Raw genomic sequence first — 245,018 nt, 5'->3', positions numbered from 1 at the left:
GCTCTGATTAAAGGACGAGGGGGAGAGAAAGAAAAAAAATCCTTTCAAACAGTCTGAGCCTTTCTGCCAACGATAATTGTAGTTTAAAGAAAAAATAATAAATAATATAAAAAATAGCATTAAAGAGGCATAAAAGGCACATTCACAGAGACAAAATATTTATTTATAAATATAGAATTTGGTAAATATCAGACTACACGCACAGTGATTTTTGATATGAAAGAACTCATTTAATCTAATACAAACCGCTTCATTCAGCGTTAAAATCTTAGCTAGTATGCAAGTACGTGAATGCAGACAAAAAGAGTAAAATTGCAATCACATTTAATGTATGGCAATGTTTGGGGATCCCCGCGAAATATTTCCTCACGCAGATTTTACAACAGGCTCAAACTAATCACACAAATTGACAGCAGAAATCTGCTTGGTTTTAGATGAGTGTGCAGCGTTTCTTATGTCGCTACTAAACTGGCAACAGACAACTAATAGAGTTTTTTAACCACAAAATTTCGGGGCGACAGAATATAACATTTGGTTGTCTCTGACGTTAAACCAAATGTGTTATTATTCTGTTAAATTGCTAGAAACATACTGATTTTTAACAGTTGAGCTAAAAGAGAAAACTACGTTTAAAGTCAGCGTGAACCGGAAGTTTGTGACCGATTTTACTTCCGTATTTTTACATACTTCCAAAAGAAACGGATGATGAAAATAGAGGGCGTGACTTGTTTTTTCTACTGCAAATTGATTGGATGTAGTAAAGTAGGTGTTTCACACTGACAGTTGGAGGGGCGTGGTTAATGACGTCACTCTCGTGCCCAAGGCCGTCATTTTAGAGGGGAGGAGCATTTCAGATTTGGATTAAAGATTACAAAGGCGAACAAATCTTTTTTTGTGGATTGACTTGCATGGATGTTCACCACAAAAACAGAATGTGAGCTAGCAAAATATAATCAATTTTGATTTCACACGGACTTTACACAAAAGACATTTAACATTGACCAATGGTGCCTTCAAGTCTTGTTGCAAAAATTGTATTTACAAGTTGAATGTCAACACAAAGCCATAATTATAACTTCCCAGGGAGACCTAAACACACTATAATTCCAGCTATAGCACCTCTTGTGGCAATGCAAAGAATGCATCCTTTACTTGTGTGCGAGCATTAAGCTTTTGTAGCAAGCTACATCTGCATTCAGGTACTTACATGGTTCCAACACGTACACAATTGAAAATAAATAATCCTTCGTAATGTTCTATACAACTTAAGGAGCTCAAACTAACCGAAGATTATATACATTTGGTGTTAAAAAAAACAACAACCTTTGTTTGCACTTATAAAAATGCTAAAGTACTGACTAAGGACACATGGGCAGCTATGTATTTTTATCCTTGAGCAAATGGCTTTGTTTGCACAAGAGGCCTATATAAGTCTGCGCCAAGAAATGAATAATATCACAGCGTTCACAAGCAGCCTTCAGCACTATTTGCCTCTTTGTGCATCCATATCGTGTGTGGGTGGGCCCCGGTGGGTGTCAAGCGTCCAGTGAATCACAGAGATTCATTTAGATACGGAGAGCTGTCCAATCATAAGGTCACAGGATGGGCGCCTCTCTGCCCACAGCCACAAACGGCAGCTTCTCTGAGCGGGTCGATAGTAAACACAGTGTGCAATAAATGTCACATAGCTATAGCACAACAATTAAAAATAACCCCAGTAAACGACACGATAGCATTTTCGCACAGCTTTTTTACACATTCCTTTTTAATATTTAAACAATCAGTTCTGAACAAAAGCTGTGAAATCCACAGAGTCATTATGGAAATAGCGGAGGCTCTCTCTCTTTCTCTCCATAATGCGTCTGCAGCGGCTTTCTATACGCCTCCAAAGCAATCTGAGTGTGAGCCCGTGCGTAGGAGGAGGTGGCGTAGGGCGGTGGGGAGTGTAGTTGATACGTTAGTGCTTGCTATGATCTTAATAGTTAACGTTTATTTATAACACTCAGAAAAGGGTATCTGAATGTCACATAAACACATTGTGGGGCTGGGAAGAGACAATGTGGAAGTTTAATGTATGGGTAGCTTATGTTGTATGTCTGTGGAATTAGGACATAAATGACATTATAATAGGAGGCACTTAAACCTCTTTAGGTGTCGGATAAACCCAGTGGTCCTAAGGTCAAGCTCAAAGACCATTCTCTTTTATTATTATTTTAATATCATGTGCTGTTTTATATTTCATTAGAACACAAAAGGAGATATTTTCAGATAAATCATGGCATGGCATTGTTTTAGTGTTTTTTTTAAGTTCTAAAAATGTCTCTATATTTCATGTCAAAGAGACATCTTACAATGACTTTATATAAAAAGCACTTATCATATAATAACTTACATATTACCCTAACTTAGATATTACCCTAACCCTAACCCTAATAACTTAAAGGGTTAGCTCACCCCAAAATGAAAACTCTGTCATTAATTACCCTCATGTCCTTCCAAACCCATACGACCTTAGTACATCTTTGGAACACAAGTGAAAATAATTTTGATGAAATCTAAAAGTCATCTGACCCTACATAGATAACACAACTGAAATGTTCCCAGCTCCAGAAACTTAATACATGATAAAATAAAATATATGACATTTATCAACTTTAGTTTTGACTTAGTCACTATGAGAAATACTACTTTAAATACTTTAAATCAATATCAATTTAGTCAACCATTCTCTTCCCCTGAGTTACATTTTCCACCATGAGTATCACAGTGCAATACATACGCATACTTTAACGTATTTGACGTAATTAGCTTTGGAAAGCATGAGCATAAACGCAATCTGTGGTTGTTTACACTCAGGGGAAAGAGTGCTTATGATCATTTGAGTTGTATTGCTGTCTACAGAGGGTCAGATGGCTCTTTGACTTCATCAAAAATATCTTAATTTATGTTCTCAAGATTAACAAAGGTCTTAAAAGTTTGGAACGACATGAAGGTGAGTAATTAATAACATAACTTTCATTTTGGGGTGAACTAATCCTTTAAATTTTGGACTGTCCTTTACACAAAGTTGTTGAATGAATTCAGAAATTATTCATATTTATTATTATATGGTGCTATTCTGATGTTTTTTGGCTTTTCTCCATAGCCATTATAAATTGTCACTATATAGAAAAATTACATGAAGATTTTTAATAATTTTTCTTTTGTGTCTCTTAGAAGAAACACATTTTGGAATGCTATAAGAGTGAATAAATAACGACAAGTAAATTTTACTGGTAAATTATTATTTTAAGTTCAATACCTGAGCGTGTATGTTTGTTTTTTGGGTGGTAAAAAGATAGTTTGAATGAGATTTATCATTGGTTGAATCTGGGTGTTAGTCCGATGAAGTCCAACTAATTTAAGAAGAAATGCAAAACAAAAATTCTTTAGGACATTCATTCTAACAGTGGTGCAATAATAAGTAAAATAATATATAATAATAATGGTAAAATAATATATGTACTTTTTAAAGAGTCCTCATAAATAGATTATAATCTGGATAATAAACATTCAGTTTGAAAACTGACAATCGTATGTTAAATATTTGTGTAATATTTAAAAAATGCCCACAAACAAGAACACAACTGATAGGCAGCACATAACTATATAATATAACAATATCCATGTATGACTTTGAAGACCTGTTTGCAACATAATTCAATTAGTGTACAATACTTTTACAATTAAGGCAAAAAGCACATACAAATACATTTAGAGAAAACTACAAGCCGATGTATAATTATTGACCTGTTAACATGTACAAAAAAATCTTCTCCAAATTTTACCACCTAGTAGTATGCTACAAGTCTCACTAAGTATGTTCACATGCGCAAGCAAAAGAGCATGTAAATGTACTTGGTGATCTAGTGCCCAGTCGTAGCCATAAAATCAATGCATTGATCAAATCTACTAAACAAATTTAGAAAAAGGCACATAGATGCTTCACATATTGTGGTGCTGGTCCCATAGGTATTGATACCATTGAATGCTGCTGATGACCCTTGCTTTGACTTGCCAAGTATCCTATAAATAAGGCAAAATTCATTGTGACTTTTCAAATTGTGTTGCCAGATTGTACACTTTCAAACGACAAAGTCTAATAACCAGGAGGAAATTTCACAGACATGAAGGTGAGCTGATAGACTTCAGGAAAGGCAGTACTGTAACTACAGAGTGAATAGAGCTCAGAGAGGCATGTACAATAATACTGTTTTTCCAGCTGACACAAAACTTTACAAGTAGCTGATCTCCAGTGAGTTGTTTTTTTCCACTGGTTCTTCTGGCAGTGTTTTCACATTCCCATTTTTAGCCCCGTTCAGCAGGGTTGCAGCAGTTCCAAAGCCTGTGCCTTTAACATCCCCACTCATGCCTCTCCTGTCTGGGGAACATGTCTCAGAAACCCCAGTACCCGAGGGTCTCTCTAAGAAAAGCGCTCTGGTGCTTTCAGGTTGTCCACTTCCATTTCCGTTCTGAGTAATCCTGCAGATTTCCGTCATCTCCGTCACTTCCTCCCTGTACTCTTCTTCTTCCTCATCCTCTTCATCTCTCACTGCTCTTCTAAGGCTTTCCCTGGGCATCAGAACTCTTCTTCGTTCCTCCTGATGCTGCTGCTCGGTTGGCTCGTGGTTCTCGACTCTTCGAGATGAGCGGCACAGAGCCTTTCCAAATCCTCTTTTGAAGTTGTCCGAAAGGAAGCCGTAAACGATAGGGTTAGCGCAGCTGTTAGCGTAAGACAACACCACCACAAAAAGATGCAGACCTTGGGGCTCATCCCGTAGCGACTCCACCAGGTTAATGATGTTGAGGGCATAAAACGGCATCCAGCAGAAAACGAACACAGCCACAACTATCACCACCATTCGTGTGACTTTGCGCTCTGACTTGCGCCGTTTGGTCGAAGTGGCATGAACCTTTTTTCCCGAGCTGCGGATTTTGATCACGATGAGGAGATAGCACATGCAGATGACTAGCAAGGGAAAGAAAAAGCCAACTGTGGAAGTGTAGATGATAAATGCTGCACCCCAGATGTTAGCTGGCTCCGGCCATATGATGTTGCAGATGCCTCCTTCCCGTTGCACGTTTGCGAAAATCACCACCGGCAAGACTACTAAAAACGAGACCGCCCAGATTGTTCCGTTCACTGCCTTGGCCACTTGCGGTCGTCTCCATTTTGAGGACCGTATAGGATGAACCACGGCCAGGTAGCGATCGATGCTCATCACAGTGAGGCAGAAGATGCTGGTGAACTGGTTAATGCCGTCAACGGTCATGACCAACCTGCACGTGAATGAGCCGAAGGGCCAGGAGTGCATGGCGTTCTGCACGGCGAGGAACGGAAGGCCCAGCATGAAGAGCTCATCGGCTATAGCTAGATTCAGGATGTAGATGTTGGTCACTGACTCTGTCTTGGAGTAATGCAGGACTATGTGGATGACCAGTGAGTTTCCCCCCAGGCCGACGATGCAGACGATGATGTAAATGAGCGGGATGAGGATTCCTGCCATGCTTGTTCCTGCTCGGTTCCCCGCATCTGTCCCATTAGTGCAGTTCGAAGCATTGAGAAAGCAAGTGTCATTGAGAATGCTCTCGTTAAGAAGGAAACCAGGAATGGAGCCGTTGCCCCATAAGCCCAGCACAGCAGAGGCGTCTACTGAGGTCAGCTCCATCTCAGTCTCTTGCCGTCACTGCCTTCAGCTGGGGGCCATTGTCCTGCACAGAGAACAACCACAAACTATCATTTCTCTCTCAATGCACTCTCACATTCAATAAATGCATAATCTACAGACAAAAGAACCATTGTTAGGAAGTTTGTTTCACACTGTTTTTTTGCAAATCCGAAACTAGCTTACCAAGTGAAAACATACAATAGATTAGACCAGTGGTTCTCAACCTTCCTGAGTCCAACAGCCAAGATCATATTAAGAGGGCCACATTCATTTAATGCCAGACATGACAAAGACGCCTTTTTACATTTCATAAAATTATACATAAATCATGAAATCCATGTTTTGTGTTTTTCAAACAAAATGTAGCCTAAATAATGGTTAATGTCTTTCTGACATTATATAAAAACTATTTATTAATTAATTAAAGTAAAATTGTAAACAATACTGAAACAATGAAGTACATGCAGGATTGCTGTATAAAACCCCCAAAAAAGCAGGATAAAAAATGGGATTAAATTCATCATAAGCAGGGAACATGTGTAATACTCAGCAGGAGGGGGCAGGTGTTGAATGAAACTTGGAGTAGTGGGATAATTGGTTTACACAGACCTCTATGCTGCAATGGACAAAAATGTCTGAAAGCTCAGTGCATGGTGCATTCTCATCAGAATGACAAATATGTTCAGTTTACATGTTGAAGATCTTGTTTTGTATTTTTAACATATACAAAAAGTAAAAAAAAAAGTAAAAAATAGTATTAGTTATTTTAAAATGATTATATTATATTCTAATATAGTATATTACATTCTAATGCATTATATTATATTACATTATATAATATTATATTATATTTTCAAATGTAGTTTCCAGAGGCACGCTGGTTGCGAACCACTGGACTAAACACTGGTCAAATGACATAAAGAGGGATTGCAGAGAACAGATCATCGTACACTCACATGGCTCACAGGGATTTAGATAGTGTTATTTTTGTCCCTTAGGCAATCAGGCATGCCAATTATCCTGCGTATGTGAGATGCTCAGCAGAGAAAAGTCTGCCTCAGCAGTACCTTGCTGAACCATTAGAACGGCAGCGTTTCAAAACATTAGCCCTGCATATATTTGAACTACGGAAAAACAAATATGGACAATAACAATTCAATTATAAAGCAAAGCATAACAGAGGAGAACAAAGGCTCGCTATACTGGGAATAGTAATTTAAAATACATAATTAAAATAGAATGAAGGAATAAAGGGTGAGAGCTGTTATATGTTGTGTCAGATAAGAAACAATTGCAGTGTTGGCACCAGCAATGAGACTAAATAATGTGCTTTCACATATGGCTAATAATTGATATTCAGAACTGACTGAGCAGATGATTAAAAGCCCATTCATGGTGTGTGTGTGTGTGTGTGTGTGTGTGTGTGTGTGTGTGTGTGCGCGCACATGCATTATGTTTGTTCTAAGGATATAAACTGTCCTTGGTTATCTTAAAGGAATAGCTCCCGTAAAAGTGAAAATTCTGTCATCTTAATGGTTTGGAACAAATAAAGATAGCTTTTTCCAACCTGGTCTCATAAAAATATGTATCTCTGTGCACTTTTTGTGCAACACACTTTCATATACTTTACTGTTTGTTTCAAAGAGAAATGTCCACAGAGTGGCGCTAAAACACAGGTTAAATACGTGAACCCTGGCACTTTTTTATCACACTGATATAGCTTTGTATTGCGGCAGTTCACAATTGAAATACTTGGGTAATGTCGCTAAAAGTTATCGCCAAATCCAACTTTAAACCTACCAGATAGGGTTATCCAATGCAAAAATGATAGAAAAATGTAATTGTTGATGCAGCTGTGTCATTTTAACTTCCTTTTACACAGATTTGAACTGTTCTGGCAAAGTGTAGTTACACGGGATTCAAGCCGGAGCTCCTCGCCTCTCAAGTACATCTCTGTGCTCCGTGATCTACCGAACAAACCTGCCGCATATGAAAACACATAGATATGAAGCTGGATATGTGTGATGCTAACATTCAAAAGAATCCGTATCTCCCAGCATATTAATGTAAGTCATAACATGATATTCTGCAAGTAATTGTGTGAAAAATATGCTTTATTAATCAAAACATTGATATAAATTTGTATGAAAAGGAGTAAAAGGTGTCAGTTTTACTGTTCATTTCTTTTGGAAACTGCAGTGATACGCACCAATGTAAGTTTATGCCATGAGACCAGGTAGGATTTTTTGAACTCTGTATAATCTATATTATATTGTATTAAGTATTTCTATAGTCATATATAATACGATATAGTGTTTGAAAGTGTAATAATAGATGTGAGAGAGAAGAGATCAGGTCATCAGGTGCTCATATGTGTTCATATGCTCCATATGACTTTGTTGAAAGGCAGAAAAATTGTATGTAAAATATTCACACCTGCCTTTCTCCATTTTTATTGTTTTTTTTTTTTTTCGCTTTCCATTCCAATTACATCCAGAAGCAAAGAATATGGAAGATAAATTGACTGTTGATCACAGTGGCACTCATGCAGAGAAACAGGGGGAAACATGCAGAGAAGAACTGCCATAATCATGCTCTGTATAGGTTTAATGTAATTTATGCTGAGATACGACCGTAAATTTATTATGTTAAACTGAAAAACACTGGATACCAGAACCTGTTTGTTGAAAGATGTAATGCCATTGACTTTTATTGTGCTTCATTGTTTGAAGCTCCCTGCTACTGAACATAGAAGACAATGTTTTAGAACATTTCAGGATGAAATGCTAATAATGTTGCATGAATGAAAGTTATTCATTATATAAAAGAAATATTTTATAGAGTTGCAAAGATTCGTTCCCTAAAAACAGATTAAAGTGGCATTCAGTGTCAGTGCAATGTTGAAATTAGGAAAAGAAAATGTATGCAGAATAGAATGAGACAAGTTGAACAAAGAGAATAATAAGTGAAAAGAGATAAAAGCACGAGAAGAAAGGCTATGATCTTTCAGGTCTATGACATTCATATGGCTCTACACTCATAACCTTCATTATTAAATAGCTATCCAAACCATCAAAACACTTTTTTTTGCAGTGTTTTAAATTTAATTGGTTCTTTTAAAGTAACATGAAACAGACATGCAGTGAAGAAAAAACCTTTATACGTCTTTATAAGCCTTATAATGAATGCACCACAGGCTGATTTAGTAAAAACCATTAGTTAGTAGTGCTAATAGTATGATTTAATGCTTAAATGCCCACCATTTACATGATCTCTATACTATATCGTTGAAATAGAGGCTGACAGGCCATTATACTATACAGTCTGAGATTTTTGCTGTTACACAAGCTTGCAAGCTTTTTTTTTGTTTTTCCCATTGGGAGAAACTGCATGTCAAACGTTGATTCTCATGAGGTCATGACTTGCATTGTATATAAGAAATTACAGGCCAAGCTGAGTACTTTATGAGCACTGGGCTCCCAAAAAATGCACTGGCATTTCCATCCTTATAGGCACATTTGGTTACTATAATGTGGGAAATACCAGGTACGCACACAAATAGAATAAAATAGAGATATTTTATTCTCAACACTTCACCAAATCATTTGCACAGTCAAGTTATATATTCTTTTCTTCTGTAAAAAAAAAAAAAACCCAGCAAAACCGAAAACTCTGAGATCTTTGTTTAGAACAAAAGCTGATACGATTATCACCTAGCAGTACATAGCGTGTACCAGCTTTGACACAATTACCAGGTTAACTGCTCATGACCTCCCAAGTTTCCGAACTTGCACTTGTGAAGTCGTCTGGCTTTCGACTCAGAAGTCATTTTAAAAGCACTGAACACAAGCTTAATCTATAATTCAATTTCTTTTTTTTTCAAAACTGTGGGAGATACTACTTTTTGAAAGACTTTGGACAATGGTGAGAGCAATGCATTATTCATCATTCGACACTGTGCACATCTCCCTGTCCTTTTCTCCTTTCCTTCCATCTTATTGCTTTGTAGAGGGAGACCTCCTCTGCTCTGGGAGGTCAGCATTTTTTAAATGGGTACTCACTTTAATCTATCTTCTCTCACCCATGGACTCATGGGAGCCATTCATCCATTCAGTGGTTCATCTGATTATATGCCATTTGCTCCTGGGACAAGTGCTAGATAGGAACAATGACGTTTGTGTAATACAGCTAACAAAACCATCAATTAGTGAAAGCCACAATTTCATTTAATTTATTTGTTTTGAGAGATGCTTGACTCAATGCGGAAGGCTGGACAATTAATATAATTAGCTAATTGCTAAAATTGTCAATTACAACATTCTATTTACATCTATTCTCATCATTCCAAAATGTTTACAGCATGCTTTCTTGTAGCAGTATCTAATCACGGACATCTTTGTTGTATACAGATGAATGTGATGGTCAATCAAAGAGCTTTTACACCAGTTTTTAAGCAAATCAATAATCACAACCGGTCATAATGACAGGGTTTTAAGCAGTCTGATCCATGGAAGCGTGTTTAATGTTTCCTTTTCATGAATTTAGAGATTAACTTTATCAGAGAAGCCCAGAAAATATTTTAGATTAGAGAAAGAGAATATCTGACAAACTTTAAAAATTATTTTAATGACTTTTATACTATTGATTCAGAGCTAAATAACCTCAGACAGTTTTCTGCATCTGCTGTGTTTAGCAAAGGTGAAGAGAGATCATCTAATCACAGATTTCAAGGGTGCAGACAGCTCAGTTAATTGCAGATTTTTAGATGGGTTGAGATGAAAGACATGGGGTACCATTGCCTGACACTCTGGTACTAAAGTAAAAAGCATTGATAGTAATCTGATTTGAAACATGTTGAACCACTCGCTTACAAAGTAGCTGCCACCCAATCAAACTGCAAGTGGTCCCGAGACTGCAGAACATGCTGCATGTACTGTGGTCTCAAACGGTCACATGCAGCTTTACTGATTACACGTTTATCGCTGATGATAGGGTGGGGTATATTATATTAAGGTACAAAGGTGTCAACTTTTTTTAAAGGGCCACCGCCCCAGTAACGGCACCTTTACCTTTCGTCCAGGGAGTCTATAATGCACATTTTATTAATTGAAATGGTCCCACTTTATATTGAGGGACCCTATTACCTGTGTTCTTACACAGTATGTGTACATAGTATGTAAGCACAGTGTAAGTACACATTGGTACATAGTATCTACCGCTGTAATATTTATGTAACTACACACATGTAATAAACCTCAGACCACTGGTAACAGGACATTGGTAACAACACTTTTTTAACGACAAAATGTAATTGTTAGAGTCATGGTTTGATTCATGATGAAATGGGTAGGTTTAGGGATATGTACAGTGGCATTTAAAAATAGAAAAATAAATAATTTATTTCAGTGTGAATCAGAAGGTGAAAGCAATGATTTCTGTTAAGGTCTTTTCTGTTGCTATAATCACTTGTATGATTATAGATGCCCTAAGCAACTTGAAGCAGGTATGCAAGACACAAAATTACATTTAACGTAACTTAGCAAAAAAAAAAAAATGCTGTAGAATTACCTAACCTCTTTATCACAAATAATCATTTTTACAGTTCATCGCACTCCCATTTGTGAGAATTTGAGATTAATTCATCTATAGACAGAGAACAACAGATATGACTCATTTATGTGGGTCCGAATTGATCTCAAATGAATTAGCAGGGATTTATCAGCTCAAAAGCAGAACTAATGTTTTACAATCAAAACAACTGTGACCTAACCAACCACAAAAACAGAATAACTAGGCCTACATGGACATTTTCACATTTCATTTGGTTTCCGTCTTCCATTCAAAGAACATGTCTATTAGCATTGTTAAGGACATACATACACTGTATATAACTGCAGCGAATATAACTGTCTGATCAAGTAAAATGTCCGATAAGATATGGAGAATATGATAATCTTATAATATACTAGGGACTCGCTTCTTCATCATGGAAATAACTTAATGTGGCCTTTCCATGTCTGGGAAGTTCACCTCACCATATGGTGTCCCATTTGCTGTGTTTTGAATCATTCGTGAGCTCACGAGACCCCCCAGCCCGTTGTGACCACTCTGTGTCCTCAGTGTGCACTTTTGCTGACCTTGTTATGTCCACAGCAGACTACAAACCCACAGTCTTTCTAATAATAGAAACTTTGACATGGAAACATGCTGCATCAATGTAAAAACGATCAGTTTACATGAATGTTTCCTAGTTACGTATGGATGCACATTGTGACATAATTACAATATTTACAAATATTTCTATCTGCATTTTTCCAAGAAGCGAAAGCGCTGCTTGACATTTTCTCATTAATAAAGAACATTTCAGTTCCCGAACAGATGCACATGCATTATACAGACAGTGAGAGACTAACACAACATCTCATTGTGTTACGTTATTCATAAATATTACAACATTGAACTGATCGACATTGAAATATGCAAGTTACAGCACACAGGGGTTCTCTTTAGGGCTGCAATTTTACTTTTTTTTTTTTACTATTATTTTAAATACGGTTGTACGCAACACCAACTGAAGAAAGAAATAACGATTAAAAGGTTTTTGACGCTTAATTTAATTTAACATAGTTCGTTTAAAATCCCTCTGACTTCAGCGCTGTCGTCCTAAGATTAAAATTAATTTGACGGCAACAACAAAATAATAATAATTCATTACATGAAAGGAATGGAAATGGGAAACGGACCCAGTTATAGACAGGCGATCTCTATCTGAAAAACAAAACCGCTGAGAAACGTCTGATGAATATTACTCAAGCAAGCACCCCTATGAATATTTTATAAACATCTGCTACGTGGTGTCACCTTTTCATTCCTATGCAATGCATTCTGTTTTAAATATTCTTCTCCATGTCCCCATCAGCTAATCAGATCATTGACCCTTGCTGCTCACATCGGCAGTAAATCTGCTCTCTGGTGAGGTTTGCCAGATTCAATCACATTTAGTTGTACGCACCCGTCTCATACATATTACACAAAAAATATTAAGATGTTTGATCCCCAAAACTGCAATTATACACCCATGATTAACAAGCCGGTTCTTTCTCTGTGTCAAGGTTAATGTATTGGTAATTAGTATTTTCATACAGACTTGTTTGCATTTCTTAATAAAATATTTGCTCAAAAAAAACGTTCTCCTGTCATTCAGACTGCTGACGACATGATCTGTTAAAATAATCAGTGTCACTGGGTTCTGGCATTGTTGTACTTGCACTGACAGATGCAAGTAAATCTATGATGTGTGTGTCGCAGTCATGAATACATTCACATTAAAGTAGATCGCATAACACTTGCTGAAGGTTTGCCACGCATTTACTGCTAAAGTCTATGTTTGTGCTGATGAGCGGCAAGGACTTTCCATCCGGGAGCCATCTCATCATCCTTTGTGACTCTAAACAGGCAGCCTTGAATTGCTCAAAAATTCATGATGCAGGATGTCCTTAAAGAATAATAATAACTTCACGTAATTCGAAGCATTTCGAGAACTCAAAAAAGCTTTGAAAATTTATAAAGTACTTTTTAAGTACTAGAAGTAAGTGTTCTGTAACAATATGAGACTTCTGTGATGTCAAACTTTAGACTTTCACACCATTTACCCAAGATTATTTTACCCCGGAGCGCCACAGAGCAAAGAATTGAATGTATGAAAGCAATAGCGACAGCAACAAGAGATTTGAAGCTTATCCACCTTTTTCCTGACACAAAAATGGGTACCGCCATTTATAAATGTTATGGGTATGGCTTCCTGTCTCATTTACGTCCAGCTATTTATCTGTACAAACCAGTTAGTTTTGCTGCTTGATACCGAAAATGTCAATGTCAACTGTCTTATCATGTTATTTTAATGTATTATCTTAATTCTAAACACACTGGTGTCTAATACAAACAGTTTTACCGTTTACTGCACATTGTTATTTCTCTAAAACACAACCGGAAATCTCACCCACGGGCTTATTTCTGCATTCAGGAAAAAGGTAGATGGCAGACGCGCTCAAGAGACGAATCGCCTTGTTATTGGCTGAATGCTAGTTCACGCGAATCTAAGGAACAAACCAGAGAACGCAGGCAGAAATATTGGCGATGTGTCAAAAAAGTGGCGTTTCATTGAAAGTTTTGAGTTCAACACTGGTTGGTTTTTGAGAAGCACTGTTACAATTATTTTTTGAAATTACTATCCCAAAGCTGCGGTAGCTGATTGTACCAATCCTGAGAGAGATTATGTCACTCTCTGCAGGCTGGTTCAGAATCAGCGCTTGTGAAATGGGTTAGGTCTTAAGGGCCACACATTCACTGTTCATGCCTGTCAGACTGTTTCAACACCGAGGGGCCTCTGATCTCTCAAAGACTTCCAATCTCCACTCAGAGCTTAGTAGAAACCAACAAACAACACACTTATCAGCCTTGAAATGCTGCAGACTTAAAACACTAAAGAAAGAAGTCACACAGCAGGAGACCTTCTCAAACAAAAATCCCTCTATATCACCAGATCAAATCACCTGCTTACTTTGCCACCCTAAGCCGATCTGCTTAGTTTCTCCCTTGATAAAATCAAATATCTCGGACCTGTCTGAAACAATCCCAGCCCACATTCAAGCTTTGCCTTGAAGACATAGAGAGACATTCAATCACCTGGGCACAGTTACGCTCTTTCAACGTCAAAAGCTGACGTCCTTGCCGTTATTTCTACAGCTCTGAGAATAAGCAAGTTTTTAAATAGCAGCCCTGCATTTAATCAGCCTCTCACGATTCAAAAGGAACGATGAACTTTGCCTTCTGTCAGAAAATAGGAGATTGAGGTTACATATGAGTGAGCCAGAGAAAGAAAAAGAGACAGAAGGACAGACAAAAAAAGGGAAATTAATTATATGCGACAGCAGCTGTTTGATCTATGCATCACTACTGAATCGATCTGAATGTTTGTCAAATATATATATATATATATATGATTCATCAATTTAAAAACATTTAAAATATGATTCATTAATAGATAGATTATATTATAATTATATTGGATTACATTGTAAAGCACTCTTAATCATACTAGTTATTTTTTATTGATCGCGTTGGTCACATAATCCTCACAAATTCCACTTTTAAACTTTTACATGTTTTAGTGAAATAAACTACACATGCAAAAAAATAATATATATATATATATATATATATATATATATATATATATATATATATATATATATATATATATATATATATATATATATACACACACATATATAAATATTTCTTTAGTAGGTATTTTACTTTGTTATTTTACAGATAATTTAAATTTTTACATATTTCTGATTTAAAAAAATAGCTTTTATCAAACTCAAACCCCTGACGTTTGTTTAGGAAACCTTTACATAATGCATTGCCTTTCATATTTCATATATATATATATATATATATATATATATATATATATATATTTCTGTTTGTGTTTTCATATCAGTATAGTTATCCTATTTACAACAATGTGAAATGTGTAATATAATATAATATAATTCATGTAATTTAGAATCAGTAATCTACTCAGCTCTATTGATTGCGCTAAATCAGGTAAACCGAAACCCCTACTCTTCACAATTTAAAAACAATTTCTTTAAAAAAAAATGATTGGTAGATGTTTGGTGTGCTGCACTAACTTTCTATATGATAGATGGTAAAGTGTGTGCTGCATGTGGGTGGAACAGTTGGAGCAGTGTTGGGAAGGAGAGAGGCATGTGATGAGACAATGCAGCCCCACTGTTACTCGCACAGTCACACTCTCACGGAGAAAAGTCAGAGGCTACTGACAGAGACGCTGACATGTTCTGTGGGTAAAAATAAAACATAATAAACTAACACAATCGATGCACCCCGACATGTTTGCGGGAGTTCCATTGCATGATCAGACCACACGCAGCATACAAAAGTGCAAGGATGTGAAAATGGTATTAATACGAAACATTACGCTCCGCAGACTTGCGTTAAGAACAGGTATATTCTGAGACCGTCTGAGTTTGATTTTAAGAGACAGGTTGCCAGGAATGTCAGCGAAGAGGGAACAGGACTAGCGAGGAGCTGTTAATTAGACAGTGGAAGGGGGCACATATTTATCGCTCCTGCCCTCCCACTCTCATTCTGTCTCTCTCCACCCCTTTATTCCTTTTTCAATCAGTCTCTCTCTGTTTAATTCATGGTAGATGACAGACTGTGGATAGAAACCACAACTTTTATCTGTAACTAACTAAGCTACTTATCATCGAAAGACTATACAAATTCATTTAAGCAGCAACAAGTAATTGTAATGCTTGGAGTTGGAATTATCGGTGTGTGAAAGATCCTCGACAAGATGTTGTTAAATGGCGCCATTGCAGAACCAGTTCACCAGTTACACTATGTAGGCTGTCAAAACTGACACTTCTTGCTTGTGAGTTGAACAGGCCGGGTCTTTTGGCTTACTGTATGCCTGCCTTCATGGCATTCTGCTTCTTCTTCTGTGGACAGCACTGGCTTTTCTCAAAGTCACGAGTTCAATTTTCTCCAAGAGCAAGGTGCGATCTCTGGTCACACTCAGTAGCTTTTTTGAGTTAGGGCTTCTGTTACTGTATTAGTATTAGTCTATACCTCAGGATTTGTGGACTTATATTTAAGTAATGCAATTTCTTTTTACTACAGCATGAAGCGAAGAAAGTAAATAAAATGATATTTTATTTACATTTTAGCAGATACAAGTCTATCAAGCCGAATACAGCTGATTGACAGCTACATTTATGCAAAATTTTAATGGCTGTAACTCTTTTTCATAGTTTATTGATTATTGACCAACTGTTACTCCCTTTATGTCAAATCTTTTTTTTCTACATTCTGTCCTAACAGCAACACATTGATATGTAAATTGGTTACAGTGTATAGATACGCTGTGTTCAATGGGAAAACCAGTTTAGCGAAATTATTACACACATAATAAAACAAAAATGTATATGAAATAATTTTGTTATACATTTTACAACGTAATTGAGAATCAGCCTTGAACAGATTGAAGTTTGGCTTAAAAAAATCCAGAAAATTACAAAACAAATCACATCTATTCATGCCATTTAAATTTTTTTACAAAAACTGACTTCTATTGTTCTCTACAGAGGACATAGAATAACATCTGAATTAAATGTTTTTTCCCCCATTTTTTTCTTATGCTCTAAACAATGTAAAAATACTCCATTCACAAAGCTTCTTTTTTTCTGGGTCTCATATGTATATGTACATACTTCATTATATATCAAAACTTATTTTGAATGTCTTGGAAAGGGTACAGATAAATGCGTAAACATACAACTACCAACCAAATTGCATATCCAATGCATAAATCTAAATACAAAAACTGGACTGAGAATTACCAAGTTGTTCGCACCGTTCAGGGGCAATGATAAACCAGTATATTTACAGAGTCTAGTATAACCACCGTTCTACTAGACGGTTGCTGCAATATGGGTTTGAAGACTTTACTAGGATGTTACCAAGTAACAATTACGCTCTAATAACACTAAGTAATTAGTCTAAATAGCACCTGCGCTTCACCTGTCTTAATAATATCCCATTACATGAAAAGCAACGATGTTTACTGCAGTCACGAATGAGCTCTGAGGTAGCCTGGAATCTATCGTCACACACAGCACAGCACTTGTCTGCCTGAGCATCGTCCTAATAATATTACTAGAATTACAGAATTAATATCCATAACTCTTTATACACAGACCGAAGACTATTAATAAACTGCAAGGTTAGGATCCGGCGCGGACGGACCCCCAAAAATTGTGCTTCGCAAAGTTTCCTACCTTAAACCAATATTCTGCCGCCCAACTTGCTCGTCGCAGCTGGGAATATGACAAACCCGGAGATACGTGGCGATACTTCTAACTTAATTCGGAGGTTCGAGCGTTTTTTTCCCTGAACGAGCCGTCGCACGCGCTCTCTGGAGGCGCCGCAGAAACAGCGCGCGGTGCTTTGACTCGGCGAACGCGAGAGAAACTCTCATATCTGAGGAGTCCTGAAGATTGCATTGCTCAATGCTCCATCACTCCCCTGTAACCAGGTAACGGCTCTTCCGCAGGCACACGCCAGGGGAAGGTAGGCGTGATAGAAATCACTCCGGTACCGTCAGCTCGTGCGCGCGTGCACGCGTGCGTTTTAGAGGTCTGTTGTTGATTGAGCTGTAAGTGCACGGCGTGTTCTTTAGGGCGCAAGACTGCTGGGAAGGAATGAGAAGCAATATATATATTTCACTCAGGTTATTATTATACGACTGACATTTTGTTTGACAGACCAAGGTTTAAGTAAACTTTGTTACTGCTTTGAATTTGAAAGAGATTTGAACCGTTTTGAATAGAATGATTATTACATTCTTATTACAATACAATATTAACCATAACTGTCATATTTTGATCATGCAAGCATCACAGAAACACAATTGATTGCTATTACTAGATAAAGAGAAAAAGCCAAATTTGTATTACATTTTTGAACATGAAAACAGTATGTGTAAAACCTATTTGAACTTATTTGTGATATTAGATTTCATTTGCTTTAGCAGGATATGGATTTAATTGGAAAACGGTAACAGATTTTTATTTGCTCACATTTAAATATTGATGGAAAAGTTGCTTTTGACTTGACTTGACAAAACGTTCTCACTTTTGTCTACTAGTCTAAGTTTAAGTGTATTTTAGTTTTTAACTAAACTAGACGACAATTATATGTTTAATTTGCCATATGAAGTTCCTTAGAACTCCCTTATAACTTTGAATATCTTCTTGAATACACAAGGTGTAATGTTTGATGTAGATAATCAGCTATAAAGGTAAAAAAAGACGGATCCGTGATGCCTAGGTCAGCTGTCAGCCGCTTGAGTTTAAGAGAGTCTTTAGACAGTTAATGGAACGAATGATCCACTGAAGAGGTTAAAGATAAAAGGATTTTCACTGCAAATTTTTCACTAAAGATAAAAGGATTTTTTCACTGAAGAGGACCACATAATGCATGCGCAAGAAAACACTCTCACTGAGTACATGGATGGTTGGAGACTTTAAAAGCACATGCGAACAGGTAAGAATCGAAAGGTTGCTAGAGTTAACAGCTCTTTAAATAATTAATTTCACCTTAAGAATTTTGTCTTCATTACAAGAACTATTGGTAAGGTTATCTTTTAAAATCTAAATAAATAAATAAATAAATAATAATAATAAAAGATTGAATTTTCTTTACCTAATTGTCTGTTCCAGGTCAATGAGAGATTGGCCTTTAAAAATTTATTGTAATTCTATATTAGTATTATTAGCACAGTTTTGTATTTCCCTTTAGAACTGATTAAGACTTTAATGATCTGAGCTTGTGGACCTTTTTTGTATGCCGGTCATTTTTGTAATGCTTTTTCCAGGTCAAAATGACCTGAACACAACATGAGATTTGTGCTGTTTAGCAACTGTGAATGCATAATAAGATTACTTCTTTTCATTTGTAAGCTTTCAAAAACTGGTCTGAGTTTGATGTTGCGCCGACAAGATTATGTCACAGGATGCAGGAAATCAATAGCTCATTACTTGCACTTGACTTAGGGATCCCTGCCTTGTTTATTTGCCATATCAAAACTGTTGATGCCTTAACAGCTAATCCCAGAGGTGTTCTCTGAAAATCCATCAAACCCTGGGCCACCATAAACAACCGCTCAGACCTTAAACCAACCACGCCGATTTAACCATGCTCTCTCTGCCATAAAAAATAAGCGCCATTAGTTACTTGTCCGAGAGCTAGTTTAGAGATAGACCGATCGTCCAGAATATCTGACCTGCCGGGTTTGTGGGTCCACTCCCACAGTGTGCTAAAGGTCATTGCTAAGGTGCACTGGCTGCTTCTGTTCCTGCATCATTAAGCCAGCATGAGGCTTGTAAATGTCAACAAGTATGAACCCCCAAGCGCTCTGCTATGCTTCAGAGCATCATCATTTGTGTCAAACCTCTCCTACTGTCTTCACTGTATGGGTCTGCTGGCCTGCCGAACACTGAAGACTGATTGCCAGCTGAACCGGGACCGACAATTAATTTGTGTAAGTCATTGGCTATTAAATCGATTGACAGGTCAAGGCGATCAAAAAACAGAATTTATCTTTAGGTAACTGCTTGTTAGCCTAACATATGCCTCCGTTATTTCAGATCCGTCAGCCTGCCTTCGGGCTATGTGATGATTTCTGATATATTCCAGCAGATATGACGTGTCTTTGTCTATGTCAGCTCACATACTTAATGGCCAGCGTTTCCAACAAATGATTGTCATTGGGGTCACAGTCTAAACCGCCCACAGCAACAGTCTGATGTATACTGTGCACAAAACTGGAAAGTACTTATTGCTTTTGGACAGAAATAATCACTTTCAGCTATTTTTTAATGGAGGCTGCCAGGCAACTATTGAGTTATTCTGGCTACATGACTGCTAGGGTCATGCCCTCATGGAGACATTGCTTGTGGTTTCAGCATTGATCATTTATTAACCCAGATTTGGATTTATTACTTCTAGCTCAGAATTCAGAAAAAGGCTTAGAAACAAGCATGCCTAAAATTTGATAAAATAAAGCTATAATCTCAGATGAAACATAAATTTACTTTCATGTTATGAATGTCTTTGGTGACAGGCAATTTCTTTTTTCCACACTACACACACACACACGCGCACACATAGAGAAAAGACAGTGGCCATGAAACTTTGAAGGAGAAAAGTGGAGTTGATAAAAAAATAATCAGATTTCAAGGAGGATTTTTTCTTCTTCACTTGTTTAGTAGGTTTGGTCAACCCATATAACATAATTCACTGAGCAACACAGTCTAAGAAATGCAGTTCAAAGAGCTTTTAAATCACTGTATATATTTTAAATAGAGGTGAAAAAACGTCCATCGTTAACTTGTAGAATGTATTTATAGAAAAAATGTATTTATAGAAAATGTATAATAAATGGCACAGAACTGTTGCTCTGATGATTGTTTGTTTTAGGCAACTTGCTATACATGCTCGTAATGTCACACATTGATGTAATTAGTTAAAATAGTTAAAAACATTAACATGAATAATCATAAGACATTAAGCACTTTTATTTGTCAATTAAATACACTGTAGCATACTGTAAAATGTGAGCAATTTTAAAGCTAGTACAGACAAAACATTTTTGTCATGTTTTGATGTATTCCTTCAAAAAGTATAAAAAATAAGCCATAGCAATGAAAGTAAGGACGTCCTATTTTCTGTACATGGTGTGTGTGTGTGTTTGTGCATTAAAGTAATATTAAAATACAGCAACAGTTCAGTTTGCTGGCAGACTAGCGTATACGACAAAATATTGCTCCCTACACACAAATTATATACAATGTCAATCTCAGAAATTTTACACTTTTATACACAAAAGCAATGGATTGATCTCACCAGTGTTGTTTATGTCCTGAGTGCAGAAAATCCGATTGTAGAAGTAACAAAATTTCCCACATTGACTGTTTAATAATCCAAACTCCACACATGAGGATACTGTTGGATGCTTCAGGTGAAATGCGCTGAGGTTCACTGAATAAACCTTCTGCTTGTTGTTTGGTTGTAAACTGAATATGGTAACTGAAACTGAAGTGGCTGAACGCCCAATTGTCATGTGACATGAATTATTAGTACATTTCTGCACACATAAATTATACACTTTGTTTCATTAACAGTTTGCTGGTTGATTGCAGGTGGGTTGACATTGTAGTGTAACATTAATCATCAGTATCATTTCAGCATTTCAGTGCTACCTGCTAAAAGGTCATTTAGAATCAGCACTTACACATGAAAAACAGGCCAATCTATTATATTAGGGGTGGCACGATACAGTGACGTCACGGTTCGGTACAATTTCAGTACAACAGGGAAAAAACAACAGAGCATCATCATACGAACAAGATAAACAGATAAACAAGGGGAAAACAGGTAACTTAGACTATATATGCTGTGTTTCAGTTTTTTTGCTTAATTTGTTTACAGAAAGGAAACTCAAATGGCAAAAGTTCAGCATTCAAATGTGTTATATTGCAAATATGAAAATATTATAGAATATTTGGATTTCTACCAAATTAGAGAGGTAGGATGCACAAGCATAAAACTCCATTTCGCACACCGTTCAGTGCATAAGTCTTTAAAGAATAGTCCTTTGTCAGTCTGTGTGAGAGATGCTTTCAGAATCAGCACACGGTCCCTTCTAGAGGCTTTGTTTTTAAGTACGCATTCACTGTTCTTCTGCTGGTGGTTATCCAACAGCGTTGCATTGCTGTAGGTGCCCCCTCAGGCCTAGTATATATATATAAAAGGTACATTTTAGGTACATAATTAGCTACAGTACGCATGAGCTGATTACAACTGCGAAAACACAATTTGTCCTGTTAGAGCACTGAGGCACAGAAGCATTAGCAGCAGTCACTGGCACTTATTTAACCCAATTTGACCTCAGTAACTCAACAATAGGTTCTCCATGCTTTTTCCAACACACGCTATTTAGAAGATTTTGACTATTAGCAAATACAGACACAACATCAGACATTCAGACCCTCTGAACGGCCACCTATATGAATACATTCTTCAGAAGTATGCTTTTTATTGAAATAGTAAAAATTACATTTTAACAATACTTCATTCAAGCGCTGACATGCAATTTAATGTTGATGGATTACCATTGTATCGAAACCGATTCTTTCATTCACTGGGGTGACAAATGAGAGTGGGAGCCAGAAATGAGAGATGAGTCACACGTCATCAGACTCTGTCGATTTATGTGGCCTATGTATCCGTCTAACTTTCCCCCTAGAAGCTTTCTCATTTGTTCCTTTCTGCGAAAGACAATCACTCAGATTGATATTCTGGTGGCATCTCGCGGTATTGCTCTCTCGTCTCATCACATCGTGAATGACCGGGAGGTTTCTGAAGATCAGACGATACCTCACGAGATCTCGGAGTGCAGCTCAGCCTCTGAAGCCTGTTTACGTTCTCACACGTTGGCACATAATTTAGAAGCCCTCGGATGGCTGATGAGAAGCTGAACTCTCTTGACTCCACTTGATTGTGTTTGTGCTTCTCTCTTTCTCCCTCTCTCTCTATCAGCTCAGTTTTTTTCTGATTCCATTCCTTGGTCATTGGACTGACCCCATCGCTGCCTCTTAGAGTGCTTTATTTGTATAAGTCACTGTGATATGTGAGTCATAGCGATTTCTTTGCGAGTCACTGAAATAAATAGCTTGCTGCATGGGAAAAGAAAAAAAAGATACACATGCAAGTAAAATTGTCCACTTCGTTGTGTCCTGGGTTACCTCTCTAATTACAAAGGAACTGCAACCTTCTGTCATGGTAAGCCATCCTGATGTACTGCTTAACTATCAGCTGATTTATCAGGAGGCCAGGTCATTAACACAATTCAAAAACACCATAAGGCCAGTTTCACACAGCATGTTTTGTGTGTTCACACTGATGATGATTATTTCTTGATCACTACATTGAGTATTTCTTTTAATAGTTAATCAGAAGTCGACCAATTTTCACTATTATTTCTCCATTCCTCTGATTCTGGTCTTTTAGTGGTAGCCCCTCTTCCTTTACAATCTATGGGGGATTGTGCCTTAGATCACCAAAGCTTTGAAACTCTCTTCCCTCTGAGATCAGACAGGCTAAATCTTTTAGTGTCTTCAAATCTGCTCTTTTTAGAATAGCTTATACGCGCTTTATTTTGTGTTCGAGGTCTGATGTTTATTTTCTTATTTAATTGTTGTTATTAATCGTTATTTTCTTATTGCTATTATTTTAATTGTTTTCTTCTGTGTAAAGCGCTTTGAGATGTACCCTATAAAAGTGCTATAAATATATTATTATTATCAATATTACAAATGTAAGAAATGGGAAAAACAGGGTACCGCATTTACATGTAAATTGTAAAGCATTTACACTGAACCCCAAAATTCAGATATAGACCCTATCCACACAAACACAGGTATTTTTCTATGCTGGTTGGCCATTCATCCTATGCATAAATGCAATATCAGTGTCCACCAAGAGGCCTAGGACTGGACAATAACGTCATAATTCTGCCCATGATACCATGTTGCCTGCCTCAAACCAGCTTGCAACATTAACACAAAACAACACATATAATCCCAACTCAGGAAGGAGGTTGTCAGTTTTGGGTCTCATAACCAAGATTCATGTTCAAAGACACAGAATCACATGGGTTCAATAATTAAAGACTCTGTTGGATGGATCTCCAGACTCCCTCTTAAATATATGGAATGGTTTGTACAGCCATAGCCATGTTTGATATGCGTGAGTTTTAATTTCTTCGCTTGAAACGTTTCTTCCAATCAATCCTTAGTCAAATGTACCATATATGTGTTATAGAAATCAAGTCTAAAAATACACTCTGAAATAGCGGGAAAATTCAGACCATGTGACAAATGAGATAATATTTCGATTTATCATTTCAGGGAGGAGAAATCCTGCAACACCCAAGATAGAACGATTGGTTGAAACAACGCTTTTAGCCTGACTTTAGTTATGCTGTTAGCCGTGATTTTAACATCTAGCTTTACGTTCTTTCAGGGCCGTTCCAGCAAGCTCCAGCCTGCACGTCTGCTGCTGCCTAGCCACAATGAGAAGAAAACCCATCTAGTCTCGTTACTTCTATTACCTTTCTCTACTTTCTTTTCTTTCTGTGAGATTTCAGGTTGTTTTGCCTGCCGTATCTATAAGTATCCGACTGCACTGCATCCAAACTGCAACCATCGGCAGCCCAAGATTTCAATGATCACTGAACTTTCAGCTAATCAACAACCTCGGGAAACCCCTTTCTGCAACGTCTACAGCAAGGGAATCCCGTCACACAAAGGCAACGCAAGTACAAACCTCCAGATTCAAGCTGAACCCATCCTCATCGAAGAACTCAATGCAAGGGTTAATCAAATGATCAGGCCTATGCAATTGCAAATATTGCTGTAAACTTGGGATTTCACATTTTCATTCTCTTCAACTCTTTCCTCACTTTCTCTCTTCCTGCAACTCGAATGAATGTGTGAATGCATGCGTTTATTTATGTGTTAAGTGTCTTAGATTTATCCAATAAAGTCATATTTATAGTGAAAAGATAAGTATTTTGTGTTTTTTAATTTTTTATTTAGCAAAAATAAAGTCAAAATGGAAAATAGTTTTGTTGACATGGGACCCTCACAGTAATTGAGCCGAGCATGAACTCCTCTGTACACTAAAGTTTTCCAGAGTCAAATGTCAGAACATCAATCCAACATCTAAAGCTCGCCCAAGAATGGCTGGTGTAGAAGGACAATGATCCCAAGCACACCAGCAAATTTACAACAGAACGGCGGAAAAGAGAATCACGGGGTTGTAATAATCCAATCAAAGTCCAGACTGAAATGCTGTGGTGAGAGCTGTGCATATGCCCAACAAATGCCCACAAACCTCAATAAATTGGAGCAATGTTACAAAGAAGAGTGAGCCAAAATTCCTCCAGAACAATGCCATCTCATTTTTTTCCAAACAGTATAATTACCATTCACTATTATTTAATGGTGCTTCATAAAAGCCTATAGCAAAATAACGTTGTTAAATAGGTTTATTGTGCATACTCCACCCATTTTGTGCCGAGTTTAGCACCCCGAAGGTTGCTAAAATAGACTTAGCACCTAAAGCCTGAGATGTGAAACAGGCCTGACACTGTTTTACTGCTAAACCTTCGACATGAAGAGGGTGCCACATCAAGACCTGCTGTAAATGGCAACACTTTGATGTGAGCTCATGACAGTCCCATTGAAGTCAATGTTTGACGTGTTGTTTCCTCACAAAGTCCAAACAGCTAATAGCAGAGGAGGGGCAGGTAAGGTGAAGAGAGCGCCATCGTAATAATAGCTCACATTTCAGCCATTCAGGAAGCAATAAGAAGCTATTCAAGTCGTGGTTCGGCTCTAAAAATGGAAAACACGTTGATTTGTATCACATCAGGAGCTATAATTGGCACCTTACAGGACTAGAATCAAAGGGCTTTGTCAAAGTGTTATAAAATACATTAACTGAAAGTGACGTGTTCACAATATATGTATTAGGAGTTTTACAATTCTTTAGAGAAGAGTGCAGTGTAAAAAATGTTACTGGAGTATGTTTTACAAATATATACTGTCAGTTTTTCTACTTAAAAAGTGTTCCATTTAATTCCATGTGTTACTATTTTTAACAGTGAGATTTACTAATGAGTGAAAATTAGTTAAATTTTAAGTGTGGCAAAAAAAGACAACCGGTGGATGGAGAAAAAAAACACAACTTTCTGGAAACAGTTTATTTTGGCCATTGTTGCCCGAAATGAATACACAAGTATTATGTGGATGTGATTCATAGGTCAAAATAATCAGAGTTCGACTCTGTGTAACAAGTACTTTTTTGTGGTCCAGAAATAAAGATCATCTCTGTTATTCTGTCTAGAGAACGACTGCGTACCCGACAAAAACACTCCAACACAACCAATCACAATATAACACAATACATCAGTAAAAATATGATTAAATATTTTCTAAAGAACAAATAATATTTCACTGCCATCATATTCAAGATTATATTCTGCTAAAAAGAGAAGAAAGGCTTTCGCAATGTAAATGCCTCCCTTGATGATTTTCGGGAGAAAACCAGTGGATTTCTGTGGTACCTGCTTTACAGCGACAAATCTGGAGACAGAAAGAACAAAAGGTCAGTGGATGTTCTACTTTTTGCATCTCCTCGCATCCTCTTTTTAAAAAATAGCCTTTGACATGAATCAGAATTACTGTCTTTAACTTCCACCTGGAAGCGTGTTTATAAGTCGCGACTACCGCAAAGCAGCAATAGAACAAAAGCTGTTCGCTATAATAGAGGTGACATCAGAAATTTTATGCATGCACTTCTCCCTCTCTAACTTGTCTCAACAGGAAAACACACACACACACACACACACACATAAAATGTACCGTGCATCCTTAGAGCAGCACACAGCCCTTCTTCTTGACCTTGGTGGGCTGTGGGCAGAGCACAGCGCGAATGGCCTCATCAAACACTGTCTTCAGACCTCTCTGAGTGAGAGCAGAGCACTCCAGGTATTTTACTGCATCTGTTCACACACGCAGATCGGGTTTGTTAATATCGCCTCCTTTCCCTCTATATGTATTATAAGCATCGTTTGTATGCATACTGAAGCATCTCCGATCCACTCTGAGTGGGATTTTTAGCACCAGATGTCTGGGTGCATTAGGTGTGCACAAATCTGTCATTTCTGAGCGTGTAGGAGGACTAGCCCATGTGTTCTCCCAAATGCTAGATCAGATCACACCGAGAACAAATTGGATTTAGCATCTAAATCTGTAGCCTGATACGTAGCGCTTTGTAATTTTGCGCATTTAGAGACAATGTGTTAATTATATGTTACAAAGAAACAGACAATAAACAGTGTTTGCATTTGTCTTGTATCTTTAGCCTTCTTTTTTATAAACAGATTTTCAATAGCGCTGCTGCAGTCTGGAGTTCAAAAAGTGAAAAACAAAAACATTATTCTTATTTCACAAATACATAACTCAAATAGAAAACTGGTAAAATCTTATAGGTTAGTAAGAATAGTAATCATTCTTGAATGCTTTTCAAAGTCTCATCGAGGCTATATTTATATGATCAAAAAAAAAAAAAAAAATAAATAGTATAATTAATTTTGGGTATTGTGATTAGAGATGCAGAATATTAAACAGCCAATATGCTAGTGATATGCATGATAATAAACAGCTAGTTAATAGTTAGAAACGGTCACTAGACTAAAGTGTAGTATACTATATATATATATATATATACACACACATATATATAAGAATTTCAGCAGCCGTTACTTGAGTGTCACATAATCTGTCAGCAAATAATTTTAATAAGCTGATTTGGTGCTGAAGAAATATTCCTTATTGCAAATGATGAATAGAAAGGGCCACATTTATTTGAAATCTTTTATAACACTGCCAATGTGTTTACTGCCACTTTTTCATTTTTATTTTACTCTTATTATTTGAATGCATCCTTGCTAAATGAAACTAATAATTTCTGACAAATTAAAATCAAGTCTCGTCATCCAGTGATGTAAAAAGCTGCACCGCTGCTGCCTTACCGATTTCTTTGGCCAATGCAAGACCCTGTGGGTAAGTGATTGGTGCCAGTTTTTTCTCCTTCAGCTTCTCGATGGTCTCCTTCTCATCTCTCAAATCGAGCTTGGTGCCGACCAGAATAATAGGAGTGGAAGGGCAGTGGTGCCTCACCTCTGGGTACCACTAGAGGGAGCAGAGGAGCAGATCAAAACACTTAATTCACACCTGTTTATCAGTCCATCTTTAGACTTCAGACTGGTATTTGTCTGTTGTCAAATACACAGGCTACAAAGTTGTTCAGTTCGTGCAGCTGTTTCTGCTCGCTCCTTTCTATGCGAGTCTCTCGCTCATTTCAGATGCATGCTTACGGACATTTTCGGTTTGTTCCAAGTCACGCCTGTCATTTTTAAACGTGCCAAGGCCTTTTTATTGAAAAGATTTTCCTCAGAAAAGCAGCGTATGAATCATTGGGTTGAAGCTCAGCACAAAAACAACGTCAGTGGTATTTCAGAAATTGCGAAAAATGCGGCAAAGGCACCGCAGAGCAGATGAAAAAGCTTTATGAAAACTTATAGTGCACTTCTCAAGGCCTCTGAATGTTGTATTTCATCTGACAATCACAAACACAAACTGCAACCCAGTTGAGCGGACCTTGAGTGGACAATGGGCACAAAAGAATTACTATCAGTTTTATTCTAAAAACAATAACAAAAACAAAGCCGACATCCATTTATAAGTTAACGCTGTCGATATTTTGATCTGCGAAGAGCAATTTAGCATCACGCTTATACTGTAGCTTCACAGATGCATACAAAACGAACGCAGGCCCCACACTGTGAGCCAAACGGCACACAACACCATTTCAATAAAGAAAGCAGTAAACAAACATATCCTTGATATTTCTATGACTCAAGATCCAAACCTAGGTCTAGTCTACGTCTATTCCCTTTCAGTCCTGCATTTGATCCGCAGAGGCTCATCTATTAAGGCTTCTGCATGCGACTTAAAGGTGTTTTTGTTTTTTCCCTTCAAGCTTTTTAATAAGACACTTCAAAAGGGTTTGGGAAACACAAAACGGTGGCCTTCGTTCGTTAGCGATGGGCACATCTGCAGTGGCATTTATGACCGGTGGGCAGGTGGGTCGCTGCTCGCTTTCTAATCTAGTCAAAGCAAAGCATTATTGCAGCGCCCCATTTTCAGGTACTATCAGCCCAGTAATGAGGAATGATCTCGTCGCACTTAACATCTCTATGGCAGGTAATTGCAGAATGGACGCGTAAGCACAGGTCACGTGCATGTATGCGCTTTCCTCTCCACTTTAAATAGATTTTAATTTGTCTCCTCAACCTCGCACAATCTATCAAGACTACATTTGCATATGGCCAGTGTTACCATGGTTACTTCTCAGGAATATACTGTAGAAATAATAAAGGGAACGACCGGGAGGGTGGAAAAAGCGAAGTGTGGAAAAAGCTTCTGAAGGTCTTTGATTGGGAGTGAAAGCAAAAAGCATTAAGGAACCGACGAGATGAGATTGCCATTGTTTGAACTTAATAAGAATTCAAAGGGCTGTTTGCGTACTTGTTTATGCAAGCGCTGGTTTTAAGCAATGTAAATTGGACCGGATTAAGCCCCGAGTGGTTCTGGAATTATTGATATCACAAACAATTTGCTTTCCGTTCCATCTTAGCCACCTTAAACATGCTGCGGAGGCCTTGATAAGGTCTGGCATAATAACAACAACAACTCAGCAGAAAAGAATCTCTCCTACTCTTTGCTCGTTCATTTCATCTTTATTAATGAAACGAAATCTAGGACGGTACAGTATTACAAAGCTATCTTTGTTTTTTTGTTGGATCATCATACTTTCAGCAACGTAAATCTCTTTCTGTTTTTTTGTCAGTCCTCTTTGGAAGTTTGCTGTAGTTAGGTTCTTGCGCTCTCATTAATGCAACTTTAAATGATCAAGCTCAGTTCAGGCAATATTCACAATATGTTTTGCTATCAGTATGTTTTGGTAACCCTTGCTGTTGAAACGACCAGTTAGTTTAAGCAAAAGCAACAAACACTCTTACTTATTGGTTTCTATATATTAGTAAAAAAATTGTTTTAAATTTGTTTAAACGAATATTAGTTAATTTATTGTGTATTATAAAGAAACAATTTAACAATGAACAAAAATGCATTTATAAATGACTATTAACATGAATTTATGAATGTAGAAAAAGTGTTTAGATAATGCTTTAGCTAAATTTAACAATATGTTTTTATATCTTAAATAACTATGCATTTCAAGTCTTTTTAGTGCAAAAATGTAAAAAAACTAAAATCAAAATAAAAAATATATTTTGTAATATCTCAGCAATACACGTATTGCTGTTGAGTCCAAACACAGGACACCAATGACTTACTTTTTTTTTTTTTTTAGAGATTCCCAAAAGAATGTCGTGAGAGAGAGACAGAGAGAGAGAGTGTTCGGACCATCATGGTAGTGTGAAAATGATGACATAATTTCCAGCTATTCCTTTAAGTTTCCGACTGCACTTTGATGTAAACAGATCCTAAAATCAATAATCTTTTCCAACAGAGAAAGAGGTCTATGTTTATGTCTATATCTCAGCAATACACGTATTGATCTAAATAGACAGAACAGAATGTTCTGAGAGAGAAACAGACAGAGAGAGAGAGAGAGAGAGAGAGAGAGAGAGAGAGAGAGAGAGAGAGAGAGAGAGAGAGAGAGAGAGAGAGAGAGAGAGAGAGAGAGAGAGAGAGAGAGAGAGAGGAGAGAAGACTTTAGTTTTCTAAAGAGAATATGTCCCTCACAAAGTATTTGAATTTCAATGTCAAAGATATAAAAAAAAAAAAATTATTAAATAATTGCCTGGCTTCTTAACCAGCTAAACCAGAACGACTGGTCTAAGCTGTCTGTTCCAGCAGGATACACTACATTGCTTTGTTAGAATCCTAATGGCTTAAGGGAGCCATGGGTAGGTACAGTAATAATACAAGATAACGTCCCAGAACCACAAACCTATCTACATCATCTGAACCCTTGAGGACTGTGCGGCACTCTTTTTGCTCCCAGGACACCGGATTATTTTCACTACACATTCAGTTTTCCCTTTTGGGATCTCTCTTGAAAATGCTCACTCTCAGGGTGAAATAGAGGCAGAATAAACATGCTAACCGTAGCAGGCCGCTAAGTGGTGCGCATCTGTCAGGCAGCTACAGCTGTATTAAAGGAGAACACGTCAAGGTCATCCGAGCTGCAAGCAGTTATTACACTCCCTTACGAGGGGTTGTGAGTGTGAGGTAGATAAATAACTTGCTAAATAGCCTCTCTACTGAATGAACCTTTTTGGCTGGTTGGAAGACATACAAAACATTTTCCTTTTCAAAACAGATGAATACCACTGATGGAACGCGGTTTCCATTTGTGAATTTCTGAATTTTCACAAAGCCTAAACTTTTTTTTTTTTTTCTATAGCAGCTGATGTTGACATCATGCCCACTTTATCTCTATATGAATATTACATTTTCAATTAAGGTCAGCAAATGCATCATGGATTAATGCACAGTGGCATCTAGTGCCCAGTCAACACAATGCAGAGCAAGTGCACGGAGGTATGTGTGCATGCGGAAATGTTGTTAGGAAGCATGAAAGGCAGCGGGTTATTGTGCATGTGAATGTTGTTGAATGTTGTTGAATGATTTCGTTGGTAGGCGTATGCTTGTATTATGATAAAGACCATCTAAACCAGGAATAAGGACTCACCTTGGCTCTGACGTTTTCAAACGAGGCTGGGCTCACCAGAGAAAAACAGATGAGAAACACATCCTGCAAAACACCATCAGACGACATTCATTTTGAAGGACGTACTTAATAAATGCTACTGTTTAAAAGGTTTTCAGTAACTTTTTTTTAGCAATGAAGCATCCAATCGATAAATCGGCAGTAAAGACATTTATAATGCTACAAAATGAATGATAAATGCTTTTCTTTGGAATGTTTCTATTCATTAAATAATCCTTAAAAATGCATCGCATTTTCCATGAAAATATTAAGCAGAAAAACTTGCACAAACGTAAATGTTTCTCGAGCACCATTTTGGCGTGTTGAAATGATTTCAGAAGTGTCATGTGATAATAAATTAGTGGGTAATTGGTGCTGATAAAATTTTGCGTTTCCATCACAGGAATAAATTACATTATAAAATATATTAAAAGAGAAAACGGTTATTTTAACATTTTAGTTTACTTTTGATGAATGCAGACTTGGTAAGCATAAGATACTTGGTAAAAATAATATTTATAAAAAAAAAAAAAAAAAAAAAAAAAAAAAAAAAAATCACCAACCACAAAGTTTAAAATATGTCATTGAAAAAACAAACATCGACTGATCGCTTTTCACACCTTGAAGGGGACGTGCTCCACTAAATGTTTATGGTGTATCGTACCGTTTGAGGGTAGGACAGTGGCCGCAGTCTGTCGTAGTCTTCCTGACCAGCTGTATCCCAAAGGCCCAGGTTGACCGGTTTGCTATCCACCATAACATTTGCTGAGTAGTTATCAAACCTGAGTGAAAACACCCAACACACACAATCTCTCAATATTTCGGCGTGAATGTCAAGTAAAAATAAAAACATTTCAAATTGCTGTGGTACTCACACTGTGGGAATGTACTCCCCAGGGAAAGCATTGGTAGTGTAGCTGATGAGAAGACAGGTCTTTCCCACAGCTCTGAAAAATACAAACAACATAGAAGAAAACAGACATTTAGTTGTCTGTCGGAGTGATGGAAAACAAACGACATAATGTACTTTCAGTAAAGTGCATGCTGCTAAAATGACTTCAAAGAATGCTAGGTATCTGTATCGATCTTCCAATAAGAACAGCTGAACTGTACTTCCATAGTGAATTTGTTCTGAACACAAAGAACATTGTATGTGGTCATATTTCAACAACATTCAAGCCACTGGATGTTTAAATCCTAACCGCATGCAGCAATAGCGTACATGAAAGAAGGGATTCTGTATTCTCTTCGTCTGTACTATTGCTTTTCATTGCTTAAAGCTAAACTTTCAGGACCGGTTCACACAGAACAAGTTTTTGCGTGCCACTGTACGGCTTTTTAATTGTACATAAACATACGCTAGACAGAAACGTTCTTTACATATGTGTAGCTTTTTTCGGTGTCGCAGCGTTGTTAAAGAATTTCAACCTTTGAAGCAGGCTCTGCTGTTGGTAGCGCTGGGCATTTACTAATTACTAGCGACTCGTTACGATAATAATATTGTTTTTTGCAATAACTAGTAATAAGAAATGAAGTCAGCGGTGCAGCAGACATATTTAATATGAAGCAGATTGAAATATTGCAATTACATGATTTTTTTAAGGAAAAAGATGATCTGAACATTGATATGTAAAGTTGTGGCATTATGGAAGTTGTGCAATACTTTACTCTGGCATTAATGGCATTATTTTGAAATATATTTTTATAGTTTAGAAGATATGGAACTTAAGTGTGGCTTGAAAGAGGAAAAAATGCAACTAGTCGCGTAACTAATTACCAAAGTTGCCAAAAGGCAATGAGTAAACAATAGTAATACTACTTTTGAAAGGAGTAACTAGTAATGTAATGTAAACAGATAGCCTCATTGATAACTCAGAAGTGTCCTTCTGATTTTGAGATTTTGTCACAATGTACATTAAAATCGTGGCAAAAATTATGTAGTGCAGGGGTGCAAAATTCACTTCCTGGAGGATCACATCCAAGCAGAGAAACCTTGCATGCTCCAACAAACACATCATGCAGTTTTCAAATGAACCTGAAGGACTTTATGAGCTGGATCAGGTTTGTTTAAATGAAGTTTCAAACACAGGTTTGCATTATGCATGCCAGGCCAGTAGCTGTTGATGTCAGTTTTGTTTTGTACAGGTATAGTAACAGTAACATTTATCAAAACTTGTGCTTTGAAGCCTGGAAACATTTGCATGAAAACATTTAGTCGGTTAAATGGGTTAAATATCTAAAGCTGCGAATTACGTGTGAAATATGTTTTGACTGGTACTGACATCTGCGATGACAGCCGCGATTGCTGTGAAGAGAAAAACTTGAAATGCTGAAAAAGTTGTGTAGCATATGGGTGGAGTTAGCTGTTACCAGAATGATCATTATTTAATTTACAAATTTTCATCTTTTAATAGCCTTCATTTCCATTTTTCTACCGAGCGTGTCTTAAAACCCTTCAAAGGCACCTCATATATTTTACTCCTGGAATTAACTTAATATTCTTAATATTTTTCTTGCGAGTCCCCTTTTATGGTTATTGCTGTATAACCAACATCTGAAGATTTCCCTCTGGGAAAAATGCATATACTCAGAAATCCTTTCATGTAACTAGAAGAAAAAAAAAAAAACTGCTGTCACATTCAGATTCAATGATAGTGACGCCACACGCAGTGCTGTGACAGCAGACTGGAGAGCAACACAAAATACCTCAAAACAATTGTACGTGGTTACATAAACTCAAAAAAGAGAGAACGACATTCGGTACAAAAACAGGTCACCTGAAGCAGTAAACACAGATATGGGCTAAAAAAAGAAGAGCGTACGAGTGTACGAATTCCAGTGGAGCACATGTTGATGCATGCAGGCAGCGAGAGTGAGGAATGCTGGGATTCAGGAGCCTGTAGCTACATCTCCCTCACATCAAGAAACACCGGAGCTACTCAAGGGCAAGGCCAAAATCACACTCCTCAGGCTACACACGTTCAGTCACATCAGAACTATGTGCTATCGTTATTACACTCGCTGCTCGATTTCTCTCATTCAAACAACGCATACACACACACACACACACACACATGATAATAACCGCATGTCGTTTGAGTTATCCAGACTCGTGTGCGCTTGACCGTAAGGCTGGGCTCTGATGCATTGAGCACAATAAGCCGTGATTCATCAGCAAAGTCCACATAAAATTTACCTAATCCATTTCGACAAAATAAAGTAATATTAACAGAACTGTGTGAGCGCAGCGACTGTGGAGATCAAACATGCCATCGCCACTAAGCGTACTTCAATGCGTTTTAATCTACGCAACTTTCAGTACACACTGGAGGCAGTGCGCTGAAAAACATAATTAGAAAACAGGGGGAGATAACCGTTAAGAGGTGCTTTCTGAAGCTCTTTGAAGTTATGAATCAGATATAGATAGATGCAGGGAGAGAGACGGATTCAGAGAAGGAGAGCGAGAGAAAGCTCAGTATGGGGTCTGGCTTTGTCGTGACGGGATGACAGGAAGTTGGGCGGTGTCAGCCAGGAAGAGAGACAGCGAGCCTCTTTTTGAAGTGCGTCTTTGAAAATGTGCCCTTAGTTGCTTCAACGTCTCTGCGCTCTTTCTCTCTCTTTGATTAAACGCGAGCGTTCTCTGTAACTCCTACAAATGTAAAACAATGCGATAGCTAGGCATGTGTAAAGGTCTTATTCTCGTGGGTTGCAGATCTTGAGCCGATCGCTTAAAATGGCAGGGCCTCGTGTTTCGGCAGAGCTGGCTTCCACAGAAAGCAAGAGAGAACTGATATAGAAACTGATACCGAAAAGATAGTCAGATGTGACAGAAACAGAAGACCATGTCCGCCAGAGGAACTCACCATCAGGGTTAAAAACAAAAAAGGACGGGGGGAAAAAGAATCAATTAAAGCAATACAGGGTTTGTGTTGACACGCGCACGAGTTAAAGGATGTACCTTCGATATGAAAAAAAAAGAAAAGAAATTGTCGTATTATTGACCTGACGTAATGTGATTTGTTTATCTACGTTCGCTTAGCTATCTGAAATCGAAGCTTAGTTTTAAAGTAAGCACTCCCAAGTGCATGTCTTATGAAGCCTTCATGTAACAGGACTGATTCTGAACACACACACTGGACTTGGTGCAAGCTAAATTTCTTTGGATGCTGCAAAGGTTGTGATATGATGTCCCACTCCATGGCATCCTTCTTAAAGTCTTAATATTAAATACAAAATGTAAAAAAAAAAATGGATTCCACATTACGGAAACACTGCAAACTTGCAGGTTTTATTTTAAAGTAGTGGTAGTTCAGCTAAGAGGTCATACTTTGACACATCTATATTCCATTAGTCACACGTCTTCACGTGACTCAAATTCACAGATGAGCGTTCACCGCAATTTGGAACACAGCAGTTGCATTTACAATTGTAGCATTCGCATGCATAATGGAAGTTTAACAGAATGAGCATATATTATACGCATAATCATTTACTAAGATCCTGGAGTTCTAGAGGTTTTAATATTACTAGTAAAGTAGTGGAATGCACAAAATAATTTAAGAATCTTCACGTAAATGAGAGCGCACAGTGACCGTGAACTGTCTATTAGAGCTATGTATTACACATGCAGAAGGCATGCAAAAGATCTGTGTGTGGAATTATCCAGACTGACTTTATCTCTGCTGCAAATATAAATATAAAGTTAACCGTGTTTTCATTAGCTCTCCGGTGTCACAGCCAAACATGATGAGAGCAAACCAATGGCGCACGTTGCAATTAATGCAAACTTATTTATTAAGTTTTGTTTTTTTTTTAAGCTTGTGTTGCAGGCTGTGGTCACGTTGAACTATTGCTGTATGAATATATATACACGCGCAGAAAGGTTTTTTGAATAATTAATGCATAATTATCACATGTTTTTTCACTGTCAATGTCTACAACGAGGAATAATCACCCTGCTAAACTTTGAGCAATTTAAGGAACTTAAGAAGCTGGGTCACCGCGTTAAATGCAAGAGGAAGTCAGCAGCTTCAAAATGGAGAACTGCGCACAGGGTTTAAACAGGATATCCTCACAGCGAAAGCACCTCTACGCTGCTGCATGTTGCATTTAACCTGGCCAAAATCTATAAACAGACCATTTTGTCATGTCAGTCACCAACTGCATCGTCAACACTGTGACAGTCTATGTCTGTAACAAGCGCCGCATCAGCATCCCCCTCCGAATCCAGATCCGTGGTTCATCAGCTTCAATTGTATTGTCTGTCTGTGACTTCTGTCTCACTTTGTTATACTAAGCATTGAGATAAAGCGATGTCGCAAATCACCCCATTTATGTTCCTATGCAAATTCTCCCTCCCCCTTTTCGAAAAGCAGCTTCAGACTCACATGTGTCAGGGCCATCCCATCCTCCATCTTGAATCATCACTGTCTGCAGGTCAGCATATGCTCTAAAAACACCTAACGTGCATGTCCGTGTTTACGAATATGAATCTTAACAGCAAGCAAGCTACAGGCTTGACAATAAAAGGAATAAAGGAGAATCTGCTCCTCCGTCATTGTCAGTCATCTTAAAACCAGACAGTTTAACTGCATAACTAGACTTTGTATGGCTGCACTCTCACAATGAAAGACACTTGTATTCCTTGCAATGCTTTCATGCATCATTCATGCTTGGCTCACTGGAAACAGCCCGAATGTTTACACCCTGATGAAGTGGCCGATTCTCTAATCCAGCGTTTCTAAGCATGTTTTTGTCTTCCAGATGACAACAGGCCCATCAGTAAGGTTTAAATACGGCTTTATCAATATCAGACCTAGAAAATGATTCGTTCAGCTCCTATACTAAATTATACCTTAAAAAGTACGGATTCACAAGTTACGACCCACACAAGCTTATAAACTTGCACGCTTTAAAACAATAAGGTCTTTAAAAATCCAATATAATTATTTTAATATATTAAGGAAGGCAAAAACTGAATCCTTCCCCGAGAACATTTAATGTCTTAAACACTGCTGTAGGCTGTATAATACATTTTCATCATGCTCTTGTCACTCATAGAATAAAACCTTATTAAGAACGCCCGTGTGCGACTGCCGTTTCCTTTTTTGATGAAAATCAGTTGACATGTATTATGTGTGGCACAACTTCCTGTACACTCTCAGAGGAACGGCAGAAGCCAGAAGGTGCTCTTTCTTCTGTGTATTAACTTGCCCGTGAATGTCAAGCCCTTAAATACCTCTGTGACCCACAATCTGTCAGTCCAGTGCTGTACATCTCACCAAACACAACTGTGGTAGAAGTTAAACCACGGGACATCCTTACAATATCCTTACAACCCAAAAGAGAAATCTCAGATATATTAAGCGTACTCAGGAGTGACCGTACGGATTGAGCAACCAACCTTACCCTGGGGCTATATAAACTAAAATACAAAGTATCTCACGTGACAAATGAGGAAATTAAATGTATATAACTCAGACGAAGTAGATAAAACAAGCTCTTTTGAGACACGAAAACGGTAGACTACACTCAGATTTCAAATGAATAAACACTTAAAAAATACAAGAAAATCTGAACCATTTTGATGTTTACAAATGAATTTTAAACATAAAACGATATTAATATATAAATCAGTTTAAAAACTAAACTTCTCACTCACCCATCTCCGACCACCACACACTTTATTGCTTGCATTTTCCGATACTTTTGACAAACTTTTACCGGCTGCCGCGGTAAAACAACTGTTAAGGAACTAAGTTGTAATACAGGAAACAGATTTGCTACTTCAGTCTCTCTCTCTCTCTCTCTCTCTCTCTCTCTCTCTCTCTCTCTCTCTCTCTCTCTCTCTCTCTCTCTCTCTCTCTCTCTCTCTCTCTCTCTCTCTCTCTCTCTCTCTCTCTCTCTCATCTGCTCACTCGCTCATGTGGTTATGAGTTTTGACGGAGAACTAAATGAGGAAGTAGCCTATTTAACTTTTAAGTGGAAGACATGAAGCGCTTTTTAACAGTGCAATGTGCCTTATAGTCCACAAGGGGGCAATGTCGAATCGTCGTTGAGACTGCCTGTTTAAAATGCACTTGATGCAACATTCAACTAAAAAAGCCCCAAAAAGATCGTATTAATACTTGAAACATATCGTATAATAGTTTATAACTATTCCAGTCACATAAGGTTTATGGTGGCTTTGGCATTGTGTGATTCTGGGTAATGATTATGAACGCGAAAAAACAGGCAGCATTAATATTTTAATAATTCGTTAAACGATAGATAATAAAAAAAAAGAAATAAAGGACTTTATGTATTTTTTTAGTTTTTAGTTGTTGTTTTTTTTACAGTGGGGAGGTGGATTCTCATTTATTTGTCAGTGGATTCTCTGAATTGAAACGTGATAGAAATCTAATTGACATTTGTGGAACCAAAAAAAAAAAAAAAAAAATTGTCAAATGGTGAGGAAACGCTGAGATGGCTCAGCTATCATTCATGGCCGTGACGTCACTCTCCTCGCGCAAGAGCTCAGCGTTTCTTCATTAATTAAAGCGCGCTTCACGTTTACACCCGTACTGTACGACGCCGTGTACCTGCTCACTGAGTCGCACTTATGAAGGTATGCGTACGCTTTACCTGGCTTTTCAAAAACTTGCATTGCCTTTGTATCGTTAGTTTATCATTTATTTCCATAGCGTTAGAAAGAGGTTTTACATCCTTTCCCCCCCACACGCATTCATAACCTCTCACCAGTCGTTTTTAAGAGGTTTATTATGCTGCTTATATCTTGTTTTACATCTGTTAGGTTGTTGCTGGGGTTATATTTTATTCAATTGAATTCGTTTTGAGAATCTTAGCCTTATCTGTATGCTGAAAACTTGGCATCGTCGAGACATTATCATAATGTTTTAGTCATTTTAATATAACCTATTATCTAATATAGCCAAGTACTTCCAGATTTAACATTTCTCTCTGGGTATGCATTGACTGTGAGTCTGATCTTCATGTTTTACTGCAGTCTCCAGGCAGCACAGCCAGTATGGGAACCCAAAGAAAGGACAGCTTCCTCTGGGGGAAAGGTATGTTCCTCCTTAATCATTAAGCACTGAGACTGTTGTATCCGTATCTGTTCTGAGCTGAACTGTGAATAATGGGCTTCGAAGGTTAAATACTACATTGCATCTGCGATATCACCTTCATCCAAACTGTCACATTACACTTTTTTGTAAAGGCCTACCGTATATTTGTGACACCAAAAGAACAGAAATCAATTAAAAACATTTAAAGTCATATGTTTCATAGCATAGTCACTGTGGTGAATATTTACTCTGAATATTTTAAGCGATTGCACGCACAGAAATTTCAGTGTTGTTTAAATGCGACCACTAATATGTCAAAATACATACTATGTAGGTCAGTTCTCCAAAACGGAGGTAGCAGAGATATATTTAGCGCTGTGTTTGCACATTAGGCTTCTCTCCTTCTGTTTTTGCAATCCTTTTTCTGCATGAGTGCGAGATCTGTTGCTAACTGTTGATATACATGTCATCTTTAGCACCTTCAGCTTTCAGTTCAAATGACAAGAGGCAGGCGGACGTCCACAAGCATGTGATTCTAGATGATATTCAGGTATATGGCTTCGTAGTGTCATCCTGCATATTGCGTCATGCGTAACGATAAAGGCTTTCAAGCAAATAAATACCAGAAAAATGCCTCGCAAAACTGTGTGAAGCAAACCAAGCAGCATCTGTAAACTACAGTCATCAAATGCAGACAAAACTTTTGGCAGATCAATTTCTCCACTCTTGCAGAAACTCAGGCTGGAGATCGAAAACATGATGACAGAAATTCAAACAATGGAGGCCGATGATGAGAAGTGAGTATTCACCGCTATCACTCAGCTCCGAGTTACCATAGCAACTACAAAAAGAATTGATAAAACCCGGTATTTCCTATAACATTATATTTTCGCAGTGTGAAGTTACACTCCGTGTCGCACAGCTCTTCATGACAGGCTTTAATCATTGTGGTCATTTTCACATCTACTTTCGTAATGTTCACATACTATGTCACTTGGGTTTACAGCATTTGTTGTTTAGTTTAAGGTTAGAATGTTTAATGGATAACTTTTTACAATACATGCTTATGCATCTTTCTTGAACTGAATTCTGCCATGAATGCAGTTAACATTTGCAGGTTCGGGATTTTTGCACATCACAGACCACCATCTTTGAGCGTGGGCTTGTATCTATTTCCTGTTTCTTGGTATCAATTTTACGAGAAGAGCTTTAGCGCTGTACGTGACGTTGCTAATTTTGTGCGTGGACATGCTAAAAATGACGAGAATTAGCGCATTTGCATCAGCCTCTGCACATTTACGTTATGATTTATCCGAATCGACACTGTATGGTCATAACATGCTGTAAGCGTCGTTCTTTTTTCAATAATGTCATTTTATCAAATTCTCCTCTAGCAAAAATGTTATGAAGAACAAAAGAATCCAGTGTGGGAAAAAGAAGTTCAACATGGACCCGGAAAAGGTATGAACAATGAATCATTTGGGCCGCACGCAGCACGCAACAACGTAACGCAACAGCTTCACAACTACGAGGAGATTTTGTTAAACTAGGTTAAAGGAAGAGGGGGGTGGAAACAGACACAGAAAAGATCGAACCACATCCTGTGTTTCTGAAGTCAGCTGAAGCTGCACTGCTTTTTCCGAGTAGCGCGGTATACACGGTCAGTTAAAACGAAAACTGCTTTACCCGTCCAGTTTTGATCATTTTCCACGTAAGCACACCCTCAGATAATATGAAACCTATGTTTAAAAGAGAATGCATGTGCATTTTAATTATAAACATCGCAGTCGATGTAGTTATTAATCCAATAGCAAATCATACATCATGATCTGTATCCTGTTTCTTAATGAATGTTTGGTAACAGTAGTGCCAATGGTGTGTGGTAATTTCATTGAAGGTAATTGTGTTTATTTCCAGGGTGTCCAGTACCTAGTGGACAATGATCTTTTGGAGTGGAAACCGGAGGCTGTGGCCGAGTTCCTCTATAAAGAAGAAGGCCTCAATAAAACGGCTATTGGCAACTTTTTAGGAGAAAGGTATGATGATGTTTAGGAGATAAGGTGGATGACGCCCATACTCCTTGTGTAATTGAAAAAAAACGTATCCCTTTTTGTATCGACAGGGAGGAGATCCACCTTCAGATCCTGCAGGCCTTTGTTGACCTTCATGAGTTCTCAAATCTCAATCTGGTCCAGGCTTTGAGGTGAGCTGAGGTCCTCGTCTCACCCCGTTTCATATATCATCGCAACATATTCAGGTAATATTGTTTTCAGTTTTGGGGCGAATCTGTGATTGTTTGATTGTGGACATAGGCAGTTTTTGTGGAGTTTCCGTCTACCTGGTGAGGCTCAGAAGATCGACCGCATGATGGAGGCCTTTGCTCTGCGATACTGCACCTGTAACCCTGGGGTTTTTCAGTCCACAGGTACATTACCTTTGCGTTCGGAGAAAAGAAGGAAAACATCCAAAAGAAAGAAAACATCGAAATTCAGCAGACAATTAGTAATCAAAATTGTTGTTTTCCTTACCTAGCCTTCGTCTTATTAATAATAGTTTGAGCCTAAAATGTCGTTTGGCCTATATATCTCTATGCATCTTAATATCTCGGTCCTGAAGTAAAAGTACATGCAGACATTTTTTAAACATGTGTATTTGTGTGTGTTACAGACACCTGTTACATCCTTTCTTTTGCTATCATCATGCTCAACACAAGTTTGCACAATCCCAATGTGAAAGAAAAGACCACACTAGAACGTTTCATCAGTATGAACAGAGGAATCAACCACGGGGAGATCTTCCCGATGAACTGCTCGAGGTGAGAGAGGTCATAGGGTCACATTTTAGCAAACCAAATACAGATTTTGGCTTAGAATAAGTGTGCATGCTTTTATTCAACAAGGATGCAAAAACACATCTATTTCAACAAAAAAAGACAATTACAATGAGATAAAAGAAATCTGTATTAAATAAAATGCTGTTCTTTTAAATGTTATACAATCACGGCTTACACAGACATATTAAGCATATAAGACTGCACCTCTGTTTTCGACATAAAACTAAGACAACACAATAATAAGAAATAATTCTTGGACAACAAATCAACATATTAGAATGATTTCTAAAGAATCATGTAACACTCACTACTGGACACAATGTTTTACATCACAGGAATAAATAGCATTTTCCATTAATAGAACATGTTTGTATATTTGACCATTTGATAATCCATTGCTGTCAAGATTTTTTCTTATACTATACAGTGATCATCTTTTTATAATTTCTCTTTATTTACACATCCTGTAGAAACTTTATGACAGTATTAGGAACGAACCCTTTAAGATTCCAGAAGATGACGGCAATGATCTCACTCACACCTTTTTTAATCCTGACAGAGAGGGCTGGCTTCTAAAAGAAGGTTCGTTACTCTCATGTACTGTTGATGCTCATGTTAATAACGCATATTAATTGTTGTGCATATTAATAACATAGGAACCATTACCCTGCTTACGCAGCATTTTTTCTAGTGTTCCTATTATGTTTTGAAAACATTTGAGTACTCAAAATGTGATTTTGAAAATGTTTAAAAGCGTTGTTTTACTTGATTATGTGATGATGTGATAATGTTCCATTTTTAATTTTGAAAACATTATACTTTTGAATTTTTGTATGAAAATTATGAAACAAGTATAAAGAGTCTGAAGAGCCAAAGCAAAAATTTTACTATAGGCTGATCTGACTTTGTGTTATCATTTAATTTTAATTATGATTTATTTTTTTTAAAATTTGTACAGTCATGAGCAGTACTTGTCAGTAGAAAGATCTCCATTTCACCAAACATTTCACTTACGCCCTTCTGGTTCACACCCTTTTTTTTTGTGCTAACTTTTTAAGAACATTATTAAATGCATTTAAACAGTATAGAAGTTGTCTGCAACTTTACACGAACGTTCAATTAACATTACTGGAAAAACATTTGTTTATAACCTGGACTGAACTTGTGAAAAGGTTTACCAAATGTTCTAGTTCTGGTTAGCTTGGAAGCTTCATCCCTGTTATAAACAACTTGATTGGTCCAAACAGAGAAATAGCCCAATGCAACTCAGCCAATTGAGTTAGAGAAATGAAACTGTTCTGTAACTGCTATTTTCGGCTATCTTCTTTTCTGTTATCTAAATGTTGCTAACAATTCTGTTGAATCCATAGGTGGCAGAATAAAGACCTGGAAGCGGAGGTGGTTCATTTTGACCGACGGCTGTCTCTACTATTTCCAGTACACCACTGTTAGTACTCTATCTTTACAAAAATGCCCCGTTTGCTAAAGCAAAACACATTCAAACATTTTTGTCTAATTTAGAAAAAGTGAAGTCATTCAAAGTCAGTCTTTCCCCTCTCTAGGACAAAGAACCAAAAGGAATCATTCCACTAGAGAACTTAAGTGTTAGAGAAGTGGAGAATGCGCATAAACAGGTACTTTTCCCATGTTTCACCTCGTTTATTATCACTGCTCCAAATACATAGTGTGTTTCTCTGGACTGGTTCTTTTAGTCAGCGCTGAGCGATAACTGTACCTCTGTCAGCACAGTTTAAACCTGCTGTGTTGAAACCCGGCTCGGGTCCTGATTTCTTTCTTTTTTTTCTTTCTGAGTCAGCATCTCGTAATAGAGAGTGACATTTAAATGTTTCTTACGCAACATGGTATTGTAACTGTGGAATGCAACCTCTTGAAAATGACAGCATATGCATTTTGTCTTTTAAAACGTGCTTGTTTAGTTCTGCTTGGAGTTATTCAGCCCTCATCGTAAAGGAGAGGCGATAAAGGCATGTAAAACAGAAACAGATGGCAGAGTTGTGATGGGCAATCATCACTCCTACAGGCTCAGGGCTGCTTCTGAAGACGAGTGTGCTGACTGGATCCAGGCCATCAGGTACATTATGTTGAAAAGACAGATTTCTGCGATTTCTGAATGGCACAAAACCATAGTTCGAACGCCAAAAACAAAACACAACAAAACATTGCATCCAGTTTAGAAATGCAATTCAAACCACATCGATATGAGGTTTGAAATACAGATTGTTTTGCACTCATTTCATACAAAGAGCACTTGGTGTCTCCTTTTTCTCATATAACGTACTATGACATTCACTATGCAGTAAATAAGTAACAAGTTTTTCCATTATACTAATGCTTACATTATTACGATAGCAGGTGCTTTATTAACAGTTCATTTATATAGAATAAAATCACTTTACGCACAAATGATTTAAACCTTTCTCTGAGATTTTACCCAATTCTGGTCTTAAAAATCACTGTCCTTTTTAGCACTGCATGTCAATTTCTCATTATGCTATATTATCACTGAATCTTGAATCCAATATTTTTTGTAAATGTGTTTTCTTTTAGCTTGCTCTGTTTATTTATGCCTTTTAGGAAGCGGCAGAGTAGACTGTATGCCTCATTTATCTGAAAAATGCTCAAAAAAAAGTGTTGATTCTTTTGTGCGCAAATGTCTGGGTCAAAATGACCAAACCAACATGTAGAACATATTATAGACAGATATGATACAGTTCAATGCGTTTTGTAGGTCATGGGAAAGAGGAAGTCAGCTATGTTTAGAACTGTGCACACACTTAGTCACACATTTACAATCGAATTAAAATATAAATGTTAGTACCGACAGAGGAACTGAGAATAGAAAAAAACCTGTTTCTAACTGTTTCCTCTCTTCTTCTTAGAGCTTGCATCACAAAAGACTCTTTCTATGACCTGGTATCTGCACGCAAGAAGAAAATCACCGATCAGCACGACTGAAGCTGACCGACCGAGGGGATCTGATCGTTTTAAACGGTCGCACACAGACTGAAGTGTAGCCAGAAGGATGCAGATGCTTACAGTGGACTGAATGAGCTGGAGGAGATGATCAAGGTTCTCCGGGTGCTCTCTCTCTCTGCTGTGTGTGCTGCCTCAGGGCTTGCTTATGCGGCGGTGTCTTGGTCAGGCATTCTGTGGAACTATATTTCCTATTTATTTAAACTTTCGAGAAACGCCTTTGCAAGTTTTTATTTGTAAAATATTGTGAAATAACCATATATAATCCTGAAAACGTTTAGATAGTGTTAGGAGTGACGTTTAAATTAAGGTACATTTTGATGAGATGTTTGTGTTTTAATGCACAATTTGGATTTCTTTTTTTCGTTGTATTGTTCCATGACTAACACACATTTATCATTTTATAATTATAGGATTTATGCAAAAACTGAACATGTCTGTCTTGTAAATATCGTGTTGCCAATTAGCATTAACAGTTATCCGGATGAAATTGTCCATATTGTGTACATACAGTAATGACTTATTTAATGAATGTAATATTATTTGATTCTAAGTGTTTCGGATAATTACTAAAACTTTTAAATACATAAAGACCATGTTATTAACATTTAACGATTTAACTAGGGTTCTCTAATTAAAGGCCTTTACAAAACAAGCCTCGTTTTCACCAATCAATGCACGCATTTGTCCAGCAGAGGGCACCATTGGCCAAACTTCATAATCTCTGCAGTATGTAGCCTATATATGTATGTGTACTCTTCAGGGATTATATAGATAGACTATAATATAAATTAGGTATTGTAATGGCAGAAAGCATACCTGAATTAATTAGGCTATATATAAATGAATTTCTCGAGCCTGGAACACGAGAGACTGTTTCTACAACGCGTCAAACGCTGCAGTCTACTGAAAAAAGTTGCAGAGTTGCTTCTTTTGCTACACCTATACTGCAATTGTGGTCTACAAAAGCACACTCCCCTCCTTTCCGGTGCATCGTTTCTTTCGTCTCTGCCAAGACGCTCGCCATCACTTTAACCATTTCTGTCATTTCCCTCGCAAGACTACACTCATCTAGCTGGTCGTAAGTGTGCAACTAGCTGTGCACTGTTCGGTGGTGGATGATGAGTGAAGAGTCTGGCTCAAGGTCATGTAGGTCACTGGTTTAACGTACATGCTTAAGCAACACACATCGTATTACTCTTAACAAACAAGGGAAGGCAAACGTCACACCCATGTTAGCCTAACAGATCCGTTGACGTATCTCCGATGATGTCAGCACGGTCAGGTACCGTGGATGTCATTTTAAGCACTTAGTTTATCTATGTATTTTCCTTTCCAAGAAGTTGCTGAATCCATCAAAGAATATTCATCATATAGTTGTCCAAAATGACATCTGATTGTTCACATCTACAGTAATATTGAACCTGATAAACTAACGACTTCACAACTGAACTAACAAAGTAGGTTCTTTTTATATATGATGCAAGAAATAAGAAGCAAAAAAAACATTTAAGGCCACAGCCCTTTATTTATTGGCACTCTTGATCTAAAAATCTATTGCATAACATCTATTATTTCCAAGCGCCATTAGTTCACGCAGAACACGTTTTTGTCTTCCACTATGCTGCACTGTAATTGTTTTTTTATGTAAACATGCAAAACAGATGTCTGCCATTTATTATAAAACCCCCTCAAGACGTTCTTATACATTCCGCTGTTTTGTTACGCATCTTTAAATCAAGAATGTGTTCCGTGGGAATTCTTAAAGAGAAAGCAGTGAAATTTATATTAATAAAGTAATGAATGTGTACAAATCGGTCCATGTACATATAAAGCCATTCATTTTACGTTGCTGGACTTTTTTTTTTTTTTGGTTGGTCACTTTCTAAACAAGCAGCTCGAACGCCAGTGCAGTGATTTTGTCGGACCAAATTAAATCAGTGTGCGGAAGGTTCAAGCAAAACTCACAATATTACAGATTCCTATTGAAATGATTGGATTTCGCCTGCGAAATTTTGCTGAGAAATAGTACGCGTGACTGCACCTTCAGTGATAACCGATCAGTCGTGTTTTCATCTGTCAGCTTTGCTATGGAGCTTTTCCCTCTTTCCTTTATGACTCAAGAGGAGGTCACAGGCTTGAGGATTGGGTAAGTGCAACTGATTACTCCTGGGTAAATATACAGGCCAAAGATCTGCTCAACAGGAAGTATGTGTAACATGCTACATCTTCACTCTTACATTCAAAGCTGTAACCGCCAGGTCACATGATCACAGAAAGCACGCTACAATTCAGTCTTTTTTTTCCTGCCACCTGCTCCTCACAGTGTCAACAGCATTTTGGTGGTTCAAATAACCTCACATCCTTTTGAAAACACAGCACCAATACTTTGTTTTTCAGCTGACAGCTGAAACAATATTATTATAAGGAGAATCACTATCCAGATCTTGTCCAAACTGAACATAATAAAAATAAATGTCCTCTTTTTTTCAGAATATATCGTTAATATTCTCTTTGAAACATGTCCTAATATCCAAAATCCCGATCTATAGGCACACGTTCTTGTTGATTCCTTTGCAGAGATACCTCAGGACTGAATGCAGGCCTTCTTCTGGTTACGCCTCCGCCCTTTCAGGCCTGAAAAGAAACAAAAGATGTCATACGAGTCTTTAAAAACATCATAATAGGGCTGCAAAACTCTCATATGGATTTGTCCTATTATCAAATTGCAATTTAAATGTATAGTTTTGTTTTAGAGTGAAGTGCAGTACTGTGTTCTTAGCCGTCTCGGCGCCACTCTGCTTGAGCATTTTAACGTGTATTTGGGAACACAACATGTGCCAACCATCTTTTCATACTTGCTTTAATGAGAAGCACTTAAAAAGGAAGCTTTATGGGCTCCCTGTTGTTTCCCATCAAAACGTAAATGTTCTATTGTTAAACATCGGAAAATAAAGAAATTAAGACAGCTATGAATATTGTTATTGTAGTTTTATAGTTTATAATTATATTGTTTATTTATATTAATACAAGATAAAATAGCATGTTGACATATCATAACAAAATTTGGGCCAAAGTGAGTCACCATACAAACAAGCATATATATATATATATATATATATACAATTTTATCTGAAAATTAAAAAGGCATTTTCCCTCAAATTGTGCATGAAAACATTGCACTACTCCAGAAAAAAAAGAAGATCAGCATACATACCATCCTCACCATCTGTGGCAATAGTCTGAAGAGAAACACTTCTTGGACCCATTTTGTTCTTCCTGAGTTTAAACTTCACCTGTGGTGGACTCTCTATCATCTCAAACGTGTCTTCAACTTCACCAATGCTGTCAGTGTCTGAGATCTTGCGAGGAGCAGGAGTGACATGTTTGGATGCATCTTCCTGCTCATTAATATGATTGACCAACCAAGACGACTCTTTGGAGCTGCTGGTAATCTTAGTGTCTTTATGACTGATCTGTTTCACATCTGTGCTTTGAAGAGTTGTTTTAGAGAGAGCGTCTGGACTCTGGTTGTTTGCTCTGCCCTTCAAGAAATGCCGGAAGGAAGAGCGCTGCTTTTTAGAACCAAACAGCGAAGGCTTCTTCCCATCGCTCTTCCCATCCTCTGTCCCATCTGGGGATGCAGGGGACTGCGGACGTATGCTGTCTCCATTAGTGTAGATTAATTTTTCCATGTTATTCACAGAGGCATGATCAACATAGTCTCTCAGCTTAGAAAGATCCTGCAAGGAGCCAGTCACGCCTAGACTGTTGCCCACGACTAAAGAGTACTTAGGATTATGGTATTTATGTGCAGGCACCTTTAAGTCGGCCTGTTTGGTGTCCCCTACAGAGATCTGGAAGCGTGACGTGGTCACAGGAACTGTGAGTTTGTTTGGTTCTGCTGGTGTTTTCAGCACAGGAACCGGCAGGGCCGGCTTACTGATGTGAAACTCACGATACAGGTCCACTTTATCAGACACGGCATACAGCTCTCTGAAGTCATTGTCGAAGAAGTCAATAACTTGACCTGACATCACAGTGATTGTGTTGCGGTTCATCCTCGAGGAACTCCACGTAAAACTATAAAGATGGGAAGTGTACAGGCAATGTATTAATTGTAGATTGAACAAATTGTACCACAGTGATGGTGAAAACCGCAAGATGTAATGTTTGGTCTGTTTACGAACCTGTATGATCCAAACATGACTTTCTCTCCATCTACCAACATGTACTTGGAGCACAGCGATCCTGGCAGACGACCAAAGGACAGCGGCATGCCGGATCCTCTCACAGTTCGCACACGCAGGTTCTGAAAGATCAGAAAGAAAGGAAGCAATGTTTAAAGCTGTGCACAATGCATCATTTTCTGCTTTCCGAGACACATTTTTGGGAGTGTACATCTATTGCACACCACGTCAATACTGTTTTAGTCACTCTAAAATGCCTGAATGATTTTGTATAATGTTGCCACTGATAGAATTGTGTTATGGGCGTCTGAGTACTAATAAAAGGTAAAAAAACAAAACAACAACAAAAAAAATTATTGTATAACTAAAACACAATTTCGTTGAATATCATCAAGCATCAGATAACATTTTGGCTGTGCACTCAGAGGTGCAAGCAATTTATTATGTAAGAAAAAAGTCACAGGCTTCCCTAGTTGCATTAACTTTTTTTTTTTTTAAATCAACGATGCTTTGTGAGTTTCACAGGAACTGAAAATTTTGAGTCACTCTAGGAAAATAATTAACAGTATAAGGAAACAATGGGGTCAGCAACTGGGCCATGTGAGAGAAAAAAAGTATTTAGAAAAAGTATTATTTAGCACTGCATTTAAGATATAAAGAAAGTTCTAAAGAAAAATCTCTGTCTAGACACAACTGACTCCAGACAGGATATTTTTGAAAAAAAAATTGCCAATTGCTCAAGGGCTTGCATCCTGCGGTATCATTTCTATCATGCATGTAAATGAGGATGCCAAAACAGACATGATCCGGTTAAAACACCCAGTCATTCGTGACCGAAGTCTTGACTAAGATTTATATCACACTGTCTGACAAACAGTAAAAGATGCACAGTCTGCTATCACTCTTTTTCTCCTTCTATCCAAAGTTTACTCTACGAAAAGAGTGTCCATAAAACGACTGAAATGATAATATCACGAATTATAGAACAAATAGAACAAATTGAATTGTTGCTGAACAATAAAACATGGATAGACAGTCAAAACTGACCATCTTTAAAGAGCTTGCATGGTAAAAGCTTATAATAAATGTATCGTTATCTTCTATCAATTTGAATGATATAGCTACTGTTCTTTATAGTTATTGTTCTTGGCACGAACAGTATAAAGTGGGAAATCTGGATTTTTCAAAAGGCATGAAGTGTCAGAGCAACACACCTGACATGGGCAAATATCCAAGGTGAAGTAAGCAGTGAGAGGTTAATGAAAAAAAAAATAAATCCTTGCACACAGAGGTGTGGCGATTTCATTTACACTGAGGACTCAAAAGAAAGGAATACTGTAGCGACAAAAGGACTTTTGACTACAAGGCTGGCATGGATGAGGAAAAAGCAGAAGCGTGAGAGATGAGAGCACTCCACAACTCTCCTGAACAAGCTCAAGTTGCCTTTTTTTCTTAGTTCTGTTGAAATCTGCAGATCCTCTTTCAGGAAATAACAATGCTGAATTATCCGACTCTATTGCTCAGTGTAAAGTGTCAGATGAAAAGCCCTAGTGTCCTATATAAAACAATCCACATAGATAAGGCTCATTGGCAGTGTATCTTAGGGAGATCGGCAGTATTTGGGGCAGTCTTGCAGAAAACACAGGGTTTTGTTCTACAGCGTGGTTGTGTGTGTGCACAGCGGACCAGGAAGTCAGTCGAACCCTTTGGCAACAGCTTCAGATTCATCCAGAGTTGCAAGTTCACACAGATCCCTTGAAGGTCAGCTGACAGTCTGTTAACATGTGCATTTGTGAGTGATATGGGAAGTCACATGTTCTTTTTGACTTATTTTCCAGCAAAGCCTGATAAGGCACGTCTGACTATTGCTAACATACACACGTTATGATGTTTTGATAACACGTGTTGTGTGATTACACAGCGGCAATATGTTGATTTATTAATGGCTAGTGTTAAGGATTAAAAATGGGTTTAAAAATAGAGGTTTAAGGTTTACATAGTGTTGTTAAGATTATAATTGTTTGTTTTAAAACTGGATGGACATTTACCAGAATTTCATTATAATTGTACAAGAATAATAATAAAATTACCTGTGTATATATATATATATATATATATATATATATATATATATATATATATATATATAATGTGCATGCATATTACAATAGATTAATAGTCATTTATTAGTAGTAATTAAGTACATATTAATGTATTATTCTACATACCTTAATAACTATTAATAAGCAATAAAATTAAGAATTTATTAAGGGGAAAGTCGAAGTTAATAGTGGATAAGTGTTCAGATTCAGTGAAATATAATCAATAATTAAAAAAATGAAAAAATGTTGCCAAAATGTAATGTTTTTTGCCATATTTTAAATAATGTGACATTATTTAAGAGCAAAGATTGATTTCCAGTTTGCATTGTCACAATGCATCCTTTACTACTGTCAATATGTGCATTCATAATTGATTAAACATTTAGGTATTATTTGTGTTCAAATCATAAATTATACCCTGTACCACAAGTACTACCATGACGCATAAATAATTGACTTTAATTTACAGTATTATGGTAATGATATATTTTGTTTTTATTACGGCAATGAAAACGGATACATTTTTTAATTGCATTATTTTAATAAGAATGTGAGTGATTTTTTTTGGTTTTGTTTCGTTTTATGCAAAACGCAGTTTCTTGCGTATAACCCAGTTGTTATGACTCACCCTCAGGTGCTGTGCAGAAATCTGCAGCCTGCTGCTCATGTCCAGGAAGTGAGGCAAGCCGTGCTCCTCCAGCAGCAAGTACACGGCCACCCCTCTCTTACTCGCGGCATCTAAAAGATCCTGCAGGATCAGCAGGTCCGTCAACAGGTCCATGACCACTGCCACCAACTGAAAACCAAGTGATACCAAACCGTGGTTAAAGCTAAGCAAAGTTCATTTCGCATATCATTACATCTGCTCTGAGGTGAGCGTGAGCCACACTGGGCTCTTTATTTTAAACTGCGAGAGCTTAGTTTGTATCAGCAGACCCGACAACAAAGTCACAATCTATTTATGAAACAAAGCAGTCAATCTGGGTTAAGGGACACATGTGTGTTATAAACCAGACACATCAAATAAAATGCAAACTAGGTCAGCATACGACTCATAATGACTTATTGGGTCAATTCAAAGCTTGTTTTAAGTTAAGGTTAGGCCTGAATCCCTTCTTCATCCTCACTGCCTGGCACGTCAAAGCTATGTAAATAAGAAGGAAGCAGTTTGCATTCAAGAGAAAACACAGATAGCAGCTGAGCAGGAGTGTCACGGGTTGAATCACGTCTGATAACACAGATTCTTCTCTTTTGCTAAAGCTGGAGATATTCGAAAATGACGTTTTATTTTTCATAACCTGTTCTCCCGAAAAGGAACCAATAGCATTTGTAGGTCTCTTTCACATGTTACCTCGCAAGGAAACGCTATTTTTAACATTAGCAGACATGTATGTTTCTATCAGTTCCTCAAGTGGAGGTACCATCTGCTTCAGACGAACACACGAGCGTCAGGATCGACCTAGATAAGATAGAAATACAACGTCTTGTGGACACAGTCTAATGCTAGCACTGACACCTGAAACTAAAACGAAACTCTAGTTAGCCCTGCTCTAAACGTTTTAAGGCACATCTAAATCAATATAATTAACAACTACGGCACATTACCCTCAATGAGTGTACCCAGAATGTCAAGAGTATAAAATGCCATAAATGTGTATGTAATGTCTGGTCTTCTGAGATTCGATAGCAAGAGTATTACAAAAGGTGTGCTTGAAGATAAATTGTAAAATCGCTAATTAGCAGAGAGTCGCTGTATAAAAGAAAAGCGACGGTAAGTAACTACAAAACTAAACAAAACAAAGGCAGCACTTGACAGAATATCATTAACTCAGTTTGTCAAGTGCATTTGAATAAGTTTCACCGCAACCCACCAACAAATAAGGCTTATGGGTGTACTTATAACGACCGGAACACACAAGTTAAAGGTTTGTGCATTTACAATAAAATTAACCAGCTGTATATTACAACCGTATTAAACTAGATTATAATTTACAGTGAAATGTAGGAGTTCTTGAGTTAAAACTTCATGAATGTTTATAACAGCTTTTGTATTAATTGAGGGTTATAGAGTAAAGGCCGCTGAAATGCTTTATACCAGAAGTTGTCAGTATACCATACCACTGTTAAAGAAGTCACATTGTGTGCGTAAACCCAGGAACAAAGCCGTATGACTTGAGGCAGTGTGACTGACAAGGCACTTAGAGACAAAACCCAAGGCTACACAAGAGTGATTTCCTGAATGATTATTACTTCACTCTTTTTACAGAAAACTCATTCTCAGCGACACACATCGTATTGCACAAAAATATTTTTATACTTATTACCTGATTTGACCAATGACTAGAGACCTCTGTTTTGTGATCTGTAGAATATAATTTTAATATTTATTAATACCAATAAAAATTCCATCACCAGACTGGATTAAGTTATTTACGTTTTTAATTAACTTGCCTTTCTCTGCATTGTGTGGTTAGTTTTTATTTAAAGTTCAAATGAATGTTTCCGTTTCATATCGTTTTGTATGACTAAAGATCAATGTTTAGTCAGGGTGATTTCCAAATAACAGCTCAGAGCTATTTCACAAATAAACAGCACTCCACCAAAATACCCATAGCCCTGGGGACCGGGCCTGGGCCGTTTCTGAAGAAATGTCTTCTTCAGCAAATGAAATCTTAATATTTGTACTTCACTTCATTAAATCGATCTTTTTTCTGCATTTACACAACTTTTTGGTCGGATTTAAATGTTGATTATTTTAAAAGATGATTTTACGCTCAGTGGAAAGTACAAAACCACATGACTGACAGTTTACTTCAGAATATGTCATAACGGCAGCCCCGTGTAAACTTATCCAATAAAACGTATTCAGGTCACATGCTTCATCATCATGTGAATCATCACAGACGAAACCAATAAATCTATAAAAAAATCTGAAAATGACTTGGCTCAAGTCAGGACACATTACTTAAATTATTTCCTTAAAACGACCTATATATTTCTGTTTCTACTTTATTTGTCGGTCCTTATCCAGTGCTCAAATAGCTTTTTATCTCACTATTAACTATACATTTGCTTTTAAGTAGGGGATCTATGGTCTAAAAAAACTATAATTCACGTATTCCAATTGCTACTATTCCAATTTTTCAGTTTTTTTAAGTTTCTAATAACTATTCTCAAAGATACTAGAATCTATTTCAAACATATTTACTAGAAACAAGTACCTATTTATTAGACACAGATTCACAGTATTTATCCCAGCCGTAACATTTCATATCTCATTAGTTACCACTACACAAAATGAAGGTTCTTTGTTGACATCAATGGTTCAATTGAATTAAAGAACCTCGAACATCCATGGAACTTTTCAAACGCAGAAAAGGTTCTTTATAGTCAAAAAAGGTTATTAGATGTTCTTCAAACCATTTTTTTAGGAACGGTTCACTAAAAGGTTCTTTTGGGAACCAAAAATTACTCTTCTATGGAATCACTGCAAAAACACCCTTTTGGAACCTTTTTTTAAGAGTGTAGCTACATTTTAGTATAGAGTGTATTTAGTGTCCAATTACTACTAGGAAACCTAGGCGTTGAAAATCTCCTGGAAATGGACTAGTAGCTAAGTACTAATACTTCAAGTTACAGTTACAGTAAAACTTGAAAACTGAAGCAATCAAAAATACACACAAGTAAGGTAGTAGGCTAACCAGTATCAATTGGGTACTTACTATTGATGCTATTGTATATAATGCATAGCTATTGATGACTAATTGAACAGATTATATATATATATAGGTCACTAAGTAGCCTACTAATGACAACTTAATTTATAGGAATTTTAATTAGTCACTAGTTATTACTACTCGTTAGTCATTGTTATTGAATAGGCCTACTTGTTTTTTTTTCTTGTAATTAAAACGAAAGAAGACATTATTGTTAACGTTTGTAATAAATAGTAGACGGCCAAGATGGCTCACCTTTGTGGATTCTTGAATAAGTCTGCGGACCACCTCTTTAATATGCGGACTGTTGGTTTTGGGTGGATGGGTGTAAACCGACACCCGAGTTACCCCTTTGTAATGGCCGTTACTGGGCCAACCGATGTCCAGCGGAGGGATCTCCGTATCAGACATGGTCGGCCAGTAGGTTGAGTGCACACCCGAGTCTTCACTCGTATCATGCGGCGACCTCGAGCAGCAGGTGTCCGAGTCGCTCTCATACTCCTGGAAAGTGTCCCGCATCCATTTGACTTCCCTCGCGGAGAGAAAGTCTTTAACGTTATCCTCTTTGAGACGCATCTTGAACGCGCCATCCCCGTTCTTTAAGAGTTGCTCGAGCGCGGCCCGCTGCTCCTCGCTGTAATAAAACTCCGGTTTGGACTCCGGTATCTTCACGTTAACATGTTCGTCGTCCATGCAGACTAGCTGAGACTCAGCCATGGCAGCTGTGCTCCCGGAAACAACGGTTCACCTGCGTGGCTCCGAGCAGAACGCTCAGCACACCTTTACCTGTTTGAGTGGTTGGTTGAGGTGTTTCTGAGCTAGAAAACAGATAATGGGTGGGCGGGGCTTCGCTAGCGTGGTGGGCGGGCCTTCAGCCCGCTCTCTACGAAGGTTCTTGTGAATTGACATGACGACACTTGTTTAACTCAAAATAAACACGGATGAAACCGTCACGTTTCCGTGACTGACGCCAACTTTTTGTCAAATACAATACAAGTACCACTAATAAAAAGCTTTAAAAATAAATAACAATAAAACTAAACAATAATAACAACATTAAACAAATAAAATAATGGTTGCACTTTATTTTACAGTACTTGTAATTGGTAATTTTGGATATAAGTTAACCCGCATGGGGTATTGTTAGTTTTAGGGGTAGGTCCAGGGTTAGTAGTACCTAGTCATTACCTAGTTCTTGTCAGTACTATAGGCCTAATAAGTACATAGTATGTATACGAGTTACATGACTGTAAAATAAAGTGGTACCAAAATAAAATGTATTTACCCTTACAAAAACAAACAAACATAGTTTTACTATAGTTAAACCATTATAAACACAAGTTAACCATAGTTTTGCTACACTATAGTCTGACCATGGTATTTGTAAAAAAAAATTGTGCTTGTACAAATCCATGGTTAGTACACTTTTACTACAATAAAACATTTGTTACGTTTTTGTTATATTCTGTTATCGTTTACCTAACTCTATTTCCTCTGTTGGAACGCGTAAAATAAAATAAAGTTGAAATAACATGACAGCGATTAAATGATCTCTTTGAAAATATCACTTGATATTTGAAAGCAGAAAGATTTATTCAAGTCTGCTGTTATTACCATATTTGCCATCTGTATTTTCCATCTTGTACAATAAAACAATTATCATACCTCTCCTGCCGGTGCCTATTTTGACAAATCAGATTTGTTAAAAAGTCTCTTCTTAATACAAAAATGGGTACAGTAACATAAAACATTGCTTACTGTAACACTGTATCTTGTGTTAGTGTGTCCTACTGAACATCTTAAAATATAAACACGTACTGAGGGGTCACTCTAAGGACTATGTACTGTATTATTCATCAATTCATATAAGAGAAATGTCTAGTCATTAAAAAAAATTGACACATAAGAGAAATGGTATAGTTCTTTCTTCGTACCATAAAAAGTATGTATAAAAAATTACACATATGAAAGGGCAGCAAAGTCTTTTTTTCTCACTTCTCCTCCACAGTTCTGTAGCCAGTTTTATAAAAGTAATTTCAAATAATCAATCAGTCCATACATTATTGACAGGCATTTGGTAAGCGATTGATGGATTTGACTCTTAGTGATTCCACACCTCAGATCACATCGGTTCTGTGTAATTAGCAGGGAAAAGACCAGTCCGGCCTCGCAATCGACCTTGCCACCACGATGCATCAGAATGGTCCAGTACTTCAATGATTTCACCGAAACTGAAGCCCAACTCGTCATCTTCCTCTGCTGTGAAGTCATACATTGCTCTCACCTGTATGGTTGGCCTCTAAAACACACAAACAGTGAAGCGTCAGTGTAATAAAAGGTACTGATATTCTTATGAACTTTGTTCCTTATTGTTCCTAAACGGCTGGTTCCTGAATCATTTTCAATACTGAGGATATGAAAGTAAAATTTGCTTTTTTGCCAGTTTTACTAATGTATAACTACCAATAAACACCATTAAATAAATAACCATGCATAGCCATTTAAAGGCACAGTGTGTAATTTCAGTGCGTCATGAGAGGGAATTGCAAAACAAATTGCAAACAAGTTTCTCGAACAGCCCTCACATTCTATTGGCTGGACATACAGATAGTCCTGCCCACAAACTCATGCCCTGAGTTGGTTCATTCAAGTCCACTCTGGATGCTCATATTTATGAGATGGCAAGCTGTAAGTATCATGTCAGGTGCATTCAAGTCACTTTGGTTGGTGCAAAAAAATTTTTAAATCTAGAACTAAAAAATAATGAATAGAGATTATGCATCAATGTGTTTTTGCTTTTTACATTTTCATTTACATTTAGTCATTTTGCAGACGCTTCTATCCAAAGCGACTTACAATTGAGAGTACAACAGCGATTCATTTTTTTGAGAGACAAACAGACAGAGTAAGTGCTTGTAACACCCAGTCACAGGCAGTGTTCAAATTAGTACAAACCAGAAAGGGAAGGAATAAACAAGGGGAGGAGAAGTGAGAGTAATTTTTTTTTTTTTTTTTGATGAGGTCAGGTATTGCTAAAAGATGTGAGTTTTTATCAGTTTTTATTCAATTTATGAAGCTTCTGTAAACTGGACTGTTATATATTCTATTGTAATTTTATTTATTAAATTTATATATATATATTTTTTAATTTATTTTTAGACCATCATATTTTGTAGATGCAACTTAGTGTTATTGTAAATGACAAGAACAGATCAATTAATAATTGAGTGGATTTAAACAAATTTATTGTCATTACAAACACTGCATATCTATCATTTTTGGCTGCCTCCATTACATCCGACATGTTTTCACACTGACATACCTTCAACACAGAGATTCTGGTTTAAAACTATTCAGACTTTCCCATTCGTAAATACCACTTTGCGATGATGCTCATGTGTGATCAACTTCTCCAATGTGACTTAAACGCACAATAAAACAGAGTAGTAAAGTATTTTAACATCGCAAGCATAGTACACACATCATCTGAAAAAAACTGAATTTGAAGACACTCTTTACAGCCCATGAGAATTTCTGTGTCATACCTGAGCAGGCAAAGTTTCAGAGATTCGCCGAGGGGCTGGGCTGCTCCTCCCTTGGTGTCCCACAGTGTTAGCCTTCTCCTCAAGACTTCCTCTCTTACTCTGAGAATAAAGCACAGTTTTTATTTAAATAAAATACAACAGTAGAAACAGTCGGTTGGTTGATTGGAACAGTGGCTAATGCACTTCAATATGAAAGCTTTTCAATAAGGTTTTTTTTCTTTTTCACAAATAGGTTTCAGTTTGACTGTTGACATGCTCATACCTTCTGGTTTTGAGTTTGATCTGATGTGCTGCGGTGTTGTGATGAGGTTGGGGGACCGCCATAACCACCACCTGGGGAAGGCCGAACTTCTGGTTGACTCCTTAACTGAGAATAAGGACGATTTATTGACTTTATTTATCTCCTGCCCACATACTTTCAGCTTCATACACATTTAAAAGCCATGTTTGACAGAATCTGCTCATAATGCATTGCCAAATATTCAATTTGAAATAGAAGTCTTTTTCACAGCGTCTTCCTTTTTCCTTACATAAGCTGTCTCTTAAAAAAAGAGAAATCAGCAGATAAATGAGTTCCAGGACAGTAAAAAGAAAGTTTAATGATTAAGTGTACTTTCATGGAGATTAAGTATAAACCTTAACTTAGAAGATTAACAGCAAACTGTATGTACTGATTTAAATGCAGAGATTATTTACAGGTGGAGGCGCTCGTGGCTCATTCCCACTTCCGTCCCTAAGGAAGATCTCCCTCTGCTTGGATATGGAGGTGGTCTTGTAGAAGTCCACAAGCTTGTTTAGAGAGTTAAACTTCTCCGTCCACAGGTAGTACTGGCACGATTTATCCTTCATAACTTTAAAATGCTGTACATCATACTCGTGTCTGACATAAGAGAGATAAATAAATAAAAGTGAGAATACTGTTGACATGGAATGACTGATATATAAATATATATATGCTGTGGAGTAAGTAGTTACATGTAACATAATTACAGTATTTGATTACAAAATTATTGTAACTGTAATTAGTTAGTTGCAGAGGAAAAAAAAATGTGTAATTACCGTTACTGAAAATGGAGATTACATCTCAATTCTCTCACACACACAAAATTGAGATACCAATGTTTCTGGAGTTTAGAACACATGCCTATTCGATTCGATTCGAACTGTTTTATTTCCTATTTTGGTTAACAGCATTTGCTTTATTTTTTTAAGATGAATCGTTTTTTTTCTCCATGGCATTGTTAGATGCCAGTGTTTCTTGTCATTACTATGCCAAGATTTGATTTCAAAACCAGTATCATGTTAATAATGTTAGGTGTTAAGATTAATTTTGTGGTGGCTGTGCTTTAAATTAAATTATTACACGGCTCTGTGAAATGCTTGATTCTGACTGGTCAGTTGTGACATTCGAAGGTACATATGCTTTGCGTTTGGTTAGCTAACAAAATGTTAAATTTAATTATGTGTACAATTCTCTCATCCTTATATCGTGGACTGGCTCTCTCGATTCATACAAACACAGCTGCTGCTGTTTTGTTTTGTACACTGTAATGGATTATAATAAAACTGTAAGTACTTCATTGTTTATGTGGTAACATGTTGTGTAAAAAAAGTGGTGTGTCTGCACCACATCCCTTAAATGTCCATTTAGTTTGAACTTGCCACTTGCTAGCAACTGCTTTCTTCATAGAAGCTTTGTGTTCAAGTATTTAAATTCAGATCATCTCTAATTATTTACTTTTGTGGTAAGAAGCCATGTAATAAGCAGGATATTGTACATCCAGCCAGTTGTTATCTAAAAATAAAGATGTGCATTAACAGAGCTACTGTAAGGTTAACCCGGCCTAATTTAAATGTTTAAAAAATGATTAACAGTTCAAAATATTAGAAATTTTAAAAAAGTAATCAAAAAGTATTCAATGTAATAATGTAATTGAAAAGTTACACTACTCATTACATTTTGAATAAGGTAACTTGTAATCTGTAACCCATTACATTTGCAAAGTAACCATTCCAACATATTTTTTTCACATTTTGTTACATCAATCTACTCTCCATAGACCACAACTGTACAGCAAAAAAACTAACAAAAGTTTTTAACTTTTTTTTATTAAAAATTTAAAAATGTATTAAAAATAAAACCCAAACTCAATTAATTGCATAAGTATTCATACCCCTAAACTAAATATTTACCTGAATCTTAACGGTCTCAAGTATTTTTGTTTGCTTTGCTCATCTGCAATTTGTCAATTATATGCCACTCTTCTCCTCGCCTCTTCACCGCTCAAGCTCTGTCAAGTTGGATGGGGGCAGATGCACATGTTTACGTTTCTCCAGAAATATTCGACTGGGTTCAATCTCAGGCTGTGGCTGGGCCACTCAAGGACATATATAGAGTTGTCTATAAGCCACTCTTACTATGTGTTTAAAGTCATTGTCCTGTTGGAAAGCGAACCTTCTGCCCAGTCTGAGCTTCTGAATCTCTGGACTGGGTTTCCTTCAAGGCTATGTCTATATTTTGCTGCACTGAGTGTTCCTTCTACTCTGATGAGTCTTTTGAGAGAATCTTGTTTCTCGCAGTCTGAAGTTCTTTAGGTACTTTTTTGAAAATTCCAAGTGTCTTTTCATGTGTCTTAACTGAGAAGAGGATCGAGTCTTGACACACCACCGTTGGCTCAAACATGTTCTCAGCTTTTCAGGCAGTTCCTTTTGACCTCAATGCATGTTTTTTTGCTCTGATATGCATTATAGTCTCTTAGACCTTTTCAAATCAAACCCATTCAATTGAATTTGCCACAGGTTCACTTCACCCTAAGTGTAGTAACATCTACAAGCAATCGGAATGCCTCTGAGCTAAATTTCAGCAGTCCCCGATAGGGGTATGAATACTTATGCAATGGAATAATTTTGGTGACGTAGCAAAAAAAACCCAAAAAACCTTAACACACAAATAACATGAGAAAAATCTATCTTCAATCTTAGTTACAAACTGTATGAGAGAGGTTTATCTTCTCTCTCTCTCTCTCTCTCTCTCTCTCTCTGTCTCTCTCTATATATGTATAGTATATAGTTTTATTACCAGCCCTCAAGATGTATTAATGTCTAGCAATAAACTGCAAACAACAAAGGCTGCACAACTCCCTTTCTACACTAGAGGGAACCCTCGCTCACCCTCTCTCTCTCTCTCTCTCTCTCTCTCTCTCTCTCTCTCTCTCTCTCTATTTAGTTTGGACCCACTGTACAGGTGATTTATGAGAGGATGGCTGAAACAAATGGACTGTCTGACTGCTGTAATAAGATGGATGTTATTGATGCATTATTGATGGAGTGTTTCCATAGGCCAGATTCAGTGTGTGTGGACCGAGATGGCTCAGGTGTGAGGCTCTAGTCAATGAGGATCTTTCATCCTCATATCTTAAAAAAGACTGACATGACAATTTGTGGGATTACAGATGCACAGCAATTTAGAGTGACCTTCACGCGCTAGCTGAAATACTAACACCAACCTAACAGGACTGGGACCTTATCTCGATTTTTTGCTTTTATATTTTTTTATTTTCTGCAGAGCACAAAAGAAGATTATTTTGAAAGATATTGGCGACCAAATGTTTTTGGCAATGACTGACTTCCATTATATTGAAAAAGTCATACAGGTTTGGAAGGATGTGAAGGTGGGTAAGCAATCATAGAATTTCCTATTTGGGAAAAATTATGCCTTTAAGCAAACACACAGGGAAAATCTAAATCTTAATATAAATCCACAGATTCTATTCTCTCCTCATTTTGTTACCTGACTGAAATGGAGAAGTCTCCAGGGGAACTCTGGCTACCACGGATCAGGAAAGCACCCACTTCTCGGGACATGAGCATCTCCTCAGCCGAGCCACGACTGGCATTCTCTTTGAACCAGCTGTAGAAAATTTAAATTAAAATTTACATTTATAAAAATAAAAATTTCAAAAGGCTGTTTGCAGTGGTGCAATAGAATTTTTGTTTTTTTGGCCATATTGATCAACATTTAAAAAAATCTAATTAACCTTTTTTGACTATAAAGAACCTTTTCTGCATTTGAAAGGTTCCATGTTCAAAGTTCTTCATAGAACCATTGACGCCAATAAAGAACCGTTATTTTTAAGATTGTACATGCTCACAGTTTTTTTTGTATGTGGTAAAAAGCAAACATTAATATCCCAAGTATAATCTCACCTCAGATTTTGCATGTCAACATAGTTTTTAGGTATATAGCCCTCATGACCATGCAGCTCTGCCTTGAACCAGTCGTCTTGAGATCCCAGGATCTGTTTAGAGTAATATTTGTTCAAATTAATAAAGACCGATTTCTTGAGTCCTCAAAAATGGTAAATCATAATTGTGAGATTAAATAGTCAAGTGTAACATAAAAAAAAAAATAAATAAATAAAAATAAAATTGACTTAAAAATTATTTTTAAGAAAAAGTTAAATAGTCCAAATGATTAGACAATTATTATGTGGTTATTATATGATAAAAAGTAGCAATTATCACATTTAAATGACTTTTAGCATAATTATGACTTTTTATTTTGTAATTTTAACTTTTTATCGTATACAATTTTTATCATAATATTATTAAATCATTTTTATTTTGATTATTGAAAATGTTTCAACGTTTTTTTTTAATCCATAGTATATAGCATAACTTTCACCCCACTGGTTTGATAGTTAAACATTTATGTTTAAAAACCTAACTTGGATGAAAACATCTTGAATGCTTCATTTTCTTATCAGTCATGGAGCATCCTGGTCTTATAAATACTTGTTTTTGCTATTTCCTCTATACACTGTTCCATTTTTCGCTAGCATCTGCAACACTTTTCATGTTGTGGTCAGTGCAAATCGTGCACCAAGTGGCCTTTGAAAGCCTTTAGACTTTTGTGCATTAGAGTGCATTACTCTTCAGAACGCACCTTCAGAATGTCTCCTTTCCGGAAGCTGAGCTCATCTTCTGCTGTGCCATTGAAGTCATACTTTCCTCTGGCCTCCATGGTCAGATGCTGAGAAGTTGAACGGAGGGGAGGGCTCTACAAACTGCCATAAACAGGGGAGACAGAGAACGATTAGAGGTTGGAGAAACGAAGCTGATAAAGGGTAGAAAAATACAGAGTAAATGTGTGAACCTCAGGCTTATGAAAAACCAAAGAAGTCAAACTCCTGCTGACGTTCTAGCTAAGCAGAAGCATGCAGCTGTGGCTAGCTGGTTAGTGGCAGTATGCAATGTAAAAGGGGAATAGATTGGTTCAAAAAAGGCCACTTTATTTAATAAATAGTTTTATTAACACATAATTGTGAATGAAGAGGTCGCAACTTACTATAATACAAATCCTGTGATCAGAGGATGTTGACACTTGTTTAGCACATTTCAGAAGGCCATCACAGCTCCAACTAAAGAAAAGACATGGACAGGTGAAAAACTGCAAACTAAAATGAATGGATGACCACAAATGTAGCCTACATGACTGTGCCCTATTGTATTCTCCAGGTCTTTTAAAGTTGGATACCTCTCGAGTTGGAAACAGACAGACGAGTCATTATTTACAGATTCTTCAGGCTTTTTGAGCTTTTCTTCCAGAGAACAAACCCTTTCTATCACAAACACAAAACTCCCCCATTATCTTTGCAATGAGTGCATGGGAGGTATTCTTCAAGATAATGTTTTTAAGCAAATTGGTTGATCATTTTAAGCGGATTGGCCAAGAAGTTTAAAGCTCCTCTCTGATCTCCTCTGAATTGGGCTTTTCAGAGTGAAGAGGAAAGGAAGAGATGCTGGTAATCAGGATCATTTTCAGCAGGATCAGGAGGAAGGAGAGCTGAACAAACAGCAGAGGAGGAAATGCAGATTAAATTATATTTAATTACTACAGTATGATGCATGTCCTTGCCCATCCTCCATTCGAGATGGCGACCGTACAAAAGAAAACACATGGTTAAACAAGAAATGTGGCTTTGGCTCCCTATAAGAGGAACTCTGAAGAAAACACAAATCATTAACCCTTTATCAACTTTTAACTCTTAGTTGAACACAGGTTAATCAAGTCTTCTAGGTCGTACACTTACTTTGTGGGGCCAAAATGAAAACCATTGTCAACTCATAATCATATAATCTGCTGCTCTCTCACAAGTAATATGGACCGTTGATCTGGTACTTTTAATGGACTCATTTTCTAAAACTCAACAGCCCCGGTCAACAGTGTGTGAATTGTTTAACTTTCTTTTGAACGTTTTAACGTTCTTTTGAAGTTTCAAAAAATATACTGATAAATGCTCCTTATTTGACAAAGGAGTCCACTCTTTAAGACCAGAGCAACACAATTATAAGGTACCAAAATATTAAAATAAAATATGAACTTTTTTGTAATCTAATTTAGCCCTAAATGGTACATATTACTACTTAATTATTGCATGGCGACCTTGAAGGTACCTTTTTTAAGTAGTTTAGTAGTTGCATTTTATTTTTCTGACGCATTCATCACTCCCCTCTTTGACACTTCACATAATCTATTTTCAGTTCTGCGCTTTTTTAAGAAACACATATGCATGACGCATGATATCAAAAACTCAGTTGTGTTAATAATGAGAAGTTTTTGCTATATGTTTGCATTCAGCACATTCGGCTCAGGTTCTTTCATCACACAAGACTGTGGGCAATTTTATTTTAACTTCTAACGATAATCTGCAGCTAGCATTGTACGGTAACTCTCACTTTATTTCCTGTAAATAGAGGCATTGATAACTTTATTATCTCAAGCATATTAGCTTTAAATGCTAAAAATAAATTCATGCGTATCTAATCATGCCTCTTAGATTAAATTACCTATATACCTAGACACATTCCTTCACACTTATTCATACTGTATTTGCATGCTTTTTGATGGATGGGAACATTCTAGAGCAGTGGTTCCCAACCGGTGTGCCGCGGCACTAAGGGGTGCCGTGAGATCTTTTGAGGGTGCCGCCAAAATTTCAACAAAATTTTTTTATTAAGGCAGAATCAGTGTAAACAGTATTCTCATATCATCTAGGACTAGGTATAAGGTGTTGTTGCATGCAAACTCTTGAAATGAAACAAATAAATAAATAATAATAAAAAAGCTACGGAGATTTTAAATATCTATTTCCTTATAAGGGTGCCGGGAACTTTTGAAAGGCTTTCCAAGGGTGCCTCAAACAAGAAAAGGTTGGGAACCACTGTTCTAGAGGCTTCTGTAATATTTTGTGATATTTTAGTGCTTCCTGGAACGTTCCAGAACATTGAGGGACGAGTCATAAAAGACAAAAATCATCATTGACAGACTTAATTTTATGTTCAACCGCTACAGTATTACGGATATACCAAAACATTTTTATGCATGATTAAAACAGGTTAGCTTGTATAAACTAAACGCTTTTTATTATATACACAAAGTAAAAAAGACTTTTAAATTCCTCAAATTCCACAATGAAACATTAAAAATAAATGTGAAACTAAACTTTCATAAAAAAATCTGTTCAATCTCATGTAGTGTTTTTGACCTTATATTATACGTCGCTGTTTTAGGTCATCTATGTGTTTTGTGCTTTTTTGTGTTTGCGGTGTCCTACTCCGACATAGTTTTCGATGTCATCCATTTCAATTTGTCACCTCTAGATTACACTGAGCCACACTCTGAGACATGGATTTGAAGTCGTCTGATTCCTCCCTCTCCCCTCTGGCCTTATGAAAAACCATTTCTCAGATGAGCAGCGATTAGATGTGAGAGCTGATCTGTCAGTCATGTTAATGTACTCTGTCAGTTCCACAGCGCTCAGTTATCTTTCCCTAAACTGTGCTCCTGTCGTACTGCAGATGGGCACGGAGGAGACCAAATGAAGCAACAACTTCACATGAAATGAAGTGCAAATTGAACCACATATGATAATTGGAAACATAATTTATTCCCTGACTAAGTGTTACAGAATCACTATCTGCTCTCTTTTCAATGACGCAAAATTAGTGACGTTTGTGAAGGAAAGAGCTTTTCTGTTTTGTTGTTGTGGATTAAACGGACTTAATTTTAGTATAAAACAGAAAGAATAGATAGAATATACGCCGAATACATTCGATAGATACTTCAGCTAAAGTGAGTTAATATTTCATATATCAAAATATATATTTTTTCATAAAGCAAAAGAGGCACGAACCAGAAACCGAAAAATTCATTGAAATTGACGGTGAAATTCAAATATCATCATTCATAATTTAAAATGATTAAATAATCGTTAACGCTGTCAGTAACGCTCTCAGATTTGCATTTAAGTTATACTCTGTCAGACTCTGTAATAATCTTTAATGTCAGGATAACAAAACTAAAAACATGTGAAGAAATGATAAATTCCTAAATGCCTGTTGAAAACCGATCTCCTGTTTTCCCTTAAACTCAAAGCACAGGCCTCAGGGTTCATGCAAACATGACTAGATCAATCCAACCATTACAAGGAAGACAGAAAAACAAAAAAGCCTTTTAAAGAGTGAAAGCTGATTTGACTGCTGTGACGGGAAGTTGTTTTATGAATAAACACTGAGCTTTAGTCTCATTCCCTCGATATATGTTCTCATTGTGTTGTGTGCTTTTCTGCTGAGGCCCAGTGTTTTCACACCTTAGGAATATATGTTTCTGGAAGGACTGCGTTGATTTACAAATGGACACAGAGTATGTATAAGTAAAACAAAACAAAACAGTTTGGACAATTTTGCATATAATTTAAGAGCTGTTATTAAGATAACGTTATATTGTTAAAAATAGGGAAATTAGAAACTGCAGTGAAAAAGAGCTTATGCAGTAGGCTACATATTTACATGATGTATATTCCCTAGTGAGTGTGTGCTCAGACACCAGATATAATTTTGGATATTTTTAGCAGTTGTAGGACACTATGGTTCATTTATGCAAGTGAGAATAGCAAAATAAAGTGAATATATATATATATATATATATATATATATATATATATATATATATATATATATATATATATATATATATATATATTAACTCTTTACCTGTCAATGTTTTGCTTAAATGTTTTTTTTTTTTCTTTAACTGGTATTATATACAGTAATTGTGTGCGTACTATTAACAAGCTGCATAATTTTTGGTTAATTGTAATCCATTACATACATTTCTATCGAAGTTATCTGACATTACCAATGAATTTGACAACATATATATGGATTTGACTATATATATCTGTGTAGTTTATATATGTAAGTGATGTATATCCGCTTTTTACAATTCTTTAATATTACCATATAAAGAATAATCCTAATATGAGAACAATAGCAGCACTATAAAAGTGGAAGTAAACTTTGTATTTTACATCATAGCTATTTAAAAGATATTTTAAAAAGTATTGGACTTTTCAATATTACCAGCGTTAGACATTGTCTGCTCTTCAATCACTGTCTTGACTAACATTAATATTTAAGGTTAATTTCGCACAGTACGTTCGCACACTTACTAATTTCACATATTCAAGCACTCTACACCCAACAGTTTTTGAATCAAGAGTTCAGTATCATGAACATAAACGTACTAAACTTACAAGACGAGACAAGAAATGAAAAGTTCGAACAAGCGTCAGTAAACCGGCGCAAGTGTGCTGCAACTGTCAAACTTCACTCATCTATTTTGATCGCTGCAACTTTTTTAAATACAACTAGAGCAATCCGGATTACTTTACCTCAGTCTCGCTGTTTCACTGTCCGGCAAAAAGCAAAGCACCTGCAGCAGAAGTCGCCGTATCAAATCACACAGCGCGCTACTCAAGCGCTAGTCCGCTACCTGCGCGCTCCGCTCGGCACGCCACGCACTCACGGGAACGAGCGGAACCTTTGTCTCCGCCCCTTGAAACAGGCGACGTGATAAGAACATTTCAGTCACCTTCAATGGGCTTGATATAAAATAAAATACTACTAATAAAAATGACTGTCACCAATTTATCACTAGTTCGTCTTTGCAACCCAAATTGTATTTTGGTAGCTTATAGCTATCTTAAATTATATTATAAAGCATTACGTTTTCATTACATTTTATATAGGCAGACCAATATGCAAGTTCTTCTGTCATTTTTTTTTTTCTGTTTAAGTGATAAATAACACAGTTTACGTGCATGTGTTTGTTTGAGTAATGTCTGAGAAGGAACACACAAGTTCTGCACTTCTGCTAGAGTGGCAAAGCATGAGACAGGAAACCCTGAAATCAACTAGCTGGAAGTGTGTGGTTTCTCTCGCTCTCTCTCTTTCTCACTAATACAACATATGAGAATGCTAGTCTCTATTTAATCATTTTGCAGCACCCAAACAACGTTTTGCATTTGCGTTTCTATATTTCACACACATTTTGAGAAAGGTGGCTCCTGAACGTTCATGAACGTTAAGGTTTTGATAATATGATCCAGGTCAGGATGTAATGGTAATACGTTCAGAAAACATGCTTAAGATAGCTGTGGTGTTCCTCCTGTGTGAACCATTTTTATGCACCTGCAGGAATTAGGCCAACATCTCAAGACCACAATTACACCATGTGGGGTTTTTTTTTGTTGAAGTTTTAAACAAGTTAATTTTTAAACTAAACTAAAATTACAGAGAGATATCCAGGTCGATCTGTGCTGCGGTAACTCTGGGTTCGCTTCTTTTCTATCTCCCTTTCTGACAAATATCCTTCCTTGTCTTTCAATAATTACTGTAAGTTCCTGACCGAACACAGAAAGTGACCTCAGACAGGTCAGAATGCAGAAGTAAATGGAATTCCGTTGCTGTATCCTGACCGCTTGTTATATAATTCTTCTCCAGTACTGTCTATAAATGCATGCCATTATGTGTTGGTCACTCAGCTGGTCATGCTTGGCTTAATGTCCTAAAACCACGAATTTAGCTAGGATACACCATAGAAAAGCCAGTTTGAGAGTCTGAAAATATCCTTGCTTTTCACAAGTGTGCATGTGCTGGAGAATGAAATACTGAAGATGCATATACCACTCTTTCAAAACGAGTTGTGAGGGTTTGAGTATGAAGTTTATCACTTTTATCATCACAATAAGTGCTTCTTGACTAAGATTGCTACGATTTTTTTTGTGGACAGCATGAAACAGAGCGGGAACTGTTAAACTGTTCTCACAACAGACCTCGGTTTGTCAGAAAGGTGATTATGAAACGAATGTTTTACACATCAGCTGTGTTTGAGAAAAGACAGAGAATTAGCTTTGATACCTGATTAAAATGTTATCACATTAACACCTCTGACTGCTATATCTGGCAGACGGCATCTACAACAGCATCCTGCTCCGTTTTCTTCAGTGGGAACCACAAGCTTGCACCTGAAAGAGATAATATTGGTTTAGTGGTAGAAGTGAGGGGCAACTAATATTGCAGAGCGATTTTTGTCTCCATACTTCAGTGTGCTTATGAGAATAATCAGTTTTGCTCAGTGTTTTTGTTGGTGGTTTCGGGTAATTGTGGGACGAACAGCCAGATCCACATCAGATCAAAACTTCACTACAACTTTACTTTTCATTAGACGTAGATAATTGTACGGACTAGATGTATTGTGACTGTACAGTACGCATCAAACTTATATTTAATTTAAATCACTATATTATCCTAAATTAATCCTGTTGAACTATATAATGTAACCTAATTAGTGCTTGTAATGCATTTGCAATGCTGTTTACAAACCGTCATGCTCTAAAACACACAGAGGCAAGTTATCTGATCTAAATGTGAGTCTTAATGGTTTCCAAGCAACTGACTTGGTAAGATATAAAATTGATTGATTTAATAAAAACAAGATTGATTTATTGTCCACTGTACTGCATGAACACTCTGCATACATACAGACAACCATTTAAATGTGTGGGATAATTCAGGGAAACAGAAGGATTTAGGTAATTTCCTAGCTATGTATGCAATAAAGTTCCTGGTGTCCAACGTTTTGTGGCAAAGTGAGAACAAAGTGAGTGAGACGTGTCTCTGCTTCAAATCATGTATCCTTTCTCCTGTTGGCGTTTTTTGTTCTTGAGCCTCTGTCTAATGACATTTCCTCTTTTCTCTCTCAGCAAGGAAGAGCATATTCTCTGGAGTCACACTCCGTGAAACTGTGTTAAATCCAGCTGAGGCTTCTCTCTTACTGTGATACGATCACTCACATTATCCGCATGTGTGTGAGCTGTTCTTGAACTAACTTATTGCTGACGATGGTGTTTCGTTGCCATGGCAACTGCTCGGACCCGTTCCCTTTGCCACTGAGGAGATGAGGTGAGTACCCCTGCATGCAGCAGATGGTCAGGAAGAGGAAACTGCTAAAGAGGCCAGAATACTGGCCAAAGAGAGAGAATGAGAGAGAGAGAGAGAGAGAGAGAGAGAGAGAGAGAGAGAGAGAGCAATTATCAATGGATAAAAATGATGCTGATGCCATGAATGAATGAGGGACAAATAAAGTCATCCTCAAAACGAAGGTGTTAATAAAACTAAAAGATCTGTAGCTATGTATATGTATATCTGACAGACAGGGTCAAACAATCTTTGGCCACTGAAGCAGATACCTATATCTATAAATATACGCATACAGTATCGACTGCTATAAAAGTCAAAGTTACCGAACTTTCGACCATGCCGATTAAGTATTAAGGCTAAAATGACCCATCAACACCAGAGGGTTAATATTAATATTTCTGTCACCACTTTACCTTTTACCCCTTGAATGCTTATCTGTTTATACAGCGCGTGAAAGTGAGGCACGCAATGGTGCAGGGTTTCAAATGCAGTGCTAAACCCGGTTCTAAATTAGCCTATAAGTGTGAAACATACTTAAATGTACAACTCTGGGTTGCATTTCTGCAGGTTGTGTTTTTGTTTCCTGCAGCAGATATGCTACTTACTGTCAAAGACAACATATTGTCAGGGGTTCATGGTGTAAAATGGTAGCTGAGCTAAAAGGTCACCTTAAGACTAGTTCTACTACGAAGAAGCCGAAAATGTAAACAAACCATACAATCTGAAATACAACATTATTCATAGTGGATGATTGAAGCATTACACAGTATGAGGTAGAAAAAACTGAATGCATTGTTACATCCTCGATGAAAGGAAATGCAGTGCGTAAGTTACATGGCATTATTACCCCATCTGTGTCTTTAGAAAGAGAGGGTGCAGCGGTTATTGCTACACTGGCTGAAAGCCACCTTATATTTTGTGTAATCAGTTCTGTGTCATTGTGGTGACCTCACCGAGCCCACACTCAGGCTGGCACAGAGCATGCTCAGTCACAACTCATCACTCGAGGTGTAATTAATAGTCGCTAGCCACTAGGTCAATGTACAGACTGTGTTTAAGGAAGCTCCCTGGGGCTTTCCTGCTCTATATGGCTGGCTCTGGTCCAGCAAGACCAAACACACACACAGACAGTCAACTGCTCAGAGGAAAGAGCAGAATAGATAAATAACAGGCCCAGGCCTTTCTGCCCTTTATCGTAACTTAAGGATCCACTAAAGGAATGTGAGATGGAATGCAGGGAACATGTAATGGAATTCAGTGGAATTGCTTCATTATTCTACATGTTCTGTTCTTCTGTTCTCCAAGCTAAAATTGATTCCAATATCATCATACGTCTGCTACAAGCTCTTGGGTGAAGTAGTGATAACAATAAAATGAAATTTATTGTACATGTAAACTTTTGAAATCACACTGGATTTATGCAGACACGAGTATATGAATAGTTCAATGCAAAAGCCTCCTAAAGCCAAAAAAAAAAAAAAAAAAAAAAAAAACTGAGATGACACTGAGTGAATGCACTTTACAGCTTTTATGTTTATCAAGTACTTTAATTTTAAATGTGCAAAATCCCAGCCTCAACCCATTCAGAAGTACCAGTACGTACAGCATTGAAACCTATACCAAGAAAATGTCAGATGTATTTAGAGGCTTTTGCATCTGAACTCTTCATATATTTGGAAAGGCTGGGGTTGGTTAGATTTTTATTTTTAGGTTTTTGTAAAATTTTGTCTCTTATGCTCACAATTTATTGAAACAAAATTACAGTGAATTCAGAAATATTGTAAAATATCAATGAAATGAAAATAACTGATTTCCATTTGAATATATTTTAAAATGCAATTGATAGCATACAAATATGCTGATTAATAACCATTTCTTCTTATTATTGTTGAAATATTTTATTTACAATATTTTTTATTTACAATATTTTTTGCCCAATAAATAAAAACTGTGGTTTTTGAATATTATTTGAATAGACAGTTCAAAACAACAGAATTTATTGGAAACTGAAACAGTATGATTTACTGTCACTGTTGATCAGTTTAATTCTATCTTAAAAAAAATTTTTAAAGAATAAAACATCTTTCTAAAGCTAAACTTTTAGATGCATGAACAAATGATAGATAAAATAAACAACTCAACGAATGAACCACAAATGAACCATGTAATGAATGTACGGTATATAAAGTGAAAGTTTATAAATATTTACTGGTAACAGTTTTATTTACAAGACAATAGTTTGCTATTTTGTACATGAACTGATTTTCCAATTTTCCATTTTGTTTCATAATTGTTCAACTGCTGTTCAGAAGCCTATAATAGGGTGCCTGATGGCAGGTTACATTGTGAAAACATGTCCCAATAATAGCCACTACATAAATATTCAGTAGAGTAAAGGTGTGACAACTCACTCCAGTCTCCCTTGATACCGCCGTCGCTTTGAATAAACATGCCTGCAAAATGCATAAATGTATGTGAATGTACGTCACTTGAATAAAAGGCTGTCATGCGCAGATGAAGCACCTCTTTTTTGTGCCAAATATAAATCTGTTTCTGAGCTTTATTGCAAGGTGCAGGTGAGGGCAGTTCAGACTGACCACAGCTGTCATGTGACGCTGGGAAGACTTCACTCCACTCGGCTCATCTCCATCCTCCTCTCTGACCCCATGAGCACACGTCTGTCTCCATGGAGAGGTGAGGGCTCCTGCTGGAATGTTCTCTCTTTCTCTGAAAGAATTGATTAATAGATCGACACCCTGCAAAAATAGAAACTGTCTTTATGTTGCTAGTTTAGACTCACATCTGGGGTTGACACCAAGCTTGCCGTACATGAGCGACATTTATAAATACCTCGGTGCCAGAAGAAGTTATTTATATTTGCAGGGTCTGATAAATGCAATACGTTTCCTGCTCACACCCATGCTAACTTCTCCTTTTTGGGCTTGATGCGTTAAACGATTAGCACAAAAAAAAATTCTGTTTTCTGGGGCTTCTGCCATATCGCATTGAAGTACGCTGACTCCGATTCACACTATTTCAATCTTCGTGTTTTTAGCTTAACCGCTTTTAGCTTAACACAGCACAGCAACAGTACGGTTATAGATTTGATTCCCGTGAAATGTGCATATGTGATAAAACTGATAACTTGAATATGCTGTAAATCTTACCGTTTAAGGTTTAATTTGAGGTAAATTTGTGTTTGTGTGGCATGCCTGTTGACAGCATGTAAAAAAAAAAAAAAGGAAAAAAAAGCTCCTAATCGTCAACAGGGGGCAGTGTTTAGCTTATATCAACTAAACAACTAAAAGCCAAAGGAAAAAAAAGGCTTTATTCACTTGCACGTGTGAGCAAAATATTAAACGCAAGAATAGAACAGCAAATGGCCATTACAATTATTACTACTATGATTTTTAATGCAGACAACCTCGCAAGTATACTGAGTGCTGCAGCTAGAGAAACGAGGAAGGAAGACACCATGTTAAATGTTCCAAGATATGATTTTGTTTTTATTTAAAAATGACCACATTTAACTGCAACCGAAGCTCAGTCCATCTCTATTTCTCTCTCTCTCGTTGAGCAGATGGCCCATCTGTAGGGGTGTGGCCCTCATGCTGACATCTCCGTGTCCCCTCTCTGACTCCCACCATGGTCACCATTCTCATCTTGTTCTGCATTTATTCATATTTGTTGTTACTCGCTCCGGTATCCGCTCCCATTTTAATTCCTTTAAGCATTACGCTGTTTTGTGCTGTGCTTGCATTCTTGGTCCTTGCCTCTCTCTCTTTCTGTGGAAGTGGATGGAGATATGGATGCAGTCCAGACAGTGAGTGCTCACCGCTCTGCATTTCTGGTTAAATCACTGGTAATGTGATTCACAATCTATTTGACTTCAGCAGAGCGGAGGCAAGCAGGTGAGCTAAACCAGAGGAGACGTGAAATTACTCACTCCCCTCTCCATGGCAACGCTTCAAACCTGACCTCCTATAATCTGCATTGTAATAACCACTGGATGAACATGTAAATAAAATAAAATAAAAACAGTCAAAGCAGCACGGCGCTCGCTCACAGACAAAATAAGTGGTTTGAAATCCCCTGAATACTCCTCATTTTAGTCTCTTTATCTCTTAGTGACCTTTAGAAGACAGGCTATCGTGTATTGTGATGAGACACCATGTTTGATCAGGTAGTAGTAGAATGACTTCTCTATGCAATGCTAATATTTCATATGTTTTAAAAGACTGTCCGATACCTATTCTTTGTCTGAAACCAGAACTGAAAAAAACAGCACATATTCACATCTAGAAAATGCACAGCAGCCATAGCAAAGTATAAAATAAATTGTTAAAAAATAACAACACTCTAATACATACATACGCTCTTATAAATAAAAAAAGGTTACGAAAAAGCATTTTGCAGAGATCCAATTTTGGCACCTCTCAAGAACCTTTCAGTGAACAGTTCTTCAAAGTACCATATTTTTATTAATGTGAAGAACATTTTAAGAATCAAAAAGAATCTTGTTCCACGGAAACCTTTTCATTTGTGGAATGAAAAGGTTCCCTTGAATGTCGAAAGTTTTTCACGGACCCATCAATGCCAATATAAAACCTTTTAAGCTATGGGATGGATGAATGGATGGATGGATATTTTATTAACCTTTTGGAGTGATAAAGTAACTTTTGTTCCCCTGCAGATAATTTGATTCACACTTGTTGCTAAAAACATAGTGGTGAGGCCCCCTGCTGGCTTGCTAACATTAGTGTTTGGACATGTTTCATTTACACTATTCATGTTAACAGCTGAAGCAATAATCAAACATATTGTTGCCAGGTCAGGTGAGACAGATAGCACATAAAATTGATACTAATGGATTCACAGAGCTTCTGGGGTCCATGTACGTATTAACCATTTAATTTCCTTTTTGGAAAGCTAGAGTGTTAAAGAAAAAGGTCTTTTTGCCTTAAAATGTGTGACTATTGGTTTGTTCACTCTCTGATTCTTTCTCCCCCCATGTTTCCTATAAAAGAAGGTTCTAATAATTGTCAAACTGATACTGGCTAAGATCCCAAAGTTGCCAAAGATATTTAAACATCAAAATCTGTGATCAATACCTAAATGTCTAATTAAAATGACAGTGTGATTAAAAAAATAAGTACTATTGCGGTTTTTGGTAACACCAGTGGAATGAAAATATGCATGACGTTACGGAGAACTCCAACCCAAGGGCACCCCTTTTATCCCCCCCGGATCGCTTTATAATGAAAATCAATCTCCTGTTTATAAGCAACAAAAATATTCATTACATTTATCATTGGGGCACAGAAAAATGATAATTAAAAATAATAAGCAGTACTCAGAACTCCATCTCAGCATAGCCTATGGCTTGTGATCTTTCACGTCATACATTAGAGGTTGCACTTTGCAAGTCACAGCAGCACTAATTATGCGCCTAGCAATATATTTCTGCTTTACATGACATGTGCAGTGGAGGTTTGCCACGATATTTTATTAAAGTTCGAACAGATTGTCATTGCTCTACTGATACTTTAAGTTATCTGACCAATCAGATAAGAACATTTTTAAGCCATAGACAAACACAGTAAAGATTAATCTCACATTTCATTTTCTTTTTGTTACTGGGGCTGTGGTTTTCTTTTACTCTGTCTGACAAATAATGATGTAAAAGTTACCATTTGGCCCCCCGAACAAGCAGTTTCATTTGAACCCTGCAAAACGAAAGAGGTATTAAACATTCAGTATACTTTGAAATAAAGGTTCTTTACTGACATCAGTGTTTTCGTAAAGAAAATTCACCATTTCTACTTCGCAAAAAGGTTTATTAGATTTGAGGACCTACCAGTAGCGGTTAACAGAGTCATATGTCATGTAAATTACGCTGTGTATGTGTTTAAGCTTTCTATTTATTTATTTTCACTTTCAAGTAATGAATATCCAACCACTGGTCAAAAGTGCAATGCTGTGCAGTTTCATCCGACCACTCAGGAATATGTGCTTAAATTGCCTCCAGCCAGGAGAAAACAGACGGTTCATCATCTGACTCACTGCACACGCTCGACACATGCATTACTGAACATGCTAATTATTTTGATCATCATGATGATGATTACGGGCCGCTCATCGCTTGAAACGCACATGCGTGCACCCAAATCCGAGTCAGATGCAGGAGAGGAGACAAAGCAGAGAAGCGCTGGCAAAGAACGGCGAGGGGAAAGAATAGCAACAGGAAATACGAGGAGAGGCGTAAATGATAATGTAGAATATGACTGGGGGAGATTCATGGGATTTTTGCACCGGCTTCTGCATGGAGCGACAGATTTTTCCTGCACCCACACAGTGCTATGACTGATGACTTTTACAGTAACACAGTCTGCTGTGTCACCACAGCTAGCCTCTAACAAGACCCCCTGGGTGGAGAGGATAAGATCTTTCACTCTGTGTCGATGTGTCTGCGTTTGTGTGTGCACGAACACACACACACACACACACCTGCTTTACTAGCTTTAACTTTGGTATCTGGATCACTGTGGAAACCAGAGCCTCAATAAACCATCCGACCCGACAATAGACGGATAGATAGCAATATCCTACCAGGGCTAAAAGGCAAATTTTTAAAGCTTCTCTGCGTATCTCTTTATGGCGTTTCATTTTCATGAGGCTTCTTTAGAGGAGAAATACGCCACAGGCTCCGCTTGTACAATAAAGCCCAAAGACCAGCATGTGATGTATAACACATTCTGGCATGTTATTGTTTCGTCTAACAATATCCGCAGAGGGGCTGGAAATGACTGCATGCCGAAAAACAGCGTGGCACTCTGGAGCACAGAAGCTTAGCTAGACCTAATGCTTATGTTAATGCAGTATTGTTTCCTGAACTGAAACATATTAAAGGCAATATTTTTTTCTTTTGTGTCCACGCACCTGCTGAATCCCTTTCTACAGTTAGCAGAGTGGGACACGCCTGCAGGTGACAAGCTGAGAACTGCACAGTCTCCATACACACTAGAGAGAGGTCTATGTTTATTACTGACACATCTAGGTTTATTTTTCATCTTTAGTTTTCCCATTAGTAAATGGAATGAAAGAATATATAAAAGAAACAGATGCATCCCATCCACATTTAAATGGCTGCTTAGCATCCACTAGAGAATTTTGCAGTGCACTTCTGAAACCCTCCACCTCCCCAGCTCCACCTGTATATATGCTGCTTGACTCTTACTCACAGACCATATAACTGTATGTACTGGCAGTAGCAAGTTGCTGTACTTGATCAAATACATTAACATTGTCATATCCATTGCCGTGCTAAAATATTCAGGGAGTTGTCATGAAAGAACTATTTACATTGATACCGATAACAATAGCAAAACTATGTCTTTATCACTATCGTGAAAGTTATTGTCTTTGGATCTTTTTTCCTTGAAAGTAGTGACATTTTTTTGGGCAAATTCCCAAATTTAGTTAAAATTTGGGTAACTTTTGTACATTGCCAAGGGCTGCATGTTTTCACACCATATGAGTTAAGATAATAATAATATGTTTCATTTATATAGTGCCTTTCCCAGGCTCAAGGATGCTTTACAAGGTACACCAATACGACAAAGTAGAAAACTTTTTATTATTAACAAAATAAAATAAGAACAAATGGTTTAAAACAAAATAATGTAAGCAATGTAAAGTAAAGTAAGTGCATTTTTAAAAATATGTAACTGTTTTGATCAAATTTCGTAATGGATAAATGTAATACTTAAAAAAATAATAATTAAGGCCCATTCACGCCAAGCACAACAACTATAAAGATAACGATAAAGATATACGTCTTAAAATTGTCTCAATATTGAAAAATAGCAGAGTTTACACCACAACAATAACGACAAAGACACAGTTGTAAACAATACGAACATTGACAGCCAATCAGAATCCATCCTGCTATAACGAGCTTGAGAATTTAAAGCGACAAACCCACTTGCGTCTAGAATAAACAGAAAATATTGTACTCTGATGTGGATATGCATACATGTGATAACTGGCCCTGATCTATAACATTTATAACAATATCCTTGACATGGTGACGACGGTTACTGTTTCCATATTTATTTTTTTATTTCTATTTTGTATGTTTAATTTGAATTATTTTACAGCTTTTATGGTAATACAACTGCGCAATTCTATCAAAACAGCACACTAAACTGCAGCTGAGAAAGACAAACAGGGTAGCATTGGTTTCATAATGGAGTGGAAGATTGTTTTGGACAAAAAGAGCAGTGGAGGAGGGGAGGGATGAAATAACAGTGAGAGAGGTGTAACAGAAAGATGGTGGAGTGTGAGGTGAGGTCGCAGCCTTCTGTCTTGTGGTGGTGTGTATGTGTGCTGATTGCGCTTCGGGACGCTGTTCAGGCCTGCAAGGTCACACACAATAGGTTACTGTCAGGCACATGGAAGTAACGCGTGTGGATGTGTATGTGTATTTGTGAAAGAGAAATGAAGCCTGTGCAGCTGTAATAATGTAAATAAGATGCTCATCAGAGATGAGGATTAGGCGCAGACGCTGACAGGGAGGAGGTGAGAGAGGCGAGAGACTAATATTCAGAGACTGAATAAACCTTAAACTCAGCCATTAATTCTAATACTGACAGACACAGAGACCCAGAGAGAACAGGAGATATGGAAAGCAAAACATAAAAAAAAAGAAAAAAAAAAGAAATATAAGCTGATTATTTTGAAAATGCCGCATTCAGCCATTGACAAAGCACATTTACTGTGCAACAGAAGTTGTCGTTTTGGTGGAGGTGCTACCAAATGGAGACATTTTCTGCGAATTATGATCAGTTATGAAAGGTTGCTGTGTGAAAGTGTCACTGTCCTTCTGACTGCTCGATATATTACTGCTGGTTTATTGACTCATGACACCACACGTAAGAGGGTTAAAGGTCAGCCTGCAAAGGTAGACTCTAAATGCATCACCTTTTGCTGCCACAGAGGCAGTGATTGAAATGGGAAAAGCAAAGATGTAGCATGTAGTAAAGACATTCACAGGCAAGTCCTGCTCAGAAACAAAGCTCCATGCACCTCAAATGAATCGAATCTTAACAGTAAACCCTAAATTAGTTAAATCCTAAATTATTTTATCTGTTATCTGAATATATATATATATATATATATATATATATATATATATATATATATATATATATATATATATGGTACATTTGTCTTACATTGTTTGGGGGAAAGCACAGATTTATTATTTATGCAGCACGTAACTTGTAGATTAAAATATTTATGTTTGTAATATAAGTAATATAAAACTTTGGTATCTATGCTGTAGAAAAACAATGCTACGTGTTTAGATAAATCAGATAATTTATTTTTATAAAAAGGTAGGGAAACTTAAACACCCATAATGCACTGTGCTCGATCTGACTGATATAAAATGAATAAATGTCATTAATTTTCATATGCTCCTACTCTCAGACTGGGTTTTACAATGTTTTATTAAATAAAAGATTAAGTTAAATTGTCTTAAGTATGCAAGATGTTTCTGAATCTAAAATGTGCACACTGAAATCAAAAAATGAGCAGCCCCTCAATCAAACTCAACACTGCCATGAACCTTAAGAGGTTTGGAAAAAAGGAAACAGAATTGGAAGGAAGGTAATGAATGAAGGGTGTGGGTGTGCAGTCCATCACAAGTCTCTGAGATATGACCTAGGGTCAGCACATTAACTGTCATGAGGGCAGGAGTCGTCATTGTGACCTTTGAGGAGATGTGATAATTGAGATGCCAGGAAGACTAATGGACTCTGCTGCTTCTATCACATTCTCCTCCATTCTCTGTTAAAACTCACTCAATTCTCTGTATGGCATAGAAACTCCTGGACTTTCACATTATATCACTACACAACGACACAAATTGATTGCAGAGACAGTCCCTTGGAAAAAGTGTGGGGTTAAGTGTCATGCTCAAGGGCAAGATGGTGATGATTCATGTCTCCTTCCTTATGAGAGTTAAACCAGCAATCATCTTACCACAAACACAATACAGTGAAGCAGGGTTTAAAAGCCTGAGACCACACTGAAAACCTTGGATGTTTTTCTGTTTACACCTGGAAATGAACAAGATCATGCACATTTTATTAGATGCGCCCTGGAACAACATTTTAATCTAAAAAATCTTGACCGTATCCCTACACCTAACCCCTTAAACCATTAATTACTTTTGCCATAACACAGTAATGTAATGCATTACAATCTAAATGTAATTTGATTACAGTTACTGATGTGAAATACATGAAGTTATGGGAATTACAAATGTACTGCTAAGATAGTAATCTTAAATGAAATGCATTTTAAAATCATGTTTTGCATGATTGTGTCAGTTAATGAGCTCTGAGCCAGAGTTATAACAATTCACTGGAGAGAACGCACACTAAAAGAAGAGTATGGCTAAACAAACATTATTTGGATTTCATTGGGCATAACAAAAATAAATACTACAGTTAAATACAAACGGTGCAGAATTAACCATTTTAACATATACAGACGCACAGAATGCTATGGAGTAGTAAAAGTGTTGTTCAGGACTGGGAGTGAAGGTACAGAAACAGATGTATTCTGTGGAAGAAAATGCTTTGGTTGACATACTTGAAGACAGAAGTGCGTGCAACTACAGTATTCTCTATATTTTCAATTGTTACGAATTCAATTTCCACAAGACTCTGTATTTTAGATAATAAAACTTTTCTATGACAGCATATGCAAAGTGTAATCCTAATCCCTGACATGCAGACCGGTTCTCCGGGCCTATCGCCAGGCAGCAGAGCGCTTACAGGGCTTCTTCTCTCATTTTCAAGTATCCAGTCTGCGATACTTCACATCATTTCCTGGCGAGATCTGGCTGAACGCTGTGCTGGTGAGGAGTAAGCTAGAGAGAGATAAGCCTATTCACACGAATTGCGCCCTGTGGAGTAAAACAGAAGGAAGAAACATAGTTGGACGTCTAAACATGTAGGATAGAGAATGTGTTCACTATGTGTATGCTTGGCTCTAAGCACAAAGCTGTAATGACACTCATCTGCACTTGGCAGATGAGTGTCGTCTCGCTATGCTACACCAATCACATTTCAATTTACTGCAGATCCTCCAATCAACACACATTACCTCAGGGGACAGAGAATCCTGAAAAGCCAGAGTCAAGCAGATGATAAGGGTTGGGGGAGAAAACACTAGTCAGAAAACTAATGGCGCACAGTCAAGCGTACAAGTGCAGATCTCAGATTTAAATAAAAAAGGATGAAGTTCCAGCTGGAAAAGATCTGATGCGCACTGACATACAGACGATCTGGCTGCAGGTCCATGAGCCTTTCCAGCAGAAAGAGGGATCAGATGTTCCTGTTTGGGGCAAAATGGAGCACTGCTGGGCTGACGCGAAAAACTTCACACTTATCAGGGCTTACGGATTTAACACTGTGACATTGTACAGGAATCACACACCTGCAGCCCAGACAATGATGATATGATAGAAAACTGTGTGCTTGAACCGGTATGCTTGGCAGAGGGAAGAAAGTAATTTTGTTCAGAAGTAATTATGTTCTTTCCCAAATAATTAACCTTTCTCATCACTTTAAGCAAATCATATTTGAATCAGCTAAAGCAGTGGTTCTCAGTATTACTAAACAAATTAATAAAATGCAACCAACCATGCACCCATGTATAATAAAAACAGACAAATACATAAGATTATGCATCCAAACAAAAAATGTATGCAATTGTGGTATAAATTCATTTTTGACTTGGAAATAAAGCTAATCGTAATACAATATTTTGCCTAGTGCTTATTTAAAGTGTTAAGTTGAAACATCTGCGGTTATTTATTTACGTAAGCATAAATTGTCCGATTAAAACATTAACTTATATAATGACCAAATATAGTACATTTCATTTAACATTAAAATGCTCAAAACAGTAAATGATTTAAACTACAATATAATTCTATAGCAATATTAACATTATCATGTTTAGTACTTATAATAACACACACACACACACACACACACACACACACACACACACACACAATATTTAATAAATCAATTAATATAAATCTATTTGGTAACAACTTGAAGCAGAACCTCAGAACGAAAGGTTTTTCTGGCCAAACACAAGAAAGGAAACAAAAACTTAAGAGAGAATAAACTATAAATAATTTATTTCTTCCTGTTGACGGATCCACAAGAGAGCTACAGCTCCGACAAACATATTACATGTAAGAGACATGTCATAAAACAAATCAAAGGGAAAACAACTACAATGGAAAGAAAAGGGAATTAGAAGACCAGGAAAATGCCACAATCAAAATGGCAGCTACACAAGCCTGCAGCCCTCTCCTCCAACTAAATGCCCAATGGCTTGTTAAAGTCTCGTTTCGCACCAGTGCAGCTGAAAGTTACTGGAAATATCAATTGCAAAGGCACTCATACTGGAGACTAAGGCAGGGTGTGCTTCAGGCAACTATACTGCTATCAGTTCCTTAATTACCTCCATGACACACTCACAGATCTCCAGCTACAAAATCAGATGATAATCCAAAAATACCCCTCTTTTGGATGCACAGAACCTCCATACTCCGTTTATTGACAACCCTTTCTTGCATAGTCTTGACATGTTGTCCACCACCACACATACTCAGTTATGACAAATATTCAGTTATGAAATCTCACGTGGCATGTAAAACATCCTTGTTGTCATCCTGACGCTCCTGCTCGTGGTTGTATGGTGTACATTTACATAAAGCTCCATGAAATCTTTGAAGCATTCGCCCTCGGGGGACAATCATTAACTGTTAAAACGAGGCAGAGATACGAAACATGACGTGGGTAGAGTATGTAAGTTATCGTTTGTGTTTGTTTGCTCTTCTGCTTCATTTTGGATGCTAAAATGTGTATATTACACGATTACGTGATAGAGATGGCATTTGAAGCCTTGTTTACATAATTTCAGCTCCCGTGGATAAAGCAGATTTCATTTACATTTATTCATTTAGCAGATGCTTTTATCCAAAGTGACTTGAAGTGCATTCAGGGCATACACTTTAGCAGTATGTGCGTCCCCTTGGGGTCGAATGTTGACTTTGGTGCTGCCAGTGCCACTGGACATTTCTGTGACATTTCTTCGTGTGTACTGATGCCGACTGATGTAAGGGTGCAAAGCAATTGACTTTTACTTACCGTTTGCCTTGGAAAGTCCTGTGGTGCAGTAGAGAGTTGTAGTGTATGTACACCTGTTTCTGTCTCTTTGTATCATTTGAAATGCATGTGCAGTTTTGCACAAAAAAAAATGTAATAAATAAATCGAACATAAAAAAGTACATCACTTTCCCAATACTGAGCCTTAAAATGTAGTTGGATATGTAGATCAACTATTTTTGCCTAAAACCAACTCATTGATCCTTCACAGAATATTTCTAAACACATGCTCATATTTCTGATTAACATCCAATTATTTTGTGTTTCAAAGTCATTAAGACCAAAATCAGGCTTCAAGCACAAGCAAAAAGCGATAGAATCCTTGTTAACATTTAATTAAAGACAAGTCAGTGTTATTTAGAAAGCAGGAGACTCTGATGCTTTGACCCTTGAAATTTGACATCAGTCTGTCAATAAGAGTCCTTTAATCTTTGGTATTAAAAGACAGTGGGAAGTGGAGCGTGTCTGAGATGTTATTTTACTCCTGAGACTAAAACTCAATGGCTTGATGGTTAAAAGGGGTGTTCGACAATTTAGTTTTGGGCAAATATTGTAGGAGTAAACGAACATCTGTGACAGAAAATAAATTCGAAACGATGCCATCTCATCCCAAATACCACCAAAAAATGAAGAAAGCACCACTCGTCTGAAAATGCAAAACGTGGTCAACATGCATTAATGAGGCCTTTAGATTCTATTAGAAGAAGTAAATTAACTTTTACATGTCAGCGAGAGTCCATTATTACAACATTATTAACTCATTCAAACAAAATGAATTGAAATAACAACACAGGACCCAATGTTTTTCATAAAGTCTCAATATCTTAAATTTTATTTCATACAATACATTTTACAATGAAATCTTAAGCAGGACCGGTGGTGAATGTACAAAGGTGAGAGAGGACACCTCAGTCTCCGTTCTCAGTCAAATCTTTTTGGAAGTCACACCTCTTTATTGCCACCAGGCTAAATATATACACTAAATTACAAGGTACATTTTTTCTTCATTGTTCATTATTGCACAACTTTTTGTTTGGTTTTTATATGAACAGAATCAACAAAATAAAGCAATCGATCCATTTTGACAATATAGTACAAAGAAAGCAAAAATAAAGTGTTATGTATACATATATTTATATATATATATATATATATATATATATATTCATAAAGTCTTTCATATAAACAGCCTCTCAACACGATAAAACCAGTCAAACTGCAGCAGAAAGCCAGAGAAGTAGCGGTGAGTAAAGCCACGCCCCCAGTGATTTTGAGTGACAGCTCAGCTGATTGGGCTTGCTCGTAGGAAGTACGTCCCACTCATGAAAGCTTAATCGTTTGTAAAGTTTAAGCACCCTTAGATAGCTTGAAACGATCCTGCGCAAATTTACGTCTTTCATTATATTCTGTGCTCTCAATCTTTAAACACTATATGCTTTACAAATACAAGTCACCTTCTAGATTTTCTATTCCACAGACCCATAAGACACGGGACACATCAAACAACCATAATAAGCTTAAAATATTTCACCTCCCCATTCCGCCTCCCCTTTCCTCTGAAGAGCTCTCATCACGCGAGGTATCGGTTTCTGTGATGCTCAAACCCATCTACTATGCTTCACTCTCATCCAGCTCACACCATCCGAGATCCATTGGATTTGCCACTCCATCAGCTGCTGCGTAAACACTGTGAAGATGTTAGCATCCTATATGTGCTACCAAGCATAAATCTTTCTTAAAATCCCCCAGTGGATATCTAGTGGCTCAATCGCTGCATCAGACTGCTGGGATAAAGGGCTCTGTATGTTAACAAATGTGGAAACATGACATAAGGCTGTGCTTCGTACTGTTCAAACAACCGATAATGAGACCATTCATCTCTCTCTGCTGCCACTCGAATAAACTAAATGGATAGAAACACCCAAACACATCACCCATATATACTTGTAAATTTCAGCATCATGGGTTAAAGAAATCTTTTTCCTCAGATTCACACAGTTCAAACCCTATATGACTTACTTTATTCTGTGCAGCATGCAAAAAGAAAAAAAAATTCCATGCAATTTTAAAAAATGGTGCTTTCAAGCTTTAAAGCAAAAGTACTATAAAAAGCACAATCAAAGTGGTCCATAGAGCTCATGTGCAATGCAATATATTAGTGATTAGGGCGAGAAACAGACTGAGATTTAGGTTGCCAAACTCAGGAACTGAATCAGTGAGTGAATAAATCATTTAGACTAGTTTCGTGGACCAGATTAAAAAATAGTAAAGAATACACTGAAAACATGTGACTGAAGTATTTAAATCCATTGTTATTGGTAAGACTGGACCACTAAAAATGTCTTAAGTCGCTGGGGTATATTTATAACAATAGCCAAAAATACATTGTATGATTGTATCATTATGATATTAAGTAAGGTCATGTTCCATCAATGGAAAGCTTATTTCTTCAGCGTTCAGATATTGTATGAATCTCAATTTAGAAAAAGTGACACTTATGTTTTGTTTTTTCTTTTTAGTCCAGGTCACATATTTTGGCCGTGTGTACATCCCAGATGTTTTATAATAATCATATTTTTCTTAATCATCTTGGAGGATCATTACAGAAAACCCGCTACAGAAATGTTTCCAAAAGAGCCGTTTCCCACTTCCACTTTCTATGCCATGATTAATTTCATAGACGATGCAACATAAAACCCATGCAAAGACAAATGTGAAAATCCCAAATGATCCATCTTCCTCCCTCTTCTTTCAGCGTTGGCTTTCATCCCGCTCTCTCATCGTCTGCCATCTCTCTCTCCTTTCCCCCTTCTTTCTGTCCATCTTTCCAAAACATCAAAGTGTTGGAGACATCAGAGGACTGATGTGAGGAGATGCTAATGCATCCATCCATTCATTCATGCACGGCTGGGACCATTCGATTGTGAATGCGGAGCAGGGGCCCAGAGTCTACCCATCCGCCCAGCCTTCTGGGGCTTCATGCAAGTCCCACATCTCCTCTTATATAGCATTCAGCAATTTGTAGCTGATTTGTATCTGTATAGAGATTTCACAGCCAGGCGCTTTGGTTTCTCTCTTCATGAATGACTAAGAGAATCATAGTAACGTGTGCTATAGTAACATCCTGTGCTGGAGGTGCTGGCTTCGGACTGGTTTCCTGGAGCCCGGGGCTATACAACATATGTCACCCAGACAAACAAGGGCTATTTTCAACCTGTTTGTAGATGTCTGTGGGATGTAGTGTATGCGCCTGCTGTACCCTTATCACAGCTTTTCAGACCACATACTCCTTATTTCTCTCTCGGCGAGCTGCTATTTTCTATGAAAGCAGAGTGGTACAGTGAAAAGGAGTGGCGTAGCCCTTGTTGGGGCCGTATAGTGCAGAGACGGTGGCTGTAATGGAGAGTTTGAGCATCTCTCGTGTATACACAAAAGCCACAGCCAATGATAATCGGCTTTTGAGAACGAGCGGCGAGCACAGACTGCATCAATGCGCAGGGGCACTTTCGTTTTTTAATGGCCCTTAGCGCACAAGTCTCCTAATTGCCATGATAAATATGTAATACAGTCCCAGGGGCCGTTGCCTAGTGTGAACTTGCAGTCGCGCGCCATGCACAAGTTGAATTTTCTAGAGGCACACCAACGCACGTGCAGCTCAACGTTTACAAGGAAGGAAGAAAGAGAGAAAGACAGATAAGGAGAGCAAAGGGTGAGAGAGAGCATTTTGTTGTGACAGATCAGGAGCTGCGCACGGGGTTGATGAAAAACGGCAAATGCTATCTTTGCATCTCCTTTATTCTTCATACAATAGGCCAGCGTCATAATTGCTACAGAGAACATGACACATCAGGAATAAATTGCTAGTGATTTTTTGTCTCTCAGCGCCTATCTGCAACACTGCTTGCCGCTGTATTAATGTCAACCCGGGCAAAACAGTCTTTGAGTAATCTCTTTCCAATATTAGCACTTCACATTCTAATAGAAAAACGGATGAGGTTTTTTATCGAGTTAATATACCGCGTGAATGCAAACAAATGGTCATTTAAATGAAGCGGAACGAAGACGAAGAGGGACAGTAGAGGCTTTACCTGCTGTGCATGGACCATGTTAAACAGTGACACAACATTCAACTAGACAAATGAGCAGCCTTTTAGTCTTTTGCGCTGAACTCTGAATCAAATCCAATCACGAATGCAGCCGCGCGTGACGATATTGATGTGATTGCATCATGACATTAGGATGCAATTAGCAGTGAACACTTCTGTTTTGGGAGTGTAGGCCTATAACCACCAGGGCTGAGAGGAAGCATCACTAAAAGCAGCAACACATCTAATTTATTAACTTTTTTTATTTTATTTCAGCAGTGGCACAAAATGGTTTCAAATTAGTTTGCTTTCTCACTTGAAAACGATTAAGTGCTACTTCACTGTTTTTAATGTAAGACACGTACTCACATCCTGTCCTTGCTCAGGTAACATTGGAGAGCCTGATAATTTTGAATGAATTGATTTGTTCAGATGTAAATAAACAAACAAAAAAATGCTTATAGTGCAGCCATTTTTTTGACTACTTTAATTTAGCTACTTCCAATGATTAGCATTTTTCATGGTCTTTAACACTGACAATAACCAACGGCCAAACATAGTCTGCGCTTTCTAAGACCTTGCCTTTAAAATAAGATATTGTACCATGAAAGCGGAAAAGATTTTACCTTGTTCCAGGCAGAAAACAGAAGTTAAGGATTCATGCCTCAGCAAATTCACTGAGAGCCCTGTATATATAATGTATTGTCCCCTATAATGCTGAAGCATATTTGGATTTCCACAGAGCACTTGGTGCAGTCATTTAGCAAGAAAGATGTGGATTGCAGTTTTTTTTTAATAAGAGCAACATGCTCCGAATCCATTTCTGCAACGTGAAATGAGGTTCTGGAAATGGAGCCTTGAGCTAAGAGTTAGAATTCAACATGTTTGGCTTGATAAAAACAAGATCATGTTTGTTAAGATAAATAACAACATCCATGACTAATGACGACAGGAGGATATAGACACGGCTCGCTTAATTAATGTAGATGCAGCATAAATAAATAAACAGACAAAACATGCTGGAAATAAACATTGTTATTTTTCTGACCAAGCTAAACTAAAAAAAAAAATCATGCTCTGATATATTGTTCACATTACTACTTCAAATCAAATGATTCTGCAAATGTTTACATAAAGCATCGGGCAACTACTGCATTTCTCTCAAAACTTTTTTTCTTATCTTACAGCATCATTATATGTAAAGAAACAGTTTTGAAGTCAATTCGAAATAACTCAAACAGGTCAGAATTAAATATCCTGTTTTTTTTCCTTTTCTGCACCAAAAACGGCAAGATACTAGTTAACATGAGCAGCAACTAAAGGATTTTTCATTTCAATAGCTGAAATGAACACCGAAACAATAAACTGCACATTTTAGTGGTGCCCTAATTTAGATGCTTACTATTGGGCCATAATTCAATCACAGGCAAGGTGAGCCTGGGCAAAATTAATAACAAAGATTTGACACTTCATAAGCCTGTCGTAGCGCACACAGACAAGCCCAGACAGTAGCAGGCCTGCCGCACCCTAACAACAAATTATGATGCCGTCATTGCAAATAAGAATCATCATCAGTCTCAGGCCCCCAAAAAGATCTCTCTCATTTCCAAGTAAGGTTCTGGGGCAAGGATTTCAACCCAAACACCTGCCGTCTCGAGTCAGGATATGAAATTTATTCCAAAAGTTTACTTTTACTACAAAAGCTACTTTTCTTTTTCTTACAATTTGTAATTTTAAATCAGAATCAAAAGGGGATTCATAATTGCAGAGACAAATGAATGAATTATCATTGCCATCAGCTGTCTATTAAACATACATAACATTCACATAATAGGCAAAGTCAACCAGTGAAATCAATGAACTGAAGCTGAACCCACATTAGCTAAGCTCTCAGAAACATGAATATTAATGGACTTTGCCACTAATTTTTTACCATAAATGTATGATTCAGGACTAGGGAAAAACATGCAAGCAAGCAAATTCATGTTATATGCAAAGTCCTGCATAGTAATATAACCTCTTTCAGGAAACAGCTTCAGCTTAAACATTTCCTGTGCCTCATGGGAATAAAACAAAACGAAAAGCTCCAAATTAATTTCTTACTAATATAAACTAACCCAAAACATGTCTGCACGCAACAGAAAAAGTACCAGCAGTCTGACTTCTCTCACTTAACTTCTCAACACATGGCTGTCTACAGAACAGTCTAATATTAAAAACTCCATTCGATCAAAATGCTTTTGTGGCTGTTAGTCCTTTTGTATTAGCTTTGTGGTCATCTGTGTGCCATTGTGATCCTAAACACTGACAAAAGTGACCTTTTTGCAGATATGCACAACTAAAATTTGATCTTTTGCTTCTGGAAATATCGATGACTCGTCCTGCGCTCACTCATTCTGGCCAGTCAAATGAATAGAAAGTGGGGTTTAGAAGATGCAGTTAGTGCTTCTCAGCTGGTTTTGTTCAGGAATAAAATACTCAAATGTATTAATACTGACTGGCATAAAGTTTAACAACATTTAACGTCATGTTAAATTCTATGGTTCGTGCTCAAGCCCATTAAGGCTATCACCTTTTACCAAGATGTTGCAGGCCACCAGTTGAGAGGCACTGCTGCAGAGTGTACTGGAGGTATCAGCATTGCTTCCAATGGGGCAGATTGACAAGCACATCAGATAACTCTCAGCCTTTGTTCCTGTTGTCACAGGATGTTTATGGTGTTTTTGTCTTTTATCTCTTTCGCTCCTCATTTTTTCCCTTATCGACACTAAATGCGGTTGAGCTTAAGTATCCAAAACCGAGCAGAATGTCAGGAGCGATTTGCTTTGTGTCACCTTGATGAAACTGTTGTTTGTGCGTACGTGTGAGTAAGCTACCATATTTCAGGTGCATGAAGTGCTGTGCTCTGTGATGATGGAGAGCTACTGCCTTGATTTAGTGATTGCCAAACAAATCAAACGAGAGAGAGGGAAGAGAGAAAGAGAGAGAGAATCAGACACACCTACTCAGACTCTACACATGAGATTTCGCCAACAAGCTGCAATTTAGTCCAAAATTACAACACCTAGAAGTCATTTTAACCATTTCGTTTGTCTTTTTTCTTTTCGGAAATGTAAAGTTACAGATAATGACACATTCAAGGCCATGCGATACACCGCAAGGGCGTCCATCTCATTGTCCTCCTAGAGGTGCCCTGGTCATTACGGAAGATCATTTTTTGTCATTAAGTGGGAGGATCACCTTTACTTTACCCGTATGACTTCTGTAGCGATTAGCTCTTGCTTTATTCCAGTCAGACGGTGAGAGTAATTACTCAACCTCTAGATAAAACACTGATGTCAGAGGTTCTCCATACATCTAAACGACACTCTCAGAAGCTGTAATGATTAGATAAGAGCGCATATGAGTCAAATATAAAGCATACGACCTCCAGAACTTCCCAAGCACCGACGTAAAAGACAAAAACTGCAGCTACAGAAACGTTACCCTTTCAGAAGGCAATTTACAAACTCAGCCAAAGATCACCCCTTTATTTCACATGATAAAATGAAATATTTTGACTTGATTTGTACAGTGGTTTGACAGCCCGCATCCTAAGATTCCCAAGGCGGGCAACACCACAGTCCTATGAGCGCGTGGTCAGGACATGAGACAGCAGAGCAGCTGACATTTAAAGGACAGATTGCTGGAGGGGAGAGATGGTTTAGGTGTAGAGAAACAACACTTCTCCCATGAGTTTCCGCATCAGAGCTTTCTGAATGACCACACAAGCATGCTGAAGCACTAGTAGCGTGTCTCTCGTGTCAGAACCTCTCTGGTCTTTTTCCACCCATCTTCATTTTCCCAAGGGTCATGCTACATGGAGTTTATTGCTTCTTTTAGAGGGGCAAAGCAATGCAATTTACTTAAGATTATCCAAATTAAGCAGTAACACATGAGCACGCTGTACTGAATATCAGCACGAGAAATTAAAGTTAGTGAAAAATAAGAACACTGTCTTCAAGCGCAGAACAAAAGCCAACAGAGTGCATAAGTGTTTGCCCACTTTTTCCCACAGTATCTTTGCCTCCAGTAAAGAGTTAAAAGCCATTACCTAAACCATGTGATGTAAATCACAACATTTAAATGTTATTTTGAAACCAAAACGTGTTGAGAAATCTGACTAAAAGGCAAAGGTGTCATGACTTTAGAGAGGAAAAAAACTACAATCCCATAAAACATGTGAATGACAAGACTGAATAAAAAAAAAAGAGGTAAATGTAAAACTATTGACTTAATGGTTGACTGTATATAGAAATTACAATTACTGCAAAATATGCATGTGCTGCATATATAAATGTTTAAGCACTCATTGTCTAAATCTTTTTGAATTTAAAACGAATTTAGCATTAAACTTTCCGTATGGAGAATCAGATTTTTATTTCTGGAGTGAACATGAAAAGCTGCTAAGATCCACAATGAAAGACATATTTTTCTAAATATATAAGCCATACAGACATAAAATGAGATGAAATTTATGATAGAATTTTCATTTTTGGAAAAATCAACAGTTTAAATAATAATATATATATATATATATATATATATATATATATATATATATATATATATATATATATATATATATATATATATAAAAGTCATAAAAACCCAGTCATCAAGCGCCGCGTGTTGCCAACCAACATACAACAGAAGATGTGAGCAGAATGGAGGAACCACAAAGAGCACTGCAATCAAGCCTGTTATTTTCCTAGGTTTTGGGTTTTTTGCATTTCCTGCTCCCTGCTCATACAAAACAAAACAATCCCACTTCTACTCCACACCGCTCACGCACACACAAACACTCTGAGTCATTCCAACAGTGAAAATGTAGTCCTAAAAGCGATATACTGTATCAATACTCGTTGAGCCAATCAGATTCGAGGAACAGAATTGTCCATCTAAGCCAGCGGAGGCTTCAAACCAAAATTGCAGACGACCACAGCTATCTCATGGGAAATACAGTCTCATCAATAATCCAAAAGTAAATTAAGTTTACATTAACAGAGTTTCAGGAAGACCTTAGGGTGAGGAGAAAAAAGCAAAAAAAAAAAAACCCTTAAGCCTCAATCACTCTAAAATGCATGTATCATTGTCATTGGTCGTAGCACACATGCAGTTTGATATATAAAAGGATATGTACATATGTTCAACCCAGTGACAAGACACATGGAATTTCGTATAAAATCTCACCTATCACTCCAGACCGTTTAACACCACACGTACGTACACGTAATATATGCATCGTCAGAATTTTCTTTAAGCTACATACACTTTCAAACTATACAGTGATGGCTATGAGTAAGCTTTCAGTTAACCTGTTACTGTAATAAACCTGGCCTCACTTGTATCCTGCTGTAACGGCGATGCAAGCTTATTAGAGCAGTAAATGCAAAGTCAAATCAAATGAACATTAACATTTAACATACAGTCCTCCTTTTTCCAGCCATCTGTCTCCCTGAGGAAACAGAGCATTCGGTAGTGGTATTTTCCAAGGCCCTGAGTTCGAAATGACTTCATTTGTTCATCTGAACCATTGGCAGCCCATCTATTCTCAAAGCTCGAACGGTTGTGTAATGTGATCAGCCCTCAGGTCGTGCAGTTTTTGTTACTTAATAAACAAGGGTAAATATAATCTACTTGAAAAAGAAAAAGACGTTGACATCATTATGTATATTCGGGGCACACAAAGCTACTCTTTATTGCTGTAGTGTCAGACTAACCTTTGAAGTCTTGCGCACTATTAGCAAAAATTGTCTGGTGAGATCCAAGAACACCTTGGAAACCAAGTAAGCCCTTTGTTGTTGTGTTTTGCTGATTAAACTTTAATACTTCGGTGTTCCTCGTTTCGAAAACCATGAATGAAGTGACAATCCTGCACTTAGGTCCTGACTAAACCACAACACAACTGACATAATGTACAGAGACCCAGACGTCATGGATGGACAGTCACTACCAATCAAATGACAATGAAGATCATCAACAGGTCAAGTCTACACGTGATATTCACCTGAATATTCTAAAAGAAAAAAAAAAAACAGGGGTGCTAAACACTACAGCAGACTAAACTAAGATATTTGGAGATATTTGGAGTGTCATACCTAGAGTTGCTCCATTTGCACATGAATACAGTGACCAAGTCTAAGCTAAATAAAATAAAGAGCAAACGAGTGCATTTTTTTTTCAGAGGAGGAATAATAAATCAGAGGTGTCCTACTGCAGTCCAGTAACCATGCTAAAGAAAATTCATGTAGAAATATTGATTCAGTTGCAAATCCAATCAACCTAGATTTGTCAAAATGAAAGCTAAATATCACCGTCTTGTGTTTTCCTCATCTGACATGCCATCCGAGGACCAAAATAAAGCAGAGGCTCCAGGGTTCTTGAAGAAGCGTTTAAATCCCATGGCCTGTTCATCATCCTTTGTGTCTGGCTGTAGTCAACATCCATGAGTTCATGTAATCCACAGTCTAAAATCCTTTAATGTTTTTTTTTTTTTTTTTTTTTTTCCTTTTTTTTTTGTTTTGTTTTGTTTGCTTGGTTCTTTTTACCCGAGCATACAAAAAGTACCCTCCACCTAATCAAAATTATAAAAATGGAAGCCACTTGCAGGGAATAAAGTCATATAGAGAAATGTTCTTGGGTTGTGGGGAGGAGAACGGTGACCACAACAATGCGCGTCACCTATTCCTTGATCCAGAGCATCTCAATAAAAAAATATCTGAGTAAAAACCTCACTGCTTTCTTCCAGCATTGACATCTTCAGTAATTGTTACAATGAACTTCTTTGTAAAGAGACTCTCCGTCATGCAGAGGACTGTTCTTTGTCCTCGTGTCTATATTTTCTTCATCTCCTGATGCAAAAGGTAGGAGATTACATAATTCTACATTTGCCCTTTAATCAAATATATAAACAATAATTTAAATAAACCTGAATAAATAAATAAATAAATCTGAATAAATAAATAAATAAAATAACAGACAGATTGGTAGATGTCTGATTTCCTCTCATTAATTTTAGTCATTCTCTTAACAAATGCTTTGCTTCAGATTAAATGATGAACACTATTCTCTCTCTCCAATGATGTAAGATGCAAATATAAAAAAAAACCAATATGAAAAACAAACCAAAAAACAAAAAAAACAACTGCAAAAATATATGTATATTGAAAGTTAAATTCTAAAATCTTTAATGTATTGTAACGGCATCAAATCTTTGACAGTGTCCTCGTTTAGAGAACACATCTCTTTTTCTGTCATTTTTTTAAATGTATCTCCTTATCTTTTCAGTTCTAATATATATATACTTTGTAACTTTTTTTTTTAAACTAACTTTCAAGAAACTCCCAGCATTCCGGCATACGGAAAGCTTTACCTGTACCGTATGTCATCTCCTGACCTGATTGTTCAGGCAGTTGTTTGAACAGTCCCCTTCGGTCTAGTCATGCTCTAAGGGGCCAAACTGCTCTCAGGTCTCTCTATCCAGTTTCTCTACGGTCCTGTTGGACGTTTACCACAAGCAAATACAAAATGGTAACAGGTCATAAACGAAAACAGGGAGATAGAGAGAGAAAGACTTTGAGATGGAATGCCACATGTCAAACTGCTCCCTGAAAAAAACAGAGATTGAGTAGTGGGCCTTAGAAATAACTAACACTAGGTAAACTTTCATCTATTTCTCCTGGAGCCCACGATTGTTATTTGGCTTGTACTTTTTTCGCCGTCTTTTCCTTGTGCTGCCTCCGACTGCCTCTCTCTTCTTGCTTCTCTACTTTCTTTCCAGGGGCTGGTGATGTTACCCTGTGGCTCTTTTATAAACACCTTTTCTTGGGTTGTGAGAGTCCCGTGGTCTAAGCTGCCCGTGCTGTTGCACTTTTTCACAGACGGGGCCGCTAGAGAGCTCGGCAAAAGCAGCGACGTCAGCGACAGGCTGCTCGGCGTCTCTGAGAGCTGCTGGCTGTCGCACGTCTGGTTAGAACCGTACCGTACCATCCCTACGTCCTCATCGGAGCCTTGCCGAGCTCTTCCTGCACTGATGTCCGTATCACAGCTGCTCTTGCTGCGCTGGTGTCCCCTCGTAGCTTGGAGGTTCTGGGAGGCCGGAGGGCTGGGTCTCAGGGTCTCCGTGGAGAGGCTGGCGCGGTCGTCGAGGAGTGTGTCCAGCAGAGGCTGGGTGGTGGATACGATGAAACTGAGCCCTTCTTCCATGGTGGTCGGTAGGCTGCTCTCTGAGCTCCCCGTAGCCAGGGAGGAGTCACTGTGAGATGGATACTGAGGGGAGAGAGGTCGAGGTTTTAGCAGTACGTTTACATGGACAACAATACTACGATATTAACGCGATTGAGAATCTACCATGAGAATAGAGATTTCTGAGTAACTTAATCATACTTAAACACAAATCAAAGACTTCTGTAGTACTTTGTACTCTTATCCAGAGTTTTGTTTGAATTTGATCAATTCAGATTCCAATTCTGCTTAACGATTCTGATTCCTATCTATTTTCGATACCTATAAGCTAAAAACATCCAGAATAGAATTAAGTCAAACATTTAGATGTCATTTATTCTGTGTCTTTTTACAAAATGTTCTGTTGCAGCTGAACAGCATGAGCAAAATACAGAACACAGCGAGAGGAATTTTGCTTACGTATTTAAAAAAAATATTACGGCAAAAACAACTAGATTAATATAAATATTAATATGATGTAAACAGTCAAAAATTAAGTAGCAACAAACAAATCAATTAGCAATGTCATGAATAAATAGTCTACAACTGATCCAAATTTCAGGTACAGAAATTAAAAGTTTAAAAACACTGCATAGTTTTCTTTTAATAAATAAAATATATATGAGTCAATTAAATTTAAATATATTCAGTCAAGATCAGTGAATGTTTTTCTTTTAACATTAATGCGTTTATTAGGCCGCCGTTTCTAGCAAGTAGCATGATGATACTGCACTTTAAGCTTTTGGAAAATTAAAAATGAAACACGCAAAACTGTACATGGTACAATAACGAAGTCTGTATTTTTATACGTCAGATTCTGCCTCTAATCGATCTATGCGCTATAACATAAAACTGGAATATGAAAGGAATATTTTAAAAGCAACTTAGCATCTTAGCATTGCTGAACTCCATGTAAACGTATTGAATGACATGCAATGCATGAGTTGATCATGTGCGTAAGATCAAACCTGTGTGGTGAGCAGCTTGGTGTTTGCTCCAGGAGAGCGTAGAGACGCCCATGAGGCTGGGGAAGTTAGCCGAAGCCCTCTTGGTTTGTGTCCCGGCCGGCCTCTCGGGGGCGCGGGGAGGGCTGCGGCAGCTGGGTGGAAGAATTCGGCAGGGAGTCGGATGGGAGTGGTAGAGCGGCTCGACGCTCCAGAAACCCCCGGGTGCTCCTCATTACTGCTGCTACAAGGAACTCCACCTGCACACAGATTCAGTTACTGAAATGAATCGGAGGTAGCCAACAGGATGCAGATTTGAGTTTGAATGTAAGGAAGTTGAATGACACTAACAATGTTGGTAACAAAAGCTGTTGGCAACATTTTTAAATAATCAAGTATTTGTTCAAAACCTGTGCAAATGTTGCCCTAACTTTCCAAAATTGGTCACACGGCACAAATTTTTGATAGTTCCTAGCATGCACTGCAGCTTGAAAATAATTATGCGGTAAATATTATTTAAAAAATGCAACTGGTTTAATATAAATTTAAATATATATATATATATATATATATATATATATATATATATATATATATATATATATATATATATATATATATATATATATATATTTTTATTTATATATATCTGATCAGACTTATCTGATGCTGGATAATTGTTTTTTTTATTCTTAAAGGTATAGTTTCTGTCACTAATTACTCACTTATCGAATTTCATGTAATAGGTTGCCTTTTTGAAGTCAGGTCAACTGTTGTTTCTAGTGTTCAATTCAAAACCAAAATATTTAAACCATTTTTAAATTCTGAACCTTGCACAACTAATGCATCTTTTTTTAATCTTTTCTGACTTTGTCCTCCATTTTCATTCCCTCAGTACTGTGGATGTGCCTCATTACCTATGCTGTGACGAGCAGGTGTGTTTTGAAGTGGACTTTGAGAACTGCCTCCATTCACTGCCGCCCCATCTTCTGTCCCAGAGCTGTGAACCCGAGAGGGTCGCCGTAACCTGCTGTGACCTCTCCCTCCAGGTTCTTCAGTGTTCAGGCACTCATCACAGCCCCTTTCCTGAGCAGAAATATTAGCATGTGCTTTTCAGGATCTTTTAAGCATCTTATTTTCTTGGTAAACTCAACATTTTCAGACTCTTTGCATTCAGGGATTCCCTCTATATCAGTAAAAGAGATTAAGAAACGATTAAACTCTAGATAATCTGAGCTATCAGCCTCACATACTGTCCTTTATGGCGTTTCTCTAACAAATAGCTAGAGATGTTTAAGTCCGCTGAAGCATTACTCTGTTTAAGCGGCGGAGCTACATGCCCCGTGAGACTGCAGGATTTAGACTAATAGCTTATAGTTATTTGATTTCTTCTGTCTAATTAGTGCGAGTCTGTGGTCATTCTCACTGATTATATATAATTAACAGATCCTTGTTTGAGATATAAGGGATTACAGCAGTTTATACATCAGATAGAGGTAAATCATTTTCAGGGGGGCAGAGTTTTCATCTGTTACTAAGCATAAGCCACCGTTAAGGGCATAAACAAAAATTATATGAAAACTATATCAACTTCATATGCTGTCTCTTAAAAAGAGCCAAATAATTCAACATTTATGAAGTTACTAAAGATTTCTTCTTCATATAAATTATGTCCTTTGAACATTTTCTATACGAAAGAATCCTAAACGTTTTCACAAAATATTAAGCTGCAGTGTTTTTTTAACTTAATAATAGGAATGCAGCTTTGCAATTTATTAAAATAGAAAACATTTTACATTTTAATACTATTTGACAATATTATGCATGCAATAAATGTACCAGTGATGAGTGAATTCTTTCAAAAAACACAAAAAAATGAAAGTGTTTACTTAATATTAGTGCATTCCTTTAAACGGCTTTTCAAACATTTCAAAGTGTAGATACTAAGATTATTAAAGGGGTGAAGCATTCGAAATGACAAGATTTTTGTGAGAGAAAGTTCACCTTGCCCTCTCTGGCAGCCATCTGGTACACGCTCTGCTCATCCAGGCTCAGGTCATCAGGCAGCGCTGGTGAAGATGACTTATCTGAGAGCTGCTCCGACCTCAGAGACGCCTGCTCCAGCTCAGCCATGTGGATCTGCTGTAGGCAAGAATTTATAGCAATGACAATTGGGAGGGATTTCAATCATTAAAATACTGCCCCACTGTTTGGATTTCCGCAGACTTATACTACATCGCAGTCTACTGGAGTTTACAGAGTCCTGAAACGAGTTTGAGTGATTAAACTGTCAACGGAGACTTTGAATTGTTATGGACAGCATGGTTTATGTCTGACAACGTGATGATGACTTTCCAAAGAGGAAATCTGGGTAATTCAAGAAGAGGGACGTTTAGAGTCAAACAGAGTGAGTGGGAGAGAAGAGCTTGCAAATCAGAGATGTATGGAGAGCAGAGACTGTGGAGGGGAGGGGAGTGGAAACAGACTGATGGACTGACATTGTTGGCAGCTTGGCAGAATGGTGGGATGACAGGTGTGGAGGTTAAGGCTTGAATTACTTCTTTCCTGAACTACCCCTGTCCTGTCCGTCACTCTGATGGGACACAAGCATTTAGAGATATTGTGTGTGTACATTACATAATGTGTAATAACATCTGTCAATTGATCTTTCTATGTATCTATGACACAGTTCAGTAAAAATAGTATCATTATGAAATGACCTAAACTTTTTCTACTGTAATATATGTTAAAATTAGATGCGACCCTGGACCACAAAACCAGTCATAAGGGCTATTTCAATTTCTTGAATATCTATATATATATATAAACATAATCTTTACTTAATGTCTTAATGACTTTTGGCTTAACAGAAACATTTATAATTTTAACCCATTCAATGTATTTTTGGCTATTGCTATAAATGTTACCCAGTGACTTTTGTGGTCCATGGTCACATATTTTTTTCTGCATCATTACTCCAGGCTTCAATGTCACATGACCCTTCAGAAATAATTTTAATATGCTGATTTGGTGCTCAATTATGTTTTTTAGGTTCTTTGACACACACACACACACAAACACACACAAACACATACACAAACACATATATATATATATATATATATATATATATATATATATATGAAATACACCGTGTCTATACCACATGTATAAAATGTCACTGTTAAAATTCAGCAATCAACTCTCTACCTATCCTACTAGTTTCAAGTTAGCAATTAATTGTTTGATTTTTAACAATTTAAATTAATTTAACTGTATATCTTCAAAGTAATTTATTTAATTTAAATTTAAACAATGCTTAAATATATAGGCATTCTCTATTCAACTGTAAAGATTTGGATGTAGGTTAGTTTTTAAGATTAGAGTGCATTAGCAAACACTGACACAGCCCCAGCGTACCTCTTGTGGATGAGTCCTGCAGTCCTTGCAGACAGGAGGGGAGGAGTAATGATGGAAGACGGAGCCAGAGAGGTTGTCAATCATCAGCATCTCCCCTTCAAACGAATCTTTGATAAGCAGAGATACACTGTCCAGCCACAAGTTCTCCTGGGATACAAACACAACACCAGAGTTAATAACACATTGTTATCAACAATAACTCACTAAAGAATGTGCATGGTTATCAGCTAGGGTTTGGGGCACTGGGAACAAACCAAAATCTATATGATGGAGCACACTAAGGGCCAATTTTTTGGTGTTAGGTTTTACTAAAAATGGGAAGTCATGCATTAGCACTGATAAGGCATCTGACCTATGCATTTCCTGTTCAGACACAATATTTCTGGTAGGAAAGTATTTTAATCAATCAAGCAATTTAGTACACTAACATTAGCAGTCTTCAAATTGCTGCCATTTGTGCCAATATTTAACGCCCGAAAAAGCATGTCTTCAACTATATTGCCTTTGAAATGGCTGAAATAATTTTTGCACAACAGAGAACAAAGAGAGCGTAGTAAAAGGGAGATGGTATTTTTCCAAAAGTATTCATTTATTTTAAATGCCAGAACATATTATCTGAACATATAATTTGCCAAACCATGATTTTCTTGGTCTCCGGTTTATTTCAATGCACTGCGGCTTCTTTATTCTTTATTTGTGACTAGCGAATTTCAATAGCATTTTGAAATATATTTTATACAACATTATAATTAATTCAATATATAATATAGCAACAATATAAAAAAAATCCATACTTTTATACACATAAATCCTGTAATATTGGCCAATATAAACTATATATACCATATTGCAATATACTGTGTATCCACTTTGCAATGGTTCTCGCACTAAAAAAACAGAACATCCTACCCACCTGTGCACTCACACACACACACACACACACACATTAATGAGAGGGTAGGGTCAAAGAAAGGGTCTCCTTCACTGTCACCGGACTGGTCTTAATGACGACGTTTGAGAGGAGCCTTACAGCAGCAGAGCTTCAAAGAGCAGCTGTGCATAGGGCTAAACCTGCGCGCACACACACACACACATACACGTTTCACTTCACACACACTGTAGCCGCTCAGCAAAATCCTTTGTGGAAAAAATTCAAAGAGCTAAAAGTTTGAAAAACAAGTCTCAGGCACCACAAAAGTTTTTGAAATTTGGCTCAACTCGAGGGCTCTGAACACGTAAACAAAAACCTTTTCGCCCGCATCAATCAACGTCTGCTTTAGCTTCCCTTTATAAATGCCACATCACTCAATGCTAATATCAAGATGAAGTAAATATGGTGCGAGTACGATTCCAAAACAAAATACGTTTCTGGAAGAAGGAGTAAAGATCTGACCATTCAATATTCAGTTACCCAACAGAGCAATTTAGGAAGCAGTCAAGCGAAGAATCAATCTAACACAATCAAAATGCAGCGTTATCTAATAACAGTCATTTATTTCTCCAGGTAATTGTGCTCTTTGCGTCACTGCCAATCGCTTTTGATTTCCTACACAAATAAACAAGTTGAAATGACTAATTCGAGTTAAATGAAAATTGATCAGGCTGGCCTGCCTGCTAATTCTGAGTGCACTTGGTTATTAGCAAGCAACCTCTTATGTACAATAAACAGGACTAACAAAAGAGCTCTTAGAAACACCAGCAAACCTCAGCACTTATAATGAGAGTTTGACGGCAGGACTTCACACTTCAGGCCTGACACCAACTCACAGGCTGCTATTATCCCCTCAAGATTAGCACCTAGCAGTGGCCAGTGTTACAGGATCACATACACCTCTGTAGTCCAGAAATTTTAGGTAACCAATTTATGGTTCCAGCCATGACCCACAGAGATAATGGCCCGCTTGGGTCTGGTTGCGGCCAATGCACCGGGCGATGCGGTCACGGCCTGTAGTGCAAGAACAATCATTTTCAATATGGCTCTGAGAGCGAGCGCCGCATTTATGGGTGTTATGGTCTCACCTGCGCCGGCGTGGGTCATAATTCGCATCGGCCGGATGGAGCGGGGAAATGCGGTATAATTGGCAGGGATGTAGTTTTAATGACATTTCAACATATGGGAGTATCGGTGTCTCAGCATATGGCTAGCTCAGCGCTCCTCAAATCGCAGGTCTCCATAAATCGAAGAGCAAGAGCGTGTACACTTCCAAACCATCTCATTTAATGAGCTTTCTGGCGGCTTCCCGGTGGCAAATCACTCAACACATGGCGAACAGGTGTGAATTCAAGGAAAAGCATCTGCCGGTTTTGCACTTTTCTGAAGGTTGTGTTTTACAGGTAGATGAATCAACCGGAGATGGTCTTGAACTCAAGGCAAAACAAGGCACAGTCTGATTCTAGTCTGTTCTGCGCTTTCTCCTTTGCTGACTATAACTGTGGTTTTGTACAGTGCTGATCATGGGGAAAATTATGTGTTACTGGGACCTAATAAGTACATGCTGTTTCCTCCCAGACCGACACATTAACACAGTTCGAGTCCCATTCACTAGCTCTGCGTACGTAAATATTTTTGCGTAAAAACTATGTAACGTGTTCAGCCCATCCCATACAATGTACATTTTTGAAAGAGGTTTCTTATGCTTACTGAGGCTGTATTTATCTGATACTTAAAAAGTATCAAACGCGATTAATTGCATCCAAAATATGTGTGTGTATTGTGTAGATCTATTATGCATATGCAAATATACACACATACAGTATAGTTTTTGAAAATATATATGCATATATGTGTATTTATATATAAATATATACAGTACACACATATGTAAACAAACATTTATTTTGGATTCATTTGACAGCACTAGAAATATTGAAATAATTCAATATACCTATTTTCTATCTAAAAACACTTTAGAAAGTGTAATTTGTTCCTGTGAAGTTTTTTTTCAGGATTCTTTGACAAACAAAAAAAAAAAAAAATATATATATATATATATACAGTATATATATATATATATATATATATATATATATATATATATATATATATATATATATATATATATGCTTTTAAACTTTTATATAGGCTTTTAAACCTTTTTTGTCTTCTCAAGTCAACATTGAAAGTGATTCTTGAGCAACATTGCTTTTCTTCATTTTGAGTTTCTTTTAAGTCAATTAATTTTTAATTCTTTGTCTTCAGATCACAATTCTTCATCCTGTTTCCTCAAATAAATACACAACCTTGACACTAAACACAAAAATACTGTAAAAATCAAATATGCATACTAGACAGCACCATGTGACTCAGAAAAATCACCTTACTTTTCTTGGCCATGGCACACCGTGTGACCAGAAAAGCTGAAGTGCTTTAAGGACGAGAAGAGCTGTTCAGCATAAATGCTGCAGTCAGTGTGTCAGTGCGCAAGGCACAATTCAGAAGAGATGCCTGGAGTGGGAGGTGACTTCCCACCGCATTTAAAATATGTTCTGTTATAAATACACACTGAACTATGCTTGAACTCGGGACGTAAACCTCTCCTTCACAATCTGCTGCTCAGTTTCACAAGCCTTACCGGTGTAACAAATAACAGTATGTCTGAACTGTCAAATCGGTTGCCAAAGCAGCTTATCTTTGGATAAATAAGAACAGTACAAGATAAGGAACTATGCAAAATAAATTCAAATATTATTACGAAACACATAAAATCACTATTAAAAAAATGTAATTAAGTGTTATGGTAAATAAGCTTATCTTTGAATAAATAAAAACAGTACAAGATAAGGAACAGTGCAAAATAAATTCAAATATTATTCCAAAACACATAAAATCATTATTAAAATATGTAATTAAGTGTTATAGTAAATGAAATAAGGTTACAAGAAGCACAAATGTAGTAAAAATATTTATGGCTTTTGAAGGCAGGTTCACAGCCATGCTAACACCCGGAAGAATTCAGAAAAAAACAGAAGAATTCATTTTGTGAAAATTCATGCTGACCATCTGTGAATACAAAACTTAAGGAAAAATGAAGCTCATTAATGACACATTTGCATTCCTCGTGTCTCTAACCTTCTTCCGTTCTGCTCTCTCGCTCTCTGAGGAGATGAAATGCTTTCAGTCTGCTGACATGGCTTCTGCTTGAAGTCAAACTAGTTTTTCCAATTCCTGTTCTGCTGACTGTCATGCATACCTCTTTCCTGTCTCTGTGTCTGTCTTTGTCTCCTCCTCTCCATCTCTCAGCCCCAAACCTGCAGGTAGTGATAAGGACTGAGCTCACTGCATGGAAAGCCGCTGCTGTCTAGTCTGTGGTGTTTGTGTGCGTCTTTGTGCCTCCGTGTTTGTGTGTGTGTTTGTCACTATCGAGCCGAGACCCTGAACAGGTATGGGACATCACTTCCTGCAGGCAGTGATCTGTCTTTTTGGATCTTAGTATTCAAATAAACCAATACCAGCACTGGGGCTGGTTTCAGCACATGCCCGCACTGCGACAGCTGAAAACATGAAATTGAAAAAAAGTCTTTTGTGAGTTTTGGAGACTTATTTGGCTACATTCACTAGACTAAATTTCTAAGGAGAAGATGTTGCTTGAAAGATTACTAACAGCTTCAAAGCACAGTCAGGGTATGGTTTAGTGTGAAGGAGCACTCGACGAAAATAAATAAACTTAAACTATTTTAATCCTCTTCAAACGGACAAAACAATAATACGCAGGCAGGCAGAACAAAAACCACACATATTCAACTCGACGATCGGACAAAGGTGAACTCAAACACACAGGACTTAAATATACCACATAAATACTTAAACAAGACACAGCTGAACACGATACGGCAATTAACTAAAAGTAGGTCACGCAGAACACATGGCAAAAACAACAACAAAAAGGAGTCCACGTATGACAATACCAAAAGCATACATATTTAGCCATCTTCCACTTTTTAAATGTTATATATCTGCTCATAACAAAAAACTACCTAGATAAAATGGTGGTAAAAACAAACATTATGTATGTATGTATGTTGACCTAAATCTCTCAACAGCTCATCCTTTAAAATTGCTACCACATTTATTTATATATATATATTTATTAATTTATAAAGATCATAAATGAAAATTATTTTTACTTTAATAATGACTGAGTCTTAATATGAAAAATAATTAAGTATTTTAATATATTTCTACACAAAGTGACATGTCTGTCTGCATATATCTTCATTTAATTACTTTTTTTATTTAATTATATTACATTAAAACCACTTAAATGGCAAACCTTATGAAATTAGTAGAAGGTAAGACAGCTCTTTTAATATTTAGTTTGACCTCCCGAGACTGACAATTTCTTTCACTGATCATTTAAAAAAAAAAAGAGGAAAAGAAAAGTGTTTGTATGAAATAAAACATCAACCGTCTTAAATCTTTTTTTCAGAGTGTTATGTAACGATATGCAAAGGCAGCATACACCTAAATGCATGAGCGCACACAAACACTGACAATTAGGTACATAAACAAACCCAGGTTCACTACTGAATCAGTGCGCTTAACACTGCAAATAATTCAAGCCTTCAATTAGCATTCTGTTCCTTTCTCTCTCTGTCCTCCTCCTCTCTTTTCCTCTTCTCTCGGCAGTTACATAATCTGCTGCAGAAGCTAAAAATGGACAGGTAAAGACAATTATAGCTCCACAATAGCTGCCTGACAGTGAGTCATCACGGCGTTTCATGTGTGTGTGTGTGTGCGCACGCGTGTGTGTCTGTGCGAGTGCACCACAACATTTGTCAGTATTCTGTTTTTAGCAATTCAGTCATGCATGTGCAGAACTTTTCTTTCCTGATGGATCTGGTTCAACAGTTAATCATTTGATCCTTAACTTAATTGCAAAAGGTGATTAATCGTACTTTAATGTGTTTACATATCTAAGAGAGCATTGCAGACCGACACAATGTGTTGCCATGGCGACAGGACCCAAGCTGGGGCGAGTCCCGAGGCTCTGTAATGAAAACGTCTCATTCTCTGCCTTCTCCTTCCCCCTTATTATGCCTCTTTTGCCCTTTGTAGCAGATCCAAAACATACTCTAACTTCATGAGCAAAGGGCACTTGCATGAAGAAAATGATTGCTACAGAACACTACGCACACGTGTACAGAACTTTCAGAAACCGTCCATCCAGAGGTTGTACATACCACATGATGGTAGAGATTTAGCAATTCCTACAGATTTTGCTCTGGTGGAGATTATGGTAGATGTGTCTATAAAATTATAAAAGTATAAGGGAATAATATGTGAAGTTTGGGGAATAAAGGAGTAATAATATTGGATGAGAAATCAATATGAGATAGTGTTGTTTTTTTGAGTGGGAAACCATACATTTCTGTCCATGTAATGAGTGTTTTCTCATGTGAAAAAGAATACATATTTTTCACTAAATATACTTAAATGTAACCCTAGAGCACAAAACCACATTACACAAATATATTTGCCAAAAATAAATTGTATGGGTCAGAAATTATGTTCCATTAATTTTTTTAACAAAACATATATTAAAATCTAATTTTTAAATAGTAGTATGCATTGCTAAGAACTTCATTTGGGCAGCTTTAAAGGTAATTTTCATCAATATATATATATTTTTTTGCACCCTCAGATTACAATTTATTTCTACTGTAAGTACTTTAAAACTAAGTGGTACCTATTCTAATATAATGTGGTATTTAGGCTACAACAGTCTTTTATTTGCAAGCTATTTAGTGAAAGGTTCATGGTGTAGGCCTACATTTTAAAAGACGCAAATTATTGTTTCAATTCAAACTCTCAGTAGTGTTAGGAACATGACTTGATTTGACCCAATTTGGGATGATATCAGTAACAAAAGTAACCTGACGGTCCTGAGTTAGGAACAGTGTTGCCATGTCTGTGCTTTTCTTGAAAAGCGATTGGGCTAGTTTTCAGTAGTAATTGAGTTTTGTTGTGAAAACCTGGCAACCCTGAAGGGACGTGGAGGTCCGAACGTGAACTGTTCTATGTGCAAGAAAATCTGTGTCTGTGGTGCTTAAGGTGATGACAATCTTTTTTTATGCTATAAAACAACACAGTATATGTCCACTGAAATAAAAATTAAGTATTAAGCTTTTTTTTCTGTGAACAGCTGGAAAAATATAAGCATTTTTTCTAAATGCATTGATCCTTGATGGTATATCATGCAAAGTGATAGGGGTGTTGGGAAGTTGTGACTCAACAAATAAGCTTTCATATAGCAGTTAACTTTGACTACTGAATTATGCTTTACTAGTGAATTATGAATCGTAGCAGAAACTCATTAACTCATTTCACTAGATGTCCAGTTTTGTTGTTCAGTAATTGTCATGTTTCTTTTAATAATAAAATAGTTAAAAATACCCATGTTACCCCCTTATTACCCGAACGTAACATATTGTTCTCTTATACCTACATTTACATTCTTTATAGGTTCACTATAATTACAGAAGCGTAAATAATTACAGAAACTGTAAAGTCTGTATACTTATGTAGTTCTATGTGGGTTGTTACCAATAAATAGATTGTAAATAAATAAATAAATAATTTACAATAATATTACTATTTAGCAGAGAAGAGTTAAATTTACATTGTTATAAAAATGCTGACTCCTATTAAATGTATATGAATAAAATGTAGACCCCTATTAACATTTTGAATTTACATTTTTGGATGGAATTTACAGCATAAACAGAACTAGACTGAAATAGTGTAACATAAACATGATTTAAAATCAACCAACCAACATGCAACCAAATCACATATTCACGAATTCATTCCTCCATTAACTATCAGTCAATCTATCTTTTCCATTATCACTCAAATCATCAATCACATCTACAGTATCCATCTTTAATGTGGCCATCCATTCAGTCAAACCTTTTCTTAATCAATAAATTCTTCCATCTGCAATCTATCCATGCATATCTACAATGCATCCATCATCCATTACTCATCAACAGTGATGACCTATGCTTTAATATTTCCAACCAAATCATCAATTCATCAATCCAGTGCTCAATAACCCTTATTCGCCATCTAACTGAATCATAATATTCATGAATGCATTCCTCCATCAATAATCTGTTTATCAGTTCATCCATCCATCCATCCATCCATCCATCCATCCACTGCCATCACTGTGTGTGTCGTACCTGGGCTGGTGAGTAGAGTTTCCTGGCGATGTTGGGCTCGTGGACCCCTGGGAGTGTGTTTGGGGAGTGAGGTGGAACAGTTGAGCTGGGTCCAGCCCCTGATGCCCCCCACTGCTCCTCTCGGCTCCAGACCCCCCTCCTCCGATGCAGCAGAGCGTTCCCTGGGCCAGCTCCAGTTCAATCTCCGCATCCATCTCTGCCTCCTCCTGGGCTTCTTTGTTGGAGTCGTCCAGGTGTTTCATCAGCACTGCCACGACCACATTGATGAGAACAAACTGGGCCGTGAGCACAAAGCTCACAAAGTACAGCGGAGAGATGAATTGTAGGCTGGGATTACAGGTGTATTCGCCCGGAGGGCATTCTCGAAGAGTGTCCTACAGAAGTGAAGAGAGAGTTACGATAAAGTAAGAAAATAATTCAACTTCTACCACAGTTAGTTATGTTCAATTCAGGAATACAGAATTACAATAACTTGTAACACTTCGTTTAGACCTGTTTTCATTGATGGATACACATCTTTGCCCAACACTAATACAAAGCATATATCTATATAAGTACGGAATAAAAAGGTAACACAATTCTTATTTGTATAGATATAACAACAAACTGTTGTTTAATAGCAATGCGGTTGCGCATTGAACACTTGACACCCATTTTTGAAAATAATACTAATTACATCAATCAAACACTTGCTATTAAATGATAAGACCATTTTCCATGGCCTTGACTTCCTAGAGCCGGCAGATAACCAGTACTTAGTGTGACAGCTGTCTTCCCCTTCCTCCTCTTATCATCTGCAGTTTGATTAGCATGAGCTATAGGAACAATAGGAGCAAATTCCAGCATGCCAATTTCATTCTGATTAATTTTGATAAAACATAAACGCTCTCCTTTTCCCCCATCTAAAGCAGGCTTGAGTAAGATGCAGATGGGCACAGACTCTGGCAGTAATTTTGCTTGACCACTCATGCGTGTAGTTGGGGTTCGAGGAGGCGGTGGCTTCTCTGCAGGTAAGTAAGGGCTGTTGTAATTTACAGCACTGATTACGGTGCTTTAGCTGCCAGGAAACCACTGCAAGCCTCCGTCAACCATAAAACTCACTGTGTGTGTGCCTAATGGGGGGAGCCTGTCACCCTCCATCAAACACACCCTCTAGTGTGTGCGGGGCGTTACGCATCGATATCGCGCCAATGTGTTCTCATTTATTCAGGTGCGCTTTACTACTGCGCTGAATGTGCTGAGCTGGTAGTTCCTCCATCATATACCTTTCATATAAACGCCAGGTTGGAGGGAGAGGAGATGAAACGCGGCAGGTTGTCTTTACACAGGCCGATAAGAACTCATTCCTCAAAGACATGTGTATTAGAGACAAGAACGACTCAGGAGGACGAGAAAAACAATGATGAAAGAGGCTATGATGAAATACCACATAAAGCAAAAGGAGGGATCAAGAAAAGAGCAGAAAAATGGTGAGAAAAGACTGTAACATTGTAGATTTATAAGCCGCTACCTCAAAGGACTCCTCATGGCAACCTATCCTGGTCTCTTTACTGCGGTAAAGCATCAGAAATCATAAGCGCTTTGCTTGTGAATATTTTTAAAGTGTGTAGTTGTTAGCTTCCTGTGCTTAAATGGGTACCAATCACTTAAGTTGGGCACCATTTTCCAGGGATGATTTGGTTGGCATCACTTTATGAAATAGCAGTGTTATATTTAATACAAAGAAAAGCAAGTTTTCACTTCATTCTGGGTTTTTTTGTGCGATAATGAATGCAGATACAGCATTGGAATATGTTATTTTTAATATTTTGCTGAGCAGTCTCTTCAGTGGCAGAAAGTGACAGCAGCAGTCTTCTCCGGTCTACAGTGAAACAATAAACTAAAATGAAAAAGAAATGTATTCATGTTGCTGGTGCAGTATAAGCCTAATGCAATTATGGCTCTGCTTATTATGGTCCTCAACTCCTCATATTTAAATCTAAATCATATTTGGTTTTGAGCTGCTGATCCATGCATTTATCCACTAATCTACAAAATCCTAGGAACAACAGTGGCAGATGTAGGGATGAAGATATCAAATTAAATACGTCAGCTCTCTTGAGCTTTTGAATAGGGATGAATGACTGTTGAGCTTACAAACATAAGCATTTGATGGTCAAACACATTCTAAAAATAATAATTTACCACGGTTTACACAAAAATATTAAGCAGCACAACTGTTTTCAGCATTGATAAGACATGTTTCCTGAGCAGTAAATCAGTATGAGAGTCTGAAGACTGGAGTAATGATGCTGAAAAGTCAGCTTTGCCATCAAAGGAATAAATTCCATTTTAGAATATATTAAAATAAATTAAACTGTAATAATATTCCACAATATTGCTGCTTTTACTGCATTATTTGGTAACATTTTAAAACCTTCAGTCTACTAACTGTACCTAAATGTTTTTTTTTATAATGAATTGACATTTGTAGTACTATAGCTTTTGTTTAGCTTCTTTTGTACCTTCATTATGCCGTTCCAGTTGTCACCAGTGGAAACCTGGAAGAGGGTGAGAAACGCCATGCCGAAGTTCTCAAAGGTGGCGTGCCGACTCATGCCCTCACATGGATAGTCCTCATTACACACTGTAACGAACAGACAGAGCCATAAAAAGAGTTTGTATTGTTGAAAGCAACTGAAACGTTTGGTAAAACGTTGTTATCACCTAAAAGCTTTGTCTCTGTGTTACCTATGCAGTCATGCCAAATTCAGCTTTGAATTCAGAAGAATTGAACAGACAGAAAACCATTGAGGTAGAGAGAGAAAGGACTTGGAATGAAAATAGGCATCAAAAGGAGTAAAATATGAGTAGTATGTGTTTACCCAGCTCTCCAAACAACTCCACCCCCAGTGCAGCATAAATGAAGAACAGCAGCATGAAGAGGAGGCCAAGGTTCCCCACCTGAAAGACACCAATCAAGACTGAAACCGGCGCACATGCACTCAACCTTGACACAAAATACAGCAAAGCATGCTGTGGTGCATCTACACTGAATCATTTAGCAGACACTTATCCATTGAAATAACAATTAAAGGTCAGTAACGGTAGCACCTAGTAGGCAAAATATTAAAATCTTTAAAACTTTAAATGGAGCTGCCCTGTATTCAATAAAAAATATATTTTTTTGGCTTTTTTATGCTTTGAAGAATATAGATTCCAATTCCAAGTAAAACACCTTTACCCTCACATTAACCGCACAGTTCCTTAAATAAAACATACATTATCTCTCGTTTTATGTTTAAACCTTATTTAAAACTTATAACTATATTTATGCTTTAAAATAACAAAAAATACAATCTCATTTTTTGTGTAGTTTTTACTTCTCATGTATATATATATATATATATATATATATATATATATATATATATATATATATATATATATATATATATATATATATATATATATATATATATATATATATATATATATATATATGTTTATACATTTTACTCTAAAAAGAAAGGTGAATAATTATTAAGATAATGATTTTTCGAAATGTTTCTACGATGGAACTTTACCCTGAGGTGTAATACAGATGGAAGAAGTGTCTGGAACAAATGTAACAATAACAAAAAGCAGCATAATGTACATTTTAATGTCCCTGCACTTTGAGTCTCTCAGTAAACACAGTCTGTACCTGTTCCCCTGCAGCAAAATGAACAGAACAAATTTGCGATTTAACAAAAAGCTCATAAATGATGGATGGAAGCAGCGGTCATGTCAGAGGTACAGCTCTGGGAACAGAATTAACTCTCTTAATGGAGCAAATGAACTGTATCCTTATGTGGCCAGAGCAAGGCTCTTCACACTAACGCTAACACACTAGCCTGTCAACAATATGTGTTTGGGAGTGTGTCCACTACAGCACAGGCATCTCAAAACTAAAAAAAGAGAGGAGATAAAACCAAAGGCGACAATGAATATGGCACAGGCGCTAACAGCTAGTCTAAAGTGCTGGTAATTAAGAAAACAGTGTGAGGGAGCTATAAACGTGCAAAATGGTGAATAAAACAATCAGCTTAGATCGCATTAATGTAATTTGTATAGTTACATGATGCGGCTGGCCGTGTCGTTTTATGCAGCATGCCAGCGGGTATGATAAAACAACAGCTGAGCTTTATTACCATTTAATGCTAAGTAATGGCCTATCAAACCTACAAACCAATGCTACAAAACAACAAAGACATTCTGGAATTCTTGCTCTAAGAAGTTGGGGGAAACGTTATGGCATAATGGAACCAAGCTGTGAGTATAGAAGCTGCAAAACTGCTTTATTCTTTCTATTCCTAAAGTGAGCATCTCAGGCAAATCTTGAATGAGCCTGTAATGGTATGACCGGAAGTGTTTCACAAGCCTGTGATGCACAAAACAATGGTTAGGCAGCTTACAAAAAACTATAGTAATGTGTTCGTCTCAAGATGGCAAATTCACACTGTGTGATATATATTGTGGTACTAATTGAATAAAAAATGCATTCTCGGTGAGTGAAAGAGACTTCGTACAGATTGTACAGAATCCAGACTTTTGAAAAATTGTGTACATCTTTGGCTTAAGGCATGCCTACTGCAAAACGTAATCTATCATTTATTTATAATTTATAAACATAAAGTCAGCAGCAAGGTTATCTTCATGGCAAAAATAAAGTAAATTTGTCAAACATCACTTGTATATGTCATTTGTAAATCACTAAATGAATATATTTAAAGGTAGCAAATAAAAACATTTAACATTAACACACTACATTCAGGTGATCCTTTTTTAAATAAACCAGTTAAGCATATCTCTAAGGAAAAATATAGTGTACTTATACTTAAAAACTACAGTCCTGAAAAATACGTTTACCCAAAACTAAATCTATAACATAATCTAGGACCATAAGAAAGTTAAATAATATAGGCTAAACTATAAAAGCCAATCTGAACCCTACAGGGAATGAGCAGTACCTCTAAGAGAGTTGTAAAGGAAATGCAAGGGTGTACTAAATAAGAACTGCGTTGTGGGACTGAGTGCTTGAGTGGCTCTTTAATCAGCTGCTGCGTTAATTACCTCACAGATGCCATGGGGATAAGACATTGGGCCCAGCAGTAATGAACAAGGGATCGATACCCACAGAGGAGTGACGCTTTACTCCACCCTGGAGATGTCTAGCCAGCAGCTCTCTCCTCAAGCAGTCACCACTCTGTGACCACTTAGACAGCAACAGTGTTCCGTGTATTTGATTATGAAAGTGTTTGGATTGCTCTATGAAGTGTGTGTGTGTGTATGTGAACTGCTTTCTTTTCACATTACCTGCCATCTTTCTTCAAACTATTCCTCTTGTATGCTGGGCGATCAAAATTATGGATTCAACTTCTTCTTCAGGATTATTTGACTCATTCCTTTTTCATATGACTTTTTTATTTGATTTTATCTTGTGCTTTAAAGCTACCTTTAAAGGTGTGATATAAAAATAAAGTTTATTACTAATGTATCCCAGTTTAAAAGCCATGAACAAGAATATGTGTGTGAGTGTGTGCACGCAAAAGCAGGTACTTTATTCTCGCTTTGGGGTTATTATGCGCCCTGAGCGAGCTTGTGTTTCCTATGAATCACCAAATTTCATGGGCCAATGAGCAGCCTGTTCTTGTTGTCGACACTGCTTGGATGACTTTCTCTTGTCGAGCCAAAATATGACTAAAAGGGGGTGGGGTGACAATGCAGTGCTTCATCAGGGAGGTTCGTAGTGGTATTATCACCTGTGGCAGGGCTTGAACTACCGTATCCAGCAGCGCTCTCATTCCCGTGGCCATCTTTAACAGCTTTAGCACTGTCAGAGAGAGTGAGAAAGAGAGAGTTACAGAGAGTTCAACAAGACAGCTCAGTGTGTGTGTGTGCCTGTCTATGAGGCGTTGATCACTTCAGAAGAAGAAAAACAAAGAGCGTGATAACAGACAAGGAACCCCCCTCCCCCTCCCACCTTGGTTTAATTCCAGCCTAAACGGCTAATGAGGAGAGAAGGAAAAGGTCAGGGCTAAAATTAAACCCTCACACTGCCGCCTCTCCCCGTACAGATGTAGAGTGATGGCACACTGACTCAGTGATGGCTGTGGACAACAGCAGGATTAAATACCAGATTAAACTCCAGACAAACAGATCAATCCTAAATAATACAGCACCACTGACCTGTGCAAAATACCATTTTGGCATGATGGAGTCGATATTTCTAAGGCTCGTATTGGGTAATGAGGCGAACGTAAGACTCATTGGCTATTAGGGGCTTATCAACACACGGGCCACTGATCAGGTGTTAGAGGCAAATGGGGAGGAGAAAATGAGAGATTTGGGGAGACAAATTGTATTTGGTGCTAGAGTATTAAAGCAACTTTTCATAACAATATTCTGTACATGAAGGGAGCTCATTTGTATTTCAGGCTGGATGGTTGATTAAATGATTAAACGTCGAGCTGAGACAGGAAATAAAGCCGTTTGATCTGATCTGGAGGACACTGCAGACTAAATAAATTGATTTTTAGCATTTATTACGACAACAGATAAAAAAAGAGATTGGCCGATATACTAAAACACATTTGGTGCTTATGTGGGGGATCAAGCTCGAATCTGGCTTGCAACATTTACCAAGCTCATTCCTCCTCTCATTCCCCATCATTTCCTGTTCCTTTGCCACTTGCCACTCAATAAAAGTGATAAAGGGCTAAAAATAAATAAAAGAAAGATAACAGCCGGGAGAGTAATGGCTGTGGTGTGTGACAATAAGCACTCACTGAGATTATGGCAGAATGGATGTATGGCAGAACCAATTCTAAGATTTTAGTCTTATCTTAACATGAGTTGTGGGTTAGAAAAATATTTCTTGCTTTAGAAGCAAGAGGTTTAACTTGCTCCACTGATATTCGAATAAACCAATCATATTGCAGGTATATATATATGTTAGACGTATATCAGTTCATTACAGTATATACATATATAAAAATAAATAAATAAATAAATAAATATATATACTTTTTTTTTTTTTAAAGTAGTCAACATCTGAAGATCCTAAGACAAGAACACATTTTGGTTTCAGGTTCTAGGACAACTTTGATGAAAGGTTTTGAGCCATTTCAAATGTTGACTACTTTATATACATACATACAAAAAAACATCTTACTTTTTATTTGATACTTTTATTTAGTTTTTTTTATTTTATTTGATAATTTTATAATATACGTACATAAACAGAAAAATCTAGGCAAACTAGTTAAATGAACTAATCAGACTAATCAACTAATTAAAAAGCTGTGGGACGCCTGTTCAACCATCATGACCCCTTCTTGTTGACAATTCACAGTAAAAAAAAAAAAAGGTATGGTATCTTATTGAAATCTCTGTTTTTGGCAAGCATGAGGAAAGATCATATAATTACATATTTTAAGGGGTCTGACAGTTTAATTATGTATTTAGAGGTGCTAAAACTTCGGGCAGCAGCTATGATGAGTGCTGTGAGCCAGTGGTCAATGTCTGTGTTTATATGACTAACCACGTGCGATACGCAGGACCCTCATGATGCGTATGATGGTGGGGTTGATGGGCAGAGCAGCACTGATCTCGATCTCCTCCAACGTGATGCCCATGACTGACAGCAGCACTATAGCCAAATCCAGCTGGTTCCATCTGCGCACATTCACAAGGGACAGATTTGCTCAGTTATGGAAAAATTCAACTTTTATGAACTCTGAATTCAACCTTCCCCTCTAGTTTCCTTTTACTTTGGTCATTTATTCCTCCAGAGAGGTGGCTTAAAAGAAATTAACATTTGAAGCTCGTTCTAGTCAAACAGGCGGCTTGGGACCTGAATTGTTGCTGGGGACCACTTAATAACACCCAATTAGGGAGAATTAAGGACCCACTCCAGCATAGGTGACCTCATTCGCTAATGCAGGACGAGGGACGGCTGGTTTTTACACTCCAGCACAAATCACAGTCGCCCACATCTGCGGTGCTGGAACCAGCCACGGCACACCTGTCTGCGCACACACCTCTGCCATCCAGCTCGTAATTGTGACCTAGTTAAGAGTCACGGAGAGCTACGACAATAAATAATGGCTTGTTGAAAGCTTTCTGGTGTCAGACCCGAATATGCGTGAATAAAAAAGACAAAGTGCACTGCGGTCTACGCTTGGATTTTTTATACTCTTTTAAATGGGTCAATACCATATATTCTAATAAAGCTACAAAATGCCAGGATGTTTACACCCTGTGCTTGCTCAATGCACCTTGATACATGTCAGTATTAGTTTATGACAAGCCAGAGGAACCGCTCTTGTAAGCAGCCTAATGATAAGTAGGAGTTCTATTAGGGAAACAAACACATGAGAGAGATTTCATTAAGCCCTTGAGACAAATAACCACGTTTGCTCTCGCTTTTCACTGTAGTCTGCTGCGCTTTGCTGTATTAACATCACGCAGGGCTAATTTCATTTCTATCTGCGCCACCAATGCAACAGCAGATGCAACGTTTTGCCAATAACTCACCCTCTGGTGAATCTAGAGAACAAACTAAGAGGATTCGGTCAGGTGGAATCGACATCTAATGAATTCATTAAATCAATTAGCAATCGCAGGATAGGAAACGTGAGGAGATGAAAGGTGAGAAGGGGAATGAACTGAATACCTGTCTTTGAAGAAACGTCGGAAGCCAAACGCGATGAGCTTCAGGACAGCCTCCAGCACAAAGGTGCTGGTGAAGAAATAATTACAGTACTTGAGTGCGATCTCCAGAGACTGGAGGGGGGTACGGAAGGAGAGGAAGTCAGAGAGACAGAGGAAGAGAACAAGAGAGGTGTGAATGATTAAAAGACTTTCGCCTCGGGTTAATAAAGTCAGCTAAACCAGTCATTTTTACATTAGCGACATAACAATATCAAGTATTCTACGAATGTTCAGGTAAAGCTTAATATATCAAGACAAGCTGCATGCATTGATCAGACTGTAAGTGTATTCAGAGAAGAGTTTCTCAAATTCATGGACCCTCAGGGTGTCAAATCGCTAGTGGTACTGTGGGATATTTCGGAATTGTGAACAAAAATAGTCTCACAGAAAACAAGGAGGCAAAGCCAAATCAGCAATGATGGCTGTATATATATGCATACAGTCATGTGAAAAAGAAAGAGCACACTACATAGTTTTCAATATGAGGACATAATAAAAAAATCATATGTTCCTTGGCAGGTCTTAAAACAACACAAGATGCCACACCATGAAATCTAAGCCAATATGGAAAAGCTGTGGGTGACCAACTAAGGACCTTAACATAGGAATTAAGCGGCTGAATAACAGTCAGACAATGCTAATTAAATACCTTTGATTAACTGATCATCAGTAAGTGTGAGCACATCTATAAAAGAAGCAGTTTTGGAGCCTTTAGGTGTGTGTTACCAAAATGCCAAAGAGGAAAGACATCAGCAATGATATTAGAGAAGCAATGGCTGCTGGGAAGAGTAATATGGCCATTTGCAAACAATTTGAAGTCCATCGTTCCAGAGTGATGAAAATTATTCACAAGTGGAAGACATTCAAGATCAATCTTCCCAGGAGTGGATGTCCCAGAATATTGACACCATTGTTAGGCCGTACAACTCTCTGACAAATTGCAGACAACCCAGGAGGTACACCTTAGCCTCTACAGGCCTCAGTTAACATGTGCAATGATGAAGTTTGTGACACTACAATTAGAAAAGGACCAGAAAAGTATGTATGGCATGTTTTGGTTTGCCAAAAGAAAGCTTCTTCTATCTAAAAAGAACAGTGCAGTGTAGCTTATTTTGGAAAGAAAGTTGCATCTGAACAAACTACAAGATATCTCAAACATATCAATGTGGAGAAGTTTGGACCTAATGCATTTAGTGAAAGCCAAAAGAGATTATAAGCACAAACATCTCATACCAAAAGTCAAGCATGTTGGTGATTTTGGGCTTGTTTTGTAGCCAGAGGACCTGGGCACCTCACAAACACTGAGTCCACCATGAACTACTCTGTATACCACAGTATTTCAGAGTCAAATTTGTCCAACAGCTAAAGCCTGGCAAAAAAATAGGTCTGCAACAGGACAATGATCCCAAGAACACCAGCAAATCTACAACAGAGTGGCTAAAAAGAAAAGACTCTTAGAGCTGTGCATAAACAAATGCCCACAAATAAACGGGAGTAACGTTGTAAAGAAGTGTGGGCCAAATTTCCTCAAGAATAATTTGAAAGACTGATAAAGTCATACAGAAAATTACTTCAAGATACTGCTGCTAAAATGGATCCTGAGTTTTTCAGCTTCTTATTGGATTTATTCTTGCTAAATAAACACAGTATGATATGCCACGTGTTGTTGTTCATGTGCTGATTTTATTTTCCAAATTTTAGGACCTGCTAAGGATCAGGTGATTTTTTTTATTATGTCCTGGAATTCAACAGTTCAATAGTAATTTTCAACAGTAATAAATATATATTTTTAGAGAATGAGGTCTGAATTTGATCTTACATGAGGCTGGCTGTAGTGCTCCAGAGACATAGTCACAACATTTACACAGATGATGAAGGTGATGAAGATGTCCAGGTAGTGACTGGTGCACAGGGTGTGGATCATCAGCCGCACATGACTGTAACTGGCATAGTAGGGCAACTTCTGGGCCTCTAAAGGGAAACAAAAAGATCAGTTCAGAATGAGCAACTTTTGACAATATATCAAGCTGAAGGGTGTAAAGTCAACAAATAGAATTCAAACAGGTTTCAGTGGACACTAGAATAACACACAACCACGTAGTCCCTCGCCCTCTGATTTAGCCAATGTTGCTAGCTGTGTGGCTCAAACAAAAAGATACATTTTTCGATAGCACTACAGAGGCATACTCTACACTGCCGGATTACTTATAATAATCTCTGCACATTAGATTAGGACAAGAGAATATTTTACCATCAACATGTTCTACAATTTTTATATGTGATGAAAAGGCTAATCTCTGGTCCGTAAACTAGATTTGTTTTCTGCAGAGGAAAGATGCATCACAGAACACACCTGTGCGGTCTTTCCATCTGGCTAATGTTATTATGAGATGTCTAGAGAATTAAACCGGTTGTTCAGCATATCATGTGCAAATCAAATCATCTCTTTTTATTTACACTCTTTTTCATTTCACTGCACTCCATCCTTTCCTCTCCGTCCCAGATGGATTTCCGTCTCCTCTCTGTGGAACTGGTATGGCCAGTAGGGTCAGTGATGCTTTTGATTAATTTTATTAATTCATTCATTCTTTTTTATGCTTTTTTTGCAGTGTTTATTCGATCTTCGTGAATTACCGTAGGCAAAATAAATATCTAAATTAATTTAGCATGATAAGAGGGTCTTTCCTGAACTAAAGGCCTGTTCTTCATTGTTATTACTCTTTTATTAACAAGACCCTTTTGGACGGCACATGCTTCCTGTCTCTCATCTCTTTTCATCTTTCTTACTCCGTCTCTTTTTCTCCATGCGTCTCAGGCGCTTCTCCTCTCTCCTCTTGGCCTCCTCCACCTCCTGGTGCTGTCGGCACTTGTGGAAGTTCTCCACCACCACTCCAACAAACATGTTCAGTACGAAGAAACTGACGATCAGGAGAAAGGAGATGAAGTACAGCAGCATCCAGGGGTTGTTATTGGTTATGGGCTGAAAATGAAGAGACAGAAAGAAGGGAGAAATAAAGAGTAAGGCACAAAATACATACGCTTGATTTTCAAAAGTAAATGTGAATGGCAACTTTGTTTCAGGTATAACTGACTTCCCTAGCACAAACCGGGCAGGAAGGGTTATTTATCAAGGTTTGGCTAGAACAATGAGGAACAATAATAACAATGCTTTTCTTCACAAGTACTATTTAAAACGACACAAGAAACCGGTCAGAACAGGGAGCTGCCTAAAATTTAATTTAACAAGATAATCAACACAGCCTTGTGTAATACAGACACTCATAAGCTTGAGGGAAATTGGTCAAATTATGGTAAAGTGAACTTGGGTGCAGCTTTTACTTGGTTGCTTAGCAGCAGTGTGGAGCGAAACAAAGACGCCAAAGTCTAAATTAGCTCATTGTAAAACATGGGATGAGAAAGCACACGGTACTCTGCACATTTCCATCTGCTTCTACACATAGATTATATCCTGCAGTGGACTCTGGTGTGACAGAAATGATGCAGTGGGGAAATTACACATGCCATTTAATCCATGAGTTTTTTTTCCGTCCTGTGTTTGACTCCCTAGAGATGCTGGGCTCTTCCAGTGAGAGGGTCTGGCTGCAGGCCTACACTTAATCATTATGTGCCGGTCCCTAACTGATGCAAGCTCACTGCTTTCTGAATCGAGGACTCTTGAAAGTCATTGTTTTTAGCTTCTGAGCCAAAAGCCTGTTAGTATTCATGAAGCTGATTGTGTGTATTCGGGATTAAATATTCACTGTTGAGCGCTTATTCCTTAAAGCTCTTTATTTTAGTTTAAAAAGAAACTGACTTTTGTTTGGCTCAGAGACCTTTTAACACTTAATAAGTATGAAAATAACTAATTCGGAAAATGAATTACATTTTTTACAAAGTTGTTAAAGCTTACTTGTAGTATCTTTGAATTCTTTGAAAGGAAATGTATAAAATATCTTAATGGAACATGATCTTTACCTAATATCCTAATGATGAAGAAAAATCTATAATTTTGTTGCTATTGCAACAAATATACCAATGCTATACTTACGACTGGTTTTGTGGTGCAGGCTCACGTATTTATTTCAGCTTTATTTAAATTCTTTAAACCCTAGGTATTTTATAAAGATATGTGTGTTTTTATTTGTACTTTAAAAAGTCTGTATAAATATGGCTGCTTTGGGTTAACACAGAGAGAACTATGAGAACACTAAGCGCGATGGTTTACTGTTATAACAATATGCAAATGTATTACAACATCCATATGACATTGAAAAAGCCCCATTTATATTCATCAGGTTAGTATCATCAGTATAAACATGTTACATGAAGCGCATTACCTGCTGGTCCACTGCCACTGCATCCAAACCATGATACATGATGTTGACCCAACCGTCCTTTGAGGCCAACACAAACAGGGACATCAGAGCCTGTAAAACATAAACACACTTTCATACGAGCACATGCAAGGACACCCAGAAGTAAGGAGAAGGGTGGAGAGACAAGCGGGAAAAAGAGAGATAGATGAGGGTTGAACAGACAAATATGGAGCAAGGACAGATAGACAACAACATGATGTAAAGAAGAGGCCATACTGGTATTGATGCATCGAACAAAGCAACAAATTGAGTTACTCGGTATTTGGTATTTTGTGAATCTGTCATGTAATTTGATAAGCCCTGTCAGAGAACAAACTAACCTGCCCCAAGTTGTCAAAGTTGTACTTGTGATGGACCCACTTATAATTGGCCAAGAGGCAGTCAGACTTGTTGGTGATGTTTTTGACATCCAGGCCCAAGCAGTAGTAGAACTTGCCTTTGAAAAGCTGTTGAGGCAAAAGAAATGGCACACACTTCATGTCACTCAACGCCACACTACTCAAGCATCTCTTTAATAAAACTGTCAGAGCAGAGGATATTTGAAAGAAAAAGGGTGTTATGAAAGGGGGCTAGGATAGAATAAGAAAACATTTTCTATGAAGAAAAGAACAAGATGTGGCACTGAAAGGGAATAAGAACTAATAATGAACACAAAATGAAAGGAAACTAAAAGCAGTGCTGATGAAGAGTGAAATGGTATGATAGTGAGATTAAGCAGCATATACAGGAAGTTACAGAAAGTTTTTCTTTAGCAGGTAAAGGATTCTCAGTTCAAACACAAAATAATCTGAACTATTTTAACTTGAATAATATATATCAATTAATTTATATATCAATCAACCAAGCAATAAATCCATAAATCAATAGTGCTGTAAAACAATTCTGATCATGATTAATTGCATCCAAAATAAAAAAGATGGTTTGCTTATATGTGCATGTTGCATATATTTATTAAGTATACATAAATACATACACATGCATGTATATTTTTCAGAAAATAGTATATGTTTATAAATTAAATATATTTATTCCATGGTCTGAATACTGGATTCTGATTGGCTTGAAGGCATGCATTAAGACACAGGTATGCACAGGTAGTTTGGAGTCAGTTTAATCAGCATTCCATATTAATGTGCTGCTTTAATTGATGCACACTAATCAACACACATCACTCACACAAACATAGACACACACACACCGAGATATTAAAAAAAATGCTATAATTCATTCAAATAAATGTGACCTTGCCACACTATTTCATCTCTGTGTCTGATTTAAAGTGGGCAGAATGCTAGAGCTAACGAGCTGTAACTGATGAAAATAGCCATAATTTTTACCCTTCCGGTCAAATATTACGCTTCAAAGAGCAATACTAGTTTTAACTTGTCTATAACTTGGCAAATGACCCTGAAACTCTAGTGATTCTTTATATATATATATATATATATATATATATATATATATATATATATATATATATATATATATATATATATATATATATATATATATTTTATCTATTATTTTATATATATATATATATTTTTTTTTTTTTCAAAAGGTACAAATATTTATTATATACACAAAGATTTAACTAAAAAGTAACATTCAAAATGCTCTTCTGAAACATCAGAGGTTTCCTCAGTCTGCACGGACAGGATGTTACAGAGAGCATCTTGTTCTTTACCTGGACTCCCAGGATGCCAAAGATGATGAAAAAGGCACAGCAGATGAGAACTATGTTTCCTATAGGCTTCAGAGAGGTGATCAAAGTCTCCACAACCAGTTTGAGGCCAGGAGCTCGACTGATAACCCTGTCAGAAAGAAAAAAAAGCAGAGTGTTTAGTAGAGTTAAAAACAAGCATACGTTGGGCAATGCCACATAGACGCTTGCAGTTGTTTAGCTGTACCTGAGGGGACGCAGTGTGCGCAGAAGCCTGAGAACCCTGAGCACCCCCAGGATCTTAGCCCCGCCCGCCATGGACACCACAATGTCAATCAAAGACACAAACACCAGGAACCCATCCAAAATGTTCCAACTGCTGCGCAAGTACGCCTGCTCTCCAAGATACAAACCCATAGACACCACCTACAATAAACAAAGAACAACGTCTCAAATGGACAGCATAAAAATATGGATTTTGTTCGGTTTTATGTAACACTGAGTTCTGCTCCTCTAATATGATTCTGAATTTAATTCCGATCCCTTCTAGCGCGTTTTTGCTTACATATCTTTGCTGGAATTGATCGAAACGTTTATTGAAGTGGAGAAACAGACAGCAAAGTCAGAGTTTGTGATCTCCAGGCAAGCCAAGCCAAGACTTATAATTATAGGCCTAAAATAGTGCTTCCTGTAGTGCTGATTTTATAATTCAACTGAGCTCTGCACAAATTACATCTAAAATCTACCATTTTGTCAGCGCTGAGATGCAGATGTACTTAAGGGAACTGCTAAAGGCTGAGATATATGAGAGATTTAAAAACCATTGCAACTTGTGGAAAAATAGCAAAAAAATATGGAACTAAAATGCAGTAAAGGTGACGAAAATACAAAATCCATTGAAGCTCCAAGGTGACCTGAGCTTTAGGCCTCCCAGGCAGGTTCTTGTGACACTAACAAGACAAGTGACAGGAAAGAAACAGTACGTGCATACACACACACACACACACGCACACGATCTGACGTCAGCATTGTCTAAGGTTTAAAGAGTGAGAAGAGCAAAGAGAACAAGAAAACAGAGGGAGACAGAGAGAATTATGTACTTTTAAGAAATGAGATGCCGTACTGCGACACATATCTGCTCTTTCTTGGGATCAATTTGGGCTGTATTAGTCTGACAGTTTCTTTACAATACTGCCAAAAAAAAGCCAATAATAAATCAGTGATGTATACCAGGCTAGTACAGTAATGTGACACTCACGCTAGCAATTTAAGGAGGTGCTTTTTGAGTGAGAGCAGATCTGCTCGCAGAACTCCTATTAGTCGAGTGTAGGTGGGCTGGGGACAGTAAAATCAGCCGCTGCCCCTCAGGCTATGTTATACCGGGAGCTATATTTTTGCTGTAGCTTGCAGAATCTGCCTCCCCAAGGATCAACCGTAATTGTTGACTTTCTGGTCCTCGAGAGAAAGGTGGAATCATTGTTTGACTTGTGTTTCCCACTGCACCAACGCTTTTAAAAATATCCACAGCGAAGGATACTCTCTGCATCATCTTACATTAACTGTATATAGGCGATTGACATGACATTTTAAACGGCAACAAATGTGTGAAATGCTGCCTAAAACATTTCATAAAAAATGTTGCAGTTTGGAAAATGGATGAATGAATGGACGGAAAATAATAAAATATAAACTAAAATTTTTTTTAAATCATACAAATCCCCTTAAATACAACAGCGTGGCTCAGTCCCGCTATATAATTTAATGTAGCATTGCTTTTGACAGGTCTATTTTGTGTTTGTTCCATTTACTAATAATTGATTGAGTTACATAACTGATGACCTACAAGTGCCATGCGTTTACAGCTGAATAGATGGGCCAGTCTGTGAGATTGACTGCATCTGAAAGGGGAGACTGGCGCTAATTAATATCATTGCTTAATTGCTTGCCACAAGAGAGTCAGCCTGCAAACGTAATACCACACTCTCAAAAGGTCCAGAGGAGAAAGTGTGGAAAAAACGAGTGAGAAAGAGCGAAAGGAAGATGATGAAATGTGAGATGGATTACAGATACACACACACACGCACACACACTGTTTCATCTACTGGAAAATATTTAGCTAATTACCCATTCAAACGACCAGAGTCTTTGACAATGTCTCCAATGAATCTGAAAGCATGTAATTTTGTTCAATATCTATCAAAGTATAATATAATGATGCATTATGTAATATTCTTTCATATATAAAAATGAAAGATTTTGAATTCTGGAAAAAAAAAAAAACCCTTTAACATTCCACACTATTTCTAGATCAATGATCAAATATTTGACTCTGTACAGACAGTAAGTTGCTGTAGTTTCTATTGAAGCACGAAAATTACTTTGGAATTTCTCAAATTTTGCTAGAGAACATGAACATTAGGTTTAAAGAAGAAAACCTTTCGCTAAAGCAATATACGGACGGCAAATCAAATACGAATTATTTATGGAGAAAACGATTTGCATTGAAATGGAAAGATGCACAAAAGAACAGTGTTTTTTGCACCCCACTGTATGTTCTATGCATAACTAAATGGATTATATTATACTCAAACCATTAAAACATGCTAGAAAAAAACAAAAAGTGGCACGTATATTCACAGTATCTGCGACTGCTGTGAAAATAATTACCATATTTATAATTTTCTCTTGATTTGCCAACACAGAACAGAGGCATGTCAGCACATACGAAGGATAAAAATCCATACATGGGAGCTCTGAAATCAGCACAATACATCATGCTGTGAATGTAAATATTTACCTTGAGTGTCATCTCCCCCACAAATATGGCTGTGAAAATGTAATTGGACACGGTGAGGAAAAGCCTCTCCTGCAGAACGAGAACGAGGAGGGAGAGAAAAAAAGTGACATTATGGAAAGAGTAGAAAGGGAAAAGCTGGAATTTTGTAAGCCCTGTGAGAGTATCTGCTTGTGGATCACCAATAACTAAAGCAATAGGTTAAAAAACTGAACCAAAGGTCTATTGGCTGGTCTTACCAGGCTACCCTGAAGGATCTTGGGTCTCTCCAGAGCCACAGTGATGCAGTTTGAGAAGATGAAGGCCAGGACCACATAGTCAAACAGCTTATGGGCTATAATGGACTGGCACAACAACCTGAATCTAAAGTGAAAGAAGAAAATCAGGGACAGAGATACTGTATATAGAGATCAACTATAGCAATAGCCATAGTTGCTGACTTGCAACTGGTTTTTAATGTTTGAATGTTGTTTAAGCTAACAGCACAGCACTAATCAATAAGCACAAATGTAAAACATATAAGCATTTAGAGTAACATATTAATATTACAATTCCCCTAAATTGATTTTTCAATACATCTCAATAGTAAATGTAAGACAGTGGCGGCAGTAACAATTTTCATATTTTGAAAAGAAGCATCTTATGCTCACCAAGCCCTCCCCGGTCTTTATTTGAGATAGAAATATTTTGTAATTGAATGAATGACTTGCCTTGCTGAACACTTTCAATCAATCAATCAATCAATCAATCAATAAAATCTTACTACCCCTACACCTTTGAACAGTAGTATATGATTGTCACATCTTTTGCCATCTTGGATTTATTTTTGTCACGGAGCTTGTCACAATGCGTTTTGGCAGCTTACTAGTTTTTGGAGCAGACAAGTATCTCAATTCTTCCTCTGCGGTACAAACTTTTAGCTGGATATTCAAAGACTAGACAGTTTGGAAAAAACAGACTGACAGGCAGAGGGTGGGAATAATCGGCTCCTATCTCGCTGACACAGATCAATATCCTAATCAAGCCACCCTCTAAAGAGCTGGCAGCCCATCAGTGCTATTGATCAGGCAGGGATAGCAGAATAACTGCTGGCCGAGTTACCATCAGGAGAGAAGAAGAGGTGTGCAGGCATCTTTCCCTCTGTGTTATTCAGAGATCAAATCAGTGGTGCTATAGGAAACAACCTGTGACATAAGCTTGCCTTTATCTGCTTAATTTCAACCTGTTCCTGGACGTGAAGCAACTGCTAATCTGTTTTGTGCTATAATGAGGTCAGACTTTCAGCTGCTTAGACTGACAACATTTGACTCTTACTTTATAAAAACCCATGAGTAATTTTTAAAGCGTAAAGGAGAAAAAGATGCATGATTGCCAGCAAGTTTTGTTTATGATGAGGCTGTGTGGGGCAGCACAAGTACAAAAGCCTTACTGTGAACCAGGTTTTCACAAATATGTTTTCAGCCAAAGCCATATGACCCAAAATATGTATTTATTTCAAGCACCCACTGAGATTAATTTAACAACAAATTAGCATGTTCACAGTTGAAGTTAATTGGTGGTTATGTTACATGTAAAAAAAGTTTTGTATCATTTGTATCATTAACATACTATTACAGATTTGATATAGTTTGATTATAGTTTCCTATAATGACCCTTAAACAAATATTTTTACAAATATTTTTTTAAACATTGATACCTGATGTGTAATTTCAGTTTTTTTAAGCTTTTTCATTTTGAAAAACCTTACCATAGATATATTATTGTAAATATTTGACTGTCTGTTTTACGCAAGCTAATAAAACTACCAAGGCAAACAAACTAAGATGGCATCTACAAAATGGCATTTATTTATTTTAGTGACAAGTTTTATTGCGAAGTGTCTTTGATCACATAAAAATTAAATGCCATTTGATTGGTGGTGAACATAATCGCCCAAAAGGTCATTCACACAGCTAAGAAACCAAAACTATGTGTCTGTCTATCTGCTTTTTTCTCATTGACAATTAAGTCTGTTAAAGTATAATATGTAAAACTTTACATAAATTGTGTATAAACAAAGGTCAACAGATTGGTTATTATAAAGTATGTTTATGACAGTTATGTATTGACACGGATGAGATAGTGAAGGGTCTAACTTGTTTTGGGGAGAGAAGAGGAAGACGGACCAGTCCTCCCTGGTCTCACACCAGTCTGGTCTGTACACCTCTATCATCTTCTGGATCCGGAAACATAGACTCTGCAGACAGAAAGAAGATGTATTTAGCTTAATTCTGCAGTATTAAGGGTGGGAGAACTTTCTTGGAAATATGTTTGATAGCTGAAGCAGTTATGAAATGAAGCTTTCCAATGTTTCAGGTCCCCTTGGAGCTGCCATGTTACTCTTAATTGCTTACAAAACAAGAGAGTCTGGCTGTAAAAAACAAAAGTCTGGCTGTAAATTAAAAACTGAAATCCTACTGCCATCTGTTAGCGTTCCTCCTCAACAGATAATAATTGGGTGATTTTCATTGTGTAGTCGATTGTATGTGCAACTGGCTCTGCTTCAAGAAGATTTACAATGTGTGCAAACGCTGTTTTAAAGGGGTTGGTCTAACTTAAGATGATCCACAAAAATTTCCATTTAAAAAACAATTCTCATTTTCATCAAGACCAATTCAGTTCCAACACTTGAATCTCTTTCTTCATGGAACACCAATTTCGAAAGCTCCATAAATGACAGAAGTCTTCTGAAGCCATACTCTACAGTTAAAAAAGTTTTTAAATCTTTTTTGTTAATGTTTTTGAAAGAAGTCTCTTATAGTATGAATATAGAAGACATAGAATATGGCATGAACTGTTTTTATGGTGCTTTTTTGTCATTTCTGCTGCTGAAAATTAAGCTAAATATCTACTTCTCATTTCCACAGAAGAAAGTCAGTCACATGAATTAGAAACGCAATTATTAAACTATCCCTTGAAATTTTTTTGAATGGACACTTACATAGTCCAGCTCATCGTCCAGATCCTCCCTGTCCTTGCGTGTGTTGACCTGAGGGTAGACTTCATTGATGATTTGCGGCTGGACTGACGGTGTCTTCCCATTACAGTCCTGGTGCTCTCCAACGCTTCCCAGACCCCCAGAGAAGCTCTTCTTACGTTGCCGAGGATGCAGAGGAGGCAAGGCCGGTCCGGGCACCTGCAGCAGCTCAGGAAGCTCCAGAGAGAGAGCCCGTCGTTCTCTGCGCGGGACGAAGTGTCTGGAAAGCAGAGGCGGGTGCAGAGGAGGGGGCGGAGGAGAGAGCAGGGACTCCTGCTCAGCGGGGCGAGAGTGAGGGCTACGGACCCTTAAACTGCCTCCGCCCCCCATCCCCAAGCATCTAGAGGATCGACCCAAGCTGTTCCAGCTCGACCTGCGACTCCATATTCCTGGCCTCGCGGGTCGCCCCCAGTTGTGGTACAAAGAGGCTCGTCCTGGACACTGAAGCGCATAGAATGCAAGCTGACAGTCAATATATGAACATGAATTTAAGCACACACCCCTATGTTTTATCTCAAACACACACTACAAGACTGACTAATACAAGACTTATTTGCAGTCTAAAAAACATCTTGAACTCAGAGTGTATGCTCGTTACAGACACTTCTAGTGTGCATGGCTGTGAGACAGGCTGACAGTAGTTGTGAGCTCTGCAGCAGTAATCAAACCGTTTTGGAATCCGGCTGACCTGTCAACAGGTGTGCAGACTGCTATGAAAGGGTGAGAAAATGAGCAAACGAGTGCACATTGGGAAGTGTCATCCATCAAGCCATCAGTTCTTCCATTAAGTTATTTGGAACATTGCTTTGTACTTTACAATCGTAACTCCAGGGGGTGAGCTAGGATGCATTTTACAGTGTACACACACACACTAATAAACAAACCAACAAAAAAACGTAGAAATGTGTATTGTTTGTTTTAAGGTCCTTGCACACTGCATTTATTTTCTGTATTCGTCATCCTTTCGTATTAAAATGGTTGATATTATAGATGCCTGAAGTCAGAATTTTTTTAAGACGGATGAAGTTTGTATGAAGCAGTGTATAAATGTGATTGATTCAACATGATGTCGTACTGTTTATTGACGTATTGAATGGTGAGAAATGTGCTCACATAGTTGCAAAAAAATGCTTATGAATGAATAGATTAAATAGTAATCTAAAAAGTCACTGCAATATCTTAGAAACTATCATAAAATGATTGATGATATCTAAAAGTATTCAAATTAAACAACTAAATTACATAAATTTGCCTAGCATCATTAACATTATTGTCTAGCATTATTAACACATTCCGTTTTTTTAATGATGGGTTCAGGCGATTGAATATTATTAGATATCAGTCATTTTATTTTTTAAATTACCATACATTTACATATTAATTAACAATGGCACGTTATGCTTCCACTGTCCACAGGACGCTGATGGTAAATGCGTTTAGTGGAACGAATATAGCCTTTTAAAGAGATGGGTTCAGTTCCAGGTGTTTGGATTGCAGCGGTGGGATGATGCTGTACCGTTTCTCTCATTGAGGTAATCTACTGCGACCTCCACAACCTAATTCCCAAAACCATGCCACACGATGCACTAAAATTTTGGGTTAAGATTCATATAAATCCTGGTGAATCTGACTAAAACAACAGACAGCGCATACAAAAAAGCCACGCTTTCGACTCATTCTTAGCGAATTCCCCCCCTCACTGTCTAGAACCCTCATAAAAAGCCAACCTCCTCACAAGGGCTGTTATTATTTAAACCATTGTAAAAATAATTATGTAGTTTATAAGTTGCTCTCAGCTCTTTGAGTGCCCGCTCAACGACCCTCTGTGTGTATGCTAATATAGTGCAAGCTAGACAAGTAGAGACGGCTCTCTAAGTGCTGAGTAAGTGTCTTATTAATGGTTCGCAAAATGCTAATACATGCAGAGCTGATGGATAATTATTGTGTTCTTTGTGCTTTTTTGAGAGGGTTTGGATTGCTGGAGCGGTATGATATAGCTTCGGTGCCCTCTCGGTGAGTAAGACCCTGTAATGAATGGCAGGTTGACTGCAGCATGCACAATAGCTCACCAGCGCAGTCTGCTCCAGGCTAGCCCTGCCCAAAGAGCTCACGCTGCTCTTGCGGGAACCCAGGGCAAAGCTCAGCCTTTCAGATGGGTACAGGCCCCTGGAGTTGGGTGCAGGCGCCAAATCCAGATGCCCATTAGGGGTCAAAGTGGAAATCTTGGGATCTGCACAAAGACACATGCCAATACCGATTAGATCACAAACACATCAGAAGGACTCTGGCTTTGAGAAACACTAGCTGGCTTATCGCGAGGCGCAATAAGTCAAAAACAATTTGTTTTGTGTTTGTGGGGCGGAATTAAGAAGTATATTTTGCCAAGCCTATTAAAGTTTCAAGCTTGCGTGATTTCTGGTATTTCTAAAGCCTCTTTTCATGCCAGGCGACACTGGTGGGAGTGTGTAAGTTTGTCTTCTGTCTGTGGAGAGCGTCAGTGTGTACATGCATTATTCATAACAGCATGTCCTTAGATCTCACGGCGGCATGATTTTTTTTCTGTTTTTGACCAGATATTAATGAGACATTTTAATGCATTACTTTCAGTTGCTCAATTTTGAAATGGTTTTGGATAGTGCATGACTTTAGTGTTTTGTCATGGGGTCTGTAAGAATTTTAAAATGTTTTTTTTAAAGACGTCTTATGCACACAAAGGCAGCATTATTTAAAAATAAGTACTGATTTGAAAATGATTACAATTTAAAATAGCTATTTTAAAATATATTCCTGCCATGACAAAGCTGAATTATCAGCAGCCTGCTGATTTGGTGCATGGTAATTTTAAGGTTTTTATGATTTTTTAAAGAAAAGTAACAGCATCTATTTGTAACAGAAAAGTTTTACAGCATTAATAATGTATTTACAGTCACTTTTGACTCAATGTCTTATTAAAAAAAAAAAAAATAATGACCCCAAAACCCTTAACCTAAATGACTAGCTTTAACTAATTAAAATTATTGGCATAACTTTACATGGACGTATCATCGACAAAACCTTCTCTAATAAAACTATTTTAAAAAGCCAAAATACAGAAAGTCTTACCATTTGAATGTTAACATGTAGCTGACCATAGCACAGTGTCATGTCATTTTGTAAAAGACTGCTATTGACCTTTTTTTCTTTCATGTAATCTGAAAAGGAGCTCTGAACGCGAGCAAAAAATAAATAAATAAATAAAAATACAGCACCGCACAGAAGGTTCAGAAGCACAAAGAAAAACACAGCCGTGCTTTAAGAACACGTCCTTAGTTAGTTCACATCTCTGTACCTGACAGCTGGAGTGAATCCTTTTTCTCAGTTTCTTCCAAGTTACAAGAGGATCTGTCATCGTCAGAGTAGGAACGGTTAGCATCACCCTGTCGCAGACAAAAAAACAGACGCAAGGTCAAAATGACACAAGATCGCTTGAGTTGCATTCAAATGGCACAGAGGTATCACCCTGAAAGCCGGCTTGGTTATAGACTGTAGCTTTCACTTGTTTATAACCATAGCAAGTAAACATAACTATTGAAAATGTTATTTTAGCACTGTGTGAGCTATAGACTAATAACAGAGGAAAGTGAGGGACATGATTTCTTTAGTAACTTAAACAGCCCTGAGCGTTTTTTTAATAGATTTGTCAATCTCGCTGCCCTCCCTCTGAAAGTCAATCGCATTTGCTCTAGTTCCCCAGTCACCCTCACGCAGTGCCTCAGATCTAGACCATAACCTGGAGGCCCATTTCTACATGCTCCCTAGAGAGATAACCTACTCCTGCAGTCTGCATACCTGCCCGTGAAGCCCTATTTATACAAGCATGCCCCTTCGAAAATATATTCACCGGCAAGAACAACAAAAGCCTGTGGAAAAATGCCCTAGGACAGCGGTAAGTTATTAGAGCCACGGCATGTTCTTGCTGTCATTTTGTTGCTAAACACCAGCGCGAATTTGACCCCGTTATGAAAAGCGTCACAGCCAACAGATGTTTTTCACAATAACGTATTCAAATCAACTCAGTGAGCATGAAATATTAATATTCAGGCGCTAAACCCAAGTTATTGGCCCTGTTATGTCGAAGATTGTTTTGTGCATCTACCAAAACGCTCGATTTCTCAAATGCCTTGCGGTGTGTATCTTACCTCAGCCTGAAATCCTTCCACTAAGATAGCCACAAGCAGATTGAACAGAACATAGTTTCCAAAAGTCATGAGAGCAACGAAATACAGGGCAGCCAGGGGGGAGGTGGAGGCCATGCCGTTATACAAAACCATGTTCCAATCCTCTTGAGTAAGGATCTGAACACAAACAAACAAAAAAAAAACCTTCTTATTACATTTTCATGGAAGCAAATTAGCTTGAGAAAAAAAAAAAAAAATATATATATATATATATATATATATAATCATATATAATAATATATATGAATCTATTCCTTTTGATAGTTTGTTTAATATAAGTAAAATATAAATACAAATTTTTATCTAATGCTTTCCTTTTTTATTTATTGCAATAAATAGGCCAAATAAATAAATAAATAAATAAGTGCATATACAAAAATTGATATAATTTCATATTATATTATTTCTGCTTTGTATTGTATTTAATATACATGCCAATAAATATTACTATATTACCAATATTAAATAGTATACTTTATAGTATATTAAATAGTATACACAAAACATAATAAATAAATATGAAAACATTTTTGGTCTATTTTATATAATAATACCATGTACTAGTCTAAACCTTTCATCTCCATAGAGAATGCCCAGGTGTGTGCGTGTGATTAAAATGTGTTTTCACCCAGTTCCCAGTTGCCCCGTGTTCCCTGTCACCTGCAGCAGTGCTTTCATAAGTGAGATGAGTTTTCAGAGCTCTACACACCTGAAACACTGTGACAATGGCCCAAAGCAGGGAGTCAAAGTTTTTCCTGTCAGGTACTGTGTCCCCAGCCTCTGTCTTCAGGCTGAACTTGCAGCCAAATATGTGCATTCCCAGAATACTGCAAAAACAAACAGACAAACAAGCTCTGAACGCTACTCTCACGTTTAGATATTCTGATACCGTATGCTTCCGATCGACCTCAACAGGATGTGAGATGAATGAGTCTGTCAGAGATGAAGAGCCTATAAAAATGATATCAGCGCTGTGTGAGGAGACATATGTCCTGGTTGGACAGCAGCCAGAGATGAGACCAGTCACGCTGGAGAGACGGATCACGGAATACAGCAAGAAACACACACCAAGAGATAAATGAGACAGAGGTGATGCTATAAACATACAAACAGTGTTGGCGGTAGCATGTTACTAATGACAGATTTTACATAATCAGGTCGTAAACGTTACATTTATATGAAAATATGTATAACTGAAAAACGCCAGGCTTTGTTGTGTGTGTGATTATAATCGGTTCTAGACAGTGTGTATCATGCCCACCAGTGACATACAGAGCATATTTACCACTACTACAATGCTGATAAATATGAATAGTGGACAATATATCTGAATCTGGGGAGTGCATCAGGGCTGTGAAACTTGCAAATGTTTTTTTATATATACATATTTTGACAACGGTTGTGTACAGTTGGAGACTATGTGAAAGTCTATATGAAATATATCCTTTATAAATTATGCCTATTTAAAATGCTAATGGTCCTGTGACATGTTTACATTTTTATGAAGATAAAAATTCTCTGGGAAGCGCTGTGATCTCCACCAAGTGATAATAAAAATAATAAATGCATTTGTACATAAATAAAGTAAAATGCAATAACATTCCCCACAAGTTCAAACCACCCAGTGACAAACGGGTTTCTTTCTTTCCTCATCTGTGTTTAGCAGTTCTCTATGCAGCAGAGCAATGATGAAGCCGATTAATAACTGGCACAAATATAGCTTCCAGTCTGTAATGCTGATTCATTCTCTCCATTGGCTCCATCCATACGTCATCCCAGGCATCTGCTAACAGTTACGAAAGCCTGTTGACTGTACCCGCTGGCTGGGGACGACTCTATCCATTTAAGAGACATAAATCAGGGCATTGTTTTCAGATGAGGGGTTATAAATTGAGATGGTTGGCGAGGGCGGAAGGGGATATGCTGAAAGCTAAACGTGAGCGGGAAAGACGGATCGGCGGGATTGGTTTATGCACTCAATCCTGCAGCAGCCTCCATCTGTCTCGGTGCACTCTGCTGGAATTGCAGCGCTGCGGGGGGAAGGCGGGAGAGTCAGTGGGCACCAGGGGCCTGAGTGTTATTGTTCTGCCCTCCATCAATCTCACTCTGATCCCTATGGGCCTGTCACTCGCTGCTGAAGCTAAGGTGTACACTACTGTGCAGCTGAGACGCTCAGCCATGCAGAGCCCCGCGTGATCCAGCTGCTGTCAGGTGTGAGATTTTATAAAGCCTCGCTGCTTTGTGTGATAGAGTGTATGGCGTTTATTACAAACAAGAGCGTGTACGGCTGCGGACGGAGACTATGAGTAAGCACACAGATGTGAGTCAATTTCATTCAACTGCAACTGTATATTGGAACAAACTGAATGCAATTTTATGTACATATAAATACACAGACATACAGTATATATTTTGAAAATATCAACTTTTTATATTCTTTATATGTTAATATTCTTATATACAAATATATTTAATATATAACCATAACATATTTTTCTTAAATATATAAATGCATATGTTTGTAGATATATATACATAATAAATATACACAGTATACACACATATATTATGTAAACATTGTTTCCTCTTTTTATTGTGTATAATAAAACAAGGCTAGGGAAAGAAATATGTATGCGAGATGATAAAGTGCATCTTTTGAGACAGAGAGCGATATGAAACACATGAAGTTTCATTCACCAATAATTGCACAAGAGAACGACAGGAATGCAATAACGGACACTCAACCCACCTGAATATGAAGATAAAGAGCATTAGTAACATGCAGAAGGTGGCCACGTTGTCCATGGTCTTCATCAGGACCACCAGCTGTCTACGCAGGGCTGGCATGAAGCGCACCAGCTTTATGACCCTCAACAGTCTGAACGTCCTCAGGACGGACAGACCCCCGTCAGACTGCCCAATGATCTCACATACACTATACACAAACACACAAAAAAAGAGTTATATAGACTATAATGTGAAAAAAAATCATAAAAGGTTTTTTTAGCTTTGCCACTTTTGTGTTCAAAGGTACACAATAGCCTGTAACAGAACATCCTTTAGTTGAACACTGCATTAAAACTAACATTTTACCTTGCCTTCATCATTCATTTTTTTGCTACTCCAATGCCTTTTACGTATGTTTTTATTGGCTTTAAGTTATGGCCAAGTCAGTTAAATTTCATACAATTTTCACAGGCCCTAGAATTTAACCATAAAAGTGAATGCACTTGCCTGATGATCACAATAATGCCATCAAAGATGTTGTAGGGATTTCTCAGATATTCAAAGAAGCCAAAGGCAGTCAGCTTGAGGATCATCTCCAGTGTGAACATACTGGTGAACACTATGTTACAAATCTCCAGGACATTAGTCAGTTCATCAGGCTGTAGACAGAGAGAGAGAAACATTGAGGACGAGCGAGAGGTTGGGAAGAATAAAAGAAGAGCTAAATGTGGAGAGGTCATTTCAGATCACTGCATTGCTGTGTGTGCATCGTTGCATGGACAAGATCAGCTTTTGACAGCAGGCATGAGTTCCTCAGTGAGGCTGTGACCTCCTCATACGATATAAAGGTCAGAGAAAACTGAGTTTAAACCTGAACAATTCCTTGTGGAACGTCAGTTAGAAAAAGATCAGGGGTGATGGGAGTGCACTGATACTATATGTGAATTGCAAGTACAGCTTGCCCGAAGCTTATTCTGGCCTAAACTGTATAAACTGGTTAACATGTAAGGTGATCAATCGCAGATGGTTTGTGCATTGTTTAGAGGCAGATTATTTGAAATGGATTATGGATTAATGGATTATTATAATGCTGCTTAAAATGCTGGGGTCGTTTGATTTCTTTATGCTTTTGAAATAAATCTCTTTTGCTCACCAAGGTTGCTTTTAATGCGGTCAAAAATACAGTGTGAACTATTATAACTACTTAAGAAAATTGGCTTCTATTTTCACGTGTGTTAAAATATAATCTTGTAACGGCACACCTGAATTTTCTGCAGTTTTTCCTCCAAAATCCAATCATTCTAATATGCTGATTTTATGCTAAGGAAAAATGTCTTCTTCTTATCAATGTTCTTTTTATCAGTGCTGTGCTGCTTAACATTTGTGAAAACCTTGATGATATAAAGATCAAAATATTTGACAACATTATTAAAGAAAATTCTAACTGACCCCAAACTTTTGAATCGTGAAGTATTATTACTACTACAGTAAAAAAAAACAAAAAAAACATTATGTTCTCTTAACCCAACCTTGTACCACACCTTTGTTTCCAGGCAGACTAATATCAACCTATGTGGTCATGCACATTGTAGAAATCCAGCTATTCAGATCATAGCAGGTGACTTAAGCCATTTTAGTGTGCACTAAGCATCAGGCAGTCGGTGAACAGACTGTGGGAGGTTGAGACTAGTGTAAGATCTACTGCGCTTAGAAAGGGATCAACAGACCACCCTGATCTGCTTCAGTCCACGCTGTGTAATCTGACATCACATAAATCCATTACACCTTATCTCAGCCGATAACACTATGTATGTTCATGTGCACAAGTGAGAAGGTGGCTGAATTCCAGCTGAGCGAAAGCGAAATCAGATTTGAGAGCACTTCCTTCGTTGTCCCTTTTGTTCCTTCTCTCTCCATCCCTTTATTGATCGATATCTCTCCATTGACAAGTTAAAGCCAAGAAAACACAACTGAAGGACGAATGAAAACCAAACCACAGGCCGCTCCTGGGAGATGCCATTTAGAGAAATTGAATATTGACACAGCAATCAGGAGTAATAATGGCAAAACAATACGGTAAGAAAACACCAATAGCTCCCCCCCCTTGCATTTTTATCACTCCCTTTTTTCTTTGTCCTCCCACTGTATTGTAAACAGCTCTTAAACCAATCCATCAGTAGATCATCTCATTATCAAACCTATTTGTACAATCTTTAAAAAAAAGTTTAAGCGATTTTTGGTAAACCACGAATAAATAAACTGTCACTACAACCTGAAACTGAAATATGTCTTGAAAAATCTCACCTTGCCTCTATTTCAGCAAATCTAAAGACTTTTAGGCATTTTCTGTCTGTCAGTCATTTTGATTGTTCATTGACATGGAGGCCAGACTAATGTTTAATGCCATCTCTACATCCAAATTTAGAATCTCCCCTACTATATAGTGTGTGAAAGTACATCAACTTAAATATTGAGTATCTGAAAACACATTTCTCATTAAAAGGTAGGTGACAAAGACCCGGATGCCTTGCTACTCCCACCAGGATATTATACCTACACATTTTATACAATGCACTTTTTCAGCTTTTTTAAAAGCTAAGGTGTCCAAGGTGTTAAATGCAGTACAAGTTCTGACAGATTTCAGGAAGAAACAATAAGTGTATAACAATAACAAAAAGTCAATGAATAACCAAAATTCTCACCCCAAAAAACTCCAAAAATCGAAAATACCACTCCTTGTAGTTAGTTAAAAATAAAGCCTGTTCTAAAGTCATAGTTCACCCAATTTACTCACCCTTGTGTTGTTCCAACTTATTTTCTTATGCATAAAATAAAAGCAGATATTTTAAGAAATGCCACAGTGATTTTTTTTTCTTACGGTAACAAAAGTAGTCAAAAGTAACTAAAACTTCCACAGAAGAAAGAAAGTGATACAGGGTACAGTAAGTAGGCCTACATGTCAAAAGAATTGTCCCTGTACACCGATGAGTGCGTCTCTAAACACTCCTCTGTCAAGCTCCTGAAGTTTGCAGACGACACCACAGTAATCGGCTTCAACAACTTGGAGCTGGTTACATTCAGCCACCAAATCAGATATCAGTAGACTACAGTGGACAGTCTAGGCTACAGAAAAGATTATTGGTGCCCCCCTGCACTATAAAAATTAATGTAATTTAAACTGTAAAAACGCTATGGAATAAAAATGTTAAGTTCCTGTACTATACACAGGAAAAAATGTAAAACATCTAACCAGGCATTTAAAGTACTTTTACAGTAAAATGCTGGTAACTGTACAGCTTTTAGAAGTAAATAGAACAAATCTATGTATAATTTACAGTGTGCAATTATATTCCCACAATTCCCTGCATGACACTCCATGCTTAAATAATCATGTTTTTTAATAGGTTTTTGTCATTAGTTATATACATTTTGGCTTTATGTTACATCATCTCTTGCTTAATGAGTGTTTGTTGCATTTAGTGTCATGTGTTACCATGATGGTGTTTTGCGTTTGCATGAATGACTTTGCGAACTTTCCATATATTAGTATTTACTTCTGTGATGAGCTTTGATTCTTTATGTGGCTTTCTCTTTTAGCAACTGCATTATTATGGTGGTTGTCAGTATTTTATTGTCAGCAGTGCTTCTAGGATCGAACAAGGATCGAACAAGGAAACATGGACTAGACACAAAACTGTTTTTAATTGTAATCCAACAGAATACAGCGTAGCACAAACTCAGGAACACAGAGACATGAAGACATCTAACAGCCGATGCAGGACACTAGGAATGCAGGGTTTAAGTAGGACAGGAAATGAGGACTAAACTAGATAATTAACAACGATGAAACTCAATGAACACTAATGACTAAACGAGAACGGGAAAAAGCAAATATGGGCATGCACGTGGGAAGCAACACACAGGGCATGGGAACACAAGTCTGACAGCTAAAGGTACAAAACTGATTTTAAAAGCAGTATGAGTTCTAGAATTTTTGGTTTGTAAATTACAGTTTTAAGCTGTATAATTTACAGTTATTGGTCATAAATGTGTTACATTTTGCTATATTTTATTTTCCAAAATTATTCTGGCAACCACAGCTGCCAACATTTCTTTGTATAAACTACAGAATTTTCTTTTACAGCGTGCCCACCCTCCACGACCTGTAATCTTCAAGAGTGAGGAAGAGGGCAGGTAAAATCCTCACAGACTCCACTCACCCTGGCCATAACCTCTTTGAACTGTTGCCATCTGGATGTCACCTCGGAACAATAGGCACTAGAACATTTAGGCACAAAAATAGCTTCATCCCACAAGCCCTCTATTCTTTGAACAGCTTACGCACCTAAAGGCCTCCCTTGGTGCAATACTTCACAAATTATGGCTTTATACTTGCTCTGTTATTATTGTTTGTCTTGCTGTATTTATGCGTGAGCACTGGATGTTTCATACCTAAAAGGTCTTCCTATATGCAAGCACACTTCGCTATAAAGTACTTTCTGATTCCGATTTTGTTATCCAATCCATATACTGAATGTGCAAACTCTATTTTAAGTATGAACTGCACACGGTTTCTCTAGCCGCTCCCTCAGACAATCCCACAATCCTTGCACGTTCCCGGCACATGACCCTTTTCAGTGTTTTCAGTTGATACACTTCCCAGGAATCAAATCCATGACCCTGCCGTTGCTATCGTCGTGCTCTACTCTTAGAGCAACGGGAACCTTTAAATGCATGCGTGCGTGCAGACCGAGCGCATTGGCACTTGTTCGATCGACTGTTGTGCGTGAGCACACACACACTTACACTGCCCACACACATGTAAATATTGTGATCTTTAACAGGCTGGTTGAGAGTCAGGTTAAAACATACTGAGTCACAGCAGATGATGTCATCACACACGATCCGTTTAACCAAAGAAGGCCGACTGGAACACAAACTCTCATGAGGAAAGTCCTGTTTATACGTGAGCACGTACACAAGGGCTCCTCTGTTTGCCTGCGTAGGCAGCATTTACATGATGTCTCACATGTTAAAAACGCTGCGTAATAGAAGTCGGCGGTGACTATCTCTTTTTCTCTCTCTCTATCTGTCTCTCTCTGCTTGTTGATATTTTTAGAGCCCAGAGAGATGAGAAAACAGGCCCCACTGCAGGCGAGGCAGTGAAGACATGAGGGGGCGGTGGGGGAGAGACATACAGAGAGAGCAAGACAGAGAGAGTGTGCATGAGTAGTAGTAGCTTTCTACATCTTCCAAAGATAATTAACTGCACTTTCATGGCAAGAAGAAATCCAACAAGACTCCAAAGGCCGTTCCACGCACTCTCATTACTTTGAATGGCAGGCCCTGTGAAGACTCTATCAGCACTGCAGAAAGAGACGGCTATTACAGTAATATGTGACATGATGAGGTTGAACACTTCTTCAGAGTGGGTTTATTATGTGAGCCGACTGCACTGCGGGCAAAATTACCTGGTTATGGTGCTCGATGCCCATGCTGATTGTATTGATGAGGATGGCGATCATAATCCCTCTGTTGAAGTACTTGCTTTCAACTATACCCCAAAGCTTCACTCTCATTTCATCCCAAACATCTTTACATTTCCCAAAACAGGTGCGTTTCCTCTTTGGCGAGTCCTCAGAGTCATCGTCGCCCTTTCTCGTCCAAGCTTTTCTCATCCCTGTCGGTCTCCTCCAGCGCGCCCTCCTCTTCCTCCCCATTGGCCGAGTGCCCCGTCGATCCCGCCCCCTCCTTGAGTGACAGGGCGGCAGCACACTGAGGACACTCCTCTGGGTTTGGGGTGACGGAGAGGGAGATGGCGTTTTCCAGAGGTTGGGAGCCGTGGTCCAACTTGGTATCGTGAATACAGTGAGGCGCTGTGAGACAGATGAAAAAATTCAACATTTCTGTTTGACATTTTCATATAATACAATAAAATTTTTGCCTGTCAGTTTCTTGGACAACTGCCACGCTGCTGCTTGGGATTGAAATGTCATTGGGCCATAAAAGCAAACACATGGATGGATTTGTTCTTGTTTTTATTGCAACTTGCTCTTTGCTTTTATAACTTGCTATTTGGTTTAGAGTGGCGGGGAAGCTACTTTGAAACTTAGCCAGGCTACAAGCTATTTTGTTTATGACACAAAAGAAGCTTGTATATTTCTTGTAATTCCCAAAAATTTTGGGGTTTGAAAGAATAAACACTGACATCACCAGACATTTACAAATAAATTGATACTAAATCAAAGGAAAAATATAGAATAGATTATATATAAATAAAACTAAAATTAAAACACCACAATAAACAATTAATTTTAAATTGAAATAAATTTAGAATTTACTTCAAAACTACTTAGAATGTTATGCAGTTATTTAGTGTATATATATATTCATTTGTATTGTTAAAAAATAAAAAAACTTCACTTTGCTGAAAAAAAAACACTTTCCAATATACATACAGTATACGCAAGAGTTGAACTGAATTACTAGAATCAATCAGCCTTTCCAATGCTACATTTGACTGAGAGAGTATAGTTTAGGACAAACAAATGAATCAGATTTTCAAACATTCTCTGTTGGAAAGTCTGTTCCCAGGAAATCAAACTTTCGAGCATAAAAAATAACCGTTTAGGATGAATTTTCCTGCACTATGTCTGAAAATGGGCAAAAATGTAATCAACCTTTTCAACATTATATTATAAGACAAGAAAGTGCAATTTAGTACAACAGCTTGCTACTGAGCTAATGTTAGGTCAAAAACTTAATTTGAGATATTTTATTCTCAACATTAGATATAGCTTGTCTATGACCCTGTCATTCCTCTGTCTTTAACATTACTCACTCTGAGTAGAATGGCAGTGGTGTCTTTCACTGCCATTCACATTAGCTCCTCCCCCAGTCGATCCTGTCCCTCCCCTGACACGCCCCCTCCCTCCCCCGGGAGGAGGGGCTTTGCCACGGAGCATGTAGTACAGGGCAGCTGAGCGTCGGCGGGCCTTGCGCAGGATGTGGCAGACCAGCTGGAAGAGCTCCTCGTAACAGTCTCCGGGCTCAGCGAGTGAAGCCAGGGTGCTGGAGGACAAGTAGCGAGCGCGCTGTTCTTGCATCAGCTGGTGCTCTCGCTGTTTGGTCTCCGAAAACTGAGTGGCAATGACCACCAGGCACAGATTAATCATGAAGAAAGATCCGATCTGGAACAGGAAAAAGATGGGAGAGTTAAGTTCTTAAGTGAAATATTATAAATGCTACAGTCATTTCTGGTACTGCTTGTTTCTTTTTGAAGCTATTTTGAGAAACAGAAAAAAAGCTTTTGTTTATTGGCAAACAAAAAAGTATGACTTCATTTTTTTGCGGAATATGGCACAGCACACAACTGCTGCATATAGACTGCTTTTGTGATATTTTTGCAACTTCTTAAAGCTTGAACACAACAGTTAACCATCAGTGTAAAATGGCACATAAATGATGGCTAAATATTAATTTTTGGGTGAACTACACCTTCAAAGAAACATACATCAAGGCTAATTAACATTTATTTGAGCATTTTGCTGTCATTGCTTTCTTTAGATACATTTTAAGCTCAATTCTGTTACCATAAGTCTTGCACCACGTGTGAAGTCTCAGCTGCTTTAAATATCCAGAACTACATGAGACCTAAACCCCTCAAAGCTCTCTAAAGCAGCCTGTGCTGCAGCGTTTGGCATAAGCAGCGGCCATAACTGTCTAGATGAGCTGCTATAAATGGACCCTATGTTTGAAAAAGTCAGCAGACGCCCAAACAAGAGCCTGTTTTGTTGTGTGTGCGCCTGTATTGCTCTGGCTTTGATATGCTATAATTATCAGGCTCTTTCATAGGAGCAAAACCTCTAAATATCTCCTAGTCCTCGCAGAGAAGGGCTAGATCCCTCTGCCAACATGAAACGGATTAGAACCGTCAGCCAATCATTTTAAAGACAGAGAGCGAACCAGTTCCAGACTCAACAGAACAGAAAGCCTGCTCTTATATCATTCGCCATTCATATCACTGGCATTTGTCAACACGTGAACACACACAGAACTCGCTCTTAGGTCTTAATGAAAGTACAGCCTGGTTCCTGCATATGTGAAGTAGGGATCAGAGAGGACGGATGAGTCGTGAGGAGGACAGAGGAGGTGGAGAAACGCACAGAAGTGTGTGTGTGTGTGTGTGTGTGTGGGGCAGCTGTGCAGGTGTGTCCTGCCTCCACATCTGCTCTCCTGATTTGGGAGTCTGATGTGTGACTGGACGGGTCCTAATCAACAGTCGGACCTCTGTTTTATGCAGATAGACAACTTTCCTTGCAGTCGACTTTCCTCTCATCAATTCCTCTGCACGCTTTAAGACGCACACACACTCGAAATGCTTCATACTTATTTGATTTTTAAAGTGATAGCTCACCCAAAAATTCTGTCATCATTTACTCACCCTCATGCCTGTGCAGTAAGCTTTTGAAGAAAATTGAGGGCACTCTTGAATATTATGAAAGAGGACCTCAAAACTTCCTCAAAATAAGAAAAATGGTAGTGATTGCTTTGTGTGAAGAACAGATTACGTTGTTATTCACTGAAAATCTAGACATTGACCCTAGTTCTCCTATAAAATAACATAAAATGAAATAAAACTATGATTGCCTTGTTGGCAGCGCACCAACATATACAACATAGTGTGGCCAGGAGTCCTGGATTATGGACCTTCTTCATACTGTCCTATCACAATAAATGCAAAAATGCCAAAAATGAATAATGAAAAAAAAAAAACATAGGCACTTTGTAAAAGATCATGATGCACGTAATAGTAATAATATTGTATTTTATTTAATGGTGCCTTTTAAAACCATGTCTAGTTTATGAATGAATCCGTTTAAATAAAAAAGTCAAATATTCACTTTCAGGATTAGCCTGGTTAAATGATTCATTCACATATTCATTTAATCTGGTTATTAACGTGTTTAATCAATCTCGATAACTCAATGACTGTTACCAAGCAGCTCACAAAACGAGAAAGATTAGCCATTACAAACTTTTTTGAATTCATGTACTACTTTAAATCCAAAATGGTGCCTCTACTACAGTTAAGACATGTCAGCACCATTATTCTCTGTTTTTTAAAAGAAAATATTCTTATTAAAACTGATTAAAAGAAAGACAGTAAGAAAGAAGGTTAGACATACAGATGGTAAGAGACAGGAGCAGAAAGAGAGAGGGGTCAAAGGGGTGCTGGTTAGTGAGTATACTTCAGTTCTGTTACAGTTGGATGAAAGATGACAGGTGATGATTTATACTCTCATTTAATACTGCTCTTACAATCGAGTCCGACTGCAGGCAGGGTGACCTTAACACTGCCTGTCCAAAAAAGACCAGTAGGCAGAACCGGTTATTTCATTATTGTGCAATCAATGTGCAAACACAGGAAGTACTTTGCCAACGTAACAGTAAAATAAAAAATAAATTCCCATCCCCATCATCTCATAATTCATATCCGCCAGAAAATCCCATAAGCAAGCCAAAAAAAAAAAAAAAAAGATTTGTTAATATATAGTTGCCTGTAATCAGAGACAATGTTTTTAATCTAATTATTTGAGATCCCTCTGCCCAGTCGTACTAATCCACCAGAAAACAGCAGAAGAGGAAAAAACTGGGCACAGAGAGGGCGAGCCTGAATTAATTGCTCCGATGTTCAATAGAAGTGAAAGGAAGTGAATAGAGTTGCATCGGCGGGGTGTGGGCTGTGTCGGCACACTATGGCCCTCTCTCTACAGGTAGCGACGGCTGGCTGTGTGGTTGCCAGGTTACAGACAGAGCAGGGCGTCAAAGAAGTAAATAAAAGTGCAGAGGGACCCAGTCGCATAAACCTGCACACACACACATACAGTGTAAAGACGCATCTTACTCCCCTCGAAAATCTGCAGAACACGCAGGGATTTGAATGCTGTCCAGCTGTGAAGGGGGCGCCAGAGAGCAAAAAGTTTCATAAACCACAGATGAGTAACAGGACCATAACATTTAAAACACTGCAGATTGACATCTGTTTATTTTTAAAAGAGGCTAGAAGCACAGGAAGTGCATTAAAGACGTTATAAATGGTTTCTTTTTGAATGCTTTAAAAAACACTGAAAGCCTTGCACACAATTGTGCTACGAGCGCGCCGAAATTAAGTCCCAGACGGTGGACCTTTGCTTCCTGTCTTTACTAGTATCATATCAGAAAAAAATAAAAACAAATAAAAAATTACAAACTCAAAAGTCAAGAGTACATTTTCAAAATAGGGTATATTTAAATTTAGAAATAAATAAACTATTTCAAGTTTAAAACTGGGTTTTCATAATGACACAAAGTAGCATATTTGGATAAATTCTGACCCAATCAAAGTTTTGCAATAAAGTGCTGCAGGGATGACATATTTTTGTATGGCAGCCCAGAAGTAAGCATCACCCTGATTCTCTTGACAAAAATATTCTTGACGAAAAAAAAAAAATCACAAGCAGCATGTTACTTAATTATATTTTATGCTGCAGACTAAACCGTGAATATATAATACGCTTTTATTAACCATAAGCCATATTATAGTCATTTAAACAACGTGCAGAATTTGTACCAAAAAAAGTATCGACAGTTAAACTTTAAATACCGTGCAAGAACTGTGGTAAGTCATGAGGGTGAGTACACAGCTGAATCAATTGCGCTACACCTATTGATTTCTGCCGCTTTCTTTTTTTTAGGCAACACAATACTGGTAATGACTAATCTAAATGATGTGTCAGTCCTGAGAGTCTCTTTATACTTCACTCAGTGCCACATTCCACCAGTCGGCGTTCTGCTGGTGCATGCTGGGAAAGATCACATGATAGCTTTGCAGGGTGCATGTGTCGGGGTAGCAGGGTCTCTGTCAGGAAGTGAGAGACTGCAGAGATGGCGGCAGGGGTCCGCTAGTCTGATGGGCTCTAATTAACTGCTAATGCTTTCACTCCGCTGACCTACACAGGATTAGGCCCTGTCATTAGCTGCAGACACACACCCACATCTCCCTATACTTGCCATTTGTTGGGCTGAAATGGATTTCGGCATCTCCAGCAGAGCCATCAGTTGTCTAACACACGTTTGAACACAGGAACGGGAACGGTAAAGAACAGCACAAATAGCTACAACAAATATCAGCAGGCCTCTCTACTATCTGACCTGCACATCTCATTCCTAAATCCATTCCCTTCCTCTTTTATTCCTTTAGTCTCCTGCTGTCTTTCAGTCTCAGATCCTTTTCCTCCTTATCCTCAGGGCATTTCTTTCCGCTCTCGCCTCTTTAATCTTGGGAGGAGACTTTATCCGAAGCACATCTCACTGCAGGGCTGTCTCGATCGCTGCTGTTCCTAGCCTTCAACGGCGAGGGCCGGCACGGTGCGAGAACTGGCTCCGAAGCAAAGATAAATTCATTTTATAGTGTCCCACTATTGATTCTTCACTATGTTGTTCATTGCCTAACTGATCTCTGCGGCTCTGTCGACTACTAAATGCGCTGTTTAGCTAATATCTGCATCTTTGAAACCTTCGGCCATCAACTGGAGTCCTGAAAATTCAGTTCTCTAAGGAATAAGGGTAGTGATTTTTATCAAGACTTTAAACTTCACTTGCAATGCACCATATGGCAGGACTAATCAAACTGATAAACGTCTATTAGAAATTATGTGGCCTTGCATTAAAAATACTGTTTAAGTTTGAGATGGCATTCCAAACACTAAATAAAAGTCTAAATGTTTTACAAGATGATTTTTTTTATAAGGAAAAGTAAACAATTAATAGTAGCAATGCAAGATATACCAGTACCACAGTGGTTGATATTATTAGTGATTTTTAGTAATTTCTTTAGCCTCAATGGTTGTTATAATGTTGTTTAACGTGTTGACACATGGTTCTTTTTAAGAATATCAAACAATGCACAAAATAAACATGAATGAACATCAGAATGTATTTTGTTTCAACCACGAAAAGTTATTACACACAATGTTTTAAATTTAAGCGCATCAAAGATAATCTAATCTCCTGTTTGATTTGTCGGACAAAATGCCAGTGTTTTGATTGGTCAGATCGCCTGTCAAGCTATTTGCGAAGGGTCATTTTTGATTTCTCAGTTCATGACTCCTTCAATATTAATGCATCCGTAATTAGTAGGCTTTGTGCTGAAGGTTTCATTGTTGTGATGGATGAAATTTTTTGTGTCTAGGTGAAAGACCAGTGCTCTTACCAGTGAGACCAAACATCTAGTTCACCCTCTGGTTCTGTTAAAGGTCACCAAACTTCAGGTCCAGGTTACATATAAAGTTCTCAATAATTAGGACACATGCTATTTCTGAACACATACATGGCAAGGTATAAAAACTTACGATGATGAGGAATATGAAGTAGATGAAGTTGTAGAAGGAATGAGCGTCCATGACGTAGTACATGATCTCCACCCAGCCCTCCAGTGTGATCACCTGCATCAACAAGATCAGACCACAATCAAGCTCTTTATGAAACTGGTGAAGATCCATCTCAGCTGATCCATCACAAGTCGTCAGTTTGGACAAATGTTGTTTACAATGAAGTAACATGAGTTTGATATTTGTAATCAGATTTTGAGGGGAGAGTCTCTAATTTTATTACTATATATCAAATGTGTATAATTTACTTTTATAAGATTTAGAAGCATTAAGAGAACAACAACCTCACTCATTAAAACCTCATTTTCTTCAGCAATTCTAATGTGTGTGTGTGTGTATATATATGTATATATATATATTCATTTATATTGTTCTTTTCTTATATTAAATTTCTTCTGCTGCTTTTGTACTAACCTAGCTCTTACTAAAACTGCAAACAATGTCAAGTTGCTTTGGGTAAACACTTTGTTAAATAAATAAATGTAATGTAAATGTAAAACTATTTGCCAATGGGTAAGAAAAAATTTAATTAATTCAAAAATTGAAAACAAGCTGATTTTTCCTACCTCATTTGCAAATAATTTCTTTAAACCTTTGTTTTACCACAGTGGATGATTGACAGGTGTGTAGGCGGCCCTTCACTGTTGTCCAAGACGCATCAGGATGGATTAGCATTTGCAACACGCTACTCATGCAATGCTTTCACATGCATTTTCAACTTCCCCTGAACGTTTTTAGACTGATTGGATCACGAAATGCTTTGAATCACATTTATACCTGTAGTAAGCTTTGTTGACTTATGATAGTATCAGAATCAGATCTGTGATTTCAACAAATGCCACTTGATTCAGCGTCTCACCTGAAATATGACGATCCATGCATAACCTATGTTGTCAAAATTGATCGCTCCTTTATGTGGGTTGGTGTGTCCTGTGTGACAGCGGGTGTAGTACCGGTTCCAGTTCACACAGAGTCCCATGGCAGAGGCACTGCCGTTGACCAGTGGTTCTGCGCTCAGGCCCAGAGCCTGGCGGTGCAGCGCATCTTCTTTATCTAGACAGCACTCTCGTCCGCCTTCTCTCCGAGTGGGCACATCGCCGCAGGACATAATGCCGTTATCCTGAGCCAGTGAGCAGATGAAGGGCCGCTCGTCATCCTCCTCAGGCTGATAATATGGGGCAGGGAGGGTGATGCCAGATGCGCTGAGGACAATACGGAAGGAAAAGGCTTTAGAAAAGTGTAAAAAAAGTGGATTAAAAGAACTCATTTATCTATGTATAGTTGTGGTCAAGATTTTACATACATTTTGCATGTTAATTTAATCAAAATAAGAGGGATCATACAAAATGCATTTTATTGTTTGTTTTTTTGTACTGATCTGAATAACATTCACAAAAAGACATTTACATATAATCCAAAAGAGAAAATAAAAGCTGACTTTATAAAAATTACCCCATTGGAAAGTTTACAAACACTTGATTCTGAATACTGTGCTGTTATCTGGATGATGAAGCTGTTTTTCTTAGTTTTTTTGTTCAGAGATGGTTGTTTATGAATCCCCTGTTTGTCTTGAACAATTAAACTGCCTTCTGTTCTTCAGAAAAATCCTACAGGTCCCACAAATTAGTTGTTTTTTATTGCATCTTTTGCATATTTGAAACTTTTCCAACAATAACAGTATGAATCTGAGACTCATCACTTCAATCTGAGGACAACTGAGAGACCAGAAGGATTTTTAGTTATTTATTTTTATTTTATACACAGCCATATTTTTCACACCCTTTTTAATAGTCGATTTTTAATATTAACAATATTATTAAATTGTTTTGCTTCTATTAAAGTGTGTTTTTACAGAGTAGCTAAAACATCAGCAGGCAGACCTGAAGAGATCTGAGCATTAACCAATGAGGATTTATTCTACAGCCGACCAACTGAGCATGTGTAGTGTGTGCGTACATGTGTGTGAAGCCCATTTCTCTGTGAGTGACCCATTGAGGGCAGCCTGCCCCTTAATCACAGTGTTTCACTGCCCAGAAATAGCTGTTTCCATCAGCCACTCACCCTCTCATACACATAACAGGGTCACAATGACTATTTACACTCCCTTTCCCCCCTCTCTTGCTCTTTTTCTTCTCTCTTTCCCCGTTTCTCTCTCACATCCACGTATACGCGAATAAGCACCAACATGCGATGCCATTTGTCCACCCTAGCATAAAACAAGCAGAGCACATGCAACCAAACTGACCAATCACCAATCATCAGTGCCTCTATTGCTTTGCGATCTAGACAGTTAATCTAAATTCACACGCGAACAAAGCTCCCATGACAGCCATGTTGGAGGTATTGGGCGCCAAGAAGGATTGGTTCATCATCCCTGGGGAGTAATTCTGCCCATTTGGACAGAGGACTCCTCCGCAGCCTCACAGCTCGATAAAGGCCAAGAACGTCTCTGCTGTCGCGGAGGACGTTTTTCCTTCGCCCTGCAACAACATGCCCGCCAAAAGATCTGAACCATTCGATAGCAGTAATGAGCAATGGTATATCAGGCTACACCAGAAGAAGCAATTTGTCTAGGCAGACCACCGTGGTGACACTCGTGCGAGGATATGCGTGTGCACATTTCCAAACACACAAAACTAATCAATGCCTGTGATATGGCAAATTGAGCCAATGCATCAAACCTTCGCAGATTCCCCCGTGGGCTTTGTGCGGTACACACTGAGATCTCTCCTATAAAAGTCAGTCCGTATTTTCAACACGACAGTCAAGCTGGACCGCGTGGCACCACTCTTCTTTAAGAGCTCAGCGGTATGGCGACAACTGGGGGGGTTGAGAGAGAAAGACGGAGCGGCAGAGAATCAGTAAGTCTGTCAGGGCTCAGCAAGGAATGCTGGAGTGTGAAAGATGTTTGTGCCGGTGCCAGGGCTTGGGCACAGCGTGGCAGCGCACTGAGAAGCGAAGCCCAGCGTGGCATACTGCTAACACCCCACTGTGGCACAAAATGCCATTCCACTGCCAATAAGACTGCTCTCGCACATGGAGATAATTGACCAATGACTGACAAGCTGTTTGTGGGTCGTCGCAGGAGGGCAGATGTTAAGGAATGCAGAATAAAACAGGCAGAGAGAAGTGAGACTTTGAGGGTTAAATTTCGAATGGAATTTCTTCCATTTTTAAAGATTTTTTTCTGCTTTTGGTGATGTATGCCAGGTTTTTGCCACAATTTAGTTTGCTTATTCTCCGCCCCTCCAATCGATTGGAAACTCTCATTTGTTGCAACATTCACATCTGGAAATTAATAGCCAACGAATAGATGCTTAAATTGTCTCTTCTCAATTAAAGGGATTCTTTAGCCAAAAATGAAAAATCTGTCATTGCTCGTTCTTATATTGTTCCAAATCCAAAACACCTTTGTTCATCTTCTAAAGACAAATGAAGTCTGAAGCTGCCAGCGTCCTATGGATTAAACCTTTTTTGGTTTTTAAAGTCCTGAGTTCTTTTTAAAATGCCACCGGCATCTTTTCTGCAGCTCTGAGCGTCTTTTCAAGCTGAAAAAAGTAAAACTTTTCTGAAAAAATAAACAAAACGCCCTATGTCAGGTGCCTTTTTGACAGCTCACTTGACAAGTGAGTGGTGAGTAGTTATCCATAACATTAAAAACAATGAGAATGAGTTTGAATGGGTTCCTATGGAGACCAGAACAGAAGAACATCCAATCAGAAGTTAGAATTCGTAATGGCGGCGCTCATCGTTCACTAATAGCAGCTTTAAAGACCTTCCTTTGATAGACTTGCGTGTAAAACTTTGAACCAATACATTTTGACAGTATTTTGATGTTCGAAGAGTGTTTGAGCAACCAGCTGTTGCTATGGTTACATTGTTTTGGTTACGCAACCTTTGAAACCATCGAAAACACGTGTCCCGGGTAACTTGTGATCTAACATTCGCAGTTACTTAAATGTCTGCAAAAGCTAAAAAAAATTCTCATATAAAGAGACCCCCTTATGAACTAAACTATAACTGTGTAGCATTCGTTCTTTCAAACCCTTTAAAACATTTTAAGTAATTCATCCCCACCAAAAGGGAAGGAGAGTGTACATTTAAAGAAGAATGTAAGAGAACGTACAAAGCAGAAGAAAACCAAGCCCTCTCTCTGGAGACTCTATGATAGACTCTCCTTTCAAAACACTTCATCATCCTCTGACTATAGTGCCAGCCTGTAAATATACTCACTGCAAAACAATAAACGACAATCAAGCCTCAGCTGACGTTTAAACTCAGACACCGGTTTCTTTATCCCACACACACACGTACAAATAAACGCACGGTGAGTCTCGCACGCTGCCATGCACTGTGAGTCCTTTCAAATCCAATCACACAGCAAAGAGAGGCAGGCAGACCATGGTTGGCACGGTAACCTCAGGCAGACACCCACTCATGAATATGGACGCCAATCTGAGTTTTAATCAACTGGAGCCATCGACTGGGTGGAACCACATTTGCATTTTTAGTGGCAGGTAGACAGTAAAAACAAGAAGATGAGAGGAGAGATTAAACAGAAGGATACATGTGAGAAGATGAGTAAAATTAAGACCAGTGTGCATTTTAAAAACTAAAATTTGGAGAATGTACAGGACAACATTTTTGCCGATTATCCAAATATACCAATAGATAATTTTTGTCAATAGCTGATGCATGCCGATACCGATGTTTTTCCTTTTAATAAATAATTTACATTTTTGGTTATTTTTTATACATTGAAAGTTTTGAAAATAACTAATAAAATAAATCTCTGCTGTATTCTCCAGACAAACAGACAGACAACCTGAACATTTTTTTATTTAATATTTCTAGATGGCTTAAAGCAAAACAGCTGTAAAAAAGCACATATTACATTACATATTAGTTATCTGTATAACATATTAATGACAATTTGTATAAATTAAAAAAATGTAAAATTTTTTACAAGTGTCATATTTGTAAATTAATTTGTATAAGCTATAGCTTCTGACCTTTAAAAATACAGTTTGTAAAATTGATAGCTAATGATTGAAATGGGTACCAAAAAAACAAAGCGATTTTCCTCTTAATGTACATTTTAGAATAGAATTACTGGCAATAGTATTATTCTTCAGAGAAACAGCTATATAAACATAACATGTTTCCTAAATATGTACAAACATTTTACTTTATTTTTTGGCTTTAAAAGAAAAAGTCAAAAATGTACCTGCAGCACATTTAAATGAAAACAGACTAGTGATTTTATGACATCAATTACTGCTTTGTTTATACAGAAACACTAAACAGCTGCTTTGTTTATACAGAAATGTTATTTGTGTGTATTACTTCAATTTTATTACAAGTAGGACACAGCACGGCCTAGGTAAATAAAATGTATTAGGAACCGAGGGAGGATTTTTTCAAATCAGCCGATGCCAATGTTTACATTTTTAACTTTTATCAGCTGAGTATGATAATATTGTGCATCCCTTCATGGAACTGAGCAAATGATTTGTTATTGGCCCCCAAGGTCCATGTGCTCCCAAAATATCCAATGATCACATCAAGTATACCTTCCTCGAGAGAAAGGACGTTTGAAATACAAGGCCAATCCAATGATGGACTGATCAGATACTCCGAAATGCATCTTCTAAAAGATCCGGCCTCCTAAATTCAATCTCTTTATCCTTGTAAACCTAAACTGTCATCCAACTAAACCCGCAGTTTGAATTTGGGTGCTTTTGTCCCCAATTAAATCACAGTTGAAAACATTTAATGCATTCAGTCTTTTTCTCTCTCACTCCCTTAAGCCCACCAGCCCTCCTCTTTTGGTACTCACAGGGTGAAGTTCTCCTCTGGGTAACAGCGATTTCTTAATAGTCCAGCCCACAGCTGCACGCCTATGATGCCAAAAATGAAGAAGACAAAGAAACAGAGCAGAAGCACATTTCCCAGCATGGGCAGAGTGTCCAGCAGCAGGTTCACCAGGATACGCATACCTACACAAACACAAGAACACAGAAAAATAATTATCATGTGAAAGAATGTGAATGTGCACTGAGCTATTCATTATTCAAGGTTTTCATATACCTTGATAAAATGTAATAACTTATTTTTACCTCTGATACAACTTAATACTATTACTAAGCAAATCGCAATGCAAGAAATCAATAATACTCACTGTGTAGTCATAAATTGTCATGTTACGCAAGTCAGACATTGCCATTCTTAGGTTACTTTTAGATCATCCAGTCATTTATCCTTCATTTATTTGTAGATGGCAATTTGTGTCATTGTGACGATCTAGAAACTCTTGAAAGCTTGTCTTCATAAAACTTAATTTGTGTTTTTACCTGTACACCGGTGTGTGTGTTTGTGAAGCACTGCTGGGATTGAATGAGGGGTGTGTGTCCGTTCTGATTGGAGAACAGCAGCATGTGATTACTGCGGTGTTTGTGGTTTGGGGAAACACAACGGGGAACTAACACAACACTGATGGAACACATTAACACATCAAGTCTTGTACGGTAACACATAAATGTTACAAACGTCAAGTGGATAGGTGAACAGGCTGGTGCTGTGAATATCTGAACCTCTGGAACGAAAGCAGTATTGTGTCTTGGGCCACTTGCAGAGAAATTACGGAAATCACAGTTTAAAAAAGAAAAACTAAACTAAAATAAAAAAGAGGATGACTTAAAACATGTTATGCACAGGTCATATGAGAACTTTTCAAGTGAGATGCCATTTTTTTTCTAGAAATCACAACATAATTTTCCATGTCTATCACCGGTCTCTTTTTCGTACTGTCTCTATTTTTTTCTTGTCAGTGTTACAAAGCGCCCCCTAAATGTTGAAATTCTGCGATAATTTCAAAAACGAAATAATTTGAAATAGAATCTAATGAGAAATAGGAACTTCAGAAATTCTTGGCACTGAATGTTTACATTTCCCTCATATTCCCAGGTTTTTGATAACCACGGGAACCATGCAAAATGTCCACACTGCTCTTTTCCAACAAAAGCAGATGGTGTTTTTTGCACATACTTAGCTAAATATTCCATTGCCTATTCTTCAAAAGCAGAAAAAAAACTGGACTGACATGAGAATGAGTAAACGATGACTGCGTGTTTATTTTTAGTAAACTAACCCTTTAATACAATCTTGCATAAAGCCTTGCTACAATTTGGCATGCTACATGCACAATTAAACGGATGTTAATTTAAATCTGTGTGTCTGCATGCAGGAGGGAGAGTGTGTAACAGTGCGTATGCATTGGGTTTGTGTGCGTCTTCAAAATCAGTTTTTTTTTTATCCCACATGCACACGCGTTAACACACAAAGACCTACATTCTACAAACATTTCCTGAAACCCTCCCCTCAAAAACTCACTATCTTTTCATCAAGACTTCGAGCAGCGAAAATCAAGTGCGAACTAATTCAGTTAGCATTCATATTTCATGCGCTACACCATTGCCATGGGCGCTGAAATATTGATAAATCCTGGGCTTCTTATAGAAACTCAAAGAAAGGCCACAATGTTTGGGAAGAGTGCGAACGTGAGACAGAGGAATATGAATTATGGCGTTTGTCCAAGGACAACTGTTTTTCTACCCAATTACAGGAGGAATTAATCTGGCCCTGCTAATGGTGGTGGCAGAAAAGTAATGGCTCTGAAATCCTCTTTGATTCATTCCAGCTTTGCTGTTCTGGAAGACCTGCATGCCAAAAACAAAGCTACACATGCACATTACCGTGGGTTTGATAGGGCAGGGGTTGAAGCTGAAACATGAGGGTGCTTTTGAGGCTTGGCATTAACACAACCAGTGAAATCCGACACACAATGAATCAGAGCATGTGTAATACCTGAGCTTTGCAGTACACAGATATTTTGAGGAAAGTGTGCACTCGTCTGTATGTGTGTTTACTCACTGGGTACTCTGTTGATGGCTTTGAGAGGTCTGAGTACACGCACTGTTCTGATAGCGGAGAAGTTGATGTTCTGGAGATCAAGGGAGTATTCAACCATCCTGAGAAGAAGAAACAAACAGAGAAAATTAGTGTCACAGGGTACAGACAAACTATGTAGTTCAGCTCATTACAGCAGAGTCTAGACAGAGAAGAGGGTCGAGTACGAGCCAAGACTGAGTCCACATGTTCTCCAGCCGATAAGACCAACACCATTAAAATGTAGTCTTTGACTCAGACTCGACACAAATGTGACCCTTGTCTGAACTTGGTCTTGACTTCTGCCTTAAATAAGCCAATCTCGAAAGCAACACTGGTTTCTGCCACTTATTTCATTACTTACAAGAGGTCATCATCTATAATACTGTAGTATTTTATTTGTATGTTTCCCATACCAAAAGCATTCTAATCATGAAGCTTTCTAAAGTCTCTTTAAATACTGATTTAGAAAAAAAAGCTTAACCCAGTCAAAGGTGGCTGCCTTTCCACCTAATGCCAAAGTGATGTTTCCTGATCAATATCGCACTGCATTTGGACCAGAGAAGGATGAGTCCAGAGTCTGGATTATGAATTGAATTTGTTCTTAATTGCTGAATTTTGCAACATATCTATAAAGTTATTGAACTGAACCATCATTTAACTGACTGGAGCTGATTAATGACACTATTGTCATTACTAATTTGGATTATTGAAGCTGAAATCATTTGTTTGCTTGTTACTTTCCTGTTCAATAATCTGAAGCTAGTTTGATTTTCTTTTGTGTAAAGCACTAAAAACTTGAATGACAAAATATTTCTTATTTCATATATATTTTTGGTTACGTTTTGTTTTGACAGTCCACTGCATATATTTTTACTAATTATAAGTAACTGTTTATCTACATGTCAACTACATGTTCTCATAGTCTTCTCATAGTGTGTTTTATGTTCTAAACGCACCAAAATAGTGTTAGAAGTTATTAAACAGACAGTTGACTAATACTCACTAATACTAATACTAAGACTTTTTTTTTATTAACATTTAATTGCATTTTCTAAATCCTAACTGTTCATATACATTTTTGGTAATGCTTTATTTTACAGTTAAACCTATCAGTTGCTAATTAACATGCATATTACTATAATATTAAGCATTTAATATATATTAACCATATATTTAACATTTTAACAGTTAACACATTTTTTTTACAGTTATAACAATAAACATTACTACATTATTATACTACAGTATAGTATACTATAATAATACTAAACTGTGCACAATTGTACAGTTTTCCCCCAACATTTTTGTCAAATAAATGCAACTTTGGTGAGCATTAGAGACTTATTTCAAAAACGCACACACAAAAAATGTATTGTGCGTCAGCATGTCGGCTCATACCATCTGTTTTGTCTTGACTCATGAGCAATCAGCACCAGGTAACATCCACTGTAGGTGAGCAGCAGTTTAAAACTAGACTAACAGAAACCTTCATTCATCACTCTGACACATACACACACACACACACACACACACACACACAAAGGGGAACAGGCCATTCTAATGCAACCCAACCCAAAGCACAGTGCTGTTCATCTTGATCTGACCATGTGTACTATGTCAGGGACTGAAGCAGTGGGGGTTCATCTCCCTCGTCTGTGTGAGAGCAGCTCTGTTTGGGATAGTTACCGACTGCTCTCTGCAACAAACGGCCCTGTGGGACCGTGTGTTTGAAAATAGAGGCCAGAGGGTTTCTTTTCCCAGACAGAAGCAGACATTATCTGCTGTTGATCTCCCCTTTAATCTGTACGGTTCATCACAGCGAACAAATCTAGATGCTGTTGTACTACAAAAAGCAGACGGGCAGACACCTGAGAGAGGGCCATTTTAAAACAGACACACCTCCCGTGACGTCACCAATCTCGCCTCCCTTTAACCTCCGTCTCCATGAGATGTTTTCAATGGGAAGCATCTGCGGTGAGAGCTGAGTCACAGAACGGGACGAATGAGTCACAACGGCCACTGAGAATATACTGACAGCGTCTCATAGCAGCAGCAGCACGGGGAGTCACACATTCAACATGTCTACATAACCGCACAGCGAGAAATACTCCACAGCTCTCCGGAGCCACTCCGCTGCCAAAACCCTGCCCACATACACGCAATTAAACCGTTTAGTAGCGTTTACTTTAACGAGAATGATCGGCGGGCACCATATGGAATCTGTAAACGCTGTTTCTGTGCTGGTTAAGCAGGTGGTCGTTTCATTGAACTGTTCAAACTGTGATGTTCTTGTTTGATTGAACAGGTGAAAAACTAATGTCACATATTTTCCTAACGTGAAACATAGAAAGATGGTTTTAAAAAGCACATGGTGTCATAGCTTTGTTACTTCGGTGACTTGGTTAGAGTCTTTTTGCAGTAAAGACCTGTCATTTTTTCACTATAACATGAAGTGCCGCGATTAACTTAACTTAATTGGATGTAGATATTAGGCAAAATGTCAGATAGCAGCGTAATATACTTAATATTTAAATGAAGCAATTATGTCATAGATTTGTGGAATGATTTTGTTGAGTTTCGTAAGTAGATGAACAGTGAATGAGCTCCGGAAAAATAAACCCTGTTATTAGTGGGTTAATTATCGGATATATACAAAAAATAAATATAACTTATAAAAAATATATTAAATACAATTACAACCCAAATCGCCCACAAATGCACAAGTGGCAGAATGCGAACGTCACGTTGTGAGTATGCTACGGTGGCCCAATAGTGCACAATACTAAAACCAAAAACAACTGTAAAAATTAACACTGCAGTGAAATTCAGACATTTATTTGTATCTAACCCACAAGCGAGTAGAAACAAAGAGCTAATTAAAATATTCAGTGGGGACTAAACATCTGGTCGCAAATGCCGCATTTCGACAGGCAGGTGCGGACATGCTGTGCCTTGATTAGAAAAGTAACCAATCATTATGACTGTACCGATGAGACTGCATGTTAATAAAAGTTGTACAAAGGGCTTATGGGATATTTGTCACCTCCAGCGGCATGGATTTATCTAAATAAACTTGGCTTAAGGGAAAATAGTTAGTAATTCTGAGCTGGAAATGGGCCAGAAACAAGAGAGAGAGCGGAAGAGCACGAGGACACGGACTGTGTTCCTTCGTGCTACTACCACAGAAGAACGATCGACTGCAGTGCTGTTGTAGAGCTTGACAATCCCATTATGTCAATTACTGTCTGACTGACAGCGGTGTCAGCACTCGAAAAGTAGTGGGACGATGCCACACGCACCACTGCAGCTGCTTGTGTGGCTTACATGTGTGTTTCAACCAGTGACAGACACACTAGCAATCAGAAATTCCAGGGCATAATGTTTCATAATACCCATGCAAATCCTCATAAAAACAGGCAGAAGTTTTCTCTTAACAAATATAACATATACACCATGTCATAGCGATGCACGATGAGACAAGAATCCAGTGACAAGCAATGTTTTTTTGTCCACAGAGAAACTAAAATTGCTGCGTGATGCAGGAAAGTCACAACCAATCAGCATCAATTGGATCTTATGTGCTCTCCCAATACAGTGCTGCTGAAGAATGCATACCTTGTATTTTCATGACTTCCATGATGCTTCAGCATATGGGATGCTTATTCATACATTTTTGTGAAACCAGAGGAGTTTTTCATCTATTGTCTCAAAATATCCACAATAATAAATAAAAATATATGACGGAAGGAGCTTTTAAGAACATTGTACCAATGTCCAACATTGCTGGAACGGATTATGATTTCTGCCCTTTGTTTAACACTTTGTTTAATTTCACATTTAGTGATGTGGTAATGTTGTGTGAGATATGCATAGCCTTGACCTGAAATGCAGATTCTGTTTTCCACTGCATGCAAAGAGTGTGCTATATAATTTTTTCTCATATGTAATTTCCTATATTGCAGTCACTATAGCATCAGCAAGCCTGGAAAAACCCAGATTTAAGTGCCTTGCTCTGGGCTACCCTGCAGATCGCCCCATGAACTTGAGATTTTTGGGTCATCAGTCCTTAATTACTATACTACCTATCAACCATCCTTCAGAAACATGCTAACAAGAAGAAACCCACAATCTCAACTAGTGTGAGCTCTTTAAAACTGAAAGCAGGTCACTGCCCAGTTTGTCAATGTCTAAACAGACAGAACTAACGTGAATAAAGTCACATCTAAAGATTTACTGAAAAACCAATATGAGTGAGTTTTGGAGATAATCAACTCAATTTTTAAAGACTACAATCGTAATTTATTCTTAAAACAGAATTCTGATTGGAAATGTGCGTATTTATGAACTCATTTACTAATTACTCTTTTAACCATTAAATAAAATGCTGTTTTTTAGTATTATTTTACAAACCACAGCAAAAAATAGATCTATACTGCCTTCATCTCACTAGATGTGGATGTTATGCAAACATTGGATTCAGAGGGGCCTTGATGCCTTCCTACCTCCATGTACTGCCTGAAATGCATTTTCGGACACAGCCTATGTCTATGTAAAGATACACACAGCTTGCACTGCTTTTTCTCCCTCAATCCTGCTCTTTCTCTCTCACTAGATTTCTCTGCCTTCCTGCATGTCCGTCATGAATTATTGAAAAGCTTCAAACCAGCATGGCTTCAGGAAAACTCCCAAGTTTGATGTGCAGTCGTCACTGACTCGTTCTCCCTCTTGCTTTTTACACAACCTCCTTCATTCTCTTTTTTTCCCTGTAGTATCGCCTTTCTCACAACCATTTCTCTCTCCATTAGTGTCAAAGGTTTTCAGTATGACAGTCAAATCAGTGCTTCGTAATTGATGGGCATATACTGTAACATTATTTACTGTTGATATAATTACAATTGTTTTTAGCATTTTGAAATAATTTTATTTTTAGATTTTTCTTTTTTAAATTTGTTGTCCAGTATTTTTTTTTATTAGCTAGTTTAGTTTTACTATTATTTTATTAAATTATATCAATTAATTGCAAAAGAAAATGTCAAATTTAAATTGAAGTATAAGGTTTTAATTTCCACCAATTTTCTACCAAGAATGGCAGTTAATAGTCAACAATAACAACGATCAAGACCCCCAAAAAAGGTGATATCATATAACCTTGAAAACTAGAAAACCTGGAACATGCAACGTATGTTTAAAATATATGTATAAATCGCTGGGACAACTTTTATGATATTTATGCCTTTGAGGCCTCTCAGTATGGTAGAAAATGTAGCCAGGATTGACAGTAAATAGAAGAAAAGTCATTAAAAACACACAACGATAAAAAATTTATACTTCAAATGCACTATAAGTTGCTTTGGATAAAAGCATATACCACATGCATAAATGTAAATATGTAAGTAGTTCTGGAGTATGGAGATCCCTGTGTTCTGTTCCACTCTATTGCACTTCATCCAGCATCCTGTGAGAGCGGCCTCTTGCACTCAAACTAATACAAACTAATAGAACTCAAATAATACATAGCAATGTTAACCATGAGCCACGAGCCTTGCTCAGGTCGAGCACCTCAAGCTACGAGGGAATATCTACTACCCTACATGCCACGTTAAACACAACAGCGCCATTGAAAATGGTTTCAATGGCATTATTTGGAGCGATACTGCAATAACAGCAATGTCCCTGACTGCATCAACCTATTCTGAACATCTCATTCAATTTCAATCTATTAGAAAAATATTTCTTTTGCTTTTTCATTTTGAATTTCCACAACATCTTTACTTATTCACGCCCGGGCCTGCTGAGGGAGGCAGAGCCTGCAGCTCTCCGTCCGTCACTCAATAAACACCTGCTAATCACAGACAGCAGCTGGCCCTCTCATTAGCATACATACATTATTCATTCATGCAAAGAGAGCTGATTAGAATAGAGGATCAGAGAGGGGATTGGACAGCTAAGTGAAGAACACTACATGTCGAGTTATTTTGTTTCTGAGTTAAGCCAATGAGACGGGTCTATAATCGGACAACATTGTAGCACTTTAAGTAGTTTTCTTCACAGTGTTCCTGATTATGAACAAAATAAATGTTTTATTTAGATGCGTAAATGCAGGTGTGTATACACACACACACACACACACACACATATGCTCAGAAGAAAGTACACAGTTACACTCAAGGCAAACATTCTGGCAGAAGTCAGACTGACCAGGTTGGACGATCCAAAAATATCTGCAGAGCTTTTTTCATTTTTTTTTGTAGAATCAGTTGAAATGTCAGACTGGCGATTGAAATGTCATATAGAGTGAGAATACCTACGAGAGCAGGATCTCTCCCCTCTACAAACACACTGACATTAACACAATTTACACAAACACTCTTTAATGGCAAAAGGCTCCGACCCTCAAAAGCATCATGATCCCTACATGATGTCTTTAACAGAGGGACACGAGAGGACATGCAGAACTGAACTAGCCACATTTAGACAAATGAACCACTACCGACACACATGCACGTTCACACACACAGAGATGAGCTCATCAGTTTCCTTTCCACCTGGAAGGATTAAACCTGCAGGAGGTCTTTCTGCATCAAAGATTCTTGCAGAAGCAGTCCCTCCTGGACAGAGAGGGACACATACGCGAAGACAAATTTGTTCATCTTTTGCATTATATGAAACCCATAGCAGTGTATAATACCAATAAATGGCAATTTCTTTTCCCATAGAAATTTAATAATTTTTGTGACCACAAAAAAATATTAATATATAATGGAGAATAAAATGATAGATAGACAGAAAGAAATATAATGAGCAACAGACAACTACATACAAAGACAAATGGAGATAGGACACATTACTTTACTTTTGTAATGAATATAGTCATTACTATATCTCAGGCCCCCCAGGTGAATCTAGCATAACTTCAACAGAATAATTGAATTACAAATCAACCAAGCTATGCCAAGCAGTGAGGGAACATGCCAATGTGATGAAGGGAGGAAAATAGAAAATAAAGCCTAAAATAAAAGAGAGAGAAAAAAACACAGCATATGTGAGGTATTGTGGGGAGAGACATAAATAAACAGAGGCAAATCCTTAACAGAGGCTCAGAAGGAAGACGATAGAGAGAGAGAGAGAGATCTCGGCTGTTTCAGCACACATCAATCAGAGTGTGTGTCTGTGAGAGTAATTAGCTACCTGCCGACGGGCAGCCTCTCTCTAATTGTTCACTGCTTTGCTGCAGCCTCTTTCTCCTGCTCTTTCTTCGTCTCCCTTACTTTCATGTACCGTCAGTCTTCTAGAGTGTTAATGTGTGGGGTGTGTGTGTGTGTGTGTGTACGTGTGCTGTTGTGTGCATCTTGTGAAATGAGACTGCAAAAATGATGACTCTTCTGTGGGTGTGGAGACGGCAGAGAGAAAAAAAAAACACAGAGATAGCTACTAAAAAAGGCAGAAAGGCTATCTAAGCTTTTTCAGAATAGAAACACTGACGCTGTGTGTGTGTGTATGTGTGTTGGGGGCATGTAAGATGGGCATGCATTTAGTGATAGCCTCACTGACTTCACCCACAGCACAACAGAGGGATTAGCCAAGAGTCGTCTAGAAAATATCACACAAGCATCCCACAACACAGAAGACCCACACAGGAAAGGACTTGATGTAACAGACCTTCTAATGCAATGTTTACCAAGCAGGTGTGCATGTACCCCAGGGGGTACTTAGAAACATTTCGATTTTACTTTGTTAAACATGTCTTCGTCGCCTGGAAGTCGCTGGTTCTCATTAAAATGTGCAGTAATGGTGATGTAGTCGCTCGTGGGTGATATTTCATATACTTGTTGAGCTCCGGCAGTTTTTAAATTCCACCATTCAAAGAGTGCAAATGACTTTACGTTTGTTAAACGTCCCATCTGGATTTCATTTTTAAATGAATTTGCCATTAGGTCTTACTCTGAGAATATTTCTGTATGATTGCCCCCAGAAGTGTCACAACTGCAGAAGACAAACAAGAGCAGGTGTCTTATTAATGGAGGGAGGAAGTAGCTTAGTCAGTCTGCTTTTCTTGATTGTTATACATTTAAAAATCATTGTGAGTGATATTTGCATAAGTTAAAGGATATATATATATATATATATATATATATATATATATATATATATATATATATATATATATATGTGTGTGTGTGTGTGTGTGTGTGTGTGTGTGTGTGTGTGTGTGTGTGTGTGTGTGTGTGTGTGGGTGTGGATGTATGTATGTTTTCAAACACTGACAATAATAAATGTTCCTTGAGCTCCAAATCAGCATATTAGAATGATTTCTAAATGATTGTTTGACAGAAATTTCAGCTTTGCTACCTCAGACACAAAGTAAGTTAAAACAGTTATTTTAAATCATCATAATGTTTCACAAGTTATCGTTTACGAGTTTTTGGTCAAATTAATAAATGCAACCTTAATTAACATAACAGCATGTATCCTGATAAGGAGAAACCAAATTTTTTTTAACAAGGTTATGGTTTTATCAGGCTGACATGTTTACATAATGACTGCTTAATTAAAACATGGCTAAAATGCGATTTTCCACGTTCAAGTAAAAATAGTCAAGGAATATTCAACATAAGCACAACGATCCTTTCATGTGTCCTAGATTTCTTCAGTAAAACTGCACATTTCTCTCGAAATACCTTCAATCTGTCTGTGCTCTGTGTCAAAAGGTCTCACGGATTTTCATCAGCACTGTACAGTTCAGTTTCATCCCTCTTTTAAAATGTTTGCACCTCATTAAGTACAAAAGAAGACATACAGTATAAATTTGGAACAACACGAAGGGAAGTAAATGATGACAGAATTTTAATTTTTATGTCAACTATTTCTTTATACTATTTCTTATACAGACTTCCTTACTGTATAAGTTATAAGCTGAGAAGTCGAACAGACTGAAAGGAAGATGAAACAGTACTACTTAACTGAACTGCATAGTTTGATGCAACCCATTAGAGAGTGTAGAGAAAATCTGTTTACTTAAGTTGTTTTTGACCAAGCGGGCAGACCGATTCGCTGGGTCTTGGAAGTAACATCCACTTTACACTTTCCAGTGGGTCACATTTGACAGTTTTTATTTGCTGTTTGCTCTCAAATCATGACAAACACGCTAAATAAAATAACAATTGTTTGATAAATTACACATTCCGATATTGGCTGCAGTTTTTGTTATTGTTTTCTTGCACATTTCTTTAGTGAATTGTAATACATTCAGTGTTTCTCTCAGTGCTTTTCTCCATCAATACCTTTCCTAAAGCGTTAGATGTACTTATTTATCTGAGTAAATACCAGCTAATTTAATCTGCTTTGAAGCAATTTTGCAATTAGCTGTTTGTCTTGAGTTCAGGAGGTAAATAGTAGGAAGCAGGGAAAACTAGATACCCTAAACCAAACTGAAAAAAAAAAAAATTGGCAGGTGTAGCAAGTTAAAGGGATTCCTTTTAAAGCTTCAAGCTACGGCTAGTGTTCAACTGGATTAACTGGTCAGCCATCTGGTCTCCCATCATTACCAAAAAACACAAACACAACTGCTTTAACTGGCAATATCAACAAGTGCAAATTGTTTTAAAAAAAGTGGGAATTTATCACAGATTACAGAACTGTAATTTGTGTGTGTGTGTGTGTGTGTGTGCCAGAAGGACCAGCATGGGAGAGACTAATGTCTGTCATTACACAAGGCCACATTCAAGCCCATCATGTTATAATGAGTGTAATCTTTCACTCAGAAAATCCTGGCAGAATTGAGAAGAACCTGGGATGGGGCTGCTCACAAACCCTGAACTACCCTACAGTTCTTGAAGAGACATTTGGATGTCTAATTAAATTAGCATGTAAAAGTAGAAAGGAAAGATTAAAATGTTCAATGAAGAGAATGAAAAATTGTTATGGGACGCTTTGCTCACAGCCAATTAAGGTGGCATATAATAAAAAATTAACACCCTGTATCACATTACGGCTGTGTTCCAATTTGTTCAGCCTCTTAACTTATGAGAGTTTGTTTCCTGTGCTCTAGAGAGGAGAGTCTGACAGAGACAGAGACTGTGTGTTACAAATGAAAACAAGTTTATCTTGCTGCAGCAGGTCTGTTGACTTTCTCTTCTGATGTCCTCCTCCAAGAATTGTCCAGAAAAGTTTGGTAAATTAACACTTTTTTAGCTGGTCTAGCAGTTTCACTTCTCTTTTCTTCAGTGAAAACTGTGAGTTCTTGAAAACTGCATCAAAACAACATATGATACGCTTGTACTCAGCATAAGTGAGCTCTGAAGGACTGCAGCTGAAGTGTTTGGTCTGGACATATGACAGAATACATGAAAAGCCCATCAAGGGCATTCTGGAGCGAAAGATGAAGCACACATCCTTCATAGATCACATTGTAAACCTTTAGACATATTCTACGTGAGTCAATTTCACAGAACAACTGAAATGAAAAGCCCATTAATACAGGTCACAGAATGCAGACGTCTCTACTGAGATATAAGATAAACCCACTCAGGGTTCACTGTAGCGCCAGATTCACCTGGATCTAAAATGAATGGAGTGTCAAGAAATGTTGAAAGAAAACAGAAGTGCCCTTACCCTGCCATGACGATGAAAAAGTCCAGTCTGTTCCAAGTATCGCCAAGATAACAGCGACGGCCAAAGATCCCCAGAGCCACCATCTTCACCACCATCTCCAGTGCAAAGAATATATAGATAAATGCATCGAATGCCTAAAAGAAATCAAAAAAGACACTTGTGTGACACAGTGTATGTTTTAATAGGCCCTAATCTAGAGTGCCGTCAATTTTCCCAAAAGCAGCACAGATTTGTCCAATCTGATGAACTCAAGAATAAGAATGTCACTTCCCATATACCACAATTTTTACATTTTTTAAGCTTAGTTTAAACTGTTCTTAAAAACCAAACTGCTCTGAGTTATTGCAAAGAAAGTACCTTTGTAGTGGGCCATAGTCATGACTTTTAAATCGTGTTTTTCCTTTAGCTGTTCATCAGACAACAAGCGGCAGACACATATTGTTTTCGTCAATAGTAATTCCCATGTAAATCACTGGGGGCTGGTGCTTTTCAGCAAAAAGGATGCTCAAAAACAGTTTGACAGACTGAACGATTGAACCACAGACAGCTTAATACCTACTGTTGACAGACAGACAGACAGACAGACAGACAGATAGATAGATAGATAGATCATACGCCGTAATTACTTTAATTTATAAAAAATTATTAGCAGCCTTGATAGAATCAGTTCTCCAGATCTGGTTCACGATCCATTAATTGCTCTGCTCAACTGTATGCTCTGCAAATATAACCTCCGAGCATTCAAATTTGCTCTGGGAAGGACACAGTAACCGAAATACTTAGCAATGTGTTGCACGGTATCGTTTTTTCTAATACACAGTATCTGACTGCTAATGAGTTCCTGAGAGAAGTCAAAAGCTGAATGAGCCTAAAACTAAAAGGCTTTTAAGAACCCTTGTACAAGTGAACGATTGATTATGAAGTCCGGTCAGCAACCAGCCTGTTCACCCTTACTTTACCTGACCCGGGACAACCCACCCTGGATCTCATTTCCCAGCCAACACCGATCAGAGCAGATGATCCGTTTGACAGAAAGTGTTTCTTTCATAAACAATTGAGTCGCGCGGGCACACAGACTTTAAGAGGGCTGTTAATTAGCTCCTTACAAACACTCCACCGCGTGATTGTCACTGTCAAAGCCCTGCTGCGTTCTCATTACGACGCCACAGATAGCTGGGATTCCGAGCGACTGATTACACAGACCAGTCAAGCCGCGATCGCCCTCATCAATAGCTTTGTTTCTGTTCTCATGTTGGTCACTTGTTCGTTTTTTAAGTTCAACCCTGCAGGGATAATTATAATGATGTGAGAAGTGTAATTTTCTTGCAGAAAATAGAACGTCTGTTACCTTGTGCCCCTTAGTCTTAGTCACTTTGCATGTCCTTGGTTGCCAAGTAGAACTGATACAGGTTTTGTTTCACACTACAGAGTGTTTATGTGTGATACAGGGAGGAGGCCTTTGGGAAGCGATGCCAATTTGGATTGCCGCCCGCACGAGAAACAGAGAGTTTGAAACCGGTGCGGACGAGCAAAACAGCACTGGTTTAAGATCCCCTGTGGGACCAGAGGACGCAAACATCCTGGCGCCAAGAGGACGCTTCCTCTAAAGCTACCTTCTTCAACACGCCATACCTGACATATGGCTCTCTATACGAGTCGGTACACACACAGCAAGCAGGAGAGAGACAGACTTTCGTTCCTGCCCACACAGTTTTCATTTCAACCCCGTCTTTTTGTTTTGCAGTCAATCCAAAAAGCTAATGTGAGAAATATCGCATTGCAGACTTTCTTAATTTGCATTTCTCTCTTCAGAACTCTTTTTACACAATGAAAGCACAGCTCTGAACAGCGATAGCTCACTGAGGGAATACTGTCAGCCATCTTGACTGGTAAAACATTGAGTCACGGCTCTCGCTCCATTTCAGCTGCACCTACGAGAAGGTAATGCTGACGTCTGATGCCTCCGGCCTGCCGCAAATTTTACAGGTAAGCCTGAGATATGAGGTAAGCTCACAGTCAGCGTTATTTCTTAATTGGGATATGCACTGTGGAAAGTGATTGGGAATTGTTGTAAAATTCAATTCAATTTGGCGGAAAGCCTAGTCATTAGGGGAAGATCTCGATAACTTATCATCATCAGGACTAAAAGCCTATAAGATGACTTAGAGTGCTTGCCTGTTTCATCCTTGTAAAACTTAAAGGCATAACTCACCTAAAACTATGTGATTTACTTTCTTCTGTAGACAAAAAAAGCGATGATATTGGTATATATGTGTTTTACAATTTAGGTGAGTGGGGTTCAGCGTTGCTTGGACACCACTGACTTTGATTGTGTGTTTCAAAAATACATTTTAAATATATTCTACAAAAGAAAGAAAGGCGGAAAGGTTTAGAAGATGTGAAAGCGTGTAAATGATGAGAGAATTTTAATTGTTGGGTGAATTATGCCTTTAAGTACACTTTCCATCAGATCAAATTGGTGTGAACACAGGGTTTATGAATCGAGACGCTGTTGCCAAATGTCTCATGGTGTTGCACACACTGAGGACATTCACAACTGCAGACAGAAGTCAAACTCACCAACCTACAACCATCCCTGATGACACTGTACAACAAGAGGAGAGTATAAATTCATCTCATATTGATGTGTTGTGGGGACGAGTGGCCCGCAAGAGCCGTTTTATTTATAAGATACACAGAGAGTTTATATTGCACACATTGGTGAATATTAGGAAAAAAGTAGGGCATGAACACTGCCACTATTTAAATATCTGAATATGAAAGCCAAGACATTTACTTAATTTTATGCTGCTTCAAACACATATGAACTTTCTTCTACAGGACACAAAATAAATTCTTCAGAAAATTAGTACTTGTTGCTCTTTTTCCTCCAAAAACAATGCATAGATTTAAAAAGCAGTGGCTCATACAGGTCCTCTAAAGCCAGATTTGAATGAAAAACCCACCGAAGCTACTGACTGCTATAACCGAATCAAGGGGACTATAAAAATCAAATCTAATAAGAGAGTAATTTAGTTCAATTCATTCAACAAATGTGACTCAACTAAACATACAAAATGTAAGTTAAGGTGGATGTCAAGATTTTAGTTAATAAATGTATTTTTAGATCTGCTGGCCATTTAAACTTATAACAAGACTTCAGCAGAAGGCTAAGAAAATCGACCACCTTTTATGAAACGTCTATGGTGCTTTGTGTCCTTTTTTAAGCATGAAAGTCTGTAACTATATGGTACGATCATCACCAACAGCATCAATTAAAATATCTCTTTTTGTTCTCCATAGAAGCAAGAAAGTCATACAGGTGGAACACCATGAGTTAGTAAATGAGGACACAGTTTTTAGGTGAGCTAATCCCGTTATGGAATGTGTTAATGTTTAAGCTGTGCCATGAAAGCTGAACTGGAGCAGTGCCAAAGGCGATGATTTTTCTAACACACAACGATCATGTACGTTTTTATGTGAGGTCTCTGAACAGACTCCCTGGACCCAGCCGTCACATCCAAGCAAGCTAATGAACACAGCAGGGCTCCTGGGACAGTGGATGCATGGAGAGTTTAGAGGACATATAAAAACGTCCCTAAAGCTCCCAAAAGATGACATAAGCAATTAAAGGCCATCCTCCGTCAACACAAACCCCCTGAGTTCTGTCTGCTTCGTCAACCTCTCAAAGTGAGAGAGAGCCTCATTAACCACAGAGTGTCGAAAGGGATGATGATGGTAATAATAAATGGAGGGAAAGAAAGGCGGGCATACAAGACGGGCTGGGAATCGGTGTAAGATCCTTAAACTCTCTTTAACTGACACACAAAAAAATAGCATTTTGACAAGGCGCATTAAAAACATTCAGGGCTGGTCTGTTGCATCAGTTTGATTTTATATTTCTGGAAAAAGAGCAATGCAGATTATCTGTTTCAAAACCTACAGAGCTTCTCATGAAGGCAGCATTTTAAGGCATCGGCTAAATAAATGATGACAATTTTCATTTTGGGCTGAAATATCCTTTTGAGGTTTTGCTACGAACCTTTTATTAGTACACATTCTTCCCAGGCAGGATCATAAGCCACAATTTTATCACAATTCTTTTTCATATGGACTATTTAGCAAGTTATCAAGCTCTACATCCAAACTAATTTCCCTACTGAGCCCTAAAAGGTAACAAAGGAAATAAATAAATAAAGATTCCCAGACCGTTTGTTCTATGACATTTAAAAGGCTGACTTTTTGGTTGCGCACTATGTTTTGGAGCAGAGCTAGTTAGTGTATGTGTGTGTTCACACTGACCTGTAGAATCTGACAGCGCTCTGAGGTGCAGTCGATGTTCTCGCATGGCTGGTACATCCCCAGAGTGACGCAGTTCAGCAGGATCACCATGATGCTGATGCGCTCAAACCACGTGACGAAGCATATGTTAAGGCCAATATTTATCAGCAGACAAGTAAATGCAATATTACACAACAATTAGACATTTACCCTTTTTGATATCTTACCTGTGGGAAAACTACTATCATGTTTCTAGGACATGCTCTAGTTTTAAGGTTCTTGAAAGGTTCTGAAAGAAATCACTCAGCTGTTTACTCAGGAGCAAAAAATTAATTTATTGTCGTTACAAAATATTTATATTTTAATCAAATCCTTAAAAAAAATGCTGTTGAACTGTTTTCTACGTTGATAATTATAAGAAATGTAACAGGAGTAATGATGATGAAAACTCAGCTTTGCCATCACAGAAATATATTCATATAATAAATAATTATATTTAAAAGATATGAAAACAAAAAATATTCACCGGATTACTGTTTTTACTGTATTTTTATTTAAATAAATGCAGCCTTTACAAGCCCCTTTTTTTGAATGATTGTCTAATTAAGTAGCTGCTACACAATACAACGCAAGCAGAACAAGGTCCGTGCAGCAGATGCTGCAGTTTATAGTTTATTTATGTCACTGGTGAGTATTTATTGCTAATTCAGAAACAACATTAGCTTTTCACATTTATCTTCCATTATATTCCATGTTTTGGGTTGATTTATGAGACCCAGATTAGATATAAATCTTTTGCATTAAAAATTCATCAAACATGATATATATATATATTATTTCACACCAATGTAATCTGGTCACACTGACAAACACCATACTGTATAGAGATCAATCCGTACTGTAATAGGACCAATTCAAAGAAAACTCCACGCAATAAATACAACCTTCACAGCGTCAGCACATCAAAAAGAAACACAAAATACACAGAGAAGACATTTGTCACTCCCTCCTCCCTCAGGCCTGTTAGCTGGAGTGAAATCTTCAGGCCTCTCCACTAAATCTCTACAAGCCTCATCTCTTCACCTTTATGGACCATTTCTTTTTCAATTTACTCTACTCCGTCTTTTTCTCCGGCTTGGTCAACCTTTTAGCGAGCTATTTTTTCTGTTTGCACATACCGTCTGCCCCTCCTCGTTTAACTTCCTCGTTCACTCCGTCATGTTTCTCTCTTTCTCCCTTCCTCCTGCCTCTCATCTCCAACACTTGTCTTTTATTTCCTGTTTTCGTGAAACATTTTCTAGTGTTTGAACTGCATTAGCCACAGGGCAAAAGGGCTGCTGATTTGGCTTTGTGCTGGATCTAACAGCACTATACATTCCTCAATTAATTAGGAACTACCAAAAAGGCACTGCACCGGAAAGAGGCTTCTGGCACTCAGTAAAATGTGATTTATGGGCAATTTTTCACTTTTTTTCCCTTCGACCTCATTTAAACTTTCAATGAAGAAAAATGCACATTTCAATACGCGTGCGCTATATTAGACGAAGGGATTTGCTACAGTGCTGGCCACACTCTGAACTTGCCTGTGTAATATTGTAAAAAGCCTCACAGGCTTGTGTTCCTGCTTTAATCATTAGAATGGAGACTGCAACCCCCATAGGGCTAAAGCAAGCACCCGCATCATGCCGGAAAGTGTTCACTATGGTTACTGCAGGAAATTGCTCCTTTCTTTTTTATAATATTGTTGATACCTCATCAGGTTCTAAGGCGAGCTTTTGGCAGAGGAAAAAAAGCGCCCACAGAAACACTTAAATGACATTAAAGGGACAGGAGCACAGAATCAATCTCACAGTATACATCACAAAGAGAGAGAGAGAGGAGAGAGAGAGAGAGAGACAGAGAGGGTGGGAGACAGAAAAGGAAGAATGTGAGTCAAGGCCGAAAGGCTGACAGAAACATGGCCTGTTTATTTAAAGAAAGATGGAAGGAAGAATGAAGGGGTGTGAAATAAGAGAATCACATGCACACAAGGAAAAAAATCCACTCAAATAAAGATATTGGGGAAAAAATGTAGCGGATTTGCTGCCGATTTTGCTTCAGGACCTGATCTCACTTTGGATATCAAATGGCAACCAAACTGTTCCAGCACTGTTTATCAAATAAAAGTTGTATGCACTACAATAAAAACGAGTTTTAAAACTCGAGGCCGCAGTTTGAAACAGTAAGTATTCTTTTATACCCTTTTGAAATGCACAGATTTGAAATTGCGATCAATGATACCATGATTCAACTGCGTAAAAACTCCCATTCTAATCAATAACGCAATTTGTACTGCTTAACGAGACTCTTATTTACAGCATGTTTTCACTGTGTTAGTTATGATTAAAGTATTTGTGAGATTGCAAAAATCATGTTGCAGTGATTTTTTTAAAATATCATGATATAATCATCTTGGTGGCTGTTATATATAAAAAAAAGAAAAATCTGTGAAAGTTCTGATTTCATATGCAAAGAGCCAATTACAACTTCGAGCATTTTTATTGAACTCTCACTGTAGACGCACCCCTTCAAAAGATTTAAATCCAAGTTTGTTTTGGATAATGTTTTGGATAAAAAACAAAAAAACAAAACTAAGATTATAAGTGCACTGGAAACATTATTTAGTCATTTTAAAAAATTCATTTAATGAGCCCTTTAATGTGACTATTAACTGCACAGGCCAGAAATATATGAAATAAGATTACATAAAAATAAATAAATAAATAAATACTACTACTACTACTACTGCTACTACTACTACTACTACTACTTCTACTAATAATAATAATAAAGAAACAGAATCAAAGTAAGAAAAATAAGAAAAGGAAAAGAAAATAATCAACAGTACAAAAACTAAACAAAACAAAATAATCCAAATTTAAAAAGATGACCTGCTGATTTTCAAATATGCTTGCGAATATATTGCTAAGATGTGTTAATTTGAAATGACTTGCCAACTTTGTCACAAATGAAAAATTGTAAACAACTGTGAAAGCAAAAACATGCGTCTCACTGGAGACGTGTGACCGATTAAAACAATATATGTTCTTAAACATCTGCAAATATCAAACTTGTTTGATACCCTTCTGCATGGACTCACAGTCTGAAGCTAAAATAATCTGATCCTGTAATCATAATACACTACGTTTTCTATGAAATCTGTGAACTCAGATCTGCAGACTGGCTCTGACTTTCGACAACAAGCATCAACCAAACAAAAATAATCATTAGTCGCTTCCCTAATAGGCAGTAGATATTCCCAATTCACTCACCACTGGCCAGTACGACAAGTATGCAAAGCGGCTCTAAGATAAGATCACGCATGATGTATGAGAAAGCTCTTATCAGGGAAAGAGGAGAGTCGGAGTATCAACAGCCAATCACAGGCACTTACAATCAGACCTCCTGTGACCCATCAGAAAAACGGCACAGCACCAGCGCCAATACACATGCCATCGGAGCCACAGTGATTAAGCGCAGCACTGACAGAGAGAAAAAGATGAACGAGAGAGAGGACGAGGAGGAGCAGATGGATGATAAGCGTGATTAGTGACGAAACAAGTTCATTTTGAGAGCAGCTCCATCAGTTACAAGTGCTAGCTGATTAAGACAGCCACGGCTTATGTTTAAGTCAACAGAATACTGTGACAACTGAGGAGAAGGATGAGGATGGGGCCGTAATTAGCACTCTGAAGCGAAAGAAACCAAAGCAAAATATTGTTGATTTTGCCACTGGAGATGGACAGGACATTTATAGATAGAGGGGTCAGACACAATGAATCAGAATTAGAAGGGAGGAGCAGAAGTAGGATGTTGATTTTGTGTTCATCGTAGAAGTGCGACCCTTTGTTCTCAATGGTTATTAGGGCTACAGGGTACTACACTCACATGGAAGGAGAAGTGCTCATCAAAAATGGAAATGGCAAAGACAGGAGGAGACAGTAATGTGTACAGTAGCTGTGATGATTTCTCGGAGGAGGCAACTGGAAACAAGCACAATCACAAAAGAAAGTACGAAAAAGAAAGAAAGTTTGTCGACATATGCTGTATGTATATACTGAATATAGTCTTATTTCTTCTAATTTTGGATGGGGAGCTACAGTCAGCCCAAGATGTTGAGCGAAGGGAATGAGAAGCAGGGAATGAGGAGGAAGAGACCTATTTTAGGATATTCCGCTCCCCCGGAGACTTTAATAATGAGACCAGGACTCTAGGTCCCACAGAGGACACAATATTTGTCTCACGTTGTAGACTGATTTGAATGCTCCACCGGCGCTGCGCAGAAGCATACTAAACAGATTTGACGGACAAGCTAGCGTGGTGTGAACCGACGGTTTAAGCACATGCTGTAAATGTTTCCTCACACACAGACAGGCTGCAGGTGTGACATCTGGCCTCGTGCATGAGCTAATTCATCTGCAAAAACAGCTATGTCCATCCCACTTTTCTGTGAAATTTCTGTTGCCCTACAGAAGCAGAATTTTAAGGCATTGCGCAGCTGATGTGAAAGCTGTTAAAAAACATAGGTAATTTTATTAATATGCCATGCAATATGCTCCAAAGATTTCATTAAAGTCTCATTTTAAACTATTTAAAGACAGCATCACATGTAATCTTTATGAAAGAAGGCAATCCCAAATATGCATTGCGACTGGAAAAGAAATGTATCCATGATAACAAAGAATATTGATTTTAAGTATAACAATATAATTATTTTACCAATATTTGTTATTTACATGTAAGTTATTTACATGTTTTTTTAGAATATTGTGACCACAGCTTAGCAACTTGTTAAGAAATTGTAATACCAAAATGCATTGCAGGCTTAAAAGAAATAGACTTATTATACATGAATATAATATAATTATTGTGAATAAACTTTTATTTAATAAATACTAAAATAGTAATAAAAACAAATCATTTCACTCATTATTTACACATAATATTTTATTTTATGCTCAAGAGTACTGTGGCATTAGCTTAGCAATATGCTAACAACAAACACTAACAATTGCCTACATAAGATAATAAAGTGTTTATGAGGCCGTTATACGGTTAGGTGGCTGCAGAAGAAGAAGAAGAAGAAGAAGAAGAAGTCGGTTTTCTGGTCTTTGTTGATTTATAGACAAATTAGCTGGACTTCATTCTGCAGCTGTTTGTCTCTCCAGCTTGAAATGTGTCCAAAACCTCCCAGAAACCAGCAAACAGTACAGGATGGGAAATAAGCTAAGGCCAGCAAACCAGTTTAAGCTTGATCAAGCCATTTTTTCAGCCAACAGTTCACAGAGCTTCTTAAGCTTCTGCTGCCTTAAGGAGAAAAGCGTCAAATTTCTCATATACGAATCACTGATTCATTGAATCACTTTGAATCAGCAAATCAAAAGGAAAAAAGGAGGACAGGGTATTACAGATTCTTTCTCAAACTGTCATCATATGTCTCCTTTTTGTCGATCTCTCTCTGATGGAGACTTCTGAAGCGAGTTTGATCATCTCCCAACGAAAGCTCATACTATGCAGAACCTCTATCGCCTCAGACGACCTACAGCCACGCGGAGCTTTGCAAATAACAGCCGCCATTCCTCAGCTGACAGCCTCTGCGCTCGTTTAGCCGTTCCGCTTAAACCACGCAACTCTCGGTGGAAAAAGGAACAAATTCCAAAAGCACTCCCACCACCCTCCGCGCATTAGCATTAAGCGTGCGTATGTAAAGAGCTCGCAGGCAGTGTGTGTTTTGAAGGGAGAGCGTGCGACACTTGCTCTGGTTATTGGTGTTAAGAGATGTTAAGAGGAGGATTAATAACGGCAGTTAACTAAAACCTTTCACCATTATCTCACTATAAAAGAGAGTATGCACGTACACCACAGCCCTGTGAAGAGAACGAGTGTGAATCTCCCTTGTGTACAATCCACAGAGCACCTCTGAACTCTGCCTGCATCATTGTCCTTAATTGTGTGGGTTTGTATGGGCAGTTTGAACTTTGCCAGCTCTTCTGTGTGTGTGTGTGTGTGTGTGTGTGTGTGTGTGTAAGTGATTGCGTGCTGCACTCTCGTTAGTTGACCGTGTGGTGTGAAGTGTGAGTGTCCGTGTGAAACACTGTCGACGAAGGCCATGGTGACTCATGGCTGCCTGTGGGAGCAGACTCATCTTCCAGTAAATTAAAAACTCACTCCGTCTCTCCGATCCAAGATCACATCTTCAAACCTTGCTACATAATATTAACCACGATCGGCAAAACAGCAGAAACGGATATCCGACCAGTGGAGTCTTTACTGACCAACCGCTCATACATGGCAATAGTATCTGTCTGTCTGAGAAATACTGCAATGGAAGTGTATTCTTCATTTTATTTTGTTCCTATTTTGAATGATTCTTCATAAGAAATAAAGAAAGAAAGAAAGCTTTCATGCGATTGTTTTAAAGGAATGCACCCAAAAATGGTGCCTTCAGATTTGAGAGTCTAAATGATTACTTGTGATGTTTTTATCAGCTGTTTGGACTCTGTTGCGAGGAAGAAACAAACTCATCTACATGTTTAGTATAAATATACTTAAATGTATTTGAAATACATTTATGTCATGCTAAGTGTACAACGAAAACATTTACATAGTTGTGCACGGCAATTGTACTTTTGGTAAATTAAACTTGTATACCTAAAATTTTAACAACTAATTTTGTACTTAATGCACATGAAGTTGCTTTTGGAAGGGTTGTTAGAGAGGCCAGCAGGGGGTGCTCACCCTGTGGTCTGCGTGGGTCCTAAAGCCCCAGTGTAGTGACAGAGACACTGTACTGTCAAAAGAGCACGGTCTTTTGGATGAGACTTTAAACTGAGGTCCTGACTCTCTGTGGTCATTGAAAATCCCATGACATTCATCGTAAGGAATAGGGGTGTAACCCCAGTGTCCTAGCCACATTCCCTCCTCTGGCCCTCGTCCGTCATGGCCTTCCCATCCACTTGATTGGCTGAATCCTTCCTCTCTACCTGTAGCAAAGCACTTTTGGAGTACGGCAATACACAGTAAAGCGCTGTATAAATGCCTCTTTCATTCATTCACTCACATCTATTGTATGGAAATAGTGTAAACTAAAGATTTACTGAAGTATATTTGAGTGTGCATTTTAGGCTTAATATTAAGAAATGTGCAATGTGCACAAGTAGTACTTTTAATATAGTCTTGGGTAATATGTCAGTAAATATGTTAATAAAACAGAACTACACTATGAAATAAGTGTATTTTTAAAAATATGACTATACAATCACGGAAAAAAACGGCTCTGAATGAAGCACTGAAGGCTCCAAAAGTATCATTCCAAACCAGGCATCATTTTCACAGTCCATTTCATAACTTCTGTTCAATCCTTCGTTTTTCTCTCCATATTTTTTCTTCAGCTCTTTATCTGCTGGATTTGTTAGCTAACTGCAGCACACATACTGCTCAAGAGCACATTGTGTCGAGCCATCAGATAAAGTAGGCAGACTGGATGTCACTATTCAGAGTTAGACACATGTACATAGAGTACACACTTCACTAAAAACCCTTGACCTTCTCAACAACCTCATCGCGTTAAGAAAGACTCTCTTGTCAAGAAACTCTAGTCATCATTCGGTGAATCTCAGCTGAACACACACACTTTCAGCAGCAAAGGTAAAAATCTCAATAACTCCACTATTGATGATGGTAGCCATTAATTTCAAAAGTTTTTTTGTTTTTTTTTTCAAAATATTGTCTTTTGTGCTCATACAGGTCTGGCACAACTTTAGGATGAGTAAATGATAATTGAATTTCCTTAAAGTTTTTGGATCAGTTTAAGAACATACAACAAATTTCTATAACTGATCATATCCTTGTATATCACAACAGTCCAGATACTGAAAATGATGCACATGCACATACTGTGTACATACTGTGTACAGTATTGTGATCACTAAAATTGGGTAATAAATTAACTGTAAATAAGTCAGTGGTCAAAAGCTTCTTCTAAAATGGATACCACATTCACATTTTATAAATATATATAATAAAAAAACACTTTTTAGAATTTTACCACACTCTCAGACAAACTTTCATTATGGTCATCTGGTCACCTTAATCCGATTTATTATTCCAAAAATGATGAATATGAATGGAATCATTCATGTGAGGCTTTCCTTCATCATGATACCTCTATCCCACACAAACACAACCTACAGGCCAGCACTGTGCTGCAAATCCATGAGCATCTCAAGACCAAATGTGTAATGGCTGCCTTTACGGCTGTTGTTTTGTTCCATCTACATTTTAAATAGAAGGAACTTCATTGTAATTTTATGAGCAGCCTAAAGCAATAATAAACAGCTTCTTCTCAGGCAAACAAAGCAAAGTGTGTTTAAGCCGTATTCATTTAACACTTTAATGCTTGAAAATCTAGGCACAGTGCACTTACAAACTGCAGGAGGTCTTAAAGCCGATCTCATGGCAATTCGTATATATTTTACAAGGTGGCTAATTTGCAAGAAGTCACGCGATCTCGCTCGTACAAATTCTGATGATTTTTCTTGAATTGTAAATATTTTACGAGTTGCACAATGCTTATGAATTTGTACGAATGACCTAAACAGAGATGAAGTTAGGTCGTACGAATTAGCCACATCGTAAATTGCATACGAACTGGTTAGTGAGATAGAGTTGGAACTTAACACCTTGTATCTAGTGTCGCACTGCTATGTGAAAACTGAATGTGATGCTATCAACCAAAAATCATGTTTAGACACAGAGATAGGATGGAGCGTGTAACGCCACATTGTTTAAAACCAATCTAAGTAGACAAAATTTTCTCAAAAACAGTTAGTAGTTCAAGTAGTTGAGTGCTCAAAAGCGATTATGAACAACAAATGCATGCTTTTGTTTTATTCTAAAAAGTGTTTTTTCTAAATTCATGTTTTAGTTTTTTTTCCTAAAAGCTAAAACATCCTTAAAACAAGATTAATTCACTCAAGAAGCAAACTGCCTAAGATATTAAGACTTGTATTCAGAAATAATATCTTAAATTTATTTTCCTACCCCACTGGCAACTAGTTTTTTCTTAACCTCTTTAAATGTTATTAGATTGGTTTAAATCAACAAAAACATGAGCCAAAGGGGTTAGAAAAAAAAACTGAATTCAAGACACATTCTCTGAAAAGAAATGCAAAATGTGTTCTCGCATTCAGAATCATTTAGACAGCGCGACAATCGTGAATGTCACAGCAGTGACGTAGCAACACAGATGCACACAAACACACACTTGTCTTAAGGGTGTAAGGGTGGGCGAGAATAAAACGAGGGAGAGGAAGGGAGTGTGTCTGTCTCCCAGATGTTAAGCTGCACTGGACCCTGACAGTAGCCCGAGACAAGCCGGGCCCTGTTGCCACAGCAACAGGATCAGATGAGGTGCCTCCTCAGATACTGAGCTAAACACAGTGTCTCTCCTGTGAGGGGAAACAAAATGGGAGATGCAAAGAGCGCACGAGCGCTTTGATTATACGTGCGTGCCGCTCATGTGTCGGAAGAACTGAAAATCACGCCGCAGATTGGAGAGATGGACCAAGCTCGTATGAACCCCATTTCCATAGCAATGACATGACAATAAAGATGATAATGAGGTGATGTCATAAATACCAGGATGTAATGCATTCTAAAAAAGGCGCTCGGGACGCTCACTTTCTGCTTTCATCACACGTTAACACACACACCCTCTCACCAGCTGGGTGCTAATTGATCCTCCAGTGTTCCAGAGGGCTTTGATCTATTGATCATGGCAGTGTTTTATCCGTGTGTATCAGAACGCTTAGCTGGGTTTGATCTTGGTCTGTTTTATGTTGGGAGAGTGTGCATTTATGTGTGCGACCTCAAACGGCTGCTCTTCTGTATTTAAGTGGGTTGTACAGGCCACCAAAAGTTTCTAGCACCTCATGATTTTGACACCAGCAGATAAAGTTACAGCAGGAGTCCGCTTCTGTCTCTTTTGTTGAGAACGAATGAAGCAAAGTCACGTGACAGAGTCATATTGCGATATGACTGGCTACGACGGGTTATACCCTCCCATGTTCGGGAAATGAATTTTATATTGTTCGTTCCATCTAAATAAACAAAATAATGGCTTTAATGGAAAGACTAATAAAAAAGTAAGCAAACAACTCTTTTTGCTAGGTCAAAAATGGCCTGAAAAAAATTCTGTGGGAGTTTTTAGTGAGCAATTAGCTTGGTGGTATTTAAAGTAAATTTCCATGTCTGTGACTAATATTTTCAGACCTTTAATGGCTGATTATCTGAAAAATTAAAAGTTAATTATTACAGTGTATATCTGAAATATCCAAAACCACATAGGTACTACATTTTGTTACCTCACAACTATTTTTCACACCGTTTACATAAATATAGGTAGTATGAATGAAATTCGGACATGCTTACATCTGCCATGTTGTTTCTGTCACATCTACCAGTTTTGTCAGGACCACTATCGTTTGGTGGTATGGTTCTGTTCTGGGCAGATAAACTCCATAAGAAAACACCCCTAGGATAAACAGAACACAGGTGCAAGAGAAACACCCTTCCCGTATTCCTAAAATCAAATCTGAGTTTGTTTTGGGATTTGGACAAAATACAAAAAATACAAAAATGTAAATAAAAAATACTCAACATTTTAAAATTTCATAACAGATATTACCAAGATTTTCTTTGGCTATGATAATTGTGTACACACTATCTTGACAGCTCTAATTTAGATGAAGGAAGTCCTGGAAAAGTCCTGGAAAAGGTTATTCCTATGCATTTAATCGTTAAATCATTTACAATTAAAAATCTGCCATATCACTTACAAGTAAAACCTACCAACATGTATTTATCTGACAGCGTTTCACGACACACAATGCAAAAAAAAAGTTTGGACAGCGGACAGTCAGAAAGCGTCAGAGGTGATAAAGAGTATCAAGAGCGTGACTGATGAGGATGTAAAAGTGACAGGTGGAAGGAGAGTAAAAACAACCAGAGAGAGAAAAAGTGGCAAAGGAAACGGACTTCTGCATGACGAAACGCAGAATTCCACGACGACACCAGCCTCCCTCCGGCCATCTGTCGCTCTCTCCCTCCTTCTCCGTTTCTCCCTGTCTTCAAATATTTCCTTATGTTTCCCTCAACGCTTCACTTTTGACCTTTATTTTCACAATGTTTGCTCCTGGCACTAAGAGCGGAAGAGAACAAAGCGAAGAAGGGAAGCCACACGAACACATAAAGAAAGATCTTCCCTCAGCAGGCTTCCTGCTCACTACAGTATATATTGTAATTAAGGAAACAGAGCAATATTTTCCAGCAAGTTTATCACTTTTGAGGTGAAAATGGAGTCGTAATTACTGTTTCAAACAGGATTCAAAGATTTAATAGCACTAACTTGACTGACGTCACTGGTTAAGCAAGAAGTTGACATGCCAGACCATTTAAACAAACCAAACAATGCTTTCTGTAATGTATATTATTGAACAACAGCTAATAGACAAGCTTAATGATGGCTAATACACTTACACACTCTAGACTAACTTTATCAAGCAAAAAGAAAACTTTTTGGTAGTTTTAGACACCAAACAGTTTAAACACCATAGCATAATTTGGATGTAATTCCTGTTTTCCTGCCTAATTTGAGAATGTGATATACTTTAGGGTAATTATAGCTCACTTTTCTTTCTCTCGTTGCCTAGCATAATGAAATAACAGCTGGACAACAGCAGAGACTGAATTTACAGTGAAAGGAAACAAGAAACAGTGTGGATGATAGTTTTCATGCGAGGTGGTGGAGGACATGGCAGTTAAGTGATTCAGTAAGCCCTGGAGCTCAAGACCTTCATTCATATTTCACACGAATCTAATGCAGAGACATGATCCATTTTACATAGAGTGTCCAAAGGAGCCAGATCAGATGACCTGAGTGCAGCAAAGCATAACAAGCCTGGGACCAAAGACTGTCTCTCACTTTCTCCAGCTCTCACTCGGCACGTCAGATCATTATCCGTCACTTTGATGGACTGAGATAAGCTTCCATCATTATCTATTTATATCCGGTGTTGCTTTTATTTTCCAAAATATTATATATACTCAAATTGCATTCCCTTATGTAGGCCTGGTTTTACTTTTAATATGATGATATTTTCATTTTTAATATGATGATTATTTATAACCGATAAAATGCCGAAATGAAAATTCTACACTATTTAGTGTAAATAAATTAAAAAAAAACAGTAGCACTTTAGAACAGGGAACATATTTACAATTAACTAATAGTTTTCCCTGAACAATCTCCTAATTTGCTGCTTATTAATAGTTAGTAAAGTGGTTGTTAAGTTTAGGTATGGCGTAGGAATGAAGAATCTAAAATACGGTCACGCAGAATTTAATAAATATGTGGATCATAAATACTAATAAACAGCCAACAAAATAATAGTACACATGCTAATAAGCAATAAGTTATTACTGATAATTAGTCCTTAAAACTAAGTGTTTACCAACAAAACACTAAAAACTGCATTTTAGGCATCACAACTATGAAAAATGGAGATTTGCTAAAGATTACATTCAACAGTATTAATAAATTATCAGTGTTTCAAAAGATCACATTCAAGTGAGTGTTTAATCATGGCAAAACTAATTCAAATGTAGAGCTTATAAATCATACTAAAAAAGTTTTGGAGGTGTAGGTAAGTGGGAAGAAAATACAATTTGTTCAGTATAAAAACCATTACATCCCCATAAAACATGGAAACCAGTGTGTGTGTGTGTGTGTGTCTGGTAAATAATTTTTCAATCAGCTCTTCAAATGACAGACAATTTTCTGTTAATAGAACTCTGCTCTTGCTCTCTCCGGATATGGAAAATAAATCTTGGTGTGATCAGATAAAGGCTGCAAAGGACAGAAATGTGGTGGAAGATAGAGACTGGACAACAAAGAGAAAGATTTATAAAGTGCGAAAAAGAGGAAGGACCACATGAGGAAAAGGCAAAAATAGAGAAGATGCTGTTCTCATCTTGACATGGCTTGGCTCATTTGCTCATCGTTATGTTTAATGAATGCCACTACAAGTGGGGTATAAATAACGCATCTAACATGCCTCTCCGTCACTGATAATCAGACCCCGCGCCACCGCATTCATGAGATGAAACTCAATCAAAACTCAATTCAAGTTCCAAATTTATTGACTATTCATCTGATTTTCAGCATCACCAAAAAATACAGGCTATTTTCAACATCCACGCCGGTATGTTCAGAGAGTCGCGAGTCAGTCCCGACGAAGTGCAAGAGCGACTAGTGCAGGTGTCACAGGAGAAGAAACAAACGTGCCGAAGGCCTCAAAGGCCACACAATAGAAGCTGGCGGGCAGGAGAAAGGGAGCTAATTGCATTATTAATAGGTAGAGTCTGGGGCATTTTGTGATGGTAATTTGCAGAGCGGAAGGCGGGGGACTGTCACTCTTTGGGTGAATACCGGCGGTGGATGTGAAGAGCTGAATAGCTGCCGCTAATGAGCTGGCTACGCAGAAGACGCTGCTCTGGCGTGACGGCCCATCAGCGGTGCAGTGATCTGTTGGTCTATATTTCATATGCCAGGATGAAAGAGCCTGATTAACAAGCTACCGTCCCATTGAAACTATAATGAGATTACAGTCCTAATGGCAATTTACACGCAATGCAGTACATAGCAAATTTTACACTTGCATCTAGACTTGGTATAAATACAGATCAGAGATGGTCTTATTATCGGGGAATACAAAGGTCCACGGCTCTGCTATTGAAGTAAGCTTCACGTCTGCTTTGAGAAACACCCTTGACATCTCTGAATTTTCTGTCAGAGTTGGGGATAAAGTTTGTGGATAACATTGAAGTGTCGGAAACCCAATTCTACCTGTCACAAAATTGGCCATGACTAGAAATACTAAAGCAGTATTTTTTTGTGTGAATTCTAATAATAAATCAATCCAACATGAATGTTTAATGGCATTAGTAGATGCTGAAGATTAGCCAATAGGATGTTGATTCATTAACTGATCAGCTGTTATCACACAAAAGTAATTTATCCAGCAAAGTAAAGATTCTTGTCTACTGACAGCCATTCAAAAAAGGACCTCTGGTCTCCTTTTCTGCCAACCGCAGCATTAGCTTTTTTTGGTTAACCTTGGAGGCTTGCATTAAAGCAGCTTTGATACAGATCTCACTGACGCAGGAAACCCAATAATGCATGTTGCAACATTTCATTAATGAAGATCTGTGCGGGTCAGTGATTCTTAACCTTTTTGACTTCAAAGCCCCCATTGTGCGCAACAATACGTATGTAAAAAAAAAAACCTTAACACTTTGATTTTCTGTCAATTAAATTGCAGGATTCAATAAGGATTACGCAGAAACGCTGCAATTTTGTTGCTTCTTCTCAACAATGACAATAAAACATACACTATATTGCCAAAAGTATTGGGTCACCCCCTTCTAATAAACAGGTTTGACCACTTTAGTAATATGCATACAAATCTTAATGTTAAATGAATTGTGTGCTTCTAATTTTAAAGCAACAGTTTGGATAGGACCCGGTGCTTTTGGCAATATAGTGTAGGTGATACTCTTTGAACTTGTTATTGGACAAAGAAAGAGGTAAGGCAGATTAGATGACAAACCCCTGGAACAGGAAGAGAGCGAGAGTGACTAGAATTGTCACCAAGCCAGCAGAGGGAGCTCTTACCTCTGGGTGATCTGCGATCACTCCCTCTGCTGCTACTTCCTGTCAGAGGACTATAAATACTGCAGCAAGCCACTCAACTGCAGGTTGCATTGTTTCGCCTGTTTCGTTGTTAGATCGCCCGTGGATTATTGTCTCTGGTTTATCTGGTTTTGACCCTGCCTGTCTTCTGATTCCGTGTTTGTTTGCTGCCTGACCTGACCACCGCCTGTCTCTGGATTTTGCTATTGTCTTGCCTCTGATATTCCTGTTCGCCCTGTTTGACGCCTGCCTGTTTTGACCATGCCTTCATTTAATAAAAGCCTGCACATGGATCCGCACGCCTCAGACCCTTCATACGTGACAGAATGCAACCTCACACCAGGATCCAGCGGCTTTTCACCCGAACCATGGCCAGGTATGCACCTTGCAATGTCTTTGCTAACCCTCAAGCAGGGCACCCGATCACTTGAGGATTATACTCAGGAATTTCTGGACCTGGCTTACTTCTCTGATTTACCGGACTGTTTGCTAATTGAATTTTTTCACGAGGGAATAAATCAGCCACTCAAAACACAACTTGTTCAAGAGGGTCCACGTGAATCACTTGCACACTTTATTGAGTTTGGTTTAGTGACTGTGGGGTCAGCTCTCACGTTGGGTATTATGGAGGAAGAAGACACTGCATTTATTCCCAAGATGGCCGCCTTCCCCGAGCCACTGCCCAAGATGGCCGCCTTCCCGAGCCGCTGCCCAAGATGGCCGCCTTCCCGAGCCGCTGCCCAAGATGGCCGCCTTCCCGAGCCGCTGCCCAAGATGGCCGCCTTCCCGAGCCGCTGCCCAAGATGGCCGCCTTCCCCAAGCCGCTGCCCAAGATGGTCGCCTTCCCCGAGCCGCTGCCCAAGATGGTCGCCTTCCCCGAGCCGCTGCCCAAGATGGTCGCCGCCTGCCCAGAGCCGCTTCCCAAGATGGTCGCCGCCTGCCCAGAGCCGCTTCCCAAGATGGTCGCCGCCTGCCCAGAGCCTTTCCAAGATGGTCGCCGCCTGCCCAGAGCCGCTTCCCAAGATGGATGCCGCTTGCCCAGAGCCGCTTCCCAAGATGGATGCCGCCTGCCCAGAGCCGCTTCCCAAGATGGATGCCGCCTGCCCAGAGCCGTTTCCCAAGATGGATGCCGCCTGTCCAGTGCCCGCGCCTCGTGCAAAGCCTCCAGTGCCCGCGCCTGCGTGCAAAGCCTCCAGTGCCCGCGCCTCGTGCAAAGCCTCCAGTGCCCGCGCCTCGTGCAAAGCCTCCAGTGCCCGCGCCTGCGTGCAAAGCCTCCAGTGCCCGCGCCTGCGTGCAAAGCCTCCAGTGCCGCGCCTCGTGCAAAGCCTCCAGTGCCCGCGCCTCGTGCAAAGCCTCCAGTGCCCGCGCCTGCGTGCAAAGCCTCCAGTGCCCGCGCCTGCGTGCAAAGCCTCCAGTGCCCGCGCCTCGTGCAAAGCCTCCAGTGCCCGCGCCTCGTGCAAAGCCTCCAGTGCCCGCGCCTCGTGCAAAGCCTCAAGTTAACCCATCCTCCCACCCTAGCTACACGTTGTCAAAGGATCCCAGCAGCCCCTGCACTCATCCTCTGCCCTCCACCTGGAGCTCGCCACGGGTCTGCCAGCCTCCATCGCCGCCGTGGGTGAAGGATCCCTCGCTTCACCGTCCCGCCTCCGAGTCCCAGACTCCACCTCGGCTTGTAGACCCGCAGGCTTCCCTTAGGCTCCTAGCTCCCTCCTCTCTACCGTGCTCCATCAATCCACAAGCTTCACCAGGCTCCATCGTCCCTCCGGCTACGCCTTGGTCGGTCATCGACCATCCGTCGCCTCAGGATTCCACTCCTCCAGCTTCGCCTCGTCCCTCCATCCCTCCGGCTCTGTCAGGCTCCTCCCTTCCCCCGGCTCCACCTCAGTCCTCTGTCGCTCTGGCTCCGCCGCGTCCTTCTCGTCCCCCGTCTCCACATCAGTCGCCGAAGTCTGCGGTATCGCCTAGGACCTCCAGCGCCGCTGTGTCGCCCTGGCTCTTCGGCTCTCCGCCTCCGCCTCAGTCTCCCCGACCACCTGCTCCGCCGCCGTCGGTCGGCTCCATGGGGTTGATGACCGTTACCTCTCCATGGCTCCTCCCTCCGTCGGCTCCACCACTGACCATCATGGCTGGGCTCTGGATCGCCTCCCGGCCCGGACTCCTCCCGTCTTCACCCTGGCTCCTCCCACCGTCTCTTCCTCCCTGGTCTCAGTGTGCTGACTCCCTCCCGGAACCCCCTCCCAAGCTCCCAGTTATGTTTTGTTTTGTTTGTTTTGTGGAGCGCCAGGAGTCGCTCCTAGGAGGGGGGCTATGTCACCAAGCCAGCAGAGGGAGCTCTTACCTCTGGGTGATCTGCGATCACTCCCTCTGCTGCTACTTCCTGTCAGAGGACTATAAATACTGCAGCAAGCCACTCAACTGCAGGTTGCATTGTTTCGCCTGTTTCGTTGTTAGATCGCCCGTGGATTATTGTCTCTGGTTTATCTGGTTTTGACCCTGCCTGTCTTCTGATTCCGTGTTTGTTTGCTGCCTGACCTGACCACCGCCTGTCTCTGGATTTTGCTATTGTCTTGCCTCTGATATTCCTGTTCGCCCTGTTTGACGCCTGCCTGTTTTGACCATGCCTTCATTTAATAAAAGCCTGCACATGGATCCGCACGCCTCAGACCCTTCATACGTGACAAGAATAAAGGCTGGGGAGGGAGTTGATTTGTGGTTTTCTGGATGTGTTTTTTTTTTCTTTTTAATGTTATATAATTGTGAGGGTATTTTGCATGGTTGCTAGGTGGTGTCTTACTGCTTCGAGCCAAAAGAGCTCACCACTATCACTCTATGATGTCCTGTTCCCTAGATACAGCCATGTAGTCGTTTTTTTTTTTTGTTCAATGGATTTCGCCAGTTTTATGGCTCACCAGGTCATATCTCTCGATATCATCTAATGTCTACAACAAACGATGCAGGGCAGATTACACACTGAAGATCAGTATTCTCAGCACAGTAAACTGGAAGTATTTTAAAATCGAAAAAAAAGACACGCTTCACCTTTAAATTTCCCTTGAGATTAATTAGATTCTCATTTGACATGTTCTACTAAGGATGTCATGCCCATGAGAGACAACACTACTGTATCTTGTTTTCCAGGAGATTGATGTGAGCATGGCTCATTTGAGAGCGGCCTCTAAAAAAAAAAAAAAAAACAGATTAAAGACAGCTTCTTGAGATGTAACATTTGACCCAACAATATGTGTTTACTGAGGCAGCTGCATTATTCCAGCTTTATGCAGAAAAAGAGGTCAGAGTGCCAGAACATCAAAGCTCAGGAAAGTACATAAAAACATTACTGTGCCTCAGCTGAGAGGATGCTAATCGCTTATGCTAGACTTTGGCTGCCTCAGTAAAGGAACAAGCCAATGGTGACCACATACTTATGTCCACTGTGTAAAAGATGGAAGGAGGGCTCAAACCCCTATTTGGATGGGATTAGTTTAATAAGTTATGTAATTACGACCAAAGAGTCCATGTAATTTAATGCGGTCCAAATCTGCCAAGTCAGTGATTTTCCAGACTGGAAATCATCCCCCAGTGTTTCAAGTTCGGCTTAATGTCCCTTTGACTACTATTGTATCTCAAGATTTAAAGTTTTGAAGTGGACATCAGGAAATCATAAGACATGCTGTACTTACTCATCAACTTATTCAGAGAGATGACACTTGCTAATGGATTACGGAACATTATTCTCTTGGGGAAAAAAAAAACGACATTAAAGAGCAAGATCAAAAATTTTACCAAGTAAAATCATAAAGTCATTCATTCGGTGATTACAATGCATAAATGTTCAAAATCATGTCATCAGTTGCTGTTTGTGTACAGTTTTACTTGTTTGTTCTTGCTTTTTAAATTCAGTCAAAATGTTGTGATATTCTAATTTCTAATGTTTACTTAGAAATATAGTTTTGCATAATGCAAATACTATATGAGATGACTGTGAAATATAATAAAAACTTGTTTAATAAGGACAATTTGTTCAAAAAAAAGCATAAATAGTTATATATTTACACAAACAAATCAAAGACATAAATCCTTTATTAACAAAATCTTTGTTGCAAAAACCTGCCTAAAGCAACTTTTAAAAATAAATTATTTAAAATAATTCTAAATAATCTGTACTTTTAGATGCTAGCATGTTCAAGATGTGTAGCATTTTACAACATCAATTTATGGTTACTACAGTAAGCACTACAAGCACTACTTTAAAGAATATGCCTTGAAAATGAATTCTCAATAACCCATTGATTTTTGTCTGTATCCTAGTTCTGCTTCGCTGGCTCAAACGCAAACTCAAAGTCAATCCATAAACGTACATCTCTCCTTCTCTTGACCTTTCTCATCTTTCCTAAACCAATCCATTGTTTTCCTGTCTCTGGGAATGAATCTACCCCTTCTATCCACTATCATCTCACATATCCATCACATTACGATAAATATTTGTCACGTTTGTGTTCCTCCTGGAATGAGTTACTTTAATCCCCCGTCTCCTATTTTGTCTCCATCTCTGTTGCTAATTTAGTGGCTGTAAGGAGAGCAGGGAGGCAGAGAGCTTACTTCACTAATGGCAGCATTCTACCAGTCACGTCAAGCCCAGCTGGAGATCCAATGTTCCTGTCTTTTTTAATTACCATCTAACTGACTTTCAACAGTGTGATCCCTCAGTCCTTCTCTCCCTCCCTCCCTCCCTTTCTTTTGTCTCTCACACACACACACAATGAACTCCTCCGCTATGCATCCAACCTCCTGTGAACTTTGTTGAGGACAGTCTACATATCTGTCGTCTTAAAAATGAGGAGGAGCACTTGTAATTACAAAACTTCCTAGCTTGCTCATGAAAATTAATTAGGTTCTGTCATGTCATTAATATTAAGCAAGCCCTGTAGTCTTACCTGATTTGCTTGTTGTAAATGGGTGCTAGGTGCTTAAAGAAATAAGCCTTGAGAGGCCATGCCTTACAGTGATTTTACCATGCTTAGGGGGAATTCTTAGGTATCAGTGATGAAATGTGATAAAAGCATCACGTCTCCTGTCTCCTGCCATTACTTGCTATTACAGAAGTGAGATAGGCGGTCCGCCATTCTGTCATAAGAGGGTAAAATAATATTACAGCGGGAGCAGTAAATAACCATGTGCAGTGAAACATAGTGCAGTGATGGAGAACTATGACTCTTAACCGGATTTGTATTCTCAGAATGTTGGTCTCACTCCTTTTAACATTACATGCCCATTCAGCTCTCAGCAATCACCCCTTTCATTACCACCATTACAGCAGCCCAGCAGTTACAGTCTTAATTTAATGTGCTCGTTAATACCTCTAATGCATTTAATTCCTACACCAGCATCACAGTAGAGCAGTCAGAAAGAAGAAATGAATTGTAAAAAAGTGAAAGAGGAAATGCTCTTCACTACTGAAATCTTTTCATAATTTTGATTAGGTATTTTGTTTTTAGGGTGACAGCTACATTCTGTCAAGCGACTAAAGATCAGATTGCCTTGATGCCATCATGTATTGAAAAATGTCTTGTTGTTCGATACCAAAGGCATAATCTCATCAACGTTATTGGCTCTGGTGAGGCACTGAGTAAAAACACTAGTTTACACTGTATATTGGCTAATGTTGATTATAAATACTGAAAATAGGCAAAAATATTAACAGACTGAATTTTTATGCTTGCAGTATCATACTGTTAGCTTAGTAACATGCTAAATCAAACTTAAAGAAGTGCTAAAACGGAAATACAGACAGATCATTTCTTTCAAATGAAGACCTACATACAATAGTAAGGAATTATCAAAAAAATGTAAGGAGATGATTTGTTCTCTCTGACTCTACGGGTTGCTTCCAGTGTACAACCTTCCAAATCAGTCACTTGAGAATCTAGGACAGTTAAGATGATGTCTTAAAAGGCAGTTTGTAGGCGTTGATGTAGCACACTAGGTCTTGGAACAGAGCTACTGCATGATGTTGAAACAGGTCTGTCATTATTGCTAATCGCTAATTGTTGCTTAGACTTCATGCTCATCTAGACAAAAGCATTGAGTAAATGTTGACTTCACTACAATGCAGCCACCAAAAGCTCGACAAAGAGCTTGACAATAACAACTTCTTTACTCCGTCCCCTCCCTCCATCTGTTCTTGTATACAATCTGAAATCTCAAACACGAGTCTCTCTCCGAGTCTCCGCTTCCCGCTGTTCCAGCCTCCTTTCTATTGGCTGAACTTGTTTGCAGGGCCGCAACGTTGAGAGCAAATCCAGGTCCCGTGTCAGAATGGATGACAGCGGACAAGCTGAAGTCTGAGCCTGGGGGACAGCAGCAGTCTGGAGGCAAAGGTGTGACATTTTGACAAGACGCTTTTGTCACACTAAGTCAGCCGGTGACTCAGGGCCAAGGCCATCTCCACAAGGAGCCATCTCTTCACACAACGCTATCCGGGAAGAATTCAGCCCCATCGTCCCATTAGAGCACCTGCTGTCTGATTCACCAGAGGTTTGATCTATCTAAAAGTGTTGCTTTTGCATTCAATTTTTCGCTATCACTAGACACCCTGTTTTCTTTCGGGGCCTTTTTGTAGCCGTTTAAAACATCACTGTCACATGTGGTTACACAATCTGACAGCTCAACAGCTCAGAAACAAGAAATCCTAAGCGAGAGAACAAACACACACAGTTGTTTGTCTATCACAGTAGACACTTTCAGTTGACTTCTATTGTTTCCTATTGTATTGTTTTTTTATATTATTGAAATTGGAAATAACTGTTTTCGATGTTAATATATTTGAACTTTTTGTTAAAATATAATCACATTTGCACATTTTTAAAACGCATTCCTGTGATGGCAATGTTGAAATAAAAATTAGGGATGCTTTTCTTGGCCGATACAATGCTAATTTTAACTATTGGTCGATTCCGATAGACACTGATATCGGTCCATTGCATGAAGAAGGCTTAAAAATAAGCCTAATAAACAAATAAATTAAAAAATACCTTCTGCTGATAATTTAAGTGCAATATATTTTGTGTTATCTCTGTTCACAGAAACGCTGCAAGCACTTGATGGGACCTTGTGTGAATACGAAAAGCTGCATATTGTCTTCCATTAATTTTTAATTAAATATAGGCTAAATATTTTCTAGTTCATAACATATCCTTCGATAAACTAACACAGTGGAATTGCCATTGGGACTTACCTATGATGAATTGACAGCTGATGTTATAGCTGTGTTATATTTTGTAAAAGTCTTTATTTAGTTTTGGCGAGTATTAATTATTTTGCAGAGAGAAAACATTGGATTTTTCTCAGACAAGCAACTCATTGTCTCCAAGCTGTTAATTAATAAACCATTAATATCGGCCCTTTTCATGCTAATTCTGATATGCCGATATGGCTGTAAATTAATCAAAAATCAGTTAATAATTTTAAGTGGCAGATACACTAATGCATTCCTAATAAAAATAATTAAATAACAGAACTGATACAGAACTCAGCTGCGGATGTCTATAACAATTAAAACACTGTAAAAATCCACAAAAGGCCGAAAGGCATGTACATCCAAGACATGGCCAAACATACACATAATTGCTTTAAAAATGTTTGTGCATGAAGTTGGCCTGGTCTACATATAAGTGGCCATTCTAAGCCGCCCTCCCAGGTGCTCACCTATGTTTCCCCTTCATCCTGGTTTGCACACATTAGCATGGCGCTGCTGAAGCTTGCTGGCGGCGCATTACTTCAGCTCTAGGCACCCAGCGGGCTGCCCACACTGACGCTGATGGGTATTGGCAGCCCCTGGCCACTGAGAGAGGTGCTGTAATCCAACCGCCAGCAGGGGGTGGTGTGTCGAACGCGCAATCACACTTCCGCAGAAAGACACACACAAGCAGATGTACAAACACACCTGGGTCTGCCAGATGCTCAGCTTAACCCTCTGCCATTATTCAATTTGCTACAGACCTCTATTGGCTGAGCTCTGAGGGGCCGTAATGCCAGAGGGGAGAAAGACATGCTGAAATTAGCCTCTCTGAAAACATATAATCCATTCCCACTGAAAAAAGTAACACTTAGGTCAAGCAACAATAACAACATTTGTGAAAACCAACACAACAGTTTACAGCAGTAATTGCTTGGTTGGCTCGTGACGGGTCTCTTGAATTAAAACATTTGGAACCATCCCTACAACCCAATTCACATGCTACTCATACTAAATAGTATGACAGATTAAAATTATGTCACAGTACACAATGCGCCAGAAAAAGTATTTTATTATGGGCTCCCTTGGCATGCTATTTTCAAAGTGTGCATCCATGCTAATCCAGCCATGGCTAAAATTGCTCATAACCACTTCCAGAATGGAAGGGGGAGAGATTGTGATGGTTCTCTTTTGACTATTTGAGCAGTGTCGAGGAATGCAAGTCTTCAGCTGCCACCAGTGTTGGGAAATGCATTCATTTACTTTGTGTCACTGTCAGCTGATTGAGACGGTCTCCTACAGATTGCCAGGCTCACAAGCATTTTTTTTCTTTCTTTTTTTTGCAGCGGACGAGTATTCCATCTGCACAAACTATACGTGTTTAGTATATTTTACATATGTTCTATAATAACGAAACAATGGGTCTTTTTTAAGAAATTGTCCTGAGATCACTGACATTCCACATAAAGATATAGTGTACACTGTAGTGTCTCCACTCAAGCAGAACGTGAACCAAACGTCTCTTCCTCTTCCCCTCCTCATAAAATAAACATGAATGAATATCAGACAGTATCTTGTTCGAAACATGGAAAGACCTGAATACTCACCATTTTTAATGTTTAAGTTCGCTGACACTAATCTACTCTACTGTCATGTTTTTTTTTTTCAGAAAAATTGCAGATTCAGCTTTGCAATTCGCCTGTCAATCAAACTCCCTGCAAACGTTTTATTTCAAGTAGTTGGTGACATGTACTAAGAGTATAACTCCTAAAAGCATTAAACAACAGCAACAACAAAAAAATCAGGAGCTCACTGATGCCAGAATATTGAACAGAAAACAAGATTTGATAGCAAATTTGACCAATAGACCAACGGAAAATGGTTGCACCTGTGAATTTCAGGACAGAGCAAATCCTGCTTACACCACACGCTTATCATATCACACCAGATTGACGGGCACACAACGCATTAATTTACAAATAAAGCATTCATACATCTTTATCAAGCTGCTAATGGCACTGGTTGTAACAATGAAATCCATCCGCAAGCAAGAGCAAGGGAAGATCTGCCACTGAGCCGCTGGAGCTGCACATCTGCAGTCTATCACTTAGACATGACAGACTCAAATAAGCCAGTCATGAGCGCACCACCCCCACATCTGTCCTCCACAGCCCCACAGATGGCTAAATTACAGCCTACAAAACAAACGTGGCCCAAAAAATTTGAAAAATCTATTACATTAAAGTATATAGGCTTCTAAGAAAATAAACCCATGAGGGCCCATCTATTTTGTCTGATCTGTGAGACTATGAGAGTTATTGGATAACTTCTGAGTAATAGCATTCAATTTTCTCCATTATGTTACCTAATAATCAGAAGGGTGTTAACATCATTTTCCTCCGTGCTTATGGCTACTGGCCGTTTAGGTAATATCTTTAAGAGTGCCTTATTGAAATTGGTTGAAATAGATCAGTTTCACACTAGCCATTAACAGAGACAGACATAGCCCACAGCAGCCCTGCCGAGAGTCAGACAGAGTTAGACACATTAACAGAACAAAAGGACATCATTTAGTCTGACCACTAGCCCAGCACGAGATAATTGTACACTGCGAAATAGAGGTCCAGGAGGGTCTGTTCTCAAAGGCTACTGATACATGTTTTGTACAATAAGCCAATACGGTGTTAAATTAGCCCAGTTCTGCTACTTCCTTGCTTCTAATATTGCCCAGAGGACTCTTCTGCCAAGTTCAACGCCAATACTGCTGAACTCAGCCACCACAAGAGCACGTACTCCGGAAAGAAACCGATACCACAGATACAAACGTGCCAAATGACGTATGAGTTAATATGCAAAATCCGCATTGAAACAGATTACAACTTAATACAAAAATCTCTTACTTGCAACCGACTAGAACAATTTAACTGCTGTTAATTACGATTACGAAATAAATAAAAAAAATATAATTACTGAAAAAAAGGCGTATTGTGCATTATTTTAAGGGTTTGCACTAGTGGCTGGGAGTGATTTCAGTCACAGAAAAGCAGGTGTGTGTGTGTGTGTGTGTGTGTGTGTGTTTATGGGCAGGGGTGTGGAATTGTGATTCTGATGTCAGGTAAAGCTGAGCGTGAGGACAACCAGCAATGAGTCACACTCACAGCAGGGTCAAAAACAGACAAGTATGTGCATACGTGTGAGTGTGTGTGTGTGTGTGTGTGTGTGTTTGAGTGTGGAAGAAAAAGGGATTTTTTTTTTTTTATGCACCTGAATATGCAGGACTTAAATTATTTAGTCAGATAAAATACAAAGCATTTCTTATTGCCACAGAATATGTGTTTAAAAACGCTGGAGAGAAAACTAATTCTATACAGATTACAAAAAAAATTATAATAATTTCGAATACATTTACACATAGTAGAAAAATCCAATTTGCTATAATTTTTTAATATTGCTTCTAGGATTTTTAGCACCATCATAACATCATCATTATAATGATAATGCATTTAAATAAATAATAATTATATTTTTTAGCAGTTTTATTGATGTGACTTGGAATTATAAATAAATAGTGTTAATGTAAATTCGCATGTAAATATTACAGCACTGGCTGCTTTTTATTAGTTATTAGTGTGATGTTTTATATCTAACCAAACTCATTTAAACATCACATGAATTGAACTATAAAAAATCTCTTTCATTTAGAGAAGGTACTTCGACTCCTCACTGATCTATGTACCAAGCAAATCGAATGAACGTCTGGTGTTTGTTTAAAAAAGGTGAAATGGATTGAGGCCTGTGTAAGGCTGTTGTTGTGGGCCGTGATAACATCGTCTAAACTGTGCTCGGATCTCTGTGGACTTCTGTCTGCTTCCTCAATTTGTCTGGGAAATTGGCCAAAAGGAATCATCCTGATGAACTGGAGCTCTGTGGCACTTCATGCTTTAAAAGCAAATTGAAGCGAATTGCGCCGTCAATTCACATTTGAAGAAAAAGCAAGAACAGTATCTAGTCAAAAACAGGTTTATGTGAGAATACGGTCAATGCTTAAAAGAGTTTTATAATTATGTGAATCACGTACCTACAGTATGTTTGTTCCTATAGTCAAAGTATGGCAAGGGAGTAACAACAGATGCCTGAGCATATCACTATGACATCTCAGCCATGTGTTTGAGCGTGTAAATGTGAAGCGCCTGGATGTACTGTATGTACAGCAACCACTGCTTATTTTTTGTTCAGAGGATTCAATCATCTTCAGTCACCCAAAAATGAAAATTCAGCATTTATTTAACAAGTATGTAACAAGTATAATTAAATATTTAGTATGGAATAAAAAAACTGACATTATAAAGCATTTTCCATGTTATTTTCTATACCGATACATAGGGATGGTTTGATGATGAATCATGAAAAAAACTCCTCACGTATTACCACTTCATATTTTAATTAGCTCTAAAATCATATTCAATTACTATAAGCGCCGCCTAGTGTCAGAGAGAAGATTTCCATTTACATCCAGCCTGTGTCAAATTTTTGTCTGAGCAAAAAAAAAAAAGACCAAATTTAGATGCCCTGCTGTTTGCTGAAAAGCTCATTTTGACTGGTAAATTTATGTGGATTCCACATATTTAAATAACTGGGATAAGGTATCTAGAATTATTTATGGAGCAGATAATAGGCATATAATAATTTATTAATCATTTGTCATTTTGACTTAACCCTTAAGGAACATTTTTTGAACTTTTTGAACATTTCCAGTGCATTTTAATATTTGTGCTCACTATGATCGCTATAAGAATCATCATTAATATCATTACATCTCTATAACAATAAACGGCTATCACGCTTTAAGAAATCGTGCATCACAAAAGTCTCACAATTTGTGCACTTTATTTCTGGAAAGTTCAAGAGATAATATAAGAAAGAAAATGATAACTGTTAAATAAAATATTACCATCTTCATAATTGTTTGAACTATTCCTTCCTACCTTGCACTACAACTACCCGGGTTTTCAAAAAAGCTGAATCCAAAGATCAAACTATAAATCACCTCACCTGAGCTAATTCACTCAGCAAAATATCTGCCCACTGTAATTTACATCATTATAATGAACACCATTATACTGTAATGAACTGACAGCTTGAATGAACCCTTTTGGAACTGTTTGGACAAGTGCGGCATAATTGCAATTACAAATCTTCATTTACTTGTCATTCAGCAGAGGCTTGTTATTTAAAGTACACTACAGGACATTGATTGCAGGAACAGTCCCTTTGGAGGAACCTGGGGTTAAATGCTTTGCTCGAGCTACAATACACGGAAAGAGAGCCCAAGTCAACAGTCACTGTCCAAAGAACTGTACCTTCATTCGAACAACAATTCAGGTGGAAACAAATAAGATTATATTGAAAGACTGAAATAAGACAAAGGCTGTGACCTGGATTAGAGTGTTTATGTGCTCTGAGCAGAACATCAAACATATTTCTCTCTCTTCGCTCCAAGCTGACAGCTCTGAGACAGTAATCTGAATACTGTATGAATGTGTGAGGATTTTCTCCCTCTGATTAATCCTCTGACACCCAGAGAACTGGATTTCACTGGGAACAGTAGGTCGACTGATCCGGGGTCAGTGGGAATGAATATCTTGACTACTGTTCTCCACAGGTCTAAGACGACAGATGCTAGTATGAAAAGCTGTGGATTAGGAGCCCACAGTTTTTTTTTCTCTCTGCTTGCTGCTTTCCAAAAAAAAAGCCAGGACCCTTGATGTCGGTGTAACAAGCCCTGCATAACCTGGCTGCAATTTTCTGCAGACACTCACAGACGCCCTGTTATATGCAACGCTGAACATATGTGAATCTCACAAAATCTTTCAAAAACGTGTCCAGAAACTTTACCCCCAAATCAAAAGAAAAAAAACACTGGAGAAAAAGAGATTCCTATTTCAAATAAAAGATGGATCTTCTGATCAAAGAATCTTAAAAAAGGACCACATTAACCACAAAAATATGAAACAGTAAAACTGTTCAATATTGATAATAATAAGTGTTTCCTAAACAGCAAATAAACATATTAGAATGAATCGGCATTAAGAACAATGACAATTAAAAGTAAAAAATCTAAATGCATTAAAGAAAATATAGCACATTTTAAGACTGAGTATGAGAGCATGCAGTTATTTATGCACATATAAATACATGCACATACATCACATGCAGTGGTATGAATAAATGCATAACTGCATGTGTATCTGCGCATACTGTACATGCGCCCGGTGTGCTGTCTGCACCATTACTGTAGCGCAGGAGGAGGTCTGGTCCAGTCGCTTTGACAGTGACAAAGCACTGCCATTTCAGCCAACTCCCATGGTTCACTGATTGTTCTCTTACTCCTTCTATCCCTCTCTATCTGTGTGCGATGAGCAGATCGGTGGCTTGGCTCCACTAAAGGTGAAAGGTCAGTGAGTAGGGCAAACACAGACATTGTTCATCTCTCTTCATGCTTTTCCTCTGGGAGTAAATACTGTATTCTAGCCCCTTCTCTTCACACAGCCTCTTCCCTTCCATTTGCCTTTGTCTGTTGTTCATACTCCTTCTCTATCTGTCACTGCTTCATGCTGCTCTGGGCACAGCCTATAACAGCCCCTGCCAACAGCACAGTTAGAGACTCAGCGGTCCTCCTACCTGTTTATTGACAGAGTTTTAACAGACAGCAGTCTTGACCTCCTTTAGATACACACACACACGCACAGAGCAAAGCAGACTTCATCCACTCTTCTTTTTCTACGCACATTTTATCTCATTCAGAGGAGGGCCACAGTAAGTTTAATGGAAATGTTATTTGTTTTTGAGAGAAAACGCGAATGAGGCCGAGCTAAATGCCAGCTGACCTGATACACTTCAATGTTCATAACATGAACAGCAAGAAACCCTATCATAATTCCTTTAAAAAAAAAAATTGTACTAAACAGACACAATGCCATGACATGAGATGAAAGGAATCTTTTCCGTGTTAATTACAGTTTTTGTCTCAACTAGCTACAAAGGCGATACACAAGGAGCAACAGGGGATTTAATTTTAGATACGGTTTCCATTTCTACAACGGCTGGAACAAGAACGTACAAACTATTGCAATTATAATCTTAGGTACTGATTATGAGCACTATTTTATGTATAAAAGGTATAATGTGAGTTTAAATATTGTTTCGTGAGACTTTAATGCTAAAAGCGACAATCAATAATTTACAAAACAAACCGTTTCATTTCATGGCAAAGATTGCATCAGTCACTCTGTATTTTTAATTTAGTTAAAATGGCTTAGAGTCAAGTAAACTGTCAAGTATTATATAGTCAAGGATTGAAAAGCATACTTGTTGACACTAATTACTATAATGCCTAAAGAATTCAAAGCAATTTTCCATCGAAATACCAAACCAGGCACTAATCGGTAATCACCAGTGCCATCCTATATTCAGTTTTTTTTTCTTGCATGAGTTCAGGTTCAAGTATTCAAATCACACATTTGCTTACACTCATAAATTCTGTGCCAAGATAAAAATTGTGGGCAATCTTTTTCAGAAAAAAAAAATCAATTTTCATAAAGGCAAGCCTGCTTAAAAAATTGCTTAGACCTGCAGGAATTCGTATATGATGGTTTTTTGGCTTTTACTGAGACAAAGAGAAAATAGCCAGTATTGGTCAACCAAGGAAGTCTTGGTGAATGCTGGTGAACATGCCATGCTAAAACTAAACTTATTTCTGTCAATGTCTTAATGTAAAAACAATCTGTTTAGAATTGAAACAAGCATTTAAAGTCAAAGGTCTTTTAAAAGTCATGAATGCAACATGATACATTGGTATTATATAGTTTTTACCCGATACCCCTGATCACTGATACTCACCCAACATGACAAATAAACAGACTGAAAATTCAAGACTATCAGTTCTGCTACGACCCAGAGCCGTATCATGCCAATACGGTCAAGAAAGAGGTGCTGTGAAACTACTGATGCCAATAATCCATAAGAGCCATGAAGATACACCTACATGACAGAAGTGTGAGTGTGTCTGAGAAAGTGTGTGCAGGCATTTAGAGGTGCTGTTTGAAGGAAAACAATCTGTTCAAACGGCTGTTCAACACAGTGCCCTGAGACCACAGCCTTGAAAGCTTTTAAAACAGTCACAGATGGACCAGGAAGCCAGTCTACTATTTTTGTGTGTGTGTGTGTGTGTGTGTGTGTGTGTGTGTGTGTGTGTGTGTGTGTGTGTGTGTGTGTGTGTGTGTGTGTGTGTGTCTATTTGTGTTGAAGACAAATCCGCTTTTAGAAAATATGAACTGTGGGTCAATGGCAACAGCACAAAATACATTTGTTAGCACAGAACACCATTTAGAATCTCCAATTTGAGCTCAGAGAAGACAGAAAGCAGATTACACATCCCATCACCACAAGAAACAAGCGCCTAAACACTTTCTAGCTCCGCCAGCAAAATCGAACACCTGAAAAACAGAATCTCACTTCAAACGGGCCGAGAAATGTCTGTGAAATTAAAAACACACACCAAAATCTCATGCATTTGTTGCTGTGTTTCCTGTACATCACCCACACGGCTGTTACTCCAACACACCTCAGTTGTCTGACACCTTTACTGTATCAAATAAAATTTTACAACGCCATCTGTTTCTTAGACAGGAGACGGATACGAGCAACAGCATTTTAGTGACATCGATGAAGATAAAGCACTCCTTTTTTGAACTTCAATCCAGAACTTGAGATGAGATTTAGCATATTTGCCTCAGAGCGGCATCATTTATATATATATTTAAAAAAAAAAGCTGCTCACTTTAAAAGGTCAAAGCTCCTGTATGTTAAATAGATATTTCACACAAAAATGAAGATTCTGTCATCAAGTACTCACCTTCATGTCATTTCAAACCTGAATGACTTCTATGAAGCACAAAAAGATGACATTTCATGGAAGCCTCTCGCTTCACTTTTTAATGTTACTACAAAGAATGGGGTCTGAGGCATCATACAAATATCATTACCATAATCTTAAAGTTCAGGACCTTTCATGAATAATACTATAATAATTGCTTTGAGAGACTCACAAGTTGTATGAACTACTTTTATAGTCCCTTTTTCAATTAATTGCAGCTATACAATAAATATATCTATAATATATCTATCTAAATATATCTTTTGCATTCCACAAATGAAATAAAGTCATAGAAGTTTGGAACAACTTTCATTTTTGTATGAACTGTTTCTCTGAGATAACAGGTTAATGATTCTGGTGGATTGCTGCGCTCAAGTCAGCTGTACCAACAAAAATTAGGGTGCGATACAATCACTCAACATATACTGACTCTAACGCTCCATTATTGCAGAACTCTGGACTGATCTGAGGTCGGCCTGGATTTACTGCGCACACAAATAGCGTTGAAGAGGAGGGAGGGGAGGAGAGCTATAGGCAGCGAGAGATGGTAGTCCTCAGTAATTATTTTAACATGCTGTGACATAAATCACACACCAGAGAGTTCTTATTGAGTGCCTGGTGAGGAAAGACACAGAGGTGATGGAGGGAAAGAAAAAAGAGAGAAAGAAGGCCCAAGACAGAAAGAGGCTGATTTCTCTTAAAGAGACAGTTCAACCAAAAAATGTAGCAAGATATACTCACATTATCTGTTATGCAGGACACAAAAGTAGAAAGTTTTTGAATTATTATAAATCTTTTTTTTTTAAATTTGAGGTCCGTTTAATTTTTGAAAGAAAGGGATGTTTTTTGTTTTTTCAAACTATTAAACTAATCAGAAGTAGTGACAGTATAGATTTTTTTTAAATGTTCACTAAACTTGCTATTCATTAAAAAATGGTAAAAAAAAAAAAAAAAAAATGGCATCACAATAATAAATTAGAGTTTGAAATATATTAAAAATAGAAAGCAGTTATTTTCTAAATGTACAATTTTATGGGGTTCTGATTTCACAATATTATGGGTTTTACTATATTTCGATCAAAAATGCCTACTTTATGTGCACAAGAAACTGCTTTTCAAAACAGTAGTGTACAAGTGAACAATGACCTAAATTTCAATCTCAATCATTATACTGTATGATCTTAAAAAAAAGTACAAATATATTATACAAGTCATAGAGAGCGATTTTAGTCCTATTTTTGGCACACAGCCTATATGGCCATGCTGTCGCATAGCAAAGATTTCTATTTCTAAAACACGTTTAAAACATCAGAAGGCTAAATATAGACAGAATGCTCATTATTGGCATGTACTATCCCTTTAAGATCCGTCAGCCTTTGAAAAAGCCTATGGGGAGAGAGAAAGAGTTAAAAGAGGATTCAGGAACATGAGAGACACAGGCAGAGGCAGGTTGAGAAGGTGAGCGAGCATCAGTCTTATCTGTGTGATGAGCTGTCATAGCAACACAGACTGGTCAGGACTGGAGATTAGTATTAACCTCGTGTTCCTGAACCTTCTTCAGGACACACGGGGGCTGAATTAGACAGCCTGGCACAGACAAAGTGATGTGTGAGGAGGGATCGAGGTCTATTAGCTACACCTTTATTACAGAGAGAGAGATAGAGAGAAATCAAGGCTCATGGAAATCCAGAGAGCGACATCCTGCAGCAATCAAGCCACTGTTCAAATACTACATATTAAAACTAAGAATAGCAATTATTTCATCATCCTATCCTACCATCTACAGCCAAGACCTTTTGTATAAAGAACAAAGACGAAAAACATAGAGGTATTTGAGATTTTGTTGACAAAGGCCTACAGATGAGGAAGACTGAAAGAAGGAACGAGCATATAGATTGAAAACCGATACTAAATGGTTTTGGAAGTGTTGACAGGTTTTAATTTTGCCTCTCGTATCGGGAGTCAAAGGTTTGGAATATCATTATTCCATTAGGGCACTGTGATGACGGGCGTTGTCATACTTTGTTTGCTGCGGGAGGGGACTGATGTCTAGGGGGCATTACAATGAGCCAATTTAAGGTGGCTGAATGTTTTGTTCCAGATTCTTGGGTCTCTCCAGACAGAATTGACAGATCGCTGGATCTGACAAATGTTATTTTGTTAATGCATACACAGTCACACACTTTTCGAATTCGCAAAAAGTGGACAGTTTTAGGCCAAGGGATGATCAATCCCTTTTCTTTTCCACTAAAATTATGCTGAAATGGTTCAGAATAAATGTAATCAACCAGAACACTGCTCTGTGTCATAAAGTAATGTCATTTGGACAAATTAAGAATTTTGCGCATGGCATCGTTTTATTTTTTTGTGAAAAGGAGAGATTTTTCCATCCAATTATAATTAAGCAATCATAGCTTCTAAGCTGCAAAAATGACGAAATGACTATGAAAGCAAAACCGGATAATTTGACTTGTGTGTTACATTTATTGTTACATATGCCGTGCAGTTGCTTTGTATGAAGAACCGACCTAAATTTAAACCAAGCGATTCACTGAAAATCAGTACAAAAATTATGCAGTTTAAGCCCAAAAACAGCCAAAAGTATGTGCGCTGACAAAAAGTATGCTACACTTAAAAACATTACCATATTGCAAATATTTTTTCTTACACTTAGAACTTTATTTGCAATTACACTATACAAAAAGTCAATAAATTAATGCTGTTCTTCATAAAGGACACATTAAATTGATATACCCCACTTTAAAATGTTAAAACAGAAATGTTATTTTCAATTCTAAACAGTATTGTTTATTGTATTTATAATGCAGTCTTAATGAGCATAAAATTTTCTTTCAAAAGCATTTAAAAAATGTAACCAACCCCAACCTTTTAAAGAACAGTGAATTCTAATTTTGTGTTCTACAGACGAAAACAGATTTAAAAAAAAAATGTAGAAAAAAATGAAAGAGGAGAAAGAAAAAATGTTTTGTTTTACATGGAACTTTAACATCTTTTTAAATCCAAACCTTCATATTGCCACTTCATAGTTAAAGTGCTAGCGGATAAATCATCCTCAAAATGCTAAAAAATTCCAATGTTAAAGAGTAAAATTCTTCTATACATTTCACTAGGCATAACAAATGTCAAACAGTATGTAATGCACTGTACCTTGAACGCAAATAAAGTGACAGCAAACACTCTGAGACTGCATATCTAAAACTCTAAATCACCAATTAAAGTGTTTTGACAAGGGCAACAATGTGCAAAAACTATTAAAAAGATAATGATTCATTTTGCCAACATATTAAATATGCAGGAAAAGGAGGGGGAGATAATTTCCTCTCTTTCCTCCCTTATCTAATCTCTCTTATTACTAAATAATTAGCAAATTGCCCCTTGGGCTTGATAAAGAGTACTCCACTTTAATTTCAATATTTCTGAAATGTAAACCATATGAAATCAATAAGCCCCTGGTTTCCCAGAAGTGTGAAATGTGTTTCTGCCTCAACAGCATTGAATATTTGCGCCTCGAATGTCCTCTGTTCTTTAAAGCATGTAAAATTAATCTCAGCACACTTCTGACCATTAATAAAGTCATCAAAGGATCGCTTCATCCCCTCTCCCCCCCTCCCTTCGCTACCTACATGTAATAAAATCATAACAAGTTACGGAGACATCCCATTAAGGCATTGAAATAAATTTAGCATGCTGCGTGGAGATGTGTGAGCGCTAATGTCTTCTCAGAAAGTGCCTCTGTTTGCAGATTTCACTAGCCTGGCTAGCAGCTGGAGACAACAGCGTTCGAACTTTGCAGTAACAGCTAGCCGTGCTGATTAGCGCCCAGTGGCTGTTCAAGCAATGGGAGGCTCGGGCCTCTATGGGCCGAAGAAGACCTGTGCCCATCGTGTATAAATGGCTTTCACTGAGCCCAGCCAAATGAGAGTGTCAGCCAAACCAACGAAAAAGACGTGAAATTCGATTTAAGACACTTTCCAAAGGAGTCTGAGTCCCCAAGGCAGCCACGGCTAGCTGGCAGAAATGCACAAAAAGGGAAGAAAAATCAACTTGCGAGCTTCAAACGACAGAGAAGACTGAGTCCTGCTTTGCAAAGTACGCCAAGGAAGCATTATCGATGCACTTTAAACCCTTACCTATGTAATTCAAGTGGTTTATAAATGTTTTAAAGTGATAATGTATTATTCAACTGCGCAAATTCATACTCTATGTGGCTCGATGTTCCAGTTGAGCTTTCACATGTTGACATTGCAATTCAATGTCACTGTCGACAACTCGCAAAAGTCTCGTCGTCACCGACGACATGCGCAACCGCCAAGCTGTCAGTCGGAGTGTGTTTAGATCAGCTTGTCACTGCGATCTCACAGCACTTAATCACTGCCTTGCTGACTCCACAGCAGTATGAAGCTGGATTAAGCCAACTGGCTATTGTGTCAATTAGATACCACCTTTACTCCAAGTCAACCCATAGCCATTGTTAGAAGTCACGCTCTACTCACGACCCCGGAGCGCCGGCTATTAAAGGATATGGACTCGACACCATGCGAATGCACCAGCTGCGCGGGCAGGTGGTCTGCTTGAGGCAAAAGAAAACCACTGGCGCCAGCTCGGGAAACGGCACGACCAAAGTGCTGAGGTCACTGCCCGCATCATCGCACGGCCCCACCTCCTCGATGATGTCATCGCCCTGAGAGGGGCCGAAGTCCTCGCACAGCCCCGCCCCCACCTGGCTCACGCCAAGCGGCACGGGACACTCCTCGGTCGTCATGGCGACGGAGCAGCGGCCTGAGGAAAAAGACGAAAAAGAGGTATTAGTATTCTGGTATTAATTATTAGCTCATACAGATAATAAAGTAAATCATATGGTCAATTATACTTGCGTACATTTATAGCAAATCATACTTATTTTCTGTAAACAAAGGCTTAAAGAAACTAATAACAGGAGCTGAACTCAGGTGTAGTGAGGGGAAAAAAATACATATTGAACAGCACTGCGGAAGTCAGACAAGAATTTCACTGCTTATTGCTAGCATTATTAGCAATGGAAGAAGTCACCTTGGTGTGCAAGCAGTGACATTCAATATATATATTTTTTCTTTATATTTTTCTTCTGGAAAAAAGTTTGTAATTCTTAAAGCAAGTAAAGCTTACTTGCTTTAAGAATTACAAACTTTTTTACCTTTAAACTTTTTCAAAGTTTTTTTTATGTGGGTAAGGCTGGGTGTTAAAATGGTATTGATTGGAAAAAAAATAACTTTACAATATTGGTAATAGAGTAAATTCATAGTAAATAGTACACATTTTTTTAATAATATCCACTCAGCCTCTGCAGAGGTCACAAATTCTGTTATATGAAAATGGCTTGGATTTCAAATTGAACATAGACCAGAATAATGTTTATTGTAGAATGTGTGGGCGATGTGTAAAGGAAGACGGGAAACACAACAAACCTTTTCTAGCATTTGAGAAGATATTATCCTATTGTGTTTACAGATTACCAAAGTCCAAAACTGCTAGTTTTAGAGTTTTAAACTCATAATCAAACCTCTTTTAGCAGTCTGACAGAGAATCCCATTTAGCTCATGTCTGACTTTTCAATGCCTTAAAAAGAAACAAGACGTAAGGAGCGCAACTTCAGAATTAATATCAAATAGTATATATATATATATATATATATATATATATATATATATATATATATATATATATATATATATATATATATATATATATTTTTATAACTTCTGTTGTTGTCTTCTACCTATTAGTTGCTGAAATGCTGAAAAGCCTCTTGGACCAATAACTAAAGTCACATTTCTATAGTTGTAGTTAAGTTATAAAGTTCTAGTTATTTTTATAGTATATATATATATATATATATATATATATATATATATATATATATATATATATATATATATTTATTCATGAATGAATGACTTAAGATTTTACTGATTTTACTGCAATTTATGTGCTAAAAGCAGCACCATGTAAAAACTGACAACATTAAAACTTATATTTCATATCCTTGTGAAATTTGCATTAATTCTTTAAGTCTAACAAACATGTGGAAAACAGTTTCCCTCCAGTAACAGAATAAAATGAATACTGAGACAAATATTAATATTGAACAACATGAATAAAATTTAATAGATTCCAAATTTAGTTCCAAAAGTTAAACTATTAGACACATTTTATTTTAAACAATGTTAAAAAAAAGTTCCCGTCTTGAGATCTGCAGAAGCAAACTATTGCTTAAATCTCAAAGCATATTAAAAGCCTGTGCTGAAGGATCATACATTATTGCTAAAAAAACAGGTTTCTCTATGGAGAAAATTGGCATTTTTCTTACTTCTGGAACCCTACCGATGTTCTCCATAAACCTAGACATCCCGAAATACCAGCAACACGCAAACAGATAACTTTCGATTTGCTCATATTGTGCTGGTGCCATGTTCATGTGCCAGCGCTGAGCTGCTCTATCATCTGCTCGGCTTTCATGAGGACTGGAATAAAAACAACTCCAAATCCGTAATGAATGCAGCAGCATATTGCGCTACATCGCCGTTCATTCACTCGCTGCACACAGTGACTCATAAAGCAAGAGACGGAAGCGTGGATGAGTTTCTGCATCCCTCACCTGACTGCGTATCTCAGTGAAGTCCTGCGGTACTCCATGAGGTTCCATTAGCCCCGCTCACTTCAATTAAATCTAACAAGCCACTTTCCTTTTGTCCTGGAACACCAAATCTACCTACTGTCAGTGTTGCTGTGGTGATGAGCCGAATCTAATTTGCGGTTTCTCCCTTTTTTCCCCTCTTCCCGAGTAGATGCTGAGGTGCCAACATCTAAAAAGCCTCTATTTGCGGCCATTATGACTGTAAATACAGCTAAGCAGAAGAAATTCAACTGCAGCCAATTTAGAGAAAGGAGAAAGGGTACGAGAGGATAACAACAGGACTGCACTGCGCTGTTTTTCCTGTTCGTCTATCTCGCATTAATTCTTACTGTCAAATCTCACTCTGCTAATTTGCTTCATTCTGAGTTTCTCATCATCTCCTCAAAAGTTTCATAGCATCTTAATCTCTTTCCTCTCCTGCTCTTGCCTCCCTCTCGTCTCACTCTTGCAGGGAGAGCGCCGTGGTAAGTCTCTCTCTTGTGTGTTAACGCTAAAACACATTAGCACTCCTAATGGGACAATAGACACACTTTCACATTCAACGCTACGAGCTGCAGGAAGCCCCTGAGAGATTGTGCTGATGCTTCTGTTCAAATTAGCTGCACGCTAAAACACCTTTAACCTAGGCACAAATTTACCTTACAGTTAAACATTTGCAAATGGTCACGTGGGAATGATTTTTGATTATGATTTTTCAACACTGTTAGCAAAACTGAAATAGAACAGTACCCCAAAAATAGAAACTCTGGCTCGTATTAATTATTACAAGAATTGTTTCACGTTAAGGTCTATAACCAGCATAACAGATATAACCAATTGTGTTTTTGTAACTTTTGGTTTTAGCATAATATTGGGTGTATTTGACATTTTCTGTGAGTTTGATTCATATACATGTGCGCTCAGAAAAATGAATGTCAGAAGTTTAAAATGAAATGACTGTAAAACGTATTATTTCAGAGCAATAGACATGACTGTCAAAACCTGTCTCTGAGGTACAAACAGTTAACACGGCCTTGTTCTGATAACAGTGGCTCATTTCCATTTAAAGAGATAAAAATAGTGTGTTGCTGAATCCATTCAAATAGGCCATAATGAGCATCTTAGATGTTAATTCAAACCTTTTCGAAACTAAACACAATAAAACAAACCTAATAAAAAAAAAACTGATTTTTGAAAATTAAAAAAAAAAAAATTGTTTTTTGCAAATAAAGTCATCATGTATATATATATATATATATATATATATATATATATATATATATATATACACACTGCATGATTTATTACATTTTTGATTTTGTAAATATAAGCAATATCACATGAATAGATGTGAGACACAGCTGTATCAGAGCGCTGTCTTTGTACTTGACTGAACAGATTTACATTTATAGTTCATTTAATATAAACTTACAAACATTTTATACATCTATGTTTAATATGTGTATATTACAAATTTAAATTATACTTATAATTTATGCTTTTATTAGCTACTTATATATATTTTATATAATCAAAGGATTCTTTCACTGGCAAGTTCTGCTATGGTCTTCTGATATATGCCTCTCTTTTGAAAAGAGGTCTGTGTCAGAAATATATATAGATGTTTTTGTGTGCTGTGCCCATACACATCAGAACATGTTTGACCTTGGTCAGTGCCATCGCTAACACCCCAAGTTAAGCAGTAAAGGGTGATAAAGAAAGATTGCAAACGAGAGAATGGGGCGAGAGAGGGTGTGAGAATGAGAGAGAAAGTAAAAGCTGTAGCTTGAACGAAATAGCCAAACACATTAAAGTCTTTTGATATTTTTACCAGACGTACACACACATACAAAAAGCTCTTTAAATCCCTTCAGACCAGGGTGCATGCGCCTTTTTATCACTGTTCTCCCTGGATAGCACTTACATAGCAAAAAGCTACAACAAGGCCGCAGCATCTGACTGGCTTTCTCCATTTCTTTATTTGCCTCTCATGTCTGAATTTCTCTCCTCTATAACAGAGATTCATTCTATCAACAAATTAACTGTCCTTGAGTTCAAGAACTGATTTTGTAAATCTATTAAACAATGTTTTTTTTTGTTTTTTTCTTTCAAATATTCAACATATGCACAACAAGTGAAACTGTAAGAGGCAGAAACAACTGAAACACAGCTGAGAGCCGATATAAATAATGTGCATGTGAATTGACAACAGGTGTGTGGGATCCTGTTATTAGTGAAAGAGAAAGAGAGAGATTGCATGTTTCTCAACAGTGTTCGGAAGCAGCATTTCTACTAATAGCGACATGATAAGTTTATCTGCTTTAATAACAGAAACATTACTAACTACATGCTGAGCAATACCATTATATATACGTATACACACACACACACACACACACGCATGCATGAATCAGTTTGAATGAACAATGTAAATGTGTTAATGTGAAGATTAACACTAATTTATACAAAAAAAAAGCCATTTCAAATCATCACTCAATGTCGCTGATATGCACACACTTTGTTTATTAACAATGTGTATAAATGCAGAAAATTTGTTTGTGAGCTCGCTTGTAGAATGTGGATGTCAACCCCGTAAATGAATGCAATCGTAATAATGAATCAAAATACAAGACTGCTGCGCGAATTTGAATAGCCTGTATTTTAAATTACATGACACAATATTCAGAAAAAAAAAATCACATTGAATATTTTCTGCCAAATATCACGTAATTTGTACAATTTGATGTTGAATCATTTAAACAGCACACAAACATAAATAATCAGTAATTCTGGTTATGGCCTTGCAATCAAACGGAAATGCACGGAAATGTCAGCAATCATTATAACTGTCTGATTGCTGTTATTGAATGGATATCGCACGTAGGCCAGCTTTGCATTCCCGGTTATCCTGCAAAGAAGCAACATTAACACGTGCGTGACTCTGCAAAATTCATTACAATAGCGAAGTGCATAAAACAGTAAAAAAAAATGCTCTCTGGAATGTAATGGCTGCTTTATTGTGATTAAGAGGTTAGTCAGTACCTGACTGCGCTGACAGCTATGTTTGGCCAGTCTTGGGTTTTCACATGCTCAAAACTGCCATTGTGAGGTTGTTGGCTGCCTTACAATTCAATTTGGAGCTTCAAAAGTTGCATTGCAATAAGACTTGCTCTGTCATTTTGTCTCTGGCCGTGTGCTAAGCAGATTAAATTGGCCGGCATCATATGTAAACTGTCATTTTCAGAGCTTTAACAGCTACTTTTATATACTGCGCAATTTTTTGCCTCGATACTTGATAATGCCTTTGAGCGAGGGAGAAAATAAAATAAGAACAAATCTACATACGCTGACATCACTGGTTAATGTTACATTCGTTTTTTGGACCCAAATAACTCAAAATGATTAATAAATAATACAGGTGAAATGGGAATGCAGTGCTGACTGCTGGAGCGTGAGCAAGTTTTCGGCTCTGGTTGTTCTGTCTTTGTGCTTCAGATTAACGTCACACTCTCTGCTTAGTGTGTTTGCAGAAGTAACCGGCATCCTCTATAATTGAGCACTAAACATTGCACACTTTTGATTATCAATGCATGAATGCAGCGGAGAAGCTAGTGCCTTCACAGGGTGCCAGAAAAGTCTGTCAGAAATTCTTAGTAGAATTACAGTGTGACATCAATTTATGTTTATATTCTCCATCTGCAGTTAGAGCCCAGTAGGGTGCCGAGCCCTGAGCACAAACACAGGCAAGCTAAGCTTTCTTCAGCCCTGATAATTACAACGTCAGTCATATTTCAACCAAACCCGATGCATGCGACGGCAGTCACAGGCCACCATCATCAGCAAATGTTGGCTTATTAGGCCATTTTTCGCGAAACAAATATGCCTGGGGCATTTTTTTACAAATATCAAAGATGCCTACGGTTTTCAAGAATCTCGAGTATAATTGTTCTACACGTCTAATCCTGTCCTTTCTAACACCGTGCCCGGATCGCACTAGACCCCTCTCAAGCGGTCTCTGTCCTCTCCCTCCCTGTTTCCTCAGAGATGGCCCCTGTAATGAGCTAAGTCACATCAGGGCTCCGGAGAGTGGTTGCCAGTGGATTAGTAATTTGTTACCGCAATCTGTTTCGCGGTATTAGCCATATCAGTTGCATTGCTATGCCAGGCCTGCACAACATTGTTTAGGGGCATTAGCATCAGAGGGCTCACCATTCAGAGATTCCGAGTTGAAACTAAGTCCAGGAGTGTTAATGTGAATTTATTAGATAATACCAAAAGAGACAGGCTCATTTAAATGGGGCCCAGCGGACGCACGGCTCATTCAATTCAGGGGGCTGCCATAAAATGACTGCAGCTTAAATAACAAGCCTCATTTAAACACACGTCAAAAAGAAACAAAACATCTCAGTAATGTTTTCAGCCTGATTTAAAGCTTTCCTCAAAGCAGCTCTGCTGGCAGCCAGTTCACAAGCTTTAGAATATCACTAATACAAAAATATGTATCTATAAAATTCTATTAATTAATACAATGAAATATACAAACGCAATGTTCTATTGCTTCGAATAAGGTCATACTGTATGCAATGAGCTATATATATCCATATGTTTTCTGGAATAATTGATTCTGATTGGCCAACTCTCTGGTTAAATATATTTGTATAAAGACCTCTAGGCAGCCTTTTTGACTGTTGCAGCTAATTTTGCACACTGTTCTAGTTATTAGTCACTTTATGACATAATAAAATATATATTAAACTCTAGTTAGTAGTCACTTAATGACATAATCAAATATATATTAAATTCAAATCAATTAATAATTGCATGTCTAACCTTTAAAGTTTCTGGGGAGGCTTTCTCAACCCAATATCAGAGAGTGCTCTGATGAACTTTTTAATGTGTATAGAATAAGCAGAGTAACAATACCATGCTATTTTAATGAGTTTTCTTAAGCCTATATTTTTTTGGCTCACTGTCAGGTTTATTTTAAGGTAATAATCAGATTATACTTTACTGAATCAATAACCCATGTGTATGGCAAAAGACTTAATGTTTACAGAATAATTGAATAATACAATGAAATTTACTTATTTTAACTCAAAGGTCAAAATACACTTTTTTCCAGATTGATACTAATGTATTAAAAGCGAGTAATGAAGACATTATGCCTCTAGAGTACAGTCACATTTAAGGTTACATCTATATTGAGTGCAGCTCGGAATCCTCTTCAAATGTCCTAATATGAGTCATTCATTGACACTAGATTTATTCAGCAGAAGCTATTTTAAATTCCCAGCCTGATTTGTTGCTTAAAGGCCCTGCAGTGATATAAGAGAAAGTGGTGTGTGTGTGAGTGTATTCAAATGCCTGTAATGCTGATTCTGGTACTATGAAGGTTACAATTGACACACCTGGCTGTCAGGATAACAGCTTTTTTATACCTGTCAGTATATGTACACTAATCCTGCCCCCAAGAGGCCTGTCGGCATGGCGCTTGGTGTGATTGACAAGTGGCTGGCACTAAGGCTGGCTCATGCAGCATTAGCCAGCAGAGCATTTTCAGAAGAAGAATCTATCCACCTCCGTAATGTTCAGCAGATAATACTAAGATGCCAAAAAGAGACAACATGGCAATTGCTTCCATTTACAGATTAAAATACAACACAACACGTGAGAAGCTGTATGTCCTTAAATAAACACTTTAATAATAAAAGTCATTGTCATTGTCTAGCATCCCCCCCAAAAAACTGCCAAAGTAATGACCCTAAAACTTGCACAACTGGATGAGCCAGTGTTTTAAGCGGCACATCGCAAGAAATGTTCACTTTTTTTAGCTGTTTTTGCATTTAGGTTTCTGGAATGTCTCCAGCTTAGAAAAGCTGAAAAGAAAACCAATTTGTTATGTGCTGTCTGAGTCTGAAACTATGTCATTCAGTGAGCTGTTTCAATTTGCTGCCGTTATCTTTATAGATAGCCAGCTATTTGACTAAAGAGAGGAGACATGCACTGAAATAGGTGGCAAGGTAAAAAGAGTGTTGATTTATTTACATGATCACTGAGGAATTTTGACCATAGCATGTCACAGGCATTCATACCAACTGAATGCTCCTTCGATTTCCCCTTTAAATTTCCATTACAGACACAATCTAATGAAAGCAGCCACAAATCTTTTATTCTATATTATGACATACATCCAAATTAAACCATAAAAGTAGAGCAAGGTCTGGTTCAATTCATCCGCTGTTTGCAGATCTGAATAAAAACTTTAATTTGGAGCTTAAATGTTTAAAGAAAACATTGACACTGAAGAAGTCTGTCAATCTTTACTTCAGAGAAGTCTAGCATTTTACCAGAGGTATGGCATAAAATTATACAATTATACAATATGTACATATCACTGCAGTTTCCGAAAGAACTCTAGACGCAGTAAAAATCAGACGCAGTTTTGATTATTATTATTATTATGCTGGGATATTTGAAAACTGATGCTTTTGAATGTTAGCATCACACATATCCAGCTTCATATCTATGGTTTTTCATATGTTGCAGGTTTATTCGGTAGATCACGGACTACATAGATGTACTTGAGAGGCGAGGAGCTCTGGTTAGAATCCTGTGTAACTACGGTTTGATAAAACAGTTTAAATCTGTGTAAAAGGAAACAGAAATGGCACGGTTGCATTAACAAATGCGTTTTTAAATCAGTTTTGCAGTTGTTAACACTATCGGGTAGGTTTAGGATTGGATTTAGTGTAGGGCATATTTCCAACATGATAGAGCATTAGCTTTTAGCGACAGTCCCCGGATATTTCTATTTTGAGCCGCCGCAATACATACCTATACCAACGTAATAAAAACGTGACAGGGTTCACGTGAACCTGTGTTTTAGAGTCACTTTGTGGACATTTCTCTTTGAAACAGGCAAAACGTGCAGTAAGGCACATAAAAACACAAAGAGTGCACAGAGGTACGTATTTTCATGAGACCAGGTTGTATTTTTAAATGAAACATAGGCATGGATGAATCGTTCACAATAGAATCAATAACATGCATTTAGAAAACGGATATGATGCAGTTCCATTTTATATAGACTTCAAAGATTAGCAGTGCATGCTTTTGCATATCTGCCAGACAGATGGATATGTGCCACATTTCACAAACATGAAAAGAAGCTTTAACTATCAAGAGAAAACAACAATGCAAAACAGAATACAAACAGCTACTCGTCCATAGGCTAAAAAACAAAATAGCAATCAATCAATCACTTTTTTTTTATATAGCGCTTTTAACAATACAGATTGTATCAAAGCACTGCTGTATGTTAGTTTGCTTTGATTTAGAAAGCAGGTATGAGTAAGAATTAACCAAAGAAACTTTCAGCAGCTGTTACGCAAAACTCAATGTGACATTCAAGACATCAAGAACAGTGTGACATTAAAGAAGATGATGAGAGTGTTGAACATGAGCCTGGCATCTGTCATGACAAAGACTGCATGTGTGTCTGCAATCTGCTACAAAGAAAGCCTGATGCAAAATGCACAGACAATGCACGTTTAGCGTGTTATATGTCCAGACAGCCAGAGAGTATGCTTTTATGCCTCCATGCTAGCATATGCGCGTCAGTTCTTTCGCGTGAAAAAAGAAGGCGAGAGAAGACGATGGTGCAAATGAGCGGGAAAGAATCAGAGGATGGAAAATGAGCTTTCAATTGACTCATTTCAATAGACCGTCTAGGCTTTTGAGAGAGAAAGAACGAGGAACAGAAGGAAGGAAGAGAAAAGTGAGAGGGCGAACGGCGATATAAAGGAGTTTTTAAAGCTCTTTTAGCTGCAGAGAACACAATGTGCCAGAGTTCTCCTTCAGTACAAAAACCCAAACAGTCCACATCCCAAAGCAGCTTAATGTCAGAGTCAGGAACTGCCAAAGTAACCAAAAGACAGACTCACGCAATTTAAAACAGACTGGAATGAGGTATATACATTTGTGTTTAGTTTGTGATCTAATTCGCATGTCAAATTTTTTCTTAAAAAAGAGAACGTATAGTTTTCACCGAATTACAATCATACTTAACTCTTTTTTGGATTCATAATATTATGAAGAAATCCCCCATCGCCACCTACTGGCTCGAAAATGTACACTACAGCACGAATCATTGTTTGAATCTGAACTAAACTTTTAAGCGAACAGATTCAAAAAGATTCACATTCACACTGCTCAAACTTCCTATACCAGTTTAAAAAAAACGAAGGAAATGATTTCCTTCCCTCATCTTCCATCTGCCCCTACCACAGAAGAACACGCTGCATCTTCCTAATGACCTGATTTACATAAACATGCATATAATCGGGCAGCGAGAGAAGAGGATGTGTGTGTACTTAACGGAAAGGGGGGTGACTGCGGCAGACACACTCGCACGTGCTGCTCGGTTGCAGGAGAGACGCTTGTGTGATTCAGTTGTGGCACTTCACATTTTCCCTCCCTTCTTCCCACCTCTAACTGCTCCTTTCCTTTCACCTTCCCTTTCCTCTCGTTCTCAATTAACCATCCTGCCACATTTAGAGCAAAATCAATCCATTCTGGCTTCCCCGTCTGTTCTCCTCCAACCTGTTCAGCATCTTTCCACCACAGTAAGCGGCGCGGAGAGGGGAGCTGCAATATTTTGCCTGGAGCGAAGAGTGTTTATTTTTTTCAGTCTGTGTTTTCTCTCGCTTTAATCGCTCCGATATGCTCTATCACAAGCGTAGCACCTGCTTAACGGCCATAATGCAACTGTAAAACACAAAGAACGCTGAGCACAATGTTGACAAGAGATGAATAGACTAGCAAACATATTGCGCAACATCAAATGTTATCCCGGACCACAAAACAAGTCATAAGGGTGATTATTCTGAAATTGAGATTGATACATCATCTGCAAGCTGAATAAATAAGATTTATAGCAATGTATGGTTTGTTAGGGTTGGACAATTTGGTAAATTGCCTGTAAATTTGTCTAAATGAAGTTCTTAGCAAGGCATATTACTAATCAAAGCAGGCTATATTTCTACATGTATGGACATTACACGCAAAAAAATGTCACTTTAAGAGACAGATCAATCAAAAATCATTCTAATCTTGGACTTTGTGAATAACATTTTTTGGAAAGTTTGGAACCACATGAAGGCGAGTGAATAATGAAAGGACTGCATGCTATACTCAGGTTTTAATCATGTAAAAATGATGTAAAAATGTACATTTGGCACGAGGCAGATGAGTGGGTTTTTTTCACCTGTGAGTGCGGAGCAAGTTAGAAGCAGGAAATGGAAAGCCCGGATGAGATCTGGAGCGGACTGATTGCTGATTTCTTTGCGCGAGGAGGGGAAATTGCTGTCGCTCCACTCACACACTCCGCTTCCCACCTCTAATCTCTTATATTAATATTTACATCCACGCCATTATCTTCGGCTCTTCAACCTGACTCTGCACACTCTCCCTACCCATACTTTCCTTTCCTTCCTTCTTCACTTCCTGTCATCCCTCTATCGCTGTGCTGCGTCAGCGGTTTGCCCCTCTCCTCCAGTCCTGTGAAATTGGCTTTGAATAAGGATTTGAAAATGAAGCATTCTCTCGTGAAAAGGACAGGACTGAAAGATGAAGGTTGGTTCCATGCAGAAGAGACAAGCACACATGCAGAGGGGGAGATGAAAGGAAGGTCCAGAGAAGGAAAACAAGATTTCCTCTCTATTCAGTAAATGAAACGCTGACGACTGGCTGCGTTTATAGGTCGTTCTTCAACCACTGCAACTTTTTTGTCTTAGGGATTTTCACCATTTTAACTTTTTTATAAAGGCTATTTACAATTAGTTTTGAGTTAACTCTTTTCACAGACACACGAGGCTCTTTTGCACCACGTAGTTAAAGAAAGCAGCCAGCAGGGTCGTTCCTGAGAACCAATTTCTCCCTCGGACCGTTTTCCTGGTTGCATTCACACCGGCAGCGAGAGCTCTGAAGCTGTCAACAGCTACGTCTTTAATCGCGGTATTTACAAACGTCAACAACCAGTGCACGGAGGTTGCGTGGTCTAAGATGTTTTTGTTTTGTGTCGTGGGTTTCGTGATAATGGAGATGAAATAGAAACACACAATTTGCACGACTGAAAGAGCGTGACTAAATCTCCTGTGACAACTTGCAGTGTTACGTATCAACAAGGCTGAGAAAAGAACCTAGCAGACAACAGGTAGCTAAATGCCACTGTGAATGTTTTCTTTGTTTGGTAGTTCTACAGAACTTGAACCTACTCTGAAGTAGGAGCTAGTTTATTCCCCCCAAGCCCTTGTATTTTCCATCTTAAAATGTGAAAATATATAAAAAACTATGATGATGAGAAATAAGTCAAATAAAATAAAATGTGGCCTGAAAAAAAGACAATTATATATCAAATAAAACCTAAGGCGGAAATACACCATTTCCAGCATGTAAAGATGATCTGAAATATGAAAATTTGAATATAATTAAATAAAAAAGAGCCAACATTTTTGACACTAATAAAGTTATCAAACATTAGTTTTATTCACACAACAGTGTCAGTGAACAACATGCCTGACATGAAATGAAACCTGCCTCTAACGTGAAACTAATGAAAAAAAATCACCACCTGAGAACAGAATAAAACTACTGAGTCACTTTCAATCAAGCAATTGTTAATTTCAAATATTTAGAAATTATTACTGAATTGTGTGCATTGAGACTACATAAAATGCATTTTATGAAATCCGCTTTATCAGGACAAAAAAAAGCCTTTTTATTCCAAGAAATGGTATGGTGATGCAAGATTTAATCACTACAGTTCAGGCCAGGAGAAAAAAAAAAACCTTGACAGCATTTGATAGCAAACAAATAAAATGAAGTTTGAAAAGTGTGCTTTAAGGGAATTTCTAAAACGCCACCGGCCCAAAAGTGCCCTTAGTTGAAGAAACACTTCCAAAGAAAAAAATGTCAAGTTCTGGTCATACGGTTTCTAAAATAAACATCTTGAGTGGATACGTACACCAAGTTCTGCTTAAACAGGAGTATGCGCTGGCAGACTCTCAGGTGAAAAGCTAAATGAAATAATAAAAGAGTGAACAAGCTCAGCGCTAGTGACTCCTGACACCGCTGCTCGAGAGCACAATGGCCTCTGCAGAGGAAAAAAAGAGAGGCTGCTAAAGACAGAAAGGGAAGGAAGGAGGGGGTGAAGGCAAGAGGGTGGGAAAGGGACACAAAGACCTTCTTTGTTCACTGCTCATGCTCTCTTTTGTGAAGGCAAAGAATGGCTGCATTCCACTGGGTGCTGTCAGTCCCTTAAGCTCCCTGGATAAAGAGAGAGACGCATAGGAAGCCATTCCTTCACATATCACCTAATAAACACACGTCCAGTGGAGCTCAAACGTGAACACACACACAGCATTGCGCTGATTGGTAAAACACTTTTGACTTTTAGGAAAGCTGATTCCTTAAAGGTAATAAAAAAGACAGAAGTACCGCAACAACAATCACACCGTGTCCAGTCCAGTCGCGCAATTAGGAGGGTGTTGCCGTGGCAACCAGGTGTTGGTGCCGCCTGAGGAAGGAAACCTGCAGGTGATTGGAGTGGACAAGATCGTAAGACCAGCAAACTCACAGCGGGAAATAACACAGTTATGCATTGTTAGGTTTGCAGTTACTGCGGTGGGTTTAATGTGGACTGGGACTATTTAGGGAACAGTCAATATCGGCAGGATATGATTTAATGAAACGGCTCATATCAAAAAAAGGGGCACTGTTGGTGAGGTCTGAATTTTACATCTGTGCAGCAGAGCCGTTCAGAGTAGGTAGCCATTTCAGGAGGAAAGTGCAAGACGATTTTGCAGGGAATCATTTGATGAGTAAAGAAGAAAAAAAAAAATTTTGTGTTTCGTGCAGACAAGATGCACTGCATCGGTTTTCCTGGGAAAGATGAAATCATAGCGGCACGCTGTAGCTCTAAGTAGCTCCGATGTAGGAATGAAGTAAAAGGGACAATAAACAGATCCGCTGACAGGTACATTCCTGGATGCAGCGGTGAGTGAACAGACCACAGGCAGCACTTTCCAGTCACGCAATTGTATAACAAAATCAGTCATAATTTGAGCGTTTCCTGGCTTGCACACAGTAAATCAGGCTTTCTCACACATCTTATTTTATATACTGAAAACATAGAGCTCTACGGCAAGAACAGGCATAAAGTGTTCAGGAACCCTATAACCTTGATTTCTGTTCCTCTACGAATGACTGATTCAGTAGGTCAGACAGATCAAATTTATAAGCTCATTTTATTACAAAGTCATCCCGAAACCACTTCATATTAATTACATCTGAATTAGTATGACAGCGCTACGCATTCATACGCCTTCCTCATTCCTTAAAGGTGAAGTGTGTAATTTCTAAACCATTAACTGCATTGAATGAAATTGCAAAAATAATGACTGTTTTCAAACTGCTTTTGCAAACACTTTTCCTGCCTGCCACTGTTCAGTCAAAACCGCTCCAAGCGTATGTATAGGATTCAAAATTACTTCACATCAGCCATTTACACTTATATCTGGTGCTTGGTATGTGCTCATTCTGGGCTCTGCTTACATTATGCACTACAGTCTTCTGACCGCTCAAACAAACTCAGAGGCGATTTATTAATCTTTCAACGTCATCTAACATTGATGACATCTGCATCATGCATGCACTCAAAAATACGTAAATCTTCATTACTCTTCAACAGCGATGCTAAAGAGCACAAAAGAACACAAAAAATATTTTGTGAAATTGAAATATGACAAAGTTAAATCTCTTCATATAAACAAAATAAGGCTTTTCCAGTGATCTTACTATTTAAAATTAGAGGCAACAATCGCATGTTAATAATAATCCAAAATAATTATTCCAGTCGGAGAAACAAACACTTTGATATTTGATTTTGCTTTTATTCGTCACATATCTCCTAGCATCGATGCAATATCTATTTTTCACTTGATATTGTAAATGTTGGGATGCCTTTCACTTGGAAAGCTTCTTAATTTTTCATTTATTTCAATTAAATGTATTTAGACAAAGCCATCTATAGAATATAAGCACCAGCTATCTAACATTAAGTAATTTGATATCCATGGACCCTATAGCTCCGCTCAACTTTTTTGGTCAGAGATCGCCGACTCTCACTGAAAATGAATGATATCCAGTCGCCCTGTCTCTGCAAATCTCTGTCAGTGTGAACGCCCCATTACGTACAGCTGTCTCTGCAAATTAAGTTGGGAAAGGAGAACGTTTTTTTTTAACACTGATAAAAGTCAAAGATAATTAATAGTCTCTCTCTCGTCTCAGCAGTAAGCTGAACCTCAGCATTGCAGTGCAGGCCGGGCAGAGGAGGAGAGTCGTGTTTGGCGCTGCAGTAAGCCTTTCAGCTGTCCAGACAATTAGGCTACAAACAGCGAGTAGATTAATGAAGGAACATTGCAGGACGGCTTTGGCCGATGGCCGTCTCTCCCTGAAACTTGTCTGAGTCAGGGGCCTGGAGATGGTAGGCTAGCGGAGATGCCAGGTGAAATCTGTATTTGTCAGCATTTACATCCCTGCCTGAGGATCTGACTAATCTCTCTTTCTTCTATCCAGCCACTTCCTCTGTCTTACAGAAGCCAACAGCTAAACTGTTGCCTAAATGGGCATTATTCAGCAGTTCACGCTGATCTATAGACCCCACAATAGTCCTTTGTTTAAATATTCTACCTCGCTTGCTCTCCCATCTATTTTCTCTCGCTCAACCGTATCTTTACCAGTCCTTTAGGAGTTAAAATGGCATAATAATTCTCATTTGAAGGTCAGGTGGAAGTGGGATGCCATCGTCCAGATCCTGGAAACGTTCTGTGAAATGTTCTTCCAGTCTTTTCAAAACGCTCCACGAAAAATCCCCCCCCCCACACATACACACTGATTCATGCAAGCGCCCTACACCCACACATTAGAAAGAGTAAGAGACAGAATGACGCTGGATCTAAAAAACGGCTTGTGGCAAATACGCATCGACTCGCATTTAAGTATTTTACGATGCAGTAAAACCTCAAAGTCCTTCGGGAATCTGCAAAGTGTGGTGGTTCAGATCCTCAATGACATTATCCAGCATGTTTATCTGCCTTTGAGGCATTGTAACGCGTGCGCACACACACCACGACAGGTGATGCAGCAGGGAAATGAGGAAGCGTTTTAATCTAAAGGACGCGATCTGAACTAGCAAATCACATGCAGTCGGTGAGGTTGCTGTAGTTCAGTCCGTGTGTGAGAACGGTGGCTGTTTATTCAGTGATACATCAATATCTCGCACCGCTCTTGGCAGGACTGTGCACTGGCCTTCTGCCTACTATGCAAATCTCAGATATTGATTTGTGTCAACCAGGAGTACTCTGATACAGGACATCATCTGTGAGTTTTATACGTGGATTAAATTCATGTATTGAAATTTGTCTGCACCGTGCTACATAGCACAAAACACTCTGTGTAAGCAAATATAAGGTTTAAGGAACAGCAATGTCAATATTTAATCGGCATGATGCTTGAAAACTATGCCTTTATTTCTATCCATGAAATACAAAAGCATGAGAGGACTGTCAGATGGGTGAGGAACAGACTTATTTCACACTATTGAAAAATGTGCGTGTGTGTTTGTGTGTGTGTTGATTCAAGAGAGTGAGCATACATCTGAGCAAGTCTGAGATTGATTTTCTTATTTTTTTTAATCATAATAATTTCATTAAATAATTCAAATTATTTCATTATTCATATTATAAATGTACTTATTTTCCATCCTATTGCAAAACTTGCTTAATCGTATAATTTGAGGGTTTTAAGGCATATTTGTCCTCACAAATCAGAGCTTTTGTTTTTGTCTTGAATGTTTTCATTTCACGGTTTTTAACATTACAGAGCAATGTTCTGAAACTTTCGTTTTCATTGCTTTTGGTTTAGTATAATAACACTGCTTGAATTTGTACTGATCATATTATGAGCATAAAGCTGAGCATAGAATCACACAACAAAGAATACTCAAACCCTGCTCATTTTTTATCTCCTGCCTTTTGCTCATCCCTTGCCTTTATTTTATACAGTTACCAAACAAAAGGTTTATATATATATATATATATATATATATATATATATATATATATATATATATATATATATATATATACATATATATATATATATACATACATATATATATATATATATATATATATATATATATATATATATATATATATATATATATATATATGAGAAGATTGTTTTGGCTCTGGGTATCAGACAAAACCTTGCTGACAATTTTGAATATTGGACGAAACAAATCTGGAAAAGAGACTGGATTCAATATTATTGTCCTTAGAGAACACTTTTTTATATACATTCAAATATAGTACATAAAGATGCAGTCAACTAATATAAAAAGCAAAGGTTCACCCTGTTCTCATAACCTTGTCAAGTCAGAATGAGATATGGCTTTATGAACAAGATGTATGGATGGCTTTTATGATGTTTTTTTTGTCATTTTTGGAGATTGACTGCATCCATTATCTTTTCACTTTATTGTCTAGAAAAGATAAATGTGAACATTCATCTTTTTTTTCTTGAAAGACAGAGGATCGCACAAACCTGGAACACGAGGAATAACTTTTTCTTTTTTGAATCAACTAAACCACCTTAAAATGTCCTTTAAACAAGCCCACACTTGCCAACCAACACAAAGCTGAATTTATACCCATTCACAGAGACAAACACACAGACACACTCCCAGTCAAGTCATTGCGGGCTTTCACATGAGTACATGAGAAATGCCAGAACCCAGGGGGTTTAGCAACACGTAATGACTAACATGAAACAAATGACTCCGTGTCTGGGCATAAATCACAGACCAAACAATAATGTGCATATTAAACTCAAAAACTGTCGGGGAAAATGACATCGTTAAAGTTTAGCAGCAGTATTGAACATGTTTGCCTCCAAGAACGAAATCTATGATATCATGATAACAACATTTACTATTTCTATTACTAGGAGTACTACCTTTACTTCACCTTACCATCACCCAAAATGCATTTGCCTCAACCTCTTCAACTTGCTTTTGTCCTGCCTTATGTTATTTCCTCACTTGCAGTCATTTCTCCACACATATCTTTTCCACTAAACTCGCCTTCTCTACTTTTCCCCCTGTTTCTCCATCCCCTTTGTCCTGAAAACCTCCCTGCTGTTTCTTCAAGAGACTTGTGCCCTTACAGGCACAATGAAATATCACGAAGCTCTCTCCCTCCCTAGTGCACATGCACCCGAGAGAGCTGCATCCGGAACAGATCCGCATACACATGACCATGGGGTATGACCTGAGGTTCCAGCAATAGATCATCATTACAGGGCCTTTAGCTAAAGCCTAGAGTCACAGACAGCTCTCTGTCTACAGATAGAGAGATATAAGAGGCGTGAGCCGAATTAAAAGGAGCAGCTACATGTATCAAAGGCAGAAGCCCACCTGCTCATCTTCAAAGGCTTTCTCATTTACCCCATCTCTCTCTCGCTTGGTTACATCCTAAACCGTTTCCATAGTTTCCTTAAACACCTCATGTCTCCCTCGTGTCCTCTCAACCTCAAACTGTTTCGTTTATTTATTTTTTTATTTATTTGCATTTTTATTTGTTTTCTGCCCGTCTGCTTCACCTGGGTGAGATTTTAAAGTCGGGACGTCACAATGCCCATACACCATGTCAGCAGTTGACACCAATACCGGCATAACTTTCACCATCCACTAAGTTGCGAATATCAAAGAATATTATGTGATAATTAATATAAAAAACTAAAATTAAATTGAAAAAAAAAGTGCAATACAGTAGAAAAAAATAAACAACAAAAATAAAAAAAAGTTAAATATTACTATGTAACTATGCAAGCAAACAAACCTTTTATTATTTAGAATATTATCTAAATATTTATTTGGCGTAAAACTATACATGCCTTCCGACAAAGCAAAGCATACAGGAGCAAGCAACTCAAGGAGCTGAAACACCACCTCCCTATCTCCTGACTATGGCATGACTCATGCTCTTCTTTCTCGCTTCATAACATTCTCTGATTTCCCCATTCTAGTAAGCAAAAGACTGCAGGCCTCACAAAACAACAATCAGATAAGAATTGGTGTAAAAATAGACTTGCTCATTGGAGTGCGTTCATTATTCTATAGTGTATGTACCCTTTAATTTTCTCATTCAGCGCTGACAAGTGACACCATCAGCAGCACGAGTCACTGAATGTATAATCTAAGGGCTTAGAGATGCTGGCAACCTATTGTGATGATGAGAATGTGCAGAGAAAGCAACCTGAGCGCTTCAAAACCCTTTAAATTGTTGCATACATCATTCGAATTGGTCAATCACGATATCTCCTATTAAATATTTTGTATACTAGTTCATGTATTTTTTTTTTTTACAGTTGTCCATGGCAACTGATTTCTTACATAGCTGTGCTAATGTTGTGTTTTGCACTCTTTTTGCCCTCCCATATTACAACAATTCCAACTTAAATCAATATTTAATGTCCGTGTCCCTACAGAAATGTTGTTCCATCGTCGTGCAAAGCCTACACAAGCAGATTAGCTGCAGCTCTGGACCTGTACGGTCTCAGGGAACATTAGTCTGTGATTTGTCCAAGGTGTTTTCACTAGCAGGCGAACTCTCAAATTCACTAAAGATCTGTTTATCAGCCTGCAAGACTATAAAGTGCTGGAAAAATAAGCTCCGGATGGGAACAATTTCTCATGCAGCACAGAGAGTGCGAGAAAGAGGATGTCGCCTCAGATATTTAACAAAAACTGTAAAATTCAATTAAATTAATGAAACTTCAAGCTGATTGATTCGAGCTTGCTTCTGTTTACCTTTTGATGACACAGATGCAATTTGAACAATGAAGATTTGCAAATGCAACATTCGTGTTAGTCTTAGGGGCAACGTTTTCAAAGCGGTAAACGATTGTGCGCTTTGCCTGTTCGTTTACACAACGGTGGCTTTTTTGGGACTGAAAAAGATGAAATTTGAAAACGGTTTAAAAGTGCAAGTTTTTGAAATGCTTGAATCTTTATGAAAATGGTGACATCACACAGATGCACATTAGGTGTAGACATGCACAGATCATTTTGGTTTTACCGGCACGCGTGAATAAACTTACACAATATTGGCGGAGTACATGGTAGTGCTGTTGCTGCTCAAGAGTTTTCATAGATATGTGTAAACGTGAATTCTTTTGAAAGTGCTCTTGTGTATATGTGAAACTTTTTAAAAACGCAAGGGAAATACTTTTCAGTTAACTATATTGCTGTCCTGTAAACGTAGCCTTAATACTTGAAGTATTAATTGAATTTGATCGGAATAATAGGAAGATAAAAGGAAAATATTTTTTGTTTACTCTCCCTCATGTTAAAATAATTTTGTTTGTTCCACATTTACGAATACATTATTAAAATAAAAATTGAGCAGATGTAAAAATAAATATTTAAACTTAAATGCAAAGATAAAATGAACTAACAAAATTATTTAATTCTTATTTTTTTTTTTATGCTTTTATTGTGCACTTTACAGCTTCCTGGACCCAAAAAGGCAGCATAAATATTCTTCAAAACACTTATTTTCATGTTGCATGGAAGAAAAAGAAGATTTTACATTTTGGAAGACATGAGGATGAGTACATAATGACAGAATTTATCTGTGGGTGCACTACCCCTTCAATAAGAGTTTTATAGTGTTAATTAAGCCTACAAATGAAATGAAAGTTCTGCTTGTTTTATTAGCTATCAAATGTTTAAATGAGACTGAAATGCGTCATGCTTATTGAAGTGAGGTGATTCATTCATCTTCATGCAGCATTTCTCTCATGATGCGGTTCAGATGAACAGGTGCTGTGTTGTCTCTGATGAATCGATTTAGATTGAGCTTTGAAGATGGATTGATCTAACCCTCTGATCTCTTGCATCAGGCCTCTTGTGTACAAACAGCCTTAAACACTAAAGAAACGCATGGTTATATCTGTCAGCGCAAAATCCAAGAGGCCTTTTGGGAAAGAGGAGAATGTGGAAGAGAAAGAGACAGAACAGAAGTTGTGGGTGCTTGTATCTCGGCTCAAAACCAACTTTAGGATGAAGTGGGCGTATCACGTTAACAAAGCAGAGGTACATCATCCACCTCTTCAAGGTGATCTCATTGTTTTACGCTGGCCTCTTATGCCGGCACTGATGCTTTAACATCCCACTGAGTTTTACAGACACCCCTCTCCCAGAGCATTTGGTACGGTCCAGACTCCCACACAGCGCTGAGCCTCTCCAGTGGGACTGGGCTGTTGTTGAGCGATGCGGGGGGTGAAGTCTGAGGGGGGGGGGGTCTAGTCTTCTGCTGAGTAAATATTGACGCTGAAGACTGATGTGGAAGGAGAGCTGTGTGTAAGGAGAGAATGACAGAGGAGAACGCTGGGGAACTCACACGCCGATGTTACGGCAGTGTTTTGTAGCATTACGTCACAATACAACAGTTATAAGCTGGGTGTTCATACAGGACATGGTGTTGCATTAAAAACAGCACAATGAAATAGAAAACAATAGGTTATTTAGTTACCTGAATGAAGGTTGTTAATACAGCTTTTCACATGCTCTTTTATCCAAAAAAATTGAACTGTGTCATTGGTAACTCACCTTATATCACTCCAAACATGTAACACCTTCATCTTTGGAGCAGAAATTAAGTTTTTTTCTATTAAATCCGAGAGCTTTCTGACCCTCCACAGACGCAACTGACCCAAAAAGTTAGTAAGGACATTGTTAAAATAGTCCACGTGACATCCATGGTTTGACTGTAATGTTATGCAGTTATAAGAACACTTCTTGTGTGCATTAAAATGACTGTCACGAACATGTGTCAGAGACTATTTTGTTTTCTTTGCACATAAATAGCATTCTTGTAGCTTCGTAACATTACGGTTAAACCACTGATGTCACATGGACTTTTTTAATAATGTCTTTGCTACCTTCCATGGGGACGGTGAACGTGGTAGTTGTGTTGCTGCCTGGGTTTAGAGGGCTCTTTTAGATTTGATCAAAAATATCTTAAAGCGAGTGATTAATGACACAGTTTTCATTTTTGGTTAACTATTCTTTTAATGTGCTTCTTGTGGTAACACGTTTACAAGGCTCCGTTTGTTAACAATAAACAATGAAAATACTTCTACTGCATTATTTAACGAACCAACATCTATATGAACTAACAATGAACAGTGTAATTTATAATATTTAATGTCAACAATTATTTAACATTACTGTAACAAATGTATCGCCCATGGTCATTAGAGTTGTATTAATGGGCCAATGGGCTTAACCTATTTTAAACATACAATATAAGATACATGTTGTGAATGCAAAGGTAAATGATTTCAGTGTAACACCAAATATATGTTGCTAATAAAAATGTGCTATGCAGCAAAGCTAGGAAACTCCCATTATGATACTGATAAATAAAACAATATGTGTAATGAGATGTGTGAAATTAAATTATAAAGCAATTGAGAACCATTCTCATCTCATTCTGGATGCATAACAAATAATATTGCATGCGCATGTCTCATAAATTTGAACTGAATGTTATATACAGTAATGTATATAATTGAAATATATTTATAAAATATATTTATATTAAATTACTTCATTATTACGATTAGTGAGAATCATGCAGCCCTACCGTCTAGCACATTTACATCGAAAAACAAGTAAGAAACAGCACAGAGGGATGCAAGAACACGTCCTGTGTAAACCGTCCCTATTACTGCGTGACCAAGGGAACTAGAGAGAGAGCAACTGAGACAAAGAAATGAGGTGGAAAGAGGCGGGGTGAATGTTTCCCTTGTATTCATGGGTGCCTTATCCCTAAGGGGACTGTAAAAATAGCAATACTTAACATGGTCTATTTAACCATGAATGCCCTGAGATGAAGGCATATTAGACGGTTTCCCTAATCACTTGTGGCGATTCACACGACTAACTGCGCCCTGTGGGTGTCTTGTCCCTCAAAAAGACGAGGGGAGGTGGGCGAACCCTGCATCGTTTCTTCTCAAGACCCCTCTAGATCTCGCCAGGGATGCTGTTACATGCTGACGTTAGTCCAAGACAAAAACCTGCTTTGGGAGCCACTGGCATCTCATTAGAGTAAATCTTGGAAGAAAAGGTTATGATAAAGTTGGCGTCACTTAGACTTAACAGAATGCTCTTCTTAAAATGAAAAAGTGACATTTATATCAGGATAACCATGGTTGAAGGACTACACAGCCACAGTTTGCTAAGTTACATCTGGCACAACATCAAGAGAACAAATTAGGAACACTAGAGAACACAAAGGCCTCTTTGTACGATACAGTCTTACAGCAATTGCGAGACATTGGACCAACATGAGAAAAAGAGTGACAAAGAATTTGTCGTATGAACATCGTACTTCTCCCTCTTTATCATACACACGCATTGTTTCACTTTCCCTCTCTCTCGCTCTCAGGACAGCTGAGCTGGATGCTCCCCAGCTGAGTGGGGACAGATGGTAAGTGTTGGCAGGGAGAGTTAGACACTGAGAAACTGAAGCAGTCGAGGCAGAATGGGGTAAACCGTATCCCTCAATGATAAACCTTCAGCATGCACACATTTCACAGCCTAATCCCTTGGAGAGATAGATGACCTAATCATTTCAGTGCTGTCACAATGTTTTCAAATAATGTTGGCTAACAGTGTGAACAGATTTGTTTTTTTACCAAACAAGACAAATGTATACAAAAGTGGGATGTCTACATGAAATCGAGGAGGAAAAAGGAAAAACAGCAGAACCATATAACGCTGTTAATCTAAATGTCACATAAGCATCTTTCCAATGATGTGAAAAGAACGCTGTCATAAATGAACAGTTTTCTGCACTAATACTCCACTTTTTTTGGAAACAGGCTGATTCTCCAACTCCCCCAGAGTTAATAAGTTGAGTTTTACCGTTTTTGAATCCATTCAGCCAATCTCTGGGTCCGGCGATAGCACTTTTAGCATAGCTTAGCATAGGTCATTGAATCCAATTAGACCAATAAGCATCGCATTCAAAAATAACCAAAGAGTTTTGATATTTTTCCTATTTATAACTCTTCCGTAGTTATATTCTGTAGTAAATTGCGATTTTCTAGACTAGGATTAGAAACTATACTCTCATTCCAACATGATAATCAAGAAAGTTTGCTTCTGTACGCAATTATATCACGCAGCGCTTGTTGAAAATAGTCCCCAGCTTGCAAGACACACTGCGGCAATGGTACGTCAGGAAACCTCTGGAAACGTATGTAACTTGAAACTTAAGTTAAATTAGTTTAATTATATTGATACACCAAAATATAGGCAATCAAATAGATATGGAAACAACATTTTAGAGGCCCAAGTTTATTAACCAAAATGTTTCGGTTGATGACATGTTTTGACCGTTTCAATGTCTGTTTCACACACACAATGTAGATAAGCTACAACAGGTGACATGTTTGCATTGATTGGTTGAAATTCATCAACCGCGAACACGACAACCTGGACTTCATACTGAGCCGAATTCCCTAATTACCCAAATTCAGTTACAGAAATTGAATGTGAAATTATTATTTAGCTAATACGAAAGCTTTCGGTAAGTTTATTAGTCGATCATTTTGGTGTATCACTGTTAAACTGCTTACAATTGTCACGTATTTATATCTCTCTTTGATGTTTGATTGCAACAACTGCTGAATGCAGGTGTGCCAGTGTTTTTAGGCTTAAAACCACTACTTTTCAGTGATATGCTTTTCATTGATTCAGTATGTTTAACAGAAACGGTTTTTTCCCACAATGTTAAAAATCAATGGCCTTTCAAACCTCAAGACGTAGCTCAACATGATCGATAAGCGTTTTTCAGACAGGGTGCATTAGATACACCAATAGCTCCGACGTTTATGATGATAAAGTTTTGACAACAGATTGGTTTCATAAAGACAGAGATAAAAGCAAAAGCAGAACTTTGATTTTAGATAAGTAAGTGATCCAATATGACCCCGTCTCTCGGTCGGCTACACTAATGCCTGCATGCATTAAGAGGCTATGCCTTATCGACCAGCACACATGGGACATAACTGAATTAAAAAGAGAGAAAGTAGTAAACAAAAGAGGGAGAAAGAGTAAAATAGAGGTCGTGTGCAGAAAGAAGTCTTGAACTCAGCAGATACTGAATACTTTTGTTCACTTCATAAAGATAACGCATTCCTGAAGTCTCTCGCTCTCAAACCCATTGGAATGACACATAGGAGAATTATTCCTCTAGGGGAATGTCTGTGAGCCTACAGAGGACAATAAAGCGTAATTTCTTTACATTTATCACACCAGTCGAAGCCGCAGGGGAAACTCACAACTCCTTACCGAAGCCACCAAAACAAACAGCCATGGAAAACAAACAAATGCCCTCCTAATCCCTCCCACACATACACATATGTGTACACACACGCTCTGAGCCCCTCTACGCGCCACCGTCTCCACACGTGTCTCTAATTGAATCTGGATTACAATAGCTGAGATTGATTCAGAAAACAGAGCATGAAGACGCCAGCCACAATTAAATTACCAATGCATAGAGTGAAGTCGCTGCGCCGACCACAATCAACACGAGCAGACCTGTTGGGCTCATAAAGCAGGTGAACAGGAGGCCGGGCGTTTTCTGCCCCCTCAGAGGCCCATTAACAGGGTGAAATTAAAGAGGGGGGATCTAATTAACCCCAGCCGGGAGGGAATACAGCTGCCGGTCAGCAAGTTCAGCAGAGCGGATCACTCAGAGCACTTCACATTTCTGTGCTGTTCCTCTGTCAGTGTTTCTGGGTGTTTGGCTCTGACTTTTCTATAAAGCGGAGATTTTCTCTGCACAGACATAGCAATAAGAGTTTATAGCACTAAGGGCCAGACGGGAAGAGAAAAGACGAGAGATTGACAACAGCCAGGGGCGTCACATTGTTATAAAAAAAATGGTCAGGGACATGAAATGGTAACTGCGCACTTAGGGCTGTCACAATATCAGATTTTCACCACATGATTATTGTGGCCAAAAGAAATCACAAGAATGATATCGTTGCTACCTTTACAGAAATGCAGTAATAAATAAATAATGCTGTCAGTCAAATGCTTCTTTACTTTTCTGTTTATTTCATCCTTACTGGATTGTTGTAATTCTTTACATCTGGGTCTGTCTGAGAACTTGCTTTTAATGGATGCAGTTGGTGCAAAATGCAGCAGCCGAAAAAAAAGGAAATGCACCAGTATCTCCCTTTTGAAAAAAAAAGAAATGTTAGGTATGTTCTTAAGCGTGGTGGCTGGTTTGAACTGGTTTAAGCTGGTACTTTGTTGGTCCTGAGCTAATTATAAGGTGGTTATGAGCTGGTCCTGAGCAGGAGCTAGACGCCCAGCTCAAGACCAGCTTAAACAAGGTCATGACCAACTAAGGACCAGCTAAAACCAGCTACCATGTTTCAAAACATACCTTCCCAGCATACTGTTTTTTTATTAAAAGGGCTCTCCGGGACTAGCTTCTCTGTACTGGTTTCTGTTGATTTTAGAGTGCAAAGGTTGAAAGGTATACATGGACCAGCTTGTTACAACATCTTCTTGCTTCTAGACCTTTAAGATCATCTCAGAGCTTCTTAAATATGCCAAAATCAGGATTGAAAACTAAAGGTGATTGTTCTGGACTGATTTACTATAATCTGATTTACTATAATCTTTGTTCAAAAACACCATAGTGTCTCTCCTTTTTGTCTTTTCGTCAGATTTCTTTCACCAGCAGTAGTAGCTACACACTGTATCTACTGTCATTGTCTTTCTGTTTTATGATGAGTGCCAACCAGAGTTAAGGTACAATATTGCCACCTACTAAAGGGGGGTCACAAAATGGACAGTGCAGCACCTTTAAAATTGGAACGCATTATCTTCACTGGCAGGTTCCAGCTACGTTTCAGGACATTTTTCATTAAATCACATTATATTTGCCATAAATTATTGTTAAGGTACATCATGACTTCACCCTAGGCAGGAAGAATGTGTACTGTGCATTTTTCAGCAAAACATTTGTCTTTCTATGACTTGAAGTCTGAATTCTTCTCATATAGAGAACTATAATATTAAATATATGGCGCTTTATATTTCCATTTGCATTTGTTAGGTGATTGAACTGAACATGACATGTCTAGTTTGCAATACCTGTGTTTTGTCATAGATGTCTCAGTGAGACACCCCTATTTTGTTACACCACTACATGTGCTTATTACATACTTATTACCACAGAAATTTGGGTTTCAGCACGAGTTTATCATATTTCTATTTCTATTTATCATATTTCTATTTTATCATATTTCTATCATATTTCCACATTTACTTTTCCTTGCCACAATTATAACCCCAGGACAATCACAGTGACCACAAAAAAGTTGCATCACAGCTTCTTATTACACGCACAAACAAAATAATGTCCAGTGTAACAAATTCTTTTGGATTATTTCTCTATTACATGCATTCTTGCTACAAGCTATTTCATAAAGTGATAAAGAAGACAAACCTCCATGGCAAAAAGCAGAGGAGAAATAAAATGGTAAATAACATGTTTGACTGTAGTTCATTTACTCTTAAGTAAATATAAGACATAATTTTATTTTTTTAAATCAATGGGCTTATAAAGGACTGCTAATATTAACATTCTGCAAAGGAAAGATTCTGTATATAAACTACAAGAGTGAATAGAACATTTCATAAGAATGATGAACGGTTATCAATGTATGAACACAGGCCATTTAGAATGCTGTCAACCATTTTCCACACAACTCTAAAAAATATTGCTACATGTGGGCAGAGACGAATCATATAGAACAGTCAAATCACTCACAGTAAGGTCTCCGCCATCTTACCTAAACTCACTGCATTGTGGCACAGGAGACAGCGCACGTACGATCAAATGTCTGCACTGCTATTGGCAGTCTCAACATCACATCACTGCTCATTTGCATAACTCTGTCACATAGCGAACTCCACCTATGAACTCTTCCAAATCACCAGCTCTAATTGAAAACGATTTCAGCAATTTTCAGCAATTAAATCTGGGCTGCATTTCCCGATAACGCTGTCTCTTAACACGCTACGAAGACTCTAAAGGTGTGCCTTAACTAAAGGTGTACCTGTTCTAGGTGTGTGAACTATACCTTTTTTAAGGCTGCTTAATTAAAAGTCCTGCTTACATACAACATTTCCGGGTGCTGTCCATGGTGGTGGTGCTGAATTGGTTGATATCGATGGATCCACAATGGATTATTCACTTTATGCAGGGGTTTATTAGTGTTTTATACGAAAACGTGGTGTTCTTTATAAAATAAGTGTTGCTTTTAAATAAAGCCAGAACGCAACAAACCTGTGTTTAGGTTTTGCTTTCGCTTTGTAACATACATTATGTCCAGGAATTGCAAACTGAATCTGCAAACTGAATCTAACCCTGGATATTTTATATAATTTCAAAATGAGAACCAGCGAGTTTCAGGAAACACAGATCTGACCATTTTAAATCCCCTTACAATAGCTTTCTCACAATTATGTGAATATGCAACGGCCAACTGGCGAAAAATTGAATGGCGAGAAGGCAACTAGGGATCTTGTGCCCCTGCAGTTGGACGAGGGCAGATGATGTCGGTGTGCTCTCACTGAGGTCCTCTAGTAGCACCTGCAGCTGCTCTGTATGCGCAGAGTGCCGTCTTCTTTCCAGAGTAAACAGCTGGTGGCCATGAGGAATATTTCACATTTGCTGCCTCCTAATTCGATCAATTAGGAGCAGTTAAGAAAGAGAAGGGTGTGATTTGGTTCACAGATTTTGCAGCTAAACACAGCACTAATCCCCTACCATCACAGCAGAGACGCGAGAAGAGAGAGGCAGACTGCTTTCTAGGCTGCGCTTTATATTCCGAACTAAGATCACAGTCTCATTATTTCATACGGAAAGTTAACAACTGCAAAAAGATAAAAGCGGCAATTGTCGGAAGTACAATTATTAAATACCTTTTAAAAAAAAAGATTATAGATTTGTCACTGCATCATCATAGAGGATTATCATTTGTAGGTGTTTTCAAGCTTAGCCAATCTAGGCATTTAAGTGATTTTAAAGCTTTCACATGCATGAAGATGTGATCAGTGTCTTGTGTGCATACACAGAGCCGAAAATCTGACAACGCGCAAACAACAATCAAGTTCTCTTTTGCAACTTAAATCGACAAATACAACTTACTAATTTGAACATTTAAATGATTGTAAAGCATTAGATGCAAAAAGATGCAAATAATATCCCTAGCAATGTTCAAACGGAGCTTCTTTATGTACAAATACAAAAAAAAGGTTTCAAAATGCCTTTCTTGCCATGTATACTGGTTATGTCTTAAGTGAAGGGTTTTTATTACAATTTAGAATTTATTTTCCATTTGATTATTCGATTTCTGTACCTGAACACACTCACACCTAAAGCATTGTTTAATCTTGGTTCTGTTTATTTACTCACGTTATTGGTTTTAATTAGTTACTTTCTTATTTTTACTGATTATTCACTTGGTTTTAACAACGTTTGAGCTTTCCCTCCCTATTATGTTACATTTGTGTTTTTTTTTCCTGTGGTATTGTAATTGGGAATTGAGATTAGTAAAATGTAACCTGTCTCAGATGTTGGTGTAATATCAGCTTACTTACTACAATACAAGATATCAGCAAATTATGTTTTGTTTGTTTGGTAACTTCACAATTAGGTTTATGTATTAATCTTAGTTCATGTTAATTTTCGCAATTTACTAATGCACTGCTTAAAAAGCTGCGCTTGTTAGCATTTTAATGCACTGTGAATTAACAATCAATGAACGACTGTATTTTCATTAACTAACATTAAAAGAAGATCAGTACATGTAATATATTTGTGTTGATCATTGTTAGTTCACGTTAGTTAATACGTTAACTAATGTTCACAAATCACACCTTATTGTAAAGTGTTACTGTTTGTTTGATCATCCAACCATGACAAATCCCATTACATACAATAAATACTCAATTTTAAAATAATACAGATTAATTATGCTCTTCTGCTTCTCTCTCATGTTAAACCCTCTAACCCTCCAACAGTTATGCAAATGGCAGATTCTTTCTCTATTGCCTTTGAAATGTTCAAAACACACGCAAACAAAATAAATCTGTCTGGACTTGGTTTCACAGTTTCCGTAATGCAGCTCATTCACCCCAGAGGCAGTGCTGAATTTGCAGCAGTTGTGAGCGCAGACAGACAGCGGCATTGATAGTGTGGCCGCACGCATCCCGACGACTCGACAACAAACACAACCAGCCTTACTAGACAAGCCTTTTATAGTCATGAACAGCTAATGAGTTCTAAAGATCCTCGGGAGTTTCACTCGGTTATTAAACCCTCAGCAACAACGCGACACGGAGCGGCGGCGGTGCTGAAACGGTGCTTTTATGAATTTTGTGTCGCTGGGGAATTCAGACTCCAACGTGCCAGGCGTAGCAGCCCACTGACCAGAAATGGGGTATTAATCCATCTTAAACACTAGACATCTCTTCTGGTTAATACAGGATGTGCTTTGTGTAATAATAACAACAACTACGCGGCCCTGAGGGAATTCTGCAGTGTTGTGAGGTTTGGGGCTTGCTGGATTCTGGAGCAGTGACTTGTCCGGAGTCACTTTCTTTGAGAGAGCTGAAGAGCACCTGACTGAAGTAAAAGACCCTGCAGTGAGCATACACGTGTGTATATTTGTGTGCAGCGAGGGCAGACTTTACAAAGTGAAGAGCACTCAAGCAGGTCCTCCTCATTCCCTCCCTCTCGTCTTGCCTCTGCCAGTCCTTATTGGCTGCTAGATTATCACACGCTCTTTTGTTCTCTCTTATATGGTATCTGCAGCTCACTCTGCAAACTCTAAGCCACACTACACGCTCAACAACCCATTTCAACATCCGTGTCTGGCACAGTATCTGACGGTCTTCCTCATTGTGTCCCGTGATCCACGCATGCACAAATCCTATAACCCACCACATGGCATGTATTTAATATATTGTCAGCACTGAGTAAAATTTAATTCAAGGACTGGTGGGGATGCAGCTTTTTAATAAGTAATCTGGCTCTGTGTGTATAACCAAATCTGCCTAAGCCATGATTTTATACATAAATCATTGCTAGAGAGCGATGGCAACTATGTTGGGATTCTGTGTTGTAGTCTTGGTGTCCACTGATGAAATATTACTGCAATATTAATTTATGGGCCATTGATCATTTGGAAATAAGACAATGTTTCTATGTTATCTGTTCATATGTAGCTACAAACAGTCTTACAAAATATAGCGATTGATTCAGAGCCATCAACCCTGTGACAGCCACATTTCAATACATGACAGCCACCGTGAAATAACAAATTGTTAAATTTAGGGGAAATAAACTGGAAGCTGACAAAAATGTAAAAAAAAAAAGAAAAGAAAAAAAAAGACAAGAAGAGAAGCCATTTTAGTGATTGGATATTTAACAGACCTGTACTGTATGTATGTAATGAATAATAAAAATACAGACCTATCTGTTTGTTACTGTAAAAAAGCACTGGTGGTATAATCAAATCACGTGACTTCCAGAGTCAACGATCCAGAAATGATCCAACAAAACAAAACAGAAAAGGTTAAATAAAACAGGCTGTCGAATCTAATTGTTATCAAACTCTGAAAAGTAACTTTTTTTTAATAAAATCAAACAAATGTGATTGCTAATGCAAATTGTGGGAAGACCCCTTTAATAAGTCAACTGGCTTCCAAAAAGAATACTATAATAGTGTTAAGTAAAAAAAAAAAAGGAAAAAGAATAGAAATAGAATTTGTGATAGTGCAGTTGTGAAACGGCTTATGTCACAACAGCTGAGATGTCAGTGTCACCGGACATGATGCAGCTTGATAAATGTTTGGTCTGTAAGCAGAAGATATATATATATATATATATATATATATATATATATATATATATATATATATATATATATATATATATATATATATATATATATATATATATATGGTCCTGGAACGTTTGTTAACGAGCAGATTCGTGACAGTTCAGCTTCTGTCTGACAGGTGGCCTACAGGTCAGCGCCGAGCACGATCTGAGCCAAAGCGTGAAGCTCACAGGCGCTGTTGCATCGCTTTTTAACTTGTTACAAAAGCTACAAAAATACTGAGAACATTTCTGCTCTCACACCTGCGTCAACAATAAAAAAACGTGTCTCCGCAGTCTCGTCACAAAGATCAAGCAAGTTGTTAAATTAGCACTGCGTGAGATTTTATTTTTTTTTTCATTCTAACTGTTGCGCTCAAACGTGGCGGTCCGTTTAACAACGCGCCTCACGTAATTAAACGCCGGAGTCTCGCTGTTTTGTCCAGGCAGGTACTTTTCTTTATCTTACAAGTTTCTGTAAGACCACAGAAAGGCATGACTGCAACCACGCGAGTGCCCTCGCGTCGTATTCTTGACTTGAATCGACCCCAAAACGTTTAATCGGTTAAACGAGACGGGTTCGCCGTTCGTCTAATTAGAAGCAAAAGCGCTCCGCGTTACTTCTGCAACGGAATTGAGACAAGATGATACACAACGAACAAGCGTTTCACCCGAAGAAACAAAAAAAAAAAAACTACCGTCGGGGTGTACTTCTGCAGCGCCAGAGATATTGAATATGAGCAAAAGACCGTGTGTGTGTATATAATAACGGGATGGAGACGCGAGACATTAACTGCAATAAGGAGTTGCCTTACCTCCTCTGACATCAAAATTGCGTGCCGCAGGGCACTAAAAAGGAGCGACGTTGATTTCCGAAAAAAGATCCTGTACGAAAAAAAGCGTCTAATCAAATCGAAGCAAAATTCCAGCTCGCAGCTCTGTGACAAGGAAATGTCATTCTCAGTTCTCGCATTACATAACCTCTGCTTAACCGTCCACAAAATGACTTGTCTTCAGCCAATTACATTACGAGCCAAAACTCAGCGCTAACTCTGAGTCTTTTGCGTATTTTAACAATCGATTTGTTCATTTAGAACAAGAAATCAAATCTGTACTCCCACATCCCGAAAATCCAAGTCATCGCCGTTATCCGCTGATGTTCTTTCCATTTTTCCGATGGTGTCTACTCCTCAAGTTTGACACGAGAATGCAACCGATTCGTCTAGAAGGGAAATGGGATTCAGCGGTCTGGCCGTGTGAATTACCCCCGTCTGCTATTTCGACTCACTGGTCCTTCCTCTCACTTAATCGAAATTGGATTTTCCTTCCCAAGGGTGCAGAAATCTTCCCAAATCCTTTTCCACACTGCGCATATATTCCCAAAGCAAAAAGAAAAACCGGTTTCGTCGCGAGGTTTGGAGGAAGGGGAGCGAGTTGCATCGCTTTCCTTTAGTGTTCTCGCTTCAATCGCTCGGGGACGTTTCTCATTTATCTGCACGCTCGATAATCCACACAAAACGCCGAGTGTCCTTAATTCCAAACGTTATGGGGTCGAAACTCATATTTTACTATTCAACTATCAACTTCGGCAGCCCCGCGGCGCGATCGCAGTGCTCCAGCAGGTGAATTCGCATTGCCTCACGCTCGCTGAACTGCGGAGAAGAACTCCAACTGAGCGACGCGGATGCACGCGCGCACTGACGCGCCTGACGCTGGCGAGTTCAGAGTCCTTTTCACCTGCGTCTCACGAGATGGGGCATGTTCGGTGCACATACATGAATGATTTGCTCTCGAGCACTGTGTACCGGCAACTCCCCTTTTCTCCTGTGCCGCTGCCATATCTAAAAGAATCTAAGGGGAGAAAATGTGCAGAAGAAACACTATTACCACAAAACAATGTGACGGCGTGCGGGGGATACGCGTTTGGCGAATCTTTAAACGCGCGGTGAAGTGTTGTTGTGGCGCGCCGTGGTGACATTTTCGCGGGCGAGAACGTCTTATATGCACGTGCGAAACGAACGCAGAGTGTTGAGCGCGGCGCAGGTAGCACATAAAATGGGTTGTTATCCATTTTTTTATTATTTATGTAACGCGCATGCATGAGTCTTTGGAATGAAGAAACTGTGTGCCGTTCGTTATGTGCAGTGTAAGCTCTCTTGCGTTTTAGAAGGACAGAAAGTCGACTGGCTAATCAACGCGAGAAAACGGTTAGTAGTGATATGTTACAGCCGTTTTGAGGAAAATAATCATTGTGGTGTGAAACGGACTGATATCTTATGCAGTGCACAAACACATGGCTTTGTTTTACTAGATGGCGAAGGCGTCTTTACGCAGCAGTGCCACGCAAACGCGTGCATTTGAAGAAGAAAAAAAAACACACACTTACAAAGACAATTTAATCAATTGCAAATACAGCAGAAGTAAGGGTTATGAAATTAATTTTTAAATATGAAATGAGCAAAGAAAGGTTAAATTAAAAAAGGTTTAAGGCTGCATTTTCAACTTGGATTTGTCAAGACTACTTGGGATAAATAGTCTTTTTATACTTCTCTCCATTAGTTTAATCAGCGAGGACATATAGGATATTGCATTCGCCTGCTTCGCACAAGCTGTTGCATTCTGCTTCAGCACCATGGACAGAGAGCAAGTGGCGCTGTCCGTGGTGCTGCACGCATGCAACACATTTTTGACGCCTGGGCACGTGTGATAACCCGCTAGCAGCTGATCATGTGATTGGAAGCTCTTAGCTATACCTTACTGCTAAGAAATCATTTTAAACATTTACATCAAAGCAGCGTATAATTCAGCATTCAATCCCTGTTCTCACTGCAGTAAATAAACCATGCTTTTTGAAATTAAAATTCATGTCTGGTTTGCACAATTAAAAAAAAAAAAAAAAGAGGCATCAAATAGAAGCTCTTGATTCTATTACACACAGCACCACGGATTAAGCTGATCCTTTCAAAACCACTCCTGCCATTCTTTATGAATTCATTCCAAAATGACCACACAGGCAAGGAATATTGACAGGAAAGCCAGTGGTAAGCGCTACAGACTAATTCAAGCGACAAGGCGAGATCTCTCTAGACGGCCCTACCTTTGGGACACTAGAAGTAATTTCTGTTAAATCTTGAAAGAGGTAATCAACCATGACCTGGAGGTGCACGCTTGGAGTCACACACCGAAGAGTGCTTACTGGATCTACAGAGAGGGGAAAGCATGACCAGGCCTCAGTAGATTCGGGGCGAAACACTTTACACAAAAGACATCTAGTAGAGTACAAAGGCACTAAAAATTGTGTCGCCACTGACCAAAAGGCAAAAGTTTTTTAAACTAGTAGAAATATTAAAAATACAAGTTTTAGAGACTTCATCTTCACCATATCCTTGACAATATCCATTTTGTCAACAGATGTAATAAAAATACCATTTTACGTCTCATGGAACCTTAAAAAGGCCCCCTAGTGGGCCCCTCAGAACCACCACTTTGAAGTATGCATATTAAGAGCAGTTAAAGAATTTTGACGCATTTAAACACTGGAATATAGGCACCATTAAGATCCTTTCTGCCAAAACAAAGATTAAATTAAGCTGGATTTGAGTGTGGATTTTATTATTCACTTATTTCGAGAATGAACTAATAAACTATTTGTTTCTTGGGTCGTTTCTTCTGTGGCCTTCCAAAAGCCAATCTTTCAAGGTTCACTGGACTTTGAATTTCTCTAAAATAGTGAAACAGGTAAAAATAGGTAAAAAGGCTCTGCTTGTCGTCGGCTAGGCAACCCCCTGTGCTAAACAGGGTACCAGCGCTAGAGCCAAGCTATAAGCCTTCATGAAATATTCACAGCAAAGGGGCGTCTACAGCTGTTCTCTTTTTGTTCGGAGAACACACCAAACAATGCGTCTATTTTTGGGTTCTATTCCCACTCTCTGCACTGTCTTTAATCGTCCATCATCAGAGACAGTAAGCCAGAGCTCACACATCTACCAACCCACTATCAAACGGTGCTACCTAACATCTCTGCCAAAAATACATGTTCAAATGCCACAGTCAGCTGATCCCCATCACCCTAATGCTAAAGAAGAGTAACCATAGCGCAGATGCTGTTGCCAGAAAGAGAGTGGAGCACTCCTACATCCTGCTAAAAATGGGGAGTAATCACATTACACAACTGTAATCCATGCATATAACACTAGGTGTTATTCAACACACTGTCACAAATAACAGAAACACTTTACAGCAAGGATGTCATTCATTACAATCCTTCATTAGCAATAGTTCATGCTGTAACATATTTCATGGGATCTGAACAACAATTTTTTACAGCATTTATCAACTTGGGTTAATACTGAATTCTACATGTTCCTATACATTTGTGTTTTTTTTATTTTTAAGGTGTTTGAATTTACATTAAATTGTTATGGGCATTAAATAATGAACAATAGTGCATGCACACTACAGCTTAAAAGTTTGGAGTAAATAAATTTTTTTTAATGGTTCTAAATGGTTGAGAACAGTTTTACTGTTTTGTTATATTTTTAAAAATGCCACGTAATCCTCTGATGAAAAAAAAAGATACATTTTCAAGAGATTATTATTTCAAATTACATTTCTTCAACAAACAGAAAAAGATCAAATAAATCTTTTATAGCGTTATAAATGCCTTTACTGTCACTTTTGATCAGTTTAATGCACCCTGTCTGATTAAAGGTAAAAATGTATTTGAAAAAAATCTAGAGAAGTATAAAAAATATTCATTGTTAGTTCTTGAAACCAAATGCTAATTTGAACAAACTGAACTTTGCTG

At 38.1% G+C, this 245,018-nt stretch overlaps 6 protein-coding genes across 6 annotated transcripts; 1 reads left to right on the top strand and 5 right to left on the bottom strand.

Moving 5' to 3' along the window:
• Nucleotides 1-3,630: 3,630 nt before the first annotated feature.
• On the bottom strand, nt 3,631-18,811 carry sstr3 (somatostatin receptor 3). Its single transcript, XM_043228158.1, has 2 exons — nt 17,582-18,811; nt 3,631-5,751 (listed from the first exon to the last, which is right to left on the bottom strand). The coding sequence occupies exon 2, from the start codon at nt 5,706-5,708 to the stop codon at nt 4,275-4,277; it is 1,434 nt and encodes a 477-aa protein (XP_043084093.1). The 5' UTR covers nt 5,709-5,751; nt 17,582-18,811; the 3' UTR covers nt 3,631-4,274.
• Nucleotides 18,812-26,118: 7,307 nt separating this feature from the next.
• Nucleotides 26,119-38,553, bottom strand: rac2 (Rac family small GTPase 2). Its single transcript, XM_043235677.1, has 7 exons — nt 38,398-38,553; nt 32,612-32,683; nt 32,401-32,518; nt 31,719-31,781; nt 27,967-28,126; nt 26,795-26,934; nt 26,119-26,515 (listed from the first exon to the last, which is right to left on the bottom strand). The coding sequence occupies exons 1-6, from the start codon at nt 38,430-38,432 to the stop codon at nt 26,804-26,806; spliced, it is 579 nt and encodes a 192-aa protein (XP_043091612.1). The 5' UTR covers nt 38,433-38,553; the 3' UTR covers nt 26,119-26,515; nt 26,795-26,803.
• Nucleotides 38,554-39,223: 670 nt separating this feature from the next.
• cyth4a (cytohesin 4a) lies at nt 39,224-46,284 on the top strand. The gene is given in 15 exon segments (XM_043234872.1): nt 39,224-39,342; nt 39,742-39,802; nt 40,279-40,352; nt 40,535-40,599; nt 41,197-41,263; nt 41,720-41,838; nt 41,925-42,005; nt 42,115-42,227; nt 42,470-42,586; nt 42,589-42,617; nt 43,106-43,217; nt 44,006-44,082; nt 44,198-44,269; nt 44,573-44,727; nt 45,536-46,284. Coding segments are annotated over 15 exon segments (1,224 nt in total). The 5' UTR covers nt 39,224-39,336; the 3' UTR covers nt 45,612-46,284.
• An 849-nt stretch (nt 46,285-47,133) lies between these two features.
• On the bottom strand, nt 47,134-57,079 carry fam83fa (family with sequence similarity 83 member Fa). The gene is made up of 5 exons (XM_043234869.1): nt 55,893-57,079; nt 52,550-52,717; nt 49,820-49,941; nt 48,847-49,712; nt 47,134-48,266 (listed from the first exon to the last, which is right to left on the bottom strand). The coding sequence occupies exons 1-5, from the start codon at nt 56,352-56,354 to the stop codon at nt 48,217-48,219; spliced, it is 1,668 nt and encodes a 555-aa protein (XP_043090804.1). The 5' UTR covers nt 56,355-57,079; the 3' UTR covers nt 47,134-48,216.
• A 126-nt stretch (nt 57,080-57,205) lies between these two features.
• grap2a (GRB2 related adaptor protein 2a) lies at nt 57,206-69,071 on the bottom strand. Its single transcript, XM_043234873.1, has 9 exons — nt 68,917-69,071; nt 64,530-64,602; nt 64,128-64,248; nt 63,389-63,480; nt 62,973-63,092; nt 59,879-60,062; nt 59,445-59,549; nt 59,183-59,281; nt 57,206-57,936 (listed from the first exon to the last, which is right to left on the bottom strand). The coding sequence occupies exons 3-9, from the start codon at nt 64,203-64,205 to the stop codon at nt 57,760-57,762; spliced, it is 855 nt and encodes a 284-aa protein (XP_043090808.1). The 5' UTR covers nt 64,206-64,248; nt 64,530-64,602; nt 68,917-69,071; the 3' UTR covers nt 57,206-57,759.
• A 24,416-nt stretch (nt 69,072-93,487) lies between these two features.
• cacna1ia (calcium voltage-gated channel subunit alpha1 Ia) lies at nt 93,488-241,969 on the bottom strand. Its single transcript, XM_043235654.1, is given in 39 exon segments — nt 93,488-97,163; nt 98,087-98,322; nt 98,980-99,148; nt 100,067-100,204; nt 101,483-101,629; nt 109,667-109,770; nt 109,773-110,040; nt 112,171-112,292; nt 112,531-112,609; nt 115,450-115,520; nt 117,231-117,364; nt 118,365-118,474; nt 120,222-120,373; nt 121,190-121,382; nt 122,740-122,829; nt 123,099-123,224; nt 124,466-124,592; nt 124,689-124,867; nt 127,239-127,307; nt 127,475-127,598; nt 129,371-129,471; nt 130,216-130,692; nt 132,321-132,481; nt 133,580-133,667; nt 134,430-134,585; nt 135,178-135,295; nt 137,218-137,403; nt 137,703-137,854; nt 142,667-142,850; nt 142,852-143,071; nt 144,037-144,385; nt 149,588-149,680; nt 150,486-150,828; nt 155,466-155,625; nt 157,559-157,656; nt 168,188-168,321; nt 172,490-172,601; nt 207,973-208,228; nt 241,027-241,969. Coding segments are annotated over 38 exon segments (6,612 nt in total). The 5' UTR covers nt 208,212-208,228; nt 241,027-241,969; the 3' UTR covers nt 93,488-96,560.
• Between the last annotated feature and the right edge of the window lie 3,049 nt (nt 241,970-245,018).

The sequence above is a fragment of the Puntigrus tetrazona genome, chromosome 3, assembly GCF_018831695.1.
Source record: "Puntigrus tetrazona isolate hp1 chromosome 3, ASM1883169v1, whole genome shotgun sequence".
Lineage (NCBI taxonomy): Eukaryota > Metazoa > Chordata > Actinopteri > Cypriniformes > Cyprinidae > Puntigrus > Puntigrus tetrazona.
Note: the sequence above shows the minus strand (reverse complement) of the source record. Positions and strands in the feature narration are given on the sequence as shown.

Coding starts and splice junctions, on each gene's coding strand:
- rac2 (XM_043235677.1), bottom strand. CDS start 38,432: ATGCAAGCAATAAAGTGTGTGGTGGTCGGAGATGG. Junction 32,684..38,397: donor TGTGTGGTGGTCGGAGATGG/GTGAGTGAGAAG, acceptor TGTATTTTTCAG/AGCTGTGGGAAAGACCTGTC. Junction 26,935..27,966: donor TGCATTGGCCAAAGAAATCG/GTAAGGCAGCAG, acceptor GTGTGTGAACAG/ATGCAGTAAAATACCTGGAG.
- grap2a (XM_043234873.1), bottom strand. CDS start 64,205: ATGGAGGCCAGAGGAAAGTATGACTTCAATGGCACAGCAGAAGATGAG. Junction 63,093..63,388: donor GTTGACATGCAAAATCTGAG/GTGAGATTATAC, acceptor AATTTTCTACAG/CTGGTTCAAAGAGAATGCCA. Junction 59,282..59,444: donor ATCAAACTCAAAACCAGAAG/GTATGAGCATGT, acceptor CTTTATTCTCAG/AGTAAGAGAGGAAGTCTTGA.
- fam83fa (XM_043234869.1), bottom strand. CDS start 56,354: ATGGCTGAGTCTCAGCTAGTCTGCATGGACGACGAACATGTTAACGTG. Junction 49,942..52,549: donor TTTCTGCACAGCACCTGAGG/GTGAGTCATAAC, acceptor CTGATCTTTCAG/AACCTGCGTGTGCGAACTGT. Junction 48,267..48,846: donor TGCCACAGATGGTGAGGATG/GTATGTATGCTG, acceptor GTTTCTTTTCAG/GCCTGAAAGGGCGGAGGCGT.
- sstr3 (XM_043228158.1), bottom strand. CDS start 5,708: ATGGAGCTGACCTCAGTAGACGCCTCTGCTGTGCTGGGCTTATGGGGC.